Source organism: Canis lupus, chromosome 30 (genome assembly GCF_003254725.2).
Source record: "Canis lupus dingo isolate Sandy chromosome 30, ASM325472v2, whole genome shotgun sequence".
Classification (NCBI taxonomy): domain Eukaryota; kingdom Metazoa; phylum Chordata; class Mammalia; order Carnivora; family Canidae; genus Canis; species Canis lupus.
This window is the reverse complement of record NC_064272.1, coordinates 32,766,774-33,052,390: the sequence shown is the minus strand read 5'-3', so window position 1 is coordinate 33,052,390 and position 285,617 is coordinate 32,766,774. Positions and strand designations below refer to the sequence as shown.

Sequence of the window (285,617 nt, the reverse complement as noted above, 5' to 3'; positions counted from 1 at the left end):
GCTGCATGATGGATGTAGAGATTCCCCCCCCCCCAAAAAATAAAAAATAAAAAATAAGATAGAAATCTCATCCTGTAGAATCCTAAGAGGTTTTAAAATTTAATATGTATCTATCTCATAAATGATACTGGGTATGTCAAAACAATCTATTTCTGGGTGGTAGGATTACAACTCATGTTTATTCTCTTCCGTATGTGCCTATATGCTGTTCTGAATTTTTCCCACTTTTAAAAAATCATGTATCAATCAGAATTAGGTGTGACACCTCCAGGAATTCATCAAAGACTCAGACTCATGCTCTCTTTTGGCTCCATCAGGCATGGTGGACCACCTCAGGGTCTTTCCATTCCCATATCAGCAGCAGGAAACAGGAAAGGAGCTTCCATCCTGTTGGAGGGGACACCCCAGAAATGCCAAATACTCCTGCATTGGTCAGAAATTAGTCACGGGGCCACCGGAGGCTACACGGGAGGCAGTAAATGCAGCCATTGAACTGAGCACCAATGTAGGTTCTGTTAGTAAAGAATGGATAATCAGGCAGTTGGTATTCTCTTCCACAGACCATTACAATCAGTATAAAGTAAAAATAAATTATGTTGCTTTAATTGCTCAATTCTATTATATAGTATCTAACTAACTGGGACCACTTATAACCAGATAGAGATGTTTGACCTTCTGGCTTTTACATGGGGTATAATATATGGGGAAATGTTTTTTTTTAAATAAACGTTTAATTTTGAAGTAATTTTAGACTTAACAAAAAAGTTACAAATATAGTGCAGAGAACTCCTTGTTTATCCAGTTTCAGTTTTCCCAAATATTATCTTCTTAATTACTATGGTGCATTTGTGAGAACTAGAAAGACAACACTTGTACATCATCATTAAGAAAATACTAGATTTTATCAGTTTTTCCATTAATATTTCCAGGATCCCACATCACATTTAACTATCATGTCTCTTTAGTCTCTTCTGATGTGGGATGGTTTCTCAAGTCTTTGTTTGTTTTTGAATGACCTTGGCAGTTTTGAGGAGTACAGTTCAGGTATTTATAGGATATTCCTCAGTCTGGGTTGGTCAGATGTTTTCTCATGGTTAGACTGGGGTTATGGGTTTGGGGTGAAGCACAGACGTGAAGTGCCTTACTCATCACATCTTACCGGGGGTACCTGATATCTACATGACATCACTGGTAATATTAACCTTCATTACTTGATTAAGGTGGTGTCGGCAAGGCTTCTATAATGTAAAGTTATTATATTTTCCCTTCCTATACACTACTCTTTGGAAGTGAGTCACTAAATATAGGCCATAGTTGTAGTAGGAGGTAGGTTATCTACATATGTTAGTTGGGACTCTTCTGTAAAGAAGTTGCCTATTCTCAATAGGGGAGTACATTTTTAAGTCTCAAAATGCATTGCTTTTTCTTCAAGACAATGAACAAGTGATGAGAACATTTTATAGGTACCTCCAGGAGGAAATGACCAATGAGTTTAAATTAAGTATAGTTTGTCTAGTTAAATAAATATCTGGAGAGCTCATTAACAATTATCTTTTATAAAGGATAAAAAGCTGGTTTGTAGACTATAGAACTCTCTCCGTGTTTGGTTTGCTGGGTTTGAAGTGGGAACACTTGGTAGACATTTGGATATTCTGATGTGGGTCCTGGGAAGAGGAAGGAACTTAAGAGACAGATTTGGAAATCTCTCGTGGTGAAGGTGGGGGGATCAGGGAGGCCTTAAGAGTGCTTAAGGTCTTTAAGCACTTTAAGAGAGCATGAAGAGTGAAATGGGGTGGCAAAAGGAAAAAAGGAAAGGATACAGGGTTCTCCCCAGACACAAACAGGGCAGGCAAAGGCACGTACCTCCATTACACTATGATGCAAGACCACATTTACTGGCAGGAATGAAATATGGATGGATGGAAATCAGCCTGCACCCAATCTCAAAGCCAGTATGCTAAAGAAGGATTTCTGAATAACTTAATGGCTGTGCTGATGGATTATACAGAGCATGACTTCTTTCTATCTCCCTGAATCCTTGTGATAGGCTCTTCATGAAAGATTAAAACCAAGGAAAGATGGATGTCTTTTTCTTAACTTTAGAAAGTTCAGGTATATGTTTGTTCTTATTATATATTACACCTATTCAACATAGAAAATAAATAAAATTAAGAAACAAGTAGTAAAAATTATTCATAATCCCACTTCACAAAATTAGCTAAAAGTTTTATATATGAATATACACACACACAAATAAATATCATAATAGAATATATTTACATGGTGGAAAAATTAGAAATGATAAAAAATTATATATAAAAATTAAAGCCAAATACATAGCCTCCTGAGTTTTTTTTAATACCTATGTTTGCATACCTTTTTTTTAACCAAAAACTGGAATCACACTATACACTTTATTCTATTATTCTCCTCTGAAAATAAGTTATCATTAATTATCATTATTTGCATCATGAACTTTACTATTTATTGAAACACATACTTTTAGGGAGGTAACTATCCCCATTTACAGATTAAGAAATTGAGAATGACGAACATTAAATAAATTGTGATCTGGAGCAGTTTTAACCGAGTATTGTAGAATCCAAACCCATGTGTACCTGGGGGTCTATGTCAGTAAATCCTCAGAATATTTTTTTAAATTAATTGTTCAATTTATTAAAGTTACAAATACAAAATTCTGGTTCAGTTCACAATGTTAATCATTCTCTTATTTTCCTTATAAATGTAGAAAATTTAATAACTATTAATAAGGAGTTTTATGAATTTTGGCTCCACTTACAAATTTAATTAAATGCTTTAATTATTTCAAATTAAAATTTGAAATTTAATATAGTCAGCTTCCTTTTTAAGTATTTCAATATCTGATTTACAGAGAAATCTCTCCAAAGTATCTAAGTAATATTTGTAAATTCAGTCAATTAAACATAAACATGATGAGGCTAACATACCTTTAATTGTTCCCATACTGTTTATAAAATAAGTCAGATTTAAACATTATATGACACGTTTAAACCAATTATTCAATTACACATTATAAGTGAGAATTGCAAACCTAGCATGCTAAATTCTATTAAACAGTACAAACTCCTGAAGGGCCAAACAAATTCATTAAGACATAAGTATTAACACTGCTTGTTCTTCATTTTCATAGTTAATTCTAAATATTCTTGAATCAAAACATATTCAGTTCCAGTTGGTGTAACAGAGTAGCAGCCTGTATTAGATTAACCCTCTTGCCGATAAGAATTATAAATCCTGGACAAAACAGAAAAAACAACTCTGTGAAGGCACTGGAGAGCAACCCAAAGTGGGGAGAAATAGAAAGGATATTATCCTTGAAGAAAGGAAGCTGACTGTGTGAGGTCCACACTGAATTGGATTTTCCCCTGATGGCACTTCATAGTTTACTGCAGGGCCTGGGGAAATAGAGCTCAAGCAGAGAGTAACAGTCTTACTAGGCCGAAGAGACAGAGTCAGAGTTTTAGGAGTGATCCAGACGTATTGGAAATGGGGGTGCGTAGGGGAGAATCCCAGAAAGAAAAAGGCCGTGAAAGAAGGAGATACAAAATTTCCATAGAAATTTCCCTTAAATCCTGACTGATTCCTAAATTATGTATGCATGGAAGAAACCCAGCAAAACGAAGGAAGCTAAAGAACTGAGCTGAGATTTTAGCAGCTGTCCAGGACTCATGAGTTCAAGTTTGGGATTTAAGTCCAACCAAAATAGAGGAGTTTGGTAAATAGCTTGGACTTCCCACTGACAATCCAGGAGGGCCACACTTTATGGGTAAAGACCACATCTGAGGACCAAGGACCAAATTGAATATAGCTTCTCCAACAAAGACCAAAAATCCTCCAAGAATCAAGGTGGAATACAATACTCTTTACAAGAAGATCACTCAACCCAGAGTTTTTACAACATATTCCCAATGCCCAATATGCAATAAAAAAATTATTACATTTGCAAAGAAGCAAAGAATATGACTTGTAATTAATAGGTCAGTAGAAGCAGATCCACAAGTGACTCATGTTAGAATTAGCTGAAAAGGACCTTAAAATTGCTGTAATAAATATGATAGAGAACCTACAGGAAAATATGGGCAAATGGGTGAGCAGATAGGGAATTGGAGGGGAAAATGGGAACTTTTTTTTAAGCATCAGAAATTCTAGAAATTCTAGATGCATAACCTAAATGTAATCATGAGAAAATACCAAAATATCCTTCAGTAATGAAGTGGTAATCAAGACATTCTCAGATGCAGGAAAACTAAAAGAATTTGTTACCAGAGACTGACCCTAAGATAGTGGATAAAATTCTTCAACAAAAAGGAAATGTTAAAAGAAGCAAACTTGAAACATTAGGAATGAAGAAAAAATAACAACAACAAAAAATTAAAATGTGGGTAAGTATAAAAGATTTTCCTTCTTTTGAGTTTTTAAAATTATGTTTGATGGTTGAAGAAAAAATTAAAATGCTGTATGGTATGGTTCTCAAAGCCTGTGAGTAAATATTTAAGACAATTATATGGAGGAAGGTAGAGAGACCTAAATGTTTCTACATTTCACTCAGAACGGTAAAATGTTGATACCGGTTGTCTTAGTCTGCTTGGGCTGCCATAACAAAACACCATGGACTCTGTTTAAACAATAGAAATTTATTTTCCCACAGTTCTGGAGGCTAGGAGACTGAGATCAGGGTTCCAGTTGATTCAGTTCCTTGTGAGAGCTCTCTTCCTAACTTGTAGATGGCCTACCTTGCTGTGTGCTCTCTTGACCTCTTATTTGTGCTTGTGTGGAAAAATAGGGAGATCTCACTTCTTCTTCTTTATAGGACCACCAGTCCTATCCAATTAGGCCCCCTATGACCTCATTTAGCTTTAATTACCTCCTACATAGCCTATGTCAAAAATATAGTTATATTGGGAGTTAGTGCTCCAACATATGAATTTGGGAGGAACACAATTCAGTCCATAGCACTAGTGAGCTGTGATAAGTTTGAAAAATCTATGAAAGAAATACCTTCAAAAACACTGTAGAGGGGGGCCTGGGTGGTTCAGTAGGTTAAGTATCTGCCTTCAGCTCAGGTCATGATCTTAGGGTTCTGGGATCGAGCCCCACATCAGGCTCCCTGCTCAGCTGGGAGTCTGCTTCTTCCTCTCCCTCGGCCCCTTCCCTCATGCTCTCTCTGGCTATCTCTCTCACTCTGTCTCTCAAATAAATAAATAAAATATTTTTTTAATGCTATAGATACAAAGAAGACATACAAAAGTCTAAAGGTATATGAAAAGGTGACCTACATCATTAATAATGAGGGAAATGAAAATCAAAACAAGAGATCCCTTCGCACCTATTAGAATGGCTATTATCACCACACACACACACACACACACACACAACCTCCAAAACAAAAGATAACAAATATTGGTGAGGATGTGAAGAAATTGGAACCTTTATACACTGTTGTTGGCATGTAAAATGATGCAGCCACTGTGGAAAACAGTATGGAGGTTCCTCAAAAAATTAAAAATAGAACTACCATTAGGTCCAGTAATCCCCTTCTGGGTATTTATCCAAAAGAACTGAAATAAGGATCTTTTTAAAAAAAACATTTATTTATTTACTTATTTGATAGAGAGAGAGTGAGCACAGAGAAGGAGAGGGAGAAGAAGACTCCCCACTGAGCAGGGATTCCCAGGACCCTGGGATTATGATCTAAGCAAAAGGCAGGCACTTAACTGACTGAACCACCCAGGTGCCCCTGAAATCAGGATCTTGAAGAGATATTTGCAGAGATACCATCCTGAAGGCATTATTCACAATAGCTGAGATATGAGAACAGCCTAATGTCCATTAACAGTTGAATGGAGAAAATGTGGTATGTATGTGTAATGGAATATTATTCAGCCTTAAAAAAGAAAGAAATCCTGCCGTACATGACAATATAAACAAATTTGGAGAACACTAGACTGAGATAAGCCAAGCCATGGAAGGACAAATACTGCCTGATTCCACTCATCTGAAGAATCTAAAGTCAACTAATAGGAACAGAAAGCTGAATGGTGGGTCCCAGGGGCTGGGAGGAGGGGAAAGGGGAGCTCTTACTCAACAGACATGAAGCTTCAGTTAAGCAAGATGAATAAATTCTAGAAATCTGCCGTATAATATCATGCCTATGACAATACTGCATAATACTCTTAAACTTTTGTTAAGAGAGTAAGTCTTAGGTTAAATGTTCTCACCCCAATAAAACAAAAAGTCATTAGCATCAACAACAGCAACAAAGCTACAGTAAGAACATTGTACTCAGAAGCAGGGCCACTGACAATAAAATAATCTAGTACTCTGGGGGGGAAAACCCCAGTATGGATAAGAAATTCTAACATTCAAGGAAAAGCCAAGAGGCAGCACCTTGGGCAAGGTTCCAGGATACAAAATCAACACCCCAAAATCAATCGTATTTTGATATGCTAGCAACAAACGTGCAAGACAAAATTTAAAACACGGTACCACTTACAATCACTCAAGAACAAATAAAATACCTAGATACGACTCTAACAAAATGCGTACAGGGTCTATATCTGGTTATGCATCTTTGGCAGGAATATCACAAGTGACATTGTGTTCTTCTTGAATCTTCTTAGGTATCACAGGGTTTCCGTTGGCCCCATTATTGATGATTTTCACTTTGGTTGATTAAAGTGTCGTCTCTCAGGCTTTTCCACTGTAAAGTTACTCCTTTTGAAATTGTTTAAATTACAGAAAATTTAAATTTAAAAGTTGCGTCCAGTAGAATTCACCTCTTCTTGGCGCACGGTTCTGTGAGTTTTGACAGGTACATAGAATCATGTAACCATCACCCTAGACTAGATGCAGAACAATCCTGTCACACCAGAAAACACCGCTTTGTGCTGTCCCTTCTTGGTCAAGCTCTCCCTCTCCTTCTAACACTTGGCAACCACTGATCTGTGCTCCACTCCGCAGTCTCACCCTTTCTGTAAGTCGTGTAAGTGGAATCATACCGTAGGTAAAAAAAAGTTGCTCTTTGTCCTTTGCAGTTAATATTTATGGGGAAGCAATTTTAAACTGTATAATATACTGATCCTCATCACACTTTCTATTTATTTATGTGTTTATTTTAAAGATTTATTTATTTATCTATTTATTTATTTATTTATTTATTTATTTATTTATGAGAGACACAGAGAGAGGCAGAGACACAGGCAGAGGGAGAAGCAGGCTCCCTGCAGGGAACCTGATGTGGGCCTCGATCCCAGGACCCCAGGATCACGCCCTGAGCCCAAGGCAGATACTCAACCACTGAGCCACCCAGGCACCCCATCTTGGTGGATTTTAAATTCTCATATTTGTCTCCACATAAACAAGAGATTGCCAATATCTGTGCTTAGCTTTTTAGCCCATTAGCAACTTTCTGTTCATTATTCTTGGAAGCGCATAGGTTCAACTTAGGGTGTCAACAGATGTCTTGGGAGGGGATTATAAAGAGAATTTGAGGCTCACTTTGTATTTGACTTTTTTTCTGGAATCTTCACTCCTCAACTCCAGTGTTTGCCTCCGTAGCCCAGGAAACTGGCTGCCCCTTCTCTGCTCCTGCTTCCCATTCTGTTGCCTGGACCATGAACTGAAAACTGCAACGAGGGAGCAAGTTACTGAAAATATAGATCACCATCAGCACGATTCCTTTGGCTTTAGGATTTTGGTCCTTTAAATCCTAGCTTACTCTCCGCTGCAGTCAAAAAAGCAGCTTTTTAAAATCTAGTTTTCATAGTGGTTCTCAGCAGGAGGATAAATCTGATACCACCTACTCTGACCTAGCTAGAAGCAGACCTTTAGTTTTTTGTTTTGGCTTTCTGCTAAGTGTTCCTTTGAGTTGGGAAGTCAGTGGTTCCCTTTATGATTTCAGCGGAGTGGGAAGATTGGACTGTGTGTAGACCACCAGCCTTCCAGAATCATTGCCTACTTAGGTGCTAGAGGAAATTAGGTTTGTATATTCTGTTCCTCTCTAGAAAGAACATGAAACCAGCCATCCTATCAGATTAGTGTTCTCTGTACCCTGAAGGGCTCACAGGTGACTGGAAACTGGTGTTTCTTAGTAGACAGCCCCTTTCTTCTTTTGTCAAGTCTGTGTTATAAAATATGGAAGTTTCAAACTAGAGTTCCAACACTTAGAGCATATTTTAAATGTTTATACATAATGAACGTGACCTTCCTAAAAATACGAAATGTGCAATTGTTTACTTTTGTGACATATTAGATACCTAGAAGAATTATAAGGCTATAAATGAACAATGCACTGTCAGCACTGGTGTCCAGTAAAGGGCCACAAGTTTAAAATTGTAAGAAAAATAGCTTTTCCTCCATTCTTGTCAGTGCACCTTATAAGCAGAAATATAATCTCATTAGTGCATAACATCCATGTTCTAAATGTGAATGATGTTCCGGGAAATGTGAGTCCCTGACCATGGGAAGCTCTGACCAGGGGAACTGCCCCAGAGAAGTGGAGGTTAAGGGGAAAGGCTTAACTGTGGATTTGCACCTAGGCATAAACACTGAGCGGAAAGGATGAAAGTATATATATATATATATATATATATATATATATATATATATTTAAAAATTACCAGTTTTAAAAGTCTTACTAGATTGGGGGCACCTGGGTGGCTCAGTGTGTTAAGCATCCCACTCTTGATTTTGGTTCAGGTCCTGATCTCAGTCAGGGTCATGGGATCCAGTCCAGGGTTAGGCTTTGCCCTGAGCTGACAGCTCGGGGTTCTCTCTCCCTCTCCCTCTGCTCCCCACCCTCCCATGCTCACGCAGGTGTGCACACTCTCTCCATCTCTCAAAAATAAATAAATAAATAAATAAATAAATAAATAAATAAATAAATCAATCTTTAAGTGCGGTTAAGAAAAAAGTGTTTTACTAGATTGTCTTCACAACAAAATGCATGGAGTCAGTTACATTAGCTTCTGTGTCTCAAGGCAGTGCAGCCTGGCAGGCAGGGCATGGACTCTGGGTCGGACCAGGATCTAAATCTGGGCACCACCCGCCATCCACTAACTGCCCGACCCCAGGTGATTGTTTAACCTATGCGGTGATGTTTCCCCGGAAGTCACAAGAAATTGATATCCATCTTGCTCGTTTGGGAGAATGAGACGAGACAATGGTACATGAAAGCACTTGGCACATAGTAGTGACTAATTTTAGAGACTACTTTCAAAGATGGTTTAAGATTTCAGTGATTGCTAAGCCTGTGTAAACACATCTCGATTCTCTGCTCCACGTATGGGATACTCTCGGTTTCCCCAGTGGCTGGTACCAGTTCCGTGAGAACGCCTGTACATAATACATATGTGGAAATAGTTCTCATGCACGTGAAATGATAAAGATCTAGAAGACTCTTCAGCATTATCCTGGTTGAATCTCTTCATTTTGTAGAGGAGGAAACCAAGACCCAGGAGGTAAAGGGCCTCACCCTAGGGATCCTGCTGGGTTACTAGCAGAGCCAGACCGGCTTATGGGGGCCTAGACAGCCGACTCTCCTCTCCTCCCACTGTCCACACTGATCATGTTTACTTGGTGGCCTAGGGTCCTCACTGACCCTTTTGTCTCTTCTGTCTCATTCATTTTTTTTAAGATTTTATTTATTTATGGGAGACACAGAGAGAGAGGCAGAGACAGAGGGAGAAGCAGGACTCAAAGTGGGACTCGATCCCAGGATCCGGGGATCATGACTTGAGCCAAAGGCAGACACTCAACCACTGAGCCACCCAGGTGACTCATGCAAATGGCCAGAGCAAGTGGTGTGGCCAGCCCAGATTCAAGGCTGGGGAAATGATGGTGTGGAGCTGCAGAGTCACATGGCACCAGGCGTGGACACAGAACAGGGTGAAGCTAAGAATCTCCCAAAAGGCCAATGTCTTCCACGGCCCTGATCTTTGCTCTGTGCCAAAGTCACCATGAGTGCCACGCATACTTTTCTTAAGTTGAATTGAGATTTCAATTCTTAAGCAAGAATTATGCACGTCTTTGGACTTTGCAGGCATCTGCACGCTGTGGCAAAGACTTGGGGAGGTGGTTCTATGCCCGAGTGCCCACGGCAGCCCCAGCAGCCGAGGCGGGCAGGAGGCCGCAGTCCGCAGAACACCATGATCTCGCCCCTGCAGGCTCACAAGCAAGGTAAGATACACCTGAGGACAACCACCAGCTAGGTGAACGACAGTGGACAAGCGACTCAGTCTGGGCACAAAGGGTGAGAGTAGCTGGCTGACTGCCAGGACAGCAAGCTTCCTTAGGGATGTGACATTTACAGCAGGCAGGGAAGGGCGGCTAGCACTTAGCTCCCCAGATGGATGGAGGGCAGGGGGTCTTACCTGCGGGAAACGACTGGATGGAAAGGGGACCATCGGGGCGAGCCTGAGTCGCTGGGAAGGCAGATAATAGCAGCCTTCCCTCCAGGATGGTTGAGACACAAGGAGGTGGCGTTGCTGCACCTACAGGTCAGTGAGGCAGGGATGTGGCAAAGCACAGATCTGGTGGTGTCCGTGAGGCAGGGCAGAGAAAAAGAGAGAGCCCCTATCAGCCCACCTGCTGGTGCCTTAGGGCCTGGGGCTGGGAATCTAAAAGGAAGAAAGCCAAGGCTGCTCTGAAGGGAGAATTTGGGACATTTATCTCCCTTGCATCCAGACACTCATGGCAAACTGCGTTATAAGCTGGCTTAGTGTTTAATGATTTTGAACGTATATGTGTAAAAACTGGAGGTCTTTTCACCCCAACTGTTATTGCCACTTTTTTTACCCTAAATGCAAAGATGTTGGTCATGTGGTAGGTAAATAATATTTTTTCAGCTTATGTTGTTGGCCCCTGGGGGAAGAAAAAAATCTAGTGCCAAAGCAAACGTATGTATTAGGAAAGTTCATTTATTTATTTATTTATTTATGATAGTCACAGAGAGAGAGAGAGAGAGGCAGAGACACAGGCAGAGGGAGAAGCAGGCTCCATGCACCGGGAGCCCGACGTGGGATTCAATCCCGGGTCTCCAGGATCGCGCCCTGGGCCAAAGGCAGGCGCCAAACCGCTGCGCCACCCAGGGATCCCAGGAAAGTTCATTTTTGAAAATTTTGTATTTGATACCAGTCATCTGTAGCACTTAAATCTTTTTTTTTTTAAGGTGTTATTTATTTATCCATAAGAGACACAGAGAGAGAGGTGGAGACACAGGCAGAGGGAGAAGCAGGCAGGGAGCCTGATGCAGGACTCGATCCCAGGACCCCGGGATCATGACCTGAGCCCAAGACAGAAGTTCAACCACTGAGCCACCCAGGTGTCCCATCGTCTGTAGCACTTAAAACCAATTCTATTTAGATTCAATAATTCAGTATTTATTACTTTAGACCTGCACTGTCCCACATGTAAGCCACTGGTTAAGTATATGCAGTGTGGCCAGTCCAAATTGAAATGAGCTAGAAGTATAAATTATGTACCAGACTTCAAAAACAGTACAATAAAAGAATGTAAAATGTCTTTTATGACTTTTATATTGATGACTTATGAAAGTGATGTTTTGGATGTATTGTTTTATTTATTTTTTTAAAAAAGATTTTATTTATTTATTCATGAGCGACACAGAGAGAGAGAGAGAGAGAGAGAGAGAGAGAGAGAGGCAGAGACACAGGCAGAGGGAGAAGCAGGCTCCATGCAGGGAGCCCGACGTGGGACTCGATCCCGGGTCTCCAGGATCACGCCCTGGGCTGCAGGCGGCGCCAAACCGCTGTGCCACCGGGGCTGCCCGGATGTATTGTTTTAAATGAAATATATTATTAAAATTATTTTTACTTTTTTAAAAACTATTAAAAATGTAAAATTATATATGGGTTTACATTTGTGGCTCACATTATATTTCTTTGGGCAGTGCTATTTTAGAAGCTTCATTTGTCTAGAAATATTATGTTATGGAGTGGCCCATCCTGCAGCTAATGACATTAACAGGTGGAAGGGGTTTGCATGCCCAGTGAAATGAAAAATTGTTCCATACATTTCTATTTTCTTCCAGGCTGAATCTGTGATTTAGTGATAAATCATACAAAATTCTTGAAGTGCGTACTATATTATATGCTTTCAAGGACAGCCATTTCTGTGATTATGATTTCTTTTCCCATAGGGGGAGAATACGATAGAGAATTGCAATAAAACTTTCCATTCATTAACAAGTTTTAAAAATAAATATTTTAGTTTTATTACTAAAGCATGATAAATAATGTGCCTGCATAATGTTAGCACCCATTTCCGAAATCTACGTGCAGCCAGCAGTAGACCCTTACTGAACAGGTGTGATGTTTTGTTCTCTTTGCTATTATTTAATGAGGTTTCTTAAGTGTCTTTTAATCTACAGCAGTCCCTTGCTGTTGTTTCTTTCCCCTTTTCTGTGGCCTTGACTTTTTGAAGATTTGCGGTCAAGTACCTTGTAGAATATTCTACATGGTGCCCTTTAACTTGTCCCACTAGCCCCTGAATCCCCAGAAAATGAAGAGGGGGTCTAGAGAAGGTTGATTACATTCAGGCCACACATTTTTAGTAAGATTCATTGTGTACTTACTATTGCATCATATTAGAAAGCACATAAGTCAGGTTTTTCTATGATTCATGATGTTGAACTAATCACATGTTTAAAGTAGTAATTGCCAGGGACTCCTGGCTGGCTCAGTCGGTGGGGCAAGCGACTCTTGATCTCGGGGTTGTGAGTCTGAGCTCCACGCTGGGTGCAGAGATTACTCTAAGTAATTAATTAATTTTTAAAAAGTAGGACTTGCCAGATTTCTCCATTGCAAAGGCATACGTTTCCATTTGCAATTAAAAGTAATACAGGAGATGATACCAGTTCGTAATAATTGTTCACTTAATCGTTGTAGCATCTATTACCAAATCCTTGCTTGAACCAATTATTTCATTAGGAATTGCAAAATGGTGATTTCTAAATTCTCTAGTTCCTTTTACATTTATTAGCTAACACTCTTCTGTAAAGAATCACCACTTTCTCTCCTTTTTATTACCATGAATTCATGAATTGTTATTTATACAATATTTTACAAGTATAGTCATTACTAATTTTGATGCTCAAGTTGTCCCAAATTTGGCCAGTGTCCTTTAGACACACCCCATCATTGAGCATTTCCTTGCTTTCTGGTACAATGAAATGTCCCAGGCTCACCTTGCAACTTTCTCCACCCCAAATTGGCTTTTTTTTTTTTTTTTTTTTTTTTTTTGTGATGAAAGATGCTTAGAAACCAAGGTCTGGACATCAGGTGTACTCAGTGCACAAGGATCTCTCAATGAATAGTTTTTAAAATTGAGATATAATTCACGTACCATATAATTCGCCCTTTAAGAGTGAATAATTCAAAATGCAAATTGAAACCACATTGAGTGCTCACTTCAGCAGCATATACACTGAAATTGGAACAATACAGAAAAGATTAGTATGGCCTCTGCACAAGGAACACATGCAAATTCATGAGGTGTAAAAAAAAAAATCCACAATGAGATACCATTTCACAAACATTAAGATGGCTATCATAAGGGGCACCTGGGTGGCTTAGTCAGTTAAGCATCTACCCTTGGCTCAGGCTATGACCCCACAGTTCTGGGATCAGGCCCTGTATCAGGCTCCCTGATCAGTGATCTGCTTCTCCCTCTCCCTCTGCCCGCCACTCCCCTTGCTTGTGCTCTCTGTCAAATAAATTAATTTAATTAAATTAAAGAGATGTCTATCATAAGAAAAATAATTTAAACAGAAAATAACAAATGTAGATGAGGATGTGGAAAAACTAGGATCCTTGTGTATTGCTGGTGGGGATGAAAAATGGGATAGCTACTATGGGAAACAGCATGGCAGTTTCTCAAAAATTCAAAATAAAATTTCCATGTGACCCAGCAATTCCATTCTTAGGTATATATCCCAAAGAATTGAAAGCGAAGTCTCAAAAAAAAAAAAAAAAAGGGTATTTGAACACCCATGTTCATAGCAGCATAATTCACAATAGCCAAAAAAATGGAAGAAACCTAAATGTTTGTCAACAGATGAATGTATAAATATCATGTGATATATATACAATGTTATGTATATTATACATAATATATGTATAATAAAATATAATCTTGCCTGGAAAAAGAAGGAAATTTTGCACATGCTCCAGCATGGATGAAACTTGAGGATATTGTGCTCAGTGAAATAAACCAGTCACGAAAAGATGAAGACAGTATGAGTCCATTTTCATGAGGAGCCTAGAGAAGTCAAATTCATTCCTAGGAGAGGAGGGAATGGAGAGTTACTATTTAATGGGATATGGAGTTTTGGTTTTGCAAAATGAAAACAATTCTGGAAACGGATGGTAGTGATGGTTGCTCAACAATGCAAATGTATTTAATGCTACTGAAACACACAATTAAATATTCTTAAAATGATAAATTTTATGTATATTTTACCACAAGTTTTAAAAGTTCAATGATTTTTTGTGTGTTCAGAGTCATATAGCCATCACCACTTCTAATTCTGGAACATTTTTTGTCACTCCCACAAGAAACCTGGTATTAGCAATTACTAACAATTACTGCCAGCAATCATTCCCCAGTCCCTGTTTCTCCTCTGCCCCAGATCTATTTTCTATCTCTATACATTTGCCTGTTGTGGACATTTTATATGAATGAAATAATAAAGTATGTGGCCGTTGTGTCTGCTATTTAGCATAGTATTTCCAATTGTTGTAACATGTACCAAGTTTTACTTCTTTTCATGGCCAAATAATATTCCATTGTGTGGATATATCACATTTGCTTATTCATTGGTTTGTTGGTGGATATTTGTATTGTTTCCATTTGTGACTTGTAAGAATAATGCTGCCGTGAACGTTAGTGGACAAGTTTTTGTGCGAGCATACCTTTCTTGGATATATACCTAGGAGGGTAATTGCTGGGTTATACAGTCCCTCTATGATTGACTTTTAAAGATTTTTTTTAAATTTTTAATTTTAAGCAATTGCTATAGCCAAAGTGGGACTCGAACCACAACCCTGAGATCAGGAGTCATGTGCTCTATGGACTGAACCAGCCAGGTACCTCTTTATTTTTTTTTATTATTAATTTTTGAAATTTTTAAGTAACACGCTTAACTTTTTGGAGGCTCTGCCTGCCTGTTTTCCCCAGTGGCCGCAGCATTATACATTGGTACCAGTGTATGAGGGGTTCCAACAGGTTTTTGAGTAGTTTTATTAATATTTTCCAATCTTTCTAAAAAGGATCTATAAATTGGCTTAAATCATACAGCTCCATAAAAAAAAAAAAAGAGTCCTACAGCTCCATGCTGTGTTCTGCTTTGCAAAATTATAATAAAATAAGCTGGAAGTGCCTCACACGTGCAAAAAAAAATGAGCTATTTTAATAATAAAATGTGTGCTACCAACCACCTCTGTCACCCCTAATCCGGAGTATCTTTCTGTTGGACCTTAACACCTGTGGCCTCCTGACTAGTCGCGGGGCTCGGACAGGTGAGTAGGAGGGAGGGTGATGCTGGAGAGGCTCCCGGAGCACCCCGCATCCTGTCCACCCCTTTACCGCAATGCAGAGCAGCCGCGAACTACATTTCCCAGAATGCCTCGCACCTGGAGGTTGGGAGTTTGCAGGAGAGGAATTGGGGCGGGGGGGATTTGGAAGGTAGAGACGGGCGAGGGGCTCGGTGGTCCTGCAGAGGCGGTGGCGGCCGCGACAGTCGCCGAGGCTGCCCGGCTTCGGGCTGAGCGCGCCTGCGCCCCCCGAGCCCCGGCGGCGACTTCCCCGCGCGGCTCCCTCCTCTGCTCCAGCCCCCGCGGGCGCTGCTGCGGGGTCGCACCCGGGACCCAGAAGACGCGGAGTGGCTTGTGTTCTGCGGCACAAACCTTGACTAATACATGTGTCTGTGGGGCAGAGGTACCATTTAACGTTTGATATATTTAAAATACAAGGGGGGGGGGGGGCGTGGCGTGCGGGGGAGGGGGTGTGTCTAGAGGCGGTGTTTCTGCACCTGTGGGAAATTCTGTTTCTCGGAGGCAAACCGGAGCCAGCCCGGCTAGTCTTCATGCATCGTGGGCATTAAAAAAATAATAATAATAATAAATCAAAAAAGTGTCATTAAAACCTCACTTATAAGCTCCGTTTAATGGTAGAAGAATAATCCATCGAACAGGTATCCTGTGACTTGACGAAGTGCAGTCCCATAATGTTGGCATTTAGGCTACCGTTTAAGACCGTCTTTTGGCAATTATGAATCAACCCGAAAAGAGCGATTCTTAACGATCACGTCCTTTAGGCAGCCTCGAAAAAGTGATATTTCTGGTTCAAAGAGTATACACATGGGAAAGGCTGTGAATACACGTTGCCAGGTTGGATTCCAGAAGTGTAGCAATTTGCACTCCTGCAGGTAGTGACCCGGAATTTGTCTTCCCTGCCAGGACAGCCCATGACTGCCATCACATACCAGAATGTGACTCTGACGCTTGCTGATTTGCCAGGTAAAATTTCAGGCTTGGTCTTTATGCACTTGTTGATTAGCCAAGATTGTGCTCTTTCTCGGTCTCTTCCCATCCTAACTTCCGTCCTTCTCCTCCCCCTTCTTCTTCCTTCCCCCTCCCTTCTGCTCCTCTTCTCTCTCTTCCCTTCCCCTCTTTTTTCCTTCTTTCCTTCCTTTCCCTCTTGCTCCTTCTTTCTACCTACTTTCCTTCCTTTCTAGAATTCACATGCTTTGCCTATAAGTCTGTCAAATACCATGTTTTTATAAATTCCCCCAACGTCTTGTTGCATTTAATTTTGCTTGCATAGAATTTTATTATACATCTTACTGCTTTTATGTAAGCAAACATCTATTCCTTTAGAATTCCTAACATTGCTTTCAATATTAAATAGTTTATTTGCCATTCGGAAATAAGGTAAATACTAACCTCTATTTTCTGTTATTTGTGGCTTGATTTAAAATTATGGCTTGATTTTATACATTACCTCTTTGACTTACCTGAGCTTTTTTGGGGGCATATATTAAAGGAAAATCTAACTTAATTTTCCCCTGAAACAACTAGTTGCTTGAGCATCCTTTGGACAAATCCTACCTTTATGTAATTAGGTTTTTAGATTCTAGGGATACCTGAGTGGCTCAGTGGTTGAGCATCTGCCTTCAGCTCAGGGCCTGATCCCAGAGTCCAGGAATTGAGTCCCACATTGGGCTCCTTGCGAGGAACCTGCTTCTCCCTCTGCCTGTGTCTCTCTCTGTGTTCCTCATGAATAAATACATAAAATCTTTAAAAAATTATTTTTAGATTCTAAATGTGGCTCTTTAATTAAGACATGCATGTTGAAGAAAGTTCAAACACTTCAGAAATACATTTCCATATAATGTGGAAAATGAAAGAATCCTACCCCTTAAAGGTGACTGCTGCTGATGATTTAGTGAATTTTTTTAAATTTAGCTTTTTATTTTTTATCTTATTTTTTGAAGATTTATTTATTATTAGAGAGAAAGGGAAGATTTATTTATTAGTGCATACCTGAGCATGGCAAGGAAGGGCAGAGGGAGATAGAGAATCTCAAGCAGACTCCTCGCTAAGCACTGAGCTTGGAGCTAGAAGCTGGGCTCCATCCCACAACCCTGAGACATGACCTGAGCAGAAATCAAGAGTCTGATGCTGAACTGACTGAGCCACCCATGTGCCCCTTTTTAAATTGAGTTTACAAAAAATAATATGCATAGATTTTAAATGTACAGTTTGATGAGTTTTGACAAATATATATGCCCATCTAACCATCAGCCAATCAAGCTACAAAATGTTTCTGCACCCAAAAAGTTCTTTCTTACCCCTTTCTGGTCAATCCCCATTTCCCCAAAGCAACAACTATTCCAATTTCAATCTCTTTGGTCTTGTTTTCACTGTTCTTAAACTTCATATAAATGGAATCTTAAGTATAAACTCACTTAATGTCTGGCTTCTTTCACTCAACATAATTCTTTTGAGGGTCATCCATGTTATTCTGTGTATTAGCACTTCTATTTATTGCTGAATAGTTTTCCAGTGCATGGATAAATCACAGTTTATTTATCTGTTCACTTATGATGGATATAGGAGTTCTTTCCAGTTTGAGGTTATATCAAATAAATCTACTAAGAACATTCTAGTACAGGATTTTTTGTAGGCATTTCTGGAGTGGAATTACTGGGGCATAGGGTAGGTGTAACTTTAATTTTATAAGAAACTGACATACAGTTTTTCAAACTAGTTGTACCATTTAACCATCCACCAGCAGTGTGGAATAGCTGCTTCACATTCTCACCAAAACTTGGTATTACCTTTTGTCTGTGATTATATTTCTAATATATTTTGTTAAAGTTTTAGCACAATCACACAACTGGCAAGTACAGTATAAAGAACATTTTCCTTCACCATTTTAGAATAAGTTGCCAACCTGATGCTCCATCCCTGCCTCCCTGCAATTCTTAAGTATGTATTTTATACAATCAAAGACATTCTCCTACATAATGATCAAAATTAGGAAGTTAATCTTGGTGCACAACAAACATATAATCCTCAGTATGCACTATTTAATTTAACAATTGTCCTAATAATGTTCTTTCTAGTAAAAGGATCCTATTCAAAAAGCCTGTGTTGCATTTAGTTGTCAAATTTTTTTAGTCTCCATCAAAGTGGAACTTTTCTCAAGTTGCCTTTTTTATTTTTATTTTTAAAATTCTTTTAATTTTTATTTTTTATTTCTTAAGAGAGAAAGTAAGAGTGGAATGGGCAGAGGGAGAAGGAGAGAGAGAATCCTAAGAAGGCTCCATGCTGAGTGAAGAGCCCAATGTGGGCTCAATCTCACAACCCTGAGATCATGACCTGAGCCATAAACCAAGTGTCAGACATTTAACTAACTGAGCCAGTCAAGTACCTCAATAGGTTGCCTTTTTTAAAGATTCCAAGCCAATTTTATTGTAAAATGACTTCATGTTTGGGGCCATTTGATGTTTCTTTGTAATTGTATCCAATGTATACAGCTTTGGCAAGATTATCATAGAAGGTATATGACTTTAATTTGTTCCCTTACTGATAAAATTTACTTTGATCATTTGAATAAGGTGGTGTCTGCATGGTTTCTCCAATATAAAGTTACTCTTTTTTCTTTGTAGTTAATATTTTTGTAGGGAAGTACTCTGATATTAGGTAACTATTTAATTGCTTCCAAATCTTTTAGTTTGTTCATTTAATAATTTATAGATATGGACTGTGGTTTTCTATGTTCTTCAGGGGGGCAATAATCTATAACTATCATTTATTTTGATACTCAAATTGTACATATTTGGCCCTATCAGCTGGCTACTCTGTCCTTTTGAAATGTCCCATCATTCTTGGAACAGTTCTCTGATTTCTGGCACAAGAACATTCACTATTGCCTTGAACTGAGAATGAGCCATTCTCTGAAGAGCCTTAGTTTCTTTTAATGGAGGATGGTATTTAGAAACCAAGATTTAGGCACTTGGTGTGCTCATTGTTATTCGCATGTCACTGCTTCTAGTGCCTGTCTCAGGAGAAAACTAGGGAATATGTGGATGGATACACACATACACCAAATGCACACATTTACATCTATGTTTATTTTTCCCTTTTTTTGAGAAAGCATGCATGCATGTGTGCACAAGTAGGGGTGGGGTTGGGGAAAGGGCAGAGGGCGAGGATAGAGAATTTATTTATTTATTTATTTATTTATTTATTTATTTATTTATTTATTTATTTATTTAATTTATTTAGAGAATCTTAAACAGGCTCCACAATCCTGAGATCATGACTTGAGCTTAAATCAAGAGTCAGACTCTCAACTGACTGGGCTACCCAGGCACCCCAATCTATGCTTATTTCTATACCTCTTTACGTTTTTGAAAACCGTAAGTCTACATCAGTACTTCAATTTCAACCCAACTCCTATAGTTTACTTTAGTTTTCCCACTTTCCATATTTGTAACTCTTTTCTCTGACTGTGTTATCCTTATATTTATTTGATCAGCACACTGAATGCATCCAATCTCCCATGTCCACTGCTATCTCCTCCCCAGTGTGGTCACCCTCCTCACTATACTTACTCTCTGATACTCCACTCTAGATTACTCTTCTCCAGGACACCCTCCTCTCCTTGCTCAGGTTCTGAAATCCTGCCTTGGTCCTCTTGTTCAAGTCGATGTTCTCCTTAGGTCACTTAGGCTCTGATTCTCTGGGCCACCCTCACATGTACACCTTCTCTTCTCACTCGTTCAGGCTCTAACTCCCCATGTTGGGCTATCTCCCATATGGACTCTCTGCTCTTCCTGTTCAGGCTCTGACATCTAACTCTGTGTGAGCACCTATCTTACCTTGCTTATGCTCTAATATGCCGTACAGGACTGCCCTTAAACAGGCTTGCTCCCCTCACTCTGCTAGAGTTCTGATACACTGTTCTAACCCATTGTGGCTGCCTCTTCCCCCATATCTCCATCATGTGGCACCCACTTTGCTCTGCTCCACATAATGGCTTTAGGACTAAAGTCATTTGGGAAGCAAAGGGAAAGAGAAAGGGATATGGATCTATTGTCATTCCTTTAAATGTTAGTTATTCTAAAGGGTATGACATAGTGTCTCATTATGTTTCTAGAGTGCTATCTTTGATTAATGATGATTTAGAGCTTCTTTTATGTGCTTGTTGGCTATTTGTACTTCTTTTCATAAATGTCTACTTGAGGGTTTTTTTTTCCCTTTGCCTTATTGATTTGTAAGGATTCTTCATATATTCTGGATTCAAGTCCTTTTAAAATGTATATATCGAGGGTGTATTTAACCACTCTATGGCTTGCCTCTTATTATCTTAATGGTAAAATTTTTACTTTTTATGAGGTTCAACTTATGAGTTTTAATTTTACGGCTAGTGTTTTGTGTCCTATCCGAAATCTGCCTACTGCAAATTCAGGAAAATCTTCTTCCGTTTTTTCTTTTAAAAGCTTTAAAGTTCAGCCTTTATAGTTAGGTCTCTGATCCTCAAATTAATTTTTCTTTATGCTGTGAGACCAAGGCCAAGGTTATTTTTTTCCATGCAGATATCCAGTTGTACCAGTACTTTCTGTTAAAAAAAGATTTTCGTTTTCTGATGAATGACCTTGGATCTTTTTGTCAGGAATCAATCATTGCATACATGTGGATTTATTTCTGTAAACTCTATATGTGATGCTGTTACATTTCTGTATTCTCTAATGTAATACTATTACATTGATTTGTCCTCTACTAATACATCGATACCCCCATTATACTTGATTACTGTACCATTATAATCAGGTAGTGTGAGTCCTCCACTTTTGTTCTTCTTTTTCAAGTTGGTTTCTGCTAGATCTTTTGGGTTTCCATACAGATTTTATAGTTTTTCTTTCTTTAAGATTTATTTATTTATTTATTTATTTATGATAGACAGAGGGGGGGCAGAGACACAGGAGGAGGGAGAAGCAGGCTCCATGCTGGGAGCCCAACGTGGGACTCGATCCCGGGACTCCAGAATTGCGTCCTGGGCCAAAGGCAGGCGCCAAACCGCTGAGCCACCCAGGGATCCCCTCCATACAGATTTTAGAATCAGCTTGTTGATTAGCTACAAAAAATGCTGCCTGGGAATTGGATTAGGAGGATGTTAAATATATAGACCAAACTGGGGCAAGTTGCCATTTTAATAAAATTGAGTTTTTTATTAAATGAATATTATATATTTACATTTATTTAGGTCTTTCCTAAATTTTTCCACAATGTTTATCATTTGCAGTATACAGGCATACCAGAGATGTTGTGGGTTTCATTCCAGACCACCACAATAAAGTGAAGAAAACAATAGAGTCAAATGAATTGTTTGGTTTCCCAGTGCATAGAAAAGCTATGCTTACCCTATATTCTATTAAGTGTGCAACAGAATTATGTCTAAAAAACAATGTGTATACCTTAAGTAAAAAATGTTATTGCTAAAAAATGCTACCTAGCATCTGAGCTTTTAATGAGTCATTATCTTTTTGCTGGTGGAGGTCTTGTTTGCTGTTGATGGCTGCTGTCAGATTTGGGTGGTAATTACTGAAGTTTGGGGTGGCTGTGGCAATTTCTTAAAATAAGACAACAGTGAAGTTTGCTGCATCAACGGACTCTTCCTTTCACGAACTATTTCTCTGTAGCACACAATGCTGCTTGATAGCATTTTCTGCGTAGTCTTCCAAAACTGGAGTCAATGGTCTCAAACCCTGATTCTGTTCTATCAACTAACTTGATGTCATATTCTAAATCTTTTGTTGTCATTTCAAGTCTACACAGCATCTTCACCAGAGTAGATTCCAGCCTAAGAAACCACCTTCTTTGCTCACCCGTAAGAGGCAATTCCTGATCCTTTCAAGTTTGATCATGAGATGGCAGCAATTCAGTCTCACCTTCAGACTCCACTTGTAATTCCAGTTCCATTGCTGTTTCCACCACATCTGCAGTGACTTCCTCCACTCAAGTCTTGAACATCTCAAAGTCCTCCATATGGACTGGAACCTACTTCTTCCAAACTCCTGTTAACATTGGTATTTCATGGCCCTTAATCCCAGATGTGACCTCTCTGGGGTCTCCATTCATGCCTACATATCTATGAATGTTTATATGTTCTACATGAGGCTGGGCCTCACCTCTCATGTCTCCCATAATTGTGCAACCTCTGAAATCTGTTCAACTTTCAGCCTCCCATAAACTTCCCCGGGGTCTCCTGCAGTCTTGCCCTGCTCATATACATCTTTAACAGTGGGCCAAGTACCAAAGGGAAGTTTTCATGCAGTTTTAGAGGGTTCTGTCTCTGCAGCCACCTCCTCTAAGGCACCTTGCCCTCCGAACCCATCTGTGTTAGCCGGCCTGTGCTCTGAGCTGTATTTCCTCTGCCCAGAGACATGCTGTTCCCTCTTTGGGCTCCATAGCCCTGTGATGAATGCAGGGCTGACCTCATGTGCTTCTTTTTTCTGAAGGATAAGAGCCCTGCCTTGGTTTCTGTTCAATGCCTGCAATTGTTGCCTGTTCAAATGCCCACATTTGTCTAGCTTTTATTGTTGTTTACAGCAGAAGGTGAGTCCAAGGTCAGGCACTCAATCATAACTAGAGCTGGAAGTCAAGAGATTCATCTTTTAAAAGGAATTAATTTAAAGAAGCATTATGTTTATTCTCAGACTCTAGCTGTAGTGCCAGGCTAAACATAAAGAGCCTCTTACCAAATTCTCTTGGTCAAATTCAAATCCCAGATTGAAAGTCCTATATTTTTATAGGGTTCTGTCCTTTATTTCCACACCTTCCATAAAAGTGAAGAGCTTAATAAAATGTACTCATCCCAATCTTTGCTAAATTTCCTTTTCATATAATTGGAGTAAACCTAAAACATTTACATCATATTGATTTTTATAGACTGTGAGAGGCAAAAGTTAGGTTTCTTTGGTCAAACATAGAGCATGGAAGTACAAGTGCTCAGATTTCCTTCAATTGTTAGAGAGGAATGAAATGGGTGAGCTTTGTCATCTCATTCCTTCTTTTTAATTTTTTTAAAATTTTATTTATTTACTTTAGAGATAGAGAGCACATGAGCAGGAGAGGCAGAGGGAGAGGAAGAACCTCAAATGGACTCTCCATTGAGTGCAGAGCCAGAGCTAGGGCTCGATCTCATGACCCCAAGATCATGACCTGAGCCAAAATCAAGTCATGTGCTTAACTGACTAAGCCACCCAAGTGCCCTTCATTCCTTCTTTAAAAAAAAAAAAAAAATCTAAAAAAAAAAAAAAAAAAAATAGGGACACTCAGCAGGGAGTCTGCTTGAAGATTCCCTCCCTCTGCCTCCTCCCCCAAGCTTGCACTTGTGTACACACATTCTCTCTCTCTCTCTGAAATAAATAAATCTTTTTAAAAAGCTAAAAAAAAATATTTTTTTAATCTAAACTTTTGCCATTTGTACTGAGATATAATTAACATATGACATTGTATGAGTTTTAGTAACATAGTTTTTTAAAAAGATTTTATTTATTTCAGAGAGAGCGAGAGAAAGAAAGCATGAGCAGGGGGAGGGGTAGAGGGAGAGAGAGAAGCAGACCCCCCACTGAGCAGGGAGCCTGATGTGGGGCTGGATCCCAGGACCCTGGAAGCATGATCTGAGCTGAAGGCAGATGCTCAACCGACTGAGCCACCCAGGTGCCCCACTAACATGATAATTTGATATATGTACATATTGTAAAATGATTACCACAGTCAGTTTAGTTAGCATCCATCACCACAAATAGGTATAATTTATGTGTGTATGTGATGAGAACTTTCAAGATCCATTCTCTTAACAACTTTTAAATATAGGATGCAGTAATAACTATAGTCACTACGGTGTACATTAAATCTCCAGAACTTATTTATTTTATAACTGGAAGTTTGTACTGTATGACCTTCACACACTGTGTCCATCCCCCAACCCCCCTGCCTCTGATAAGCTCGGTAACTGTGAGTTTGGATTTTTAAAATTCCACATATAAGCGAGATCATGTAATATTTCTTTTTCTGACTTACTCCATTTAGCATAAGTTAGCATATCCTCAAGTTCTGTCCGTGTTGTTGCAAACAGAATTTCCTATTTTTTGTTATGACTGAGTCATAGGTAGATTCTCACATTTTTCTTTATCCATTCATTCATTGATGTATACTTAGGTTATTTCCATGTCTTGTCTACTGTAAATAATGTTGCAACGGACTTGGGGTTCAGATATCTTTTCAAAATAGTGATTTCATTTCGTTCAGACATATTCCAGAGGTGGAATTGTTGGATCATATGGTAGGTAGCTCCATTTTTAATTTTTTGAGGAAACTCCATACTGTTTTTCAGAGCAGCTCAACCGGTCTACATTTCTTTTTTTTTTTTTTTTTAATTTTTATTTTTATTTATGATAGTCACAGAGAGAGAGAGAGAGAGAGAGAGGCAGAGACACAGGCAGAGGGAGAAGCAGGCTCCATGCACCAGGAGCCCGATGTGGGATTCGATCCCGGGTCTCCAGGATCGTGCCCTGGGCCAAAGGCAGGCACCAAACCTCTGCGCCACCCAGGGATCCCTCGGTCTACATTTCTGACAGTGCACAAGGGTCCCTTTCCTCCACATCCTCACCAACACTTGTTATCTCTTGTCTTTTTGACGATAGCCATTCTAACAGGTGTGATGTGATAGCTTCTTGTTGTTTGGATTTGCATTTCCCTGATGATTAGTGATGTGGGGCACCATGTACCTGTCGGCCTTTTGTATGTCTTCTTTGGAAAATGTCTATTCAGATCTGGCTATCTTGTTTGTTTGGTTTTTGTTTTCAAGATTTTATTTTTAAGTAACCTCTACATGCAACGTGGGGCTTGAACCCCCAACACTGAGATCAAGAGTCACATGCTCCACCAATTGAGCCAGCCAGGCGCCTCCCTCTGCTCATTTTGTTCATCAGATTGCTTGTTACTGAGTTGTATGCATTCTTTATATATTTGGGATATTATCCCCTTCTTGGATATATGATTTACAAATATTTTCTTCCATTTTGTAAGTGCCTTTTCATTTTGTTGATGGTTTCCTTTGCTGTGCAGAAGCTTTTTAGTTGATGTAATCCCACTTGTTTATTTTTGCTTTTGTTGCCTTTGCTTTTGGTGTCAAATCCAAAAAATCATTGCCAAGACCAATGTCAAGAAGTTTATGCCCTGTGTTTTCTTCTAGGAGTTTTATAGTTTCAGGTCTTTGAGTTTTGTCATCTCATTTCTTCTTGCTTTTTTTTGCTGAACGCAAAATCCAAAGGAACAAAAGATGTGTACCCTCCCTAAAATTGGCATAGACGCAAAATCAGAGTTAGTGAGCTCTGTAATTCCCATCTCTCTTACAAATTGCCTGTAAGACAGTTCAATCCTGGGTAGGAACCTAAAATAAAAGGCAAGACAATTCCAGGGTAGAAGTCTAAAATAAAATTTTTATAGTAGGAAAGCTTCTGTGTTATGGTCATAGAAACAAGGATTTATTTTTGTTTCTCTCATGTTGGAAAGAATAAAGAAGTTACTTAGCAATCCCTGTTTCACCAATATCCTATTGCTATTTACTTGACACTGAAGAATAAAGTTATTTAAATGTGTCAAAGGGACTTTTTAAAAATAGGGTGCCCACCATGTTCAAAACATTTACTTATTCACGAAGTATGTATTGAATATTTGATGTTCAAATAAGCCAGGAGTAACAAAAACAAGTTAAACATTATTCTTATCTTCAAGGATTTATTTTGGGAGGGGTAAAAAAATAGCACCTGGAAGCACTGGCCTCCTGCTACCCATTATAGTGTTATGGAAATCAAGGAGAGGAAAGATTTTGTTTGTTTGGGTGGATCATAAAAGGTTTCATAAAAGCAGTGGCATCAAATTTGGTCTTAAATTTTGGGTAGAATTTTGACTGGTAGGGGGAAAAAAGAATACATAAGCTGGGAAAAAACACATAGTCAAAGATAGAAAAGAAGGGAATAGCGGAAGGTCCAGTTTGTCTGGAAACTAGAGGTAGGAATGGGAAGGTAATGTGGGGTCTCCTTGTTGGGAGTTTAAATGACAGGCTGGGGGGTGGGGTGTGGAGCCACCAGAAACTGAGAGGCTGTTGCTGATCATAGGAGCACTGTGACTGGAGCTCAGAAACATTCCTCCAGCCACAAAAGGATGTTAGGACGAGTGCTAGCCCACAGAAGAGTTTCCAACTACTTGAGTAGAAAGTCTTGGACACTGTAGTGAGTTTACATAAAATTAAATATATGTAATGTAAATGACTCACCTATATTCTGAATCTGAGTCCTCCTTACATGACCATGTTTTTAAAAAGATTTTATTTATTTATGAGAGAGAGAGAGAGAGAGAGAGAGAGAGAGAGAGAATGAGCAGCAGGAGGGGCAGCGGGAGAGGCAGACACCCTATTGAACAGGGTGCAATGCAGGGCTCCATTCCAGGACCCTGGGATCATGACCTGGCCGAAGTCCGACGCTTAACCAACTGAGCCACCCAGGTGCCCTTATATTACCATTTTTAAAACAGTCTATAAACAAATAAATGTTAAATGCCCATGTTTATTGCAGCATTTTTTACATTAGCCAAGACATGGAAACAACTTAAGTGTCCATCAACAGTAAATGGATAAAGAAAATGTAATATATCTCAATAGTCTATATATCTCAGCCAGAAAAAAAATTTTTTACCTGGCAAAAGTAAAAGTTGGTGATGCTATGTTGGTCCTTAAAACACCTTTTTTTGGAAATGTTACTGGTGAAAAACAAAAAACAAAAAACAAAAAAACCCAGAAGCCTGAGTACTACTGTCACATTGGGTCAATGTGGACGTGAGGGAGGTTAGAGCACTCTTAGAGCAGAGAAAGTGGGCTGAAGGGAGCAAAGATATTTGGGGAATAAAACTTAGAAGATGAGGTGACTCTTTGGCTATGTGAGTCAACAGAGGACAACTCCAAGGGTGCCACTGATAAGAACGGGAGAGGAGGAGCATGATGGTATATTGGTGCAGCCAGAGCAGGGAGAGGCTGACAAAGAAGATTAGTTTGGGGAATGTTCTGTGGATGTTCCTGAGGAGAGCTGTTTGGAACTGTCTCATGGGCAATGGAAATGTCAGCCTGGAGCTTAGGAGGGAGGCTCATTTATTAATGAGCCGACAGACATTTATTTCACGCCTACTATGAACCAAGCACTAACTGTGAGAGAAAGAGATATATTTGTGTGTCATTTCTATAGACTCTCTTACAATTATCTTTTCTTCGTTAAGTCCTTGTGACTTCATATGATTCTTTTATGGCTGTTTTATGGTGCTTCTGAGAACCTATAATTCAAAGATATACTGCAAATACAATAATAAATATTTGAAATATGCAATCATCTACAAAATCATAAATGGATAGAAAACTAAGACTGGAAACACAACTTTATTAGTGTATTAGTTAGCATAGGCTGCGGTAATAAATCAACAGGTATTGGCACTGTACAATCAAAGTTTCTCTTGGTCACCAGTTGTCTCTTGATTAAGCAAATGAACAGGTTGGTGGCCAGGTTCTCTTTGGACACTCAAGCTGAGGCAGGTTCCACCCTCAAGAATAAGATGTGGTTCCTCAGGTTCTTTGTCACCTTCATCTCAGCCGGCCAATACATTGGAGGTTTAAGACATCAAAGCAGCAAACGTCACTTCTAGGAACACTTCATGGCCTAAGAGTCATATGGCCTGACCTAACTACAGGGGCAGTGGGGAAGCGCAATCCAGGTTTGTGTCCAGGAAGAAGAGGAAATAGATCTTGTTGAATAATTAGTAGTCTGCCACAATTTGCATTCAGTCATCTGAGTACAAAGTTAAATTTAAATAAATTACTAAAACTGTCCGTCATGAAGAGCCTGCCTGTTTGTGTGTCAATGAACAGAACCTTTAGCACTGCATGTCTGGAGAGAAGTTATTGCCATTTGTAAGGAACTTCTATTCGTTTAACAGTTTAATAGTTATACCAATCAAACTCACAAACAGTTGAATTCCTGTAACATTGTTCAGAGTCCTTGCAAGCATTTGCTTTTTCTAGCTGAAAAGCAATCTGCGCTAAGTGACCTGAGATGATGGGGGGGCAAGAGGAAAGAGGATAGTACCCCAGGATTAATATGTTTTCTATAAGCAGATCCTTTATGGCCTTCCTCTCTGTTCCCAGGAATATGGGCCTCTTTGATGTGTTTGTGGTTTTGACATTTCTTTCACCATCAGCATTTTTTCCTCAAAATTGTCCTTAAAGTGACTGCATCCTTTTATGATCCCTTACTTAGCCTGTGACCACTTGCCTACTCCCAATAAATTTTTACAACAAATCTCATCCACTTCAGCTTTGTCCTGCACTTGAGCCTGAACGTGTTCTCAGAGTGGCAGATGGAAACCCATCAGCAGTAATAAATACATCACTACTCAAGATCTTCTATTGCTTGATATCCAGAGATTGCTGCCTTTACTCATGAGCTGGAACAGATTATTAGATATAAGAGATTATTACTATCTTCAGTGTATGCCTCAGGACTAAATTCTTTGTGACTTAAAATCAGATATCTCTACTGGAGAGCCTTCTTCTCAAAGTCTTAAAGTTATGATCAGTTAAGTAGTCCATTGACACCAACAGTAATAGATTGTTTATTATGGCCTGGGATTTGGAGAGGGAATCATTTGAAAGGAAATTAAGGATTTCAGGTATTAGCTCTGTTTTAGGTTGATCCCAGGTAGATGATGCAGTCTTGTCTGGTTGGGCTGCTATGACAAAATACCAGATGGGGTGGTTTCTAAACAAACAAGGCATTTATTTTTTTTCACAGTTCTGGAGGCTGAAAGTCTGAGATCAGGGGCCACCCTCTTCTGAGTTGTACTTCTTGCTCTATCCTCATTGGTAGAAGGACAAGGGAGCCCTGAGGGTCCTCTTTAATAAAGGCATGAATCTCCATCCTGAGGGTCCAGCTTCATGACCCAGGCACCTCCTACTAGGAGGCCCCTCCTAGTACCATCACCTTGGGGATTAGGATTTCAACATGTGAATCTGAGGGGGGGTAGGTGTGTGTGCAAATATTCAGACCATAGCGAGTCTCTTCCTGGGAAGTAGTATGGAGCCAGAGAAGAGCTAAGAGGGAAGTAATTTGGATTACTAGGAAACCTTCACAGTATTGTTCAATCAGAACACCTTAGTGGATTTTACCTTTGGTCTCCTAGCATCAGAATACTCTTTGGGCAGAATCCTAAAATAGGCGACAGGGTCACACATTCTGCTGTAGAAACTAAAGAGGGCAGATAATCATTTTCCCTCACAGCTGGGGCATCTGCAAATGTTCCTGGCAAGAGCTCTGAACCTTGAAGGAGTGACACAAAAATGGAGGCTCCTGAGAGGTCACTTGCAGCAGTGGAGGGGTGCAGCCACAGTCCAGAGATGACTTCTGAGGTTGGGGTTGCGGGAGGTGGTGTGCTGTCCTCTACAGACCATACAAGGAACACCATCTTGGCAGCACCAGGTTGCACAGCTTCCCCGGGTTCCTGCTTTTTTTCCTGGGCCTTGTTCTTCTTAGGTTCTGTGATAGCCTTGTATGAAATTGCTTTCTGCTTGCATTGGTCAGGGAAAACTTCTGTTGTCTGCAACCAAGAATTCTAGCTGGCACAAACATCCCCCAAATCTGCTATACTTCTATTGCCATTTAAAATAACTTTATCTTATTGCAAAAATTATCAACTATATCAACTACTATTAATTTTTAAAAATCGCATGACTGTCTTCATCCAACAGTGCGTTTTCTCCATGTCCAACCCACTGAAAAACTTAGAAAATATAAGCAAAAAACACTGTAACACTCTTACCCAGAGAAACTTTGTAAAAAAATTTTTTTTGAAACATATTCTGGTGCAGACTCTCCCCAACTTTTTCCTGGGCACATGAATATATTGTTTCTTTCTTTAGGTATTACAGAAAGCTCTACCACACTGCAATCACATGCTTGCTATTTGCCTGGTATTATAATAGCTTCGTCTATACCATTTCTTCTTCATATGAACATAACACAGGCATGAAGAGTTGGTCCAGCCTAGTAAAAAATATTTGTCACACTTACTCAAGTTTCTTTTGAATAAATATATGTAGAAGGGAAAGCATATAAAATGATTTCAGATACATTCTTAGGGCAGAACTAATCCAGGAGAGCAAAGCCTGTGTTCTGTGCTGGGTAAAAGTCCTCCTGCACCTACCTTAGTTTGGTCATGTGCAAATGGAGGCATCATTTTTATATTCAAGTTGCTAGGATTCAGGATTTCCAGAGAAAATTTAGGCTATAGGTATACTCTTCCGAGGACCACTATTTCAACTAGGAATTCACTTAAAAATTACTAATTTCTCAGAACGTATGAAATTGATCTCTAATTCAAGATGAGCTGTAGGGTTTATATTTTAAAATTGTTACTTATGTGTACAAATAACTGCTGCCACAAAGTAGATAACCAGGACTATTTGGGGCTTATAATTAGAAATACTACTTGCCAAATAGTAAATATATTAAAAGTTCTTGGAAAGTCTGTTTTCTACCTCTTATATTTTAATAGACTTTAGTACCTTTTTTTCTTCAGAGGCAAACTTCAACTGCAGGTAGACTAAAAAAAAAAATTAATTGCATTAATTTAGAACCTGCTGTTTTTTTCATCCTTGCTTGCCTTTAGCCAGTCTTGTTTCTACTGGCTCCTCGTTCCATTATTTGCCTTTAAGGTATCTATTTTTTAACCTTTATAAATCATATTTTAATTCTAGAAAGAAGAGCGTATAGCTCTGGTTTTCTTCTTGGTGAATGGTCATCAAACTTTCTTTTATCGCTACTCCCAGATTATTGTGAATAAATATATTTAAGAATTGGATTCAAAACATTTCTAGGGATTTCCAAACTAGTGTGCAGGTGATAGTTGTGGTTGGGGTTTTTTTTTTTTTCTCCCCTCTTTTCAAAATAAACCATCTTTAAGCTGGTGTTAAGATTTTTTACTATTTTTAAAAATTGCATGACTTTTCATCTAACAGTGCTTTTTCTTCATGTTCAACCCACTGAAAAGATAACTTCAATAACTAACTAAATAAATAAATCAAACCAAACCACCCAATGCTGTATTAAGTAAACGAATTAATAGTTAACTTTTTAGATCCTGGACCTCGAAGTTCCTTTGCTATTCAAATCAAAATGCAGTAGTCTTCACATTTGTTAGCAAGGATTTCAAAAGAATAATCTACATTTCTAAAAGCTATTTATATAGAAAGACAAAAGAGAACATAATTAAGCTGGAGCCTTTCCACAGCATTGTCTTTTGGGGTCCAGGCAGCAGAACCACGATGTAGGTGAAAAAGTACTATGGCCAGCTTCCAATGTATGTGATTCAAGCTGAAGAACAAAAAGTTGAACTGTGAATACATTAGCTCAACTCAAAAAATGAATGCTACCCAGAGGGTCTCCATCTTTGGAGACCAAACAAGGGCAAAGAGCTTAAATGGTAGCAGCAGCATCACGGTGGGTCATTTATGAAACAGTCCTTTGCGACCCATATCAAGAAGCTAAGACACCCATTGCTCGTGCCTCTTAGAGAACAAAATAGGATGCTTGTTTGTTTGGAATGGTTCTTGAAGGAAGATATTCTGGAATATCCTGGAAGGCAGGAAGAGAGCTTTCCTTACTTGAAGGTTTTCTCCCTGTGGGCTCGAGCCTTTGAATTGTATCTCATTTATTCTTCTCAGTGTGAATCCAATCCAGTTCCATAAGTTACGGACTGCAGCTTTCATAACCTAACTCCCATTGTCGAACGGGCTTCTCTTCTTACTCTATCTTCTGATATTCGGACCCATTCAGAGCATTTATTTACTACTAAAATATGCAACGAAATTCTATTTATTTAAGAAACAAATCTGCAAGATAAGGAATATAAGAGCGGTTTAGTCTCTTTTTTTTTTTTTTTTAAACATTTGGTCAAGTAGCATGGGGAAAAATGGCACCGCTTTAGCTGAATTCAATTCTGACTTCCTTTTGATCAGAAATAGTCAAAATTAATACAATTTTCTTAGAAATAAACTACAAATATATTTGTAAGAGTGCGAGGAACTCTGCTTTTTCAAAGTATTTTTGGAAAGATGCAAAGTATTCAATTGGTTATATGTACTTTTTGGGTATTTCAACTTCTGTAAGATTGGAATCTAGTGAAGATTTCTTTTGGTTTTCTAACACCACTACAGAATGTTATCAAAATGTATAATAATGCTTCTAAAAACAACTGTTAAGTTTAATGTTTTTGGTTTAGTGGTCAAGCCATAGTTTTTTCAATTCCAACCTTAATTTGTTCCTGTACACCCTCTTTAGTGGGGGTCTGGGCTTCCAAGTCATCCTCTTCAGATCTTTGTAAGATAAGATGAGCTATACTTGCTGCTGTTTAGCAGAGCTGGATCAGGAACATCTCTGCATTTGATTGGTTGGCTTTTAAAGGATTACTCCTCTTGAAAGGCACTGTTCTGTATCACATTGCTAGCAGTGTGGACTTATTTGTGGTTGATAATTCAAATTGAAGACAAGTATTTGCCGTCAAAGAGAAGGTAAACCTCAGTACTCCTATGTTGCATAGTTCCTACACCTCATATTGACCTAATGTGTGTGTGATGAAGAGCTCTGTTTTAAAACAACCTTAAATGCCATATCCAGAAATAACAACGGACTCTGGCAAAGAGAGGTAATTTGGGGTCCCTGTATGTTCTATAACAAGGCCAATACAATTTAAAAATAAATGAATTCCAACTACACAAATTGAGTTCAATAAGATTAACAAAACCGAGGAGGGTAAATATGTCAGCTAAATCAACAAGTCCAATACATCATACTATTTATACCCAGATGAAATAAAAACAATGACTTTCCATTTTTATTTGCATTTCCCAGCTACTCAGAGTAAACATGATCACTTTTCAAATCCCGCCTATCACTTTATGGGAAAGAAAAATTCACAGAGCAAAATGCTTAGCTGTAGGATTTTACGTTTACAATCCATCAGGTTACAATATGAAAGTTAGCTACGGTTTCTTCCCTTGCGTGAGCACTCTGTATGTGCGTTTTATTTACATTCTGTCACTTTATGTCTCCCACTAAACTTTATATGCTCAAGAATGAAACACTGTATTGGTATTATGTAACAATATTTCGAATTTGCAACATACATACTGGTTTCCCTCTCCCTCGAACCCATGTGCCTGAAAAACAAACACAATGTATCTCCCTCAATTAAAAAAAAAAAAAAACAAAAAACCAACCAACCAAACAAACAAACAAACAAAAACACGTTGGTGTGCATAAAGAAAGGTGTAGAAGCACTGAACAACAGTGTGGAAAGGTAAAGATGTATCTGTCCTTGTTGACAACAATCCCCAAGATTTATTAACAGCCCCAGGCAGCCAACTTAGTAAATGACAAGGTCCGAGGCCTGGCCTTAAGAAGTGGGTAACCCAGTGGGAATGAAGGCTTTTAGGTTTTACAACTAATGTGATTAAAAAAAAGAAGAAAAGAGAAGAGAAGAGAAGAGAAGAGAAGAGAGAAAAGAAAAGAAAAGAAAACAAAAGAAAAGAAAAGAAAAGAAAAGAAAGAAGGGAAGGGAAGGGAAGGGAAGGGAAGGGAAGGGAAGGGAAAGGAAAGGAAAGGAAAGGAAAGGAAAGGGAAAAGGAAAGAAAAAAAGAAAAGGAAAAAAGAAAAAAAGAAAAAGAAAAAAGGAAGAGAAAAGAAGGAAGGAAGGAAAGAGAAAGACAGAAGAAAGAAAAGGAAGGAAGGAAGAAAAGAAAGAAAGAAAAAAGAAAGAAGAAAGAAGAATAGAAAGGAAAGAAAGAAAGAAAGAAAGAAAGAAAGAAAAGAAAGAAAGAAAAAGAAAGAAAGAAAAAAAAAAAAAGACCCCAAAGCAAGCAAACCGTAACACCTGGAGAAAGTGCTCCAAATAGAGCCTCTTTGGCAACCCAAATTGAACCAAACCATTAGATTAAACTGTGCGCCGTTTTCTTTCCCTAGGTCTACAAAAACCCATAAAGGATGTCGGATCCAGAAAACCGGGAGTTATTAATTAGCACCTTTCTTTTCCACTTTTTAATATTCGGTATATTCGGCAACCATCCTTAATCCACGGTCTTCGTTCATTTATTGACCCAACAAGGTCCTGGGTGTCTCCTGGTGATCGCTCCTTCCAGGCTGACCTTATGTGACGGCAGATGGAAATGCCCCTCCGTGGAGAGGGGGTCACGACCGCGGGGGGCGGGGGGGGGGGAGTCATCCAAAGGTGGACGCATCTTGCTTTCATGTGCTTGTTTATTAGAGGGGCGGCGGTGGCCGCGGCTGGAGGAGGGCGCAGGGCGCGGGGCGCGGGGCGCAGGGGCGCGCGGGCCCAGCCCGGGGGTGGGATGCCGCGCGGGAGGCGGAGGGCAGCAGCCGCGCGCCACGGGCTCGGCCCGCCGGACCCAGAAAATGACCAGCCCCTCCCCCGCTGCACCCTTGACCCCTCCCCCTCTTTGCAGGCCTCCCGCCCGCCCGCCCGCCCCGCGGCGGCCCCACGGCCCCACGGCCCCCAGCCCGCGCGCCGCCCCCTCTGCAGCCCGGCCCCGCGAGGGACCCCGACCCCGACCCCGACCGCGACCCCGACCCCTCCGGCCGCGCCCCTCCCCCCCAGTAACGCACCTGCGGCCCCGCCCCCGGCCACACGCAGCGGCGGCAGCGGGCTGGCGGGGCCGAGCGGCTCGGCCCTCCAGGCGCAGTCACCTTCCCTTCCCCCGCCATCCTGCCCACCCCCCAGCTCCGCCGCCGAGCAGCCGCCGCGCTCCTCAGCCGCCCCGAAATCTAAAGGGGTCCGTCTCCGGCACCACAACCAAATGGCTGAGCCTCCCTGGCCGGCTGCGCAGCCCGCCCATTGGTCCCTTCCCCCCCCGCCGCCGCCGCCATTGGCTGTTGCCCGGAGACCCTCGGCGGCGATTGGCTCCCGCCGTTGCCGCTCATCCGCCGGGCCGCAGGTCCCGCCTCCACCGTGATCAGGTTAGTGTGCGCCGCGGGTGCTGGGGGCTCGAGAACCGAGCGGAGCTGGTTGAGCCTTCAAAGTCCTAAAACGCGCGGCCGTGGGTTCGGGGTTTATTGATTGAATTCCGCCGGCGCGGGAGCCTCTGCAGAGAGAGAGCGCGAGAGATGGACATGGACAAACGGATTCATTTAGAGCTGCGGAACAGGACGCCCTCTGATGTGAGCATTTGCCAAAAATATCTCTGTCGGTCCATTCTCCTACTTTGTGTGTGTGTGTGCGTTGGGGGGTGGAGGGGGGGGGCGGAAGGCACTTTTTTTTGGAGGGGGGGCGCCCGGGAGGCGTGGGTTTGGGGGTCGGGACTGCAAATGAATTGCAAGGCTGGGGGGGTTGCAATGCCATCCGAGCATGTTCCGGCTGCCGCCGCCGCCGCTGCCCTTGGTGTGTGACTACCTGTGCGTGTGCTCCCGCGTGTGCGAGTGTGGGTGCGAGAGTGTGCGTGCGAGTGTGCACCCACCGGGAGGCCAGCGGGCGCACGCGTTTGGGTCGGAGAGAACGAGGCGGAATAACCCCCCGAGCTCGCTGCTCCCTGGACTCCCGTCTGCTGGGGGGGGTGGGGGGGGGAGGAAGATTAGCGAGGGAGGAGGAGGAGGGGGGCTGCCTCCCGGATCTAACAACAACAACAAAAAAGGGTTTTTTTTTTTTTTATATATATTTTATAAATGAATCCCCCCTTCCGCCCCCCTCCCGCGCCTTCCCCCTCCCTTCCTCCCTCCCTCCCTCCCCTCGCTCGCGCACACACACACACACACACACACACAATAAGTTTTGGGCTCCGCGAGTCCGGTTTAGTTTCTGATAAATGTGGGCCGAGGCCCCCGGGGAGAGCGCGTGGGGAGGGGGCGGCGGCGGAGTTGGGAAGGGCTCGAGTTTAAAGTGCGTCTTCATTTCTTTGCAGTGATGAGGCGAGAGACGGGGGAGCCATATTTGTAACTTTGTAGTGTTCGTGAACGCGCCCTTTCTCTCCCTCCCTCCCTTTCTCTGCCTCCCTTCCTCTCCTCCTCTTTCTCCCTCACTCTTTCCACCCCACCTTCGGGCCAGATGCTGAGGCTCCTTCCTCTCCTTCGGAAGGGAGGATAAATGGGAGGGGGGGGTGGGGAGGGATTTTGGAACGTGCAAAGGCACCGATGGTCCCCGCGCCTCCCCGCCTCGAGCGATCGCTGTTGCAAGTTACCCCGAGGCGACGTCCCGTCCCCCCTCGCCCCTGCTCCTGCGGGCCTGTGCGCCCCCGCGCCCCGCGCCCCGCGGCCCGCCTCTCTGCAGGGTGGGCTCGCCCGCAGCCGTTCGGCGCCCCGGGGGTACGCGGGCACGGGAAACTTTGTCCGGACGCGAGCCGCCCGGAGCCGCTGCCCGCGCCGGTGTCGGCCGGGTCCGGAGTCGTGCGGGCCCGGGAGGCTCGCAGCTCCGGGATGGGACCGAGCCTTCCGGCCGCCGATCTTGATTGGGCAGCGGCGGGAGTGCGGCCGGAGGAAACTTGCACGGATGCGACCTGGGAGGCTCGGGCGCAGAGCCCACCCCCGGGGAGGGCCAGGCCGGGCTGGGTTCCTCGGACGCGGGGCCGGGCTCCCGTCTCCCCTCTCGCTTCCAAACAGTGTTTTATGGGAGTTGGCGGCTCCGCGGAGGAGACCCCGGCTCCGGGGCGGGGACCAGGGCGGCGCGGGCGGGAGGGACCCCCCCTTTCCCCCTCCTCCTCCTCCTCCTCCTCCTCCTCTTCCTCCTCCTCCTCCTCCTCCGACAGCCTCGGCAGCCGGGGTTCCACGGAGTTGGGAGTTTGGGGAGCGCTGCGCGCAGCTGACCTGTCGCCCCTCCAGCCCGCGAAAGCCCGAAGAATCCCTGCCCAAAAGGCAGGCCTTGCTGCTTCCTCTTTTCTCTAGTTCCTCCCCCAAACCTGAGTGAGACTTTTGAAAACAAGATCCCTTTTTGTGGCCCCCCCCCCACCACCCCCCCATCATAACGCAGCTGTGGACTGGAGACGTGCAGTGCCTTATGGCGCGCAGGGCGGGGAGGGGGGACACACGGAGGGAGGGAGGAGGGGAGGGGAGGGGAGGGGAGGGGAGGGGGCGCCCGCCGCCCGCCGCCCGCCGCCCGGGCAGGACTTTCCGCGAACAATTTGCCCGCGGTCTGCCTTTCTCTGGCCGCTTTCGTCCCGGCCTCGACCCCGAGCCGGAGGATTTGGGGGCTGGGTGTGGTGATGGGGGAGGGGGCCGGAGCCGCGGGCTTCCCGCGTACTTTCCGGAAGCCCCCCGTGCGGAGGGGGGAGGGCGCACGGCCGCGGAGCCCGGGAGCCCGGGGAGCCGGGGGGCCGGGGGTCGGGCTCGGGGTCGGGGTCCCCGCGGCGGGGTGTGCGGGCGCTCCCCCGGCCCCGGCCGCGGCCCCGCGGGGGCCAAGTGCGAGCGAGCCCGAAAGCGGGTCGAACCGGCTCTTTAAACTTCCCCGAGTGTGTGCGGGGGGAGGGGCGCGGCGCGCCGAGCCGGGAGCGGTTTCTCACGCTTCGCCCCCTCGCCTCGGAGCGTCCCTGCCCACTCGCCGGCCCCCGGCCTCGAGGCGGGGTGGGGCGCGGGAGGGGACAGAGGGGGCCCTGGCGGCACCGCGGGCGACGCGCGGGAGCGAGAAAGCGAGCTAATGAGGGACAAAAGGGGTGGGGGAGGAGGAACTATGGGGTTGGTGGTTTTTTTTTTTTTTTTTAAAGCGTTCTTTAAGACAAACAGCTCTGGGAGAGCGCCCCCTGCGCCCCTCCCCGCCGCGGCCGCCCCCCCCGGGGGCCCCCACACACCCACCTTCGGAGCCTCTCCCAACTCGGATCCGGGGGCCGGTGGCCACGCCGCGACGCCGAAATAGGACGAGCAGCCATGTTCCCGGGGCTCGCGGCCCGCCCCGCCCCTCCCCCATGGCGCGGCGAGCGGGCGCCGGGCGCGGGGCGCGGGGCTGCGGGGCGCGCGGAGCGGGGGGCGCGGAGCGGGGCGCGCGGGGGGCGCGGGGGCGCGGGGGCGCGGCGGGCCTCCCGCTTCCCCGGCTGCTTCGGAGCTCCGGGGTTTTGTTATTGGGATTTCCGTGCAGGCCAGGCCCGCCGCAGGCCGAGCCCGAGGGCGCCGAGGCGTTACCGGGGGGCCGGGGCCCTGCTCGCCGGTGGCACGACTGCCGGGCGCCGAGCTGCCATTTTGTCACCGTGGCTGTTGTCGCGGCGGGGGGGGCGGGGGGGTGGGTGCAGAGTCTTGCGCCATCGCCCCGACGGCCCCGGACGCGGAGCAGCGGGGGAGGCGGGCTCCGGGGACCCCCCCCCGGGGTGCCCCGGGCCCCGATGGGGGTGCCCTGCGCGCCAGCGCGGCCGGAGGCTCTCCTGGAGGGCGACGTCCTGCCCGCGCCCCCTGCGCGCTCCCCGCCTCCCCCCGCCCCGCTCCCCGCTCCCCGCCGGGGTTTCGCCCTTCCTCCCGCTGCCGTTTCAGACGTCGTTGAATGTGGCCCTAAAGACGTCCTGGTCGCCCGGGTGTGCGCCCTTTCGGAGGAGCCGACAGGAGGGGAGGGGGGCGAGGAGACAGGCAGGAGGTGTCTTGCTCGGGAGGGGGGCGCGCGCGCGCCTCTACGGCCCCGACTGGAGCCGAGCCGAGGACAGCAGCCGCTCGCCCGGGAGGGACGAGGGACGAGCTGTCGGTGTGCTGGGGAGACGCCCTCGGGGCTGGGCTCTCCGGGAAGGTAGGTCGCGCTCCGGGCTCCAGGTGGGTGCTGCAGCGCCCTGCGGCCGGCTAGGGGCGCCCCCTCCTGCCCCCCAGCCCCTATCACCTGCCCCTCCCCCTTTTATTTTTGCCTGGGGGAAGGCAGTGTACTGGAGTAAATGTGACCCCCAAACCGAAAAGAGAGTAAGGTTTCCTTTTTTTTTTTTTTTTTTTTAAGTAAATGATGTCTTTCTGCCGACCGCCTTTCTGCGTCACGTCTCTGGCTTCTCTCCGGGACTTTTACAAAGCCGGTGTCAGTGCTGGTTAAGCACCTCACTGGTTGAACTCTGGTGTCTGTAGGAGACTAGCTTTTGATGGCAGCGTCTGGCAAAGGCTGCCCGGGAAGCCAGCTTTAACTTTGACCTTTGGAACACGTCGCGTGATGTTTTCCAGGCTGACTTACTGCCTAATTGGGTTCCCGCAGCCTGATATTAACTCCGGTTGATGCAGGCCAACCAAGGGTCCACAGGCAGAGGACTGAGCTCCAGCTCCGTAGGGTCCTGGCTAGTTGGGTTTTGTTAACGGGGTTGCTGCTGGTGGTGGTTTTGAGTCTGGGGGCCTCCACGGTGAAGCTGTGGTTTGGAGCCCCACGGGCCTGAGTTTGAGTTCTTCCTCCTAGAAAGAGGCAGGATATGGTAGCCTCCTCTTTGCACATTAGTTTCCTCACCTGTGGAAGGAGAATAGTGATCTGGTGTAATGAATAAGCGACAGAACCGGCTCAATGGATCTGGCCCCTCAGGTACTCAGTATGTGCTGGTGTTAGCTTTGGAGACCTAACTGGGGTGCGATGAGGCACAGCTCTGAGCCCCTCTCTGGTTCTGGACAACAATAACAACAATAATAATAGCGGATGCTCACCCGGGACCACACTGTGCCTGGCACAGTTCTAAGTGGATTAAACGGTTCAGTTAATCTAGTCCCCATAGCAGCACTGTGAGGTGGGTACTATTATTATCCTCCTATTACATACACACAGGGAAATTGAGGCATAGAGAGCTTCTCGCAGCCAGTCTCTTGTTCTCTGTGCCGTCCCCTGAAGCACCCTTTTCTTGTTGGACACTGAACCATTTATTCTCTGGCTTTAAAACAGTGCCACCTTATGAGAGATTGAGTTTTCTGGTCATTGAAGGTACTGACATGAACCCCCTAAATGGCCTCGGGGTTGAAGATACTGAGGTGGGTAGTCAGGACCAGGGGCTCCCATGAGGGGGAAGCCATATACTTTCCGAGTTTGGTTTAGAACGTCATAATCTGTTTAGGCTGACATAAGTCTGTCCTTTTAGGTGTTGGGGTACACATTTTGGGTAATGTGAAGACTCTTAAGCAGTGGCTTATGGGATGTTGCATGTAACGCATCTTCCGTTTTTATTTGTCACCACCTACAGCCAAAAAACTGAAGAGAGTTGGTATGCCCTCTGTACCTAAAATGTGGTGTACTGGTAACAACTCACGGATCAGCTCCTTTAATTCACCTTAACAACTTGTCCAGGGCAGGCCAAGCAGTGTGATGATCCTCCATGTTGTGAGGGTGGTTGTGGCATGCAACAGAGTTGGGTTCTGCCACCGTGAAACCAGAGGCCCCCTTAGTTGGGCAGTAGGGACTTTGAGAGATTTAGTTTTCTGGTCATTGAAGGTACTGACATAAAACCCCTAAATGGCCTAATGAGAGTATACAAGGTCCCAGACATGGCCCTTCATTGTACTCCCATTAGGTCCCAGACATGGCCCTTCATCAGAATCACCTGGGGAGTGTGTAAACTGCAGATTCTCCGCACCCCTGGACATTGGCTTAGCACAAGGGTCGTCAAATTCAGGATGAGTGGCCTGTTTCAGTATCATGAGCTAGGGATAATCTGTACATAGAAACATTGCAATCAATTTGATGAAATGGAACACTTAACTTTGAATTAAGTGAAATATTATCCCCCCAAAAGAATTCCACTCGTCTCATTAGATGGTTGTTACCCTTCCACCCCCCCCCACCACCAAACTGTATTTGTTATACATTTTGAATTTTGTCAATAAAAGAATTGTGGTAATGTGTTTCCTTATCATTATAAAGGTGCCTGTGTAGAATTGTTAGTCTTGTCTCTCAGTAAAGTTTAATGTCTGGCTTTTATAGAGAAAGCTTGGTGTTCCTTGGTTTGGGGAGGGGGGATTCAGATGAGGATCTGGGGGTTTTGTTTTTAATTTGTAAATTTTTTTATTAAACACGTGGCAAGGCATTCATTTGGGTGGTGCTTTAGGAGTCTCTCCAAGTTCTTTTATGTGTGCCCCTTAACTAGTTGATGCCTAGTGGTAATCGGCCTTGATCCAAGATCATCCATGAGAAGAGAAATTGTCCCTGTTACCAGTTTAGAATTGTGTGCCCCTTCTATCTAGAAGTTCTTCCGTGTAACCAACCAAAATTCTTCAGTTTGCATACTCAGTATTTCAAAAGGTTTTTGCATATCTCATAGTTGAACGGTTATTCTTAAATTTCAGATGTCGTCTTAGGGCTTTGGGGCCTGCAGAAGGTACAGCAGCTGTGTCCTCCATGGCTGACATCAGACCCTCAGAACACAGATCATTGAAAGCCACAGATAATCCTGCAATCTCTGGTTCTGCCCTGCTGCTCTCCCACCATGCATGTTTCCTGGGGAACATACCAGCAACAAAGTGGCTTTGAGTTTCAGAGCCCTTCTTTCTTCTTCCAGCCTCTGGTGCCTGAGCTAACGAGCAGAGGGAATAGAAGTGAGATTGACCAGGCCAAGGACAGGAGGAGATAAATCCAAGGCGGAGAATCCCAGTCCCCATAAGTTTTGCCTGTACTTAAGAGGACAGCAGGCCGCAGACCCTGTTCCCTGTCTTGGCCGCTTGTGCTCCCTTGGCCTTTCCAGGTGACTTCCTCTGGACTCTCACAGTCCTTTGCATTTGTAATACAGGCACCTACATGAGCTTTGGGGGCTGGTCATCCCAAAGCTTCAGTCTGAATTAATGATACCACATTGAAGTAAGAAGCTTGGGGCTGCGGTTGATCCTTTACGGGTATTGTGTATGATACTGCTCAGCCGCGTCCTCACCACTGGGCCTGCCCCCTGTACCTTGCTGTAGTCGCTTGGGAAAGGAGCGCAGAGCTTGTTGCTGAGTGGTGATGAGCCCCGGTCTGATGAACTTGGCCCAATTGTTTGGCCTGAATTCTGAAGAGGAGGCTCATTACTCTGGTGTCCAGAGGGGGCCACTCCCTTAACGGATGAGTGCTACCGTGCCTGCCCACCCCCTGCTCTAGCTAGTAGTCTAGTTTCCTAGAGGAGGTCCACACCACCAGTCCCTCATCACCACTACCTTCTGCCCACAAATAAGGGAAACAAGGACCTGACTTTGAATCTTACAATCTTATGTTATATTGAAATACAATTGTACAAATGATAAATACCCAACAATGATGTTTTCATTAAAGAGATGGAGTCTGGCAGGGATGGAGAATTGCGAAGGCATCTGTTATTCAGAACTTGTCATTTAATAAAATTTGTTGAAACAAGATGAGCAAAGCACCCGTGGCCCTGGGCCACCTGCCCGGACATGGAAACAGCCTCCTTATATAGAACCAGTTGTCCCAATGATATTTGTTAATACAAAGTCTGTAAACAAGATGAAATATCTTTCTCACACCAGTCCTTGTCTCGCGCCCACTGAGCCACACCCGGCAACCCCCGTGTTTCCACTCAGATTTATTTTGTTGTAGTCCACAGCTGCCCTGGTGTACTCATCTCTCTTCTTTACCAGAACTTGCTCTAGGCAGCAGATCTAAAAGATCAGCTTACTTAGTCCACTATCACTTACCCTAATGTGGATTAAAGTCAAGGCTGGCTTTCCCAGAGATGTTTGTGTTTGGAGATTCCGGTTTGGTGAGGAAATTAGCAGAGGACTATTAGAGACTTGTGTGCTGTTCTCAGTTTTGCTACTATTAACTGACTTGGACAACTGGCTTGGGCTTCTTGGAGGCCTCTGGTTCCTCCGCTCTAAAATCGGAGTATTGAATTAGATTGGTGGCTTTCAAACTTTTTGATCCTGACAGTAAAAATACGTTTTACGCCACTACCCAGTGTATATATGCTTACCTGTTATACAGAACAATGATGAGCTGCTTTCTTACTACAGGTAAAACACTTCGGTTCATTTAAAAAAGTGTACTGGCCTTGATCGCTTTGCTGGTGATTATTTTGAGAGACATTAAAAGGTGGCTATTAAGCTTCCTTCACATGCACATATTTTGTGGTTTGGTTTGAGAATGAGAGAATGCTGCGTGTAACTTTGTGAAATCCCCCTCTCCCCCCGAAAGTTAATAGTGATTCCTCTGGTTTTTAGTTAAGCCAGCTCTTCTCTGGTTCCCAGGTTCTTAAACGGCACCCCTTGCTTAGTTCTAGCTCTTTCCTACCCCTAAACCTTCTCCTAGCATTAAAGAATCCTTACCCCAAATTCCTACCCTAGGTGGATGCCTTCCAAGGTTCCTGGTAGTGCCAGGGGCCCTCAGCCAACATCTCCTCCCATCCCCCCCCCCCCGCCCAGTGCCCTCCATCCTTCCATGTGCCACACACTGTGCAGGTTGCCTCGGGCTCCCACCTTTTCCAGCATGGAGGAGATTCTGTTGGAGAGAGGGGAGAGTGCCTTGGCTCCTCCCCACCAGACTGCCTGGGTGGTGCATCCTGTCTCCCCCACTTCCAGCCATGCGGCCCTTGTTGTCTCTAACGTGATGATAGAATAGTACCTACCACACAGTAAGTGCTCAGTAAACGGTAACTGTTATTGTTATTATGGTCTGTTCGGCTGGAAACACCATCGTTGGCTTTCATTTAAAAAAACACGCCCATACGTACATTAACAACAGACACATCACATAAAAAAGTAACATTTGTCTCAGTGAGAGAAAGAGGTTAGAAGCTAGACATTCTAACTTGGCAGAAGTCTTTTCCCCCACAAATGATTCAGTAGTAAATGTGTTGTTCCTAGATGTGAGTAGAGCTGTAGCATCTACGCCCCGCAGCACAGCCCCTGCACTGGACCCCAGGCAGTTTCTGCAGAGGGTCGGGTCGGGTCCTTGCTCACCCGCTCCTCGCTCCTCCAACGTGCCTTTACTCCCTCACCTCCGGGGGCAGCTGCTTCAGACCCCCCTACCAAGGCTACTGCCCCTGACCCTGCCCCCGGCCTTCCCCCCAGCTCCCCCCACCTCACAGAAGATCACACCTGGTTTTCTGAGGCAGTACCCTGCTCCTCTGGCCTTGGGGTCAGCCCCACTCCCGCTCCCCTTTTGCCTCCGGGGCACCTGAGCCGCTCTGCTCCTTTGGTCCTTCTCCAGCTGGGGTATTTCTCCCACCTTTATTTGTCTTTTAAAGATTTTATTTATTTATTCATGAGAGAGAGAGGCAGAGACACAGGTAGAGGGAGAAGCAGGCTCCATGCAGGGAGCCCGAAGTGGGACTCGATCCCGGGTCTCCAGGATCACGCCCTGGGCCTCAGGCGGTGCTAAACCACTGAGCCATCCGGGCTGTCCATCTCCCACCTTTAAACCAAACAGAAAACCTGGCTTGATCCTTCAAGCTTGATCCTGACGGCTGCCTGGCTCTCTCCCCTTTTACAGCCAGACTTCCTGAACTGTCTAGAACCACCTTCTCTGTGCCCTCACTTCTCTGATACCTCAGCCCCCCTCCTCTGGTTTGCTTCCTCAACAGCTCCAAAAACACAACCTCCCTGTCTTCCCTTGCGTGATTCCTCAGCAGTGTTTGCACCCTTGACCTTCCTGGGATGCGTTCTCTCTTGCTCTCCCTTTCTCCAGTGAACGTCTCCTTCAGCCCTGGCCACTCCTCATTTCTAGTGTCCTTTGCCCTCCTCTGTGTGGCCTTCAGTATTGTGGCCAGGCAGGTCTGGGCCTTGGGCCCTTTCAGCCTGCATTCCCTCCGCATGATGATGCTGTGTCGTCCCGCCCGGACGGCTGAAGGGACCTGGCGCTGTCTGCGATCTGATGTGTGCCTCCCAGTCCCTAACTCCTGGCTGAGCTCGGGACCCACCCGATGTCTCCATCTGAATGTCCCCAGATCACCCCACAAGCGAATGTCCAGGAAGAGCCCCTGGCCTCTGTCACTGTCACCTCCATCCTCCTGCAGATGTACCCATGATCTTCTATTGGTCACAAGTCCTGTCTCTTCGAAATACCATCCTCTCCTGCCTGCCAGCTGGTGTCCTGGCATCGGCAGCCCCCTCGAGCCATGCTTCAGACTTCAGCCAGCGTGCTCTCCCCAAAACACAGATGTAATTATGTCACCGTGCTTCAGACACAGAGCATTCTTAGGAGAGGGTCCAGAGGCCTTACCAGGACCTTCCTAAGGTCCTGCATGGACTGGCCACTGCTTGCCCTCATCTTTTCCCTCCCCGCCTTTATTCCTCCAAAACTACTCCAGGCAGGCCATAACTGCCACTGTCACCGACTTAGCATCTAATTGTCTCCACCAGCTCCCTCACCCTCCACCCTCCTCAGCTCTGGGTCTGGTTCTTTTGTTATGAAACTCTTATAGAAATTTCCTTCGCAGTGCTTCAGTTGGTAATTATACATTCTTGAATGTGAGTGTTTTAATTAGCATTTCTGTCCCCCTGTGTAGCCGCGTGATTTAAAGGCCCTGTTTTTGGTACACATCACCATGTACCCCGAGAGTGCAGCACCGCACTTGGCACATGGTGGGCATTCTAGAAATGTTGCTTGAATGAAGAGACCAGGGTGCTTGCACGTTCCTGTCATTGTCATCATCCTCTGTCTGGAAAGCCAAGCACAAGCTCCAGAAACAAAGCATCAGAGACACTGCAGGGTTTGTTGTCTCCAACCTCACCCTCCCCACTCCCCACCTCTTCCCTGGGTGAGTGTGAGCTGCCTCTGGGTGGGCGATTCACACTTTCTTAGTGCCCTGTGCTCCTCCAGTTTTCCTGTTTTTTTTGTTTTTTGTTTTTTTTTTTCCCCACAGCCCTGGTGTAAAGAATTTGAACCTCAGCTGTAGTTTGTCTACCTTTTATTTAGTTAATGGATTGTTCAGACACACCACATACCTATATGTACATTGTAAAATGTTAACACCAAAATAAGTAAATAAATAAGACCTCAGAAGTAGGAAATAAGAAAATATTTAACAGTCCTAATACTGTCTTCTTGCACGTCAGTGGATTGTATTGGCCGATCCACTTAGGAGTCACTGCTCTAATCTGTGGTTTATTTTATTTTTAATTTGGTCATGAAGGTCCGTGCTGTGTAAGACATGCCCGCGCTTCACCCAGCACTCTTTCCTTACTCAGAACTTCCCAGCCCTGGCGTGTGCTGCGTTAGGGGTGGCCAGCATTCCTAACCCTTCTTTGATGAGCAGGAGAAGCACAGTGGTCTGCCTGAGATCCCCAGCGAGGGGACTGTCCATGGCTACGTGTGCCCGGAGGTGCTCCCTGTGTAGGCTATGTGCACGCACCCACCAAAGCCCCCTCAGGACGGAAGGCCGCCCCATAGGATCCAGCAAAGGCAAACCCCTGTGCTGCTCTGCAGATGGCTCGTGAGGCTCAGAAGTGTCTGAGGAGAGAGGGTTCCAGGAGCAGCAGACGGAGGCCAGTTGGGGTGAGGGAGGGAGGTTGCTCCTGCTTGTCCTCAGGCTGGGAGTAAGGGGGCTGCTGCAGGCTGGAAGACTGGAACGGAGGGCCAGAGCGAAATCTGCAGGAGAAGGGCCTGTTTCTGTGTGGGCATCGTTGAGCTGGGACTCTGTACTCACAAGTGTCCAGAACGTCTTGGTCACTGGTTTCTGCTGCCTCCCTAGGAGTCATGAGAGAGAGAGAAGGGGGTGGTGAGGTTGAGACAAAAACCTGTAATAGTGAATGTAAAGGGATTACTTAGAGATTTCTTCAGGGGCATGTATCCCGGGGAGGCACTCGTCCCCCATTATGTAACCAACTTTCTTTGTAGCTGCTGGCCTCACCAGCAGGCCCAAATGGTGTGGCTGTGAAGGGAAGGAGGGTGCGGGAGCCCACTTTCACTGACACGGCCTGTGTGCCCAGCATCCAGAATGATGCAGGGAGTTCCGTGAATGCTGCTTACAAATCTGAGATAGCAGCTCGAATTTACTGGATCCAGTTCCTGTGTTCTGGGTGGGTGGGTGGGGGGGTAGGTGGCAGAGGGTGGGGAGTGGGCTCCGGACGGATGGAATTGTGTCTCTGTGGTGGGGTTGGGGAGACAGAGCACAGGCCTGAGAAGGAGAGAAGGTATGCGGCTAGAAGGGCAGGTTTCAACCCCAGCTGTGTATTGGAGCCACCAGGGGAGCATTTTAAGAAATTCCCAGGCTCTACCCAGCTACAGAATCAGCCTCTGAGGGTGGTGCCCAGTGTCTGTATTTTTAGACTGCTCTAGAGGGGGCTCTAAACACAGTCGGGAGCCGCCACATTGAGGCAGGGTGCAGAACTTCCCAGCAGGTAGGAAGAAGTAAACTGAGTGGATGTCAAAGAAGAGGAAAAGAGGAAGGAAAGAGGGGTATGGGATTGCAGCCACTGGGGTGCCCGGCTCTGGTCCTTGGCCTTGTACCCCTACCAATCTCTCCTGGGGCTGCTATTGGAGCGCCCAGTGGGATTTCTCAAGGAAGCCTGGAGTTGGCCCTTATTCCAGCTGTTGGGGACTGAGAGGCCGGGCTGGAGGGGGGGTGTTTGTAGGAAGGAGGGGCCCCCCAGAGCCAAGGAGCTGGGTGTCCCGGGCAGTGGCTGCACCTCTCCACTGTTTGCTGTTGAGCCTCGGCTGCCTGGTCTGTAAAATGGTGACTAACAGGAATACCTGCTTCCCAGGGGTTGTGGTCGGGCCGGAAAGAAACGTTCCTGCCTGTGTGTGTCGTGGCTAGCCCCCGAAGGCTAGTAGATTCTAACCAGCCCGGGCTTGAAGGGGCTGTTTGAACGGGTTGGGGAGGGTTGGGGAGGGGGTGGCCCGTCTGAAGAAGGCCCTTGCTTGGTGTCTGAGCCTGTGTGTGGTGGGAGCAGTTTTGGGGAGAGCTGTCTTTGCCTGCCCCAGAAGAGGCCTCCCTTGGAGCTGCTGAGCCAGGTGGGAGGGGGCCGGAGGGGCCCCAGGCTAGAGGCAGCCCCATGTTCCTGTGGAGGTGGGGCTGGAGCAGGCGAGCTGCAGACAACCCCTGCCCCCCTGCCCCGGGGATCTCTGCCTGGCTTGTCTTTCCTGGAGCGGTTGTTCTGCCCCCGAACAGCCCGCAGACTCTCCTGCCTCTCAGCTCCCCTCCTGGCTGCAGAATCTGGGCCTGCCCCACTCGGGCCTGTCTTCTTTCATGCGGACAGCTCCTGAGAAGCCTCCTCCAGGAAGTCTTCCTCCACTCACCGGAAGAAAGGACGTGACTGTGTCCCTCCTAGGTGACGGCAAGATGTAGAGGTCCCCAGAACTTGGAGCTGTGCTCTCCTCTGAGCTAATTCCCTTAGCACCTCACTGGGGTGTGCGTTGTGGCTCGGGTCTCCATGGGGTCAGGTCAGTGTTTTGTTACTGCCCCTGCCGGAGGGCAGTGCTGAGGGTTTGCAGAGCCAGGCACAGCTCCCCTGCAGCTGGGTGCATCAGGAAGGCTTTGTGATGACGTCATGTGTCTCCAGCCTCCCGCCTAGCTGCCTGTGGGAAGGATCTGTCTGTTCTGGCACAGGGGCCTGTTCCATATGGTCGGCCAGGAATTGGCCATCACATTCACCCAGGGCGTTCCTGCCACTTCTGTGCGTCTCCTCTTCCCCCTGGAGACTTGGGTGCACCCCGGGTGTGGCCCAGGAAGGGTGGGCAGGCATGCGCTTTGGTACAGCTCCCCAGCTGTGTCTGGGAGGCTTGAAGAATCCTATCTGCAGAGGTTGGCCTGCCGCCATAATGAGTGGTTCTGCTCCTTCTAGCCCCGTTTGCTGCTCCGTTGCAGATATGCCTTTGTGTGTCTTGGTCAAGAGAGCTGGTGTGTCTGTACATTTAGGTGTGGTCTGTGAGTCTAGGGAGGCTTCTCCTAGAGTGGGGCCCTCCACGGCTGCTGTTTGGGGTGGAGGTAAAGAAGCTGTGGTCATGGGAACAGAAATGGAATGCCGTCCTCTTAAAAGTGAAAGAGTACGTGGTTCAGGGCAGGCATTTGGCCTCTGTAGGCACTTGGGAGCCTTCCCTCCGTTCCAGTGGCCAGTGTGGTCACTGCCAGGAGTGGCCACGGGGAGGATCTGATGTGGAAGTGGAAATACACCTCTGAGTTGGACCAGTGGCCATAGACCTCAATGAGGTCTGGATCCTGGTCTGCAAGGTGCCCACTGTAGTGAGAAACCAGACTTGCATTGGGTAAATGCTTTGCTAGCCCCAGGAGGCTTATGATGGCCGCAGACGTCTCTGATGGTAAGCGGCACTTGGCCGGCTAGTGTCTGATGGCAACCAGAGTTACGAGGGTGATTTTTGCAGACAGAAAATACTGAGGAACAGTCATTCATTTTCATATATTGATTGAATGACCATTGTGTGCTGGGTGTTTCCTGGGCATTCTGGCTGCAGCAGTGGACTAGACAAGCTCATTGTCTGTGCTGCCTACCTGGGGCTCCTGTTCTGCCGAGGGAGATGCTCAGTAAACTGAAGGCAAGACTGCTGGTGTGCTAGGTCCCAGGAAGACAGAGCTGTGTTAGAGGAGATGCGTGATCCAGGAAGGCCTCTCTGAGGAGGTGGCGTTTGAGCAGTTACTGGAGTAACCTACACTGGACATCTGGCCCCCATGAGCTAGAACCTTAGAACATCTGATCTCGAAGTACGTACGAATCATCGTGCTGATAAGCAAGCTGAGGCCAAGCGAGGTTAAGGTGCAGATTCATGAGGCGATAGATAGGAAAGATGTGGCTGAAGCAGAGGATAGAGCACCACTGGCCAGTACTCCGCTCACCAATGCCGGGCGTTTCCCCAGGCCAGCTGACCCTCGACCTTTTCATCCCAGAATGTCTTTTATTATCCTGTCAAGACTCAAGCTTTGAAAGATCTGTACTTGCACGTTTGCGCTTATTAGCAATAGCAGGCTTATTTTCTCATTTATGGCTGTGTGAGTTGGGGGGTGGAGGGCAGAAAGTTTAAACACATCTTGTGTCCACCAGTTGGCCCTCCAGGCAAGGGCTAACCACCTGGTGTTGGTCTTCTCCTGCCTAGGCAGAGATGTGGCCCAGTTTTGGTAAACACAGGCTGCCCATCTCCATGGGATTTCCATGGTTCTTTCTGAAAGAGCCAAATTTCTCAGAGGATCCCATTGTGACTTTTAGGATTCCATCTGGCCCTCCTAGCCTGGTTCAAGGGTCCAGGTGCCTTTGGGTGGGCTAGGGAGATCCTACCGATGCCTCTGACCAAAGCTGGTGAGGTATGACTCACAGGCCCCCTACCCAGGGCTTGTTTTCAGGGAGAACACAGTAAAATCAGGTCATAGAACCAGCCTGACCCACCTCTTCTCCCAAGGACCAGAAAGAGCCTTAATTGGCTGATAGTTTCCATCTAGAAGGTGTCCTGCATGAATTTGAAAGGAGCTTCTGGTGAAGTAAGACTTCATTAATTAGCCTGTTAGGGAAACGGCTTCCCATTATTATGGGGGCTGGATGAATTTGATGACCACCCTTCTGCTTTGGGCTTCTGAAGGGAAGGCACTAGATTCTCACTACTAAATACTGAGAAAAATGTAATGTCTTTTCTAAGTATTTTGTTTGTTTTTAAGTGTCGAGTATCTATGTGCCAGATACCATATTTATTCTTATTTAATCTGTATGGAAATGCTATAAGTGAGATTATTCCCACTTTAACAGATGCGGGAACTGAGGCTCAGACAGCTAGTTAAGGAACTAGCTGAAGGTCACATCCTACTGAGGAGCTGTGCTTGGGTGCGAAGCCGGGTCATTGACTTCAGAGCCACGCACATGACCTCGGATCTTAACTGACTTCCCATGTCTTCCCAGCCACTTTAGGGGCTGCTGCTAATAATGAAAATGCTCTAGATTCCTGACTTTTATTTCTTTCTCTTCTCTACCAAAACTGCTGCATTCGTATTCCCTAGGAGGGTGAACAGATGACAGCAGCATTTCTGGTTTTTAGATAATATTTTATTGTGACAACAGGACACTCTAGAGTAAATGAAAGAAGTGTGAGGTTTGATTATTTTTCTCCTTTGAATTGTACCCCCCACCCCCCGACTAAATGATTATTTTTACATTGTCAGGAAGTCCCAGCAAAATCAACCCTCGTGTATCTTCCCTGACCTGTGTGCGCCGGGGTCTTATTTGTGCTTCCCCTCGTGGCACTGACATCCCTCAAACAGGAGGGCCTAGGCACATAGGTGGGAAGCATAGCAAGGGTGCCTCAGAGGGTCTGAAAAGCAGGAGAAGACCAGATCCTTTTCCAGCTGCTGGAACTGATAAGGGTTTAGGTGATATCTCAAAAACGAAGCAGCAGTGGTCGTGGAAGGGGCACAGCAGCGTGTTTTGCTTGGAACACCACCGTTGCTGCCTTACCCTCAGCAGGACCCCTCCTGGGACAGGACTCAGGCTTGCCCTCCTTACGGAGCACCTACTGCAAGCCTTGGATCATGCCAGGGACTTGGCGAACAATACTTTTTTTGATCCTCTAGAACATCCCTAAGGTATACATAATGGTCATCTATTACCAGATAAGGAGACTGGCCAACAGAGGTTAGATGGCCCTTGGGGCACATCGAGCTGGCCTTGTGAGTTGTGTCAGTCCCTTCTGCTTGTCCCTCCAGGCTGGATGACCCATGGGCAGAAGGCAAGGATACCTTTATCATTGGGTCCCCTGGTGCCTGGTGCAGTGCCTGGCATTTGGCAGATTTTAAGCATTTATTGAATGAATGGAGGTAAGGTAACTTGTCCACCTAGGTACACTGGTAAACCCATTAAATTGTAGGACTCCGAGACCCTGGGGCAGGTTCTCTCTGGGCCACAAGTAGGATCTGCTTATTAAAAAAAAAAAAAAAAAAAGATTTTATTTATTTATTCCTGAGAGACACAGATAGGCAGAGGGAGGAGCAGGCTCCCTGCGGGGAGCCCCATGCAAGACTCAGTCTCAGGACACCAGGATCACCCACCGGAGCCAAAGGCAGTTGTTCAACCACTGAGCCACCCAGGCTGCCATAGGATCTGACTCTAGCTTCTTTGGTTAATAAATTAGGTGAATGCAAAATGACATATGTGCCTGCTTATCTAAATTGCAACATGATTATAGCAAAAAATTGGAAGCAACCCAAATACTCATCAATAAGGGACTGGTTAAGAAAAATGATGGTACATCCACACAACGGGACACAATGGAAATAAGAAACGAGGAAGGTTCTCATGTACTGTATTACGTGAACTTCATGAAAAAAGGCAAAGATCAGTATATAATATGTGAGTTTTTGGGTAAAAGGGAGAAAAAATAAGGTTTTGAATTTGCTCGTATATGTGTCAAGAAAACTCCAGAAGGATACTTAGTGGGTGGGATGGTTAACTGGGCAGGATGGAATGGAGAATTAACTGTATATTTTAGGCTTTTTGGTTTTGAAGCCATGAGAATGGATGTTACTTATTCAAAAAATTAAAAAGAAAAAAAATAATGGAAGTGACTTTGGATCTGCTCTTCTGTCTCTCTGGGCTGTAGTCTCCCAGTCTGAACAATGAAGTGATTGGATTAGAACAAAGCTTCATCTGGAGGGGGATGTTGTATATATTGGGCATCTCTCTGGCTTTTGTGGGCTTTTCCTGGGGATGCTGACCCTGTCCTGGGGTGGTCTGCAGTCCCTTCTGTTGGCGGCCTGGCCCTGGTTCGGCTCAGGCTGTTGGAGAAAGGCTGGGGTGATGCCGAGAGAAAGGGGCCTTCTGCAGAGGTGTCGGCCTTGTTCTTGTCCCCATTCCTGGCAGTTTGTCCTCTGAACACCCTGCCCTGGTGTGACTCAGTTGGTTCTTCCCCCAGACAGGAGGATTACAGTGAAGAGAGACTGTTCTGGAGCTTTCTGGCAAAGTGCTGCAGTTTAATAGGAAGAAAAAAAAATGGCAGAATGTTTTCCCAGGTTATTTTTAATGCTTTTCAGTTCAGCAAACATTAATTGAGAGCTAAGTGCAAGGCAATGTGGGGGAGTCAGAGCTACATAGCACCTCGTCTCTGCTCTCCAGGGCGCGAAGTCTTGGGTGAGAAACCTGAGTGTAAAATCCCTTCTCATACCCTCCAGGACTGCCCAGTTTACCTCATCTGGTTCCACAGAGACTTGTGGGATCTGAAGGGACTCTTCCCATTTTACAGATGAGGAAATAGAGTCTCAGTGAAGTCTTGCCCCAAAGCCACACAGTTCCTAAATGGTGAAGCCTGGAACCAAACCAGAATTTCTGTGACTGCTTTTCCTGAACCCAAACATGCCTAGTGAGAACATTCTGTCACAGGATATTTCCTGGAGGTGTGTGGCTTAGGTCCATTTCTACCTGGAGACACCAGGTGAGCACAGCCCTAAAATAAACCTCCTTCGCGGGTTTCCTTTATGGAAGGGCAGTGAAAATCTCAGACTTACCGACACGTGTTGACTCTTCTCCCCCTTTGCTGTTGGTCCCAACAGTTCTGCCCTCCGTTGCGCGTGAAGCTCCCCACCTTAGCACCAGTTACGTGCAGAATGTCCCATATGTGTGTAAGGGTGCATGTGGCAGACAGCAGCTTTCTTCCCACCCCGTCCTCATGCCACCACTTCCCTTTCTTTCCTTCCCTTCTTCCACAAATTCTGTTGCTGCCACCTGTCATCCTAGCTATTTCCCAGAAGAGCCACACGTGCTCCCCTCTCTCGGGGTCTCTGCCCTGGCTGTTCCCTCTACCTAAAAAGCTCCTCCCTCGGACTTCACTTGGCCTCAGGTCCCTACTGGAAAACTCACCTGGGTGGGTCTTCCCCCAGCCACCCTTCCTAGAGTTGTGTCCCTTCCCACTGTTGCTGTTTCCTCCCTGGATTTTTCTGTATGGTATTTGTATATGTTACATACAGCTCACATGTGTTGGTTTATTATCTCACTCCTCCCTAGGATGGAAGCCCGCAAAGCCTGGCTAGTTGGCGCTCAGCAGTGTGTCTCTAACGCCAGCCTGGCACAGGTGCCCAGCATCTAATAGAGACTCTGTAAATATTGTGGAATGAGTCCATTGCCCTGTGGCCTCAACAAGTAACACTTCTTTAAAGAGGAAAGAAGCAAATCATTGCAGTTTTTTCTTAAGAGGTGAAAAGACCCAAGGCCTCTCTCTTTGCAGAGCTTCATCATATAATCTTAATTCATTTAATAATCGCTCAGCACTGTGTCTGTGTAGAGCCCTCCTCAGATGTTCACTTAGCAGCCTCTGATTTGTCTCCCTCTGAGGGAGACAGCTCACTGATTTTTCAGCACAGCCCATTCTTCTGTGGGACAGTGGTCATGATTTAAACACTCTCTTATAGTCTACATGGGGCTGAAAACTACCTCGATTGTAATTCCTGCACACCGATCTGAGTTCCCGAAGTGCTGGAGAACATAGAATGATCGGACTTTCGTGTGCCTATGACACACCTTCAAATCGTTGGAGAAGGATGGCTTATCATAAGGCTCCCCCACCCTCCGCTAGGACATCACCGGTTCCTTTGATTGTCCTTCCAGTGCCACAGGTGTCAGGGGCCTTCCCACCTTGGTGCCTTCCTCAACTTTGTTCTGCTTCGAGGTTAAGAATTTAACGTTTAGTCCCGTCAGAAGAGAAGGTTCTAGGACCCTGACTGAGGAATTTTGGCCCCTGTGGATGTGGCTGTCAACACAGCCTGGGGGTACCCTCGGCTGATGAAGATAGAACTCAGTATGTTCTTCACACGATCTCTTTACTTCAATTTTTTTTTTTAATTTATTTATTTGACAGAACAAGCATGCACACAAGCAGGGGGAAGCGGCAGGCAGAGGCAGAGGGAGAAGCAGAGTCCCTGCAGAGTCCCTAGCCCAGTGTGGGGCTTGATCCCAGGACCCTGGGAATGCTTAACCAACGTAGCCACCCAGGCGCCCCTTCACACTCTTTCTTAAGTGGTTGAGCCCGTCCCCAACTCATCCAGAATCATAAAGGTTGTAAGGTCTTTGGTTTTGGCTTTTAGCGTTTTGAGATTATAGCAGCTGAATTAGCTCCGTGAAGAACAGGGAACCTGACCTGGACCCAGTTTTAAAAGACAGTAAATACAGGTCCAGTTCTGTATCCAGAATCCTCGAGAAGAGGGTGAAACTCTAGAAGTAAAGCAAAATGTGCAGAGCCCTTAGCTCCATCGTTTCTTCCCTCTGACTGCCTGTGGCTTTTTTTCAGTGTTTGTCTGTCTGTCCCTGTGCTTCCCCACCCCTTCCACGCTCTCCTGCCACTGCTTCCCATCCCCACCCCACCTGGAGGCAGACACTTGGAAGCAGCAATTCCCCAGCCTCTCCTGCACATCCCTCCCTAATGCTTTTTCCATAAGGCTTTCCTTTACAGACTTAGGCCAGGTGCACATGTCACATCTCTCTCAAGGAGAAAGAACTGGCATTAAATTGCTTCCCATGTGTGACCCTTAGGTAATTTGTTTTGAGGCCTCGGAGAGAGAAAACTTCCCCCACCAGCTTTAGGCTCTTCTGTGAGACTGGTTCCCGGTTTCTGCCCAAATCAGCGGTTTCCGATAGGTAGTTGGACGTGAGGACTTCGGTGCTGTGCTGTTTCCTTGCTCCACTTCTGGCATTGCCAGCGCCGCTGTCATTTGGGGTTGAGGTGGCGGGGAAGGAGGCCAAGGTCAAGGGTTTCGAATCCGAGGCCATGGAGCCTTTCTCTGCCCCTTCTGCACTTCCAAACCTGCAAGGAGGGCAGTGAGAAAGACAGGAGGGCCGGGTTCAGGCTTGGGGCTCTTTTCCTCACAGTTGGTTTCCTTGTCCTCCTTTGCTTCCTCTTGCTTCCAGGAGTTCACCCCAGAGAGGCCCGTGACTTGGGTGTGGGCCCTGAATTGGGAGAAATGAGAACAGCCCAAGGACAGATTCTGTAATGGGCTGTGTGACCTTGGGTGAGTCACTCGGTTGGTTTCCATGGGGCTTCATCAATTGCTTAAGGAGCTGGATGGGATCCAGTGGTTCCCGAGAGATGGTGATGATAGGGTCCTTTGGCTCTTCAAAGCCAGCTGGAAATTCCGACAGAGGCAACAGCCAGGGGCTGTGGGAAGTGGCCCGGCCTCTGAGTCTGCGTAGTGCCGAGGCTTCTCGGATGGGTTATGCCGCTGGGCCAGGCTGGGCAGAGGCTGGACCTGCCAGCTCATGGATCGCCAAAGAGTGAAACTGAGACAGTGAATTAACTTTTGTTTTGCAGACTGTTCTTCCACTCGGGGGGCCATGGGGAGTGGGAAGCAGTCAAGGGCAAGGTCCACGTTGGACCCAGGCAGAGACCCAGTACCCTCTCTTCAGACCCTGCTGATTGAGGACTGCAGTGGCATTTCCACAGCATATGGCCCCTGCTGTCTACAGGTGACCCGGGCTGGGCTAAAAATCCCCAAATCTTAATATGAGAAGCCCAGATCAACCCCATCAGGCAGCTGGGACAGGGCCCAGGAAGCCATGTTTGTTGATTTGCCTAAGAGTAGAACTAGTGGGATGCTTTGCTTCAGAAAAGTGAAGAAGTTGGTGAGCCTTTTAGAATCCAGAAGATTCTTTAGAGCCATTGACTACCCCCACTCCATTCTTGGCTCTAGCTTGAGTGACCCAGTCTAGTTTGACCACTTAGCAAGTGTTTGCTGAAAGCCAGCCCCTCTGGCAGAGCACCAGCGGGGAACACTGGGACCTCAGACCTCGGGAAGGCAGTGTTTGGAGGAGGGACGGCGGGAGGAAGGATTGCCAGGGGCCCTGTGGCCACGCGCGGCTCCCGGAGGGCCCTGGTGGACCGGGGCGGTTCACCTATGAGAGGGATAGGCTGGGGAGAGCTCCAGTTGTCTGTCTGTGGATTCGGCGAAGTGATACCTGGGGAAGCACTTTGTAAACTGTCACATGGGGAAGAAATGCCAGATGACGTCACCGTGTTTACTGCAGGGCAGGGAGGCTGGCAGAGAGGTGAGGTGGGGACAGACTTGCCTTGGGAAGAGGCACAGGGTTTTTGGTCCGGGAGCACTGATGGCTGGGAGGCTGGGAATTCTCTGGCTTTGCAATCCCTGTGGTCATTAAAGGCTGTGGACCAGGAGTGATGGAACATGACAGGATCTGATCAAAGCAGTGTTTTAGGAAGATGGGCCAGGATTCACTCCTTTGCTCTCCGGGGCTTCCTTTTCTGTCTCATGGCTTTTCTGTTGCATGGGGCCAGTGCTGTGGCTCTTTAATAAGATCATCATGGACAGTGTGGGGTTTTTTTGTTTGTTTGTTTGTTTGTTTGTTTGTTTTTAATGAACCACAGCATTGTTGAACAGGGAATAGGTCCCCATGAGCTGAGCTGCTTGCTCCCTGCTGCCCTGGGAGATAGCAGACATCAGATGGGACGATGCCAGACTCCTGCATTTGGAACCCAACACCCTGGGCCTCTGGGGGCTGTTTTTGTGATCCTGGTGTGTTTTAAGAGACTACACAATTGATTTTTGTGTTTCATTAATTGCCTTGGGCCCCAAATGTCCTTTTCTGGCATCCCTCAGTGATGAATCCTAGGCTTTTTTGGTCCATACAATGTCCCACTTCCTTTTGGGGAATAGAGGCTGTGTTTGGATATGAGGTGAGATTAAAAGTGTATGGATTCGCCAAATTTTGGAACAAGAAGGGATCTCCTCTCTGTGCCCAGGCTTCATTGTCCAGTGTGTGAATTAGGAGACTAGCAGAAGCCCAGAGAGGGATGTGACATTCCCCGCAAGGTACATAGCAAGTTACTGGCAAAGTGGGCACCAGGGTCCAGGTCATCAGACTGCCTGATGAGCATCCTTTGCACTGTACCTCCTGCTTCTTGTCCCCCTTCCTTCTCCACCATTCAGATACCATCTGCTGGGACCAGTGCCTTCACTGGACTCCGCTTCAAACTGCTTCATCACACCCCCCAGTACTAAAGGTGGGAAGGGACAGCCACGGAGAAGATGTAGCCTGCTAGATTGCCAGTTGAGCGCGTCATCCACCAGTTCCAAAACTTCATCTCTCCCTGTTCCCACTATACCCTCTTCCACTAGCAAAGTCAGCCTAAGACAACTCCTCCCCACTTCTTGGGCCCAAACCGTGTTCTGGACCTATTTTCTGTTGCTCTAGGAGGACTTTCCTTCACATACCTAAAGCAGGCAGGGCTAGGGCAGGGGCTGGGCAATCAAGGCAGGCTTCCTCCAGGAGGTGGAACTGACAAGGTCTTGAAGTGGAGCAGAATCTAGACCGGTCCAGAAGGGAGGAATGAGGTGTAAAGGGAGGAACTCCAGGGTGTAACATCCGGGAGGCGCCCCAGCTCTGCTGGGGGCTTGCCAGCGAAACAGGCCCACTGGACAAGCCCAAAGCCCAGGCCCGGTAGCCACGCCTGCTGCCCTCCAGTTACTGCCGAGGGTGTCCTGGCTGGAGAAGGCACCTGCAGTGGAACCAGCTCCTCTGTCTCGGGGAGGCAGAAACCAAGACCTACCCACACCGTTGGAGGAGGTAGGAGGCTGCTTCCAGGCGGCCCAGGAGGCGGTCACCGGGTTTATGTTAATGCGGGTCCTCCCCCAGCCTGCGCTTAGCCTATTACCCGGGCCGACAGCTTAATTACGCTGCAGCGCGCCTCAGCTTGCGTTGCTCGGTTCCCTAAAATAATAAGGATGGCGTCACCGACTTCCCGCGGCCATGTGCTCCCACCCGTGCCTCCCGAGCTCTATTGTAGGAAACAAACAAAATCCAGACACTCAGATGCTTGCTTTCTTGGAGGGATTTTTGTTTTTGTTTTTGTTTTTAATACTGGGACCCTGCCCCGTAGTTAAGATTTTCAGAGATCTTTTAAGTGCGGAGACCAGAGTCTTAGCTACAAGGCAGCTGCGGAATATCCTCCTGTTAGCAGAAATTCGAGAGCTGGATGGATGATTCCACAGTCTTCCACTGGGGACTGTGATTTCTGATCAGAGCAATGGTGTGGGGTGGCGTGGCAGGAGAATCTTCCAGCGCCTGGTTCCTGGGCTCTGGACCAGCTCTGGACCTGGCTTTTTCCTCTGGCTAAACTCGAGCAGCATTTTACAAGCTGTGGATCACATTTAAGAAAGAAAAAAAAATGTTTTAACGTAATAGATAAGAGCGATGGTAATAAGGTATGTTTTGTTTTGGTGTGTGTGCCTGTATACACAGAACATGTGTACACCGAGCCAAGGCATAAATATATTTTTTACTGTGGGTTGTGGTCAGAAAGCCACTGACCTAGATGATCCCGAAGGCCTTTCTAGCTTTCGAAATGTCCGACTTTTCTCCCACAGCCTGTCTTTCCCCTCGTGGAACCTGACTGGTTTTTGCAGGTTTTGCACCACAGACTATTAAGCAACCGTAGAGATTTTTAGGGTCAAAAAAACAAAATCCCTAGCATCTGTCACTCCTATTGAACACCTTGGGGAAGAAGCTCATTTCCCCTCAGCCTTGGTGACTCAAACAGTTTGGCCTTCTAGCTAGAAATGGGATCTGCAACAGGGGATGGCCCATTTAAAAACTGACCTATTTAAAACCCATGAGCGCCAAAAAAACACGGGGTCAATTTGATTTGAGTCTCCTCTTCTGTGTAAGACTGGAACCTGAAAGCTAAATTGGTCAGGGACGGACAGGGTTGTAACCGAAGCTACGAATATTTATTGAACTCTTGCTCGGTGAAAGAAAAGAAAATCTCAAGGCTCGAGGGTAGTGGGGGGGTGGTGATGGGAAGACACAAAATAAGGTGTAGATGTGAAGTCAGGAGGGGTATATTTTGGGTGTCACGATCTTCGCTCTCCAGAGTGTTGGGAGGCTTCGTGCGTTCCGTGAGAGCCAGCTTTGGCGGCTCGGACCTGCTGGCCTGCCTCTGCTCCCGTCTTGTGCCACGGCTGTGGACGCGGTGGTAAAGGTGGCTGTGGGTCAGGGAGAAGGCCAGTGGCTCTTCCCAAGCTGGAGATGCTCTAAGTGCATTATTCCACTTAATCCAGCTCTAGGTGACGGGCACTATTGTCACTGGAGGAAGCGGAAGCTCAGGGGAGGTGAGATGAGCTAGCAAGTGGAGAATGTGGACTTGAGCCAAGGCTGTCTGACTCCAGAGCCTCCTTCTGTCCACCTCTCCATGTTGCCTCCGGAAGTGCTGGAAAAATAAAGAGCTGTTCTCACTTGAGCTTCCTTCTCTCTGCTTCTGGCCTTCCAAGGGCTCTGTTGTAGGCCTAAGCTGCCCATTTAAATCAGGGCCCCCTGACCGTGGGCATGTGACCCATGCAGTCACACAGGGCCGTGGGCTTTGAAGGGCCCTCCCTCGGGTTTCATGCACCGCTGTTGCTGTTTTGGAATTCTTAACGATTTTTGAGCAGTGGGCCTTACATGTTCATTTTGAACTAAAGCCTTGCCAATTAACACAGCCAGTCCTGGCTTTGATACAGCTCATCCCCTTTCTGGGTTTTTCTGGGTCCCTCCTGTCTTGAGCATGCCTGTCCTCTCTGGGGAGGAGGCATTTGAAGAATGCACTCCATCCCACCCTCGAGCCTGCTACCTGGCACACTGCTCCAGTAGCTGTTTACCAGCCATCGGCCTCCTCCTCGCCGTCACCACACCTCTGGCTGGCAGGGACCCCCAACTGTGGCTCACCACCGCCTCTGAGTCCCCTCAGCATTTACCCAGGTGAACCGTGTCCTAGGAACACCCTTTACGGAGGGAGGGGCCTCCTCTAGGCAAGAGGTCAGTGTACCAAGCTCTGGGTCAGGGCAGGAGGAGTGTGTGCAATTGGCCTGCCTCCTGGGGGACACAAGACACCCTGCAAAACATTGTTTATAAGAGGTCAGGTTCCTTCAGTCTCTGTGGGGCCAGTGACACTGTAAGTTTCACGATGGTTTGACTCACTCTGTATGCCCGGCACCTAGTAGTGTGCCTGGCACGATAACCAGGACATTTGTTAAGCAGTTGCTCCGGTGTCCGCTCCCCGCTAGGCTGATTACGAGGAAGGACAGTCCCTGACCTCTAGGAGGATCGGATGCTTAATACACGATTAAATGATTCATGTGGCAGCTGCCCTCAGTGCCCTGGGATGCTCAGAGCTGGGTGGGGGAGGCTTCCCGGGGAGCGGGGCCTGAACTCCATTTGTGGTGCAGGGGTAAGACGTGGGGAGGGGTGGAGAGGGGAGGGCCGGTCCTCCTTAGGTCAGTTTAGGAACTCGGAGCACCCTCCCCCCACAAGCGGCAGGAAGCCAGGAGGAATGTTTCTTAGGCTGGAGTTTGCACTTTGTAGGTTAAACAGATACCGTCCTCCCCCTTCCACAGAGGCAGAGCCTCAGACCTCGGGGACAGAGTCAGGGTCATCAGCCAGCCGGGTCCTTGGCCTGTTCCAGTCTTCCAGTGTCCCCGCTGTCACAGAGACCCCTCTTTGGAGGCAGAAACAGACTCGGAGTGACTTAGATGATGACCGTGACCAGGACTGCAGTGTAGAGAATAGAGAGGAAATGATCAAATTTGAGAGAGCTGTGAAGACAAGATTTCACAGTTTTGAAACAAGCAACGGGTTGTTCCTCAGAGGAATAATGTGTTTGTGTTTATCACGGACGTTTCAGCTCCCATTGGTGAGAAATGATTGCTGTGTCCTTGCTCTGGGGACAAGTTTTTCAGGAAATGCTGGAGCCGGACAGTCTGATTTCTTGGGAAGCTTCACTGCCCACCCACCCCCACCCCGACCTCTCGTGGGGGCCGAGGATGACCGTGCAGAGTCCTCGCAGGGCTGACACCTGAGGAGCGAAAGCAAAGAGTCCTGTGTCGTTCCATCCATGGGTGTTTGAAAAGCTTCTGACACCAGCGGAGTAAGCTAGTTGTTGGGCTAGAGAGAGAGTAACCACATTCAGATATTTTTAAAGGGCCAGTGGAGTTGGGAGAGAATCGAAACCCAAAGTACAAATTTTCAGTTTAATTTTAACTTTGCACTTAGCTCACACCCAGGATTTGGCACAGGGACGTGGACCTTAATTTTTTTTTTTCCTTTTTTTTCTTTCTTTTTTAAGCAGAACACACCCTGGATGTAAAAGGGGATACGCTCTTTGCCTGGAATGGCTTGGAGTGGCGGCCGCCACACAGACAGGAGGAAGTGGGTTGGAATAGGAGCAGGAGTTCAGAGTGGCTTTGGGGAGCGTTGGGCTGGTTGGAGGTTTGGAAACATGTGAGCCTGTCCGGAACTCTAGGAACAGGTGGCCCTCCCCGGAGGCCGGGGGACCCAGAGGGTACATGTAACGACTCCAGGCCGCCTGTTGGGCTGGTATCTTTGTTTTTTCCTATTTGGTCCATTCCAGACACTTCGTAGGCAGCCTACCTGCCATCTCCAGAGTGACAGTCCCTCCCCAAAGCATCCCCTGCATGGTTTGGGCTTTCTGATGATATCAGCAGCCTCCAGGCCTAAACCTCGACCCCCCCACCTCCCATCTCTTTGGTCTCTTGCCCCACACACTGCTGAAACCCCCTGGCAGGAAGGAAGTGCAGAACCCCATTGAGGTCCCTAAGGCTCCACAGACCTGACCTGTGAGGGCCACCTGCTGGCGCTCCAAACAGCGCAGGCTCCCCCAAGTGGCTGGGGCGTGACCTCTTCCTACTTGGCAGGAGCAGGGTCCCAGGTCTCCCAGCCCCTCTCCGCATCCTTGCTCCCTAATAGCAGTGTCCTCTGGAGGAGGGCCGACTTGAGTTTGTTTTGTTTAACCGAGGAAGTGTAACCAGGCTAGGGACCGCCGGGATGGCCCCCACCCTGCTGGTGGAACCATGAGAAAGAGGGGTGTCAGGGGAGCTCGTAGGGTTGCGTTGGGTCTGGGAGAGCCTGCGGCTTACATTTGGGAACGTCTGAGAAGCTATCAGGAGCCAACACCGACCAGCTGGGTCCACTAGGCACCATCCTGTTCCATTCCTGGGACTTCAGGATTGGTGGTTCTGAGGTGGCTGTCACGTGGGAGGCACCCCCCTACCCCCGGGGAGCCCTAGTGAGGATTAAGCAAGCTGGTGCAGGCAAAGCATGTCGAGGGTGCCTGTGAGGGCTCAGGAAAGATCCGCCCGTTACTATTAATAAATACGTTAGTGGTAGTGGCTTGTGTATTGTCCCCGAGAGGAACGGCCCCCAGTTGGTGGTGGTGCTGAGACTGGGACCCTGGGTCGGGCCGTAGAATTCCCAGGCAGCATCGTGCTTCTCTAGAAAAGAGGCCAACTTCCAGGAGGAGTTCCCCTGACTCCCAGCACCACCTCCCCCATCTCGAAGACCTTCTTTTCCTTGGCTGATGGCCGGAAGAGGAGAAGCCCTTGACCCGTCTGGAAAAACCTCATGTCTGAAATCTTTGAGGCTGGACTGGAATCCCCCCTATTTGTCTTTTCTCTGGTGGAGCTTCAAGAATTCCCGGCGCCTTCTGAAGACCACGGGCCCTGGGGCTCCAGTGTTAGGAGCCACCAGAGGAGGTGGTCCTCCCTCCCCCGGACGGCAGCTCTCCTGCCATTTGCCCTGCTGCCCTAAGGCCTGGCTTCCTGGCTCTACGCTGATTTCCTGCCCTGGGGCAGAAGGCCTCGCAGGATTTATTCCCAGGCACTCTTGCCAGTGACCTTGAGAAGGTGGCTTGACCTGGACATCTGGCCTCTCCTGGGGACTGAGGGAGTGGAAAAGGATTTAACTTCTCCCATCCCAGCTCCAAGGGGAAGGCGGGCCTTGGCGGCCAGCGCCTCGGCCCGGAACTGTGAGCTCTGGGAAGGAGCTCCCGCGCCTGGCTTGGCCCCTTCTGGCGCGCTGCCGCTGCCCGGGGCTGAGCACACCACCTCCCTCCACCAGCGAGGAAGAAATCGGGGCAGCCGTGGGGCTCTGCAGCCCAGATGTGCCCCCGCGCTCCTCTGGCCCGCCCCCTGGGCACAGCAGGCCCACTGTGGACTCTGTTTCCCCCAGGCTTCCTGTTGGCCCCAAGAGGCTCAGGAAGGGGGAAGGACCAGAGACTGGCGAGCCGGTCGTCCTAGAGCCAGCAGGAAGCTCTGGGCAAATTGCCGTGCTTATCCAGGAGAAGAAAAGGCTCCAAGTGGCTGGAATGACCCTTTGGACAATGTGGGAATGTGGGACTGCTGTGGAGAAGAACTAGCCATACTGTCTGACCCATCGGTGACAATAACCTGTGGGTGGAAGTCCCAGGGAGGCAGCCTACCATTGAGGCATGCTTCTTGGGGGCTGCAGGAAGCGGGCAGGTGGGGATGTTGTGTCAAGCACCTGGTGCCGCCAGGAGGAGTCACCCGTATGGTGCCTGCCAGCCCTGAGTGACCAGGGAGCAACCAGACTGCTGGGGCAGCAGTGGGTAACCAGGGGCATCTGCCTAGTGGGCAGGACACCCTGGCCTCCTTTGCTGACTCTCCAGGGTCATTCAGGCCCGAGACTCGATTACCCTCCTCGGCTTGTCTCCCCCTGTACGGGAGCCTGGATCACCTTCAGCCACACCGACCTTTTAGCAACCTAAGGAGAAGTAGCTTTTTATCAGTCTTTCTACAGTCTTGGAAATACAGGATTTGAACCCAAATGGGGGTAAGAGGAGAAACAAGGAGAATCTAAGAACTCTAGCAGCAAAATTGCCTCCAGGCAGTTTGAAAGAAGAGACAGGCAGGGTCACAGAGGTGCTTCCAAAGACCAACTTTTGTACTTTGACGGCCTCAGTGTGTCACTATGGGGCCATCCTCCATTTGTGGGGTTTCATTTTTTTCCCTTCACGTCTAACTCAGGACCCTATGAAGAGCAGGGTCTAGAGAAACTCCCCTTGATATGGTAACTGTAAGTAGTAAGTATTTATGCTTAAAATGAGGAAAATGAAAACTCAGTCCCTCGTTCTCACCAGCCGCGTTGCAGGTGCTCAGTGGCCACGCTTGGCCAGTGGCTCCTCTCATGGACTCAGCAGGTGTCCATCGTTGTGGGAAGTTCTATTGCACAAGGTTGTGTACAGAATGGAGAATGGGGGGCTCCCTAGTCTGGTGACCATGGTGATGAGCACCAGACCTGGTGGGCAGGCTCTGGCTGGTGAGCCTGTGACAAGAGGTGTCCTGGTGTCTTGGGACCCATCCGCACGCAGAGTCACAGACATGCAGAGGCAGAAAGGAAGGTGGGGCCCGAGGATGGGAAGTAAGGTAGCAGGTCAGGCTGCGGCCACATGGGCATGGGGTTGGAGGGATCTGATGGTGTGGCTGGTGCTGGCGGGAAGCTGGGGACCGTGGTGGCTTATTTTTTAACGGCAGTTTTGGAGAATGAGCCTGCGGGGCCTTGCCCACAGCAGCAGGGCTTGTGGAGTTTGTCACCTGCAGTCTGGCCCAGGCTCCTGTCCCAAGTGTGTGCCGCCGCCCGTCCCCTCCCCGCCGCGATCCTCAGTCGGTGGTGCCATGCTCCCAAAGAGGCAGAGCAAATGTTGCCTCTAGTACGCGACGGACGGCCTTTTGGGCCTGTCTCTTGGTCCTCCCGAGGGGGCCGACCCCCTCCCCAGCCTCAGCCCCCAGTCTGCGCCTCCGTTCACATTGGGCCTTCCTTTCCAGGTGAAAGAGCTTGTCCTGGACAACTGCCGGTCGATTGAAGGCAAAATCGAAGGCCTCACAGATGAATTTGAGGAACTGGAGTTCTTAAGTACAATCAACGTAGGCCTCACCTCAGTCGCAAACTTACCAAAGTTAAACAAACTTAAGAAGGTAAAATGGGTGGAGGAGTCTGTGTGCGTGGGGAGGAGGGGGTCGTTACTTTGTGATGAGGGAGCTTCCCTGGAGGTGAAGCCAGGCGAGCACCGACTCGCCTTCTGCCCAGGGCCAGCGCGCTGGGCCCTCAGACGTCATTATAAGAGCTCTTTCTGCTTTTCCCCCTCCCTGCCCCGTTCAGCTTGAACTAAGCGATAACAGAATCTCAGGGGGCCTGGAAGTATTGGCAGAAAAGTGTCCGAACCTCACGCATCTAAATTTAAGTGGCAACAAAATTAAAGACCTCAGCACAATAGAGCCACTGGTGAGTCACTTGGGTCTTTCCCTCTGCATGGGATGGGAGGGGGGAGGGACTGGTATCAGGGAATACTACTCTTAGGTTTGTAGAATGAGTTTTTTTTTTTCTTTCCCACTTATCTTACTTTATTGGGCTCCCATTACGTGCCATGAGATCGAGTTGGAGCTACTGTTTCTGCTTTGTCCATAGAGAAGTGGAAGCCTAGAGACGTTCAGTGGTTTGAGCAAGGTCACACAGCCAGAGTGGGCAGTCGGGGGCAAGGGCGGGGGGTCAGACCCTTGCCTCAACTTCTGGTGGCGTGCTTTTCTTCTTCCACTTTCTGCTCAGCTTCAGAAACCTGAGCTGTCATTTCTTAGAGCCTGATTCCTTGGCCCTTGTTGGGGAGGGAGGAGCCATCCAGGAGTGAAGCTGCCCCTGGAGTTTGCCACCTATTTTCCTCCTTGGATAGCCGGCCTTCCTGTAAGGGGCACGCAGGAAGAGTGGCTGACCCCTGGTCTCCAGGCCTTGCAGTGATGGTGACCAGGGCCTCATCTCCATACGGCTGCACGTACCCCACACTTTGTGGATTGTCTCACCAGCAAGGAACAGGGCATGGTCAGAACAGCAATTTCTGTATTACCTGGGATCTGATGGATTGTGTTCCCTTGATTTGAGCTATGTCATCGATTAATAGCTTTCTCGAAATACAGAAATACCGTCACCTGAAATAAGCACATTTGCCATAAGAACCCTCCCAGAGGATCACGCACCTTAGGATTGGGGGAAGGTCATAAGGATATTTTGCCAAGTTTGCCACATTTCCCATTTTTTAAGTTTATGGAGGAGAGGTTGGGGCATCCCTCAATTTGGGTTTGTAGGTTCTCGTCCAAGAAGCACCCCTTGCCCTCTCTGGCCGCTGGAGAGGCAGATTGATGGGCAGGGCGGCAGAACCAGACGTTGGCCCTGCTTTCTTGAGCTCAGACTTCTCCCCTCTATGGCCTGGAGTCAACTATGAGATATATTTCCCGTAGATCTTCTTTTCAGGTCTTCCGCTGACCTCCTAGGGCAAAGCAAAACTATTTTGATCTACCTGGAAGCCTTGATTTTATGATTTCATAAGAAAATCTTTGAAGTTCAGTATATGTGTATTTTGGGAGGCAGGTATGGAGACCAAGTGTATATAAATCATTCTGATTCGGTTACCGTTAAAGGTCAGACCTAGACACACACACACACACACACACACACCCTGCTGCCCAGGCCACAGGTGCTTTTGTATTTTCTCCTTCTGTGGTGACCAGTGTGATGGATGCGCTGTGCTCACCTCCCCAGGACAGGAAGGTGCTGGGCTCACCCACCCAGACCACAGCCCAGACACCTTCCCTGCCCTTGACCTGCTGAGCATGACTTTTCACTCCTGAGATCTTGAGAGCAGCCAAACTGTGATCCCTTCTGCCTTAGCAGGGTTGTGAGGATAAACAGAGCTAACACCTGGTGTGCTGTGTCCATGGCCAGCACCCTCATTGGCATTACTGATAGACCCCCAGGACTTTGCTAGCTCGTGCCACCTTCTTTGTTCCCCTCTGGCTCCTTAGCCACAGAGGCAGCAGCAGAGCTTCTGGCTGGAGCCCCAGAGGAGCCCAGGTTAATTTGAAGCCAGTCACTGATAGGGCCAGAGCTTACTTGCAGACTAAATGTGTTGGCATTGGATGAGGCTTTAGAGGTAGGCCCTAGAGTCCATCCTCCGTTTTCCAGATGAGGGACCTGAGGCCTACCAGCCAGGGACGGGCCAGAGCAGAGCCGATTCCTCTACCTGTTGTTTGCTCCCTCACTGTTGACTTCGTCTTTCCACTTGCAGAAAAAGTTAGAAAACCTCAAGAGCTTAGACCTTTTCAATTGTGAGGTAACCAACCTGAACGACTACCGAGAAAACGTGTTCAAGCTCCTCCCGCAGCTCACGTATCTCGATGGCTACGACCGGGACGACAAGGAGGCCCCCGACTCGGACGCCGAGGGCTACGTGGAGGGCCTGGATGACGACGAGGAGGACGAGGATGGTGGGTGTGGGGGTGAAGGCGGTGGGGGGGGGGCTGCCAGGTGGCCTCTTCTTTCCGCAGCTGCTTCGGGAACCTCTGTCCCTGATCTTTCTCACGGGGGCTCAAACCCCCCAGAGAAGCACCCTGAGGCTCCCTGATTGCAGTAACTCCTTAAAAGAACATCTAACCGAACTCTCCCATCAGGTTTTTCCTCTTTTTTCCAGAGGCTCCCCCAGAATGAGATCCTACAGTGTCTCTGTGTTGTGGGGAAGAGGGGTGAGCACCTGGAGGAAGGTGGGGTGTGGCCTGAGGGTCCCATTCAGCTGAGTCTCCACTAGTGGAGCTGAGGTTGGGAGCCCCCTGGTGGCTGCAGGCCACAGGACCATGGGACTTGCAGGGTGTGCCCCAGGGGTCCCCCGGAGGTGGAAGAGGCTTGCGGGAGGTGCACTGGGCACCCTGGCAGTACAGGGGGGTGAGGGTGAGCCAGCAGGGCCTACAGGGAGGAAGGAAGGAAGAAAGGGAAGGACCACCTCCCACTGTCCCCTTCCTGTGCACCAGCACAGTGCAGCTTCCCTCAGGTCTTCATGGCCACAGGAACGGTGAGAGTTGAGACATCTGGCCCATGCATTCAGGCAGCAGATTTCTTGTTTTTCCTTCTTAGGTCAGAGTATTTTGCAAGATAGTCACCTACCCGTTTGCTTTAGTTTATTCTATCTTGTGTAGCAGGCCCCAGGGCCTGAGTCCAGAGACCCGGTTTCTAGGCCCACCTCCGTGGCTGACTTGATGTGTGACCTTGAAACAAGTCCCCTCTCCCCTCAAGGACTCGGATCTTTGCCTCTAAAGCAAGGAGTCTGGCTAGATGCTGTTTGCAAAGAAATCAACCTCTTGGCTTTTGTAAGCCCTGTAACTTCTTCCTCTGATCCAGCAGTGTCTCTGTGATCTCAGCCTCTACATGGGATCTTTTGTTTTTGTAAAACTTGGGAGGAGGACTTATCTTTGGATTGCTTTAGGATGTGTTGAGTCACATTGGAGCATCCAGGCTTTGAGCCTGGGTGGCTGTGGGAGGGTCCCGGGGCCCCACAGAAGACCTGAGCCTGGGTTTGTGCTGTGAGGGAGGCCAGCTTACCACCAGTGCCCTTGTCCCCATTTCTGGTGCACAGAAGAAGAATATGATGAAGATGCTCAGGTAGTGGAAGACGAGGAGGATGAAGAGGAGGAGGAAGAAGGAGAAGAGGAGGATGTGAGCGGAGAAGAGGAGGTAAGAGGCACCATCTCCCCAGAGTCCCCCTTACTTAATGCCTATGAGTCGGTCCCACTCTGTGCCTCAGTCAGTGATCAATCTTTGGCAGCCCAGAAACCCCGGGTGGGGAAATGAGACTGTTTTAGGGCCTTTTATCGGACTGCCGGAGGGAATCAAGACTTGCAGCCTGTCCTGGGAGGGCAGGAGGGAGAGGATCCTGGAGGCAGGGCACACAAGTCCCGTGTAATAAGCCTAGCCCTTGTTTCTACCAGAGAGTAAGTTCCTAGGGAATCCACATCCCTATTTTCTGCCTTTTTGCATTCCTATGTTAATTCAGATATTTACTGAGCGCTTAGAGTTTGCTAGGGAAAACTGAAGACTACTTTGAACTCATGGGTGGTTGGGTAAGACCCAGCTGGCTGCAGATCAGAGTGACAAGGGTCCTTAGCACACATGGCAGTAGTACTATTATCCTAACACCTTCACTGGCTCCCAGTTTCTTAAAAAGGTCTGCATGTCTATGAGGGGGTAGATCCCAGTTCTATCACTTGCTAGCTGTGTGTCCCTGGACAAATACTTAACCTTTCTGAGCCTATTTCTTTGTCTGTAAAATAAGTATTGTTTTATATCTGGGTTATTAATAGGGATCAACTTGGTGGATTCTTGAGAATGTAATTCCTAAGTTACAATTGAGGACAGTTTTTGATCACTTAGTATTTTAGGCTTTCACACCCTTCAAGGTTCATGGCTCTGTGTGCTGGGTTTTGAGTTTGGATGATCCTCTCTATACCAGAGTCATTTTCTATAACTTGTTTGGAATTCTTAATCAGCTCTTCCTAATTACAAAAGTCAGACCTGGAAAGGCTTAAAATGACAACAGCACGGACAAGGTACCTGCTTTTCCTTCCTGACTTCCTGTCTCCATCCTTTAAGGGTGCAGACAGCTGCCTGTCACACAGACCCACGTGGGCAGGATCTCCGGCCCACCCCAAGCTGGGGAGAAACAGGTCGAGACGAACAGAAAAATCCAGTGGGATCAGCCTGGTTCCTGCCTAGTTCAGCTGCTGGGTTTCCCTTCTCCCTAAGTGCAGGCTGGTACTAGGCTCAACTCTGAAGAATACTGCGAGTATTTTAAAAATAAAGAGTTAGAAAAATAGGTCCTCCTAGGACAGGGCAGTAAGTCATGTTGGCTAATGGATTTTTCATCTTGCACTTCCCGTCAGAGGAGCCACAGCATGCAGGGGTTTTTTTTTTTTTTGTTTTTTGCCCTTTTTTTTTTTTTTGTAATCTCATTGACCATCTGCAGAGTTCCAGCTTCCAGTGAAGGAGAGCTTATACACAGACCGAAAAAAAAAAAAAAAAAAGAAGTCTTAGCAAACAGACTGAAAAAACTATTTGGTAACATTATAAAAGGATATTTCCCTTGACAAAAAGGAGTCTATCACCAAGTTCTTTTTAAACAATGGGTTGGTTGCCTGACGCTTTAGGAACGGTGTTAACATGCAGAGATTTAGCTAGCACAGGACTTCAGAAACAGCATGAAGCAGGAGTCCTGGGTTGAGAGTGAATTCTTGCACCTTGCTGGGATCTCAAGTCTGGGAATGATGTCTTTAGGGGAAGTCTTCATCTTCCCCTCCAAGTGATCCAAGTGTGCGAAGTGTAGACGGACTGGGTGGAGTGAGGTTGGACTTGCCCACAGAATCTGGATGTGCTAAAACCAGGGTCCTCCCTTAAAGCCAAAACCATTTGGAAGACAAAGGAAAAAGGCTGGCTGGCTTTGCACGACAGTCAGCTTGGGGAGTGTTTTCTCCAGAGAGCACACAGATGGGAAAGCTTGCCTGAGTTACAGGGACTTTGGGTCGAAAAATCTGAACCTGGTTTAGAACCTGCCAGCCCCCAGACACAGCCTGCAGATCCTATGTGTGATGTGGGTATTTCCTGGAGAAGGGGTTTGAGGCTTTCTCAGATTCTTAAAGGGATCCTTGATGCAAAAGAACCTCTGCTTGGCATCCCGAGGTGGCAGGTTCTTGTCGGGGCTCTGGGAAGTAGGGCGGCCCCCATCTTTTTGATCCAACTGTCTGGGGAAGGGGCTTTGTCAGCATGCCCTGGGCCGGGGAGGGGCACTCCTAATGTCTGGTGTCCATCTTCTCTCCTAGGAGGATGAAGAGGGTTATAACGACGGGGAAGTAGACGATGAGGAAGATGAAGAAGATGTTGGTGGTATGGCGGCATTTTTACTCTCCGCTGGTAGCAGCCTGGTGCCCTCAGTTGGCGGTAGATGGCCAGGCCCCAGGGACCCGACTGGGGGCAGACTGCACCTGTGCAAGGTCCACCCCCTGTGCCTCCCTGGCTTCACAGATTTCCCAGGGTTGGCAAAGCTTCCCAGACGCGTGGTCCCATGGGTTCCGGGCAGGTGGGGTGAGTTAGAGGCAGGATCAGCGCCTTAGCCTAAACACCTTTTCCTTACTCTTCCAGAAGAAGAAAGGGGTCAGAAGCGAAAACGAGAACCTGAAGATGAGGGAGAAGACGATGACTAAGTGGAATAACCCTATTTTGAAAAATTCCTATTGTGATTTGACTGTTTTTACCCATTACCCCCCCCTGAAATCCCGCCCCCCGAAACTTATTTTTTCTGATTGTAACGTTGCTGTGGGAACGAGAGGGGAAAAGTGTACTGGGGGTTGTGGGGGGAGGGAGGGCGGGAGGGGGTGGAATAAAATACTATTTTTACTGCCACTCTTTATTTTTTCCCCCTACTTTTTCTTTGTGTCTGGTTTTGTCCCTGTAAATGCGATAGCTGAGTACACACCAAGTGAGCATTTGTTCCTTACTCTCAAAGAGGACGGTTTAGAGGGCTCTTACAATCTCCTGGTATTTCCCTGAGTCTCTGCAGTTGGTTGGAAGGTCACGGCTGGCCTCCCTTTGGTTTCTCAAGAGCCTGGGAGGGGCTGAGCACCAGCCACATCTTACCTGGCCCCGGTTCCCTTGATTTCTGCATTTCTTGGGCCTGCTCGAGGCATCCAACGCCCTGGTTTGTAAATAGCAACCTCAAGGCGTATTTTGGCACTGGTTGGGGGACATTCCCCGTCTCTCATTTCTTTCCTCCTTCACAGATGGTGGTGGGCTTTGCTCTACGGAGAAGACTCTGATGTCACTCTTAGAGCTGGAGCCAGAGGGCTGAGAACAGCAGGCTTAGGAGTTAATGAGTAAAATGGATTTGGTAATGATAATTAAAAGAGAAGAAGCAAACCCTCAAACTTCAACCTCTTTAAAAGATCAAAAACAACAACCACAACAACAAACTGTCCTATCTTGTTCTGTAAAATATTAGAACGCTTTGTTTTACGAAATGACAAGAGAATCCTTCCACACGTACTTCTGTGCTCAGACCATTTTTACAAACCTGAGCACAGGAGACGCTGCTGCATGTCGGCTGGGTTGTTTTTTTTTTTTTTTTTTTTTTCATACACCCGAGCACGGAAAAACTAACGCAAAATTGTATTTTCTTACCTAGTGGAAATCTGAAATGACTGCAAATTCCTAGTGAATGTACAGGTTTGCTCCCATGTCCCTCTTCTGGATTGCTTTAGAAGTGACGTGTTATTTCCTAGCCCGTGTTTCATCTGTATAAAAGAACATCTGCACCAGTTTTTCTCCTCCCCCTCAGAAGAGCCAAACTTTGAGTTTTATGTCTGTTTGTCATTGATAAATTTCAATAAATCTTTTTATACAATTTTTTTGGGGGTGGCTTCTTTGAGTCCAGCAGGCCATTGATCTTTCTAAGATCTTTCTAAGATGCATTCCAGATAAGCTGCTAGCTGATGGGGGCGGGGAAGCAAGGGGGGGGGGCCCTTGCTTAGCATTGTTATCTGATAAAATAGCTTCTTTTCAGGGTAGGTAACCTGACACCGAGTTTGGATGCTTTGGGTCTCAAAGCAAGGCTCGGTGGTGAGCTGTCTTCATCAAAAGCTTCATCGTCAGCATAAAAACCCAAAAGATGGAAAGATACAGAGTTATTCTAATGCCAGAACTGTCACCAAAAATTTTGTTAGGCCGACTTTGGGGCCTTATTTTGAATTCTCTTTCACAGTTTCCTTGTTCAGACTCTCAAGGAAGAACGCGTGCTCGAAGACCTCAGGAACGCATAAAACAAATCTGTTGCTTTTTTACTCATCGTCATGATGGTAAGAGTTCAAAAGCATGTATCGTCATGCCTCTGAAGAGTTCAAAAGCATGTATCGTCAATGGCTGTGTAGTAGCCCATCAGCTCTCCTGACTCGCCAAGCTCTAACCGCACGGTCAGTTAGACAGACGTTTGGACTGTTTCCCTCTTCTAGCTACAGCAGATGTTCTGTTGTGATACTTTTTGTGGGTTTCTTAGTACAAATGCTTAAAAGTGGGGTGATTGAACCAAAAGTTGACATGTCTAAGGCTAATATGCAAGGAAGGTTCTATGTTTTCCACAAGGGTTATACCAATGTGCTGTGTAATTAATGCATAGACGCATATGTTCATTCTCAGCCCTATAGCCTCGAACCCCACAGCGAGGCCTAGTTCTGTACAATTCCAACAGAATGATGTGCCTCTTGGGAAGAGACTGACACAACCTATCCCCTCAGTGGTGCCCTGGCACCGTGGTCCCTTTCTTTGGCACAGACATCCTCTGGCTCCAGGTATAGGATGGGGAGATGGCCTCTCAGAACCAGTGAAAGATTGTGGGAATGGGGTGAAACGAGGCACTCAGACCTCGCCCAAGATTTTCGGGCTCTGACTCCCTCCATGGAGTCTTTAGGGCTTAGTTGACTCACGTAGATCGGGACACAAATGCTCTAAAATGTCAGGTAAAATGGTTAGCGATGAATGGGTTAGTGCTGATGGGATTAAGGGAAGAGTAGGCAATCTGTACCAATCATACCAAGCTTTCAAAGAAAGGTCTTACTGTGCCCATTTTACAGATGAGGGAAACCAGTCAAAGTGACGGGAGGTAAGAAGAGATGGAGAGAGGATAAAATCCAGGTCTGTTGGGGCTATTTCCATGTCACTGAACTCCGTTATGAATGGCAAGGAAGAAGGAAGCTCAGCCCAAGGCGGTGGAGAGGCAGTAAAAGCCTATCTACCGAACTTGCTATGTGCCAGGTACTGGGTTTTATTTACTGAGCCACCTCATTCATCTTACTGAATCCTCACAGCCACCCTAGGTAAATGCTGTTATCTTTGTTCTATGGGTGGCTCAGAGGGGTTGGCCCAAGGTCATGCAGCCAGAAAAGAGCAAAACCGGTAATAAGCTGAGGGGTGGGCAGGGGGGCGGGGTTTCCAGAACCAGCTTTCTTTGTACACCAGACTGCCAGCAGCCTCCCCACCCTGAGCTGGGACCGCCTATACAGGCCAGCTGTGTTAAAGTAGTTCCTCCCCCTTGCCAATCGGTCCTGGGGGCAGAGCTTTCCAGGCTGAGTGCTAGCAAATAGCGTAGCATGGACCCTTGAGAGGGGAACGGCCCTTAGAAATCACCCAGTCATCCACTGTCCCATTACACCAAAGAAGAAGCCAAAACCTGGGGTGGGGAGGTGGTGAGTGATGTGCCCAAAGTAGCACTGCAAGGCAGTGGCAGGGCCCAGCCTGGACCACAGACTGTTCCTGGGCTTCTGCACCATATCTGCCGCTTCACGGGGTTGCAGGGAGGCTGGCTATGTGGGAAGTAGGGGAGCATCTCCTGGAACAACACAGCCAAGGCTTCGGTGGACAGGATGTAGCAAGTGCCATGGCACATCCATGTGTTCTATGTGGCTGTGGAGTGGATCCTATGTCTTAAATATCCACGGGGGTTTGGCTCCCCCGTTGTGTCTGACATCGATGATGCCTGGAATCGGTGTGCATTTCCTGATAAAGGACCAGTCCCTGGGAAGAGTAACGATGATGATGATGATGCATCTAGATCATGAGCCACTCTGTGTCATGTGCTTTATATCCATTGCCTCCCTTAATCCTGGCACAGAATTCATAGAATCGAAGTTCAAAGAGAAGACAACTAGCCTGGCTCGTAAGTGGCAGGTAAGCCTCAACCCTACGTCCTGCCGGTAGAGACCTTGTTCTTATCCAATGTGTTAAAAGAGGCAGGCAGATGGGGTGGCGGGGGGAGATGAGCAATTTCGTTTTTCTCATTTGCTGACTTGCAAAGGCTGTTTTTATCCTTGTTCAGAAACTCATTGTTCACGGCTGGAAGGATTCCCACAGTGGGTCCCTAATAAGCAGCTTTGCACAATGGTGGCCGAGTCCCTGGACCAGCCCTTGGACAGGCCCCTGTGGCAGGCTGGGCCCCAGGGTGAGTGAGCAGGATCCAAGGAGAGGGCTGGAGATGGTGGCATGGGGGAGAGTGGGTTGGGCTGAATCGAGGCAGGCCGTGGGTATGCCAGCAGGGGAGAGGTGAGAAAGATTCCAACCTGATGGGACATGCAGTAGTCTGCTGACTGACGGTGACAGGAAACTGATGCAGGGGACATCCATGGAGTCAGTCTGGCAGCGACACTACAGGGACCATCAGAGGAACTCAGGTGGATACAGGACCACTCCTTCCCATTCCTGAGGTTCATCTCTGGTTCCTGGGATGACTCAGTCCTGGTCAATCGGTGTATTCCAAACTGACCATAGGGACTGGTACAAGCAAGAGCCTGGAAGCCAAACTGTTTAAATGAAGCTTGGTCCCTGGAATTTGGAAAATGAGAAACTTCCTGTTGTGGGGTTAGGGCTGGGAGGTTGGAGGCCTGGAGTCGTGGAGGCACACACATCCCCTGGAGAGAGCCTCTGGATCATTCCATCTCAGCCTGGAAACATCCTGACCACTAGGATGGAGAGAAGACACCAACATATATTTAAAACTTGTTGTCCGCTGGACATTGTATGTCCTTTTGCTTGTTTCTCATCTGGGAGAGTCCTTCTTATTCCCATTTCAAAGACTGAACACATAGAAGTGCTAGATAAATATTAGCTGCTTGGTGCCAGATGCAACAATAAATGCCTTCTAGAAATCAACCTGGTGCTTTCCCAAATGCCCCTGATAAGAATCCCTGGGGCTTTTCTGACGACCAGGCCTCACCCCCTGGGAATTTTGGTTCAGTCACTCTGGATGGAGGCCTGGGAATGTGTGTGTTAACAAGTACCCAGAGGATTCTCATCACTGGCGACGTTTGGGAAGTGCTGCGTCAAAGTCAGTGCCCACAAGGGCCTGGCGAGGACGGTGTGGCCATCCCCAGTTGAAGTTGAGAAAGTGAGGCTTGAGAACCAGATTAACTAACCTGCCCAAGCTACCACAGGCGCACGATAGAACTGGGATTTGAACCCCAGTCTCCGCCACTTTCACGCTTGTTACAGAAAGAGGGTGATACTAACTACTGTGTAGCTCATAGGTTGTAAGGCGACGGGAAAGATGGGAAAGAATATTGCAAAAGGGAAGGCAAACTGCTATTAAAAAGAGAAGGAGAGGGGCACCTGGCTGGTTCAGTTGGAAGAGCTCACAACTCTTGATGTCTGGGGTCGTGAGTTCGAGCCCCACGGTGGATGTAGAGATCACTAAAAAAATAAACTTAAAAAAAAAAAGAGTGAGATGCCACTTTTATAAAAAGAGGCCCAAACAACCCAAATGCTTTCTGTAACAAGCAGAAAACAAAGTCCTAAAAGCCACTTGGTAGGACACCTGGGTGGTTCAGTTGGTTAAGCGTCTGCCTTTAGCTCAGGTTGTGATCCCAGGGTCCTGGAATCGAGTCCTGCGGCGGGCTCCCTGCTCAGCGGGGAGCCTGATTCTCCCTCTGCCCCTCCCTCCTGCTCATGTGTGCACACTCTCGCTCTCTTAAATAAATGAATAAAATCTTTATAAAAAAATAAATAAAAGCCGCTTGGTAACTAAGATAATCTACAAGGAAGGTTCTTCTTCCCCCTCAAAAAATTTACATACAATAAAATTCACTCTTTGCATCAACTGTCACAGTCAGGGTTCAGTTTATGAAAGATCCTAGTTGTAAAAAAGAAATGGATTTGCGCTCCGGGGGTATCCTCAGTCTTGCTGACCGCCCTCTGAGTGGTGACATGCACGTCCTGGCCCGGGCTCAGGAGTCGGGGGGCCTGGACCCCCCATCCTAGCTCGGCTCCGAGACTAACGGGCTGGGTGATCACGGATGCATGGCCCTTCCGAGCTCTGAGAAGAGCAGTGCGGATTAAGTGACGTCTGACAGCCTCAGTTGAGGGTTTGCTGTGATTGTCTTTCCCTCTTGCCCTGAGGCCCCCAGTCAGGCCTCTGCTGAAAGGGAGGCTTGGTGACCAGCCTGGGTGCCCACAGCGAGGGGCAAGGTGGGAAAAACAGCCTTCCTGGGGAGACAGGTGCACTCTGATGAGGAATTAGCAGAATGAGTCTCTGAGGTCTCGCTGTGTAGACAGATAGCCTGGTCTATGCACACCCACAATTGCCTGGGTAACCCAGCTGAGCCAGTCAGGAAGCTGAGAGAAAACCCATCTGTATGGAGGGCTCGCCGTGTGCCCAGAGCTTGCCATGTGTGATGTCACTTCAACCTCACAGCAAGACTGTCTTTGAGGTGTCCTTCCCGCTTTCCAGATGAAGAGACCAAGGTTCAGAGACATTCTGGAACTTGCTCAGGATCACACAGCCAGGAAGGCCCCAGCCGGTATGAGAACCCATGGCTTCCTGGCCTGGAGGCTGGAGAGGCTTCCTCCGTGCTCAGCCCTGCGTAGCTGCAGCGAGATTCGTCTGTTCCAAATCTTGGTTTGACTAATCTCACACCTTTTCTCAGGAATCTAGCTCTCAGGGCCAGCACGGTCCTCCCACTCTGCTCTGCGGTTCTCCAGACTCCTAAGCCTGTGACAGAACCAGTCTCTCCAGAGTCCCTGGGAACAGATACCTATAACAAAAACAATCTGGACCTCAGGAGCAAGGAGGCTTGATCTCTACCTCTGGGGTGAGGGACACTGGATGTTCTGAAGGAGCAACAGCAGCTCCTTCCAGTCCTCGCAAACATAGGAAGAGGCGACATCTCCAGGGACACCATCCTGGGCGAGAGCCGAGAAGCCCTGGGACCTGGGACAGGCCACCTCTTTGCAGGATCTACATCCCAGAGGCGTCGGGACGTGCAGAGCATGTTTGTGTGTTGACAGGAATGATCCAGGAGAGAAGGAGGTGTTGATGATGTGCATGAAATGCATATCATCCTGGAGGAAGTCAGAGGCAAGGGATCCTGTTTAGCTCTCCGTAAGAGGAAAAGCCACTTCCTCCTCTGTAGCAGGTGAGAAGGGAGAGAAAGGCCTCAGATGCTGGCAGATGGGTAGATTTGGTGGAGCGAAAGTGGCGGGCTTCCTGTCTGCTTTTGGAGGAAATAGGAAGCAAAGTGGTCCGTGGAGTTTGGGGGGTAGAGGGGGGCAAAATGGGAGTGAGGGTTTGAAGAGAGATGAGAAGGCAGGAGAGAGTTGTTTGAGAGGGTGGGGAAACAGCCACCCCTGGGGAAGCCTGGGAGGAGCCCATGCCCACTTACCTGCAATTGGGGACCACGACTTTATTTTTTTTAAAGATTTTATTTATTTATTCATAAGAGACACAGAGAGAGAGGCAGAGACACAGGCAGAGGGAGAAGCAGGCTCCCTGTGGGGAGCCCCATGTAGGACTCCATCCCAGGACCCCAGGATCATGACCTGAGCCAAAGGCAGACGCTCAACCACTGAGCCATCTGGGTGCCCCAGAACCACATGACTGTAAAGGGAGACTAGTCAGCATGGCCCAGTGGCTTGAGTGTCCGCAGTGGGGTGGCAGACAGTTGGGTTTAAATAGCAGGATGATTACACTGAGTAAGGCAGGGGACAGGGAAGACCAGATGTCTGGGAGATTGTCAGGGCAGCCCGGAAAGGAGTTCCAGGTTGGCTAAGGGGGGAAGCCAGTCCTGATTGATAGTGAGGAAGTGGGAGAAGGTCTGTAGACTGGAGAACTGCCAGGGTGGAAGGGCTGTTGGGAGGGGACCATCGAGGCAGGTGAGCTGCAAGGGGGGAGGAGGCAGCCCTCAGAGGGAAGGTCAAGGACAGGGCCGTGGGGTGGGTGTCCGAGTGGGATGGAAGAGTGGATCTTCACTGGAGGTGAGCCGTTGGCAGAACCGAGAGGCCAAGACATTGGATGGTTCATCTGCGAGGTCATTGCTGAGAATGATAACAGGAATTACAAGAGGAAAAGGGATGCTAACCCACCTGCCTAATGAGGAGGCACAAAAGCAACAAAGAGGTGGTCATAACTTTTTAAAAGAGTAGGAAGGAGACACAGAAGCCACGATGGGGAAGGAGAAAAAGTCTCGGGTTCCCGGCTTAGGGACCCATGAAGAAGGGGGCCTGCCTCCCTTGTGCCTCCTCGTGCGGAGGCTGCAGGGGAAGTGGAGTCATCAGGTTCAGAGCAGGCTCAAGTTCGGACAAGGGAGGAGGCCCGTCCACTGTTCACCGATGGACTGCACACGGTTGCAGAAGGTGTGAGGAGGTGAAAGGGGGGAAGACGAGCCCTGGTTCCTCCTAATACAACTTCTGTGCATCTTCGACGTCGGAGGCAGGTGCGGCGGCTAAGGCAGGCAAAAGGACCAGGTCTTTACCATTCTGGTACTTGCAGGTGTCCACTGAGGAAGCTCGTGCCTTCTGCTTGCTGTCTCAGACTCTTTGGAGCTTGCCAGCCTCTCCCCACAGGGGGCCAGCCCCCTGCAACCCCACACTCCCCGCCTCCTGTTCCAGCCAGGTACAGGTGCTAGTCTCTGCCCATTGGCTTGAGCCCACTCCCCCTCCAGAACTGTTCCAGCAAGACTTCGTGATAGGGCATCTACTGGCCAAATATCTAAGCCAGATCATACATGCCTTGGGCCAGCATTCTAGACTTCATCACTGGGATTCCAGTGGCAGGGAGGGACCATGGAGATGCCACCCCAGCCCACCCCCTCCATGTCCTAGCCCCTCACAGACTACATAATGAATATTCTGGAGAATTCCAGCAAAGACTTCTTTGTCACTCAGCTATAATGGCGGCTGCAGGGCCTCAGCCATTCAGTGGACTCTGCTGCTCTCTGCACATCTCGCCTTTCCTTCCCTAGGCAGAAGCTGGGGAGCTGACTTGTCACCAGCTGTCAGGACCCCCCACTATTAGGCAGGTTCTGGCTTGGACACCAAGCCCTGCTTCAGTGATCTGGCCGGAGGGCTCCAACTCCAACTCACAAACCCTATCAACTGGGCAGAAAGAGCTTCCAGGGCCCCCTCTCTCAGGAGGGGCTGTAGGCAAGCTAAGCTCTTGAAGTTTCAAGGGTTGTGGAGGAATTAGTGTTTCTGAGTTTTGTTGCTCACGCTTCGTGCACCCCAGATCTTTTGTGGGCCTCTGTCACAGTCCCTGTCTTTGCCCACTTCCTTGAACTCTTTTCCAGATTCTGTGAGTTCTCTGCTGCCTTGATTGGCTCCTGGACATCTCCTTGATCTCCATAATTTAGGTTCCTGGCAGTCCTTTAACTCCCGACTGCCTCCAGGCTGTGCCAGTCAATTCCTCAGAGGGCAAAGGAGAGCAGAAACAAGGCCCTCAGAGCAAGAGGTCTTACGTAGGAAAAACTGATGGTCCTGTTGATCCTGGGGATTCAAATTTTCCCCCACAGATCAATATTTCGTGAAATGGACCACACCACAGGAAATACTGAAAAAGCAAGTATTGACCACCATGGCAGCCATAGTGGAAGGTATTGGGTGGGACCACAAAGTTCAGGGAGGCTTATCTTCTCCCTAATTTCAAGATGGCAGACTGAAGTGCAATCTGAATGTGCGGCATCCCTTGAGATTTTATGGTGACAAATTAAATTTTTCTAGATTTGGTCAGTAGCCACCCACACTGATAATTCTTAAAACTGTATCAGCATGGAAAAAAGGCTTATGACAAATGGACCAAGCTTCCAGCTGTCCAGGAGGAAAAAAGGAGAAATGTTATATAATTGTTTTACAAAACTTTTTGCAAAGATGAGAAAACAAATTAGCATGCATACAAATAAGAAAAATATGTAAAGTTTATTGCCATATGAAAAAGATAATGTGGTCTATAATTCAATAAGAACAAAAAAACCCAATTAAAAAAAATGAGTCAAATGAAGAAATCTGAACAGACTGTTTCTCAAAGGAAGATACAAATAGCCAATAAGCACATGAAAAAGTACCCAACATCATTAGCTATCAGGGAAATGAGTTATCACTCACACCCCCTACGATAACTAAAATTAAAAAGACTAACAACAATAAAAGTTGGTGAGGACGTGGAGGAACCAGACACTTCTACTCCTATGTGTTTGGTGGGTGTATAAAATGGCACAGCCCCTTGGGGAAAAGTTCTGCAACTTCTTTTAATTTGATAATTGTATACTTACCGTCTAATCCAGCAATTCCATGCCTAGATATTTACCCAGCAGACATGAAACATGTTCACGAGAAGACTTGTACAAGGATGTTTATAGCATCTTTGTCTGTAATCGCCCAAAACTGGAAACAACTCAAATGTCCAGCTGCAGGTGAGTAAAGAAACAAATTGTAGTATGCCCATATAATGGAGTACTTCCCACCAATAAATAGACTGATCAACACAACTCAGGAGATTATCAGAACTATTATGCTAACCCAAACCAAGCCAGACACCAAAGAGTGCGGACTGTATGATTCCACTTACATAAAATTTAATAACAAGCAAAATTGATCTATAGTGACAGAAAGCAAACACTGTTTTGCCTCTGGGCCCTGGAACTGGGGATTGATTCAAAAGGAGCATCAGGAACTAGCTGGGGTAATGGGATTGTTTTTTTGGGTTATTTTTTTTTTTAAGATTTTATTTATTTATTCATGAGAGACACAGAGACAGAGGCAGAGACACAGGCAGAGGGAGAAGCAGGCTCCATCCAGGGAGCCTAATGTGAGACTCGATCCCAGGACCCCGGGATCATGACCTGAGCCAAAGGCAGGCGCTAAACGGCTGAGCCACCCAGGCATCCTGAATTATTCTATATCTTGATTAGAGCCTGGGTTTCAGAGGGTGTACATTTGTCAGAGATCATCAAACACAAGACTGGTGCATTTCACTATGTGCAAATTTTAACTGAAAAAATTAAGAACCATAAGTAAATACGGAACTTTAGCTAATGACATGCATGCTGAAGTAATCTGAAGTAAAGGGCACTGATTTCTGGAACTTACTTTTAAATGCATAAAAAATAAGATGGAGGGGGCATCGGGGTGGCTCAGTCCGTAGAGCACCTGCCCTTGGCTCAGGTCACAATCCTGGCCTCTGGCTCCCTGCTCAGCCGGGACCCTGCTTCTCCCTCTCCTCCCTGCTCATGCTCTCTCTCACTATGTCTGTTAACTCTGTCTCTCTCTCTCAAATAAATAAATAAAATCTCTAAAAACAAAACAAAAGAAACAAAGATTATGGATAATTTCTTAAATCACCTGAAAAATTAACTTTGTATTTTGTATTCAGCTTATTAAACTACTTTAACATAATTCTGTATTACCAGAGTAAAAAATAAAATAAAAAAAAAGCTTTTCATAAAAAGTTTGGAATATGCAGAATAGAAACAAAAATTTCTTCCTTTTTTGAAACAGAAAGTTTAAAATCTGTAATCCCATGACCCATAGAAAATTGTGTTTTATACATACATACCCATAGAAAACAATTTTCTATGGATCTAATACACAACCTATTGGTGTATTTTCTTAACAAACATATCTCGAACATTTCCCTGTCATTAAATATTCTTGCAAATGTGATTTTTAGATAGTAGTGCATTTCATTGTATGTATGTACTATATATAAATTGTTAATCATTCCCTATTGTTAAGTGTTGGCTTGTCTCCAAGTTTTTCTATTGCAAACAAAGCTATGGTACATACATCTTTGACCACATTTTGATTTTTCCGTACTATGGATTCCTTGCAGCTGGGTTACTAGGTCAAAAGTTAGGAACATTTTTGTACATTTAATACTAGAAAATTGCTTTCCAGAAGGGTTACTAATTTACATACAGCAAGTAGTATGTAAGAATGCCTTTTTCCCCCTGCAACTTAGTCAACTTTGAATATTTTTAAATTTAGTTTTTCTTTTGCCAATTTCATAGGAGGGAGATTGTATCTTATTATAATTTTAATTTGTATTCTTTTGAATACTATTAAGCATTTTTAAAAAGATTTTATTTATTTATTCATGAGAGACAGAGAGAGAGGCAGAGACATAGGCAGAGGGAGAAAGAAGCAGGCTCTCTGTGGTGAATTGGATGTGGTATTTGATCCCAGGACCCCAGGATCAAGACCTGAACCGAAGGCAGATGTTCAACCATTGAGCCACCCAGGTGTCCCTACTATTAAACATTTCTTTCCCCAAATTTTTATTAGTGATTTGTATTGCTTCTCTGAATTAATGTCTGCATCCTTTCCTTATTTTTCTGGGGGGATTTTTACTATATTTGTATTGTTTTATTAAAGCTTTAAAAATATTGATATTAAAGCTTTTTGTAAAATGAATTTATTAATCCCATGTGTTTGCTAGATATTTTCCCCAGATTATTGAATATTTTTTAAAAAATATTTTATTTATTCATTCATGAGAGACACACAGAGAGAGAGAGGCAGAGACACAGGCAGAGGGAGAAGCAGGCTCCATGCAGGGAGCCCGATGCAGGACTCGATCCCGGGACTCCAGGATCACGCCCTGGGCCGAAGGCAGGCGCTAAACCGCTGAGCCACCCAGGGATCCCCTATTGAATATTTTTTAATTGAATTTACTAATTTGGAATAATTATAGATTTAAATGTAGTTGTAGAAAACAATGCAGAGAAATTCTGCACACCCTTCATCCAACTTCCCCTTCACCCACCCTTCACCCAGCTTGCAAATTATGGTATAATATCATCATCGAGATATTAACATTGACATTGACAATCTCCAGGACATTTCCATCACAACAAAGACTCCTCGTGTTACCTTTTTTATAGCTACACCTACTTCCCTCCTGCCTTCAATCCCTCCTTAACCCCTGGCAACCAGGATTCTGTTCTGCATTTTTAGAATTTGTCATTTGAGGAATGTTATATGGATGAACTAATACAATATGTAACCCACTTGGGATTGTCTCTTTGCACTCAACCTAATTCTCTGGAGACCCATCTCAGTTGTTGTCTGTATCAATAACTTGCTCCTTCTTATTGCTCAGTAGTGCTCCATGATACAGATGGATCACAGTTTCTCCATTCCCCCCATTCTAGGTCATCTGGGTTGTTTCTAGTTTCTAGCTATTATGAATAAAGTGGCAATAAGCATTCACATATAGGTTTCTATTAGACATAAGTCCTCATTTCCTTGAGATACACGCCTCGGAGTGCATAACTGGATTATATGGTAGTTGCATGGTTGGTTTTCAGAGAAAGTACCAAACTCTTTCCCAGAGAGGCCATACCATTTTACATGCCGACCAGGAATATATAATAACCCAATTCCTCAAACTCAAGACCCAGAGGTCAAGAGTCCCATGATCTACCAACTGAGCCAGCCAAACGCCTTTGTTGTGTCACTATTTTTTATTTTAGAAATTCTGATAGCTGTCAAGCAGTATCTCCTGCTGGATTTAATTTGCTTTCCTCTAATAATTAATGATGTAAGTCATCTTCGCATGTGCTTCTTTGCCATTGCTATATCCTCTGTGGTGAAGTATCTTTTCTAACTGGATTGCTTCTTTCTTTTTTTACTCTTAAATTTTGAGAGTTCTTTATTTATAATGGCTACTAGTCTTTGGTTGCATGTGTGGTTTACAAATATTTTCTCGCAGTCTGTATTTTGTCTTTTCATCCTCTTAACATGGTCTTTTGCAGAGCAGAAGTTTTTAATTTGATGAAGTTCAATTCATTCTTCCACGGATAATGCTTTTGGTATCAAGACTAAGAACTCTGTTTAGCTCTGTATCTGGAAGATTTTTTCTCATGTTTTTTCCTGAGAGCTTCATAGGTTTACATTTTACATTTAAGTCTAAAGTTCTGTGTGTCCAATTGTTCCAGCACCATATTTTCAAAAGTCTATCTTTCCTCCATTGAATTGTTTTCGCAAATTTGTCAAAAACCAATTGGGCACATGTGTGGATTGCTTGATTGATTTCTGGGTATTCCATTCTTTCGCTCTATGTATTTATCCCTCCACCAATACCACACAATCATGATTACTGTAACTAATAAATCTTGAAATTAGGTAGACAGATTCCTCCCACATTATTCTTCTTATTCAAAATGGTTTTAGGTATTCTAGTCCCTTTTGCCTCTCCACATACATTTTATTTTATTTATTTATTTTTTTCCACATACATTTTAGAAAAACCTGATCTATATTTACAAAAAAATCTTTTTGGGGTATTGATATAAATTGCATTAGTCTTATACCTCAATTTAGAGAAAAGTAGCATCTTTACTGTGTTTCGAGTCTCTCAATCCGTTAATGCCATCTGTCTCTCCATTTAGATATTGTTTCATTTTCTTCTTAGTGTTTTGTGGTTTTTAGCACACCAGTCTTGTATGTGTTTTGTTAGATTTATACTTAAGTATTTCAGGTTTTTAAACCAATTTTAAATGGCACTTTATTTCATTTTATTTATTATTACTTTTTTAAAAAGTATTTATTTATTCATGAGAAACAGAGTGAGAGGCAGAGACACAAGTAGAGAGAGAAGCAGGTTCCCCACAGGGAGCCTGATGTGAGACTTGATCCTGGGACTCCAGGATCATGCCCTGAGCCAAAGGCTGACACTAAACCACTGAGGCACCCAGGCGTCCCTGGTATTTTATTTTTAATTTTAGTGTCTACGTGTTCATTACCAGGATGTAGAAATACAATTGATTTTTCTTATGTCGGACTTGTATCTTGCAATCTTGCTGAACTCACTTATTGGTCATGGGAGATTTTGTTTTGTTTTGTTTTTTGTAGATTCCTCGGAGTTTTCTATCTAGAAAGAAAGTTCTCTGTGCAGATAATCATATCATTTGCAAATAGGAAGTTTCATTTCTTCCTTCTGATCTTTATGCCTTTCATTTCTTTTCTTGACTTAATGCTCTGACTGGAAAGAACTTCCTGCACTATGTTGGAGTAATGACAGTGAACATTCCTGCCTTGTTCCTGAAATTTGGGAGAATGCATCTAGTCTTTCTCCAATATGTATAATGCTACCTGTAGGTTTTTTGTATCAAATCTAGGAAGTTCCTCTCTATTCCCTTTTTCCTAAGAGTCTTTTTTTTTTAATTTATTTATTTATGATAGTCACAGAGAGAGAGAGAGAGAGAGAGAGAGAGAGAGAGAGAGGCAGAGACACAGGCAGAGGGAGAAGCAGGCTCCATGCACCGGGAGCCCGACGTGGGATTCGATCCCGGGTCTCCAGGATCGCACCCTGGGCCAAAGACAGGCACCAAACTGCTGCGCCACCCAGGGATCCCTCCTAAGAGTCTTTATCAGGAATGCTAAATTCCATCAAATGCTTTTCCTGCAATGATAGATATGATCATTTTCCCTTTAGACTGTTCATGTGTATTAATTACATTATTGATTTTAAATGTTGAGCCAAACTCACAGGCTGGAAATAAACCCACTTTGCCATACTATATAATTATTTTTATATAATGCCAGATTCTATTTGCTAGTATTTTGTTTAGCATTTTCACATCGTTATTTATGATGGATATCAGGTTCTAGTTTTCTTTTTTTAAATTCAGTTTTGGTTTCAGACTGATACTAGCTTCATAAAATATTCAGTTTTTTATTTATTTTTTATTTTTTTATTTTATTTATTTTTTTAAATTTAGTTTTTAAAAATTCAGTTTTGGTATCAGAGTGATACTAGTTCCATAAAATAAATTGGCAGGGGCTGCCTGGATGACTCAGTTAAGTGGTTAAGTGTTTGACTCCTGATTTCAGTTCAGGTCATGATCTCAGGATTACATGATTGAGCTCCATGTTGGGGGTGGTGTCCATGCTCAGTGAGGAGTCTGCTTGATGATTCTCTCTCTCCCTCTCCTTCCTGCCCCTCTCCCAACTCATGTGCTCTCTCTCTCAAATAAAATAAATAAAATCTCAAAAAAATAAATTGGTAAATATTCTTTCCTATTTTCTTTTTTTGAAAGATTTTATTTGAGAGGAGAGAGAGAGAGAGAGAGAGCGCATGCATGCACAAGCAGGAAGAGAGGTGGAGGTAGAGGAAGAGGGTGAGAAGCAGGCTCCCCACAGAGCAGGGAGCCTGACTTGGGGCTCAATCCCAGGACCCTGAGATGATGACGTGATCCGAAGACAGACGCTTAACCAACTGAGCCACCCAGGTGCCCCTTCTCTCTTATTTTCTAAATAAGACTGTGTAGGACTGGTGTTAATTCTTTAATGTATGAATTCAATTTCCTTGTAGTTATAGGGCTACTCAACTTATCTATTCCACAGTAAGTGAATTGTAGCAGTTTGTGGGTTTTGAGGATTTTTTTTCCATCTAAGCTGTGAAATTTATGTGTGTAGAGTCATTCATAGTATCACCTCAGTTTCTTTTTAATCTTGGCAGGGTCTGTAGAAATGTCCTCACTTTCATTCCTGATATTGGTAATTCATGCGTTCTCTTTTTTTCTTCTTTTCTTTTTTCCGTTTTCCTAATTTTGGCAATTTCATTGATTTTTTTTCAAAGATCAGGTTCTTTGTTTCGTTGCATTTTCTCTATTGTTTTTATGCTTCCAATTTCATTGATTTCTCTATTTGTTTTTATTATTTCCTTCTTGCTCTGAGTTTATTTTGCTCTTTTTCTAGGTCCTTGAAGTGAGGGTTTAGATAGCTCATCTGGGATTTTCCCTCTTTTCAAAAGTATGCATTGATGACTAAAATTTCCCTCTTGGTGCTGCTTTATCTGCATTCCACAAATTTGGGTATGTTTCATTTTCATTTGGATTCAGTTCAATGTATTTTTTTTAAATTTCTCTTGCATGATCTTCATTGACCCATGGATTTTTATAGTAGTGTGTTGTTTAGTTTCCGATTGTTTGAAAATTTCACCAGTAACTTTTAGCTATCTAATTTGATCACATTGTGTTCAAAGAACTAACTCTGAATGCCTTTAATTCTTAGATTTGTTGAGTCTTGTTTTATGGCGTAGTACGTGGCCTATCCTGGTGTATCTCGATATGTGTTCCATGAGTGCTTGAAAAGAACGTCTGCTCTGCTGGTGAGTGGAATGTTCTAAATATGTCAGTGAGGTCCCACTGCTTGTTGTGTTTTTCTCTATCCTTACTGATCTGTTGTCTCATTCTATCAGTTGTTGAGAAAAGCCATATTGATATCTTTAACATTAGGGTGAATGTGTCTATTTCTCCACTAGTTCTATCAGGTTTTGCTTCATATCTTTTGCAGCATCATTGTTGGTGAGTACACACTTGGGATTGCTATGCTTTCTTGGTAGATCCCACTATCATTGTGTAATGTCCTTGGTTAAATTCTTAGTTCTGAAGTCCGATTTATCTGATAATAATAATATAGCCCTTCCTGTTTTTTTTTTTTTTTTTTTGGTTGGTACTTGCATGGGAGCTGTATTTTATTTTATTTTTTATTAAAACTTTTTAAGGATTTATTTATTTATTTTAGAGAGAGAGAACAAGCAAGCAGGGGATGGGGCAGAGGGAAAGGGAGAGAATCTTAAGCAGACTCCCGGCTGAGGGCAGAGCCAGAGTTGGGGCTCAGTCTCATGACCTCAAGATCATGACCTGAGCCAAAGTCAAGTGTCAGATGCTTAACTGACCAAACCACCCAGGGGCCCCTTTTTTATTAATTTTCAAATTTTAATTCCAGTATAGTTAACATATAATATTATAGAAGTTTCAGGTATATAGTATACTGATTCAACAATTCCATACAACACCCAGTGCTCATCCGACAAGTGCACTCCTTAATTCCCGGTATCTATTTCACCCATTCTCCCCACCCACCTCACTGATGGTAATCATCTGTTTTCTATAGTTAAGAGTCTGTTTCTTGGTTTATCTCTTTTTCCCCCTTTGCTCATTTGTGTTGTTTCTTAAATTCCACATACGAGTGAAATCATATGGCATTTATCTTTTTCCACCTGGCTTATTTCACTTAGCATTATTCTCTCTAGTTGCACCCATGTTGTTGCAAATGGCAATATTTCATTTTTTATGGCTGAATAATATTCCATTATATACATATACCCTATCTTCTGTACCCATTCCTTAGTCAATGGACACAGACTTCTTCCATAACTTGGCTATTGTAAACAATGCTGCTATAAGCATGTATCCCTTTGAATTAGTCTGTTTGTATTTTTTGGGCTAAATACCCAGGAGTGTGATTGCTGGACTGTAGTTTCATTTTTAACTTTCTGAGGAACCTCCATATATTTTCCACAGTGACTACACCAGCTTGCACTCCCACCAACAGTACACAAGGGTTCTTATTTCTCCACATCCTCTCCAACAGTTGTTGTTTCTTGTGGTTTTGATTTCAGTCATTCTGACTGAAGGTGTGAGGTGATCGTTCATTGTAGTTTTTGATTTGTGTTTCCCTGATGATCAGGGACATGGAGTGTTTTTTTTTGTTTTTTTTTTTTTCATGGAGTGTTTTTTCATGAGTCTGTTGGCCATCTGTGTTTCTTCTTTGGAAAAATGTCTGTTCATGTCTTCTGCCCATTTTTTACATTGGATTATTTGTTTTGGGGGGGTTGAGTTTGTAAGTTCTTTATATAATCTGGATACTAGCCCTTTATCAGAGATGTCGTTTGTAAATATCTTCTCCCATTAAGTAGGTTGTCTTTTCATTTTGTTGACTGCTTCTTCCACTGTGCAGAAGCTTTTTATTTTGATGTAGTTCTGGTAGTTCATTTTTGCTTTTGTTTCCCTTGCCACATGAGGCATACATAGAAAAAAGTTTCTGGAGCCAATGTCAATGTCAGGGAAATTACTGCCTGTGTTCTTTTCTAGGATTTTTATGGTTTCAGGTCTCACATTTAGGTCCTTAATCCATTTTGAATTTATCTTTGTATATGGTGTAAGCCAGTGGTCCAGTTCCATTCTTTTGCATGTAGCCATTGCATGAGAGCTATATTTTCTAAAGAGCTTCTTTCAAATGGGGAATGGGTGATAAGAATTCTAATTAAATACTTGTAAAAAATATATATATGTAGTGAACTCTTAGTTATCCATAATAAAAAGAATCTTAAAGTGCAAAGACCAAGTGGCATTGCTGACTTCACTTACTTTACTCCCTATATGCCTTCTTATGGGTGAACAAATTAATAAAAAAAAATAGAAATGAATTGTAGTAACTTTAATATCCCCAATTCAAAGCTGGTTTATACCAACCCTTGCAGAACTTATGCCAAAGAGCAGAACCGTTGTCAGGACTCTTCTAATTTCTCTTTTTGGGAATAATTCTCCCCTGCCCCGAGAATTTTGCTGAATTCCCCCAGGCCTCACAGGAACAGACCATCTTAAATAAATAGAATTTTAATCTTATTTCCAAATGAGATTATACACATAACCACAGAAACACACCAACAATATCAAAAGAAGATGTTTATCCAGCGCCTTTAAACCTGTGGCCCATCACTGGACCACACTGCTGATCTTGTGCTATGAGTTAGTGTTTTTATGAATTCTGAAATTATCTTCCAATTAGCAGAAATACAGTACATTGTGTCATTTTTGTTTTTTAATTAGTCAAAGGACTGACTTAAAAATGTGTATATTTCAAATACGCCATAATTTTGTGGCCCCATCTGGGTGTTTCTTCATTTTATAACCTCACCAAGAATTCTAAAATGTGGCATTCCCTGAGGTCTCTTCTGATGGCTTAGGGAATTTACAGCGAGTCCTGAGTCCTCTGACTACAGTACACCCTGATCTAGGAATACTAGAATTGCATTAGCTGATTATTTAGGCCTTTATGTGGAAAGAAACAGAACCCAGGTATTTTCCCCTCGAGCTGGAATAGCATGTGGAAAAATCAACATTAGAAGGATGGCTGTTTTTTACCCAGGCCTCTGTAGCATCAGAATGGGGTGCTGGGCTTAAAATTCACTTTAAAGCTGATGCCACAACAGTGGACTACAAATACAAGGCAATCCAAGCCCCCATCCTTCAAGGTAGGATTTCTGGGGGAACCTAGATACTCAAGAGATTCAGATTCTCTGAATTATGATGGGGGAAAATGTCAGGTGGGTCAATGGCTCTATAAATTGAACATTACAGAGAATTAAAAACTTTAAGAAATCAATACACAACACAACTGGTGTTCACGCTACTCCACTCTTCACACCCCAGGACAACAGCCATTAAAGAGAGGGGTGGGAGGCACCTGGGTGGCTCAGTGGTTGAGCATCTGCCTTTGGCTCAAGTCGTGACCCTGGGGTCCTGGGATCGAGTCCCACATTGGGCTCCCTGCAGGAAGCCTGCTTCTCCCTCTGCGTATGTCTCTGCCTGTCTCTTTGTGTCTCTCATGAATAAATAAATAAATAAAATCTTAAAAAAAAAAGAGAGAGAGAGAGCGGTGGAACTGTGCGTGGGTTTTACACTACCATCCTCGTAGTGGCATGGCTTGACAGAGCTACATATGCAGTGTGTTGATGAGACACAAGCCTTGGAATCATGGTATATGTGATCATGATTGATGGAGGGTTTCGTCTCTTTTCCATTGCTATTTTAATAACAATAAAGCAAAAACCTTCTGAGGCTTAAAAGATAGATATTAAAAGAGCAGATGGATACAGAAATCTTATTGATACTTACGACCACCACTGGTTTATTAATTTAAAGTTAAAATTGTCATTGTGCTTGGTTCAAACAGGTCATACACTGACAGGAGACAAAAATCAAATAAGAAAAAGGTATACAATAGGAAGTTTTGTTTCCCAGCCCCTTCCCAGTTACTCAGCTCCCACCTACTACCCTAATGATACACTTGTAATTGCTTCTTTTATTCCTTCTAAGATGCCATTTTGCAAATACGAATATATCATAACCCTCTCTTTTTATACCAAGGGCAGCATAAAGAGTATTACGAGCATGACCTCTGTAGCCAAATCCCAGTTCTTCCACCTGTTAGCTGTGTGGCTTCAAGCAAGTTTCATAACCTCTCAGTGCCTCAGTTTCCTCTTCTGTATAATGAAGACAATACTAGCAACTGTCTCATATGGTGATTGAGGATTAGATGAGCACATACAGGTAGGAAGCATTTAGGGCAGGGCCTGGCACACAGGGAGTCCTCTACATGAGGCACGTGGTGCTGTCATCACAGAGAGGTACGGTGTCAGGATTCTAAGGGCATGGGCTCCGGAGTGAGACTGCCCAAGGTCAAATCCCATTTCCTTACCTGTAAAATGTAGAAAAGAATAGTACTTATCCTCCCAGGTATGTCGTGAGATTGAAACGAACGGTGCCTTGGGCTTGGTAAGCGCTATTGTATTTCATCAGATCCAAGATGCCACAGACTGTAAGACATCATTATTTCATGGGCTAGGAAAAAGAAACCATTCCAATTAAATTATGACATGTCTCTGACTATCACACATCCTTATTTCAAAAATGTAACAGAGTGGGGAAAAAATGCACATCTCAGAATTGACGAAACGTGGGATCCAAGTGTTATCTATTATACTCTTATTTTCACCTAAAAATACATCTGGGATATTGTTCTGTATTGATACAAAACAGCTCAAAACAGCTTCTCTCTCTCTAAAGAAAAAAAAAAAGGCTGTATAGTAATCCACTGTGTGGATGAGCCATCAATTATTTAACCAGTCTCCTATTAGCTTCCTGCCTATTGCTGTTACAGACAATACCTCAATGAATAACCTTGTAGACACATCCTTTGGCAAGTCTGTTAGTCTATCTGTAGCATCAGTTCCCAGAATCAGCACTGCTGGATTAAAGAGTACAGGTATTTGAAATTTTGGCAGGTGTTCTAAGCTCAAGTTTACATTTCCAGGCCACTTCAAACCGGAATCATACTAAAGAAATCATGGATCAGGAATGTTTGAGGGGCACCAGGGTGGTTCAATGATTGAGCGTCTGCCTTTGGCTCAGGTCGAGATCCCGGGGTCCCGGGATCGAGTCCCACATCAGGCTCCCTGCATGGAGCCTGCTTCTCCCTCTGCCTGTGGCTCTGCCTCTCTCTGTGTGTGTCTCTCATGAATAAATAAATAAAATCTTTAAAAACAAACAAACAAACAAACAAACAAACGGAATGTTTGAGAAGGTTGGGCCTGAAATCTGAGTCGGAGAACAGAATTAGAAAAGTCTCAGCACAGAGGTGAGGGAGAAGTGACATTCCTGTACCTGACTGGTGGCCGGGTAAATTAATCAGACTCTCGAAAGGCATTTGGGCAAATCTCTTAAATTCTACTTCAGAACGCTAGCCCAGAAATAGTAGCCCAGGCTACAGAAATGCTAGCCCAGGCTACAAAGGCGTAGATGATACTCAGCAAGCACTTGGCATGTGGCAAATGCCCTGCAAAGTGCTTTACAGATACGAACCCGTCTGATGGGCGTAGCACTACGAGGTAGGGGCAGCTGTCCCAGGGTTACAGACACAGGGACTTGACACACTGGGTGGGTAATGCTAGCAGCAGAGTCCCCAGCAGCCTGGTACAAGTCTTGTGCTCTTAAGCCTGATACAAATACGCTTTTTCTTTTTTTAAAGATTTTATTTATCCATTCGTGAGAGACACAGAGAGAGGCAGAGACACAGGCAGAGGGCGAAGCAGGTTTCTTGCAGGGAGCCCCATGCGGGACTTGATCCCAGGACCCCGGGATCACGACCTGAGCCAAGGGCAGATGCTCATCCACTGAGCCACCCAGGTGCCCCAAATACACTATTTTGAAGTAGTGGGAAAATATTTGAGAAGCCCAGAGTTCCCAGAGCAGTTAGTTTATATAGTTATAAACCCACACTGTGGGAGGCAGTGTGACCATGATAATGAATGAGGTAAATCTTTATATAACAACCTCAGTGTACGTCCATAACATATTGTCTTGTTAAAAACAATTAGAAGCAAGGGTGCTGGGCAGTGTGCACAGCCGGAGTAAGTTTCCATATATGTGAGTATGCCATGTACCAAGCAGATGACAGATGGATAGACAGATAGATATTAAAAGGTCTGGAAGGATGATTAAATAGTTAAGGATATTCACTCTAAACACCCCTGGGTGTGGGAGAGCAGATGGGAATGGGGACTTTGCTTCATACACTTCCAAATTATTTGAATCTTTTTTCAGGATGTGTGTGTTCCTATACCAAGCTTGTTATTGGTTTAGAGAGGCATTTAATTTTCAGATTCCTGACATTTGACTTCATCCCTACACCGGCTTCATCAGAAACACCCAAAGTGACTGGATGTTAAAGCACATGTGGCCCCCGTGAGCAAAAATAAAAAAGAACCAACCAGGATTCAGGGATAAATAGCCCTGAGTGGCACTACCGTATTACCTGGGCGGTACTTCAACACAATTGCCTACTAAAGTCACTTACCAAATAAGAATGTTCTTTAAATGATTAAAATATAGGTTAAATATCATTTCATTTCATTTTTTAGCACTTTTAAAAAAAAGATTTTATTTATTTATTCATGAGAGACAGAGAGAGAGGGGCAGAGACACAGGCAGAGGGAGAAGCAGGCTCCCCGCAAGGAGCCCGATGCGGGACTCGAATCCAGGACCCTGGGGTCACAACCTGAGCCAAAGGCAGATACTCAACGGCTGAGCCCCCCAGGCGTCCCCCCTCTTTAGCACTTTTAGAACTCTTTCCCCCATTTCTAAGTTTTTACTCTCTGGAATCTTCCCAAGCTGATCTGAAGCTCTCTGTAAACACTTACAAATTAAAGGAAAATTAGATTATTTTTCATCAGGATGTGCAAGGTGTGTCTATGAGCGATCCTTTTTAAAGGGAATCCCTTTTCTGAAAGGTGCGGTCCAGGCCTTGGTGGTGGAGTAGGCCTGGGGGCAGGCTGGCCGGGGGTGTCACTGCGGATGTCAGGAGGGCAAGAGGGAGGCAGTCCGGGTCCAGCAGCTCAGCGAGTGCAGGAGCCCTGCCTCGCCCCTGGGCACCTCTCTGAGGCTGGGAAGAGAGAGGGCTCTCGAGCTTTCCAGGGAGGGGGAGAGCCATGGGAAAATGACAGTTTGAGTTTTGGAGAGAGAGCACTTGGAAGGGTGGAAGGGAATTTTTTTTTTTGGAAGGGAATTTTTTAAGGAATCAGCTCTGTACCCAGAAAGCTGAGAAAGAAAGTAAAGTTTCATCCTCTCATAAAGAAGTTTGCTCTGATGTCTCAGCAGGAGGCATGTTTCAGGACCTCCGACCCTCCAGCCTTGTAAGTCAGCTGCTGGCTCTGGATGGAGCGCCCAGCAGGGGATCCTAATTTTGCAAGCTTCTTCTCCTTTCTGTCATGCTTTCCATACTTCTTGGGGCATGCAGCCTGCCTTCTTTCCTTTGCCTGAGTCTTCTCTCTCTCTCTCTCTCTCTCTCTCTCTCATCCTTCTGAGTTTTTCTGGAGTATTTGAAAAAAAATTTTTTTAGGAGTAAAAGATTTTACCTTCGCCTTTCCTTGTTGATCTTTTTTTTAAAATTTATTTTTATTTTTATTTTCCTGTTGATCTTAAAAATGTGATGTTGCCTGTATCTTGGGGACCCTGTTTTACTGCCCTAAAACTCACTCTATCCTCTCTTGTAGGTGCCTGGAAGGGGTTCCTTGAACTGGAGTTATGGTTTATGGGTCCTAAACACATCCAGAAGCCGGATGAATCTGCAGTCTCTGGCCGTGCTCGGGATCCCAAAGCTGGAAGTCATACCCAGGGCTTTGCGGCAAAAGTGGACAGAGTTTTTCATCTTCTTTGAGATCTTTTCCATCGTGGTTCATCTTCACTGGTACACATTTGTTACTGGCCCCTTGGTGTTTGTGCTTCTTTTTCCTTTTTCCTCTCCTTTTCTTTATTTCCCTTACTTAACTAAAACAGTGTCTGTTCACAGAAGTACGTAAAATGTCTGTTCTTCCCTTAGGATGAAAGTGGGTAAGTATGGAGCCTGGAAGAAACCTGCTTGCTGGTCCTGTGTCATCCCATTCATGTACATGCTGATGGAGTGCCCCCCCCCCCAGCTCACCACCTCTCCAGGGGGTGGTACATCCGCCCCATCTTCTCCCTCCACAGCCCCTGCACCTCCTGCCAAGTTTTGCCTCTTACCCTGAGCCCTTTGCTTTGGCAGATCCCTACGCAAGGTCTCAGCAATGATGTTGGCCTCCTGCGCTTTCGACTGAAACTAAAACACCACTTCCTGGATTGCACCTTTCTGTGAAATATGTGACTTCCCGGATTACATCACTTCCTGGGGTCTAGCATCTCACTGGGCCCCGGGACCAACAACTTCCCTATTTGGTTTTGTCCTTGTCACCGACATTTGGTCAATGGTCAGGATGCTAAGTGTTCTTATCAGAAACAAAGAAACAAACTAAGGGACGTAAGGAAACTTAGGGAGGCGATGGATAGATCCGTTACCTTGTTTGTGATGCAGTGCGAGTGTTTACACATGTGTGCAAACTCATGAAATTGTACCTGTTAAATATGTGTAATTCTTTGATATCGATGATGCCTCGATAGAGCTGTTTTATTTATTTACTTATTTATTTTTTTGATAGAGCTGTTTTAAAATAAATAAAACCCCAGCGTGGTAAAAGATGCAAGCAAACTTGGCCAACCTTTGCCCTAGAGAGACAGATGCAAGTGGCTTTATTTATTTGTCAGGATAGCATTCTTTCTCCTTTCATTTTTTGCATTTCTCCACCACCTTGTCTTTTTTGGATATAGCATGTGTGTGCATACACACTCTGGGCCAAATAAACAATCCCTATATTTTGTCAGTGCTTTTTTATCACCCTAAAAAAATGTGTTTTACTGTCTCCTAGTTCAGTGCTCTGTCCTGTCCTACACACCACAGTTGTCCCCTGGGATGGAGGAAGGAGCCATGGTTTGTCCTGATGTATCAGACCAGCTGCCAAAGCTTATCCACTTGTCATTCAGGACCTAGCCTACCTCTTTCCTGACATCTCAAGCTATACTGCTTTCTTTTTTGTTTTCTTCTAAATTCCTACAACATCCATTCGTTCATTCATTTTAACCCAATATACTCAACTACCTACGACACACGAGGCAGAATGGCCAGTGCCGGATATGATGGGGAGCAAGAGAGATATGGCCCACCTGTCTGTGAGTTACAGAGCTACCTTTGCTCTAGGAGAAGACAAGCATGTAAGTCATTGTTAGGAAGGGGAAGTCAAAGACGCTATGAAGGAGCAGGGTGTAGGTGCTAACACATGCTAGTGACGGGAAGGACCTCTCCTGGGAGGTGGCATCAAAGCAAGGCATGAAGGATGAAAAGAGATTAGCCAGACCAGGAGTCTCGGTAGGAGTGATGCAAGGAAAAGGGATGACTTGTACAAAAGCCAGGAGGCAGAGGGCCTGGAAACATAGTTCAGGACACTGGGAAAGCAAAAGAAAACAATTATCTCTGGGATGTTTTCTGACACCAACCAATTCTCCAACACTAACTGAGTGTTCAATTTGATTCTGAAACTAACTACTCAGAGTTAGCACTAACCCCACAGCTAAAGGGCCCCAATTCAGATGCCACTTACCAAGTCTCAGATCACCCACACTTCTGACTAGCTGTGAATTGGGGGTTCCCACGACCTTGGGTCCAATAATTTGCTAGATCAGTACACAGAACTCAGGAAGGTTCCTTACTTACATTTGATAGTTTATTATAAAGGAGACAAATCAACAGCCAGATGAGGAGATACATAGGGAAACATCAGAAAGATGTCCCAAGCACAGGAACTTCTGTCTAAATGAACTTGAGGTCCACCACTCTCCCAATACCTATGTTCATCCAACACCACATCTCTCTTGTCCAAGTTTTTTTTTTTTTTTTTTTTTTTATCTATTCATGAGAGACACACAGAGAGAGGCAGAGACACAGGCAGAGGCAGAAGCAGGCTCCATGCAGGGAGCCCGATGTGGGACTGGATCCTGGGACTACGGGATCACGCCCTGAGCCAAAGGCAGATGTTCAACCGCTGAGCCACCCAAGTGTCCCATTGTCAAGGTTTTTATAGACTTTAACCTCTAGCCTCCCAGGAGGTTGTGGGTGGGGCTGGAGGTCCTGACCTTCTCATCCCTGGTCTCTCTGCTGACCAGCCCCATCCTGAGGCAATCTAGGGCGGCCCCACCCTAGATCACTTCATTAGCATAAACGCAGGTGCAACAGGAAGGGACTTCTTATGAATAACAAAAGACACTCCTCTCACTCAGGAAATCCCAAATGTTTTAGGAGCTTTGTTCCCGGAAAAGAGACAAAGACCAGATTTTTTTTTTTTTTTTTTGTTATACAGCAGTCTGTAAGGAGCAGAGGCTTTCAGGCAACTGCTGGCAAGGGATAGAGACTGATTTGTAGATGAAGCCGAAGAGTTCTACTTGAGCTTAGCGCCATGGGGAGCCACTAAAGGTTCAAGAAGGGGAGTGAAGGGGTAATATTTGTATGTTACAAAAGTCATCCTGTTTGGAGACCTGATTAGAAAAATAAGCCTGGATGACTCAGTCGGTTAAGTGTCATCAGACTCTTGATTTTTGCCTCAGGTCATGATCTCAGGGTTGTGAGATCAAGTCTGCACTGGGCTCTGTGCTGAGTGTGGAGCCTGCTTAATATTCTCCCTCTCTCTCTCTACCCTTCCTGCCCCTTTGCTTGTTCTCTCTCTAAAAAATAAATAAATAAATAAATAAATAAATAAATAAATAAATAAATAAATAAAAAAGGGGAAAAAGTAAGGCTGAAGTCAGAGAGACTAGTGAGGAAGCTGTTATGGTAATCTTGGTGGAGACAATGATGGCCTTGGGAGGTCATGAAGGTGGAAGGAGTGGGTGGGGTCGTGAGAAGGTTGAGCTGGCCCTACTTTGATTTTGGATGCATGGTGACCTCTACCATTCTTCTAGCAACTGTGTTCTTCCTTACAACTTTTTCTTTTTTTAGTTTTGGTTTTTTTAAAAAAGATTTTTTTTTTTTTAAAGTAATCTCTACACTTGACATGGGGCTCAAACTCACAACCCTGAGATCGAGAGTCACATGCTCTACCTACTGAGCCAGCCAATCACCCCTACAACATTTACTTTTATATTTATTCCTATTTCATTTATGCTGTTATTTGACTTTTCATGCATTTATATTTTTTCAATCCAACATTCCTTAAGGTCTGAAATTTTTTCTCATACCTAATCCAGTTTTATTTTTTTGATTCTTTGGGTCTCAATTTCCTCATTTTTTTTTTTCAATTTCCTCATTTTTTAAAAAAGATTTGATTTATTCATGAAAGGTAGAGAGAGAAGCAGAGACACAGGCAGAGGGAGAAGCAGGCTCCCTGCAAGGGAGCCCGATGGAACTCAGTCCCTGAACCCCAGGATCACGCCTGAGCCAATGGCAGACGCTCAACCACTGAGCCACCCAGGCACCCCAATTTCCTCGTTGTTAACATGAAATTGGTAATTCATATCTTTCTGGCTTCATAGGGTTATTTGGAAGACCTGGTATTCAGTGAGCTAAGGTGGTGAAGAATCTTAGATAGCATGTGGAGGCAGTAGATTATTATCAAAAAAGAATCACTTACCTGCATTGGATTAATACTACCCAGCACATATATTGTTCAGAAAAAAAGATAAAAGCCGCCGTACTCTCTTGTGTGGTTGAATCTTAAATTATGACTGAAGTTCAATCGATACTAGCCAAATAATACTGACTTCAGCCAGAGAGGAGCCTGGAAAAATGGTTCTTGTGATAAGAATCAGATAGTTGATGGTTTCAGCTACCTACTGGGGTTATCCTAACACCTCCATTCTCCATGTGATTGCTCTGAAGTCTACCGCACAAGGTAGGGAAAAACCAGGCCTTCTCCAAGATTGCTGATAATTCCTTGGATTTAGATTTCACAGTGTCACCTCTGACTCTAAGTGTCTTTCTTCGGCGGCCTGCATGGTTCTGCAGTTTAGTGCCGCCTTCAGCCCAGGGCATGATCCTGGAGACCCGGGATCGAGTCCCACGTCAGGCTCCCTGCGTGGGGCCTGCTTCTCCCTCTGCCTGTGTCTCTGCCTCTCTATCTGTGTCTCTCATGGATAAATAAACAAAATCTTAAAAAAAAAAAAAAAAAAGTCATCCCAAAATGCCTGGGTTGAGCATCCAAAATGCATCCAAAATGCTCAGTGGTTGAGCATTTGCCTTTGGCTCAGGTCGTGATCCCAGGGTCCTGGAAGCATTGGGTTCTCAGCATGGAGCCTGCTTCTCCTCTGCCTGTGTTTCTGCCTCTCTCTCTGTGTGTCTCTCATGTATGAATTAATAAATTAAAAAAAAAAACTAAATTATAAAAAAAAAGTTATTTGCTGAATTGTGGCCACACCTTTATCTCCCAGAATGGCCCCAAAAGTTGAACACAACCCCTTCTCTTACACACCCCCTAACCTTGCTCCCATGAGATAGCTCTGTGAATAGACATCCATTGGCGATTTGAAGATTACATTGGAGAGAGGGTTGAATCGCAGCCAGAGATCTCTCTTAAAAAGCGAACAAATAATATAATAACTGAAACTTATATAAATATAAATATATATAATAACAAATAATAATAATATAATATTTTAAATATATATATCACACTGAGCATCTGATGGCTCAATCCGTTAAGCATTTGATTCATAGTTTCTTTTTTGTTTGTTTGTTTGTTTGTTTGTTTTTAAAGGTGGGGGTATCTTTATTGCACTGTAGCAATGTCAGGTTGAGCGGGTGCCACCTGAAAAGCTCCCATTTTCAAAGAAAATACTGAGGTCACTGGGAACTTGGCCTTGCTCTTCAAACCCACCAAAGGAGGTGTATACACCCTTTAGTCGGTGCTCCAGGCTGATGGCCCAGGTAAGGACCTCCTAACTCCTGTCAAGAACAGAGAATTGTCCAATGGCATCTGGTTCATGCTCCCTACCCACAGACATCTTATGGCCAGGCTCCTGAAGTGAGTGACCAAGGTAGGGACAATGGTCACCAGCCTTCCAGGGGGCTCCCTTCACTTCCCAAGGCCACAAAGAGCTTCTTGCACAGCTCCCCAGGCACTGCTTGCTCCTGAGCTCCAGGACCCCCAGGGTCTTGGTCAGGGGCCTCCCGCTTGCACTTGTGCCAGGAGGGGCTCTCTTTACCCAGCTGACCCTCAGGGAGGCCGCGGCTCTGCAAACAGATGATGGCCGTAGCCTGCTCCGCCAACCTCTTAGACTTGTCCCACAAGGTAGACTGGTACTTTTGCTCAGCAATGATTCTTAGTTTCAGTTCAGGTCATGATCTCCGGGTTCTGGGATCCAGCCCTGAGTTGGGCTCCGAACTCAGCACAGAGTCTACTTGAGATTCTCTTTCCCTCTGCCCCTTCCATTTGTACTGTCTCTCTCTTTCTAAAATATATAAATAAATCATTTATTTATTTATTTATTTATTTATTTATTTATTTATTTATTTATTTATTTGTTTTAGAGGCCAGAGGGGAAAGGGAGGGACAGAGGGAGAAAAATAATAAAAGAATCTTGAATCTTCAGCAGGCTCCACACCAGTGTGTGAAGCTTGATTTCATGACACTGAAATCACGATCTGAGCTGGAATTAAGTGTCAGATGCTTAACTGACTGAGCCACCCAGAGATCTCTTTTTATTTATTTATTTATTTATTTATTTATTTTTTTTCTTTATTTATTTATGATAGTCACACAGAGAGAGAGAGAGAGGCAGAGACACAGGCAGAGGGAGAAGTAGGCTCCATGCACCGGGAGCCCGACGTGGGATTCGATCCCGGGACTCCAGGATCTCACCCTGGGCCAAAGGCAGGCGCCAAACCACTGCGCCACCCAGGGATCCCGAGATCTCTTTTTAAGAAACGTCCACAGAGTGGCTTGGTTGGTTGAGTGTCCAACTTGACTTTAGCTCAGGTTATGATCTCAAGGTCCTGGGATCGAGCTCCATATCGGGCTCCACGCTCAGCTGGGAATCTGCTTGAGGATTCTCTCTCTCTCCCTCTCCTTTTCCCCATCCCCTGTTCATGCACACAAGCTCACTCACGCTCTCTCTCTCCCAAAAATAGATAAATCTTTAAAAAAAACGCAGCTTCCCCAAGTTTTAACTTTTTGTCTTTGACCATTTTGCTTAGTTTTCCTTTTTTTCTCTTTGTTCTTCCTCAACCTCAAATTCTTGTTCCCGTCTTAGGCAGAGTTCTTTGTCTCTTTGTCTTTTCCCTCCCCACCCATGTCCTTAGGGCCTCACCTTCCACCTCCCCCCCTCCCCCCCAAGGGACCTATCAAGGTATTTTCCTAAACAAAGACATTTCCTTCCCTAAAAGGAACTCTGGTGCCAGCTGATAAAGTAATAGCTTCTCTTATCTGCTACAACAATGACAAGTTTGCCAAATCGTGTTTATTCCTTGGGAGATTTGACCTGAGGGTGGGCCTTCTGGCCAACAGGAAGAGTAATTGGTCTGCACTCGTGGTAATTTAGGTTTGATCCCATCATCATTCTGATCTGGTGCTTGCAGGTTTGGGAGAAAGGGTGGGTAGTGCTGGTGAGCTCATTTTATGATGGGCAAAAATGGAGTTTAGAAACGGTCATTGACCAGATGGATGCATTTCTGAGCCAGAACTTGAACCCAAATCCCAGCTCATTCAGTTCGCTTTCCCTGGAGAGTTTTCCTGACAATGGAAAATGTCCCTTGTTTGTTAGTCAAGTGAGCTGTTTTGAGAATGAACTTGATACTCCTGTGGAGGAGGTCAAAAGAGACATGGGTTATTTGGCAGATAGATTTTACAGAAGAGCTGGAGGAAAAGATGAGCTGTCAGCACATGCCTTTCTGTGTTGAGACTGAATTGTCATCCCCCTAAGATAACCATCTTGAGGCTGTTAGAAGGGGCTAAGGCTAGGGAAGGATCCAGTAGGACTGTTCTGGACCCACCTCAAGGCCCTCTCTCACCCTGATGCAGCTCCTTTCCCTCCCCCATCCTTCCCCTATTCTCCTTGGAGGCCCAATCCCCACTCCTGAACACCCTCTGGGGAGCCATCCCTGACAGCCACACACAGATTGAATCCCTCTCTCCTGGGAATCCCACTAGCAATTACTCTCTGCTTTGCACCATTAGCATGTTCTAGATCAGTGGCTCGAAAATGTGGTTGATTGCGACCCACAGAGAAAAACACGTATTTTGCTTTGCATCTCAGGGTGCGTGCCACACCACCGTCTCCTGTCTCACGCACACGTAGAGCAGCACAAAGTTCCATGCGCAGATACTTATCTTTATTCTGTGTGCTGCATACCGCTATTTCTTTTCTAGTCTACTATATTCTATTCTACTAAAAAATGCTGGTTGCTACCCACTAAACTGATGTCATGACCCACTAAGAATAATACTTTAACTCTCAGCGTGGTATTTTATTACACACTGTAGCCCACCTCCCTCCCGACTGCTCCTGGTTCTCAGGTTCGCTTCCCCTTCATCACTCTCGGAGAGCTCCCAGAAGCTTCTCACCAGCCTCCTTGCCTCTAGTCTTTCTCTTCCACCCCCATTGCTTTTTCTTAAATGCAGATTTTTATCTGACTGATCATTCTGATGCTTAAAAACCTTCTGAGGCTTTTGTTGCTCAAAAGTGCACTTCAAATAAATAGCCCGAGTATAAGGCCCTCTGCAGACTATCTGCTCACCTTCCTTCTCCTTGGCTTCAGCAACTCAAGGCCCTTTGTAATTATCCTGCCAGATGCCAGCTGTTTCCCTTCGAAGACTTTGCACATGCTGTTCCCTGCCTGGAATGCCTCTTTTTCCTCTCTAGTGGAAACTGCTTTCACTTCAATAACTCAGGTTACTAGAAAGAAGGAAATCCTGCCATTTGTGACAACGTAGATGAACCATGAGGGCATGATGCTAAGTGAGAGAAACCAGAGAAAGACAGAAATTATATGACATCACTTCTATGTGGAATTTAAAAATGCTGAACTCATAGAAACGGAGAGTAGAAACGGTGGTTAGGTTGGAGGGTAGGGGGCTGTGGAGATGTTGGTCAAAGGGGTATAAACTTGCAATTAGAAGATAAATAAGTTCTGGAGATCTAATGCATGGTATTATACAGTGTAATTGCATACAATATTGTAGTGCAGCATATTGTACTATATACTGTATTACGTACTTCAAAATTGCTAATAGACTAAGATCTTTTTTTTTTTAATTTTTATTTATTTATGATAGTCACAGAGAGAGAGAGAGAGAGGCAGAGACATAGGCAGAGGGAGAAGCAGGCTCCAAGCACCGGGAGCCTGATGTGGGATTCGATCCTGGGTCTCCAGGATTGCGCCCTGGGCCAAAGGCAGGCGCCAAACCACTGCGCCACCCAGGGATCCCTAGACTAAGATCTTAAATGTTCTCACCACAAAAAAGAATGGCAACCTTGTGACATGATGGAGGTGTTAGCTAATGCTACGCTGTGCATAACTTAAATTTACACAATGTTATATGTAAATCACACCTCCATAAATAAAAAATAGGACTCAGATTACCTATCACTATGAAGTCTGTCTTCTAGGTTTTTTGTTTTTTGTTTTTTGTTTTTTGTCTTCTAGGTTTTGATTGCTCCTCGATACCGCCCTGAGATAGTGATTATTACACTGAATTATGATCACTTGTGTACACGTCTGCATCCCTCAATAAACCCAAGGCCAGGGGCTTGTGTATCTCAGTCCATTTTATATCGCTGGCACCTAGTTTAATGTTATTGAAAATTAGCAAAAGAACACTGTTCTCCAGTTTCATGTCATGAATGACATTTCTCCCAGTCCTATATGATCTTAATCTTTCTGGCTGTTTTAATGATCCAGTTATATATATATGTGTGTGTGTTTGCATGTGCATGTGTGGTGTAGGGGTGGAGAGAGTAGATTTGTTGATTTTGTAGTCCCAGATATGTGGGGTGCTCCAATCAGATGGTGGGGGGTCACCAAATGCGGGGCATCCCTATCAGGTAGGGGCTGTCAGCACGGGCAGTGAAAAAATTCACCCAAGGCAGAACAAAAGAGATATCAAATCCATTGCAAGAGAGCAGTGGGCAGGACAGCAAAGGAGAGACTGCGATGAGGCGGTGGTGAGGGGCTATAGTTATAGGGCAGAGTGGAGGAGTATGGAGATGTATCGAGTTTTCCTTTTTTTGGTAATCTTAGAAACTGTGCCTGGTCTAACTAGTCAGTTAGGGCCTCTGGTTATTTTGAGGTGGGTTGTTTATTTTATTTTTAAAGATTTTATTTATTTATTCATGAGAGACACAGAGAGAGAGAGGCAGAGACATAGGCAGAGGCAGAGGGAGAAGCAGACTCCTTGCGGGGAGCCTGTTGCAGACTCCATCCCAGACCCTGGAATCACAGCCTGAGCCAAAGGCAGATGCTCAACCACTGAGCCACCCAGGCGGCCCTTGAAGTGGATTGTTTAACGAGCCTGTTTGCCTTCAGCTCAGGTGTCCCTGTGGGCCCCTTTGCCTTGCTCAAGCGTCCATAGCTCAAGCCTGTTTCTTAAAGTGGCCTCTACTTGATGGAGCTCGCGCCCCCCCCAGGTATTCATTGCCCCAGCGAAGACCAGGATTCTGATAGCCACAATGCATAAATAAACAAATAGTCAATACTCTCAGCTTTTGGGTCTCCAAACAGATTTTCAAAAATTCATGGATGAAACAATAAATAGTCTCGAAAGCTAAGACTTTTGACTTTTGGCTTGAAGACAAAAGGGCTCAATGCCAGGTCATAGGGTTTATGCCACCAACAGGGAAGGAGTTGTGTGGAGAGCCAGTGTAGCCTGCTCCTTCACAGGCAAGATTAGGGATCAGGGGCACTTGGGGTCAAGTGGGAGGAGGTCAGTGGGTGGCACCAGACCTGGAAGGATCAAGAAAGGCCAAGTCAGCATCCAGAGGATACAGGGAAGGCTGAATCAGGGCCTGGGGAAAATCCGCTGCCACTCTAGCTTCTGCAGGCATCCATGGGAGCAGCGCATCCTGGGGGCAGGGAGCTGGGAGCCTGTAAGGACCCTACCCGTCAAGTGTCCAACAGAGGTTACACCCGGCCAGACCTAGGTCTGCTCACCCTATCCAACTCCTCCTGTGAGCAGTCTCTGCCAGTCCGGAGAGGCAGTGGTGATACACTAGGAAAAGCCCCAGCTCCCTTGAACATTACGAGCCTGAGGTTTCATTCCAAAGAAAACAGTTGGTGGCAAATCCTAAGCTTTTACATGTGTTTAAAATAACTTTAAACTAAAAAATACCTCCTCTTTTATTAAAAAAGAAAAAAACCCACCGTGTTTATTGAGGAAAAATGCAGATATTAGAAAAAGAACTGAATTAATCCAAAGGACACTTGCTAAGCAGGGTGCAGCCATGCTGTCCTGGGTCCCCTGCTGGGTGGTGCTGGTTTAAGAGCCCTACGAGGAGGGGACACCAGGGTGGCTCAGTGGTTTGGTCCCTGCCTTCCGCCCAGGGCGTGATCCTGGAGTCCCAGGATCGAGTCCTGTGTTGGGCTCCCTGCATGGAGCCTGCTTCTTTCTGTCTGTGCCTCTGCCCCCCTCTCTGTATCTCTCATGAATGAATGAATGAATTTATAAATAAATAAAATCTTAAAAAAAAAAAAAGAGCCCTATGAGGTGCTGCACCCACCTCTGCAGAGTGGCCCATCTGTTGGCAGAGGGTGGCTCATCTCTCATCCCAGCTCTGGTTCCCTTCCTGGGGGGTCTTCTTACATGGCTCCCTCTCTAGCCCTTTTACCCCATCTCCCTCTCTCTCTCCTCCTGCCACCCCACCCCCCACCACCAAAGGCCTGCCCTGACTGCTGCCTGTGACCCCCTAGGAACCCCCCCCCCCCACTAGCCCCCACCTGGCTCCCTGCTTCAGGGCTGCCCTCTGAGTCTTTCCCACAGCAGCAGGAGGGCCCGGACCATTCCTACTGCCATTCCCTTCTTGGCTCCCGGGGGCAGCGAGTGGAGCCCAAGGCAAGGGCTTAGGGCTTCCTGGCCTGGCTGGCTGGACCCTCCTCCTGTGCCCCAGGCCGCCCCGTGGCTCTCATCAGGAACGTCCTGGAGGCCGCAGGGCCTGGGCTGGACTAGGCCTGGCCGTGACCTGGTGCAGAGGTGGGGCCCAGGCCCCTGCATTCCCACCCCGCCTTCCCTTCCCTAAGCCTCTCGCTTCCAGCCCTGCCTTCGGCCACCTCCCCAGGCCCAGGCCTCCTGGAATGGCGGACTCTCCAGGCCTTCCCGGTCATTGTCCCTCAGGGAAGGGGGTGGGAGGAAAAGCAGCTCAAGGTCACAGAGCAGGTCGCCGGCTGGGCCGGGAATCCAGATGCAGCCTCTTCCCAGCTCCTCGGAGGAAGGGGGTGTGAGCGCCCTCCTCTGGCTGCTTCCTGGAGGCAGCTGGGCCAGGTTGGGGGGAGGCCAGGCTGCCCTTGGGAGCCTCCTTCTTCTGTACTTGGGGCATTTTGGATCCTGGCTCCTCCGTGGTCCGCTGTGCCGTGAAGTCCTGGTGCCTGTGGGTGGGTCATGGATTCTCGGGTGGCGTGGGTGGTGGCAGAAAGGACCCAGCTCCGGAAAAATGGGCTTGCTTGGAAGGCCATCAGCTGCCACCTGCTGGCTGGATTCAAGCTTCCAGCAAACTCTTCTGGTCTTTGAATCTTGCCTTAATTGCCCTGACCTTGAAATCCCTGGTCTCCGTCCTGTGTCCCCACCACCCTCCACCCTCTAGAGGCCTGCCCTTTCCCACTGCCCCATCTTCTCCCCACTAGGTCTGTTAATCCTACTCCCACTAGCATCCCAACCCTAGGGGTGCATGGGTATATGAAGAGGGCTCCGGCAAGGGCAATGCTTACCCCAAAGGGGACCACATACTGATGGGGAATAGCGGGCAGTGTGATGGCCAGGTATAAGGGAGGGGCTCAGAGCCAGGAGCTTCGTAGAACCGCCCCAACCTGGCCCTGTGGATGCTCACCTGTGCCAAGTAAGGCTGACCCATTTGTGTTTGTGACCGAATTCAAATTCCAAGGGAGGACAGGCTGTGGGTTGTTTCCAAATACAAACACACATGCACAGAGAACAAGGAGCTTCTGCCAACATTCCCAGCCAGGGCCCTCTCTCCCTCCCTGTTCCACACACCTGCCGGGGTGGAAAGGGATCTGGTGATGCTTCCCGTGGTCAAGGTAAGTGTCTGCTCCTGCTTGGGGCAGCCCCTCGTTAGTGCGTGTGGCCCTTCCAAACCGTAAGGCTGGGAAGCAGGGGCTTGTGGTGGGGGTGTTTTTAGTATGAAGTCATTTCCCACAGTGAAGAAGCAACCACGTCCCCCACGGTCCACTGGCAACCTAGGATGTTTTGCTCAGCACCAGGAGACAGTCTAAAAATGCCCTAAGCCCATCTCGGAATCTCAGGAATCTGGCTGGAAGAGAACCCAGGAGACAACAAATCCTGAAACAACCGCTTGCCCTGCATTGAACCCAGCAGAAGGTGAAGCTCATTCCAGCATCCAGGGGCTCTGTGTCCTACTGGGCGACATGATGCTCATAGATTGACCCCAGACTGATCCCCTCAAGGGCAGGCCTGGTTCTTCCCCTTTTCTGGGTTCCCAGCTCCCAGTACTGAGTAGATTCAGGTACTCAGTATGTGCTGGACTCTGTTGAAAATTCACGTAGGTGTCTGGGGTGCATGACAAGGAGTTCTAGGCATGCCCAGGAGGGACCTCTCCATAGAAGAGAAGGATCTAGAGTTTAGCCTAAGATGCCCTCACCTGGAGAAAAGAAGGGAGCAGGCATGTGGTGGGGAATGTGGCAGTCGAAGGGGGTTCAAAGAGGCATGAAGGGGGTTGCTTTCCTACATTGTCACAACAACCAAAGCGATGTGGTGGGCTAGGCCGTCACCGGCAGAGGGATCAGCATCACAGACCAGGCATGGGATATTTTCTAGTATATGAGAACTAAAGGACCTAAAGACAACCCAGGGAGGAACTGATGGGTTATTCAACAATGCAGTTGGGAACATGCGGAATATCACATTCGACCCTGACCTTGGACTATTTGCTATTATTTAAGTAATGATTAAAGAGCTGTCCAGAAGGGCTCAGGCTTGGGGATTCAGTGGAATAGAGGCACACAGGAGACAGATCTCCCCGTCCATTCACCTGCTCCCCCGAACCCAGGGAGGAGGATGTCTTCATCAAGGTTGAATGTGCCTTCTCTCAACTGCTCTCTCAACTGCTGGCATAATGGAAACTGCAGTGTTAGACCAGGAAGAGACCCCAAAACTGTCCTAGTCCCTCATTTGATAGAAGGAGAAAGTGAGGTCCAGAGAGGAGCAGCGAATTACTCAGTGTCACACAGCCAGAGGCAGAACTGGGCTCAGACCACCCCTCCCATCTCCGGCGTCCTGCCCAATGCTCCTCTACAGCCCTTTGCCATTTCTTCTCCAGCCCTCTTTTCTAAGACTCTCCTTGCTTTCCTCTGGCTATTCTGAATTTCCTGTGGTGTCCACCTTGCCACACACCTGTCCACTTTGTAGCCTGACAAGTCTGTTCCACGACAACCCTGGCGTGGTAAGAGTGAGTGTCTCCCCAACATCCCTGGTCTCATGGTGGGCCCCAGGCCTCTTCTCAGACCACACTCACCCAGCACTGATCCTGACCAGGGAACTGGGAGCATATACCTCCTCTGGCTCTGGGCTCGGAAGATCCACATCCTTATTTGTCTTCCCCACTACACCACCTAAGTGACCTTGATCATGTCATTGCTCGGGATCTGACTGCTCTCCTTGAAAATGGAAATAATATTAACACACAGCATCTAGCGCTGCTCTAAAGATCAAAAGAGTCAAGTATGTGGAAACAGCAAAGCATCATTCCAGTGTAAGACACTGGTGTCCCCCAGACCCACGCCAGGGCTGGATACAGAGCAGAGGCTTACTGAACCCCTGAAGAACAGGGGTTCTCACTAGGGGACACTGAGTGATACCTGGAGACATTTTTATCACAACTGGGTAGGGGTTGCTATGGTATCTGATCCGCAGAGGACAGGACAGTCCTCACAGCAAAGAATTATCTGGCCCCAAATGTCAGTGGTGCTGGTTCAGAAGCCTCGCCGTCGATGAACAGAGTGTGAAATTATGTCTATCGATACAGACACGGTTTGTTGTTCCAGAAAGGCAAGAGTTGTGTCTGGGAAGTTGACCATCAGGATACCGTGGTGACCAAGAGCAACAGCCACCGGGGTTAAATGAGATGGTCATGCCCAGGTTTGATAAGTTGAAAACAATTTTATTTCAATTCTATCCTTGGGAGGCAGCATAAATAATCACAGAAGACCACAACGGTCAATGGGGAAGAAAAAAAAGGTCAAGAAGTGTGAGGAGGAGATGAGAGCTGACACTGTCTAGCTGCAGGGGGTGGAGGGCCATGAGGCCCCACGTTAGCTGGCTGAGAGGGTGGAGGGTTCTTGGAGGAAAAGCCTGAGGGGTGGGGGCTTTCCCCGCCCAGGTTACCTGGAGGGGCTTCAGGAGCCCCAGCCTCTGTGGATGGATGTGCTGCAGGGTGGCCACATGGGAAGAGCAGGTGTAGGGCATAATGCGTCTAGTAGATCCTAGCTAATGAGAGAGGAGTGGACACCCATTTCTTGACCCCCAGGCCAGATCTCACCCCCGGACTGTGACTTTTCTGATAGCAGTGTTTATAGATTCTGTGTGTCATGGGGAATGAAGGAAACAAAAAAGAAAACGTGTAGAAGACCAAATGAAATATGGCGTCTCAAAGAGTCCTGTGGCCTTGGGCCACTTCCGGTTTCCTGGTCTGCAAAATAGAGAGAGTGCTCCCTACCTCTTGGAGCAGATATGAGGCTCAAATGAGATCCTGCGGGTCAAAAAACCATGTAAACTTTAAAGTGCTATACGGAGTGAGGGGCTGTGGTCGTTCTACAATAAGTGTAAGGCTGAAAGTGGCTGAGACGGACGTGGCGAGAGACGCGCACAGAGCATCCCTCAAAGCGATCAGACCCCGGCTCTGCCTTCCCCAGGGCCGGGCTCCACCCTCCTCAGCCTCGGCTTCCAGGAGGAAGGGGCCTCATCTGAGGGAGTCCCCCCGGGGAGTGAGAGCAGAGGGTGGGGGCCAGGAGGGTACAGGGGCACTGAGTGGGAAGGGCCTCAACTGGGCAGTGTGACACGTTGGCACTACTGGTGTTGGGCAGATGGTAGCAGTGGCTTCCAGTTCTCATTCCCCACAGAGACTTGGGCACTGGGAAGGCCCCCCCTTCCCTGGGATTGGCATCTCCATGCAGTGGGAGGGGCCCTGGCCGGCAGTCTGGACACGCTGGGTCCCGGTCCTGGGTCAACTGTTAACCTTCTGGGTGACTTAGTAAGTCACTTCCCCACTGCAACCCTTGGTTCTGTCCTTTGTAAAATGGGGACACTATTCCCTACCCTGCCTACCTCACAAATTAAACGGGGGATGGGGAGAGGGGGGAAGGGGTGTTCCAAGAGCTTTGAAGACAATCATGGGAAGGCAAGGGGTCATTATGGCCTTGGTGAGCAATCCTTTTAATTCCCTGAAGACAAGAGAGAGGGGGCAAGAGACAGGAGCTGGGCTGCTTGCAACCCTTGTCAGGTGAGTCAGGCTTGCGGAGCTGCCAGGGAAGGGGGGCGCTGCGGGGAGGGGAGCAGCCCAGGCTGTGTCAGGCCTCACTGCGCGGTCCTGCAGGCCCGAGTGCCCGGATGCCCCCGCAGCCCCCTGGCAGGGGCAAGAGTTCAAGGTCTCCATCCGCTGGGGTCCTGGCTTCCCCTTCTGCTCCCTGGTCCACTGAGGGCCCTCGCTGGGGAGTCCGTGGTCTTTGTCCCTCCGAGGCTCCTCCGGGGTGGCAGGGAAAGGGGGGGCCTTCAGCGGAGGGGGGTCTCCAGGAGAAGCTGGGGACTTTCTTAGCGTGAGGTCGAGAGGTCAAGGTCAGCTCCCAGTCCCCGAGGCGGCAGGTGGGGTCCCCAGGTGTCCCCGCTCCAGTCCCGGCTCTGTCTCTGGGGGCGCCGGGGAGGGGGAAGTGAGGGGCGCGGAGGGACCGCGGAGAGATGGCACGGAGGCCCCGCGCCCCCAGCTAGCAGTTCTTGGGGTTGTTGCGCAGGTTCTTGAGCTCCAGCTGCAGCTGCCGAATGCGGATGTCCTTCTGGGCCAGCTCCTCTTTCAACCGCCGGATCTCGTCCTGCTGCCGGAAGAACATTCGGAGGAGCTGGGGAGGATGGAGAGCAGGTGAGACCGCGCCCCTGCGCACCCCTGACCGCCCCCCCCCCCCAGTCCCCGGAGCGGCATCCCCCTGCCTCTGCTTTATTTATTTATTTTTTGACTTTCAGAAACATTGATGCTTTTTATTTCTTTTTTTAGTTATTTTTTTTGATAAATTTATTTTTTATTGGTGTTCAATTTGCCAACATACAGAATAACACCCAGTGCTCATCCCGTATTCCTTGACCTAGTAATATCACTCTGAAAATCCAATATAAGCAAAAATCTTCATGCATGAAGGTGTGCGCTGCCCCCCTCAGTGCCCTCCACCCAGTCACCCCCATCCCCCGCCCTCCTCCCTTTCCGCCACCCCTAGTTCGTTTCCCAGAGTTAGGAGTCTTCCATGTTCTGTCTCCCTTTCTGATATTTCCCACTTATTTTTTCTCCTTTTCCCTGCCTCCGCTTTAGTGTCCCCAGAGGCTCCTGTCCCCGCCACGGGCCCTTCTGCAGACCCAGCTCGTGGCTCCTACTTACCCTGGGAGGCAGGAGGAGTCCACACCACCTCCATCCCTAAATATCCCAAGATCACTCTTTTAGGGGTGCAGACACAATGCTCTCATTTACCATTCGGAATGGGAACCTTTCTAAAATGTTCAGTATTTTTCTTTCTTTCTTTCTTTCTTTCTTTCTTTCTTTCTTTCTTTCTTTCTTTCTTTCTTTCTTTCTAGATTTTGTTTATTTGTTTTGTTTTAAAGATTTTATTTATTTATTCACGATAGACATAGAGAGAGAGAGAGAGAGGCAGAGACACAGGCAGAGGGAGAAGCAGGCTCCATGCAGGGAGCCCGATGTGGGACTCGATCCCAGGACCCCAGGATCACGCCCTGACCCAAAGGCAGATGCTCAACCACTGAGCCACCCAGGCGCCCCAGTATCTTTGTTTTTCTTAGGGAAGCCCAGGGTACGGAGTGGAAGCCAGCTTTTCTGCTGACAGGTGAGTATCCCAGGCCAAGGTCTGCGGTGCGCAGGGGCAAGGGCAGGTGTCTGGCAGCCCTTCCCTTACAGAGCAACCTGGATTAACCAGAAAGCAGACTGCAGGTGCCCGCAAGACACTGAGCCCCGAGGGCCACGTGCAGACCCGGCCACAAGGTTCCTGACACACACGTGTGTGTGTGAGCTGCATTTGTTCTTGTAATTGTATGATACAGGCGAGACATTGATGAAATAGTTTGAAAAGAGAGGTGCTGTTCCCATGAAAACTAAGGTGACTGCATCAGGTAAAGGTGATGCTAACCACACTGCCCCTGAGTATATACATAAAAGTTCGGGAATATGTTATATCTTGATTGTCCCATAGTGGTGATATGGCCGCTTTGGGTTTGTCAAAATTCATGGAACTGGACACTCCGAAGGATGACTTTTACCACAGGGAAATTATACCTCAATATGCCTTTTTTTTTTTTTTTTTTTTTAATACGCCTGTCTTAAATGAGAAAAAGCTGGGGAAAACTCTGAAAACACTCGAGGTTTGTTTTCAGATTGAAGTTCCTGTTCTACCTCGAAGAAACTGAAACTGCGATTTGCAGCAAAAAGATGAGTTATTCGTGAAGGACACAGCAGATTCTCAACCAGGAATCTCAAAGAAAAGTCTTGGTCCTGCATCAAAATAGGATTGATTGATTTTATCTTGTCTTGTCTTGTCTTATTTTATTTTATTTCTTTGAGAGAGGGGGAGGAAGCACGAGCATGGGGAGGGGCGGAGGGAGAGTGAGAAGCAGACTGCCCACTGAGCAGTGAGCCCGATGTGGGTCTCTATCCTAGGACTCTGGGACCCTGATCTGAACTGAATGAAGGCAGATACTCAGCTGACTGAACCACCCACGTGCCCTTTATTTATTCATTTATTTATTTAAATGTATTAGTGTATATGCTGCCAAAGCGAGCACTATTTACCTAATGGGTTAAATGAAAATAAATGGCTTAAAGACTATCTCTATCATTTTTATGATCCTTTCTTTAACTGACTTTTTTTTTTTTTTAACCAACAAATCAGGACTGGCTACACCTTTTTGGTGGGATAATGTGCTATTTGCCCCTGCACTAAATGATTCCACGCACTCCTGTGGCTTCCAGGTTCTTGAAATTCCTTTGCATGATCTTTTGGTCAGCTTTTGTTAAAAACAAACAAAACAACAACAACAACAAAAAAAGCAGCTTTGTTGAGGTGTAATTCACATACTATAAATTTCACTCATATTAAGTGTATAATGGACTGAGTTTTAGTAAAATTCAGAGTTGTGGAAGTCACTTCTCTTGTGCCAAGCTGCCAGTTTCTCTTCACATTTAGACCAATGTGTCCACCATTTATTTATTTATTTATTTATTTATTTATTTATTTATTTATTTATGATTTTATTTATCAATTCCTGAGAGACACAGAGAGAGGCAGAGAGAAGCAGGCTCCTCATGGAGCCAGATGCAGGATTTGATCCCAGGACTCCAGGATCACGCCCTGAGCCAAAGGCAGACGTTCAACCACTGAGCCACCCAGGTGCCCCGTGTTCACCATTTATAGCCCAGTTTCTAATTGGTTGCTCCCAATCGGGCAATGGTTAAAATTGTGGGTAAACCCAGAGTCAATAGGCTCTGAGTGGGGTTCTTTGCAATAAGACAGGTGCATAAGTTTTATGGTGCAGACAGATTGTGTTGCCTGCTCAGAGACCCTTGAAAATTTCCCTCTGAGTCTTCAGTTGGTTCATATAAACAAGTTGTAACTAAATGTTACTTGATTTCACTACTGCTCAACCCTGCCTCCCCCACACTGGGTGCTAGAACTGAGCTCAGGCTCTTTATATGGTGCACATGGGCGATCCCAGCAACTCAGGTGCCTTCTACTTTCTCAAGGTGCTTTTAACAAAAGCTTTTTTTTTTTTTTTTTTAATGGGAAAGGCCAAATATATACAAAAGTAGAAAGATTAGCACTATGAACCTTCAAGTATTCATCAACCAGCTTCAAGAAATAACATGACCATTCTTGCTTTTAGCTGTACTCCTCCTCACTTCACCTACACCACCTCTGTCAGGGATTATTTTGAAGCAAATCTCTTCTATTCCCTGATCCCACCCAATCCTCGACATTTGAACATCCCTCTATAATGGTACTAAATATATCTTATAGCTATGGTCAGTTTACCATTCAAATTTCCCTTTAAGACTGGGAGGTCCCAGAGGTCAGGAATAGTCTTTTTAGGACTGACAGTGACAAGGCTAAGTTGGTGTGACAAGAAACCTTCAAGGTGGCCCCTATGTTATTCCCTCCCCTCCAGGGTGGACTGGATCTAGTAACTTGCTTCAAATGGATACACTATGGCAGAACTGATGAGATGTCATTTCCAAGGTTAGGTTACAAAAAGACTGTGACTTCCATCCCAGACACCTTCTCTTGCTCCCTCTGAGGGGTGCCAGCTGCCGTGTTGGGAGCTGCCCTATGGAGAGGTCCATAGGGTAAGAAGGACCTGTGGGAGGCCTCCGGCTGATAGTCCATGAGTGACTGAGACCTCAGTCCAAAAACCTGTGAGGAAAGGAGTCCTTCCAGCAACCAGAGTGTAAGCAAATTTGGAAGCAAATCCTCCCCCGGGTGAGCCTTCAGATGTGGCTGCAGCCCAGCAGACAGTTTAACTACAAGGTCTCATGAGAAACTGTGAACCATGGGCATCCATTCTGAGACACTATGAGATATAAATATTTGGGGGTTTAAGTCACTAAGTTTGGGGAGATGTTTTACACAGTAATAGATAACTAATACAGTGAGCCTCACTGAACACTTCCTATGGGCCAGGAAGGGTGCTGGATCCTCAGGAAATACCTTGGGTTATTCCCACGTATTATCTCCTATCCCCACTTTACCATGAGAAAGATCAGGAAGCTTGCCTGGGCATTGCCGGGAAATGGCAGAGCCAGGATTCAGATGCGGGTGGGTCCCTCTCTAGTGCTGCTACATCCAGCCAGGCATAGGGCAGGCATCTGTGAACCCTGGCTGTGCCGAATCTCAGCCCCTGGTATTGGCACCAGGGCCTCGGGGTACAATTGGAAGGGGAAGCCTCCGGGGGGCCTGGATATGATCCAGCTATGGTTGCCCCTGAATGAGCTGCTCCCATTCTAAATGGTGCAAAGCACTTTCGGAAACACAGCCTCTTCCCCCCAAACTGTCAGACCCCGTGGCTGTCACAACACCAGGGAGGAAGGCAGCAGGCCAGGCTTTCCTCTGGCTAGCCGGGAATTTATAACTCCCGTAGCAGCAAACGACAGGCACATTCGGAGATGGGGTACGGAACCGTGGGGGCCAGTGAGTGCCACGGGGAGGGGGGGGTTGATCTCGCTATCGCATCCCGGCCCCTATTTATTGGGGTCAGAGGCAATGGAAGCCAATAGCAGGCTACTTAGGGTATTTGTCACAGGAAGAAAAATGCCCCAGATGGAGCCGGCTTACAGGCCCGAAGCCCATAATTGAAATGTGAAGGTCTCGCTCTTCCAGGACCCGTGGAGGTAATAACTTATATTCCTTACCTCGTTCTCTGTCCTGGGCGGGACGTTTTCTAATAAATCTATTCCATTGACCACAACGCTCTTCTTTTCTTTGATGGGAGCCTTAAATACCATTTTTGAGGACTTCTTGTAGCCTTCCTTCAAAGACATCAGCACGGGATCTAGGAAAGGCAAGGGAAACGTTCACGCGGACGGTCTGGTGGCGTGTCAAGTGGCGGCATCTTTCATTCACGCCACGCTTGACAGCTGGCTGAGTGGGGGGGCATCAGGCAGGAGGCTGTGCAAGGGGCAATGGGCGAACCAGAGTGAAGGCAAAAGCTGCGGTCTCGAAGCCTCTTCTGGGGAGCCCACCCCCGCGGTACCTCGGTTCATGCCCCCCAGCCATTCATCAGGGGTCAGAGCTGGCTCCGTGCCCGGCGTCATGGGGTAGATGTCTTCCTGGTAGGAATCCGACTGCAGTGGGGGGAGCAGAGGAGTGGACAGATGGGGGCCACTGATGACCCCTGCTCTCACCGGCCCCTCCTTGCTGGCCTCCCACCGCGCTCCCGCTGTCTTGTCTCTAAGCCTGAGCACTCAGACGTCTCCCACGTGGGATCCCCACCCTGCATTCGTCAGCAAGCCAGACTGTCCCCCCCCCAGAGTGGCCCCCATCTTCACAATCCCCTCCCCACACCCAAATTGGGCCTGAAGGCCCCAGTCCACAGGACCTTCTTCTTCTGGGCTCCTCCGGCTTACAGTCTGTGGTGAGCCCCCTAAGATTCAATACGGGGGTCCCTTTGGAGCCCAGCGCAACCCCACTCACCCTCCGGGGCACGATCATGGAGATGGGCTCGATCAGGCCCTTGAGAGTCACCAGCTTATAGAAGCGGAACACCTCGCAGGCCGACACGTCCAGCCCGTGCTTGGGCATGACCCCTGTGGACAGGCACATGCAGCTCCATGGGGTCCTGGGTGCCCCCTGTCAGCGCCCCTCCTCCCCGATGTCCTTGGCGAAGCGTGTCCTTGAGCACTTAGGAGGCAATGATCTGTGCACAGGGCATCGCAGGGGCTTCTTGAGTTAGGCTCCGTCTCTGGGGAGCAGCGGCTCAGAGAAACCCCTTGGGCCAGACCCGCTGCACCAAGTGCAAGCTTTAGAACTGGGGCCTTTTGTAACGGGAAGGGGCTATTGAAATATTTGAGTCTCTTCCATTCTTTTGAGGGATGAGACTCCTGCTGGTTTAGGGGAAGGGGCTTGCCCGAGGTCACAGAGTATGGCTGGGGCAGGGCCACTGAGTCTTTCACTCTCTAAAATAAACTAGCTTCCCTAACCCTCTGTGTTTCTGGTTCTCAGAGAGGATGAAGGAGAGAGAAACATTTCTCCATGCACCCTGGAGCCTGAGATTGCTGTTCAGCCATATATCTGGTCCTGGCAGGGCGTGCGTGCATGCACTACCCACACGCATGCCCTAGCTACTGTGTTTCTAATAGTGGTGTCTACTAAGCCCCTATTGAGGAAACCGTGTGGGGTAGGGTTAGGAATGCAAACTTTGGGGTCAGACACACCTGCTTCTGAGTCTGACTCTGCCCCTCCTTCTGGCTGGGACGTATGGGGCAAATCACTGCCTCTCTAAGCTTCAGCTTCCCGGCTGGTTAGAGGCAGACAGTATGACCCTTCACAAGATGGTCGGTCAGGGCACTGAGCGAGAAGGTGCTCGTTGACTGCCTGGCATCATCGTGAGCACAGATAATGTTAGTTTTTTTTTTTTTTTCTTTTCCAGGATGTGGATCTGAGTTAAAGTTCCAGCTCTCCTTGACTGGCGTGGAAGGCTGCTCTTCCAGATAAAGTAATTCTAGGAGCTGGAGGGAAGTACTGTAATGATACCCAAGTGGGATTTAGAGCCAGCAGACCTGGTTTTGAATTCTGGCTCTGCCACTTAAGATCTATGTGACCTGCTTGGGGTGAGTGACTTAGCCACCCTGAACCTATGAAAAGTGCCTGGCTCATGGCAGATGCTCCACAGTGGCCACAGGTGAGGGGAAGAGGAGAAACAGCTCTTCTTGGTTCCTCCCTCTTCCTCAACACCTGGACTCATTTCACCATCTTCCTGCCATTTCTTCAGTTACCGTCCTTTTTTGGCTAGAAGCCCACAGTGGCCTCCAGACTGGTCCCTCAGCCTCCCTCCTGTCCTTTCAAACTCCGTTCTCCCTACAGAAGCCAGAGCAATCTTAGACTAACATTTCAGATCACACTACGCTGTCCCAGCTCCCACCCGCCTAAGACAAGGAAACCCTCCAGTGGGTTCCCAGTAAAACCCAAACTCCTTCCCTTGTGTGAAGGTTAACTATGTCAGTGGGCTCAGGAAAGAAGGTAGCCCTCCCCAGTGTGGATGAGCATCATCCAATCCGTTGAGGGTCTGAACAGAACAAAAGGCAGAGGAAGGAAGAAGTCACTCCTTTTTTTTCCTGCCTCACTGTTTGAGGTAGGACAACTCATGTCATCTTCTGCCCTAAGATTGGGATTCACACCATCAGCTCCTCTGGTTCTCAGGTCTTTAGACTTGGGCTTTCCTGGGTCTCCAGGAAGCCAGCAGATCAAGATCATGGGACTTCTCAGTCTCCACAATAGTGTGAGCCGGTTCCTCATAAATCGATATATATACATATATTTCTGTTTCTCTGGAGACCTCTCACAAATATATCCTTCTAATCCATCCCATGGCATCTGGCCCCTGCCCTCAGCTCCAGATTCATGTCCTAATCCTCTCCTTATCTTCTGCTACGTGACAGAGTCTATGCGTAGTCACACTACATCTGTTCTGTTCTAGAACACGCCAGGCTCATTCTTGCCATGGGAACTTTGCACTGACTGTTCCTCCTGCTGGTCCTACTCTTCCCCCTTCCTGCCTTTCAGATCTTTCAGATCACCTCCACAGCGAGGACTTCCCTGACTGCCTTGTCCCAAAGAGCCCCCAGCCGCTCTCTATTCTGTTGCTTTTTTTTTTTTTAAGATTTTATTTATTTATTCATGAGAGACACAGAGAGAGAGGCAGAGACACAGGCAGAGGGAGAAGCAGGCTTCACACAAGGAGCCCGATGCAGGACTCGATCCCAGAACTCCGGGATCACGCCCTGAGCCGAAGGCAGACACTTAGTCGCTGAGCCACCCAGGTGTCCCTATTGCCTTATTTGATTCTCTGCCTAGAACTTACTACCATCCAATATTTTCCTTCCTTATTGTTTACTGTCTGTCTCCCTTTAGTGGAATGTGAGCCCCACAGGGATAAAGCTTGGTTCTGTATTATTTACCACTGAGTCCAGGGGCTGCCACCCAGTAAGTGTTTGTTGAATGACTATGTGAAAGAGCAGGAGAACTGGGTGCTCTGCCAGGGGCTTTGTACACGCGGACTCTAGCTAAGCTTTACAACAGATTTACCCAAAAGTCGGTTTGATTTTTTCCCTATTTTACAGATGGGGAAACTGAGCTTCAGAAGGGTGAGGTGTACATTTGAGTCAGAATGTAAACCTAGGTCTGCCCCTAAAGTCCAGGCTGCTTTTCATCCTACCCGATGAAGAGGTGAGAGTGAGGAGGAGATGCCAGAGTTCGGGATGGCTGAAGTCAATGGGATGGTCCTTGGGACCTCAGGCATAGCCCTGGGCCGCCATCCTGCTATGAGTCACTGAGGTGGGCTCTTGGGCCCTTCCAGCACTCTTGACCTGCAAGCTGGCTCTAAGGCCATACCCATAATGTCAGATAACCAGGGGGAGCAAGCCAGACTTGGGCTCCTAGGTAAGGGGGAATAGAGCCCCTGGAAGAAACTCCTTCCAACTGGGTGACTCTGACCCCAAGCAGGGATTGCTGAATGATAGGCAATCCCAGTGCCGGTTGATAGGAACGAAAGTTTTGCTGGAAGACTTCAGTGGTGGTAGCATGTGGGGTGTGCAGAGCTCTCACCCTTGCCCTGACTCACTCTGCTCTATCAATCCTGGGCCCTCTGCAGGATTTGCCTGGAGGCTGGGGAGTCTGGGGGTGTAGTGAGGGGGGCACTCCAGAACTTCCTCCTACCCTCTCAGGTGAGAACAGAGCCAGGGGGCCTGGCTTCCCAAAGTCTTCAGGAAAGGGTCTGGGCCTAGACCTTGCTCTGACCTTGGTTACTCGGCCATCACCCACCAGTGTCACAACCCCTTTGGGCTTCGGTCTCCTCATCTGCAAACGGGAATGAATGACACTGCTGATGATCAGAGATGATGGGGGATGTTGAGCACCACGGGATGGCAGTCCATCCGGTGGGGGGGTCACAGGCTGCTGAAGGCCTAGGTGATCGGCTCAGGTCCAGCAACTGCTGGTTCTATTCTGATGGCCCAGTAGCCCAGGGCTTCCAAGCCTGATTTTTCATGTAAAGGCAGGCAGGGGTGACCCATGAGCCAAATGCCCAGTCTCTCATTCTATAGCCTAACAGCCATGGAAACCTCTAGACCCCTCTGGAAGCCTCTGGACCCCCCCTTACCTAGGCCTTTCTGCGGAGCTGGGGAGCGGAACTCCATGAGGTAACTCAGGAAGGGTTTCTCAGTGCTGATCTCGTAGTACCGGATGTTTCCATCTCCCTGGGGGCAGGGGGAGAGGGAGGGAGGTAAGGAAAGTGGGAAGTGGTCCTGGGGGCCTGCGGAAGAAAGCGGCTGCTGTGCCTCAGGGGTGGAGACCTGGCCTCTAGACCCGTGGCCCGCTGACTGGAGTGGGGGTGGGGGGTGGGGGAGGTGGGGGTGGTGTGTGTGTGTGTGTGTGTGTGTGTGTAGACAACATTTCTGATAAACAAGGCCATCTTTGCCAAAGAGCACCCGGCAGGTGCCTCAAATACCAGGATTAGTCGCTGTCCTCTAGACTTCAGGCTCTGATCCTTATTCGGGTGTAAACCCCGCCCCAGTGCACCTCGGAAGTAACTTTCAGTCACTGGCACCTCAGCAGGAATGAATGTCAGAGTCGAGGGCAGGTTTTGATGGAAGAGAACGAGAGCCCGAGGGGAAGACCAGAGCCACTGGCCTGGCTCTTCTTCGGGGGGAGGGCAGGAGCAGGGACACGATGGAGGTGGGGGTCTCCCACAGGCTCCCCCAGTGTTTCCCACCCCCATCTTCTACTACCTTTCCAGCCAGGTAGAGCATGTGGGTGTCAGCGTCGTAGAAGGGGAACAGGAGGCCTGACAGCCCATCAATTTCCTCCTCGATCAGGGGCATGGACAGGTCCTCCTGCGGGCACAAGGCCGTATCAGCCTACGTCCAGGCAGGACGGCACCTTACCCTCCCCGACCCCAATAAAGCCCCAGAGCTACAACCCGTCCGTGTCACCACCTGGCCTCCCTGTGGCTGACCTGGTCCCAGAGGGCGATCTGTCTCGTGTTCCACCTGGAGACCCCCGTCGTGAGAAGCCGCTTCATGTTTCCCAGGAACACGACTCGGTTCACTCTGTGGTTTTTGCAGTTTGCCTCCTGGCGGGACAGACAGAGCCGGTAAGGCAGGGCCACCGGACGCTAGGGAAGTATAGTGGGCTGAATGGGGCCCCCCAAAGATAGGCCCATGCCTTAAACCCTGGAACCTGTGAAGGGGGTCCTTAATTGCCCTGGATTATCCAAGTGGGCCTTAAAGGTCATTGTGAGCATCCCTGTAAGAGGTGAGAGAAAGGGAGGCTCTAGGGACACACAGAAGAGGTGACTCCAGAGGCAGAGACCAGAGTGATAACGGCCGCAAGCAAGGGAACCAAGCAGCCATCAGAAGCTGGAAGAGGCGAGGAAGGTTCTCTCCCAGAGCCTCCAGAGGGAGTGCAGCCTTGATTTTGGACTTCCGGCCTCTGGAACTGTGAGAGAAGCTCTCTGGGTTGTTGTAAGCCACTGTTGGTGGTAATTCCTTGCAGCTGCCAGAGGAAACTAACTCAGGTGCTGTGGAGCAATGGGGTCCCAGGGTCAGGAAAGCAGGCCTCTCCACCCGACCCTCCGGTGGCGGGGATCGGGAAAGGGAAGCTGACGTCAGGGGTGCCAGGTGCCAGGTGCCAGGTGCTCTCAGCAGGGCATCTCTTCTAAGTGTTGCCACAGTACCTCCTGGAGGGAATGTCTGAGGATGAGGATGAGGCTCAGGGGCATGGGGTGCTCACGCCTTGCTTCACCCCAGGGGTCCTTCTAACCTGCCTCCATCCTCCATCCTCCTTTCCCCTGCCTCTCGGCTCCTGACTCTTCCTTTTCCCTCTAGCACACCACAGTCCTTTGCCAGGATGAGTTAGCATCAGGTCAGAAACCAGAGGCTGGGGGAGCAGCACAGAGACCCTGGCTGGCGTCACTTCCAGTCCTGCCCAGCAAGTGTAGCCCGAGGACTCCCAGCTCTCAGCCTGTGTCACGTCTGTGAGGTGGAGCTTGGGTTCTCTGCTCCCGCCCATCTCCTCCACTCAACATGGGCTCTGGGGGCCGGCTGGTTGGGTCTGAATTCTAGCCCTGCCCATAACCTCCATCTCGAACCCTCTCCAGGGCTCAGTTTCCCCCTGTGAGGCGGGAAGAGCAGCCCACCTTAGAAGGCTGGCAGGAGGATTCAGCGAGTGACAATGTAGAGCCCTGGGCACAGTGCGCACCACGCAGTGAGCTCTGAATAAATGCTGCCGGATCCTAATGATGCGAATAACTGTGAGCCTTATTATCAGTGATGGTAGTAGTAGATGACTTTCTGCTCTTGTAACATCAGACTCTTCCAAGATAAACACCACCAGGCCAAGCATCAATCCTTTCTTGTGTAGGAGGCAAACCTCACATTGCATCCGAATTTTCCATCCCACTTAGCCGGGTGGCTGGCACGCAGTGGGTGTTCATAAAGTGTCAATTTCTTACTCCCAAATGGCATCTGATCCCTTCCTCACAGTCAAGACCCAGGAGATTCAAAGACCTAGCTGGAACTAAATTCACCAGCAACCTCCCCACTTGGAGCTGTCCCTGGGACTGGTGCCCTGAGCCATTTCCTTCATGCTTGTCCCATGCTGGTGGCTGGGCAGATAGTCCGAAGCCCCTCTCTTGTGCCCACGATGGGGCTTGGGCAACACCCAGGGATTTGTGTGCTAAAGGGTGTCACCATTTCTGTCCCCAGAGCAGGCCAGAAGAATCCCATCTGGGGAGAGGGGTACCGTGGGGATAAGAAGGATACCGAGGTCCCTCCCTGCCCAGACTAAGGCAGGGTCCCTGTGAGTCGAGAAGAACCCAGAAGGCGTGGGCTGGTAGATGGAGGTGCAGGCCAGGTGCATGGGAGAAGGGGAGCTGGCCCCGCCTTTTCCTCTGAGCCTGACAGGAAAGCCATGCCCCAGATCCTGACCCCTTTCCCTTCCCTAAAAAGCCGTGGGGCTTCACCTGCAGGACGCGGCCAGAGCGGGGCTCGATCACGCGAAGCTTTTTGTCCTTGCACGTGGTGGTGAGCAGGCTGCCATCCGTGTTGAAGGACATGCAGAGGATCACATCCGAGTGGCAGTCTATCATCTTCACTGGCTCACCCACGTCCAGGTTCCAGATGAGGACCTGCGAGGGTGGGCGTGACGGAGGCAGGTCAGGCCTGTGGCTTGGCATGAGGCCTCTGTCCCTGGGCTGCGCCCCACGGCCCCGGGAGAGACGCCCCACGCAGGGTCGGGGTGTGCTGGCAGGCAGGATGGAGATTAAACTCTGTATCAAAGACCGACGCTCCCGTCGCACAAATCCGCCAGCCCTCGGCAGATCCCAGCCCTGGCCTGGGCTCAGTTTCTGCCCCTTGCAAGAAGGATCGATGTTCCTGACCCGGGTCCCCTAGCTGGCACACCTCTTTTGGGGACATCCCGTTCTCTTCCCTCCAGCAACTCTGGTCGCTCCTTTCTCCTACCAGGGGGGTGGCAGCCACATCTGGATTTAAGAAGTGGCCCCGGGAGAGGGTGTAGGCATGGAGTGGACATTCTCTTCTAATCCTTAAGGGCCAGGGAAGCCGGAGAGGCAGCCTGTGTGGGCTCCAGGAATGACAGGGAGCACAGAAGATGCCCGGGCCTCAGTAGTGAATGAATGACTGAATGAATGAATGAGTGGACAGATGGACGGGACAATGTGGGTGAACACGCTCAGGATCTAACGGTAAAAATCCCTCCCACCCCTGCCCTGAGCTGGCTGTGGCCGCAGGTGCGGCCGGGCTGCTCACCTTGTAGTCATAGCCCGCACTGAACAGGATGTTGTTGGTGGTGGGGTGCCACTCGACCAGCCCCACGCGCCGGCTGTGCCCGTGCAGCTCCAGGAGAGCCTCTGTCATGTTCCGCTTCAGGCCCCCCTCGGGGATCTCCCAGATGCGCACCTGCAGGGGGCGCCGAGGGTCGTGGCTGGGTGGGCAGGGCCCGGGGAGCCTCTGACAGCCCCCTCCCGTGGCCCCAGGCTTCCCCGGATCTGCACCTCCAGGCCGGTGCAGCGGGCGGGCCTGACCGAGGCTCGGGGAGGCTCCGGGGTGCACTTCACACCATAAGCAGCTTGGGGCGAGTGATGCAGTAAAAGCCTGCCTCTGCTTCCCTTCACACACCCTTCTAAGAGCTCTGATCTCTGGGGCGCCTGGGTGGCTCAGCATTGAGCATCTGCCTGTGGCTCAGGGCATGATCCCGGGGTCCCAGGATCGAGTCCCGCATCGGGCTCCTTGCGGGGAGCCTGCTTCTCCCTCTGCCTGTGTCTCTGCCCCTCTCTCTGTGTTTCTCATGAATAAATAAATAAACTCTTAAAAAAAAAAAAAGAGCTCTGATGTCAGCCTCAGCAGCTCTGTTGGTACCACACGGCCCTGTCTCTCACGCTGCCCTTCACCAAGGTGGACACGAGAGCAGAGGAAAAGCCATCTGGGAGGCTGGGAGGCCCAGAGGCTCTTCTGGGAGGTGAGGCTCCAAGGGGCAGAGACTGATCAGATGTTGGGAGCCGACACCAGGACAGGCAAAGCCTGGATGCAGCTGCTATTTGCAGCTTTGTGGATGCTGGTAAAGAAGCAGAGGAGAGCCTGGGTGGCTTAGTGGGTTAAGCTTAAGCATCTGCCTTCGGGCTCAGGTCGTGATCTCCAGGTCCTGGAGTCCCTGCTCAGTGGGGAGTCTGCTTCTCCCTCTCCCCCTCCCTCTGCCTCTCCCCTCTGCACTTGGTCTCTCTCTCAAATAAATAAAATCTTAAAAAAAAAAAAGAAAGAAAGAAGAGGCAGAAAGAGACGATGGGCTGAGAGGAGGATGAGACACACGGAGGAGCAGAGAGCGTGTGGTCCATGGGGTCCCAGCGTGACAAAGTGCACAGTTTCTCTGCAATCCGTGAGTACCCTCCTGATTACTGCCATCTCGCCCTGGTGGGCTTCCATTTCTCAGGCCAAACATACTCTGCCTAGGTGCAACTGTTTCAGCCCCAAATGGGAGAAAAAAATTCTTTGCCCTGCCTTGGCTCCTTGGGAGAATAAAATGAGACGCTGGTCGCCCAAGTTTGTAAACTGTAAAGTGCTCGAAAGACCTAAGGAATTCTAATCCTTGTTATAATTGCTGTCATCATGAATGCTGTTGACTATGCTCTGACCGGAGAGGAAAGAACACGGGTCGTGACAACTTAGGGCACCTTTAAGGCAAATCTTTTGAAAATCGGAACTGCACCCTTGCCAGTAAGGAGAAAAACTGGAAAAACTGCTTTGAGATGCCATAATCTTCTAAAGGAGCCGACTGGGAAGGGGGAGGGGAGGGGGGGGGGGGAGCCAGTGCTGGCAGGATCATATACCGGCACTGGTGGAGTGGATCGGTGTTGGTAGTATTCTAACTCAGAGTAGCTCTTTGGGAAGCAATCTGGCAATCCTTAGCTGGAACCATAAAGACATCTATGTCGTATTCCTTGACCTAGTAATACCACTCGGAAAACCCAATATAAGCAAAAATCTTCATGCATGAAGGTGTGCGCTGCAACGTGGAAAATTTAGACACTCGAAGTGACCAACATCAGGGGAACAATTTAATATGTCATGTTACTATGCAATATTAGCCATTCGATCAATAATTCTGAAGCCTACGAATAAACATGGAACTCCAAAGGCAGTCCTCGGGACAGGGGAGAAGGCTGGGAACTGGGGGTGCCCCCAAGGCGATTCCCGTGACAGTTTCCTTTCCCAGCGTGTCCCCGGAAGACCCTACGCTGCACGTGTAGACGTGGGAGGCTTCACGGTGAGAAAGGCAGGTTCAATCAAAGGTCTGAGGTCACCTTTCAGTGTACCCTTCTCGGTTTAAAAAACAGACCCGAGAAAAAGTTTATAATTAGGGGACAGTCTAAAACAGTTTTCTGACATTGCCATCACCTGTGGTTGCTCCAGCTTTCCATGAAAAGCCCTGGACGGGCGGTGGGGGCTGGGGGGTGAGGTGACAGAGAGGGGACCCAGTAGGACCCATGGTTTTTCCTAAGTGGGCCCTGCCTAAGGGCATTCAGAGATGAGGTCTGATCTGGAAAAGGATGGGAGGGTGGAGCAGGGACCAGTGTAGATGACTGCGTGGTCACCCCTAAGACCCAGTCTTCTTGTCCCCAGCGCACCAGAGGACGGTGACCCTTGAAGAAAGGACACCAATGCTTGGTTTGGACACACATGAGCATGCACGCCTGCATGCACACACACACCACAAACCCCCACCCCCCACTTTTTTCTCTTCTACCCCAAAGGAGGCTGTTGCATGTGTTCTTCTGCAACTTGTTCTTCTCCTGTAATAGGTAGTGAGCATCTTTCCACACCAGTACACATGGATTTACCCTCTCTTAGTAAGTGGCCAGAGGGACATCTGTTGCCTGACGGTGCCACAATGGATTTAATCAGTCTCCGTTAACGGACACCTGGGCTCTGCCCACTTTTGTCCCTATTACAAGTCACTCTATGAGGAACAGTCCCGTAATACAAGTTTGAGTGCAAATAGTCTTGTAGGGCACATGCCTACGGGTGTTTCATTTTTTAATAGTTACTGTAAAACTGTCCCCAAAAGCTGTCCCAGTTTTCGCCAACAGAGTCGGAGAGTGCTTCTTTATCTACGTCTCTAACTATACTTTCAGAAATAGACCTCTGCCCACCCAACAGGTCGAAAATGCCATCTCACCGTCTGGGTTTGCATTTCTGATTCTTAGAATTACTCTGTATCATTTTATGGGGTTTATTGTCGGCACCGGAGGAGGAAGCTCTAGAAACTTTCAGACTCTAAGGGATAAGACGTTGAGGGTCAGAATGACAGGCTGGGGGTGGGGGTCGCCTGGGAGGCTCAGTGTTGAGCGTCTGCCTCTGGCTGAGGTTGTGATCCTGGGGTCCTGGGATGGAGTCCCACATCGGGCTCCCCACAGAGAGCCTGCTTCTCCCTCTGCCTGTGTCTCTGCCTCTCTCTGTGTGTCTCTCATGAATAAATAAATAAAATCTTAAAACAAAACAAAAAGCATTTTTTTTTTTTTAAGGAGGTCGAGGATGTGGTCTCTGGACACCTTGCACTGTAGCTTGAGGATAACGGACAAGTAGGCACACACGGGAACACTGAGGCAGTCAGTGCAGAAGTGCTTACTGAGGCAGGAAAGTGGCCTCCGAACTTTGAGAGAGATCTCTGAAACAGAGACTACAGCCTTATCCACTCCACACACACCTCTATGAGCCAGACTCCTTTTAGTCAATGGGATTGTGCTGAGCTCCAGTTCTTGAATAGTACTTGGGGGGCAGAGAAGGGCAGAGCTGAGATGAGAACAGAGCTGGAGGGGCACTGATCCAGTCTTGGGGAGCGGTCAAGGGTGGGAGGGTCTGCGAAGAGCAAGGCTAGAAGACTGGATGTGGGCCCATGTTTGAAAGGAGAGGCTGGGGGGAGTGGGGAGGGGGCAGAGGAAGGGGGTGGACAAAGGAGCAGCGAGCAGCGTGGGCTCGGGCACAGCAGGCAGGGCAGGTGGGTCAGCCTGACCCGAGTGGAGCAGGCTGGCATGTGGCAGAGGAGGTGCCACGTGTGTCACACCTTTAAGTCACCAAGGTCTCAGGATGCTCTGCTTGCGTCTCAGGAAAAACCCTTCTCCCCATCAGCCTCACTCCTGAGTGTGGAGCTAACTGAGGCGCCTCCCTGGGTAGTGTCCCACGCCAGGTGAAGGTGGAGGCCCGAGGGAAGCTGGGAAGGGAGGGTCCAGCCAGCCTCCAAACCCACTCACTCGCAGGATGACTGGGAAAGCCAGGTAACCGCTCTGAGGCTCAGGCTCCCGGTCTAGGTGACGAACAGAGACACGGGCACCATTCAGAGGTGCGTGTGTTGAACTAAACTCAGCTTCACGTCCTTGTGGGTCTCAGGCTTCCTAGCCAGATGAGCTGATTGGTTAGCATGACAGGTCTGCCTAGGAAGCCAGGGGTCAGCCGGGGGGAGGGGGAGGGCCGGCTCTGCCTGTGCCCAGGTTCAGCCTCTGAACTAGGTCCAAGAGCCAGGGAGCCGAGGCCTGCAGCAGGAGGCCCAGGGTGCTGTTTGTTACCAATAACTGTGAGATGTAGGGTCCCAGGTGGGGCTTGGGGGACCGGATGAAAAATATCCTGCAGCAAGGGATAGAGGCACCTTCCCTTAACCCCATGTGATATGGCCACTTGTCCCAGTCTTCTCACCTGCGCATCGAGGCAATACTAGTTAATCTCCCGAAGTTCTCCACTTTTGACATCATCGAGCGTATCGTGGGGGAGGGGGGAGAGACTGGCTCTGCTTGATCTACGGCTACAGCTTGATCTGCGGCTACAGCTAACAGTAGGCACCAGGCACCGAGTATGGTAGGAGCTCAGAGGAGGAGCTGGAGGTCACAGTGGACCTGGGTAGCTGGAAAAGCAATTCCAACCTCTTGGCATTCAAGGGATTTGTCTAAAGCACAGAGAGGATGGGTGTGGGAGGAACACTGTGGATCTGCTCAGAGGTTGCTTCAACAGGAAACCCGATAGGTCAGACAAACCAGATTTCTGGAAGGAAGAGGTGGAGAAATATGGCAAAATGCTCCCCCTAGCAAGCCAACTGTGCCCCTTCTTAGGTCCCCAGATTGGAGCCACGTTCAAGGCAGCTACATTCAACCCAACAAAATACGCTCAGTGTCTGCCTGTGTCACACATACCAGTCGCGGGGCCAGGGGAGGGTATCCTTGGTCTCAGCAGCTCATGGTTTTGCGGGGGAGACAGCAGACCGTGCAGACAAGGCTCAAGCAAGAGAGCTGATAAGGATGTTTAATAAAACTACAGAGCCGAGTGTCCCTGTGCCTGGGGACGGAGCAGCCGGACAATAAAGTGGGAGCTTAGCAGTCTCACAATCTCTATTCAAATCAGGGCCTTGACCTTACTGGCTGCCCAACGCCTACCTTCACCCCTGCATTGGTCTGACACCTTGGAGAGGTCACAGTTTGTCCTGCTTATCTGTCCCCAAAGAGGGAACAGCCTGCCAGTGCCCATATGCAGATATCGGGCACCGATAACGTGCCAGGCCATCCTACTGGGTGGCCGACTCCTCCATTGGGCACCGGATCTCCTAAGGTCTGAGGACCTTTGCCTCCAGCGCAAGGAACAGTGTCTGGCACATAGTTTTGAATGCGTGAGCCAACGGAAGAATCCTAGAAGCCCAGAAGTCTTGCTGTCATGCCATCGGCAGGTTCAGCAGTGAGTGAGCCCCCGACTTGGCGGGAGCAGGCCCCCCGTCGCTCCGGCTGGTGGTGAGCTGCGGAGTCGGGAAATCACCCATCTGGCTCGGAAGGGGTCGGGGATTTCTCTCTCGGATATGAGGTTCCCATGCAGCGTAGTCTTTTTTTTGGAAACCAGTGATAGAAGGTCTACTTGGGGGCTCAATGAGCAAAGAGTGAGATGAAGTGGGGAGAGCCCTGGGTCTCTGACTCCAGCTCTCTGGCTGCCCCAGGGGCCGTGGGGTTCGCAGTAGACCATCAACGCGAAACTTCGTACATTCATTTTGTTCTGATGCGGAGTCCAACACGATCTCCAGTTTTACAGGAGGGCCGCTTGTGCCCAGAGAGGTAAAGGTTCAAGGTCGCAGGTCTGGAAAGTGGTGGACCCTAACCTATGGCCGCCTGAGCCTGGCTGCTTAAGGACAGAGCTGCGCTGCCCCTTGCTCTGCGGGGCCAGGTGTGTCGGTGGGGCCACTGTCCGGCCATCTCTGAAGGGGGCACCCTGTTCCCTTCCAGCTCCGAGAGGTAATGGTTCTAGAGTGTGTGCGTGTGTAGAAGGGCAGGGTGGTGGGTGGCTTCTGGCTGCTGCTGCAGGGCTGACATCCTGCCCCATCCCACTCCCGGCTCCTGGGGAGGGCCCTCCTCTCTGGGAGTGGGGGTGGGGTGGGAGGGCAGCCTTTGGATAAAGGAGCAGAGGAAATCGCTGAGCTCAGCCCACCAGGGAGAGGGCCCTGCCTCCCTCTTCCCCTCTCCTTGAGATGTCAGAAACCTCTCCGTTTCTCTGCAGCTGCCGGCCCTCTGGGAAGGCTAGGAGCACAGGGCTGGAAGCCCACGGAGCCCTTCCCTGCCGCTGCCAGCCACCCTCCCTAGCTGCAGCAGAAGCTATAAAAAGCACAGCCGCTCAACAATAGGTGACATCACCCAGCGGCGGAAAGAACTGGATCCTACCAGATGCCAGGGAGAGTTATGGCCCTACAGCTCCCTCAGGACAGGAGTGCATTGGGAAGGGGTCTGGGTAGGTTCCCCTGGAGCCCTGGAGGGCTGGGGTCCCCCTCTGAAGGCCCTCCTCATGCCCTGGCGGGGGCCGGGGGCATGAGCTTGGCTTTCCCTGGAGGTTTTTCAGGGGTGGGAGATATGGGAGAGGAACTGGGGAGCAGGGGGAGCTGGTGGGCTCCTTTCAGTGTCCCCAGACTGTCCAGAGAGACAAGCAGAGGGCCCCGCCTGGAGACATGGGCCAGACCCGCTTCAAAGCCACTCTCCTGCCCCCGAGCCCCGTGAGTAGCACAGAGCCCGGCACTTAGGTCTCCTGCCTGACCCCCTAAGCCTGGTTCTGGGTGTCCCCTGTGCAGTAAGTTGACCATTTGGGCCTCCCACCCTGGAGGGAGGGTGTCTCAGTGGCTTCCCCTCGAGGCGCTTCGAGGGAGGCAGGAAGGTCAGCCTGCATGGCCCCGGTGGTGCGGACAGGCCTCCTGACCTGGTCTGTGGAGCTACGGGCTCCTTCCCCTTACCTGCCCCCCTCCCAGGACCTGCGGAGGACGCCTCCCGCCCTGCCCTCCGTGTGCCCCACGTGTGCCCTCGTGCACGTGTGGCATGGGGCCCTGCTCAGAGAAGTCGCGGTGATGTACACACTGAGTGGTGGATCCCAAAGGCCAGCCCTCAGTGGCCCTGGGCCTCAGTTTCCTCACCTGTAAACCTAGGAAGGCTGGTGATGTGCTGAGGAGTGCCGGCCCTGCCTGTGCCCCGCCTGTGCCCCGCCTCCCTGTGTGACCTTGGGCCTTGGGGCCTTCTCCAGGGGGTTACTGGGCCCGGGGGCCTGTTAGCTCCAGTGGCCCTGAGGCCCAGGAGAGGTGGCGAACCAACCAGGCTAAGCTGCTGCTTATGGGCAGCTGGACTGGTGGCTGGAGCAGGAGCTTAGGTCCCCTCTGGACCAAAGACTTCATCTCCTTCTCTCTGGCTCATGCTCTGGGCCAGTCCTCCTCGCTGTGCCCCCAGGCCTGGTGTCCTTTCCCTCATCTCTCACCTCTGCCTGCCACGGTCCTCCCCTGGGTGCTCCTCTCCTCTTGGCTGAGCCACATCCCAGGGCTGGTGGCTTGAGGTGTGTGTGTCGAGGGGGGACACTCCTCCAGGGAGCCAGCTGTGACCGCCCCCCTCTGGCCTGAGAGGTCCCCTTCCCTGATCCCCGGGGAGCACAGGGTCCCCTCCATATGTTGAAATCCTACCCCCTAAGCTGATGGTATTAGGAGGCAGGGCCCCTGGGTAGTGACTAGGTCTTGAGGGTGGAACCCTCAGGAATGGGATTAGTGCCCTTATCATAGAGCCTCCAGAGACCCCAGCCCCTGCCACCCCGCGGGCATGCGACAAAAGGAAGGCTCTCCCAGACCATTCTGGCACCTGCTCCCGGACTTCAGCTTCCAGAACTGTGAGCAGTAAATGCCTGCTGTTTATAAGCCCCCCAGCCTGGTGTTTTGTGACAGCGGCCTGGGGACTGAGACCCTCCCCGCAGGCCTGTGCCCTCTCCCCCGGGGCCTCCTCCAACGCCTTCTCTGCACCAGTCCAGCTTCTCCAGAGCCCAGACTTCTCTAACTCCCCGCCGATACTTCTGGCAACACGCATCTCCCCTCCCCGTGCACACAGCCCTCAGCCTGACCTCGGCGGCTGCAGGGACTTCGTTCTGCGTAGCATGTCGGTGAGCAGTGTATGCCCTGCCCTTGTACTGCTGGTGGCTCCAGAGCAGGGCAGAGACCCGCAGGCACAGTGGGGGGCACAGACCCCCTTACCCCCGCATAGCAACCGCCAAAGGCACGTCTCAACACGGCCGTTGCACAAAAGGAGCAACACTGAGGCCCAGGGAGGGTAAGTAATCTGCCCCTGGTCGCCCAGCTGGCCAGCGGTGCTGCTGAGATTCAGTCCCTGGGTGGGGAGATGGCCCAGCTGAGCTCCGATGGCAGGCCAGTCCCCGGGAGCGGGGCGGGCACCCTGTGGTCCTGGGATCTCATGGGCCTAATGGAAGAGGGCCGCTCGGCTAGTGCGGTCGGTGCCGGGCCTCGTGCTTTTCCCTAATATCCCTGGTTTACTAGCCGGGCCCCTGGAGCAAGAGGCACCTGACTCACCCAGGCAGGGAACAAGGTGCTGCTGAGCCAGAAGCAGGCAGGCCCGGCTCCGTCAGTGACCCTTGCACCCTTGCCCTCCGTCAGATGGGAGTTAGTACCCGAGGCAGAAGCCCCAGCTCGTGTGTCCTTCCTGTCCCCAAGCTGGTCACTGCTCACCTGCTTGCCAGCTGACTGCCCTGTGCATTTGTGGCACGACGAGACCTGGCGCGTGGGTCGTGCAGCCAGCAGCCCTCCCGTGCGGACTCCCTGCCTGTGACCCTTCCTTGGCCGCGGTCTGGGGGTGGCAGTGGCTTTCTCACACAGGGACCCCGAGGACGAACTACACCCTGGCTCAGAGAGAGCGGAGGAGCTCCAAGTTGCAGCCTGTCCGCTCCCTCCCTCGAGGTTGATGACAGTCGCCCAACACCTCGCAGGCAGAGCCGCGCCAACCGTGGTCACTGACGCTCTCCGCTCCTCGGGAAGGACGCGGCCCCTCCACCTGCCCTCTCCCTGGTCACGCAGCCCCTGTGCTCTGACCACTGCGCTCCACAGCTGCCCCCAGCCCCAGCCGCATCCTCCCTGGCCCAGGAAGGGCAGGAGGGAAAATACGGACAGGGAGGAAGGTCTTCTTCTGAGACCACAGACGAGCGCTCAATCACCTCCCTAAGCTTCGTGTTTTAAGTCTCACCTACAAAATCAACACCTCCAAACGACATCACACTAGAGGCGCCAGATCTGCCAAATATTCCACGGATTCACTTTCTCAGTCCTTTTCCCGACTCCCTCCCCATCCGGGGCTAGCTGGAAAGACAACAACAACGCTGGTAGAAGAAGGGCAAAGAAGGGAGGAAGAGAGGCGTTCAGGAAGGGAGGGCTCCAGGAGGAAGTGGGGAGGAGCCCCCAGGGGGTCTGCCCTCCTTGGGGAGCCCCCCTCCTGCTCACCGACGTGTCCTCTGAGCACGAGGCAATGATGTTGTCAATGAATGGGTTCCACTTGATGTCCAGCACGTTGCCCTGGTGACCACAGACCTTGGGGTAGTTGGGTTCAATCCTGCCCGTCTGCCAAGGAGAAAGAGAGAGAGAGAAATGGGGATTAGTAGGATGGTCCTAGGGTGGCCCTGAAGAAGAGACGTTATTCTGGGCTGGAAGGTCCCTGAGGACCTACCACTGTCGTATCCACCTTTGCATCCCTGCTTAGGCTGGTCCAAGTGTTCAGTGTGCATCTTAAACACCTGTGCACAGTGCCCCGTGGCTCAAAGCGTAGTCTCTGGAGGCACAGAGGCCTGTGTTTGAATTACAGCTCTGCTCCCTTTTAGCTCCGTGGTCCTGTTAAAGTCAGTGAGGTTCGATGAGCTTCAATTTCTTGATCTCTGAAAGCAGGAGAGTAACACCTGCCTCTCAGCCTTTGGTGAAGACTGAATGAGCTAACACTTGGCAAAGTGCTTCGTGTGCAAATTATCATCACAGTGAACGCTGGGTATAGCACAGTAGTATTATTGTCATACAGATTAGATAATAACAGCTCCTCCAGGAGGTCTTCCCTGACCCCTCAAAGGGGTAAGAGCTCCTCCTCTGTGTGCTCCTAGCATTCTAGGCCGCCTTCTATGAGGCACCATCAGGTGCAATGCGGCCTGTTTCTATCTGTGAGCAACCGAGGACGGGATCTGTCTCTTGTCTCTGATTATCCAGCTCCTTACAAGCCTGGCACATATGCTACGTGCTAGGTACATGACCTGAGAGACATCCTTCAAAGGGAATGGATTCCACAAAAGACGCAACAAGGAACACAGGGCAGGGCAGTCCATGTTTAATGAAGGGAAGGAAAATTATAGCCAGAAGCCGTGTTTCCGTCCTCAGGCCTTTTGAATATTAGATTTTGGGGTATTGGAGGAAACAGGATTTTCCCAGTCACTGCCCATGGGAATAGTGGTTAGGTCATCAGAGGCATCTTGGGCAGGCCATACCTCACCCCCCCACCCTTTAGGACCCTCAACTGATGAATAAAGAAGAGAATCAATTTTTGCAAAGCCTCTGCTTCATGTGCTTTACGCTTTGCCAGCATGATGGGGCCAGGGTGATTTCAGAGTCTGTGTCCTGCAGTAACCTCTCCCCACCCACTTCCTGCCCGCATCTCTAGCAGCTCATTTCCAGATCATCTGATTTTTTTTTTTTTTGTGACACAGCAATGGTGAGATGGGTAGCGAAGAAACAGACCCAAGAGCAAATGGCAATGGTACAGAGGGTGAGACATGAGGCAGAGGAAGAGGGAGAGGAAAACAGCATCGGAGGTGTACTCAGGAGAGCTTGGCTGACAACGTGCATCGTGGGAAAACTACAGAATGGGGGCAATGGAGATCTGGGGAACACCGTCATCAGTTAGGAAGGGGTCCCCTTTGCCATTCTATGGGGGATGCAGTTAGAACTGGGATATCTGTTTATTTTTTTTTTTAGATTTTATTTATTTATTCATGAGAGACACAGAGAGAGAGGCAGAGACACAGGCAGAGGGAGAAGCAGGCGCCCTGCGGGGAGCCCAATGTGGGACTTGATCCCAGGACCCCCGGGATCACGCCCTGAGCCAAAGGCAGATGCTCAACCACTCACTGAGCCACCCAGGTGCCCCTGGGATATCTTTTCAATTACTTTTGGGCTGTTGGACTCTTTCTTTAAATCAGAGTCTAAGCAGATTGAGCCACATGTGACCATGGCATTTGTCAAGGTTACACATTATTTTCTCTGACTCTCACACACCCTGTGATTTAGGTATGAGGAACTTGAGGCCCAGAAAGCTTAAGCAACTTGCCCAAGTTTACCCAGCTGAAGGCAAACGGGGGTTCCTGCCTAGGGGTGACCCTCAAGGCTGAGCTTTTGGAATCCCACAGCTCTTTGGGTCAAGTCCCCTCCTCTAGCCCCGACTTCCAAGGGCAGACAGCTCCCACAGCTCACATACTCTCTGACAGCACCATATGATCCCGAAGGCTACATCCGAGTGATCCCTGAGCAAAGCTGCCTGCATTAAGCTTTTGGCACCCAGCCCAGCCCAGGCGCATGTGAGGGGCACCGAAACAGTCAATAGGTGGCCATCAGCTAGCAGCAGCTTCTGGCTAGCAGCCTGTGTGGGTGATGCACTGGACGGACAGGTTAAGCAACATCCCTGGAACCTATTCAGAATGGGGTGAGGTCAGAGCCCTGCATTGGGAAGGGAATAGGTCTTTTTAAAGCTGAGAATGATCCCGATGTAATGTATACTCCCAGGTGGACCTCGCCTTACACAGTGGATGCATTCCCCAATAGGGTGGGGAATTATGATTGTCATGACTAAATCACATTGTTGCTCATGTGAATGGTGACCCCTACAGTTGTGCAGTGCACAACCTACTTGACTGTACATGGTAGCCCTCAAGGGAAGAACCCCCTTTCAACCTGGCAGCTCTGCGTTTCCTATTTTATACCGTACGTTACCACATAACATTTGTTTGAAAGACAAGTTCCAGTACTAAGAAAAAAAATATCAGAGAAACCACTGTTCTATGGAGAAATCAACTCAATTAAAAAAACGCCATGATTAACTCCAGGACAAAGGGTGTATAAAGAAAGCTAATGTAAATCATAGTGATAATGATTTATGTACAATATTTACATAGTTGTAATAATGTAAATCCTGAATATTTATTGAAACAAGAGTTAAACTATAACATACCGGGAGCACAGAGGTAGGGAAAGTGTGTGTGTGTGTGTAGCTGGAAGGGAGCCAGATCCTTATCTTCCATAATGGGAAGTCAACATACAATGTCTAAGATTTAAAAAAATCTAGACATGGCGGTGAAAGCATGCAATTAAGAAATCCGGGGATAAGTGCAAAAGGAAACAGCTAAAAGCAATGAACGGAGCTCCCTTTGGGGAGTGCAGCGAAGTGGGGGAGGGATTGACGTTACAGGCAGTGGTGTGCTGATAACTGTTTAACTGGTTTTCCAGGAAAAAAAAAAAAGGCCCTCTTGGGAGCATTTGCCAATTTCAGTGGTGTAAATATTCCCACTACGCTCGTTTTTGATCTACCAGGGTGATGTCACCAAAAGTCGAGTCAGAAGAGGCTCCTGGCAGTCCACGGTCACGTGAGCTTTCCACCGTGGAGACAAGAGACACAAGTTATCTGGAGAACCAGAGCAGTAAAATAACTAGGGGATTTGTTAACCCCCAGCACCAAAAAAACAAAAAAACAAAACAACAACAAAAAACAAAACAAAACAAAAAACCCTTAGCACCTTTGTTTTGGATATAATTTATTTAATTGGAAGTTTGCATAACTTAAGTTTTGATAATGGCCATGTTTACCCATGGGTTTGCAGAACTCCTAAAAATGTAGCAACAGGCCCTCAAGAGCCGGCCTGAGCAGACTGCAGCACATCACCCATACTATAGGCTTTGCAGTGGCACCAGTGGTTATGAACTCTGGACCACTACTGCTTTGAGAGGCAGACGAATTAAAGAACAAATAAATAAAATACAGGTACCAGATGTTCTAAAGGAAGCTAGTTCTATATATATATTTTAAAGATTTTATTTATTTATTCATGAGAGACACACAGAGAGATGCAGACATAGGCAGAGGGAGAAGCAGGCTCCATGCGGGGAGCCTGACGCAGGACTCGAGCCTGGGACCCCGGGATCATGACCCGGGCTGAAGGCAGATGCTCAACCACTAGCCACCCAGGCGTTCTGTTCTGCATTTAAAAAAAAAATGTGAACAATCCTCTCCCCAGACCCCCAAATGCCTCTCTTTTCTGTTCCAATTTCTGTAGGGGGCTGTGACTTGAGACCGAATCCGGATCTGGCTCGTAACTGTCTTCTCTCACTCGCTCTCCTACTAATACCCACACCAACACTAACAGCTGTCATCAATGTAATCAGATTTAATCTTCATAACTTCATCTTACAGCAGAGGGAGCAGAGGTTTAGAAAGTGTCAGAGGAGCAGAGTCAAGGTTTTTCAATGTTTCAAGATGGTAGTGGAGATGGTCAGTTCACAGTGCCCCAGGGTAGGGTGTCAGGGGTCCTGGGGTCTAACCTGCCAGCTGGTCCTTGAACCTCAGAAAGCTTCAGCCTCAAAAGAAGATCTAGCTGCCTGGGGTGGGATCGGGGAAGCCCGTTCCTTGGTGTCTATAATCCCATGATTGCCATGGAAATCTTCATGCCGTTGGCGTGGGCCTCATCCCGGAAGCCTCAAAGGACAAACGCAGCCCCCCCTTCAGTGAGACAAACCTTCAACACCAAATCTTGGGTGGTGGATGTCACCTACCCTGAGCCTTTTCAAGGAGTCGCCGAGTGCTGGGGGGCCCATCACATCTCAAGTGTACCTTGTCTACCAGAAGACCCAGTTGACAGAGGCTGGGACACGGGCCTCTCCGTACCTTCCTGCAGGTGCATTTGACCTAGTGTCTCAAGGACTTTTCAAAGGTTCATAACCTTTGGCCAATAAATCAATAGAGAAGCACATGAGGACATTTGCTGCTCAGTGTTATTTATAATAGAGAACAAAATAATAAATGCCCAATAAGGGGGCGTTGCCAAAATGAATTCCAGTACCCCAGTATTACAGAATATTATGAGGTCATTGAGAAGTGGTGTTTTCAAAGAATACTTAATGACTTGGGAATTGCACAAGAGCTAATGGTTAGTGCAACAGTCAGAAGCAAGTTATGTATGTAAAATGATCCCTGTCTATTACACACACACACACACACACACACACACACACACACACACACACAGTCGGTAAGAAAATCCATCAAGATGTTAATAGTGGCAATCTCCCCGGCTTAGGTGGGTGTTCGTGGTTTCCAACTCTTCCACGACGAACATTTAAACTTTGAATTGAAAAGATAGATGTCGGGATGCCTGGGTAGCTCAGAGGCTGAGCATCTGCCTTTGGCTCAGGGCCTGATCCCAGATTCCCAGGATCGAGTCCCACACCGGGCTCCCTGCACGGAGCCTGCTTCTCCCTCTGCCTGTGTCTCTGCCTCTCTCTGTGTCTCTCATGAATAAATAAACAAAATCTTAAAAAAAAAAAAAAAGGTCCTAAAGAAGTGAGGTGCAGACTCATGCCTACCAATTTACATGTTCCAGAAGCTCTGGGGAGCACAAATATCTTTGTTCACGCAGGCTTCTCTGCTTCCTTGTTGCCCCACAAATGGTTTGGGGGGAAACAACCTCCCTGAAATTGAATAACATTGTACAACTGATTGCAAGCAGGTTTCAGGGTGCGTGGTGTGCCCGCGGGCGGCCGAGGCCAGGCCCTCCCTTGGAAAGGCTGCCCCCGGGAGCAGTGGGTGCTGGGGGCCTCCGGCCAGGCTCTTCCTGAACCCCAGGAACTGATTGAGGACGAGATATTTTCAAAATAACCTGCCCTGGAGCTTCAGCTTCTTAGGATTTCCCGCCGCTGCTGCAAAGCTGAATTTTGTGCACAGAAGCAAGACGTTTCTAACCCGGGGAATCAGCTCAGGAAGGCTGCAAGGACCGACTCCAGACTCGGGAGGCGGCTCACCCCGCACCCCGCCCAGCCGAGTGACCTTGAACGTGGCCACCGGCCTCTCCGGGCTACCCAGATTCCTACACCCTGGGCTGTCCCCTTCTCTGCTTCTTCTTGGTGGCCCTCTTAGCTGTAGGAAGCAAGGCTAGGCTGCAGCCACAGGGCCTTGCCTCTGGGCCCAGGACAGAAGGTACAGAGTCACCCCAAGTCTGTTACCAGAAGGACACGGGATGGCAGTACTAAGGATGACAATGAAAAAGACAAGGATGGTAACATCAGGTCATTGGACAAATGCTTACAAAGCCCTAAGCCTCCGCTGAGCAATTTATGTACATTGTTCTATTTGATTCTTGTTAACCTTACAAAGCCTCACAAAATGCTTCTAACCCTCCAGTGACAATCCATCTTAGGGGTAAGAAAACTGAGCTCCTGGGTTGGCAGAGCTGAAGCCTCGGACCTGGGGGGCATGGAGTGGCAATTTGCACTTGGCACCGTCCGGCTGGAGGCACCCTCGCTCCGCCGCCTCCTGTCTCACACCGGAGGTGAGACTTGGGCTAATTTAATTAGGGAGAAAGTGGTCATAGATCAGAAGTAGGACCTCAGGGGTTCTCGTGAGCTTCTCAGGAGGGGCTGGCCCGCAACTCTGTTGTGAAGCCCCTTAGGGACACCCCCCAGGTGTCAGGTCATGATCTCGGGCTCCTAGGATAGAGCCCCCCCATCAGGGGGGTCCCTGCTCAGTGGGGGATCTGCTTCTCCCTCTGCCTGCCTCTCTCCCTGTTTGTGATCTCTCTCTCTGACCAATAAATGAGTAAAATCTTAAAAAAAAAAAAAAAAGGAGCCCCTTAAACTTGCTCACTCAGTGTCTTCCCCTAGTGATTCTTAAACTTGGCTCTATTTTAGAATCACCTGGGAAGTTTAAGAAAACCCCAGTGCCCAGGTTGCACCCCTACTGCTTTAGCCGCAATGTCTGGGGTGGGGGAGCCAGACATCAGTGTTTTTGCAAGATCCCCAAGTATTTCCAACAATGTTTGGAAAGCACTACCCTAGGGGCTCCCTAGGCTGCCGGGGCCTCACACAACTACTTACAGCACCCATGCAATCTGAGACAGGGTCAGAGTTACCTCATGTGGGTGCAGGGGTGTGGGGAGAAATCAGAGAACGTCATTGCACGAAGCACAGATGAAGCAAGCAGGAAGGCAACAGTCGCCATCAGGTGACATTTTAAAGGAGGACCAGGTGATGATTTAAAGGAGGACCTGGGGTCACGGGAAACGCTGAACCAGGAGAGGGGAGGTCTAATGGCGAAATTCCAAGCTTTGGTAGGGGATCAATTTTTGGACAGGCCCCCCAGTCATACTCCTGCCACCACGCGCTGTCCCATGCCTCCCAGACCCCCCTGCTAGACTTCGTGCAGTCTTCTCTCCTCTCTCCTCCAGATGGAAGTTGATACTAAATGAGAGAGAGACAGAGTCAGCATAAGATGGGAAGCATAGTCCTCATTGAGGCCCGCGGCAAATGTCAGGCCCCCTGTGTCCCCACCCGGGGCCTGAAGGAAGCATCACCCCCACCTCACAGCCCGTGACACTTCACTAAAAACACTTAAACATAGTTACTTAGTTAATGTTGCCCAGGGGAAGGTGTGACCGGACAAATGAGGAAAGTCGCCCCTGGTCACTGCACTGGCAAGTGACAGCCAGGACAAGTTTGTGCAGGTTTGGGGCTCTGGGTGTCACCATGGCCCTCTCAGCGGGGGTCAAAGGGGTGTCTCAAGCTCCTAAACACTGTGTGCTCTTCACCGAAAGCGGGGGTGCCTGCCCGGGGTATACCCAACTGACTAGTGACAGTCCCCAACACACGTGCACATGGACACACATTTATACACACATGCACGTGCAACCCTCGTGGCCATTTCTGTCCATTTCTGTCCAGGCCTCTGGCTCTGCTCCTTCCCTCTCTCTGTCCGGATCAGAATGCACTGGCCTCACGTCCCATTCTTCGGGGCCCTGATCTCTTCGACCAGTTAATCCAATAAATGAAAGCCTGCTAAGGAGGACACTGGGGGATAATGGGTCAGTCCGTTCCTCCCTGCAGGTCATCTGTGCCGACGCCGGCAGGAGCCTTTAGCGACAGTCTTTGGGCCCACAGGTGCACTCTCCTGGGTTTTCAGACTCTCAGGCAGTCTGGCTGGAGATCTATTTTGGATGGAGGCTTTATTCGCTCTCGAGCTTGTGGGATTGTTCTGTGGGATTCCTGGAGTGGGCCCCCGACTTGCCTGCCTGCCTCTAGTGTCCTCCCTCTTCAATGCTCTCGCCAAGCCATCTTCTGTACTCTCACCTAAAGTCCACCTCTGCTGCAGCGACTCCCCCGCTCCATAAGATTCAATGGCTCCCTATTGCTTAGATTTGAAAAGCCGAACTCCTTGTTCAGACATCAGAGCCCTTGCAGCCCCAGCTCAGTCCTGCTTTGATAGAACCCCTCGCCCCACTGCCGGTGCCACTTCATGACTATACACATACCTCCGTGCCCCCGCCTCCGATGCTCCCACTCCCCAGGTGACTTTTGCTCCTGGTTGATCCCTGCCACCAGGCTGGGAACACCACGATGTCAGTGACCTTGATAAAGGCACGTCTGGAGCCTCATCCAGTGCCCAGCTCGCAGTAAGAACTCAAGCTGGGTGAATGCCACCCGATTTTCCTCCTCTGGGCCTTTGCTCCCACTGTTCCCTCAGGCCAGACTCCCTTCCCATCCTCAGCACCTGGAAAGTATCATCCGAGGAATAGACAAATGCTCTCTCCCGTCCCTCTGCTGGGACATGATTCTGGCTCCTGCTCTTGTGACCCTGAGAAACTCTGCGTCTGGGGCTGAGCCTCAGGGGTAGATTCAGAGTCAAAGGGCAGAGTGTGCGATAGGGGTTGTGAATGCTCTAAAGTTAGTCACCCGGACAGGCACAAGCTCACGGCGGGACCTCAGAAAGCCTCCTCACTTCATGACTTCCTGTTTTGATTTTTCCTCCCATTCTTTTATCTTTGTGTTTTCAAGATGAAAAGGGTTTGCCGACTTTTCCAGTTAAGATCCCTGGTGTGTTTGTACGTGTGTATGCCCGTATGGGCAGAGGAAGTGGGAAAAGGCTCAGCAGGGGTGGCCTGGTGGTGCAGGAGTGGTGTCGTTTGGGGAAAGTGGGAAGGAATCCTGGTTCTCCTGGAATTTCAGCTCTAGGAGACACACTCAGCTCTTCCAGGCTCCGGGAAGAACGGGTGATGGTGGGGCCACCTTGGTCCACCGTCCTAGGCAGTATCATTTTGCAGATCCCACAAGAAGAGATAAGAGGCTCCCTGAGTCTGGGATAGGAAGATGTCCAGTGGCAGTGCGTGTGTGCATACATGTGCGTGTGTGCATGCGTGTATTGGGCCTCAGGGCTTATGCTTGTGGCTGCAGTTTCCTGATTACTGGCCCCTTTTATAAAACCTTATGCTAAAATACATAAAGAAGATAAGAAAACCCCAAACCTACGGTGCGTGACAAATCTTTTTTTTTTTTAATTTTATTTATTTATGATAGTCACACACAGAGGGAGAGAGAGGCAGAGACATAGGCAGAGGGAGAAGCAGGCTCCATGCACCAGGAGCCGGACGTGGGACTCGATCCCGGGTCTCCAGGATCGCACCCTGGGCCAAAGGCCGGCGCTAAACCGCTGCGCCACCCAGGGATCCCCTGACAAATCTGATGGGATGTCCTGGGTGTAGGTTTGGCTGCTATTAATCTACCAGGGGAGACAGACAAAAAGCCAGACAATTGGTGACTGGTGGGCTGTGCTTTGGTGGGTAAAATAGGGGGGAAGGGTGGTTATGGGAACACAGAGGAGGGACAAGAACTGGAGACTCTGAAATCAGGAAGGGCTGCTCCCCAGAGTGGATGCTGAAGATCCAAAGGGTCGAGAGCACACAGCCAGGGATAGCATGAGGAGTGCTTAAGACACAGAAGGACCAGCACCTGCGAAGGCCCGAATACATTTGGGAAAGCCCAGTAAGTGGAGAGGGACAAGGCCGCAGAGGGAGGCCTAGACTGGATGGTTTAGGAAGTTGCTGGTCCTGAGAAGGAGGCGCCTGGACTCTCCCCCATGAGAGAGCCATTGATGGTTTAACACAGGACAATGGGCTGCCGGGGGATCCAGATGTGCCAGGCAATTCCTGCAGAGTGAGAACTGTGTTATGTTCGGGGAGCCGAGGGGCTGAGGGAGGGACTCCCAGCCCAGGGGGCACGTTTCCTGGTATCTCGGGTCTTAAGTGTGATGGGGACAGAGTGTGAGGGAGAGACCTCAGAGGGAAGGAGAGTCTCCAGCATCCCAGGCCCCCATCGCTTCCCAATGTCCCCCAGTAGGGAAGGGGTGTGTGGGCAGAAACCCAGAAACCGTAAACTGTTGGAAATACAGAAGAGCTGGCAAAACACAAGAAAAATACACAATCCCAAAAAAAAAAAATACAAAAGTACAAAATACAAGACAGCGTCTCTGTAAATCGTGGGGAAAGACTTAACTTTGTTTTACAATGTCTAGAAAAGCAAATTTCTAGGTAAAGGGTGCTCCCGCCAGCAGGAGCCCCGAGGCCTGGCCTCTCCCCGCTGCCACAGAGCCTCGCTCTCGTGGAAGGAGGGGAGCCCTGGGGACATGCAGGCCTCATCCTGCGTCCTCCCAGAGCCCGGTGGGTGCCTCTCCCCGGGAGGACCTGCCTCGGAGAGGGCCCTCGGGGAAACCCACCCCAGATGCCAGCAGCCTGAGGAGGGCGGGAGGCCTGGATGCGCCTGACGGGGAACCGAGTCAAGGTCAGGAGCAGCTCCCAGGTCAGCCTCTGCTTCTTGGCCCAGAGGCCACCCCAGCAGAGGCCCCGCTGCCCCCAGGCCTTCTTGTGTTTCCAGGCGCTGCTGCACGAAAGGCCCTTGCACTCGCTGTCTGGGCCGTGGAGGGAGAAAGGGCCCCCCTCCGGCCTGAGGCCCTTGCTGTGACGTCCCTGCGTATGTCTCCTGCAGGGTGAAACGAAAGTCCTTGGTGGCTCTCATTTTTGCCCAGTCCACCCGGGGTCAGAAACACCACTGAGCCTCCGTCCCAGCCAAAAGGCCGGTGGCCTGGGAGTCCCGGCCCTCGGGCTTATGTCAGCCCTGCTGCTCGCGGGCTTGGGGCCTGGCACAAGTCCCGGCTCTCTGGGCTCTAGCCTCTCCTTCGGAACACTGGAGGCATTCTGGGGGGGGCCCAGATAACAAACGCGTGGTACACCTGCCACCCCCGGGGCTCTGTCTCTACAGCGGGCATCGCTAATGGCTCACTGCCTCCTGCCTGAGGCCCGCGGTCCTTCCTGGTGATTAGCAAGGGGACCGCTGAATGTCTGCCTGGGGCCATGTGACCCTCCAGAGCTCTGACAGCTGCTCCCCAGGCCCCTGGGACGTGGGGCAGCTCTCAGCATTCAGAGAGGACGCCCCAGGCCTCTGGTAAGTTAATCCCCACAAATGCCTTCATATCTGCCCCTTCTAGACTGTGCCCTCCCCCCCAGGGGTTCCAGCAGCCTTCCAGTTGGTCCGGGTGCTTGGCTCCTCTCGAACCCCACTGTGAGATCGGCGTTCCATAATTATCACTCTCACCGTACAGCCCCTCCAGAACCTTCCACGGTTATAACCGTCTGTAGGCATGCTGGCAGTTGGATATCCAAGTCCCTTTCCTGATTTGGGGGGACTGATGGGCTGCAGCTCCTCACCTTCCATCACGAGAGCTGAAGTGGGGCTCCTCCCACTTCAGGGTCCTCTGCTGGCCAACGAGGGGCGCCTGACACGGGGCCAATCATACCTCCCACCCAGATGGCCAAACACTGACCCAACTTGCTGCTCTGGGTCCTCAGGGGCTCACTGGGTGCTTCCCTGTGTTCCCAGTCTGGCTCTTCAGCCTCAGCCCCTTGAATCATGAATCATGAATCTGCTTACGGGGTCTGGTGTGACCTCTGTTGCTAGCAACCAGGAATCCTGGCCATCTGCCTTGACCTTACCTCAACAAGTGTATCTGCTTGGCCAAACCCTGATCCCACCTGCCCTCCCCTGACCTTACCCACCAGTATGTCCAGCTCGGTTGGGGTCATATTTCTCAGATCCGTCAAGAGACAGACCCTATGTTAAATGTGATGTCTCGGGTCCTAATAAAATATAGAACTCTCCCTAAATCCCAGAATTTTGATGACCACACCTTTTCTCAGACTGCTTCTCATAGCTGGAAGAAACACAGAACTTCTTTGCTGGATCATGTATGTCCTGACCCTGGGTTTGGGAAAATATGGTCCTCAAATCAGGGGCCTCCCCACTGGTCAGTGACTGCCTCCCTCCCCATTCCCACGTTCCTCAGGACACTCATCCTTAGAAGGACCTGCTCCTCTGGCCCTCTGTAAGCCCTAACCATCCTCCAGGAGCCACCCTGACTCCTGCTTTTGCTAAGGCATTTTGTCTGTCTCCTCTATGTCTTATGATTCCCCCGTACCATCAGCTTCACATGCCTGTCCCCGCCCAAACCCACTATTGGTGATAATAATGCCGGCTGTCCTTTACTGAGGGCCTTCCATGTGCCAGACCTGGAGCCAAGTGCTACCTCAATTATTTATCACAAGGACCTTATGAAGTACGTATCACCGTTGTGACCATTTTACAGATAAGGAAACCGAAGCTCAGGGAGATTAATTAATGCAGTGGCAAGACCAGGACTCAGGCCTCAGTCTGCGTGACCTCTGGATTAGGATGTAAGCTGTGCAACGGGTGGTGCTTGGTCTTGTTCTCTGCTGTGATCCGAATGTCTGGAATTGTGCCTGACTGATGGCAGGAACTTAGTAAATTTTTGTTGAGTGCCGTGAACTGAGTGAGAATAATGGTACAAACCCTGGACCTAATCAGATCCCCTGTATAGTTGCATGGGTGGTGGACTGCACAACTCAAAGGGGGTACTGTTCACGGGGTGCACAGTCTTCGGTGGTTTTCTCTCCATGATGCTGCCTTGCTTCTCGATTTAGCACCGCCTCGTATCGTGGATGTTGGTTGTCTTCCCCAAGAGATTATCAGCAGCCTCATTTTTTTTAAAAAGGAGGCTCCATACTCAGCATGGAGCCCAACGCAGGGCTTGAACTCACGACACTGAGATCAAGATCTGAGCTGAGATCAAGAGTTGGAGGCTCAACCCACTGAGCCACCCGGGTGCCCCATCAGCACCTCTCTTAAGTGAGATGATCACGGAGGATTCTCAGCAGAAACCTATTGCGAAACCTAAAAAGTATAAAACACGCTTCTTATGCCCTCTGGCCCTAAACACAACGTCAGTCTATACTCAGGATCAAATAATCCCCCAACCACAGGCTGCCGCTTGCCCAGATGCTGCTACTGTCAGCAGCGGGGGTGGATCATAGGCCCCCTTCACACCCTCCAGGGCTGGGCCACTCCTCTGCTTTGTCTCTTTGGAATTATCTTTGGAGAGAGCCCATCATCCATCGAGAGCATGCCCACCCTGCAGGGATCCAAAGCCCGGCATCTTCCTTGCCAAGGCTCAGCCCTGGGCTGGCACTGCCCACACGGAAGCTGTGGAACCCGAGGCAGGGCAGGGGGCCTGTGCTCACCCCCTCAACCTTGGCCCCTCTGGGATATCTCAGAGGCCAGAGGAGGGGCTGCACTACATCAGAGACAATCGCCCTTGACGTCCATGACCTTGAAAGCCCCCTTTGAAAGGGAGGTGAGCAGCTCGCTTCTGAGATGCCCCAGCCCATCCCGAGCCTCCTCTCATCTGCTGAGGCCGGTGGTCCTCGGTGGCTGGGTGGTGGGTGAAGGGACCCACTGTGCACGCTCTGAGCTCCTGGAGCCGGCGTCTGGCTCTGTGCACACCGATGAGGGTGCCAGTCCCTCCCTCCTGGGGCTTCAGTTTCTTCGGGAGACAGTACATGTAAGCCCCTCAGCACAGTCCTGGCACCAAAGAAGCCCTCGATAAACCTCACTTATCATTATTATCTGCAAAATAAGGGTCTAGGTGCCCACCTTGCCCTTGTGTCCTGCACCCAGGACCACTGAGCTCCGGACTGAGCCCTGTGCCTCTTGGCTGTGTCTCCTCTGCCCATGGGTGAGCTCCCCATGGGTGGGGCTGGTGCCTAAACCAACCTGCACCCTCAGACCCAGCGCCCCGGGCTCAGAAGTGTCTGCGGAACCGAGCTGAAAGAGCGGGGGACCCCTCCAACTCTGAGAGGCTCTGGCTCCAAGTCGAACCTCCACCCATTTGCTCATCAAACACAGACAGGGAGCCTCCCTGGGTTCGGCGCTGGCCACCTAGAAATGAAGTCCCTGGCACAAAAACAGACACATAGATCAGTGGAACAGAATAGAGAATCCAGAAGTGGACCCTGAACTTTATGGGCAACTAATATTCGATAAAGGAGGAAAGACTATCCACTGGAAGAAAGACAGTCTCTTCAATAAATGGTGCTGGGAAAATTGGACATCCACATGCAGAAGAATGAAACTAGACCACTCTCTTTCACCAGACACAAAGATAAACTCAAAATGGATGAAAGATCTAAATGTGAGACAAGAGTCCATCAAAATCCTAGAGAAGAACACAGGCAACACCCTTTTTGAACTCGGCCACAGTAACTTCTTGCAAGATACATCCACGAAGGCAAAAGAAACAAAAGCAAAAATGAACTATTGGGACTTCATCAAGATAAGAAGCTTTTGCACAGCAAAGGATACAGTCAACAAAACTCAAAGACAACCTACAGAATGGGAGAAGATATTTGCAAATGACGTATCAGATAAAGGGCTAGTTTCCAAGATCTATAAAGAACTTATTAAACTCAACACCAAAGAAACAAACAATCCAATCATGAAATGGGCCAAAGACATGAAGAGAAATCTCACAGAGGAAGACATAGACATGGCCAACATGCACATGAGAAAATGCTCTGCATCACTTGCCATCAGGGAAATACAAATCAAAACCACAATGAGATACCACCTCACACCAGTGATTGGGGCAAATTAACAAGGCAGGAAACAACAAATGTTGGAGAGGATGCGGAGAAAAGGGAACCCTCTTACACTGTTGGTGGGAATGTGAACTGGTGCAGCCACTCTGGAAAACTGTGTGGAGGTTCCTCAAACAGTTAAAAATAGACCTGCCCTACGACGCAGCAATTGCACTGTTGGGGATTTACCCCAAAGATACAGATGCAATGAAACGCCGGGACACCTGCACCCCAATGTTTATAGCAGCAATGGCCACGATAGCCAAACTGTGGAAGGAGCCTCGGTGTCCAACGAAAGATGAATGGATAAAGAAGATGTGGTTTATGTATACAATGGAATATTACTCAGCTATTAGAAATGACAAATACCCACCATTTGCTTCAATGTGGATGGACCTGGAGGGTATGATGCTGAGTGAAGTAAGTCAATCGGAGAAGGACAAACATTATATGTTCTCATTCATTTGGGGAATATAAATGATAGTGAAAGGGAATATAAGGGAAGGGAGAAGAAATGTGTGGGAAATATCAGAAAGGGAGACAGAACGTAAAGACTGCTAACTCTGGGAAACGAACTAGGGGCGGTAGAAGGGGAGGAGGGCGGGGGGGTGGGAGTGAATGGGTGACGGGCACTGGGGGTTATTCTGTATGTTAGTAAATTGAACACCAATAAAAAATAAATTTAAAAAAAAAAAAAGAAATGAAGTCCCTCCTGAGTGTGAGCCCCATGACATTCAGTCTGTTTTGGTCACGGCTATATCCCCAACACCCAGCACAGTGCCAGGACCCGGACAGACTCTCCATAAATATTTTTTGAATGGATGTACGAGTGAGAAGCAGGTGACATCTTGCAGAAGGTCCATACCCTCCCTCATCTACCCACTGGCTGAGGGCAGGGCCCGGCTCCTCCGTTGAGCAGAGCTGGGCTGCAGGCAGGGGGCGGGGAGGGGAGCACAGCCCCTGGTAGGCCTGCCACCTGGCCTCAAGCCAGATCCATTATCTGTCCAGTGACCTGGGGCTACTCTAATTCTCAGACAATAAATGGGACGTGAGGCCTAGTCTGTGTGGAACAGCAACAGATGGAGCCAGGAAGGCTGGAGGTTGGGGGTGCCGTGTCTGCGTGTCTGGGGGCCCCCGCAGGAGGCTGCGCAGGCAGCTTCTCTGAGCTTGGCCTTGGCTGCCCACCCGCCCATCCCTGGGACACCATCTGTGGTTGCCCCCTGGCCCCTAGGCCACCTTCTGGGGGCTCTGGGTGAGAGAGGGAAGAGAGGGCTTCCTCACCCGTCAGAGCCCACACCATGTGCCCTGGAGCCCTAGACCACACCTGGCTGGGTCTCGGTGGGAAGGGGCCCTAAACCTACCGGAGGCTGCAGGATGAGCTAGCAGCCAGCAGCATGGACGCTGCTAAGCAACTCTCCTGGGGATGCCACATGCACACGAAGCCTTAGTCAGGAAGGGACAGCGGCACTTGGGGTGCAAGGGAGCAATTATCCTTGCTATTCGAGTGGCCTGTTTAACCTCTGTCTCCCGAATCCTGAGAGCTGAAGAAGAAGACCTTCAGCCAGACTGGTCCGAGGAACTCGAAAGCCAAGGTGGGCCAGGAAGAGAAGGAGAAGGTTCTGCTTGAAATTCAGGGGTCCCCCCCGCGGAGTGTCTGTGCACAGGTCACACGGCCTCCCTAACTATAGCCCCGAACCATAGATGGGGAGGCTTGCAGCCAAGTTCGCCAAGCCCCAAACACACACATGAAGCTGATTGGATCAGAAGGAACATTAATTAAAAGCGAGCCAATCAGATTCGGATTCACACCCATTGCAAGTACCCCCTTCGCCTCCCCCATTCCTGTTCCCTTCCCTAATTTCCCTTCCTCGCGTTATCTTCTATTTTATTCTACAGCTTGCTCTATGGTCTGTCTCCTGCCCTGGAATGTAGGCCCCAGGAAGGCCAGGATTTTTATCTGTTTTGTTTCCTGCTGGGTCCCTGGTGCTTCCAACAGTGCCTGGCACATAGCAGGTGCCCAGCAGAAACTGGTTGGCTGAATGAATTCTTTCTTCCAGGAGATGTAGTAATAATAACTCACGTCTACTGAGCACCTACTGGGTTCATATTTTCTAAGTACCTCGTTACCTTGGTATTTCCAGTTTACAAATGACTTGCCTAAGGTGACATGGGGAGAGGTTGAGTTCAAAGCTGTCTTGCAGGGGCTGGGTGGGTCCAGGTGTGTTATTCTATGAGTGATACTGGTTTTATGGTTTGCAAACACATTTTTAAACATCCTGCCTGACTTCTCACCACTCCCCCGGGGGAGATACTAGTTCCCTAATCTTAGAGATGAGAGAACTGAGGTTAATTGACTTGCTCAAGGCCATAGAGCAAAAATGTAGCAGGGCTGGAAGTAGGACTTAGGACTTCACACCTTCCCCCTGAGCCCCTTTTCAGACACCAAGGCATCTCTCCTGTGCCTAGAAGATGCTGTTCCTGTCCTCAGAAACTTACGCTTTCCCTGGGAAAAGAAGCTAGACGAGTGGACAGATTTGCAGGCCCAAGCAGAGGCTGGAGGGACTGAGGAAGAATTAACACGAGCTTGTCCACCCCCCGCCCCCCCCAGGCACTGCGAAATCCTCATAAAATAAGGACGGCAAAACAGAAGGCAGACACTGGAAAGGGAATCCAGAGCACATGCAAGGTGGGGGGTACAAACACTCCAGTTCCTGCTGGATCAGAAGTATTTCTGCCATCATGGCTGCCTTCTTCAGATTATCTTCTGCTCTATTTCCCAATTAAAGTATGGCTCATAGAGCTGAGAACAATAACGTACTTCCAGCCTGTGGTCTGACCAGCACAAAAGGAAGAGGAGAAGATTTCCTCGTTTCTCGACTCTAATAAAAAAAATCTTGCTGGTTTATAAAAGGATAAGACTCTTCAGTTGACTCATACCCAAAACTCCACCGTTAGGGATTCATTCCTTTGGTACTACATATGCTGCTTTTAACATACAGATACTACTGAGGAGGGCGTGGTCGTGGGAGATGTTGTTGGTCACGGACTCATTCTGAGTGCGCTTCGGACACTTTCCTTGAGGCTGATTTGAGGGGAAACAGCTAAGGGTACTGGTTGGAAGGGTGGAGGGGAAGATGACGATGAATGAAGTGGCGGGGGTCTGTGCAAACTCTAAACCTTAGACTTTGGCTGATGAGGTCTCTGGCCATCACCGGGTTTGGTGTTCTTCATGCTGTGTCCTACAGAAGAAGGACAGGCTCCTCCTGATGAGCCTCTCTGGGGGTCAGAACCCCTCTACCCCCGTGACCCCCCACCCGCCCATCAATGTGAAACCCAGAGGAGGGAAGGCACTTGCTCAAGTCACCCGGGGAATCCACGAACAATGGCTGTGCCCAGGGCCACACCCAGGTCTGCAGACACTCAGGCCAGCGCCCATCCCCACCCCGTCAATCCTGGAGGCCCTGCTTGTAGGATGGGGGTAGGAAGGAAGGTCACCTTGTTCCCAGGTTGCACTCTGCCTACTTCTCCTGCCTTCTGGCACCGAGGTGCCGGGGAGATCCCCCACCTCCTCTCCGGAAGCTCCAGCAGGGAGCGTTCAGATCCCAAAGGGTTGCCTCCTAGCTGGACAGCTGGTGTGGCCAGAGCACAGCGCCGGGTCCCGGGCGGGAGGCTGTGCTGCTGCCGTTCCACCAGCAGAGGGCGGTGGCTGCGCTGCTCTGGCCGCATCCCGAGCGCCAGATCTAGACCCTTCGGGGAGGAAATTTCACAGACCAGCTCTTCCTTCCTAAGACTGGGTTCCTGCTCACAATGTAGCCTCCCAGGCAACTGTAGCTCACTGTTGCTTCAACTCGCGAGAAAATTCTTTATATTGAGATGAAAACCCACCTGCTTGCGTGTCCTGCCGTAAGTGCCGTGCTCTCCTTCTGCAGCCACACAAAGTCAGCGACTTTTTTACTTGCCAGTTCTTGGCAGTTGGAGTCTCTTTCCTAGCTGGGCATCCACAGTGTGTGTGACTTGGGGCAAGACACTCTCCTTCTCTGGGTCTTTATTCCTTACCCGTAAGACAAGGGCGTGCGTGGGCCCTGATAAATCCTAAGGCCCTTCCCAATTCTGACCTTCCCAATGACATCCCTTTCATAGTTACTGCTGAAGGGGAGAAGAGGGGACACCACATCCTCCTCCCCTTGGCTTGGGTTTCTCCACCCACAGCGGCTCCCAGGTACTCCTTAACCACCCTCCTGTTCTTAGTCCTTTTCCCTTAGAGTTTGGGTTCTCCTAGCTGTGACTCTCATCCACCTCTACTTGAGTTCGTCAACCAGGCGACCCTGACACCTTCCACCAAGTGCATCTGACCCAAGTCGCAGGTCACTGAGCTCACATTCCACCGGTGGCCCCAGAATGCCTGGCCATGTGGTGGGGAGCAGGGAGGATGGGCTCGTGGGCGGCAGGTCTCCACCTCAGAACCGGGTTTGTTGCCTTGATCGATCGGATTCCCTTCCCGCCTCCCCCCAGGCCACTTTGTCCTGGACCAGCATTCCTTCTGGTTCTAGTGGTACCTTTTCTTCTCACTTCCAAAGCTGAGCCAAACTGCATCATTTGTGGCTTCTCTTGAGAGTCAGATGGTTATACATACTCAAAGAAGACAACTTGAACACATTCAAAAAGTACACACACACACACCCCAACTCCAAATTACCAAGTTGTTCTGTTATCCCTGGGGATAACCCCATTATTTTGGGAGCAAGTCTTCCCCAAACTGTACCCAGTGAATAAGCAGAGTGGGGTCCTTGCATCCCTATTTGCTATCCCTGTGGATCCCCCATCACATTTTCCTGGGCTTCTGAAAAACCCAGGCATAGTCAGAATTCCATGATTTGTTGCCCCTGCCCCCCACCCCGCCCCACCCCTGTGCCTTCTCAGAACACTACCTGTTTCTTTAAAGCACTTTAACCCGGGGGTGTGTGGGAGGCAGCCTCTGAGGTGGCTCCTTGCAATCCCCACTTCCCGGTAGACACATCTCATGTAGTCCCCTCTCCAGTTTTACCAGGGTTGGTCTGTGCTGCTAATGGAATGTGGTGAGAGCTATAAAAGCTGGTGGTTTCTGCCTCAGACCCTTCCTTTCTTGGATCACCACTCAAGCGAAGCCAGCTGCTAAGAGTGGGGACATTTAGCCTGTGGAGAGATCCAGATGGCAAGGAATGAGGGCCTCCCGCCAACAGCTATGTGAGTGAGCTTGGAAGTCTATGCATCCCCAGTCGAGCCTTCAGATGACTGCAGCCCAGCTGACAATCTAACTGCAACCTCATGAGAGACTCTGAGCCAGATCCCCCCAGCCAAGTTTTGGGGTAAATTCTTATGCAACAGTAGACAACTAAAACAAACACTAATATTCTAAACATTTCTACTTTACCTTCTTGGTCCCTATCCAGTTCCTTATAATGGGATGTTTATCTCTAATAAATACAACCTTTTTATTAGCAGGAAAGCTGTCAGGGACTTCTTTTCTGAGCCCTCAAACCACCCTGGAATGGTCTCTTCAGGAAGTTCATATTTATTTCTGGCCCAGGGGCATCAAATCATAGCTAGCTCAGAGACAGCCTTGTTCTTTGCTCTCACAGAAAGTGGGGCCACCCCATGCTATACCAAAAGTCAGGGGCAACCACAGGGCTGGATTTCTTTTTAGTGCTCCCAGCTCTGGCCTGCTCCTATGTTTATGCAAAGCACTGCAATTTCTTTCAGGAACATATCTCACCCACTGGATGAGAAAAATCTACCACAGTCTTCATAGCCACACCCACTTTGCCCTGCCCGGAAAGAGGCCCTGTTGCTTGTTTGCAGATAGGCAAATATGCCAGCAATTACACCATGGTCCAAATGTGGACAAGATAACCTTGCTTCTCAAGGTCAAATCCTGTCTCAAGTTTTCTAGGGGATGTGTTATGATGTGTACTTCATTGCTTAGCTCAAGTAAGAGGTAACCTGAAACTTGAATGGCTTCCACTGCAGCTAGGTGAAAACTCAAACTTCCTAGTATGATCGCCAGATTTTGGGTCATCTAGCCCCTGCTTACATGCCCATCTCTCCCGCATCTCTGCTCTCCCGCTCACCCATAAGGCCCTCCCCTACATCAGCCTTATTTGCTGCCTTGGGCCTTAGCACGTGCCGTTCCCTCTTGCTAAGACACTCTTCCCTGTGGTTTTTACATAACTGGCCCCTTCTCCAAGTTTTCAGAGAGGTCTTTCTTGACCATCCTATCTAATATATCCTTCCCAAGTCTCTATCCCATTACTGAGCTGGGATTTCTCCACACCACTTACTCTGTGAAATCACCTAAATGACTAGTGTACTCCCTTATTTATGGTTGGTCTCCTTGAGTGGCCAAGGAGAGAACGGAGCCTTGTGTGTATACCTGCCTGTACTGTTTGCATGATCCGGAAGGTTCTCTGATCTCCAGTAGCTCCCTTTGCTGTTCTCCCTCCCTGTCCACACACATACCTGTGCCTGCATATTGCCAAGTCTGGGTACTCAGTGGGGCAGAGGACCTAGGCCACGTCACCGAGGGAGGCATGGTACATACCAGGGACTGCTGACCTCTTGGCCTACATCATCCCAGTTTCTTCTGGTTCTGCCACTTTCTAGCTACGTGACTTTGTGTAAGTTACCAAACTTTCCTGTGACTCAGTTTCCTCATCTATAACATGGGACAGCTTCTATTTTTTTTTTTTAAGGTTTTATTTATTTGACAGGAGGGAGAGAGAAAGGGAGAGACAGTGAGAGAGGGGGGACAGAAGCAGGGGGAGCAGCAGTCAGAGGGAGAAGGAGAAGCATATGCCCCACTGAGCAGAGAGCCCAACACAGGCTGGATCCCAGGACCCTGAGACCATGACCAGAGCCAAAGGCAGACTGGTAATCGGCTAAGCTGCCCAGGCGCTCTGAACAGCTCCTGTTTCATAGGGTTGCTGTGAGCGCTCCATTAAGACACGGAACAACCCCCGGCCCATTGTATGTGCTCAACAGGTGTGAGAAATTATTGTTCTCATAACAACCCTGCCAGGTAGGATTTATTACCTCTAGTTTATAAATAAGAAAACCAAGGCTTTAGGGTCTAATAGCTTAGCTAGGAACTAGCTGAGTCAGGATTCTAAGCCCCAAAGCACATGACTTCAAGGCTGTATATTCCAATTCTTTTTATAGAGAAGGCACTAACGGGAGTGAATTCTCTCCTCCTTCCCAGCAACCACATCCTAACACATACAGGACCAGCTCTTTCTGCGTTCCTCCAGCTTGGGGCAGTGCCGACACGGTCTCCAGTGTGCTCTTCCACTCACGGATGGAGCAAGCTGAGGCTGAGAAGGGGCATGTGGCTAGGAAAGAGAAGCCCAGGACAAATCTGGTTTCATGATGCCAAGGTCACTGGATACTGGGATACTGCTCCCAGACACCCACTCAGGCTGCTCCTTCACATGGGGGAATAGCTGTGGGTGGCTGGGCTGTGATCTACCAGAAGTCCATGTCTCGTCCACAGGGCCTCACCCATCACACCCCTCAGCCAGGGCCTTAAATTCAAAACTCGTAGTCCAGCAGATGTAGGGCTTTGGCCAAGACCTGTCACCATCCTGAGCCTCAAAATGTTTCCTGGCCCCAAAAGATCCTGGTCCAGGATTCCTATGGAACTCTGGGTGTTGGGAACAGAGGGATGGGTGGGCACCATCCCTAGCCTCCAGGAGCCAGGACAGGTGTGGGCTTAACCAGGCAAGGGAGGAGGAGGCCTTGTGAACTTTCAGAATGGCAGAGGGCCCCGTGCAAGTGACGGAGAGTCATGAAGGGCAAGGCTGGGAAGAGGGACACCCCGTGCCCATCTGCCAAGGGCCTGCTTCTGGCAGGTGCAGACTGGCCTTGTCACTGGGACTGCAGGTGTTCTCACCACCCCGAGGGGAAGTGAGAATTGGAACTCGCCTGAGGTCACACAGCTAGTTTCTGGCAGTGCCAAGATTCGAATTCAAGTCTATCCAACTAGATAGCTGTGTGTGTACGTGTGTGTGTGTGTGTGTTTATATAGATAAATTACATATACAAATTATGAACTTATACAAGTTATATATACATTTATTATTTTTAGAAAAGATTTTATTTATTTATTCATGAGAGACACACAGAGAGAGGCAGAGAGACACAGGCAGGGGGAGAAGCAGGCTCCCGGCGGGGAGCCCGATATGGGATTCGATCCCAGGACCCTGGGATCACACCCTGAGCCAAAGGCAGATGCTCAACCACTGAGCCACCCAGGCATTCTGTAAATAAATGTAAATAAACTATATTAATTTATTTATTGAGTGATTGCTTTTAACTCAAGGAGAGGACTGCAATAGTATACCTAAAAATGACAGTGCAGAGGCCCCCCTGTCCACCATGTGGTTGAGAGAGGCACAAAATTCTCTTGGCCCCTTCCTTTATTCACCAGCTCCCAGACCCCCACCTCGCTGCTCACTGCAGCTGTCCAGGAAGAGGTCGTTCAGAGAGGGAGGGAAGTCCTTTCTTAGCCCACTTCCCTTTCTTTGTCTGGGGCTCTGCTAGGAGGGGTCAGCGAGGCAGGAGCAGGAGACAGAGAAAGGAAGGAAGAAAGGAAATCCCCTCCCCCAGCTGTCAGGAAAGAGGGTGTCTCTTGGAAATGCTGTCTGTGCTCCCTGGGGCCTGTAGGGGCTCAGAGTGTTGGCAGGTTGAGGGGGGCTGATGTCCTTTGCCTTCTTTCACCTGAGCACCACCTCACCCACTTCATGTCCTAACATCTGGGCTCCCTTCTACTTCTTCTTCTTCCTTTTTTTTTTTTTTTTAAGATTTATTTATTTATTTTAGAGAGAGAGAGAGAGAGCAGGGGTAGGGGCAGAAGTAGAGGAAGGGGAGAGAATTTCAAGCAGACTCTCCCCTGAGCATGGAGCCCAGTGCAGGGCTTGATACCACAACTCTGAGATCATGAGTATTTGTGCATCGGAGCATCATCTGTTGGCACAGCATGTGCCAGGTCCTGTGCCAGCTACACAGAATGTCTCCAAAGAATTCTCTGTCTGAAGCCCCTTCCCTGCCTCAAACAAATAGGGCACCCAGCATTGGCAAGTATAGTATGCTCTTGATAGAGAATCTGGGGGATGTTCTCTGCAAGAGTCTTTAAACTTTAAGGTATGTTTGCAAAGTTTCATAATAAAATGTTGGTGGAAGAGAGCTATCTTTCTCAATTCCAAGTATTTAATGGGTAAACATGTGATGTAGGACCATCAACATTAAGAGTAAGACACTACCATTGCTTAACACTTTCCTGGAGCTGCTATCCAATGTAATTAGAAAAGAAAAGGTACCAAAAAATTGTAAGTAAAGTGGTTAAACTATACTATTTGCAAATGATAAGATAGTATCCCTAGGACACCTAAGAGAAAACACTGAAAAAGTACTATAAACCATTAGTGAATTCAGTACCACGGTGAGATAAAAAATTAACATAGAGCAACCGATGGCTTTCTTTCTTTTTTTTTTTTTAAAGATTATTTATTTATTTATTTATTTATTTATTTATTTATTTGGGACACAGAGACAGAGTCAGAGACACAGGCAGAGGGAGAAACAGGCTCCCTGCGGGGAGCCCAATGTAGGACTTGATCCCAAGGACCCTGGGATCACGACCTAAGCCAAAGGTAGATGCTCAACCATTGAGCCACCCAGGTGTCCCTACTGATGGCTTTCTAATATACAGTCACCAACTCACAGATATAATAGAAAAGGAGCCCTGTATATAATACCAACAGCAAAGTTGTAAATACAGATAACAAGAAATGCATAAGATCTACGTGGAGAAACTTTTTAACTAACTACAAAAGGGCACAAAGGACCAGAACAAGTAAACTACAAACAGAGACTGAACATCATAGGGTTGTCCACTCTCTTTAATTTATCCTATGCATCTAACATAATCCTAATGAAGACAAGAGGGTTTCATTTCATATCAATATAAGCAGATTCTAAAATTAAATATTAAAATAACAGGCAAGAAGAGGAAGCGAACGTTTGAGAAAATGGAGTGACGACCAGGCTTATAGATATTAAAACACACTAAAAAGTCTTAGTAACACAGCATTGTGGTACTGGTATGTGGCTAGAGAGATCAGTAGGAAAGGTTGGATGATCCATAAATAAACCCAAGTACATACAGAAATGCAGAATGTAGCAAAGAGTGCAATTCAAATCAGATGCTTTGAAAGATGGAGGACTCGCTAAGGTGTATTAAGACAACCAGATAGTCATACAGAAAAAAAAATAAGATGAATCTATATCTCATACTTTATACTAAGGCAAATTTAAATGTATCAAAGATTTGAATATAAAGATGGAATTATTATAAAAGTATAGGAAGGCATGGTGGGAAAGCTACTGTACAAACTCAGAAAAAGGAATGCTTTTCTAACCAAGGCCCAAGATCCAGAAGCCCTAAAAGGAGATAAATTAGACTTCTTGAGATTTAAAAGAAGAAATCTCCATTGCAAAAACCATTTTAAAGGTATAGTTGCAACTCATATCCTAAATAAAGGGCTCGTTTCCCTAATATATAAGAACTTATTTGATCAGTAAAAGAATCAATGACCCTGTAGAAAAACAGAGGAAGGAAATGGACAGATAATTCACACAAAATGGAAATGAAGAGAGATTTTAAACATAAAAAGATAATCCAACTTCATTTTTTATAGAAATACAATTAAAACCACTCTGAGAAAGTTTCCCGCACATCATCTTAGCAGAACATTTAAAAGTGTGCCAACATTTCCTTTTTTAAGGGGGCAGGGAAACAGGCACCCTTACACTTTGCTGGTGAGAATGTAAATCATTACAACCTCAATGGGAGACAATTGCATCAATATCTATCAAAATTTCAAAAGCACATATCCTTTCCTCTTAATTTGTAAATTTTAACTATGGAGTATTTATATCCAATAAAATACAGAGATCTTAGCTACACAGCTCATCGAATTTCTACATATGTAGACACTCCAGCAACTACCACCACGACCAATATCTAGAACACTTCCACCACCCTAAAAGTTTTCTCATGCCAACCCAAAATGCAACCACTATCCTCACTTCCATCATCACAAATCAATATTACCTGGTCCTGAACTTCCAATAAGCAGAATCATACAATGCGCACCATTTTGTGTCCGGCTTCTTCAGCTCAATGTGTTTTTTTTTTTTTTTTTTTTTTTTTTTTTTTTTTTTTTTTTGTTTTTTTTTTTTTTTTTTTTTTTTTTTTTATTGGTGTTCAATTTACTAACATACAGAATAACACCCAGTGCCCGTCACCCATTCACTCCCACCCCCCGCCCTCCTCCCCTTCTACCACCCCTAGTTCGTTTCCCAGAGTTAGCAGTCTTTATGTTCTGTCTCCCTTTCTGATATTTCCCACCCATTTCTTCTCCCTTCCCTTATTTTCCCTTTCACTATTATTTATATTCCCCAAATGAATGAGAACATATAATGTTTGTCCTTCTCCGACTGACTTACTTCACTCAGCATAATACCCTCCAGTTCCATCCACGTTGAAGCAAATGGTGGGTATTTGTCATTTCTAATAGCTGAGTAATATTCCATTGTATACATAAACCACATCTTCTTTATCCATTCATCTTTCGTTGGACACCGAGGCTCCTTCCACAGTTTGGCTATCGTGGCCATTGCTGCTAGAAACATCGGGGTGCAGGTGTCCCAGCGTTTCATTGCATTTGTATCTTTGGGGTAAATCCCCAACAGTGCAATTGCTGGGTCGTAGGGCAGGTATATTTTTAACTGTTTGAGGAACCTCCACACAGTTTTCCACAGTGGCTGCACCAGTTCACATTCCCACCAACAGTGTAAGAGGGTTCCCTTTTCTCCACATCCTCTCCAACATTTGTTGTTTCCTGCCTTGTTAATTTTTCCCATTCTCACTGGTGTGAGGTGGTATCTCATTGTGGTTTTGATTTGTATTTCCCTGATGGCAAGTGATGCAGAGCATTTTCTCATGTGCATGTTGGCCATGTCTATGTCTTCTTCTGTGAGATTTCTGTTCATGTCTTTTGCCCATTCATGATTGGATTGTTTGTTTCTTTGCTGTTGAGTTTAATAAGTTCTTTATAGATCTTGGAAACTAGCCCTTTATCTGATATGTCATTTGCAAATATCTTCTCCCATTCTGTAGGTTGTCTTTGAGTTTTGTTGACTGTATCCTTTGCTGTGCAAAAGCTTCTTATCTTGATGAAGTCCCAATAGTTCATTTTTGCTTTTGTTTCTTTTGCCTTCGTGGATGTATCTTGCAAGAAGTTACTATGGCCGAGTTCAAAAAGGGTGTTGCCTGTGTTCTTCTCTAGGATTTTGATGGAATCTTGTCTCACATTTAGATCTTTCATCCATTTTGAGTTTATCTTTGTGTATGGTGAAAGAGAGTGGTCTAGTTTCATTCTTCTGCATGTGGATGTCCAATTTTCCCAGCACCATTTATTGAAGAGACTGTCTTTCTTCCAATGGATAGTCTTTCCTCCTTTATCGAATATTAGTTGCCCATAAAGTTCAGGGTCCACTTCTGGATTCTCTATTCTGTTCCACTGATCTATGTGTCTGTTTTTGTGCCAGTACCACACTGTCTTGATGACCACAGCTTTGTAGTACAACCTGAAATCTGGCATTGTGATGCCCCCAGATATGGTTTTCTTTTTTAAAATTCCCCTGGCTATTCGGGGTCTTTTCTGATTCCACACAAATCTTAAAATAATTTGTTCTAACTCTCTGAAGAAAGTCCATGGTATTTTGATAGGGATTGCATTAAACGTGTATATTGCCCTGGGTAACATTGACATTTTCACAATATTAATTCTGCCAATCCATGAGCATGGAATATTTTTCCATCTCTTTGTGTCTTCCTCAATTTCTTTCAGAAGTGTTCTATAGTTTTGAGGGTATAGATCCTTTACATCTTTGGTGAGGTTTATTCCTAGGTATCTTATGCTTTTGGGTGCAATTGTAAATGGGATTGACTCCTTAATTTCTCTTTCTTCAGTCTCATTGTTAGTGTATAGAAATGCCACTGACTTCTGGGCATTGATTTTGTATCCTGCCACGCTACCGAATTGCTGTATGAGTTCTAGCAATCTTGGGGTGGAGACTTTTGGGTTTTCTATGTAGAGTATCATGTCATCGGCGAAGAGGGAGAGTTTGACTTCTTCTTTGCCAATTTGAATGCCTTTAATGTCTTTTTGTTGTCTGATTGCTGAGGCTAGGACTTCCAGTACTATGTTGAATAGCAGTGGTGAGAGTGGACATCCCTGTCTTGTTCCTGATCTTAGGGGAAAGGCTCCCAGTGCTTCCCCATTGAGAATGATATTTGCTGTGGGCTTTTCATAGATGGCTTTTAAGATGTCGAGGAATGTTCCCTCTATCCCTACACTCTGAAGAGTTTTGATCAGGAATGGATGCTGTATTTTGTCAAATGCTTTCTCTGCATCCAATGAGAGGATCATATGGTTCTTGGTTTTTCTCTTGCTGATATGATGAATCACATTGATTGTTTTACGGGTGTTGAACCAGCCTTGTGTCCCAGGGATAAATCCTACTTGGTCAGGGTGAATAATTTTCTTAATGTACTGTTGGATCCTATTGGCCAGTATCTTGTTGAGAATTTTTGCATCCATGTTCATCAGGGATATTGGTCTGTAATTCTCCTTTTTGGCGGGGTCTTTGTCTGGCTTTGGAATTAAGGTGATGCTGGCTTCATAGAACGAATTTGGAAGTACTCCATCTCTTTCTATCTTTCCAAACAGCTTTAGGAGAATAGGTATGGTTTCTTCTTTAAACGTTTGATAAAATTCTCCTGGGAAGCCATCTGGCCCTGGACTCTTGTGTCTTGGGAGGTTTTTGATGACTGCTTCAATTTCCTCCCTGGTTATTGGCCTGTTCAGGTTTTCTATTTCTTCCTGTTCCAGTTTTGGTAGTTTGTGGCTTTCCAGGAATGCGTCCATTTCTTCTAGATTGCCTAATTTATTGGCGTATAGCTGTTCATAATAGGTTTTTAAAATCGTTTGTATTTCCTTGGTGTTGGTAGTGATCTCTCCTTTCTCATTCATGATTTTATTAATTTGAGTCTTCTCTCTCTTCTTTTTAATAAGGCTGGCTAATGGTTTATCTATCTTATTAATTCTTTCAAAGAACCAACTCCTGGTTCTGTTGATCTGTTCCACAGTTCTTCTGGTCTCAATTTCGTTGAGTTCTGCTCGAATCTTTATTAGCTCCCTTCTTCTCTTGGGTGTAGGATCTATTTGCTGTTTTTTCTCTAGCTCCTTTATGTGTAAGGTTAGCTTTTGTATTTGAGTTCTTTCCAGTTTTTGAATGGATGCTTGTATTGCGATGTATTTCCCCCTTAGGACTGCTTTTGCTGCATCCCAAAGATTTTGAACGGTTGTATCTTCATTCTCATTAGTTTCCATGAATCTTTTTAATTCTTCCTTAATTTCCTGGTTGACCCTTTTATCTTTTAGCAGGATGGTCCTTAACCTCCATGTGTTTGAGGTCCTTCCAAACTTCTTGTTGTGATTTAGTTCTAATTTCAAGGCATTATGGTCCGAGAATATGCAGGGGACAATCCCAATCTTTTGGTATCGGTTCAGACCCGATTTGTGACCCAATATGTGGTCTATTCTGGAGAAAGTTCCATGTGCGCTTGAGAAGAATGTGTATTCAGTTGAGTTTGGATGTAAAGTTCTGTAGATATCTGTGAAATCCATCTGGTCCAGTGTATCATTTAAAGCTCTCGTTTCTTTGGAGATGTTTTGCTTAGAAGACCTATCGAGTATAGAAAGAGCTAGATTGAAGTCACCAAGTATAAGTGTATTATTATCTAAGTATTTCTTCACTTTGGTTAATAATTGATTTATATATTTGGCAGCTCCCACATTTGGAGCATATATATTGAGGATTGTTAAGTCCTCTTGTTGAATAGATCCTTTAAGTATGATATAGTGTCCCTCTTCATCTCTCACTACAGTCTTTGGGGTAAATTTTAGTTTATCTGATATAAGGATGGCTACCCCTGCTTTCTTTTGAGGACCATTCGAATGGTAAATGGTTCTCCAACCTTTTATTTTCAGGCTGTAGGTGTCCTTCTGTCTAAAATGAGTCTCTTGTAGACAGCAAATAGATGGGTCCTGCTTTTTTATCCAGTCTGAAACCCTGCGCCTTTTGATGGGGTCATTAAGCCCGTTCACATTCAGAGTTACTATTGAGAGATATGAGTTTAGTGTCATCATGATATCTATTCAGTCTTTGTTTTTGTGGACTGTTCCACTGAACTTCTTCTTAAAGGGGAATTTTAAGAGGCCCCCTTAAAATTTCTTGCAGAGCTGGTTTGGAGGTCACATATTCTTTTAGTTGCTGCCTGTCTTGGAAGCTCTTTATCTCTCCTTCCATTTTGAATGAGAGCCTTGCTGGATAAAGTATTCTTGGTTGCATGTTCTTTTCATTTAGGACCCTGAATATATCCTGCCAGCCCTTTCTGGCCTGCCAGGTCTCTGTGGAGAGGTCTGCTGTTACCCTAATACTCCTCCCCATAAAAGTCAGGGATTTCTTGTCTCTTGCTGCTTTAAGGATCTTCTCCTTATCTTTGGAATTTGCAAGCTTCACAATTAAATGTCGAGGTGTTGAACGGTTTTTATTGATTTTAGGGGGGGATCTCTCTATTTCCTGGATCTGAATGCCTGTTTCCCTTCCCAGATTAGGAAAGTTTTCAGCTAGAATTTGTTCAAATACATATTCTGGCCCTCTGTCCCTTTCGGCGCCCTCGGGAACCCCAATTAAACGTAGGTTTTTCTTCCTCAGGCTGTCGTTTATTTCCCTTAATCTATCTTCATGGTCTTTTAATTGTTTGTCTCTTTTTTCCTCAGTTTCCCTCTTTGCTGTCAACTTGTCTTCTATGTCACTCACTCGTTCTTCCACCTCGTTAACCCTCGTCGTTAGGACTTCTAGTTTGGATTGCATCTCATTCAATTGGTTTTTAATTTCTGCCTGATTAGCTCTAAATTCTGCAGTCATGAAGTCTCTTGAGTCCTTTATACTTTTTTCTAGAGCCACCAGTAGCTGTATAATAGTGCTTCTGAATTGGCTTTCTGACATTGAATTGTAATCCAGATTTTGTAACTCTGTGGGAGAGAGGACTGTTTCTGATTCTTTCTTTTGAGGTGAGGTTTTCCTTCTAGTCATTTTGCTCAGTGCAGAGTGGCCAAAAGCAAGTTGTATTGGGAAAAAGAGAAAAAGAGAGGAGAGAAAGAAGGAAAGAAAAGAGAAAGAGAAAAAAAAAGGGGGAGGAAAAAGAAAAAAAAACGAAAAAAAAAGAAAAAAAAAAAGAAGAAAAAGAGAAAGAAAAAGAAAGGAGAAAAAAAGGGGGTGGGGGAAGGAAACAAATCAAAAAGCAAAACAAAACAAAAACAAAAACAAAAACAAAAATAAACAAACAAAAAAAGAACCACCGGGGAGTATCTTCTGATTCTGTGTACTTTAAGTCCCTTGGCTTCTCCTGGAAGTTGTCCGTCTAGCTGGTGTTCTGGGGGAGGGGCCTGTTGTGCTGATTTTCAGGTGTGAGCAGTTGGGGGAGCTGCTGTGCCCCTGCCTGGTGCAGGGCTCGGTGGGGGTTGTTTACCCCGTGAGGCCGCAGGAGGAACAGCCCCAGTGGCGGGGCGGCTCTGGAAACCTGGATTCAGCTCCGGCAGGAACTCCGTCTGCAGGGCCTGGAGGCTCCGGGCGGGGCCGCTGATCTGCTCAGCTGGGGCAGGAGCGTCCTCGCTGTCCTGGGCCCTCCCGGCCTCTGCCTGTCCCGGGGGAGGCGGGATCCTGGGCTGTGTCCCGGCGCCCTGTGCTCCGGAGCCTGCGCTGGTGGATTCGCGCTCCCGGGCCGCGCAGCCCCCTCCGCGGAGCTGCCGCCCGAGCCCCTCCGAGCTGCTCCTGGAACCGCGCAGCCCCCTCCGCACGGAGCCTCTTCTTCTGCCCGAGCCCCTCCGAGCTGCTCCCGGGGCCGCGCAGCCCCCTCCGCGGAGCCGCCGCCCGAGCCCCTCCGAGCTGCTCCGGGTCCCGCCGTGCGCGCTGCAGCCCTTAGGGAGCTCGGCGCACTCTCCTGGGCGCGCAGTTGCTGTTACTGTCCCCGGGAGCCCGAGGGCCTCCTCGCCCTCCTGGGTCCTGCTCCACCTCCCCGCGAGCCCCTTTCCGCCCGGGAAGGTCGGTGCAGCTCCTGCTCCTCCGGGACGGGGCTCTCCTGTCCTGGGGACACTCGCCCCGGCCTCAGCCCGGCTCCTCGCGGGGCCCCTCCCCCTTGGAGGCCTTTGTTTCTTTATTTCTTTTTCCCCGTCTTCCTACCTTGATAGATGCGCGAACTCTTCTCACTGTAGCATTCCAGCTGGTCTCTCTTTAAATCTCAGGCCGAATTCATAGATTTTCAGGATAATTTGAAGGTTTTCTAGGTAGTTTGGTGGAGACAGGTGATTTGGAGACCCTACTCCTCCGCCATCTTGCTCCTCCCCCCCAGCTCAATGTGTTTTAAGGATCCATCATGCTGCTGTGGGGATCAGTAGTTACCCCTTTTCACTGCTGTGTACTATTCCATTTTATGATTCAACCACAATTTGTGTATCCTGGTGATGAACATTTGGGTTGCTTCTAGTTTGGGGCTATTCTAAATAGAGCTGCTAAGCATGTTCTTGTACATGTCTTTTTCATGGATTTACATAGTCATTTTTCTTGGGTATAAATCTATGAGTGGGATTCCTTGGGTAGACATTTGTTTCACTGTATTAGACACTCAGAACAGTTTTCTAAAGCGGCCGTAACATTTTACATTCCCACCAGCAAAGCAGGAAGAGTTCCCATGGCTCCTCATCCTCATCAACACTTGAGATTGTCAGTCTTTTATTTTTATTTTATTTTTATTTTTTTTAAATTTTATTTATTTATTTATGATAGGCACACAGTGAGAGAGAGAGAGGCAGAGACATAGGCAGAGGGAGAAGCAGGCTCTATGCACCGGGAGCCTGATGTGGGATTCGATCCTGGGTCTCCAGGATCGCGCCCTGGGCCAAAGGCAGGAGCTAAACCGCTGCGCCACCCAGGGATCCCTTATTTTTATTTTTTTGAGATTGTCAGTCTTTTAAATTTTGACTGTTCTAGTGAGTGTATAATACTAACTCCTGTTTTAACTTGCATTTTCCTACTGAGCAATGACCCAGTGAAGTGCAAATAGGTCTTAAACATATAAGGGGACTTCCAGCCTCAGTCTTAATAAAAATGCTAATCGAAACTACCCTGAGAAAGTAGCACCTCTCCATAGGCTGATCGGCTTTTTGAATATTCAATTTTAGATGATGCTTATTTAAGTCTTGCCTCTTTTTTTTTTTTTTTTTCCACCCGATTCAATCGTGGTCATACACTATGGACACCAATCATCTTTCAGGAATATGCACTGTACATATTACCCCCATGCCTGTGGCCTGCATTTTTGCTTTCTTAATGGTATCTTTTGATGAACAGAAGATTTTAACCTTGATCGCCTCCAGTTGGTCAGTGGTTTTTATGATTATTGCTTTCCGGGCCCTGTTAAACAACCTCTGCCTTCTACAATGCCAGGAAGAAATTCCAGCGTGTGTCCGTGTGAACATGTGCTTGTGTGCACGTGTGTGCATGTGCGCCCATACGTGTGTGTATGTTTCCTAGGAGAAATCACAAACTTCTTGAACCATCAGTTCAATTCCTGGGCATTTATTCAGGAAAGACACCTGAAGAACTATTATACTAGTCGCTTCCTGGTAAAAGCACTGAAAATTGGAAGCGAGGGGCGTTGGGTGGCTCAGTAGGTGAAGCATCCAGCTCTTGATCTTGGCTCAGGTCCTGATCTCAGGGTCATGGGATCGAGCCCCACGTTGGGCTCCATGTGCTCAAGCTCGGAGTCTGCTTGAGATTCTTTCTCTGCCTCTCCCCTCCCTGCTCCTGTGTGTGTGTGCATGTACACACATACACACACACACACACACACTCTCTCTCTCTCTCTCAAATAAATAAATAAATATTAAAAAAAAAGAAAACTGGAAGCAAGGTGTGAGGGAGAGGCAGACCCTTCCCTATATGTCCTTTGATTGCTTTTGAAGTTTAAACTGTGTGAAGATTTTACTACCTGAAAATACTTACCTGTAGATAGACGTTACTCTAAGCGGGTAGGACCTTCTGTTGGCAGACACTGGTGAGTGAGGACCGTCCAGAGGAGGGGAGGAGCCCGAGTGAAGGAGAAAGTGGGCTGCAAAGTCCCAAGTGTGTGGGGGCCATGAGTGTGTGTTGCAGACCCTTGCTGGGGAGGGGGGCTCCTCCTGGCCTCAGTGCAGCATTCCTGGTGCACGCACATTCACCGTGTCAGGTGTAAGCCCCCTCGTGATCCCTGCCGCACTGAGCCCAGAGCTGTGGCTGTCCTCGCTGGGCCGGGGTACCTTACCTCTCCCACGGCATTTAAATCTCATTCAGATCCCAGGGGCCAGTTTTAGGAATGATGTCTGTTTTTTTTTTTTTTTTTTTTTAAGATTTTATTTATTTATTCATGACAGACACAGAGAGAGAGAGAGAGAGAGAGAGAGAGAGAGAGGCAAAGACAGGCAGGGGGACAAGCAGGCTCCACGCAGGGAGCCCGATGCGGGACTCGACCCCAGGTCTCTAGGATCAGGCCCTGGGCTGAAGGCAGACGCTCAACCGCTGAGCCACCCGGGCGTCCCAGGAATCATGTCTGTTGGACAAGAAGCCGCCTGATGCTCAGAGACATCAAGTCACCTGTCAGAGGTCACGCAACCATGAAATAAACTAACTGGACGCAGGGCTGCGTACCTTCCCCTCTCCAGAACTCTCTCGAAGTCCAGGGTAGAAGAAGGGAGGGTGGAAAGAGTTAAGCACCCAACCGTGAGCAACCAGGCTCTTTCCCTGGCTCTTTCTCAGGCGGCCCCTCCCCCCCCCCAGGTTGCTGCCTGGCCTCGGGCCCCATCCGCACCCCCACCCGCCCCCCGCTGGGGGACTACAGGAAGGAGGCACAGATGGCAGGCGAGGACGAGGCCCCCAGCCAGGCTCACCCAGCTGTCGCTTTGGAGAGCACCACGCATCTCCTCCTCCTCCTGCCTTGAACAATTGGGAGCTGGCCAGCCTGGCCCCAGCTGTTCCCTCTCTCTGGTCCAGGGCTCCTGCAGACCCACACTTCTGAGGCCTTTGTCTCTGGGGGGCCCGGGAGTAGGGGGGGGAAGCATGAGTCCCACAACGTCAGCATGGGACAAGATCTTAGAGGACAACGGGTCCAACATTTCATTTTACAGATGGGGAGACTGAGGCCCGGAAAGGCAGAGGGACTTGTCCAAGCTCACAAAAAGCCAGGCGGAGAAGCCAGCAAAGCTTAGGATTTAGGGGTGAGGGGTGCTTGGGCAGGTCCTGTTTGGTGTCCTGACCAAGCTTCCACCAGAGCTGTTCTAACTTATTCCTATTTTATACAATGATCTTCCACCTGTGACCTTATCCTGGGACTCTTTTTTTTTTTTTTTAAGATTTTATTTATTTATTTATTCATGAGAGACACAGAGAGAAAGAGGCAGAGACACAGGCAGAAGGAGAAGCAGGGAGCCCGATGTGGGACTCGATCCCGGGTCTCCAGGATCAAGCCCCGGGCCAAAGGCAGGCGCTAAACCGTTGAGCCACCCAGGGATTCCCGTATCTTGGGACTCTTTTTTTTTTTTTTTAATTTTTATTTTTTTTCTTGGGACTCTTTAAATGGGTCTACAGACCATTTAGGTATGCGAGCTTGGATAGGAGAAAATGTTACTAACTCCTGATTGAAATTTAATATTTCTTTTATTTATAAGTGTAGGCAACAAATCCTTGTAAGATTAGCTGTGAACCTGTGACTTTTTTTTTTCTTTAAGATTTTTTTCTTTATTCATGAGAGGCACAGAGAGAGAGGCAGAGACACAGGGAGAGGGAGAAGCAGGCTCCCTGTGGGGGAGCCTGAGGTGGGTGGGACTCGATCCCAGGACCCCGGGATTCCTGAGCTGAAGGGAGACAGACGCTCAACCACTGAGCCACCCAGGCTCCCTGAACCTGTGACCTTTTCATCAATAATCGCAGGTATTTTCAGATCACATTATTCTGTACCTGCTGTCCCAAAATCATGTTTACACACTCAGCACTTCGAAATTATCATATTTATTAGGTCCTTCACTTTGATCATGTTATTTAACGTGTTAACATAAAAGCACAGATAATACTATATCGCAATTCTGGTATACATTTTGATAACTAGATTTCAACATAATTGGTTTCTTTTCTAATCCTGTTTGTCTTATTTTGTGTAGTTCAAAATGTTATTCTCTGAAGGGGGCCATCGGCTTAGCCAGGTTGCCCCCCCTTTACCGTTAAGAACCTGTTCTATTTGGGGCGCCTGTGTGGCTCCGTTGGCTAAGTGTCCGACTCTTGGTTTCAGCTCAGGTCATGATCTCATGGGTCGAGAGATCGAGCCCTGAGTTGGGCTCCACACTCAGAGTCTGCTTCCCCTCTCGCTCTGTCTCTCCTTTCATTTTCTCTCTCTCTCAAATAAATAAATTAGTAAAAAGAAAAGAAAAGAACCTGTTTTCTATGAACAAAATATTCCAGTGTTAAAAATCAAACTTTGAAAAAAAATAAAAAAATAAAAACCAAACTTTGACAACTTTTGTGTCCTATCTGTTACCTCAGAAGACCAAGATTGAGACTGAAGTCACTGAAGACAAAGGAGTAAGCAAGAGGCTAGGGGGCTGGTGCCCCCGGTGGGGGGCCCATGGGCATGCCCTGTACTGGGCACCCATCAGGCTTTATTTGACACCTCACTGAATCCTCACAATGGTCTTTGGGTTGAGACTTAGTATTTCTTCCATTTTGCAGCTGGGGAACCTGAGGCAGAGAATATTAGGCATTAGCCCAAAGCACATGGCCAGTGAATGGTGAAGCTGGGATTGGAATCCAGGCGCACCGACGGCAGAGCCTTCCTATCTCATCACTGGGAATCTGCCTCCCTGTCTGGGTAGATGGAAGCTTCTCATAGAAAGTCCTGATGGTGTTGCTGCTGCCTGGGTGCTTCTCTTGGTGAGGGGAGGGGCACGGGGAAATGAGATGTGGAAGGATTTGCGGGCCCAGTGGATCCTCTGACACATGGGACCTGCCAGCTGTGCAGCCTTGACCAAGTCCCTAGCCCTATCTGGGCCTTCAGGGTTTCCACCTATGAAGTGCAAGGTTCTGAGTAGGGCCGTCCCTACCTGCCCCCTCCTGTGTTCACCTCATGGTGACCCACTTGGAAACTTAGGCATAGATTGCTTAGCAACTAAAATCAAGGTCTTGGCTGAGTGGAATAGAAAGGGGGAAGGACAGGCTAGCACCATGTGATGCTGAGGCTACAAAGCCATCTCTTGTTTTTTGGTTTTTGTTTTAAGATTTTATTTATTTATTTGAGAGAGAGAGAGCAAGTGCATGCAAACATGAGTCGGGGGAGGGGCAGAGGCAGAGAAAGAAGCAGACTCCCTGCCAAGCAGGGAGCCTGACGTGGGGCTCAATCCCAGGACCCTGGGATCATGACCTGAGCCAAAGGCAGACATGTAACCAATTGAGCCCCCCAGACGTCCCTATCTCTCATCTTAAAGAGGCTGAGTGCTGTGACCTATCCCTGCACCTTAAGGTGACCTGGCCCTTTAAGAGCCTTGGGATGGTGATGGGGACAGAGACTTCAGGAAGACCATCCTAAAATGAAAGCTTGCCTTAGGACTGAATCAGGCTTGGAGTTTCTCAGGCAAGGCAAACACACACTCATTGATCTGGAAGCTGTCATGAGAGGGGCCAGTTGGTAGGGGTCTTGGCCAAGGCCTCAGGACCCCACTGGTCCCCAGGGAGATTCCCTGTTTCAAGCCAGGCCACCTCAGTTCCACTCCCTCCCACAGCCCTGGGGTACCCTCTACCATCACTTTGCTCCTGAAGTGTCTGGGGTTCATGGACCCTGGAGGAGGGAGCTCCAGATGCTGCGGCCTCACAGCCCCAGACCTCAGAAAACAGGCAAGTTTCTCTCTGGCCCTTGGGGACGGCCACCCTGGGTGAGCAGATCTCATGGGCTGAAATTCTACTACTGGCTACACATCCCTTGGGGTCTCACGGATTTGCCCCTTAAATCTCACCCTGACTTTTAGCAAATGCAAATTCCCTTGGCCACCACCAATACCTCAGTAGGTCTGCTTTGGGAATCTGGCAAAGGGCTGAGGGTGAGGAGCCCTGGGAAAGAGCCCTGGGGGTACCGAGGGGTGCCCTGCACCCTTGGGAAGACACTTCTCTTTGGGGCCAGGATTTTCTATGGGTGCAACTTGGTGCTTAGAACATGTGATCACTGGAGGCTCCTCCGACTCCGGCATTGTGTCAACGCACGGCCGGAATTGGGGTACTGGGGAGGTGGCTGGGGGTGGTGGTGGTAGGAGGACAAGGGCTATGAAGACTGTGAGGACCCAGGCCAGCTCAGAGCACAGAATCTCAAACTCATGCCCACCTAGAGGTCCTGTGCCTCAGATCCGAGCCAGCTAGACTCCAGAAAGCCCCTGTCCCAGTCTCCAGCACCTCTTCTTCCCATGATGTGAAGCGTGTTATGGCAGTTATGATAGAACTATAAGTCGTGATAGAAGTGTATTATAGCAGTTATGATAGACGTTACGATAACTCGGTTTATCGAGCCCTTGCTGTACCCCCGACCCCATGGTAAACCTCTCCATGCCTTATCTCATTTAACCCTGGCAGACAGGTGGACTCCAGATAAGCGGCCAGGCTGACTACAGAGGCACCCCGGCCCCTCCCCAAGCTCGCCTTCCTCTAAGCATTCCCATCAATCACATCCCCTGCATCACTGTCCCCATGCCCTTTGGGGCACCAATGACTGGGCTGCGAGTGCCTTCTCTCTTCAGTGCTCACTGACTGTAGCAACCGAGACAGTTAGACGGCCAGAGACAAGCCTCCTTCTTGCTGGCTGCAGGCCGGGGGGTGCCCCATGGGCTACTTCTGGGCCCAGGTGGACCAAAGAAGAGAAGGCAGTGGGCAAAAGCCCTTGTGACCACCGAGCTCCTACTTAGTGAACAACACTCACAGAGAAGAGAAAGCGAGGCACAGAGATGGAGCATGCCCAGGGGTTCACAGCTCAGGGCTGGAGCTGAGATTTCTAAAGCTGTGGGAGGCTCTAGGCCTGAGAAGGAAAGTGGAGAGCAGATCCAGCTATCTGGCAAACTGGTCTGGCGTCCAGACTGGTGCCTCTGGTGTGAGGGAGGGGACGGTGGGGTTAGGCTCAGGGCCCAAGCTCACAAAGTCCTAGTGAACCAGGTCCTATTATTTCCAGCCTCACTGGCTGTGCTAGGAATGAAGCCAGGGAGACAGCTCAGCAGAGGCCCTGACCCGAGGCAGAGGGATGGATTCTTTGACCTCTCGGGATATCCACCAGTCGGGCTGCTTCCCTGGTCCCCCGTACCTCAAATCCAGAGGGTCTCAGCCCACAACCTGAACTAAAATAAGCGAGCAACCCTTCCATGTCTGCCGAAGAGCATGCCTTCACTTTTCACAAAAATAAGCAGTCATTCTTCCAAAAAAGGGAAAAACACAAAGCCAGGCTGTCAATCTTGAGCCCTCAGACAAATGGAATGAAGTTGTGACTTATCTCAGAGCACAATTCTCCCCCCTCCCCTTCCCCAAAGTCACTTACTGTACATTCAGGCTGTCACAGGCTTTGAGATGCAAATTGCACCAAGCGGAAGGCAGCTTGAAGAACAAAGAACGATTGAGGAAAGATCTGAAAAATGGATTTGGAAAAGACTCTCTGAATTCCCCCTCCACCTCCCAGAGGGGGAGACCCACATGCAGAGGGGAGCAGTGATGGAGATTTAGGGCTTTTCCACGGGAGCCAGCAGGGTTGAGGAGCTCAGTGCTGGGGCAGGGAGTGACAGGGAGACAGTGTTCCAGAAATCTGGAATGGCAGCAAAGGCTTTGGGGGAGCAAAAAGTCTGATTTTATTATAATCTTCAGCACTGAGCTGGGCACTCGTTTCTCGTCCTTCTTTTATTATCAGGCCTCAAACGTACTGTGAGTCATGGAGCTAACTGGTCTGCCAACTTCTGGGGTGATTCCAGAGTAAGAGCAGCTGGGCCGGCAATACTGTTCTAAGAGCTTTAAGGGGGGAGTGCAGCCCCCTCTTGAGACTGGGAAGCCCCCGCGGGGGACCACGCTGTCACTAGGGCCTGTAGGAGCAGGGCTCCCAGGGCCAGCAGAGAGATTGGGGCACGGGATGGGGAGGTGGGGCACGAGAGCCTCGGCACCTGGCCTCAGGTCAGCCCAGTGCCCCCTTGCTGAGCACCTACTGTGTGCACGGAGGGCCTGTACAAGTCAGACACGTTCCCCACCCTCAGGGCCCTCAGGCCAATCAAAGCAACTAACTGAACTGCAAACTTCATGCTGACAAGCTCTTGGTCTTGTTTACCGCTGTATCCCTGGTCTTGGAACTGGGACTGAAGCATGGTAGGAGCTCAATAAACATTTGTTGAATGGATGAGTGGGTGGGTGGATGGGTGGATGGGTGGGTGAGGAGGTGGATGGATGCGTGGATGTATGGATGGGTGCGGGGATGGATAGATGGATGGATACACTAACCACTTAGGACATAATGAAGCATTTAGGAAGTACCCTAACAGCGACAGTCGCAGACTACCTCTGGGTGGGTATTGGGATGGGGAAAGCTTCATGGAACTGGCCTCATTGGAGTTGGGCGTCAGGGGCTGAGAAGGAGCCTTGTTCTGCATGGTCACCAGCACACTGGTAAGGACATATTTGAACAAAACGGTGTTAGAGGGAAAGAGAACAGGAGAGAGTGTGTGGCCCAACCCCATCACTTTGTAGAAGGGAAAACTAAGGCACAGGACGGTTAAGCGTCTCACCTGAGGTCGCACAGCAACTAAGTGGCAAGGCAGAGATTCAAGCAAGGTCTGTCTGCTTCTAGAGCCTGATCGCTTGGCTCCCGTCCCATGCTGCTCTCTTCCTCCTGGGCTCTGCCCTCCTCACTGAGATACCTTGGGCAGCTCCCATTCTGGCTCAAGCTGGCCTCTACCACCCACCCTTGCAGGGCTGGGGAGACGGGGAGCAAGTGCCCAGCCCCGGTTAGACTTCCTATCCTTGAACACCGAAGACAGGACCAAAAGCAAGAGAGGGCACACTGATGGGGTTGGAGGAGGAGAACACAGCACCCCAGAGCCAAGTCCAAGGGGGACGTGTCCCATCACCAGGTCACCGAGTCCTAACAGGCATGGGGAGTGGTGGGGGAGGCCACAGGGCTTGCACCAGGGGGTTGAAATGACCCCCCACCTGGAGACCAAGCCTAGCATCCCAATCCCAGAATCAAGTTATTTGCACTATATGCAGCTGAATCTGAACACAAATTAACCGGGCTCCCAGTTTCCAGAGAACGTAAGACTGCCCCGTCGTTCTGAACAGCTGACAGGCGGCAGTTAAGATAGGCACGTTCAAAAGCTTCCTGACACACTGCAGGGCTGGTTCAATGTGCAAGGCGTCCATGGGCAGGACCCTCCCAGGGAACTTCCCCCTGCCTGGCCCACCCACAGATGAGCCTCTCGGGGACCCGGGTCCCCAGTGCCCGGTAGCAGGCTGGGTGCTCAGTCCATGCCCGCTGACTGCAGGAAGGACACCTTCTTGTCTGGCTTCCTGCTCCAGGGACACCTCTCTCCATCCCTTCCTGCCGACTGAAACTGCTGCTTCAGGCCTTCAGAGACAAAGCCTGCCACAGAGTCTAGGGAATACCTGCTCTCCTGGCTTCCAGCAGGGACGGACACATGGTGTTGGCAAAGCAGAAGAGCTCACAACGTACTGGTTGAATTCATGTCCAAGGAAGTCCTTGGAGACCTTCAAACAACAGTAGTAACAGTACAAGGCACATCTCTAGACGTGCCTCTGCCTACGCCACCCTTCTAAGGTGGGCAGGCCCGCTGCTGGGAGAGCTCTGTGTTTAAACTCTGCAGCTTGGGGGCTGCGAAACCTTGAAGGAGTCAATTTGCCTTCTCCGAGCCTCTGTTTCCTCATCTCTAAAATGGGGAGAATGACTATCTGTAAAATGGGGAGAGTAACTATAGTTTCATCATGGGACTTGAAGGGAGATTCAGAAGCAGCAGGTGGGTTAGACTCTCAACATCTGCCCAGGTGATCCTAGTGTGCGGCCAGCACGGAGCACCAGCGGGTTACGGGGACAACCCGGACTCCTGATGCCCAGGCCAGGTTCCATGCCTCTTCTAGCAGATGCTGGGGGCGCTACCACGGAGCTGTCAGCGTGCGAGACCCTCTGCCTCCAGCCTCGGCCTCCCTGCAGCCCGGATCTGGAGGCGGCAGGCAGCCGGGGTGGGGTGCAACAGGGAAGGGGCGGTGCACCTGGGGAGGCCCAAGTGGTTAATCAGGCCGCTGGGCACCATGCCTGGTCTCTGGAATATTCATAAGGCCCCTCCAGCTGTGCCAGGCAATCAGGGTGCTGATTGCTCCCCCATCTGCAGCTTAACATTCCACTCCAGAGAGGAGAGAGCTGGCGGCTGAATGTTAACTAGGAAAAAACAGGCTCTGGCCTTCACAGCGGCAGCCGAACAAGAGCCCCAGGGAAGACAAATGCACGTCTTCAAGATCTGCCAGCCAGCCGCAACGTATCTGCTCACCGGAGTCGTGAGCAGTGCAGACAGCCGTGGGTTCAGGAAGAAGTAAGCTGGCTTTGGGGCCAGCTCCGGCGCTGACCAGCCTCAGTTTCCCCAACTGTAAAATGCGGATGGCTCCACCCACCACCCAAGAGGACGGCGTTTCAGATTTTGTTGGACCCCACTGCTGTCGTTTGCAGTTGTTGGGGACATGCCTCCTACCTAAGGGACAACTTTTCCATAGCAGATATTGAAATCTCAGGCAAGCCAGCTTTGAAGGAACATGAACAAAGGGACAGCTGGAGCCTCCCTCAGAAGGCTTGGTCTTTGGGGTACGCGTCTGGGGGGGTCCCAGGGAGCGCTATTCTCATGCGGCCCCGAACCTCTCAGAGAAGCAAGAAAGGAATGAGGACACCTGATAGTAGATGGAAAAAGTTCAGGAAAGAACTACAGGGACGCCTGGGTGGCTCAGTGGTTGAGCATCTGCCTTTGGTTCAGGTCATGATCCAGGGGTCCTGGGATCGAGTCCCCCCTTAGGCTCCCCGCAGGGAGCCTGCTTCTCCCTCTGCCTGTGTCTCTGCCTCTGTGTGTGTGTGTCTTATGAGTAAATAAATAAAATCTTAAAAGAAAAGAACTACAAAAGCAGACATGTTCTGTGGCCTTCCAGTTGCTGGAGAGGGAGGGTGGCGGGGGCGGGGAATAGCCTGGAGCCATTTGGTGTAGGGACAAAAGTGTGTCCCCATGAGTCCACAGCTCATAATTAACGCTCAAAGCAATGATTAGAATCCACTAAGAAAGGGCCAAACTCCTCTCGGTGTTTGTACTGGAAAACACAGGAAACTGTATTTAGAGAGATTTCTATCAAACAGAGAAGAGAACCTGGTGCTTTTTTAGGTGCTATAACCTTCTTTCTAGAAATTGGCCAATATGGAACAGCTCATCTCTTCTGCTGACAGATAATGAGAGGGTTCTGAATTTGGCTTTCCTGTTAGAGCTGGTAAGCCCTGTCCCCAGGCCAGCCGGGCCATGCCTGTGGGCTCAGCGGGGTCACAGCGGGCAGGACACTGACAGCCTCGGCCCACACAGCAGGATGGGTGGCAGGCATCTGGCCTGGTTCCGAAGGAGCCACTTTTTGGGTGTAGAACCTTGGTCCACATGGTCTCAGATACTGGGTCCTGCCTCAACTAAGTGAACCCCCCAGATCACGGTCGCCTCACTCACCCATCACACTGCCACCCTCATCCTCACTGTAGGTACCTCTGCCTTGTTACCCTTTTCTCCAGCAAGCTCTTAAGCATGTTTAACTCTGGGAGAAAACATTTGCAACCAACATAATGGAGGGCTGGACTGAGCTCCTCTCTACAGCCTCTCAAACCTCAGGGGCTCGCTCCTTCTTTATGCCAACAGAGCGCTTTTATTTATTTATTTTTTTTCTTAGACACAAAACACTAAATGTTCGCCTAAAAAATTTAGAAGCTATAGCTATGGAAAAAGAAGAAAGTGAAAGAACCTTCATGATCCCAGTACTCAGAGATGACCGCTATTAACCTTAGGTGTATACTCATCTAGTCTTTTCCAGATAGGTAGATGGACAGATAGAAATTAGCTTTTTTTTTTCCTTTTTTAAAAGATTTTATTTTATTTATTTATTTTTGAGAGACACAGAGAGAGGCAGAGACACAGGCAGAAGGAGAAGTGGGCTCCCTGCGGGGGAGCCCGAAGTGGGACTCGATCCCAGGATCCCGGGATCACCATCTGAGCCAAAGGCAAGACGCTCAACCTTTGAACCACCCAGGTGCCCCTCTTTTTTTCTTATTAAGAGATTTATTTATTTATTTGAGAGAGAGAGAAAGAGTGAGAGAGCATGTGCACACGCGAGCAGGGGAAGGGCAGAGGAAAAGAATCTTAAGTGGACTCCAGGCTGAGTGTGGAGCCAGACTCTGGGCACCACCTCATGACCCGGAGATCATGAACTGAGCGGAAACCAAGAGTCCTGATGCTTAACCGACTGAGCCACCCAGGCGTCCCAGATACAAGTTTTCTAATGGGATTAATGATATCTTGCCTTTTTGTTTCACTTAACAATACATCATAAAATTTTCTCTCATGAAATACTCTCTTGCATCAGTGGTTCTTAAAGTGTGTTTGGGGGATCCCTAGGGATTCCCAAGATTTTCAGGGATTCTGTTGGGTTGAAGCAATTTTAAAAATAATATGAGGACATTATTTGCCTTTTCACTGCCATTCTCTGAGGAGCGTACAGTGGAGTTTCCAGAGGCTGTGTGCACGGTATTTAGGATAGGCTGAATGCAAAAGTAAACACACAAATCTTCTAATATATACATACGTAACACACAAAACTTCTATTAAGCTAGACTAACTTAAAGAGATTTACAAAGGGGCAAAACAATGCCTTTCTCATTAATTCTTTGTATTTTGGAAAATAGTTATTTTTCATAAAAATATGTTTCTTGGGAGAACATGAAATGGGTTCATTAAAAAAAAAACATTTTATTTATTTATTCATGAGAGACACAGAGAGAGAGAGAGAGGCAGAGACACAAGCAGAGGGAGAAACAGGCTCCATGCAGAAAGCCTGATGTGGGACTCGATCTGGGAACCCCAGGATCATGCCCTGAGCTAAATGGAGACACTTAACTGCTGAGCCACCCAGGCGTTCAGAAATGGGTTCATTAATGTTATTTTTAAAAATATTTTATTTATTATTTATTTATTTGAAAGAGAGAGAGAATCTCAAGTAGGACCCAAGCTGAGTGCGGCACCCAAAGTGGGGCTGGATCCCACGACCCCAAGATCATGACCTAAGCCAAATTCAAGAGTGGGATGACTGACTAAGCCACCCAGGCACCTCTAACCTTAACCTTAGGTGTATACCCGCCTAGTCTTTTCTAGATAGGTAGATGGACAGATAGGAATTATCTTTTTTTCTTTTTTCTTTTGTTTACTTTTTAAAAAGATTTTATTGTATTTATTTATTTTTGAGAGACACACAGAGAGAGACAGAGACACAGGCAGAAGGAGAAGTGGGCTCGCCTGCAAGGGGGGAGGAATAAAAAAATTCATATTTTAAATGAATTAACAGATAGATATTTTTGAAATTCCTTCATTTTCATTTTGAATATACCAAATATTGATAGATAGGACCCATCTAAGTAGAAGCTCTTTGGTGTCCTCCATACTTTTATTTTTATTTTTTTTTAATTATTTTATTTTATTTTATTTATGATAGTCACAGAGAGAGAGAGAGAGAGAGAGAGGCAGAGACACAGGCAGAGGGAGAAGCAGGCTCCATGCACCGGGAGCCCGACGTGGGATTCGATCCCGGGTCTCCAGGATCACGCCCTGGGCCAAAGGCAGGCACCAAACTGCTGCGCCACCCAGGGTTCCCCTCCTCCATACTTTTAAAAAGTGTAAAGGGATTCTGAGCTGGGCACTTGGGAACAACTAGTTGTTCTACATCGTCAGTTTTTTTTTTTTTAAGATTTTATTTATTTATTCATGAGAGACACACAATGAGAGTCAGAGACATGGGCAGAGGGATAAGCAGGCTACCTGTGGCGAGCTTGATGCAGGACTCAATCCTCGGACCCCGGGATCATGATCTGAGCCAAAGGCAGATGCTCAACCACTGAGCCACACAGGCATCCCTACATCATTAGTTTTGATGACTGCTTAGCTTCCCTTCATGTGGATGTCCCTAATTCATTCATTCACAAATTTCCTTATGATAGACCTGCAGGTTGCTTCTAATTTTCGTTACTATAAAAGTGCTGCATGAACCATCATGTACTTATGTAAAGTGAAAACCTACTGAATTCAGAGAAAACAACAGAAACCAACTGGTAGAGTGAGCCATCACTACAGTCCCTAGCAATCGAATTAAACACAATGTATCACAAGACAGGAACAAATAAAGTTGAAAATCTCGGTGTTCATTGAATATATGAATGTGTCCACATACACATTATCTCTATGTAGCCTCATGCTCTGTAAAAGAGTATCTTTTTTCCTGTTGTCCATGAAGTGTTTACAAAATCTGATCATATTCTAGTGCTACCGACAATATAAAACTCTTTGGTACCATTACAGAAACTGAGAAGAAGAGTTTAGAAACTTTTAAGCCATTTGAGAGAGAAATTTTATCTCTGTAGAAATTTTAAAATTCTAAAAAAAAAAAAAAGGAGTACTAAGAAAATGTTGCAAACATTTTTTTAGGGTGGTATACTTGAGAATATTTCTGTTGGATAGATTCTAAGAAGTGGACATGCTAGGCCAGTGGACATGTGCATTTGTATGTTAACAGTTATTGTCAAGTTACCTGTAAATTTGATGTAAAAACATCAAACACACCAACAATGTACTTGGGCACCTGCTCTCTCACACCCTGGATAATACCAAAGATAACTACTCTTTTAAATCTTTTTCTATTTTATTTTATTTTATTAAAATATTTTTATTTATTTGAAAGAGAGAGAATGTGTGATCACGAACAGGGGGTCAGGGAGGGAAGGAGCAGAAGGAGAGGGAGAAGCAGGCTCCCCAATGTGGGGCTTGATCCTAGAACCCTGGGATCATGACCTGAGCTGAAGGAAGATGCTTAACTGACAGCCACCCAGGCACCCACCCTCTTTTCTTTCTTTCTTTCTTTCTTTTTTTTTTAAAGATTTTCTATTCCTATTTTAGTAGGCTAAAAGACTTATTTTCATATTCTGTGAACTGCTTATTCATATCCTTTACTGTTTTCTGGTTTTTTTTTTCTTTTTCTGGAATCCTTATCTATTTTGGACATGGATTTTTTGTCTGTATCAGTTATGGGGTTTGTCTTTAAGTCTCCTTACATGTCTCACTCACTGTGGTATAGAAACTTTGCCTTTTAAAAAACTTGTTTTAACCTATTAATCACTTCCTTTATGGTTCTGGGATTCTTGTTTAGAAAGCCTTTCCTTGTTGCATGATTTTAAAAACACTCTCTTTTTCTGTAATATACTTGCAGCTTTTCTTCTCTCTCTTCTTCTCTCTTCCTTCTCTTTTCTTTTAGTGTTTAGATCTTTAACACACCCAGAATGAATTGGTCTTTCAGCACAAGGTACTGACTACTGACCTTTGTAAGCCACACAGTGAAGTATCGCAGGGTGTCGGCAATGGGCTTGAGCCTCTGTAAGAACCACCCCCCACGTGGCTGAGGACCTGCTGTGGCTGGAGCTTAGCTGGTCCCCAAGGTAGACAGATATCTGAACCCCTCTGGTTTGAGAGGGGAGACAAGCTAGATTTCAGAATCCTTCCAAATGTGTTATAGCTGCTATGGGCATCTGTAGGCCAAGTCCATGAGCAGAGCTAATAGATTTTCCCAGGAAAATACCCAAACATCTTTAACATGCTACGTGGTTCACAAGGAGCTTCTCTGTCTACCATCCCACTCCATGCCGACATCGCACATGGAGACGGAGGAGGATTCAGCATCCTCATTTTACCATTATGGGAAGATAAGGTACAGTGGGGTTAAGGGGCGTGCCTGAGATCACATGGCTGGCAGGTAGCAGAGCCAGCTAGAACCCAGACCTCCTGCCACCTAGGTCATGGCTCCTCAGACCTGTCTGTGCATCAGGCTCTGTCTTCAGTATCTTGGGAAGGAAGATATGGCCCAAGGCTTTCCCAAATCTCTGTTCTCCCACCGTGGGTAGGAGAGACTGGAAAAATCCATCCTCCACCACCAACTGATGATAGATTTCGAAAACTAAGGCTTCCTTCCGCACGTACCTCCTCCTCCCCTGAGTGGTTTGGTGGAGGGTGGGAGTGGAGATGAGTCAGGCCGGGAAGGGAGAGCTCAGCCATAAACAAGCCAGACTGACAACGAGCACTTTCCCTGAGGCGCGTGACCTCCCACGGGCCTCCAGGGACTCTGCCTGAATGCAGAGCTTCAAAATTTCATGATCTAGGCTTTGCAGATTTAATTTGTTAGAGTCACAAAGGCAGCCACAGAAGGGGGAAAACCTTTAGCTAGGAAGTGGGGATGACAGAGAAGGTAAATTATTTCCAGCCTCTCAGTGGAGAGCTTGCAATTTTTTTTTTTTTTAATGAGTGTGTCATTTTTGCAGATGCCCCGTGTGCCTATGGCTGGGTCTTCATCCCTTCCAGCTCCAAACCAAAAGGACATCCAGGGGTGCCTGGGTGGCTCAGTCGGTTAAGCATCTGTGTTCGGCTCAGGTCAGCTCAGGGATCCAGCCCCTCATGGGGCTCCCTGCTCAGCGGGGAGTCTGCTTCTCACTCTCCCCTTCCTCCTCCCCCCTGCTCATATGCTCTCTCTCCCTTGTCAGATCAATAAATAAAACCTTTAAAACAAAACAAAAGGACATCCAGGACACAGAATTGCAGAGCTGGACCCGATCCCGGAGATCACCTAGGGATCGGATGTTCCAGTCCAGAGTGTTGACGGGAAAACCATGCAGATGAAGGGAAGTGACTTATCCAAGCGCTTTAGGGAAGCAATCTTTGGGGAAGTTTTGGGAACGCATCTCAGGTCTCCTGGATCCTGGCCTGCATTTGTTCTGGTGACTCTCAGGAAAACCCTGGGGAGGGCATAGCCACCAGACACATGACGAACACAGTAAAAAGGCAAGGGGCACAGAGAGAAATGGGGGCAACAGTCTCAGCAGCGACCGGCCAAGGCTTCTCCTTGCTCGGGACAGCTGCCCGGCCAGAGAGGTGCAAGTCCTACCTGCTCCAGGGGGATGACCAGGAAGGAGCCGCCTCCTGCACTCTCGGTGACGATGGCCAGGAAGCGGGTGTTGACAGCACAGAAGTGGTTATCGTGCACATTTTTGGTGATGGGGATACCGTCGAAGCAGTGCTCCCGGTTGGCCACCTTCCCGTAGACATTCCGGAACTTGGAGCTGCGGTATTGTGGGCGCCAGGACATCTGTGAGGGACCAGGAAAGACAAGGGTCAGGCAGGTCACTGCTTCGGGAAGGGCCTTGGCTGGGCACTGGGGGGGAAGAAAGTGGAGAGAGAGGAGGAAGCGCCCAACCTCTGTGTGCCCAGCCCTGGGCTAGAGGACTTCCTCTCCTAGTAAGTCCTGTAAGAGCATAGACGCGCATGAGGGCACTCATACATTTCCTGCCTTTGGTACACACTCCCATCCACCTTCCAGAAAATGTGTAAGGTCCTTTCACTTCCCAGGGACATGGCATGTGACAGAGCAGACCATCCGCCCAACAACACATATGGGCTGCCTTCTGCGTATCAAAGACTGAGCTCAATTCAGTATGGAGGTCTGTACCTCCAGAGGCAGCTGGGTGTCTACAAGGACAAAGAACACTGCTGTTGGTGAGGGAGGGGGGACCTGTGCAAAGAGACAAATGACCATCCATTATCCTCCCCTCCTCTGGTTCTCTCTAGAGCTTCTAATCCACAAATGCACCTTCAGAAATCTCATAGTCCCATCTATCATCATCATCATCATCATCATCATCATCATCACTAGGCACAGAGGGTTCAAGTGACTGCTCCAAGGTCACACAGCTAATAAGTAGAGCCCTGAACACAGGTCCCCTGACTGGAAATCTGAGACTCTTTCCTGTGCCGGAAATACCCTTTGGAACAAGGTTTCTCAGTGTGGGGTTGAGGATTAATTACCTGGATCAAAATCATCTGAGCCTCTCACATTGTTGGTGAGAAATACAGATCCCTGGGTCCCAGTCCAGACCTACTGAACCCAGGATTTGGGGGATGGGACCAGAGACTAGCATTTTAATTCAGCTTTTCACCCACCTACAGGAAATGCTCAGTAAGACAGAAATGCACTAAATTTTGAGAGCCCACCCCCCTCTCAACCCGCCATTGATAACACGAGCTCTAACCAATCAACCAACCAACCAACCAGCCAGCCAGCCAACCAACCAGCCAACCAACCAACCAACCAACCAGCCAACAACCAACCAACCAACCAGCCAACAACCAACCAACCAACCAACCAACCAGCCAACCAACCAACCAACCAACCAGCCAGCCAACCAGCCAACCAGCCAGCCAACCAGCCAGCCAGCCAGCCCCTGCTGCATGCGTGTCCTGTGCCCTGCAGCTGAGAACGCAGATGTGCACGAGTGGGTGGCCGGAGCAGGTGGACAGCACACAATGGAGTCCAGCTTCACTACAGGATGGTGCCCCCTAGGGGGAAGCCCTACAAATGGTCATCCTCACAGATGGAACCCAAATCCGTGTTCTCCTGGTAGGCATGCCTCCAGGTACGGCAGGCCCCACGCAGGTACCAGGGCCTGGCATACAGCTGGAGCTCGATAGCCCTCTGTAAACGAGTATGCTCTTGGCCCAACTCTGCCGCTATCAATGCCTTCCCGCTCCTGCCAAATCTCCTGTTGTCTCCTGCCCCATCTCGGGACAGAAAGAGGCAAGGGTTATTTCCCTACAGGAAATTTCCACGGGAAGGAAAGACAAAAGGCAGCACAGAATCAGGACATTAACTCTGGGGATTTGAAAACAAAACTTTGCATTGGATTGAAATAAAGCCGGGAGCTCAGCTGCAAAGTTCTCCTCATTGAAGGAAGGAGTTCAGATCCAGTAAGGAGGTTCTCAGGGAGGGTTTCTCACCTGCAGGCAAATCCTCTTCCCACCTGCCCCCCAGGGGGCCCCCCACCCGCACCTTCTCCACTCTCAGGGTGTCAACTCTGCATCAGGATTACACCAGCGATGCCCAGGGTGGGGCCCCAGGTGGTCACGGATGATCCCCTTACACGGTACAGAGATGAAGTGTTTAATTTGAGTCGTTACGTGTTTATTTTAATTTGCATTAGAAATAATATAACTTGCATGCTAAATCCACAATTTCACAGATACTACTGCTAATAAGGCTAAGTTAAAAAATAATGAATCGATTAAAAAAAATACAGTATGAAAAATATAGCATAGACCTGGCAAAAATTCAGTCTGATATGGGAATGCTAGAAGTTGCTCTGTCCTTTCCAGGTAGAACATTCTAGATTCCACAGTTCCCATGAAAGAGAAGGAAAGAAATTCCATCTCCTGTTCCTTGCTGCTGCATTCCCGGGCTGGAACACCTTCACGCCTCTTCCCTGCCCAGGCCAGCCTGAGCCTTTGAGGGCCGGACTCAACGTGGGACTCCATAGCCCCAGACTCCTCGGAGCCCCTGGACAGCCAGCACCTCTCCCTCGGCGACTAGTCTCTACTGTGTCACCGGCTCTCTCTTCCCAGGAAGTTAGTCTCAGCTCCGTGATGGCAAGTGGTGACCCCAGGGCCTTTGAGCCTCACTGAAGACTGGTCTCTGCTCTTCCTGGGCAGCCCACATGTGTCCTGGATGCTCTGGGGACACCTGCTGGGCACCTAGCCCCTAACAGGCTGAGCCCCTCCCCTAAGAGACCTCCCCTACCCCTGGTGGAGAGACAGCTGGACACAGAACACAAGGCTCAGGGAGCCACTTTCTAGCCCACAGCTGGCAAGCAGGACGACAAATTCTCTTCCCATTCCAAGCACAGCCCACGGCCTGGCACCTGGGGTGGGCTGAGCCCGGCCTGTTGATAAGGCCCCAGCATTACATTTTTGCCCAGTGTAGACTTCACCGGAGGGTTTCATGAGTGGCTGTGCAGGGAAGGGGGACAAGAACAAGACTGGGAGCCACATAGCTCCAGAGGCGGTGCCACCTTTGGGGCTGCCTCGCTGCGTGACTTGGGCAAACCACTTAACCTCTCTGTGCTACCTCTGCTCTTATGTAAGGGAGGCTAATAAGCCTCACTACCTCCAGGGGTGCAGAGGAATCAATGCCAGGATGTGCACAGCACAGGTGTGGCACCCCCCCGATGCTCACTTACCAGAGCAGAACACGAGGCAGGGGAAAAAGGGCTCTGTGAGGCCCCCCAACTTCCACCCCAGGTCCTCGGGGCCCCCAGCCTGTGTCTGCCATGGCCAGGGGGATCCGCATGGGCCTTCTGAGAAATGCCTAGTTCCACAGCTCTGGTGACATACAGGTCAGCTGACCAGACAGGCTCCCCGGAACCCTCCCTGGGTGGAGCCCACAGGCTATACCTGGGATTATTTTCCCATCTGACTTCACCTCTTCCTCCTCCGTCTCTCCTCCACTCTTTCCCCCACAGTCCCCCTCCCCCTTTCTGCTCTGCCCCACTCTCTGCCTTTCCTTCCCTCCCCCCATCTCCCCACTGCCCCCCCTCCTCAGGGTGCATGTGGACAAAGAGGCATTTGTGGTCAAGGCTCCTAGTGGGTTCCCCTTTATTTTTGAACATATCCCATGGGTGCCTCTCCCAGCCCAGCTAGCATTTCTGAACTGGATGTGCATCCTGGGGCGCCCGAGCCCAGCTCTCAGGCATGGGACAGGCCTGTTCTTCCAATGCGCCTGCCTCCTCGGTTTGGGCCCCAGTGGACCCTAGAATGATGCAAGCCTGCTTCCTGGGGAAAGTGGAGAGCATCTTTCCAAGGGCTTTGGAAACCCCAGGTTGGTCTTCCCCACTGGCCGGTAGGCTGGGGCTGGATCACTCAGCTAGGCCTTTGGGAGCACCCTTGGCAATCGTGGTCCTCATCACTGGGCCTGCAGCCTCACCCCATCTGAAGCCACAGCAAGTGCATGGCAGAGTCCTGGACCGGGAGCCTGTGGTCCTGGGTTTCCACTCCCCATTCCGACTCCTGCTAACCTTGGAAAAGACACTCTGCCTCTCTGAGCGTCAGGTGCTCCATTTCTAAAATAAGATCCCTAATTTCCGATTTTATGTGGTTGTTTTTAGGATCAAGATGAGATAACGTGGGTGCAAGTCCCATTCAAGATACCACTGCTGCTCCCGTGGGTCCAGGCTATTGAGAGGTATCCAGGAAAGTACCTACAAAGATCCTGCTTTCAAGTGTGGAGGAGATGAAACCTGTACCTGACAAGTTCATAGTAATCGGACAGTCGCTCAGTGGCAAACAGCAAACAGACTGTGGAATGGAAGTGCTATGGGAAGGGGAGGTCAGGGAAGAGGGGGATCAGGGCGGGCCTCATGGGGTGGGGACCATCCACCTGTGCCAGGCGCAGAGAGAGCACGGGGCTGTGCACGATCCCAGTGGGTGAACTACGGCTCTCCTCGTACAGCGTGGGAGACAGACCCAGCCCAATGGGTTAGTGAGCACAGGGTTAGGGTTAGCACATGGGTTAGCGAGCACAGGGGCGACTTGAACCAGCTCTTTCTGACTCTACAGTCCAGATCACGTTTTCTCAAACCTTTTATTTTTTAAAAAGATTTTATTTATTTTTTAAAAAGATTTATTCATGAGAGACAGAGAGAGAGGCAGAGACGTAGGCAGAGGGAGAAGCAGGCTCCCTGCAGGGAACCTGATGCAGGACTCGATCCCAGGACCTCGGGATCACGACCTGAGCTGAAAGTAGACGCTCAACCACTGAGCCACCCAGGTGTCCCTCAAAGCTTTTATTATGAAAGATTTCAATACATGTTGTTGGGAGAATGGTTCAATAACCACCCATCACTTAGTTAATTATCATGAACATTTTGCCATGTTTCTTTTTCTCTCTGTGCGTGCGCGTGCGTGCTTGCACGTGTCTGCCTTTTTTTTTTTCTTTTGTGGAATCAGTTGAAAGGAGATTGCAAACATGACTCTTGTCCCCTTGTTATGTCTGCATGCATTTCCTACAAATGAGGGCAATTTCCTACATGAGCACATTACCATTATCCCGTCTAAGAAAATTAACAATTCCACAATACCCTCCAAGACCCAGCCCCTACTCAAAATGCTCCAAAATGCCTTTTACAACTATTCCATATTGTGAGCAACCAGGCTGGGGAGCCACATTGCTCCCATGTGTGTCACTTAGTGGTGATCTCTCTTTTGCCTCCTTTTCATCTAAAGCATTCCCATCATCTTTTTTTGTTTTCTTTCTTTCCTTTTTTTTTTTTAGTGGTATTGACTTTTTGAAGACACCAAGTTGGCTGTGTTATAAAACATTCCAGCGATCTGTCTCATGTTGCTTTGTGACAGCTTCAAAGTCATTCCTGGATTCCCTGTAAACTTGCGGAATCAGGTATAAAGCTTTGATTCGATTCAGGTTAAAGACGGCCCTGTTCTTCATCGCTTGGCTCTGGTGGGGCAAGGATGGAGAGAAGGCAGAGTGAATGAGGGACGGGGACCTGGTCCGACCGGTGGCAGTGAGGGACTGGCTGGGTGTGCTGAGGGTTCGTTCTGGAGGGCAGTGGACAGGAGGCTGGAAGGCCTGGGAGGCCAGATGGGGGCACCGACACACACTGCGGACCAAGGCAGGCCCCAGAGGGCTGACCTTCCACCCGCAGTCCTGAGGGCATGACTTCACTCTGAGGTCAGCTGCCTGCATGAAAACACTCCTCCCTCTTCTGCCAGAGGCTGGGATGGAGGAGCTGCCCAGACCTCAAAGGGAAGTCAGTGTGACAGCCAAGAGATGACCTAGAATCTGGCCCTTTGCCTTTTACCCCTTGCCCCCGAGCATAGCCTCGATCCTTGGATTCCTCCAGCTAATTCTAATGAGAGCAGGACACACATGCTCTCTCTGAGCCTTTCAGGAGCAATCCGCACAGATTGAGGCACATTTGAGCTCTCTGAAAGGGAGGACTTTCTTAATCGTTAATGCTGCCTGAGGTGGGAAAGGAAGCTGCCTTGAGAGGTAATGAGCTTCCCATCCCTGGAGGGGTTCAAGGCTCTGGTGGGTGGCCTCTGATCAGGATGGTGTGGGATAATGGATGAGACTAGCTGGTCTTCCGGCCCCCAGATGAGATCACAGAGCTCCTCCATGAAAGGCATTGTGTTGTAATAGAAAGGGGTGCTGGGGTCAGAGTGTCCAGCAGGGTCCTAGTCCTGTCACCGTGGCCAGGACGCTCCTTTTTCTGTAAAACGGGGAGCGCGATGCCATGCCGGCTGGGCTGCTGTGACCCTGAAGTCAACTGCTCTCGTGGCACCTGCATCTCCCCTAGGGAATCCGAGAGCTGATGAGTGCAACTTATTCTAAGCTTTAGGTTGTGTTTCCCTGCTCCTGTTCCTAGCTTATGAGTTACCTGACCATCCGGCCCCTTCGGCCCCCACACCACTGCACCCACGCCAGGCCTGGTCCTTACCCTCCCCCACTAGTGCTTCTGGGTCCACACCCTTCCTTGTAGTCATGTGGCCTCATGTCCTCTGGGCTCCTTGTCACTGGGAGCCCAAGGCCTTTGAATTCAGCACAGCTCTCAGGCTAGGGCTCAGTGCATCCCTGCTGCGGACAGTGTCAGCAAGGGGACCAGTGCCCGCAGAACCGCCCCAAGAAGCCCACCCGTGTCATAGCCATAACCCAGTCTGGACACCACCTTGTTCCCCTCCCTCCGCCCCAGCTGACCAATGCACAGAGCTGGGCAGATACTGTAACCTCACTGAAAAGACATAGTATTTATGTGACTAATCTGAGGCTCAGAGGTGTTAAGGGATTAGCCCCAAGTCACAAGCCACGAACATGGGCGAGCCAAGACCAGCCAAGAACTTTTGACTCTGAGTCTACTGTTCTTTCCAGTAGAACACACATCTTCTCTTCCTTTGGCCTCTCCCTAAACTTATATCCCTTCACACTTGCTCCATCTAACACAGGGCACTACACAAAACTGCAAAGGAACTATACAGTAGGCAGAGTTAGGGAGTTAGAATCCAAGGGTTACCATCCTGTTATTTGTTAACTGTGTGACTTTAGACTAGTTACTCAACCTCTCGGAGCATTAATTTATCTATCCATAAAATGCAAAGAATGTCACCCAGCTCACTGGATGCAATGAAGCGACCAAGTACGAAGTACCTGCCTGGCAAGGTGTCTGGCACAGGGTGGGTGCTTGCCAAACGCTAGTTCCACTCTCTCCTCTTCTCTTGTCAAGGAGAAGCTCTAACCTCAATTAAGTGTTTGCTTGGGCAGGCTAGGATCTGCCAGGAGGAGGTGGCGGGGGGCGGGGGGTGCTGGGCTGGGCTGAGGGTCAGGAGGAGGGAGGGTGAGGCTCTGGCCTCCAGATGTGCGCAGCTGCTGGGCCTGCTCCCTGGCGGCCTCTCCCTGGGCCCCGCGCCATCCTGGTCTCCCTCCGAGAGGGGGAGGGCCCGGAAGGAAGAAGCATTCATTTCGCAGCTGAATGGCCCTTATAGCCTCTTAAGAAATGGAGGCAGCCTTTTTTCTCCTCTGAGATAATCACTATGTACACTCCACATGGAAGCAAATTGTATCCTGTCCTCCGATCCTAAAAATGATTTATTGTGGCCAGCGGGTGCATTTTCTAGATGATGATGACTAAAATTCAGTCCTTTAACTGGAACACAAAAAATGTATGAGGGCAGTTTTTTTGTTTTTTTTTTTTTGCCTTGACTCTGACTCAGGTGAGGGGGGAGCTCGTGGCTATGTCCTCGGGGGAGAGCTGTGAGCCAGGAGGCCCCTGGGACCCACGCTGGCGGCGGCTGGACAGCCAACCAGGATCCGTGGGAGAGCCCCTTTCTGTCCACGGGCTGACCTTTTCCGTCTTGTTGGAATCGCTGGCTCTGTGACGGGGGTCAAGCCACCTTCCTTTTTTGGGCTCAGGGTCCTCCTTGGTGCAAACGTGGGCATCAACTGCACCTCGGTCCTGAATCTCTGAGGACGGGACCTGAGAACACAGGGGAGACGTGCTCTGCGAACGGCGTGCCACTGAAACGAAGGGCGGACCTATTATCAGTATCCTCATCTCGTTTGACCACAACATTCGGGGTCTCTGAGGGACTGCCGGTCACCTGGTCCTCCTCCTTCTTGGAACCAGCTCTGCTTTCCTGAACCCAGGGGGGCTGGACACATGGGAGGGACACAGCGCATGCCCCCAAACGGGAGGGAGCAGAAGTGACTGCTGCTTGGCATCCTGAGAGGCGCACTAGGCCTGGCGGTGATACTGACCGACCCTACCCTCTGTTTCTTTCTCTGTGAAATGAAGGGCAATGGTCTCTTCCCTTTAGTGGGAGTCCCCTTTCTCACACAGAGCACTATTCAGACCTCCAAAGTATCAACAGGCCAAGTTGGAGATGCTTGTATTCAAGTCGAGAAGGCAGCTGGGAGCACATTTGTGCAACGGTCTGCGACAACATTGTGGAACCCAGTTTGAGAACCTCTGATATGAGGAAGATGCCAGAAACCTGCATTCCAGGTGGTTCAACCTCTCAACTACTACAGGCCATCAAGCAATCCCTCCTTCTGCCATAAGACGTGTGTACGCCTAACGGCCCACTGCCCAGCTCTGCCATTTTGTGGTCTAGCCCAAGACACCGGGTTCTCGTTGGCTTTCAGGATCCCTGAGAAGATTCTGTGGCCATGCAAGCAATCACCAGTATGGCAAGCTGGGCCGTACGCGTTGTCTCTGACACGCTGTCTGACTGCTGCATCCGCTGGGTCCGGCCCTCCAGGGAGTTCCACAGGGTTTGCCCCTGAATCCTCTACTCCCCGTGGCACACCCAATGTCAGCAGAGGCAGAGGCCGGGGGGAGGCTGACTCACTGACCCTGTTCCCCCCCGAGGCCGGGGTTCACAGCTCAGCAGCATGGCAGTGCTCAGCAGGGAGGGCTCTGCTGCCAGGTGACCTACATTCGCACGTTGGCCCCGCCCCAGCCAGGCCAACCTGGGATGAGGCCCCGAACCCATTGGAGACTCAGCTCTCTTTGACTGTGACATCACCTGCTCATGAGGATGCTGTTTCCCCTTCTTGTAGAGCTTTTCTCACTTCCTGTAGGTCTTTCCTCAGCGGTGACCTCTCCATGAGACCTTCCTCAGGCACGTGTCATTATCAACCACGTGACGTATTTTTACGTATCCCGTTGTGCTCTTCTCTTCTAGAATGTCAGCTCCAGGAGGGCAGGGATTTCAGTCTCTCCTATTTACTGCGGTATCAGCAATGCCTAAAACAGTGCTTGGTATATGGTGAAGACTCAACGTACCTGCCGGTGGGTCTAGGGCAAGGGTGTGCTGGTAACTGGTTATCAGCCAGGGAGGGAGGGGTGCCCCGGTTTGCAGCATTTACCAGTTTCCCTGCTGCAAATACTCCCACCATGACTGTGGCATCACTGAATGTACAGCTGGTGCAGAATCAAGCCACAGTGGAAATAAGATGACAGAAAAAGAGCTAAGAGGCCACAGGCAGACAGAGCAATGGATGGTGCGAGGCTGCGCACACTGGGATATTTGCCTCTTCCCTTGGGACCGTATCTTTCAGACTCCTGGTCTGGTGATTCCCTAACCTGACTACACATTGGAACCCTCCAAGGAGCATGTCATGAGGGCACATATTTGTGGACACAAGCTTTTGCGAATATCTGCTCGAGCCCCTCCCTGCACCTAGGAGAAGGCCAAAGCTGCACTGTCCCCCATGGCAGCTACTAACTACACGTGACTAATCAATTAACATGAAATCAAATTAAGAGTTCAGTTCCTTAGTTAGACCAAGCGCATTTTAGGTGCTCACTAGCCATGTGTGGTTAGTGGCTGCCATACTGCAGAGTACAGATTACAAAGCATTCTCATCACTGCCAAAAATTCGATTAGACAGCGCCAGTAGGATATCGATTAGCTCCCAAAAGTCACATCCTGGGAGAGACTAATCCAACTGAACCTCCACACCCGGTCGTTCCCGGCCAGGATGCAGGGGCACCGAGGAAGGCCATGATCTGGAGTCACCCCAATGACTTTCTCTCCACCCCCAGCAAACGTGCAATGCCTGGGTTCCAGGCCAGCGCTCCCACCAACTCCCAGAGCCTCTTGCGTGCAAGCCTTTCTCCGCCATGAAATGGGATCCCTCCCAGCCCTGTCCTGTCTCTTTTATGTTATCAGAGCAGATCAAAGTGGGAGTGAGCATGGTTGGGATGCCACCTTCTCAACAGCCTGCAGATGGGAGGATCCAGCTCCCAGCTCCCAGGATGCTGTCTGCTGCCCATCACCCAACGCACGTCCAGCCAGACATGAAGTCTATTCCAGGAACAAGCTTCTGCCCCGAATCCCTGCAGTCTTTCCTGTTCTGCTGAGCAGGACTGGACATGTGAGGAGAAGGCTGCTGGCTGCGCTGCTTCAAGCTCTTCAGGAGAACTCCCCCCTCCCTCAAGATGGTTCCGGGGCTGGGAAGTCTTTCCTGAAGCCCCCAGGCTCTGTCTTGTCCTCTCCTTTGCCTGGCTCAGCACACTAATAACAGAAGCCAATGTTTAAGTGCTTGCTATGAGCCAAGCATTTAATGTCCATTACGTCCCGTAATCCTTATAACGATCCTAGGAGAAGATACAAGAATCCCCACTGGCAGGTGCTCCTAGGCTGGCTAAGATCACGTGAGTGGAGGAGCTGGATCTGAACTCAGGTCTGACACCAGGGGCTCTACATTACATCTTTGCTCCCCAATCACACTGGATGTTACTGAGGGTGGGGACTGAGTCTCACTCTTCCTCGTTTTCCCGGGGCTTACCATTAGACTTAAGACAGTATCGATAAGTGTTTTGTAAATGCACGAATGAGCAAGGGGATGAAGAGAGGAATAAGGAAGAGTGACCTTGTCACTTCCCCTCAAAGCCTCCCAGAGCCCCGTTGGCCCTCCAGGATCACAAACCTTGCCCATCCCCTCATGGAGATCTGCAGGATCCAATCCCAACCTGTAAGGTTCGACCTGGGCAGAAAGCCGGGAGAAGCACCCTTGGGTCCACTAAAATCCAGTCTGTTTCATAGATTAAGGCCCAGAAAGGGAGAGGGATTTGTCCAAGATCACACAGCAAGGTGATGTGATGGCCGATCCACACTGCAAGACTCCCACTGGTGAGGGGTGAGGAGGGGTGAAAAGATGGGGGTGTACAACATGGGGCTGCTCATTTCCTCTAGAGGCAGGCCCACTGGGAGGGTCTGGGGTGGGCAGGCCCCGCCCAGAGAAGCACCCACTCACCACTGGGGTTCCGAGTTCTATATTCCTCTGCCCAGTGAGGGAGGAGCAGTGGAGCTCAAAGCACAGGCCCAGCAGATGGTTTCTATTTGCAGCCACTGAGCCTGGTCTGTGCCAGACTTCTGACCTATTTTGAGGAACCGAGGGCCCCACTGGCTCAGGGATGGCCTCCCACTCACACCCCTTAACCCACAGTTTGGCAAGGGATCAGATGGGTGGTTCAGGGCCAGTGGAGAGGGGGAATGGAGGAGGAAAACCTTTGAAAAGGAGGCTGGGGTGGATGTCTGCAAGCCTGAGCTCCAGAGAAGGGATCCTCAGAGGATGAGCCGCAGGCCACCTGTCTCAGATTCACCGGGGTTATCTGCGGGAATTCATCTTGCAGGACTCTGCTGCAGGCCTGTAGGGTCACACTCTCTGGGAGTGGACCAGGGAATCTGCATTTGAAGCAAGCATTCCCCCGGGCATTCCTGCTATTCAGTGGTCCTCTGGGAGCTGATCAGAAATGCAGATTCCCGGGCCCCACTCAGGGCTGAAGCAGAACCCAGTTCTGCAAGATCCCGGGTGATCTGCAGATATGTTGAAATCGAGAACCAGTGCTCTAGATCCGCGCTTCCCAAACTCGAGTGAGGGCTGGCTAAAGCACAGACCCATGGGCCCAACCTCCAGTGTCTGATTCAAGAAATCCCTGAGCTGTGGTGCAAGGAGCGCTGTGCCCTCTGAGACCTTAGTTCTGTGACCTTTCATAAATCTCTTTGCTTTTCCGAGTCTCAGCGTCTCCATCTGTGAAATGGATAGAATTCATACCTTTTCCCTAGGACAGTCGTGAGATCCCCGTGAAATAGTGACGTGTGTGGAGAGCTGTGTGAACTGTCATACAAGTTATTCTATAAATCCACTTGTTCCTTAAAAATTACTTGAGGTCATGTCATTGGTCCTTGACTGTCATCCTTCTGTAGGGCGAGTCAATCCAAGAGTTGGCCTAACGTGTTCCTCGAGGGCTTTACTCCGCAAGGCCCGGCATGCAGTAAGTGCTTAATAAAGGCTCGCAGAAATCCACGCAAGACTTCTGGTTCTCAGCCCGATTCTCTTTTTCTGTGTATTCTCTACTTCTCACACCTGCCTCCGAGGTCCTCTGGTCTCTTGCTAGGCGAGGCGAAGCAATTTTTTTTAAAGGTTGCTTGGTAGTTGAGGCTAAAGGCCGGGCTGGGGAGACACCCCAGGCTCTTCACCTGTGAAACGCCCTGCCTGATACTTAGGATGATTTGTGATCCCAAGTGCAGCGAGCCCGGTCCAGTCCCTGGCACACAGTGGGCGCACCCTCATTGCAGGGGTCCTTCCCCATGGCTGGTGGGATCTGCTCACCCAGGCGTCCCCAAGCCAGTGCACTTTAAGGCTCATATGTGTGTGGTCAGACCCAGCACGGTAGATGCTGCTCCTGTCAAGGAAAACAATGTGCCATGTGCTTTCTGGAAAGGGGGCATTCAGAGCTGCCCGTGGCAGGGAGTCCCATGAGCTTTCCTTGTGTCCTGCTGAGGAGTTCTTTCATTTGTTGGTCCTGTGGCAGGAGGCCTAGGACCATCTCCCAGAACAAGACTTTGGCTCCCTGTCACCTGGCAGTGCAAAGATGGGCTGATAAAGTGTTGTGGGGGAGGGGGACCTGGTCACTTGGCTTGGGTGTCCCCCTTCCTGAGACTGCAATCAGCAGAGGCCATGGAAGAGCTGGATGGTCTGTATGCTACGTACTAGTGTCTCAGAGAGCAGAGGAAGCCGACCCATCTCTCAGTGCCCCAAGTGAGAAAGGGAAAGCTGAAGACCTTTCTTAAAGAAAGATTTTATTTATTTATTTGAGTGGGAAAGAGTGAGAACGTGAGCATGAGCAAGGGGGCGGGGCAGAGTGAGAGGGAGAAGCAGGCTTCCTGAAGCTCAGTCCTAGGATTGAGGCTGAGACTATGAACTGAGCCAAAGTCAGGTGCTTAACCGACGGAGCCACCCAGAGGCCCTGAAAGCTGAAGACCTTTTTGTCACTGTTAACCATCTTGGGCATAGACATCAGCTTGCCCACAGAGAAGCGGACACCAGGCCTCATGCACACAGCTTATTTGGAGATAAACTCTTTGTATTGTTCACTCTCCGCTATCCCCCTGGTGATGTGTGTGCGAGCGTGTGCATACACATGTGTGTGTAGGAGTCACCATTTCCTTCAAGACACTGGAAAAACTTCATCAGCTAAAGGTCTAGAAACTAGAGTGGAAACTTTTTGATTAAACTTAATGTCACCGAGAAAATAAAAAGGGTTTTGTTTAAAAAACCATCTGACTGATGACTGTCTCATGATGTTCTCTACCTTTCACTCATTGCCTCATATTAAAAAAAAAAAAAATCTACTAATTATTTTAAGCACCGGCAAGGAAAGGGGAATCTTCCTGGATCTTTGGCCAACGATTCCCCTACGACAGCCATTGCTGCCCAAACTCACGAGCGACACAGCCTCATCAAGGTGGGCACGCGGGGTCCCACAGGGACCTCCAGCTCAGCTGCAGAGCTCTGCACAGTAGGGAAGACCCACATTCAATGGCAATTGGCTCAACTACTCAGCTCCTTCCTTGGAGGGTTTAAATGTGAGCTACTGGGAGCCAGCAGTTGAGGGCAGAGGCAGAAGCCATAAGCCCAGGGAAGGGTATGGAGAAGAGGACAGAACGAAGCATAAAAAGGATCATTTTTACTTTTTAGATACGCAAGTGTGCTTCACTCCTCTGCATTTGCTAATTGTGACCTTCCCCTCTCCCTCTTATTGGCATCTATTTATCCAGAGAGGCTTAGGTTAAAGCAAGAATAATAATAAAAGAAAAAAAGCAGGTTCTGACATCCAGAATAGGATTTTGCAGCTACACAACAGTCTTAAGAGGCAGACTTAAGAGGCTTTTCTGGATCCCATCTCCTTGTTAGCAAGTGAAGAGTCTCCCTTGGCTGACTCTGGTGAGACACCAGGGAAAGGGGAAAGCCCACTCCTCACAGATGGAGACGGAAGACGTGCAGGGAAACCAGAGGGGAAGTTCACGTTCAAGTATGTGTCCTGAAGCTCATACTTTGAGCCAAGATCTCAGGAGCAATGTGCTTGGTAGGTGGAGGGGTTTCCCTCCAATTTCTTGGTTAGGATTCCAGAAGGAGGGGCAGCTGGGTGGCTTAGTCGGTTGAGCGTCCAACTCTTGATCTCAGCTCAGGTCTTAATCACATGGTCATGACTTCCAGCCCTGTGTTAGGCTCCACACTGGGCATGGAGCCTACTTAAAAAGAAAAAGGGTTCTGGAAGAAGGCCCCTATTCCAACAAGCTGTGGCCTCACAGGATTATGATGGTGAAGGGGAATGGCCAAACAGTGGCTGGGTGTGCAAACCTGAGCTCCCTGAGCTCCCTTCAGCTCTTGGCTGGCGGAGAGGATCCAGGAGTCGGTCCCTACACACCGCTGAGGGAGGACATGTGAGGTCTAAGAGCCACAGGCCACCAAGGAGTTGCCACCGCGAGGGACAAGCCAACTATATCAGAGGCTGGTGACAAGATGGATATGAGACAAAAAAGCTCAGCTGGGAATGGACCCTGCCATTAGGGCCAAGAAAAAAGTGGACCCCGAGTGTCAGCTGCACAGTTCAGTAGAAGGTCCCCAAAGAATGCTCCAGGACAGGTCAGACCAGCCACACCTCGGTGGACATCAGCCAGGACATGTGTAAGGACCAGCACAGAGCCAGAGGCCCTCCTTCCTCTGACACTTGAGGTCACATAAGCTTCGGCCACGGGTATCCACAGATGTTATTTTGAAAAAAGAGCCAGAGGGGGAGGAGCTCTGAAAGATGAGCCCTTTGTAATCCTTCAAACAGAAGCCAAATTACCCCAAAGAGGCTGAGCCTTTACATCACCAGACTATTTGAATGACTGAGTCAGTCTGACCCCACTGAACTGGGATGAGTGTTTTATCACCGTGACTCTGTGAGGGGGGCTTCTGAATGACATCAGATCAGCTTTGGAGAAAAATAAAGCATCTGTCTCTTCTCTGCACATGCAAGTTGTCAGGGCTGCCATGGAAGGCCATGAAGGCTGTGCACTGCACACTTGGCCGTGTGACTAGCGCCCCCTGGGGTCACAGAGCGCCGGCTGGCGTTGGGGAAGGTGCCGCTGGTCCCTTCACAGTGAAGAGGAGACTGCAGAGGCGGGGGAGGGGGGGCAGGGGGCAGAGTAAGAGAGCTCTCCTCACTAACCACAGGCCAGGCTTGAGCAGACAAGATAACCCAAGCGACTCCGTGCACTTGCAGATCGGAAACATCATTCCAGGCTTCCCATGCCTGGTCATGGGGCTGCCCCTGGGAGACTGAAGCCTGCCTGCTGGTCACTCTCTTGCCTCCTATTACCGACAGCAACACAGTCTATTTCTAGCAATCAACGGAGAACCCACTCCGGCAACGAGAAGGGCCAACAGTCATCTTTGGCAGCTTAAGAGAAGGGGCTCTCCTCGTGCAGGCGCGTCAGGACTTTCTCCACTGTGGGGTGCTGGCTTCAAGACGTTAATGAATTGGCCCCAGTGGGTCCCTGACCACCCAGTCCCTGGGACTCAGCCTCCCTGAGTACCGGGAGCATTGCCTTGTTGCAGTCCCTATTTGGTTACTGGTCCTCTTCTCTCTAGGCCTCTTTTTTGATAAAACAGAAACATGCCTACAGCTTGAGTCATTCTTGGTTGATCTTTTTTGCTACTTGCAGCCCAAAGCATCCCAGTGGATAGAAGAAAGGGCAGGGGGTAACAGATGTCTGAGTCTTTGGACATAGCCTAAGTCCTGTCTCCATGAGGTCTCTATGTCTCAGAGGCTCTGCCCCCATGGTCAAGAAACCCAGAGATTGAGGGGGCCCCGGACACCACCCAGCCCAGGCCTCCACTACAGGGCGAAGAGAACCTCCATTCCCCTTCCAGGTTTTCTCTCCTCTCCCAGCAGAGTTCCTTGGGGTAGGCTGAGGCATCTGCCTCTTCTTCCTGTGTGCTTGCTGGAAAAGTCGCATGGATGGTGGTGGTGGTGAGGGGGATGGTAACAGCGATGATCGTGGTGGGGGGCGGGGAACAAGAGTCTGATTCATGCTGCCTATTGCTATACAGCCAAACCCGCACGGCACGTCCAAAGTCCAGCAAGCTGTGAAGTCTTGAAAGGAGATCCCCTTCACCCCCCCTTTTTTTAATTCCACTGGAAGTTGTCATTGCTGCACAAATCATGAGGAAGAGGGGTGGAGGGGAAATGAAGTCATGTGTATAAAACATCTGGCACGGCCCTGGTGGGCGATGAGCAAACAAACACCAGCACCCTTCCATCTCCCTTCTAACACTATGGCAAAGCAGGTGACAAAACATGGTCACCAGGCAGCTCCAAAAGGGTGGTGGTGTCTCTGGTAGATACCCTCCCACTGTCCGTTGGGATTTGTGCATTTTGAAGTACTCTTTTTCCTTTCTCTCATGGTAGTGACACACATGACACACACACACACACACACACACACACACTCTTGGCTCAAGAGAGCCTAACCTTCCTGACTCCGCAGTGAGTTGGGGTGAGCGTCACAGGGTTAGCATCTTCTTCAGTTGCAGCCAAACCTTCCCAATCTGTTCCCACAGGGGCTGCTCTGGTCACTGACACTTCTGCTGGTCCCCATCCCCTTCATGAGCACGTCAGGAAGCCCTAGAGGTTGCTCGATGCTCAGCCTTCCATCAACATGGTCCCGGGCTCATCTCTGCAGATAAAATCTCTCTACTCACCCCTCCCATGGAGTCAAGACCATCCCAGTCCATAGGACACTTTTGCAAAAATAGAAAACGGTGCTCCTTCCTCTAGGCAGCTGCGGACCTAGATCAGAGCCCACAGCTTGGTGAGTGAAACATGAACTGGACCGGCTCCTCTGCCAGGTGCCCTTGTGCAAGGCACAACGTGCACAACTGTACATGGTGGCCATGCATGGAGCCTTTCCAATTACCCTCCTGTGTTTCTGACCTAAATGCTATTCTCAGACATTGACTACTCCAGAACTTCCGATGTGGGCCAGACCACCTTAGGAGGCAACAACTTCACAAAACGTCAAGACCTACTTAGTATTCCCCAGCACAATCCCACGGCTCACCCAGCACCTCCCGGTAGGTCTCACTCCCTGGGCTCTTACCTGTGAAGGCTAGTTAATGTCATAGCACCTCTGTGGCCCCCGATTACAATCCATGCCTCCTTGCCCCGATGGGAGGGGGACCACACAGCCCTCCTGGGAGACATGCGGGGTCCTACCCTCCCGTGTTCTCATCCCACCCCGGGTGGAGGTCTTTCTCTACCACTAACCAGCTACTGTCACAAGCTATCAGTGGTGCTTCCTCAAACCACAAGAGGATTAAGTGAGAAAATGCGTGTAGAATGCTCCTGACCTTACCCGGCATGCACTATGTGCTCAATACGCTTAGCTGCTATAACGTCCCTTGATTCAGCTGTTCTTGGTTCTTTGTATCCAAGTTGGGCAAAGCAGCGGAACTCATGTGTAAGGTATTTGACACAGTGTCGTACCTGCTATGTGTTAGGCACCATTCTAAGAATTTTGCAAATATTAATTTAATCCTCATAGCAACTGAGGGCTGTGGTAGATGCCATAAACTTCCTCTCATTACAGGGGAGGAGACTGGGGCACAGAGGTTCGGTAACTTGCCCAAGGTCCCAGATGGGAGGAGGTGGAGGAGAGATTTGAACCCAAGCCTTCCAGCTCCACTGGGTGTATGCTCAACAAGCAAGTCATAGGGCTTGGTGGTGGCTGTCGTGAGAGTTAAGTAAGATACTGCACGCAACATGCTTGGTGCGCAGAAAGCCCTCAATATTGGTCATCACGTTAATGTACTGCTATTGCGGAATGTTGACCACTGGTTGGTACATGAAAGCGCCCACGGAAATCAAGGGGCCCCTTCTCGCCCTTTCTCCCTCCCTCCAGTGCTGATGTTGCTGCACCCTGCAGGTGGTGGGCAGGAGTCTCGGCACTCTTTCTAGAAGGTCACTTGCAGGGTTTCCAGTTTGGGGGCAGGGAGAGACACTGCGGGTACCAAGGGGAGGCTGAATAAGGCCCAGAGCCCCCTAGAACCCGCAGTACATCCGACACACGGCGAATCAAGTTGGCTGCACTGCGGGGGAGGCTGGAGGTAAACAGCGCTAGGGAAGCAGATGAAGGGGACCAGGCTGCCCCTGCAAAGTTCAACTCGGCAAATGATAACTGAGCTGCCTAAAAAGATCCCAAGGCCACTTCCTCCCGGAAGTCTTTCTAGGTCACCTGGGCAGATCAACGCCTTCCTTGCCTGTGCCTTCAGAACACCTTATGTTTCTAGCCTAGTCCTGCCCGTATTATGCCTACTTTGTGTTAGAGCCCCAGCCCAGCGAGGCCAGGGTCTCTCCGACTGTAGGCTTCTGCAGAGCAAGGAGCAGGCCTGGAATGGTGGCATCCCCTGGTGGCCTTAGGGACCCTGGAAGCTTCACAAACACTTGCTGAGTGGTTAAGTGAACGAGTGGCACACCGCTGCCGCCCACCTCAGGCCTCTCTTTGCTGTGATCTCGTCAGTACAGAGCAACCACTGAGATGCCAGAGTTGCGGGAGGTGAACCACGCGAGGGCCCAGGTGGATGTGGAGGGCGAGGGGGGACGGTGCCACTCCTTCCCCCCAGCCACAGAGGCTCTGTGTCACCCGGAGGAGGGCCACCCTTCCTTCACCAGCACCCGTCATCCTCTGAGGCGGGGCCCCGCTGGGGTCTGACTAGGCCCCTCTCCCTCCTGCCCACTTCCTGCCCATGTCCCCCACAGCCCACACCACACTCCACATGTCAGGGGAAGCCCAGGGTCGTGCTGCCTCACACCTGGCGCCAGAGCGGCCTCAGAATATGAACGTCAGGGCGCTGAGCGTTCCCCCGCCGTGTCTCCAACCTTAGGACTTAGTGACCATCCTTCCAACTCCCTGGCCACTGGCGCCATTTCTCAGCTATTTCCATTTTTGTGCAATTTGGTCTTTAGTCCCTCCTGGGAGCTGGCTTTGGGCCTCCAAGCACATCTGGAAGAAAGGGCCAGAAAGCCCCAGGGCCCTGGGCCTCTGAGGGAAAGGGGCGAGCTGTTGGACACGGCGCCACAACTTGTCCATCAAACGACGTGGCAAGACTTCCGGGACAGTGGACAGTCGGGTCTTTGGTGGAATGTGTTACAAGAGCAAAACAATCTGGGGCAGTGCCGACTTCCTGATTTGAAAAACCAATATTTCAGGGTCAAGTCCATGAAAGAAATTCAGAATAAATCAACCACAGTGCCTCAACCACAGTGCCCAAAGCGCTCACTCGCACCTGCTGACCTGCCATTCTCTGCAGGGTCCAGCTTCCTCTGCGCCCACAGCCCTGGCCCAGGCCGACCCTTCCAAATGGCATGTCCCCTCTATGGGCAAACTCCTACTCGTTCATCAAGGCCCACTTCAAGGTCACTTTGGGTGGGGAGTCTTTCCTGGCAGTCCTGAGTACTGGGTACAAAATGCTATCTTCTCAAAAGATCTTTTTACATGGCTCAGGGGACCTTATCCCAGTGTATGATTACCGCTCGGCAAGTCTGGGTTCTCCCACTGGCATATGATCAGCTCGGAGACAAAAATTCTTTCTCTTTGCATCCCTAGCCTTAGCACAAGCAAAAGCCACAGGCCACAAGACAGAGACCTACAGATTCAATCTGGCCTGCAGATGTGGGGCTTAAGGGCATAGCGATTAAAACCGTTCTGAATTACTTGCCAATATTTTTTAAAAAATCAAGATACTTCATATAAAAATTCAGACTCCTTTTCTTAAAAAAAAAAACAAAAAACAGAAATCAGAAGATCTGGCCGACTCTGAGTCCTCATTCCCACTGCTGCTCCTTCAGAAGGGAAGCGGGGTGTACTAATTATTCCCCAGCCACCCCTCATTACGATTCTTGTAACTCTTGTACGCACTGGAACTATGTTCTCCGAAAGAGGCAGGTAGGAACTAATTTAAGAATGAGTCTACTTTGACTGTTGAAGCAGCCAGAGCAGAAAGGTCTGCATGTGAACCAAACAAATTGTATTTCTGGCTGGATAGCATTTCCGGACGAAAGCTAGGGACAATTAAGTTACCCCGGGAAGATGGATCGTGGCCCATCCGTACAATGGAGTCCTACCCGGCGATAAGAAGGGATGAATCTCAAATACGTGATGCTGAGCCAAGCAAGCCAGACACAAACACTGCATTTATATGATATTCTGGAAAAGGCAAAATGATAAAGATAGAACACAGATCCGTGGCAAGTGGGAAAAGGGGCTGACTACAAAGCAGCAGGACGGAGTTTGGGGGAGGGGGCGATGGAAATGTCCCATGTCATAGCTGCTAGCGGCCACACTCCGTATGACATTGTTGAAATACGTGGCACTGTACACTGTATAGGATGATTTTTATTGCATAGAAATCGTACCTTGATGCACCCAACTTTTATTCTTTTTTTTCCCAAAAGATTATTTATTTATTCATGAGAGACACAGAGAGAGGCAGAAGGAGAAGCAGGCTCCATGCAGAGAGCCCGACGTGGGACTCGATCCCGGGTCTCCAGGATCACACCCTGGGCTGAAGGCAGGTGCTAAACCGCTGAGCCACCCAGGCGTCCCTGCACCCAACTTTTAAAAAAATTACTCGAAGACATTTCTGTCCTGGTTCTTGATACATTAAGTTGCACACAAGAAACTATGAAAACACTTCAAGTTTAGAGATTCCTAAGCCCTGGGTGGTGTACCGAAGAGACCCAGGTCCCTTTACACAAGCAGTGGCATGCTCTGGACTCTGGACACCCCCTGAGAGCAGCCTTGGTTAGTGTAGCACAGAGGAAGCGTCCTTAGGCATCGCCACTTGTCCTGTGGTGCCCCCCACTCTGGGCAGGTGTGACCTTCAACCACTAACACTGTAGGAGAAACAGAGACCCGCCCCCCCACCAGCCCTCTACCCCCCAGGTGCACCGAATTAGAATCTCTGGGGCAGACCCAGGAACCTACTAGTCTGATGTTTAAAAAGCCCCTTGAGGGGCACCTGGGTGGCTCAGTCATTTAAGTGTCTGCCTTCAGCTCAGGTCATGATCCCAGGGTCCTCGGATCGAGCCCCATGTCGTCGTCGGGACTCCCTGCTCAGTGGGGAGCCTGCTTTCCCCTCTCCTTCTGCCTGCCGCTCCCCCTGCCTGTATACTCTCGCTCTATCAAATAAATAAAATAAAATCTTAAAAAAAAAAAAAAGGCCTCTCGAGTGATTCCAATGTAACACTATATATTTGAGATATGCAGTCTATGGGCTCGGGCCCTGGAGACTGTGGTTCCTAAAGAGTCCGGGCTGGGGAAAACACTGCGAATGGTACCTTTGAAAGATTCTGATGATCTGTGCATCCCCATTACTATTCATGCTGGTGATTGTGTTCATTGGTGATTCTGTGTAACCTTGGTACGGTGCTTCAGGCTTACAGCGCGCCGTGACAGGGATTACTTGATCTAAACCAGGCAGCTGGCTTCCTTAATCCCCATTTATCGGATGAGATAACAGAGTCAGAGAGCGAGGGGAGGTCACCATCTAAGATGCAGCCGGGGCAGGACCGGAGACCAGGTCCATGGGTCCATCTCTCCTGCCTTACTGGAGGCCGAGCTGAGGAAGGGGGTGGGCACAGAGGGAGGAGTCATCGGCCACTGAGAAGCCCGTTTGCACTCCTTGTGCCCCACCGCAGAGGGGCTGCTGGAATCTGTGCTCCAGGCTCCCAGGCTCAGGATGGAGAAGCCCAAAGGGATTTCTGGAGCAAAGGAATCTGCAGGCTGCCCTTGGCATCCAACCCCCTCCTTGCCCCCATCCAGAGTCCATCCCACTGCCCGTGATGACTCTTGGACATCATGAGGAATGGCTTCAGTGCATATACGCCACTGCTGGGAGAGGCTGATCTCACCACTTCTGTCCCCTTGCGGTGAAGCAGGGTGGGGGGAACACGGCAGTGGGTGGGGAGCTTGCTCACAGTGGAGGCTGCCAGGGTTCCTGAATGATCTTCCAACGGTGTGCAAAGGGCCTGGGGTCTCAGTCCAGCTGCTTCAGTTCGGGGTCTCAGCTCTGCTGCTCCGGCAAGTGTCAGGCCTTCTTTCCATAGGCAGGACAGGTGGGCCGCCTCCTGGCTGTGTGACCCCGGGCATGCGGTTTCTAGCCTCAGCTTCTTAAAGCCCGTTTCTTTTAAGTATGACATAGGGATGATATTAATAGTGCTCACCCCAGAAGGCTGATGCGAAGATTAGAGTCCATAAAGTATATAAAGCCCCTGACACATTCCAGACCTCTATCATCTTTGCTGTCTCCATCACCACTGCCATCTTCAGTTTCCCCATCCGTTAAATGGGTACAATTCTAATCTCACCATGTCTAGGTCCAGAGATACTGGGAGATAAGGTAAACAAAATTGTAAACTCCGTGAGGACAAAGCCTGTGTCTGCCTTGTTTCCCTGATGCCCTTCCAGGATTTAGAACAGTGCTTGGCAATAGTAGGTGCTCAGCAAATATCTATGAAAAAAGGAAGGAAGGAAGGGAAGAAGGAGAGAAAGATGGGGATGCGTCTTGTGACTCGGCAGGTACTCCACAGGGGTGATGCTTTTGCTTCTAACGAATAGCCAGTGATGTCCAATGACAGAATGGATTATTTGCAAGGGGTGAGTTCCCCATCGCTGGAGGCAATTGATGAAATTGGAAGGCCCTTTGGCACAGGTGTCGGAGATGGGACTCCCACATGAGGGTCACGTCGAACTGGATGACACCTCAAGAGTCCTTTCCAACCCAGAGAGAATGACAGGCTCACGCATCCCATCCTTCCAGCCACCAGCAGCCTCAGCCAAATGTTGTCTACGTCGACTCACACTCAAGGGCGTGTAAAACCAGCGCTTGCATTCTCACACTGTGGTGCCGTGCTCCACCCAGATGGACCGTCTCAAAAACACACTCAAGTCCACACTGGGACACACTGTACATACACAGCCACCCACTGAGTAGTCACCGCCATCATCACTGGCCACGGTAGCACCTCACATACTGAGCACTCACTACGAGCCAGAGGAGGACTTACTTGGGGTCTCACTGAATTCTCCTAAAGGCTGCTTCCAGCCCAGCCATTCTCACCTCAACTGCACTGGTGCTGGTCTCCAGGTCCACGCAAGCGAGTGTCACTGGCCACTCATGGGTTCCTGTGGGCCCCAGCTTCCAAATGCGTCCAACTCCCCTTTGTCGCTGGTCTCCACTCCGGCCTCCCTCTGCAGGGTACCCCAGCCAAACAGGACCCTTCCCGGTCGCCTCTGGGCCTTTGCTCAGGCTGGCCCCTGGTTGGGAGTGCCTTCTCCTCTGCTCCTGGCAAGCCCTGCCCAAGGGCACGGGTCAGTTTGGATGACTCCTGCTCTGCGGAGCCTCTCTGCTCCCGGGGAGGCAGGGCTGGGCCCCCCTCCGTAACACTTGGCGCACTCCTCCACTGCAGCACTTACTGCATGGTTCTCTGGCAATGTGCACGTGTGCCTCCCTCCCGAGACTGAGTCTCCAGGGACCAGGGCAGTGTCTCATTCAACGTGAGCGTCCGTCTGTGAGCACAGGGCCTAGCAAGGCAAAGACGGCCAATAAATGCTGTGGTCTCGTTACTCGTGGCCAGGGGGTCCCACACAGGGCGCGTGCCTGCGGTGGTCACAGCAGGGTGCACTCACTGCCCCTTGATCATCTGTCCACACCGAGCAGAGCCACCAAGCCCACCAGTGAGCAAGCGGGGACATCCTCTGGAAAGCAGTACCTTCCCGTAAGTGGAGCAGGGTGGACTCTGCAGTGAGGTATGGCTCGGGCTGCTCCCGGGGGAGACAGGCCAGGGGACTGCTTGTCTTCACCCTGGTCGACTTTCTACCATTGGTTGGGGGATTTCAACACAGAAGCTGGCTCCCCACCCGGCTGTGCCTGACACACGGTGGGAAGGCCCAGAACTATTCTAACTCCGGTCCCCCCAAAGCTGGCTGGGTGACGGCAGGCCCCTCCTCGTGCTGGGGCTCAGTTTGTTCATCCACAAAATGGGAGAAACTATAACTCCTGCTCTGTCTGCCCTGTAGGGCTGGGGTAAAAGGAGTAAGTAAGTAGAAGACAGAAGGCATTTTGGAAACATAAAAATGGTTCAGCACACGGTGTGGGGCCTGATGAGAAGGGGAAGCCTCTCTTCACTCCTATAGGACCCCAGGATGAGGGTTTTCTGGGCTTCTGTTTGGTCATTTGTTAGATGAGGGGTTAAAATGAATCCATGTTCACCAAACTTCCTGATATTATGCCAAACTTCCTGATTTTATGTACCACTGCCAACGCTGTTTTGCCATCTCTAGAAATCACCTAAACCATATTTATTTAAGAATTAAAAAAAAAAAAAAGATAATTTTGTTTAGGGGCGCCTGGCCTGCTCAAGCTTGATCTTGGGGTTGTGTGTTCAAGCCCCACGTTGGGTGTAGAGATCACTTAAAAATTTTTAAAAGATTAATAAAGAATATTGTTTACTTTGACCCTTAAAGTTGAGAAATTTAAGTATCTGCTTAGCCTCATTTTAAGTTATTTTATTCATGATGGAAATGATTCGAGGTGTTTTTCTAATACACATTAAATAAATAGGTGATGATTAAACCAAACCACGTTCATCAAGGCCCTAGTGGAAACATCTTGTACATCGCTGGTGGTTCATGTCAGTACTTGAGAAACAGAGGGAGAAAGGCGCCTTCGGGCCCCTCTCACCTCTGAGAGCCCAAAGCGTACAGCAACCTGATGCACTCACCTGGCACCCAGCTCTGGGATCCAGGAGCTGGTAAGCCAGTCCCTACTCTCCAGAAGCTTCCAATCTTGTCTCAAAAACAAAAACCAAACCAAACCAAAAACCAAAAATCAAAGCCAAAGACCAAAAAAAAAAAAAAAAAACCAAAAAACCCCCCAAAACGAAACACCTCTCTGATTACACCTGTGTTTTCTTTTTATTTCATTGAAGGACTGCTTTAAGGCATACCAAAATGCATACGTTACAGTGGGGTGAAAAATCAAGTGGTGATGAAAGTGAGAGTAAGAGAATTAAGACAAGGCAAAACGAATACATAAAAGGCTCACTGGAGCCCTTGGAATGCTCCATGGAAGAGCACCATGGATTGGAACTCTGAGCTTCCTAGCAGCCAAAGTAAAAAGGGAAACATGATTTATTCTCCTTTTCTGTGATATATGAGCCATGTACCTTAACTACACTGAGATAAATATGACATAATATGACATAATGACATAAGGAGCTCCTGACCTGAACAGGAAGATGCTGCTCCTGTCTCATGACCCGTGTCCCTGTCTTTCCTTGAGCCCATCTCCTATGCTCGTAGTCTTCCCACAAATAAAGCTTTGATCATATCACTTTCCCTTTTGGAAAACGTATAATTTTTTTTTCTCTTCCCTCTAGAATGAAATGAAACATTCTCAGGCTTGTATTCAAGCATCCCCATGAATTAGCCCCCATATATCTGCAGGGTCATATCTTTAGGAACTTCATATTTAGAACTGCCTGAGTTCAAAGCTGGGTTCCACTGCTTAGTAGCCATGTGTTCCAGTACTTATTTGAGTCTCAATTTCCTCATCCATGACATGAAGGTATAGAGAGTTCTTGTCTCCTAGACTTATTATGAGAACTGAGTGTGGTAAAGCCAGGCAAAGTGCCTGCCAGATGCTTCAGTGTGAGCTGTGCACTGGTGCACTCCTGTCTCCTGGCCTGTGCTTGGGCTGTTGCTGCGGCCCAGCTGGCTTTCCCCTTTCTCTGTTGACTGAAATCCCATCATTCATCCAGACCTCGCTCAAGTGCCATTCAAACTGGGGGCCTTCCTTGATTTTTCCAATCAAAAGAACCCATCCTTGTTCTCTTTTCCCACAGCACCTAATTTACATGCAATACCGTATGCGCACTATACGCAACACTCAATCCATGTTTCTCACCCCGGAAGGTCACCTCCTACCAGCAGACCATGAAATCAAAGTGGTAGGATGTTACCAGCAGTGAAAAAAAAAATGAGACAGAGTAGAAAAGATCAAAAAACATCAGAGTACATGGCCTGCCTCTTGCTTCGGTTTGGTATATATAATATATATCTGTGTGTGCATGTGCGTGTGTGAACTCGTGGTCACAACATAAAGTGATTCTCCATCTACAAGTCATAGCCCAAAAATGTCTGGATGCTACAGCACTCATTGTGGGTTTCCAGAGGCCAGGGAGCAAGCCAGGTTCACTCCTGTCCCCGTACTTAGCACAGAGCCTGGCACGTAGTAGATACTCAATTAACATTATTTTGTTTGTTTTTGTTTTTCAATAAATATTATTATTTTAAAGATTTCATTTATTTATTTGAGAGAGAGAGCACAAGCAGGGGGAGTGGTAGAGAGAGAGGGAGAAGCAGGTTCCCCACTGAGCAAAAAGTCTCAATGTAGGGCTCCATCCTGGGACCCTGGGATCATGACCTGAGCCGAAGACAGACGCTTAACCGACTGAGCCACCCAGGTGCCTCTCAATAAAGATTACTGAAGTGAACTGAAAATCCAGTAATTCAGAATAGCATATTTACTAGGGCAACCCAGGCACCTGAGGTTCAAGTATAAACCCCCGTGTTCAGCCACAGGACCCACCAGCAGGACGGTGATCACCCCGGGATGGATTTCCGAATTGAGGCTGTCGGGTGTGGGTGGAAAAGAACAGTATGGCTTAGTCCCCACTTACTGAGGATCCTCTCCCAAGACTCCACTATCATCTTCTAGAAGATGGGAGTGATGATGCCAGCATCGCCGACCCCCTGGGGAGGGAACACAGTGTGGAAAGGCCTAAAGTGCATCTGGTCCAGCTGAGAAGGAACGCATGCAAGCGCACACTGTCACCCATATACACGCAGCCCCCCCCCCCAGACATGCATGCACGCCGCTCTTCATTCCATAGGTGGCAACGTGGAGGCCCAGTGAGGGCAAGTGACTCGCTCAAGGTCACACAGCAGGCTAGTGGCAGAACTGGGACTAGAACCAAGTCCCTTGGTTCCAAGACCAAGAGAGAAGAGAGGCCAAATACCCCATTAGACGGGAGAAAGGGTCTGGAAAAGCATGAAAGGTCCCTTTCAAGACTGAGAGGTGGTGTCGGGCCCAGCTCCAGGACCTGCAGAGACAAGAGGTCACAGTGGCCGACATGCCTCTCCTCCCCCTCTGTCCCCATTTCTGATGCCACTTCCCCGGGGCCACCTGTGCTGCTTTGCAGAACGGGAGGGAGCTGATGTCGTGGGGAAGCACAGGCCAGATGTGACTCAGTCCCAATGATTCCTGGGCGGTTTTCCTAACCCCTCAGAGCCCTGGAGCCTCATCTGGTAACCATGGTTACAGCTCTCCACATCCAAAGGAGAAGGTAAGTTAAGTAACTGTGTGCATATGCTCGTCCCTTCCCTTCCCCTCTCCCTGACACCCTTTATTTCACCCTTGGAGAGTTCTTCCAAGCAAAAATACAACACCTCTGACCATATCTTCTGCTCTGACACTTTCAATATCCCTCCACCAGGAGAATAACGTCCACCTTCCCCAGCCCAACACTCAATCATCCCTCAAGGATTCGATCCTATTTCTTTATCTCTTCTGTCTTTGTCCATCAACAAGATGGGCCAGTCATCCAGTCATCTGTCATCTGGGATCGCAGAATTTGCTGTGAATGAACACGCACGCATGCACACAGCACACACTTCTGCACATGTGCATGCACGCACACGCACGTGCACACATGCACACACATCTACAGAGAAGCATATACACACTCACATGCACACACGCACGGCATTCTCCCCTCAGGCTGGCCTCTCCCGATCCTCCTTTCAAACCCCCGTCCCGAAAGCCTTCTCGGATCCATGCAATTGGAAATAGCCGGCCTGTGTGTTTGGTTCCAGAACTCAATGCACGTCAGCAAACTGTAATTGTTCCCTGCGTGTGCCCATGACACCGCCACCAGTGCCCAGGAGACAAGACCCAGACCTTGGGCCCTGGGTAGTGCCAGGCCCTGACACACGGGAATCGCACAGACGCCGGAGCATGGGCTTCCCTGCGTGTGTTCTGGCCCACGTGCTGACCGGCCACGCTTGCAGCTCGTCACAATCATCCCAGCCACGGCCTGGGAGACTCACCCAATTGCCCACGGCTTCCAGCTGGAGGTTTGAATCTGGATCCAGGGCAACACCTGCTTCTAAGGGAGTGAGGCATAGCAGAGAGGCCAGCGGGCCAGGCAGCAAGCCCCCCTTGGGCGCTGGGTGACCTTGAGCAAAAGCCTTGTTCTTTTGTTGGAGTCACAGTCAAATTCGAAAATCTATAAATAACACTAAAAATAAGGCTAAATACCTGTCTGAGGAGGAACTAGGACAAAAGGGAAGCTTTTTCAAGCTTTATACATCCTGCCCAAGATTTGTAACCCTCCTCCCCCTTATAAATGTACATCAGCATCTGGGTGGTAGAGAAGAGGGGCATGTCTTATTTTGAAAAGGCTTCTGAGCTCATTCTGATTAGTCATGTCCCCAGCAGCAACCCAGGTACGCCCATCATGGCACTGTGTGCTACCAATGCGCAAGTTGTAGAGTCGCCCTTGAGCAGTCTCGGCCAGGGGACGGTCCCTAACCAAGCCCAGTTCAACCGGTCTGAGGCACAAGGCGATGCGCTGCAGTCAGAGCTGTGGGCAGCGGATGAGGGGTCCTTCCAGCACAGAATGGAGAACAGGTCTCTCTGGACAGGGCCCCACAGGAGGGAGCGAACCCTGTGTGTTAACCCCCCGGCGGGTCTGGCTCTCAGTGGTGCAGGCGGTGAAGCATCTGCCTCTTGGTTGCGGCTCAGGTCCTGATCCCAGGGTCGTGAGACTGAGCCCCTGTCGGGCTCCGTGCTCAGCGCAGAGTCTGCTTAAGACTCTCTCCCTCGCCCTCTGCCCCTCCCTCTCTTAAAGAAATAAGTAAATCTGTAAAAAGAAAGAAAATGCCATCTCCCTCCTCATCTAGGTCGGGTTTATGTCTTCCATCAGGCTAGGTCAGCATATAAAGGAGGGCTACGCATCTTCCCTCTGTTTTTCCTCTGAGCCTGAACCCTTGAGTCCACCATGAAAGCTCAAAAACCCTTTCTTAGTCCACAAACACCTACTGCGTTGTTGCCATGCACTAGGGCCCTGAGTTCATGATACGGAGAGGAGCGAAACCTGCCTGACCCCCTCAAGAAGGCTCCCCACCCAGGGGGAATGACTGATTCTCTAGCCGCTCTGATTAGGAAGGTTGGCATTAGTCCTGCCTCCTGGATGCCAATGCCCTCAGGCCACACCACAGGTACCCCAGGAAATTACTGGCTAGTTGGGCCAGGGTTAGCCGGACCGCCTCTGTTAATGACCTAGCAGTGTATACACAGCAGGCCTGGGACCCTGGTGGTGGAGGGATGGTTTCCCTGCTGGCCTGAACTAGAAGGAGGCCATCCCTCCTGCTGCAGCCAGGAAGGCCTGTACTGCCATCCATGATGCCACACCTCTCTCCTCTCTGCAGATCCCACCTCCTGTACACAGCACCCACCACCATCCCACCCTCTGGGCATCCAGTGCCTGGTAAACAGGACTCTGTGGGGGGCCAAGCCCCCACCCTACTGGGCTCCCACACACAGAAGCTTTGTCTGAGCTGTTGATGCATAATACATGGGCGCAGGCCCGGACCAGCCGCGGGCCCATCTTGGACAACAGGCCCGTCACTAAGAGGCTGTGAGGGACACAGCCAGGACACAATGCCCCAGTCAGAGCTGAGGGCAGCGGATAAAGGGCCTGCTGGGGCCTGCTGGGGCCCTGGAAGCAGCCCTTCCCCCAACAGTCAGTGCAAGGGTGGAGAGGAAGGCAGTCCCCAGACAGCCCCGGGAGTCCTGAAATCCTCCCAACTGCCTTCAAGTGCAGCCTCCAGCCCCATCTTAATTCACAGGCTTAGCCACTTCTCCCTTGTGACCTACGAAGAGCCATCTAGCACCCCTCTTTGTCCTGGTCTTCATGTTTTCTTCTTTAAAAGAGTTTCACCATCAGGTGTTACCATCCATCAGGGTTCACTGTGCTTCTTGGGGTCTTTCTCGGGCAATGGTTTCTGATTTTGGCTGGCACAGAGGCCCCTCACATTAACATGCCCACATATCAGTGGAAGAGCAAAGTGGGGATAACAGAAAATAAGAGAGGGGAGTTATGAATCATCTACACTTAAAAGAAGCACAATTTTATGTGCTAAAACAGCACCCTTTCTGTTGCAAAGTACTTCAGTGGATAAATCCACATGCAGCCCAACTCATATAAGCAGAATTGGGCAATTTACATGTATAGATGCTTTAGCAATAAGGGCCCATGAGATTCGTCTTTGAACCATCAAAGAAACACATTCAAAATGTGTTCAGAGGCTCTCACCAGCATGGAGATGTTTATTCTGGGGCCTGCTCCCAGAGATGCTGATTCAGGATGTCTGGGTGAGAGCCCAGAAATCTGCATTTTCTAACATGTAACTAAAAGATCCCAAAACTGGTGGTCCACAGGTGACACTTTAAAACACAGCAATTAATGAAAAATTCTAGGTTTCAAATATGCAAATAAGTACCACTCCCAGGTAGTTCACTACACAACCCACCACAAACTAAATCAATAGTGATGGTGCTAAACTTACAGCAATTGATCATTAAAAAGCAGGGAAAGCAGCAATTGGACACTGGGGCCAGGTCAAGATGACACTGAGGCTAAAAGACCTTACTGAGATTTCTGGGAGTTCCAGCTGTCAATAGCTGGACCTTGCCAAGGTCTTGGTAGGATGCTGATTTCAAGGCCCCAATAAACTCTGCAAATGTAACAACATGGGTTTACAAATACCATGGTTTGATCACCCTTGTTTGATACAGGAGGATATTTGGTTGGGTTTTTAAAAGATTTTATTTATTTATTCATGACGGACACAGAGAAAGAGACACAGGCAGAGGGAGAACCAGGATCCCTGTGGGGAGCCCAATGTGGGACTCGATCCCAGGGCCCCAGGATCACGACCTGAGGCAAAGACAGACACCCAACCACTGAGCCACCCAGGTGCCCCGCATACAGGGGGATATTTGTAAGCAGTCTTTGGTTGTGTGTTAAAATACAAATCTGTGGAATTGGGCTTCCCTGGCTCTTAAGAATCCAAGAAAAAGCTGGCAATTCTGAATCTGTTCTCAACCCGTTCAGGGAGCGCCTTGCCACTCACCAGTGGACTGAAGACTAGTCCTCCAAGATTTGCTGCATAGAGATAAAGGAGGGAAGGAGTGTGGAGTTTGAGAAGGGGAAGAGCCAGTTTCAATCTATTTTGATAAATCTCAATTTGGTAAGCCATTTTAATAAGCTGCTGCTGCCGCTATCATGCAGCTATTTGGAGCCCCTGAAGCTCCAGGCTTTAAAATCTCTTTTTTTCCCCAGAGCTTGCTTACTACGCCCCCAACCCGCACCCCCACCCCCACCCCAGTTCTGTCCTATTCTTATAGTAAGAGAGTCTCAATTTTTAGCAGGGAAAAAGACTACATTTCCCAGCCATCTTTGCAGCCAAATGTGTAATCATGTGATGAAAGTTCTGGTCAATAAGATATGAGCAATAGTGCCACAGTGGCAACTCCAGGTACCTTCCTGTAAAGGAAGGGGGAGTCCTTTCCCCCCCTTCCCCCTCCCCCTAGGTAGAAACAGGGACATGGGGTGAGCCATCTTAGATGACAGAGCTAAAAGACAGAAGGAACCTGGGCCCTGAGCCCTCTGGAAAGGAGAGCCGCCTTAACAGCCCAGATTCTTCTATCTAGATGCAATGTAAGAGAGAAATCAACTTCAATTTTGTTTATGCCACTTTATGCCATGTTTATGGCCTTTAAAGACCAGCCCGAACCGAAATCCTATTTCTGATCCCATTTCTCACTCTTTCATGACTCCAGGGGTGCGGGTGGGGGTCGGGGGGTGTCTGTCTTGTGCTTCAGAAAAGCCAGGGAAGACACGGCACACGAGCCAGGACTAGAGTCTTGTCAATCCCATGGCCTCTCCTGGAAATTCTGGGCAAGAAGAGAAGATGATGGGTTTCTCTGAGGAGTCATCAGTGTTGGTGCAGTTAGGGAGGGGAGTCCCATGTTGTGCTAAGCCCGGCCATGCCAATTCCCTGTGCAGGCCCGGGGGTGGTTAATGGCTCTGTTGTTCTGCCTTGGTAAGAGATGCCAAGGAAGTTGTTCTAGGCCCCAAGGAACAAGTGGGGTGGGGAGGGCCGAGATGGGTTATAAACCAGGCGCTGCCATCTGTCTCTCCCCACATGTTGGGCACTCCCAAGCTATCGATCTACACACTGGAGGAATCCCCAAATCATCCAATCCCACTCCCTCATTTATGGAGGGGGAAACAAGTCATGTGTGTTCAAGGTCAGCAGCTAGAGAGTAAGTTACCAGCAGGCCACGGCTGGAACCCGGGTTTCCTGGCCCCACTCCGTTAATGGGCTTTCTAGATGTTGTGCTCCAGCTAGTGGGAGAGCCTGGCTCCCAGAAATTAGCAGTATGCAAAATCCGACCAAATGACCTCCCCTCATCCCCACAGCTCTCCTGCCCACCCCAGACCTCAGATCAAAGCACTCCCTCCTCCATCATCCATTCCAGGATTTGAGGGCTCCCCTGCAGTGCTGGGCATTTCTCAGTCTCCTAAGTTCTCTCCCATTCTCTCTTCCTCCTCCTTGCACACTACCCCCATAAATAAGTGGAGTTACTGCTGATTTGGCCTTACGATCATCATTTCAATGTCTGCACACAAAGAACTGCATAGAAAATAAGAACTTGCTAAATTCAATGCCTATCTTTATCCCTCTATATTCACTTTTGGTCCTTGTCAACATGTATATGGAAAAGACATCAAGAGCCTTTAAAATCTTCATTCATTTTGTCTCATTGTATCTATTCTTAAGAATCCACCCCAATAAACAACGATCAATGGGATGCATTTCACATATTGGATATTACTTAAAAGTCGAAAATTGGACCCACCTAAATGTCCAATAATAAGAGGTTGATAAAATCAACTATGTTGGGGCGCCTGGGTGGCTCAGTCCATTAAGTGTCTGCATTTGGCTCAGGTCATGATCTCATGACCTGTGATCAAGCCCCACATCGGGGTCCGTGCTCGGCGGAGGGATGGGGGGAGGTCTGCTCCTCCCTCTGCCTCTGCCCCTCCCCACCTGTTCATGCTCTCTCTTGCTCTCTCTCAAATGATAAATAAAAAATCTTAAAAAAATCAAGTATGTTCACGTTTATAGGATAGACTGTTCCACAAACATAAAAAGGATATACCACATTTCATCAAATCTAAATCAACCACTTCTAGGACTGACCATTACTTTATATTATTCAGAGGAAAAAAAAATGAAGTCATTAACTGCAACATGCTATCAATTGAAAATACAATTGCAATTTCAGGGATCACAAAATGTAAAAAAAATATTATAATCAATGAAATATGGTGTAAATAATACCATGGAGGAATGCTCTCGATACAATATCATAATAATAAATGCACAGGGTAGGATAAGCTCACATACACTCAGAGGAAAAAAAAAATCTAAGTGAAAGGAGAAAGCCTAAAATACAAAGGGTAGTACCCTGAGAGAGTAGGCTAAAGGGTGATATTTTATTTCCATCTTTACGGTGTTCTGATTTTCCAAATTTCCAGAATGAGAAAATGTCACTTGTATAATCTAAAAAAGATATTGTAATTTTAAAAGTCAATGTAGAAACGAATACAGTGGAACAGATAGAACCATGGTGAGCACACACACGTCTATACAGAGACTGTCCCCATGAGTTGTACTCAGTGCCTGGGGTGCATATCCTTGTGTTGAAGAACCGCAGTTGGTTTAGCTTGGTTGTTGTTCATGAAATGTTCATGGATGTACGTGGAATATTTCCCAATTTTTTTGCCAACACAAATAAAGCCTTGTGCAAAATGCTTCTTTTGTGCTCCCTCTCGGGGTTTTTCCTTGGCCCCTTCCAGGGTGTCGAATGAAAGGTGCTACCTGACATGTCTGGGTGTTGGTTGGTATCTCTGTTGGAGTCAAGGGACAGGATGGTCTAAAGACTATTTTCACTCTGTCGCTCTGTTTCTAGATGTGAACATTCTGGATAAGCCTGATGGCACATTGGCCTCCCAAAGCTGCCTCACAGAAGCTGGAATCCTTCTACTGGGGAGTAGAGTATCACACTCTGCAAGGTGATAAGCCATTTGAATAAGGAAAATGAAAAGTTCCCTGAGAGATGGGACTCTGGGAGAGACGTACTCTCAGGTATAGAAGATGGACATAGGATCTAGGCTGAGGCCAGGTTTCTTTCAACAGAACTTAAAGGCACAGGGTGCTTTGGGAAGGGGCAAAGGGATAGGGAGGGATGGGCAAGTAAGAGGGATGTATGTGAGGAGGGGACATCAGGGAAAATGCAGAAGGGACGTGAGACTAAAGCAAAGGGCACAAGTTTTCCCAGAGGAATCAGCAAGCTGGAGCAAAACTGCATCCCTGCAGAGCCAGGGAAAGCCAGGTCTCTACCATCTTTGGATGTTGTGCCAAACCTCCTAGAGGTATTTGGATGAGTAGGACAAAAGGGTGGGGCGGGGAAGAGCAGAGGAGCATGAAGATGCAGGATTATAACAAAGGATCCACATCCTGGTAGTGCCCATGCTCAGTGGCCCCAAGGGACCAGCCAAATGTCGGGAATGGTCAGAGTCTTGGAAGGGGACCAGGAGACTAAGATTCACATTGCGACTCTTTAAAGTGACCTTCAGTACATCATCATGTGCTCTCCAGTGGTCAGTTTCAGGAAATATGAATGGAGAGCAGAACCCAAGTGATCTTTAAGGTCCCTTCTGACTCGGACATCTTATGGTTCCGAAACAGATGCAACTCAATCAAGTAGCTCATTAAAGCTCATTTCATTAAAGAAAATTATTTTATTTTTAAATAATAGTTGTATATATTTAAGGTGTACAACATAATGATTTTGTGTGTGTGTGTGTGTGTGTGTGTGTGTGTAGTGAAATGGTCACCAAAGCCAAGCTAATCAACATCTTTCTACAGTTAGCGTGTGTGTGCATGTGTGTGTGCGCACTCTCGCATATGGGGAGAGCACCTGAAATCTACTCTTAGCAAATTTCCAGGTTTTATTTTTTATTTTTTATTTTTATTTTTTTTTAATTTCCAGGTTTTAATATAATATGATTAACTAGAGTCACCATGCTATCTCTAGACTTATTCATCCCATAGAACTGCCACTTTGCACCCTTTGACCAACATCTCCCCATTACCTGCCCCCCACCCCATCCCATCCCTACCCGTCGTAACCACTATTCCGCTCTCTGCCTTTATGAATTTGGCTCTTTAGACTCTACATGTAAGTGAGATCATGCATTTTTTTTTCATCCTGTGCCTGGCTTATTTCACATAGTGCAAGGCCCTCCAGGTTCATCTGTGTTGTCACAAATGGCAGGATCTCCTTCTTTAAGGTGGAGTCTTGGTCTGGTTCCATATACACACACACACACATATCAAACATGTCACAAATTCTGTATCCCTTCACCCCTGATGGAAACTTAGGTGGCTTCCATATCTTGGCTATTGTATATAATGATGTGAACATGGGGGTGCAGATATCTATTCAAAGTACTGACTTCATTTCCTTTGGCTGTATACCCAGAAGAGGAATTGCTGGATCATATGGGATTTCTATTTTTAGTTTTTTGAGGAACTTCCATGCTATTCTTCATAGTGGCTGGACCCATTTACATCCCCACCAACATGCCCCGAGTGTTTCCTCTTCTCTCCATCCAAGCCAACACATGTTATCTTTTTTGTTTTGTTTTGTTATCTTTTATTTTATTATCTGACACTAGCCATCTGAACAGGTGTGAGGTGATATCTCATTATGGTTCTGATTTGCATTCCTCTGATGATGAGTCATGGTGAGCACCTTTTCATGTACCTGTTGGCCATTTGTAGATTGCTCTTGGAAAAGACGTCTCTTCAAATTCTTTGCTCAATTTTTAAAATGAGGCTGTTTGTCTTTTTGCTATTGAGTTGTAGGAGTCCCTTGTATATTTTTGCACATTAACCTCTTATCAGATATATGGTTTGAAAGTTTTTTCTCCCAGTCTGTAGACTGCCTTTTCATTTTGTAGATGGTTTCCTTTGCTTTGCAGGATTTTTTAGTTTGACGTAATCCCAATTGTTTATTTTTGCTTTGGTTGTCTGAGCTTTGGTGTTTTGGATATCCAAAAACATCACTGCCAAGGCCAACGTAAAGGAGCTTTCTCCTTCTTTTTTTTTTTTTTCTCCAGAATGTTTACAGTTTCATGTCTTACATTTAAGTCTTTAAATCCATTTTGAGTTGACTTTTATGTGTGCTTCAAGATAAGGGTCCAATTTCATTGTTTGGCATGTGGATACCCAGTTTTCCCAATACCACTGAAGAGACTGTCTTTCCCACTGTGTACATTCTTGGCGTCCTTATCAAAAATTAGCTGACTGTATATGCTTTGAGGTTTTTTTCTGGGCTCAAGCCACTCATTTTATTCATCAAACGATTACTGAACATATTATCTATGCAAGGCACAGCATTAGGACCAAAGGACTGCAAAGCAGAATGGGAGGGGGGACACACCTACAGAACATACAATAACTCATCAGGCACCAAGCTGCCCCGATGATTAGTGACAATCCTAGGAGGCAGGTACTATATTGTCCCCATTCTACAGACAACAGAACTGAGTTTCAGGCTTATTAGGTCATCTGCACAAGGACATAAGTTAGTAAGTAGTTGAGTTGAGAGCCTAACTCAGGTTAACCCACTATGTCTCATCTTCCCTCTTAAAAAAAAAAAAAAAAAAAAAAAAGGCACTACTTTTGCTCACAATCCAGTAAGTGCCTGAGCTGGACAACTAACTGCCATGCTGGGCAGGAGGCGGGACAATGACTGATTAATTCCAATAGAAAGATGGGGAAGGATTCGAGGAAAAGCGGGCATGGGAATCTGCCTGAAGCTTAACTCAGATTCCAGATTCGGAATACAGAACCAGGGGCAAGGGAGGGAGGGGTGGCATTTGGCGTAGAGGAGCAAAGGCATGAGTGGACAGCGGATGAAGTTCATGGGCCATTTGGGAACGAGCAGGGAGCTTGTTGCTGGAACAGGGCGTCTGGAGATCAGGGCGCAGGGGACCAGCCTGGGAAGACGGGGTCAGGAGGCGACTGGTCTGGGATGTCAAATCTAGGGTAGGCAGTGAAGGGGTGCACCCAGGATCTGAGCCTGCCTCCAGCTCATCCCCCACGGGGTCAGGGAGTGGCTCAGCGCCTGCTTCCTAAGCCGGGCACTGGAGACCATGTGCTTTCCTGCGAGGCCCTAGCTCCTCTTCTGGTCTCTACCCGTTTACATTTACTGAGCGCTGCTGGCCTCCTGAGGACAGGGTCCATTTCTGACACATCTCCAAGGCTCACCTTGTAGGGGGTGCTCAGTAAATAGCCACCTAGTTAATTTTGACTAACAACTGGAATAATCACCACATCCGATTTTCTCTCTGTGCCTGAGTCTCTGGCCGGGTTTCCACTAAGAAAACTGGTGGGTGGAGGGGAGAGGCTGGTTGCACAATGATGGGGCCCCTCGGGGATGGGCTAGGGGGCCAATGTGGATGACTCATGTGGATTCCAGGTCAAGCCAGTGTACCGAGTGGGATCTCTGGGCTCCCCCGCCCCATTCCATCCCATCTGCCATCACAGCCAGTGATGAGGCCCAGAAGGCCCATCCACACCGCGTGCGGTGCAAAGCGGCTCTCAATCCCACGTCCTCACCAACTGACCCCAGCTCACCCCGGGGCAGCTCGAGCAGCAGCCTTCTACCCGTAGCTCTTAGGCCTTTGGTTAAGTCACATAGGATGCTCCAGGTAAAGAATGGGAGTGACGAGGCCAAGGGCCAGCAGCACCTGAGTGTTAGGCCAGGCATGGGAAGGGGCTGGGGGCGGCCAGCAGCAGAGAGAAGATGGAGCCCTGGATACTCCCCGACTCCGCACACACCTCTTCTTTCCATTGACCCCACGATGGTTCAAATGCCTGTTACCACCTACTAGATGCTCATTGTGGGGATCCCCTCATCCCGGAGCTCACACAGCCAGCGCCTCCTTAAACATAGACCCTCGCCAGGAGAGGGATGAAAGCCCATTCCTACCGCCCGGTGTGTGTGAGCCAGGTCACCAAACCCTCTTCCCCTCTGCTAGGAAAGGCTCAAGAGCGGAATGCTGGCGGGTGAGGGCTAATTCTCTCCATGGAGCAAATGTGCCCCTGCAGGGTGCCTGCACCCTGGGACGAGGCCCCACACTCAGGTCACTCCAGTCACCCATAGCTTCCTCCCCCTCTCCGTTCCCCACCTGCTGGGACCACATCCCAGCCCCTGCGCCCCCCCACCCCCTGCCCTCCAGGGGCACAGGTCAACACTGCTCGTCTGTGACCCCTTCCCTGCTCCCCAGGCACACTGTGCTAGCACCCATGCCCTCGGCCCTTTCCACTGCTGCCACCTGAGGACAGCTGGACTGGACTTCTTGCTCCCGCAGCTTTAGTAAATACTGCTGCAACACTTGAATGGATGGGTGGGGGGCTGGAATCGTGCACCCAGGAGGTGGCGAATAATGGCGATGATGATGATGACAAGAGGAAGAACTCCAAGTCCCCTCCTGCAGCCCCCTCACTCCTGAGAAAGGGCCACCAGGAGTCTGGCAGGGGAGGGGTGGAGAACGAAGCCTGGAGGCCCCAATTACTCAGGGTTTGGGGTTCTGGTTCCAGGGGGGGTGGTTCCTCTCTAGGCTAGAAGGAAGGGGGAAGAAGTTGGGGGGCATTTCTCTGACTTGGGTCTTCATGTCATTCTCCAAAAATTCATTCCCCTCCAAATCCTTGAAAAACAGAAGTGCGCCCCGCCATGTGCACACGCACACACACACCTGAGAAGGTGGAGAGAGCCAGGCTCCCTGCCAGCCAGAAGGTCAGCCTGCTCGGATTGGCCCGGCCAGGGGAGCAGAGCATGGGGACGGAGAGCCGGCCTTGCTGGCTATTTCCCCAGGAGGCCTGGAGACTGTGACCACCACTGCTGGGGTCTGGCCGTGGTAGCTGCCATAGGAGACCGACCCTGGGGACTGCACAGCTCAGGTCACAGGACAGGCTCTGGCTTCTGGCTCTGGACCCACAGGCACCCCTGGGGAAGCCACCAGGTTTGGGGGTGGCTGCAGAGAGAGGAGAGGTTTGCCCAGAGGCAGAGCCCGAGTTTTGACTGGAAGATGATAAAGGCTGTGGGCTCTCAGAAAAGCCAGCCACATGAACACGGGATGGTGCCCACTCCTGGAGATCTAGTCTGACCCACCTTCGAGAGAGCCAGAGAAGTACCATTTTAAGAAGACTTGGAGGTGGGTTCCATGTCCGGTCCCCTTGAATCCAGGTGTGGAAGTGACACTAGGTCATAAGAAGCCATGCCTCTTCTATCTTGTTTGCTGGAATGCTTGCTTCTGAAGCCCCGAGTCATGATGTAAAAAAAAAAAAAAAAAAAAAATCTGACTACTCTAGGCCACCATGTCATGAGGAAGCCCAAGCCACACAGCGCTGTCACGTATAGATGCTCCAGTCCCCAGTCCCAAATGAGCCTGCCGTCAGTCACGTCACCTTAGTTCAGGCACCAGACAAGGGAGCGAAGAAACTTCCAGATGATTCAAGCCCCTTAGCTCTTCAAGTCACCCCTCATCATTTGCATTATCCTACCTAGGACCCCAGACATTGTGGAAGGGGGACAAGCTATTGTCTTTGTGCTGCGTCTGACCCACAGAACCCATGATCGTCTGACCACAGAACCCATGAAACTCCTTGCTAACCCCTCCATCGACTCCAAAAGACCCCAATGTCTGTCTTTATCCTGGTGAGCCAGAGAGAAAGCCGGGAGACACTCAGAACATGAGAGAAGGCTCCTTTTTGTAGTGTCCCCCCCCCCCCAGTATGGGACACCCTTTCCTCGGCTCTGAATCATCCACAGTTAATGAAGGCTGTATCGAACACCTACAAAGTGCCAGTCCTGTGCCAGCAGCTCCAGGGGATGCCAAAAATGTCTTCCATGCCCACCGCTCTGCTCAAGAAACCACCCCCTATCTGGAGCCATCAGAGGCTGACCAGAGATACCGGGGCATATGCAACTCTGTGCTAAGTTATGTTCCAGATTTTTCTGTCTGTCCCAGTTTCAAACACTCTGCCCTGCGATACCCATGAGCTAGCAAAACATCCCCATCAGTTCAACGTTTCTGTATCCAAACCGCGCTTTCCACATGGCCTCTTCCACCCAGAAGCAGCTCAAAACTCTTGCAGTTGGGTGCTAGTTGGTACGGATGACCATTCCCCCCTCCTTGACGTTCTCTTTGCCACACCTCCTCAGTCACCTCTGGGGGATTTTCCTGTCCTTAATCTCAGCAAGGTTCAAGCCCGGCCACCCCCTTCTCTCACCTTGACCCAGCTGCCCCCACCCCTGGGTTACCTGGGAGCTCTGAACAAACACTGATACGATCTACCCAGGGATTCTGATTCAACGCCCGGAGGGACCTCCGTTGGTGCTGTGTCATGGCTGAGACCCACTGCCCTGCCTCGGGTCATCCACACTCGGGGATTTCACACCATCTACAAGCTGACGGCTCTGCAATTTCCACCCTGGGCCTGGGCCTCATTCCTGAGCGTTCATCCCATCCATTTGGATTCTCCCATGCATGCTTGGCTTAACACATGGGCACAGATTACTGATCCTCTCCCCACCCCTATCTGCTCCTCTTCGGCCACCGTGACTCCCAGTAAGTGGGACTTCCATCTACCAAGCGGATCAACCCTCAAACCTCAGAGCATCTGTGAATCCCCCATCCCTTCTCCCCCGGCCCGCCTCTAGGTCCTGTCCACTTTCCCTCCATTTGGTTTTACACAGCGATAACCACGGTGTGCAGAAAAACTCCGCATCCTTTCCTTTTCACTCAGCATGAACATTTTTCCACATTGCCATATCATTTTGGTATTAGAATTTTTAACAGCTGCAAAATGTTCTATTGAATAAATGCTGCCTAATTTACTTAGCCAGTCTCATATTGCGAGGCCTTTATTTTGCTTCCCATCTTTTGTTGTTATAAATAATGCCATGATGAGCATTTTGATGCATAGAGCCTTTCTGCGTCTTTGGATTATTTCTTTTGGACAGATTCCCAGAAGCAGGATTACTACTAGGTCACAGGATATGGACATTTTTGTGGCTTGTGATGCATGTTGCCAAACTGCTTTGCAAAAGGCTGATACTCCTTTACTTTTATGTGTCCTTGATAACGGCTCCTACAGCGTTGGAACACACTGCCACAGGACCGAGGACAACCTGGGGCAGCTGGAAGTTTGGAGTTTCTTTCTCTTTTAGAAGGCTTCTTAAAAGTTTGCTTAATTTTCTCCAAACGAGCAAGATAATAAATAATAGAGAAAGGCGAAAGGAGACATATAACCAAACATAACGAAGGCACCTACAATCTCACTTTTGCACGGGTTCCCAGGACCTCTGATTGTTGGGATGCTAGCACAAAGAACTCACTGGATTTACACAGAAGTGAAATGGTTGTTTTAGGTTAGGCCTGATACATACAGAGAGCTGGCCTTCCGGGGAGTAGCCCCCTGGGAACCTGGGAAGGACATGCACGTATTCTAACCACATCGTGGAGAGCAAATCAACACTTTTTTTTTTTTTTCTTTAAACAAACACCAAAAAATTACTTTTTAAATTCCCGGAGTGAAATCCCACTTAGGACTGGCTAGGGATGCCCTCAGTGAGGGCATAGCTTTGCCCCTCACTAATAGGGTTCCTCTCCTTAGCCACAAGCAGAGTTATGTAGACACAAGCTTGGTCTTTTCAAGGAGGGAATGATGGTTTGGTGAGGGGGTGGGGGGAGGCTGGCCATGAAGCTCCAAATGATTTCCTGACCTTACTTAGAAGCTGGTGTTGAAAGATGCTCCCAAGTAGGTCTCAACACATTCTGAGCAATGGCTGGAGCCCCTGGAATTCGTGTGACATGAGGGGACATCTAAGTGACATCGTGGGCCAGCAAACACAGTGGGGATAAAGAGGGGCGGGTATGTTTCCGGGGGGCGGTGGGGGCTTACTGTGCACCAGGCTCTGTGTTCACTCCTTTTGTAGGTGAGGAAACTTGATGCTCACGATGCTACTTGTACAAGGGGGTGACCGAAGTGACTACTCTTACTATCCCCATTTACAGATGGGGAAACTGAAGGTTTAAAACCCGTCCTGGACCTCATAGCTGTAGGGTGGAAGAGGCCGGGATCTGGGCCCCACCAGTCTGACCCCACAGCCGGCCTCTTGTTCAGAATCTCCAGGGTTGTGCACGTTCTAGAATGAGTCTCCGAAGGAGACCAGCTGCCCTTCTGAATTCCTGCCCCCCGCACCCCCCTTGCTCTATCCACCTTGACCTCCCAGCTGAGTTCCAGCGTCTCCATGCGTGCTCCTCTGCTAGGGCTGCCATGACAGGGCGCCACAGGCTGGCTGCATTAAACCCCCCCACAGTTCCGATGAGATCAAGGGGCTGGCAGGATTGGTTTCCAGGGAGCCCTCCCTTTCCTGGTGCTCACATGGCTTTTCCTCTGCGTACCGCACACTCCTGTGTCTCTTGCTTCTCTCATAAGGACTTCAGTCCTACAGGATTAGGGCTCCACCTTTCTTCCCTGGTTCATCCTGAATCATCTCCTCAAAGACCCCATCTCCAAATACAGTCACCACTGGGGGTTAAGGCTTCAACATATGAATGGGGAGGGAGGCGGGGGACAACCACTTCAAGACACCGGGTGCACCTGGCTCTGCTCTGGGAGATGCAGACTGCTGGCGTCTACTGGGTGACCTCGCACTGTCCCCGTGGCTCATCCTCCATGAAGGCCCTTCTGTCACCATGCCTCGCCTTAGCATCCTTGTGTGTACTGGATCATGATTATTTAGAGGTTCCAGGCCAACATCCCCTCCTCTGTGCTATCTTCCCATCCATTCATTCACCTCAGTCATTGCTTTGGTCAGCCACTCAGCCACCCAGCACCTAGTTTAGTAAACCAGTCACCTGCTAGAAGCCGGGCACTTGCCAGCCCTGGGACTTTGATGGTGCATGAGTGCACAGGACAGGGACAATTCTGCATCTGAAAGCAGCCGACCTGGCTACTCTCTCCCTAAGCCCAGGCCACCTGATATCTGTCACCTGCCCTCCCAAACCCAAACTGGGCAGGGGGCTCTCTAGCACCTTCCTGCTCAGGGGGAAACAGGCGTTAATCCCATGGGACAGCTGTTTCCAAGCAAGGGGTTGCAAAGCTCTGTGCCCCCTCCTCTAAAATAAAATTGCACGCATCCCAACAAGAGAAATAACTATGTGTGTGTGCATGACTCGTACAAGCAGTCCCTCTTTGCCCACAAAACAGATTTGCTTCCATGAAATACTTCTATTAGAAGAGCAGAACGGAATTACTTCAAGACACCTGGGTGGCTCAGTGGTTGAGCATCTGGCCTTCGGCTCAGGGTGTGATCCCCGGTCCTGGGATCGAGTCCCACATTGGGCTCCCCTTGAGGAGCCTGCTTCTCCCTCTGCCTGCGTCTCTGACTTTCTCTCTCTGTGTCTCTCATGAATAAATAAATAAAATCTTTTAAAAAAAGAAAGGAAGGAAGGAATTACTTCTTTGTGTTCTTAGTGGGGAAGAAAGTGGGCTTTGCTTATCTCGCTGAACTTCCCTTCACTGGGGTGGAGAGCTATGAAACTCACAGCTACCATCCTTCCCCCACAAGGGGCAATAAAAGAGGAGACACCCCAAAGCAGGCAAACTACGGGACCCTCACCAACCAGGGCAATAAGAGCCCCGGGAACCATGGAGATGACCACTGGATCCTGTTTAACTTGGGGACACAACAGAGCCAGACAGGAGTTAAAGACACATGTTAGAAAACCAGCGAGAGCCCTTGTGCTCCTCTTTCTCTTTAGTGGCCTGAAATGTCTGTATCAAGGTGAATGAAAACGTCTATGTAAAGTATGCGTGTGTCAGAGTCAGACCCTAATGTGGGCCAAATATCCCAATCGCTGCGATACCCTCCTTGCCTCTCACTAGCTTCCCTTCACGGCACCAAGAGTGATCTTCCATGAAAAATTGGGAATCTGGGACTCCTGGGTGGCTGAGGTGGGTTGAGCGCCCACCTTCAGCTCGGGTCGTGGTCCCGGGGTCCTGGGATCGAGTCCCACATCGGGCTCCCTGCATGGAGCCTGCTTCTCCCTCTGCCTGTGTTTCTGCCTCTCTCTGTGTCTCTCATGAATAAATAAATAAAATCTTAAAAAAAAAAAACAACCCTGGGAATCTTTTAATTTTTTCATCACAAAAGAATACACACTCGAGTGACCCTTTTAAACCTAAATCCAGTGTCATTCCCCTGTGTAAAGCCAGTAAACAGCCCCCTCCTCTGCCCTCAGGAACAAATCTGTGGTCCTTGCACATTGGATACTGGAGGCCCCCTCTTCGGCCTGCACCCGGCATTGCACACGGAAGCCCCGAATGCACTCAGCTTCTTCCTGGCCCATGGAGTCTGTTTCTCTTCTCCGGGCCTTTGCACATGCTAGTTTCCTCTCTCTCGGCCACGTTTCCTAACTTGGTCAAATCCTCCTCCTCCTTTGGGTTTCTGCTCCAGGGCCACTTCCTCAGGCCAGCCTTCCGATTCCCCTCGACTATGTTAGCTGCTCCTGCCCCAGGCCTCCTTGTACTTCCCTCTGCCTCGGTTCCTCACCCAGCACTGTGAGCATCAGGCCCCACACCCTGCACTGCCCTGCACCTGTCCTTGACCGTCAAGCTGCCAGGTCCCTCGTTTTATCGTCAGTGCTTACAAAAAGGCAGCACTCGGGGGATGTCGGGTGAAGGAAGGCCCAGTGACAGGTGGGTCCCAACATCCTTCCCACCCTCCCCGCTGCCCTGGTGGCCAGGGAGGCATCTCATCCATCACTGCATCCCCAGGGCCCAGCCCAGGGCTTGGCACACGGCAGGTGCTCAAGGACAGTTGGTGGCCTTAAAGAGGAGAGGGCATGGGGGATCAAGAAGATGACTCCGCTTTCCGGATGGTTTTTCAAATCTCTCCTCTCTGTCAGCCGTTCACACACCCAGAAACTCGCCCACCACCCCATCCCTTGAGGGAGACACACACATTGCAGGGTGCCACTGCCCAAAAGGCTGGCTGGGAGGTATCCTGTCTCTTTTAATTAAAAGCCAGACAGGCGGCCTCCTCCCCTCTCATTCCTCTGTCTCCAGGTCACTTCTGGAGACCAAGAGTCAGCAGGACAGATGAGAAGGAAGTGCGGTGGATGTGGAGAAATCGCTGGGTTTGCATCTCTCTTCTCCCCACCCCCGACCCTCCTCCCCCACTCGTCTTCCCCTGTGGGGGACCAGGCGCAGGGCTGAAGGGCCCAGCAGCCAGGAGGCTGGGCCCTGGGCCAGGGCTGCCCCCGCTTGCTGTCTTCATTTCTTCTAGTCTCTTTTTCGTTCCCACTCTTTCCCCCAAAAGCCTGGGCATCCCTTCTTCCTCAGGGATGGGAAAGACAGAGAGCTGTCTCCTGGTCATCATGCAGTCGTGGGAGGAAGAGGGTCTCCAGAAGCCACACCGACAGAGAAGCTCCCAGGCCTGGGCCTTCGGGTAGGACCGAGTGCCGAGAGAGGCTTCTAGCAAAAACCCCTTTTCTCCTTCTGAGCCCTATGAGGCCACCACATCTGAGGCTCCGGAGAGGTAGGCAGGGAGTTACCTATCTTGGAGGAGCTTGTTACCTGGTATGAAATGAACCTGGTGTACACTTGGCAAAGTCCGCTTCTGGGCAACTGTGCTGAAAAACAATCGTGAAGCACAGACCAAGCACAGTGGCAAAGGGGGCTGGGAGAAAGAGAGATTCCAGGAAGGCTTCCTGGAGGAGGCGGCATTTGAGCCAGACCTTCAAGGAGGAGGGCAACTTCCACAGAGAGATGGCACTCAAAGCAATGGAATTCGGAGTATGTGTGTGTGCTATAGATGAAAGGGTATTTGTTTAGTTGTTTGTGGAGGAAGGGAAACTCCCTGACCTGCAATGAGGCTGAGATTGAGATCATCGGAGTGTCTTTTATCCCTTGCGGCACAGTGTTGGGGTGGATTGTGGATTCCCCCCCCTGGTGGGGGGTCTGCTGAGGTTGCCTGCATCCCCTCTCCCCAGCCCCAGGCCCCGTGTGGAGGGGGGCCCCCAGTCCAGCAGCACCAACAGTCTACGAGGAGGGACAGGCAAGGGTCCCCTAGCCGGTCTCCAAGGATGCAGTTCATTAGAACACCTCCCTCGTTGCCATGGAAACTCCGGCCCCACAGAGGCTGGGTGAGAGTTCCTGAATTCACTCAGGCCTCGAGCACAATTAGCCAAGATGAATTTTTGAGCTGGAGCATAATGAGACCCGGACGTCCGGAGAGCATATGGCAGCCGCCCAGGGGACGGGAGAGCCCCAGCAGAGCCCACTGCTGTTAGGAGGTCACCAGGCCACCGCCTCTCTTGGGCGAGAGGTCTGGGAGGCACTGGGGAACACTTCCCCCCCTTTAGAATTCTTCAAGGGCAGCACAGCCGATAGCAGTGTTGGGGGGGGGGAGCGGGAGATAGAAGAATAGGCTCCCTATATCTGTCCCAGGCCCTTCCAGGGTCAGGGCTGGGGAGCTCTATCCTGCACCCTTTGATAGATTTGCCGACAAATGCATCTCACATGGCTGAAACCATGCTGCAGGCACAGAATAGCTCCTTCTGTCCGTGCAAAAGACAAATACGTCATTCAAACATCTCTACTCGAACATATACGGGGCCAGGCACGAGAAATGCATCACGGGATCCGTGGCATCGCATGCTCCCTCCCGCTCAGGACGCGGGGCTTGCCCTCTGGCAGGGGAGGTAGGGCATCTTCAGCTATAACCCTCTTAGCACAGTAGTGACAGAAGGACAGAGTTGGGACTTGAGGAGAGATCAGAGGAGGCTCCGTGGAGGAGGTGGCGTTTTGGCTGGACCCTGAAAGCAGGGGGCAGGAGGCACACGTTGAATCTGGGGGCAGCAAGCACACCAGTGTGGCTCGAGGGCGGGATGTGGGCAGGAGCCATGGAAGTAAACGTGGTCGGAGAGGGAAGGCTTTGAACACCCAGCGAAGCGGCCTGGGCAGGGGGAAGCCAAAGAATATTGCTGCCCAGGTGGACAACGACTCCAGGTGCACAGGCTGGTAGGACTTCCTTCCTGCCCCCTCCCCTAATCCGGGGCAGCCCAAGCCAGCTTAGGCCTAAAGCCAGGACAGGCTCAGAGCAGGGCAGCCCAGCTCGTGTCCCCCTAGCTCCCGACCCCCAGCTTCCCTCAAGCAGCATCACCCTTGCGAGACTTCCAGAATTTCCAGGCAGAATGGGCGCTTTTTCCTGGCAAGGTTTCTGCACCAAACCCACAGCGCCCCAGACACAGACTAGGTGACAGATGAGCCCCTTGCTGCCCAGAGAAGAGCCCGGCATAGAGAGAGGAAGGGAGCAGGGAGGGCGAAGGTTGGCTGCAGAGCCACGAGTGGGAAGTAAGGAGTTGGGGAGAGAAGGCAGAGAGGCCCCCCACATCTGGTGGGCTGGGCGGGGCGCCGGGGGGGGGGGAAATGGGGGGGACGCTTGCCAGGGACTTGCCTTCCCCCGGCTTCTCTGAGGTCCAGACTTTTTTAGAAAGCAGGCTTCCTATCCTGAGAAAATGGGATCAATTTTTTCCAGGAGGTTGCTATTAGCAAAATCACTGACCCTGCAAGACAGAGAAGCAGAGATGGCAAAACTTCCTGTTTGTTCTCTCTCTCTCCACCCCTCCAGCCCCCGCCCCCAGCCCTCTCTCTGGCCAGCAACCCAGCTCAGGGGCCCGGGAGCCAGGACACCCCAATTCCGGCCAGCCGTCGACCCTCTCCTCCTGAGCTTCAGCCTCTGGGGGAGCTGATTTTCTGAAAGTTGGAAATGCTCTCAGAGCCAAGCATGTGGAACAGGTAGGTGGTTCGGTTGAGGGGGGCTTGGATCTGGGACACGGCCGCTGACCGGAGCCGGCTCCTCCTTTGTGCCCCAGGAACCCCAGTGCCCCACTGACTGCTTTCTCTTACGTGTCCCCACCGACCCCTTGCCTCCAAATCGTCAGCCTGTGTCCTGTTCCCTCTCCAGCCCTCACCGTTTCCACCTGGCCGGCTCAGGCCTCCTGTCCCATCCACCACGATGGCCCCTGACAGGCCTGCTGCCCCCAGGCTCACCAAGAGCAATGGGTGTAACTGCAGGCCCCAGGGAGAGGGGCAGGGCCAGCCCCACAGCCTGGACCAGAGGTTGGCTGAGCCCCCTCTCTGTCCTGTGCGCCTCAATAACTCCACTAAAGCCTCCGTGTGCCAGCCCAGCGAGAGCTTTTTATTTGTTTGGCCCATTTTCCCCCTTGATGAGAGGGAAACAGAAATTAGAGGGAAGCTATGGGTTAAATCCAATACTTTTGAGGGACATTTCAAAAATGGCCAGGTAGCTAAAGGGCGTGGGCTCCACAGTGCATCGGGCATGGGCTAGGACCCTGGCTCCACCAGCTTACCAGCTGTGGGACCCGGGACACGCTACTTAACTCTCTGAGCCTCAGTTTTCTCAATCATAAAATGGACACAACACACCCCGTGCCACCCACCCTCTTTCCTCACAGGCTGTTGAAAGAATGAGATGCGTGTAGAACAGTTAGCATAGTCCCTGGCACATGCTCAGCGCCAGGTAAACGTTGATCATTAGTATTTTGTTACTGGCGAATTCAAATCCTACAGCACCTCCCTCCTGGCCACCCAAACCTTGGCCAACCCGGAACAGAGGTGGGTGCCCAGCGGCCTGCAACGTAGCAACATCACTTCCCTCCTCCCTTCTTCTCCTTGACCCGAGAAGGCTGGGCCTCTTCTTAATTGCTCTTTGGTTTTACTCCATTTGAAATGAGCAGGGCACCAATTCCCCGCAGGAAAAAATAAATATGCTTCTGCTCAAAATACTAATGAGGTTGGACGCCAGGTGAGGCTGGCAGGGGAGGCCACCCCCGAGGACTTCTGCCGAGCCCAGCCGGCCCTGCGGGAGCACGCAGCCCAGTTTGGAGCATCCTCAAAAGGACAAGTGGGGTGGGGAAGCTCTGGTTTTGCTCCACGGGTACCGGCCAGGGGCTGGGCTGGCTCAGGTGACCGGTTGCGGCGGGGGGTGTGGTAATGCCCCACGGATCTGTGGATCCAGCTCCGGGAATACCTGGCTGCCATCTGCCTCTCCTCCCACCCAGTCACCGGGCCTGGAGAATCCTCTTCCCTGTGCCCCAGCCTCTGCCCTGGGTCAGCGCCTCATCAGCTCAACGTGGCTGCTGGGCGCTCGACCTCCAGTCTCTTCTGCCTCCTCTCCCCACTGCTCTGAGCCGTCATTCTCAAGCAGTCAGTCAACAAACAGTAGCAAGCAGGAAGCAGGTGCCAGCCTGTGGGAAGGAGGAGGACTCAGCCTCCTTTCTGACCCTCTGCCCTCACACTGCCCTGGACCAGGGCCTCTGGCTGCGCCTTCAGGGACAGGCGGCCTCCCCCACTCGGAGAGCTTGCTGCTCTCGGCCCGCAAGGGCTTCCCACACTCCACGTGGCTCCATCCCTCCCCTCATTCCACTCTGGGCCTCCACATCCCCCTTCCAGAGCCACCTTATCTAAAGTAGCCCGGCCCTTTGCTCGCCTATTGCCCCACCCCCAGCCCCAATGCACTTTTCCTTTTCTTTTTCTTTTAAAGATTTAATTTATTTATTCATGAGAGACACAGAGACAGAGGAGAGGGAGAAGCAGCCTCCATGCTGGGAGCCCGACGCGGGACTCGATCCCAGGACCCCGGAATCACACCCTGAGCCAAAGGCAGACGCTCAACTGCTGAGCCACCCAGGCGCCCCTATGCATTTGTCTCAACAGCCTTTACCACCCCCTGATACCCTGACATCCTAATATTTATGTATTTCTCTTCTCTCCTGTCTCCTGAGCCTCCAGAGCCAGTCTCTTGAGGGCAGGGGGGATCTTTTGTTCAGCGATGTTGCTGTGCCCTGTCACCTAGAACGGTGGCCGGCGGAGTATGTGCTTGATGAATATTTATCGTCATGGGATCTATTGACTCCATCATCTTTCTTCTCTATGAAAAGCTCTGGACTGGCTGATCCGCTACTGACCCCAGCCTCAATCTGCACTTCTCTGGCTCCTCCCGTGGCCCCCGCCCCAGCTCCCAGCCCCTGCCCCCCACACTTGATCCTCTCTGGGCCACCCCAAAGCTCTGGATACCCCAGCAGCACTGCTGTCCTTGTCTCCACTCGCACCACATGCCCTGCTCGGCACCTTTCCGAATCCTGCTTACCCTACACGTCAGACTTGAACATCACCTCCTCCTGCGGGCCTCGTCCAGTCTCTCTCACGCCCCCGGCCTTCAGGACCTGCGATCGGTGCTGCCCCAATCACGTCTCGGGATCAGTGTCAGCCTCCCAGGCAGAACTCAGCTTCCTCAATGGTGGGGGACCCCTGTCCCCTCTGTCCCCTCTCTGAGCAGTGCCTGGCTTGGAGCTGGTGCTTCCTGGATCAAGACTCAGGTGCTTCTGACACTCACACCGTTATTGACCTTCACCTCTTACAAGGCCCATCGTGGATCTGGGAACAGCGAGCCAGTGATGTCGCTGGGAACCGAACCTTGGCCCCCGGAGAAGCCTCTGCAGCCCTGCCCCGGGGGCCAAACAGGACAGGGTGCAGCGTGGCCTGCCAGGACGCTCGGGGCCCAGAGCGCAGACTTTCACATCTGAAGACAAGGCCAGCCCCGCTGTCAGGGGGAAGCGCAGCCGTGCTCCTTGGTGCCTGCGACTCCCGCGGGGTCTAAACCGGACAGCCGTGTCCCCTTCCTGGGAGGAAATCCTGCCCGAGTTCTCAGAGACACATGCAGCGGGACTCAGCTGGAGGAGGAGGGAGGGAAGGGGTCCCGGGGGGGCCTCGGGCCTGGGAGCCTTCCCTCTGGCCTGACCCCGCAGGCCGCAGCTGAGGCTGCCGGCTGGGCTGGCCATCCAGTCCTGCCTCCGGTCAGTTCTCTGGCCTCGAGCACTGCACAGCGGGGACTTCTGCGTGGTATAATGCTCCCTGCGCCCCTTCCTCCCCCTCCACTGCTCCCCATCCCACAGCCCCCCTGACTCTCCAAACACTGGCAAGAGACAGACAGAACTGGACTGATACCTCTCTCTTTTCAGAGCTGGAAACAAAGACCCAGAGAAGTCAAGTAACTTGCCCAAGGTCACACAGCACAGTAGAGGCAGAGCCCAGGACAGAACTAGGCTGAGATTTCAGTTAGTATTTGGAGTCACTAGGAAAGCGTGTGCCGAAAGGCTTTCCTGGGACCGGAGGCAGGGGGTTGGGAGGGCTTTCGGTCCCCTCCAGAAATCCCATCTCCCCCTTCCTTCTGCAAGCACACAGGCTCTGTCTGGCTTTAAATCCAAAGAAATTCCTTCTCTGCTCATTGGCTCTCAGACACGGGAAGCAGCCCGTTCCCTGTGGCTTCTTCCCTGGAGGATGCGTTCAATAAACAGAACCCCTTTCTCATCTTCCTGCATACATATTTCAGGAGGCTGAGAAACAAACAGATCTGCATTTGCTCTGCTGCCGGCTACTCAGAAATGGGGGCTCCTGTGACTCCGACAGGACCCTCACCTACCCCCCGCCCCCCGCAGTGTCCCCCAGGCCATGGGAAATACAGGATGGCAGGGACAGCTGCCTTCCTGCAAGGGGGGTGGCCCACCTGGGCGGGGGAACCCGGTAGGAGTGGGAGAGTACAGCCCCGCTTTTTACCAGGGCACCCCCCGGCCCACCCACCTACCGCTTGCCGTTCCTAGAAAGGGGAGCACAGGGCCTGCTCGGTGTCTGTTGTTCTTGGGGATGCGTCAGTCGCTGCTGCCCAGGACCACAGCGGAGGGGACATGGGGTTCCTGCACAGACAGGCACCTCCTACAGGGAGGGGGTGCAGAGCCTCCAAGGGCAGGTGGACCACAGCTCTGGCTGGAAACCCTGGCAATTTAGCGGGCCAGCCCCCCCATGGCTCCCCCACACCCTCTTTTTGTTTATTCATTGTCGATCACGGAGCACATTACCCTTGAGCCAAGAACATTCATCGGCTCCCCATTGCCAACCGGATTTTGACTTCTCAGACTGTCATTTCCTGTGCTTCCCAATCCCGCCCCACTCCGGCTTCCCAGCCACACCTCCCTCCACTCAGTCACACCGCACACCACGGTTAGCCTGCTTGCTCCCTTCCCCGAGATGAGTCCTTCCCTCTCCTAAATGCTAGCTGCCTCTGCCTCTTCCCCTCTCTCATTCTTTGCTCTCACCATTTTCAGGATGGCGAATGAGCCACCTCCTCCCTGAAGCCTTCCTTGACCATTCCTACCCCACGAGGATCCCCCCTGCCTCCCCGAGCTTCCTCACGGATCGCCGTCGCCGCTGCCACCTGGGACCTGCTCCTGTGACACCCTCACGTGTGAGGTCTTATCGTTCCGACTCAGTTACAAGTGTCTAGAGAGCCAGGTGCCAGCTTCTGTTTCAGCCAGGTATCTGGAGGATGAGGGCTGGCCCTGGACATGACTCCAGAAGGAAATTCAGCTTTAAAGAGATCTTCATGCCTGGACTCTACTTCCCGGAGAATCTGATTCTATGGTTCTGGCTGGAAGGGGGCAGAGAGGACCAACTACATCATCTGTAGAGGCCCTTGATCAAAAATTATAAAGAATTTCAAGATAGTATCCGCAGAACATCAAGCGTCACACAGGTCACAATCCCACGAAGCTGGTCCTGGGGGCAACTATTTAAACTTCCCCAGGGGATGTGCACCAGCCTTGAGAGCCACCACCAGTCATGACAATGTGGGGCCACTGAGGGTTCTGCACCTCTGAGCTCCCAGGGCAGTAACGCGCCTCTGCGTGCCTGGGTTGCCCGGAGCACAAATATTTGTCAAAGGAATGAATATATGAACGGATGGAGGGAAATGAAGCTTGAACTAGAAAGCCGGGAAGGATCTTTTTCCCACTTGCTTTAAAAAATCAAATATATTAAATATTAATACTATATTATTAACAAGTCAATATAATAAGTCAATAATTGTTTTGTATAAAAAATAAAATATTCATAGTTTAATATTAATATACTAAAACACATTCAACATGCCCATAGTGCACAGGCCTTAAGTGTTCAGCTTGAAAAGTTTTTACACATGCTAACAATCACTTGACTCCCATCCCTCCAGACGGTTCTCTTGCGCCCTATCCCAGCTAATACTATACCCCACCTCACCCTGGGTCACCAATAAAAAGTGAATAGAATGTTCATCAGAGAAGGGCTCTCTGGCTGGAGGAGGCTGTATGGAAAAGACGCAGAAAAAAAAAATTAAAAAAAATAAATAAAAAAAAAAAAAAAAAAAAGGGCAGCCCTGGTGGCGCAGCGGTTTGGTGCCGCCTGCAGCCCAGGGCATGATCCTGGAGACCCTGGATCGAGTCCCACGTCGGGCTCTCTGCATGGAGCCTGCTTCTCCCTCTGCCTGTGTCTCTGCCTCTCTCTCTCTCTCTCTCTGCATCTCTATGAATAAATAAATAAAATCTTTAAAAAAAAAAAAAAAAAGGAAAAGACGCAGAAAAGGCTGACCGATAGAGTTCCTGGTGCGGGAAGGGCTGCTGTTTATACGGAATGAGAGGGAATAAGCACAAAGTTTCCGACCGGCTCAGCCCTTGCTCAAAGTCACGGGGCAAGTTGTGTCAGAGCCAGGACTCAAACTCTGATCCTCAACCCCCAAGTTTTGTTAGCTTTTCACGACCTTGGCAGTCCGGAGTGTGTGTGCACACGCATGTGCACGGGGGCGTGCGTGTGTGTGCACGCCCTAGAGGATGTAGCTCAGAGGGAGGCGGATGGGGCAGGGTCTGAGGCTGGGCAGCAATAGGGAGTAAGTATATCCGTAAGCTCCTCCCGCACCCAGCCTTGGACCAGGTGATTTTATCCTAAGATAGCTAGAATGGCCTGAATAGTAAATGGAAGAGTCATATGAACAAAAAATGATAAGTCTCTATTTTACATGACATACAAAAATAAAAATAAAATCTAGCAAGACTGAAGATCAGAACATAAAAAGCAAATGTCTAAAACTACGATGAAAATAAACTAGATTTATTACTTTAGAGTAACAGGATCACTCTGAGAACACAAATATGAAACAGTCACTTCTATTTTGGTGTATTGCCTTCAGAGGCATGCACCTGTGGGCACACAGATACACATCTCTATGTTCATCACTGCCTTGAGGTTTGTATGACACTAAATTGGACATACATACTACATTTTCATCAGTAGAAGGATAGATTAATACTGTGTAATTGCTATGATAGGAATACAGTATTTAGGAAGAAGGTGCAAATTTGACGTATAGTTACATAGGTCACAATATATAATACTGAGAGGAAAAAAGCAAAATGTACAATGAAAAGATGTAACATTTGTCTAAGTTTAATAAAAATAATGCAAAGAAAAGAAAAAGTCCCAACCAGAGGGGGAAATGACTGAGCCAAGGTCACACAGCATCAGAGCTGGGGTTGAGGCTAAGCTGCCAGAAGCCGCCTGCACTGGTCTTCTCTCCACAGCACAACCCCGTCTTCCCAGCAGGAGACTTATGGCCCTCTGGGCCCTGCTTCTGTTTTCTCAACTCCCAGGACCAGCCTTTCTGGTAGCCCCAGGCAGGTGGAAAGCCCAGTACCGGGAATGCCACCGAGTGGGTATCTCCTTGGGGGGGGGGGGGTGCACCGGCTGTGCTCACTCTTAGGTGCAGGGAGATACCTGTAGGGGATCCGGGCTGGGGGCCCGAAACCCCTGCCCCCACCTGGTGGCGTGTGAGCTTTGGGATGTCCACTCACTCTCTGCCTGTAGGTCGGGTTGGAGCAGACCCCCTAAAGGGCAAGTTGGATCGTATCACTCTGTTAAAACCCTGCCAGGGCACCTTGTGCCTCCCCAAGGTGCAGCCAAAGCCCCGCCACCAGCTCCCACCTCCCCTTCCGGCATTGACTCACCACCTTGTGCCTCCCCAAGGTGCACCCAAAGCCCCACCACCCGCTTCCACCTGCCCCTCCAGCATTGACTCACCACTCCCTACCTTACCCACCCAGCCACACCCAACTCCTGCGCCCCCCTCCATGGTGTGGTTCATGCTGTTCCCTCTCCCCAGAATGCCCTTCCCTTCACCTGTCTCTGCCTTCTCATCCTTGGAGACGAGCTACGATCTCTCCCTCCAGAGACCCTGCCTGGCTTCCCTGCTCTGTGCCCCGGGCTCCAAAGCTCTGTGCACACATCCCTGCTCCTTCCACACCACTGCTCACCAGCTCCCCTGCGCCACATCCCTGCAGTGTGTGTTCTGGGCGGCCTGTCTGCCCCACTGGACGGGGATCCCTTGACAAGAGGGCTGCGTGGGTGCATCCCTGCATGCTTGGTGCATGAGCCTTGGGCCTAGCACTCAAGGGCAAATGCTTTTTGAACTTAACTAGGGCCTCATTTTATTTAGGGGCGAGGGGAGGGAGGGTGGTCAGTGGTCAGGATAGCAGGGCAGCCAGGGCGGACAGGTACACAGAACAACGGCCATCCCCCGGGACGTCTGGCTCACCAGCCTCCACTGCTGCCTCACTTTCCTCCTCTGCAACCTCTCCCCAGCTGGAGTCTCATTATCCTCGGGTCTCCTTATCTGCAGGCTGGGCGCCGTCAGCGACAGCCACTTAAGTCAGGTATTACTCCTCCTGGGGGAATTTATATTTTAATAACTTTTAAAAGGCCCAAAGGAACGGAGTCCTGGACACGGTGCTGGGAGGGTGAGCTTAGAAAGACAATCACACAGCACGACCAACGCCCCCCCCCCACCCCCATCTGGCCCGCAGGCCGCTCAGTTTCTGCACGTCCACGGGGCAGTGCAATTGGGCACATAGGGGCCAGGTCCCCCCCTCCCCGCGGTGGGAGCCAGGGTGTGTGCCACCCTCTCTGAGGCTTGCTCTACCCCTCTGTAAAGTGGGGGTGATGCTAGAGTCATGGGGTACATAAGATAATGGATGTGACATCCTTGGCATGGAGCGCAGGCTCAGGGGAGACCATCGCTCCTGCTGCTTTTCTAAAGCAAAGGCCCACAGAGGATGCTGTCCAGCACTCGGGTTCTCCGGGCGCAGAGGGGTGGCTTTGTGTGAGGCTCCTGAGCCCCCCTCTTCCCTCCGCCCACTCTCCCTCCCGCCCTCCCTCCAAGCCAGAGATCCAGGGAAAACTTTGCCGGGAGGCTTCTCAAGCCCTGATAAGGTCTGGCCAGAGGAAAGCTCTTAGCAACCCAGGCTCCCAACCCAGAGGCCCTTCTAATGGTTTCAGAGAAACAAAGGATTGCCTGCAGCCCAGCGTGCCAGAAGGGCTGGCTTCCAGGAGGGAGAGTGGGGCTCATGGGCCCCCCCTTTGGCAGCCAGGGTGGCAGCCCGGCAGATAGGGCACCTGGCTGCCAGATCTCAGAAATCACAGCCCCGTGGCCGAGCAGAAGGAGTCTCAGAACTCTCTCCTCCCACCTCGGCCAGGGCCAGGGCCACGACTCGGGGGTGGGGGTGGGGGTGCTCCTGGCTGGCTACCTGGGGAGCTCAGCCTCTCCATTCGGGTGCCCCCTGCCATCTAGGCGAAGTTCTCGAAGTCTCCTTTCTAGAACACCCCCCACCACCTACTCTGAATCAGTCCTTAACCTGATTTCTACCAAAAACCTAGAAAAACCCACTGAACTGAAACTCACCCAACTAGAGCCTGCCATCAACCAGAGGGATCCCCGCTTCCTGCTCGGCCACGTGTGCCCCCCCCTTGACAAACCTTCCAGGGCCTGGATTTTCTCCTTTGCAACATAGGCAATCCTATCCCATCTCTTTAGAGTTCCATCCAGCTCTCGCAGTCCACGCACGTAGGGGAGCAAGGATTTATTTAGCCCAGGCAGCAACATACAGGGAGTAGCTCCGGCTTCCTCAAAATCCTGCCCAACCTTGTATTTCACACCCAGTACCCCCAAAGTCGACACCACACCTTTGACAAGTGCTGGGGAAAGATACCCCCCAAATCAGATATTATCCCTGGCCTCAGGGAGCTCACAATCAAGTCAAGGAGTCAAAGTTCAAGCTCCCAAAACAATCCCCCTACAACATAATGGGGTGGACCTTTACCTGTGGCTGGCGTGGTGGAGACCGGGCAGGACAAGAGCTCCCAGAACAGGGAATTAACTCAGATCGGGACCCTGGAAAGGCCAATTTCACAGGACGATCGGGGCCCTGAAATAGCCTGCGACCAAAACAACCTGAGTTTGTTCTCACACTCTAATGACTATGGCAGGAAAGCAGCCCTGGGGTCTGTAGAGGACACATGTGAGATTATGAAAAGTTATCAGATGGACCCTCAGGTACACAGAAATCCCCTTTCCCAGAATTCCAAACTTCTCGGAATCCCAAATTTCCCCCAGGCATTCCTGCAAAGTGACCTTTCACCTGGGGGTCAGCAGGGCAGGCACCAACAGCATTTTCTTCACGAAGCCTGAAGCACAGCAGAAATGAAATCCTCTTGTCCCCTTCCCCCAACACCTTCCTTTCCATCAGCTGTTTGACGTCCTGGAAACTCCCGCAGAGCCCTGATCACAACCCGGGGAGCTCTGAAGTCATACTCAAGGTGTTTATTAAGTGGCTTGCTGCAAATCCCTCAAGCTAGTAGAGGATATTCCCTCCATAAACTCAAAGGAAAAGTGGGTCTGAGCCTCAGGGGTGCCAGGGTGTATCTGGAGCAAAGGTCAAGGTCCTTAGCCAGTGGGGGCTGGGTCTCTCTGCCAGGAGACTTTGGGCAAGACTGTGCTTTGGGATCAAGCTTCCCCCACGTCCTGCAGGGAGCTCAGGCCTGTGGGGATCCAGGATGATACAGATCAACGTTTAGATGCTTTATTTGTCTCACTTTTCAGACGAAAGCAGGACATCTGATTCTTATAGCCAGATCATTTGTCCCAAGCATCCTAAAGCAGCCGAAATAGAACAGGAAGAGGGAAAAGCAACTTTTCATCTGGCCCAAACCAGCCTGACGGAGTACAAACAGATGGAGGCTGGTCTCTTCTGCCCAGTGTGAGACAGCTCTGCAGTCAGGACAGCCGCAGGGGAGAAGAGGGTTAGCTGTCGTTGGATGCGCTGCCCAACTCCCAGGGCCGTGGGACCCCGGTGGTGGCAGGAGACATAGGGACTAGCTCAAGGTCACACAGGGAGGCGCAAAGCCAAGAGCAGAGCCTGAGTCTTTTGCCTCCAGATCCCCCGCTCTGGCCATAGGTCTCAGGGTCATTCCTACCAGCCTGACCAGGTGGCAAGAAAGGCATGGAAGGCAGGCTCAGCTGCTCACCAGCTTTGTGGTCTTGGGAAGTTAGCTCCCTTCCCTCCCCAGGCCTCTGTTTCTGCACCGAGGGGCAGGGAAACGGTAAGAGGACATGAAGAGTGAATGAGGAAATAAGTATGAAATATTCTGTGGGAGCCTCGTATCAACGAAGACTCTAGAAAGGTCAGCTCCTTCTGCGGTCAGCTTCCTGAAAGCAGGGATCTAACACCTGATGAAAGGCTAGGCTCTGCCTTCTAACAAACCAGTATTTATTAAACGGATCTAAATTAAGATCAGGAGTCACTCTTGTGTTTCTAGAAAGTGTGGAGGGCCACGGAGGCAGGGGGCTGGACCAGAGGGCCTCGGACAGCTCCAAAGTTGAACCTTGAGTGCATGTGAGCGCCCACCCCGGGAGCCTCCCTACATAGCCGGTTTGGGCAGCTGGAGCCTCCACGGGTGTCTCCTCTGTCTCACCAGGGAACCAGGAAGTTCACTCTATCTCTAGAGTTTTATTTTATTTTAGTTTTATTTTTTTTAAAATTTTTAAAAAAGATTTTATTTATTTATTCATGAGAGACACACAGAGAGAGAGAGAGAGAGAGAGAGGCAGAGACACAGGCCGAGGGAGAAGCAGGCTCCATGCAGGGAGCCCAACGTGGGACTCGATCCTGGAACTCCAGGATCACGCCCTGGACCAAAGGCAGGTGCTAAACCTCTGAGCCACCCAGGGATCCCTAGTTTAGTTTTTTCCAAAGATTTATTATTATTATTTTTTTCATGAGAGACACTGAGAGAGAGGCAGAGACACAGGCAGAGGAAGAAACAGGCTCCCTGCGGGGAACCCGATGCGGGACTCGATCCATGGACCCCGCAATCACGCCCTGAACCAAAGGCAGACACTCAACCACTGAGCCAGCCAGGCGTCCCCCTCCCCCTAGAGTTTTATTTTAAAGACCAAAGCCCAATCCAGGTCATTGGAAAGATTTAAGGACTAAAAATCATTATAATTGGGCCCGGTAAAAATATAAGGTGGAAATTTCCCTGCCAGGGCAAAGTTTCCTTTTGGAAAAAATAAATGACCCCTCCCTGGCGCTGCCTGCCAGCCAGGAGAGGCCCTGCCCTCCCGAACGCAGCCCAGGGAGGCTCCGCGAGGGGCGGCAGAGGCTGGACAACAGAACGTGGCACTTCCATAGCCCTCTTGCCCAGGTCAGATAGAAAAAGCGGCCCACGAAGGGCCAACCTCCCACCATCAGGAAGCCGCAGAGAGGAGGAGAAAAACAGTGCCAGAGCCAGGAGGCCCGGGGCTGGACCAGCCTCTACTGGGCCTCGCGGGACAACGTCTTGCAGCATCCTCGGCCTCTCTGTGCCCATTTCCTCCTTCCTGAAGTGGGAATACACCATGGAGTCACTCCGGGGCATAAAATGAGTGCATACCCGTGCCAAGCTCTCAGACCCTGGCACGCAGGAAGTGCTCCCGCTGAACTGCCTCTGACTCCGGGCCTCTGACATCGCCTGAGCTCCTCTCTCTGCCTCCTCCCCTCACCTGAGCTCCTCTCCTTTTACCTGCTACCTCCTACTCATCCTCCCGTGAATCAGCTTAAAAGTCCCCTCCCCACCCCTCTGACTAGGTCAGGTCCTCTGCTCTTATCCTCAGAGTTCCCTGTACTCCTCATTTCACGAGCCCCAGGACGCTCATTGCAAGCATTTGTTTAATTTTCTGTCTTCCCGACGTTAATAGCCAACACTAACTGCCAGGCGTGTGGTAAGTGCTTCACACGGATCAGCTCATTTAATCTTTATAATAATCCTTCTAAGTGCTACTATTACCAATCCCAATTAATGGATGGGGAAACAGATGTTCAGAGAGGTTAGGCAACTTGCCCAAGAACAAACAGCAAGTAAATGATACGGGGCCATCTGTCTGACTCGAAAGCTGGCATTCTAAGCCACGAGCACCCTCTGGGAAACGGGGGCCATCTCGAGAGGGCCACCCACCGGGGCACAGAGCGAGTGTAAACATTCAAAAGGGTGAGGCCTGCAGGGCTGGACTGCAGACCTGTGTTCCCTACGCAAAGCTTGCTTCGTGGACATGAGAAGCTGTGCTTCCGTCACACCTGTTCTCGCACCTGGGGGCCGGCTGCCCTGTCTGATGGCACACACCCTGTGCAGGATGCCTTCCTTCTCACTCAGCTCACACTGTTCCCCCCACCCCTTAAATTAATACGTGGTGCTCGGCTCCAGCAAAGGCCACAGGAAGCCGAAGCAGAACACATCCACGGGTGTCATCACCCTCAGGGCAAGGGCGAGCACACGTTGGGTGCCAGGGCCCCAGACGCAGAGGGAGAGCCCTCTCTGGGGGTGGGGGTGGGGGTCAGAATAGGGCCCTGCAAGTTAGACGACCCACCGACCCACCCACCGAGCACTCTGGGGTCTGACAGCTTGGGCACGGATCCCCACCCACACTCCCCCATCCACTAAACCTGCAACCCAGAGCAGTCCACTTACCCTCACTGAGCCTCTGGAAAATGGGATGGTCTGCGAACAGAATCCACCTCATGGTTGCGCAGTCAGTGCGAGCGTGTGTGCCCAGTGCCCGCTTAATAACTGTTATTCTTGAGGGGATGGTGATTAATCTTCACAGGATGCGGACCATTAGCGACTGGATTGAGAAGGTTCTGGCTCCCAGTCAGAAGATCTGGGTGTGCATCCCAGCTCTGACCCACATTAGCTCTGGGATTAGGGTGTGGCCATGTTTTCACTCAGAGACTCTGTTTATTCGGCTGTAAATAGGGGGATCCCTCCTCACTGTGGGACCCTCCAAAGGATTCGTGTTTGTTTTCTGTAAAGGAGACTGTCCTGAGCAGACCTGGGTGCCTCCCATTGCTGGGTTAATTAATTGGAAGGAGGGTGCCAGCCAGAAACCAATTAGGCAGTCCTCTAGGGGCCTCTTGGGGGAGGGGAGGGGGTGGGCAAGGAAGGGCAGGGGGAGGGGCAGCTCCTCCTCCATTGTCCCCAACCCACTGCCTGGTGCCTCCTCTGCAGCTGGTCCCCCACTCCAGGCCCACAAAGGAGAGGCTCATTCTCAACAGCTTCTTTTCATGTGGAAGCCACTGGATTTGCATCTGGCCTGGCCTGGCAGGGCCTGCTCCGCACCAGCTGCTCCAAGCTTCCCAGGCTATGGGCTGCACGGGGCCTGAGCCTATAGGGCCCACGGGCAGGGAAGGCAGGACACGGAACAAGCCGATCAGGAGAAGAGGGAAGGCGAGGGGGCTGGGCGCCCAGGGAATCTGCACATTCTCTCATCTCCTGGACACCAGACAAATTCTGTGGCTAGCATATACAAATCAGAATCTGCCCCAGTGCCAGGAGCCGGCGGTGGCTGAGGCCATGTCTGCTCCAGGCTAGCCAACCGGGGAGAGAGATGGAAAAACTCACTCCATCCCTGAGCTGCCAGGGGCCGAGGCTGCCAGGCCGTTGGTCTAGCCAGTGTCCACACTCCCAAACCCGCCAAGCTCAAGTCTATGCTGATTCCGCAGGGCCAGCTTCTGGGGCCCCGGGGAGCCTCGCAGTCCTTCCCAGATGCCTCTGCACGCTGCCGTAGGCACTTAGGTGGCAAGGGCCCCCAGGCCAAGAGAACACAGGGCAGCGGGGGCACATCTGGGAAGAAAGGAACTCATCAGAGCTCTTCCGAGAGGGAGAGACAGTATGGAAGGACCTCGAAGTTTTGAGCACTTACAGTGTGGAGAAGACAGACCTCTCCTGGCTTGTGCCCCTGGACCTTGAGACTCTTAACTCAGAACTTTGGCACATCTCCTCCCTCATCTGGACAGCAGGGGCTGTGGCTTCGGCGTTCTGTGGCCCTAATGCTTAACACGCGGCCTGGCCCTTAGTAGGAGCTCAGAGGGCGCTGGCCCTAGAGTCCGTGAATTTTAGCCACATACCTTCTGCATGAGAATGCTGGGTATCTGGAGGAAGAACAGAGTGGAGGGAGGAGGTAGAAAGGGTGCACGCAGCAGAGAAGGCAGCAGAAGCACCCCCCCCTTCAGGTTTCTGGAAGTTGGGTCTGTGTGGTAACGTCTCCGCCCTTGAACTGGCTCTGTCATAGGCTTGCTCGCTCATCTCTTCTCCCAGTAAGAGCCAGACAGGAAAGAGGTGCTGGGAAGTGGAATGTCTGGGAGTCCAGGCATCTCCTGGGTGGACCAGGTCCTGGGTCCGGGAGTTGGAGCCAGAAGGGCTTCGTACCCCTTCCTTCCTATCCCGACTCTGCTCCTCTACACCTTGGCCTTGTGCTTTTTCTTTTCTTTTTTTTTAAGATTTTATTTATTTATTCATGAAGGACACACACAGAGAGGCAGGGACACAGGCAGAGGGAGATGCAGGGTCCCTGTAAGGAGCCTGATGCGGGACATGATCCCAGGGGATCATGACCTGAAAGAAGGCAGATGCTCAACCACTGAGCCACCCATGTGCCCCCCCACTCCTCCGCCGATGCTTTCTCAACAAGAGAAGAGGGCTGCCCAACAGAGGGCAACTCTGACACCAGGGGTCCAGTAGGGTAACTGGAGTGGACCCCAAACCCCTGTCCCTGCACAGGCTGCCTGAGGTCCCCCTCGCAGGACAGCCAGGTGGCAGGAGCACTGCCTGGGAGTGAGGAGGACCCAGGTTCTGGACCCTCCGGCGTCAAACTTGCTGAGGGACTTTCGGTAAGTCATGGCTCATTTCCTGGGTCTCAGATCCATTATTTGTCAAGAGAGAGATCTGGATTTTTTGACTCAAACATCTTATTCCCTGAGGCCGCTCTTCGGTGACCTCGCCAAGCGAAAGCCTGTTAGTGACGACCTGGACAAGGCAACACTGTCCTCTGTCCCATCACACTTAGCAGGAGCCGGAGGCTCCTATGCGATGAGCGGGGCTCTGCTGGGCCAGCGGCAGGAGAGCAAAGGTTGACGCTCAGTGGGAGGTGCCAGGCGGATCTGATGATGCCACTTGTGAATCTGGAACTGGCGGCCTGGAAGGCGAGTATTCTCTTTGCCCACACTCCTTCTCTTAAGACCTGAGGCGCCGCGGGCATTCCCACAGGTTGCTCAGGGTACTGTTCCTGGGCTGCTGACCCCCTGAGCTGGCCTCGGGACCGCGGAAAGCGCTCAGCTGGCATCTAATGTAACAAGGCACACCTGAGAACAAGGCAGCCCAGTCACTAAAAGCCATCACATTCCTTACCTACGAGCCCCACCTCTGGTCCCCACCTCTGGTCGCATCCAGACAAAAGCCATGAAGTCACCCTGAAGGACCTCAAAGCAGCAAAAGGAGTTTGCAGATGCCTGCAGTCCTGCATTATAGCGGGCAGACTTTTCTTATAGCCTATTGACTTGTACTCTACACACAATTCTAATGCATTTTGTTCTGTTTTCGCAGCTCATGGCAGTTTAGACACATATTCAGAAGCAGAGAAGTGCTGGTAGTCTGGCATATGGCTGAAATGGCATAGAGAGAGAGAGAGAAAACGTGTGGAGAGCGAGCAGAAGGGCTCAAAGAATCAAAGCACCCTGTTCCTGAGAAAGCAGCCTTTGCACCCTCAGCCCTCACTTGCCCTCTGGACGGATACTGGACTGAAACTGGGAGGAGGAGGTGGGGCCTTAACCTCCTGTGGATGTGTACGGTCTGGGCAGCTGCATCCCTTCTTCTCTCTTCCTTCTCCTCCTCGTTACATAAAGAAACTAAGACAGCTTATGAAATTACACACAATAAAGTAAGAGTTTAAAGCGTCACACCCAGGAGTCATGGCATCTGGCTGGAAGGTTCCACTCCAGGAAGAGACCTGCACTGTTCTTTATCTCCAGTGCTGTTGAGCCCAGGCTTTATGTGGGACTTTAGCAGCTGCACCTCACAAGGAAGGGGGCTGGGGTACGTGCACGAGAGGCAGGGGATGGTAAATAGAAACTGGAGACCCATGTATTCTCAGGAAGTGCTACTGAAAATCTAGCAGCTTGTCATCGGATTTCCTCTTCTCCACTTTCTAGGCCCTCTGAGCTAATAAGAACCTCCATGCAACCCACAATGGACCCTGGCCCAGAGGACCCTAAGGGGGCAGGCAGCTGGGGGTCACCAGAAAGGGGTGACCTTTGCCTTGAGGAGCAGCAAGGACTGGGGTCTCACCCTCTAACCCTGCTCTCCACTACCTGTCACTCCACCTCCCAGTTCCCCCTTCAGGGCTCCCCTTCATATCTGTCTTGTAACTAGACCAACCCTCACTCCAGAACAGAAAGTTCTGTCTCCATCAGAGCCAACTTCCTTGCAGAACTGAGCCAAGGCCCAACAGAAGGGACCCAACACATCAAGGAAACCAATTGCTGCACCTCACAGATGGGAAATCAGAGGATGGAAGTGACTAGTCCAAGGTCACACAACCTATTCCTGGCTGGTTGAGGACCAGAGGCCTGGCCTTCAGACTCCCAGACCACTGTGGTTCTCCTTAGGACTCATGGAGAAGCCTCTTCCAGCCGGCTTTCAGGCAGCGGGAGGGCCCCCAGGCCCTCTCCTGCATTTCTTTTGCTCTTCTAGGCCTCCCCATGATGCACACTGCCGGTCTGTGAAGGCCTGGCAAGGGGAGGGAAGCTAGGGTTAAGGTGGGGATTTTATTTAATCCTCTGAGCTGGCTTAAACTGATGCCACATTGGTTAGGACAGGAAGGACATACAGAAGGGCTTGGTGGGGGATGGGGGCCAAGGGGAGGCCATTAGGGAATAATCACTAGATACCAAGAGGCTAGCCTGTCAATGAATTTAGTAGATGAGTACTGACCCTCGTGGGCTCTCCCCACCCAGGGCCTGAGCCTCCAAGCAGTGACCCCCTCTCATGGGAATAACCCAGTCGCTGGGGTACTCCATAGTGCAGAGCACTGCAAAGATCACAGGCCATGGGTTGAGACAGATCTGAGGGCAAACTCCAGCTCTGCTACTTACTTGCTGCATGACCTTAGGCAAGTCCCTCTACCTCTCGAGCCTCAGCTTCCTCCTCTTTTAAGGGGGACCGAACACACCTTCCTTGCAGGCCTTCTGGGAAGCAAGGCTGCCTGAGCTCATGTGCATAATAAAGAGACACAGGGGAGACATTGAGTCAAACCTCGGTGCTGTTATTACAAATCTCCTAGGCTTTATCTCTCATCCAGGCCCATCCATTACTCTTCTGCCTTGGCCTGCTTGCGTCTTTGACGTTAATAACCTTAACGATAATAATCCTCCCCAGCCAAAGAGCATTTGCATCATTTCAAAACACTGAGCATCCTCCCCACTGTGGGCCACAGCAGCCCTGCCAGTAGTAGTTAAAACTGAGGCAGACCCTCAGCCCCCAGGCACATTCTCCCAAAACGGCTCTAAGTCCCAATTCTGGCATTGAGCCCAAGACCCCGGTCAGACACGTTGTCTGATGGCAGGCAAATCTCCCGGTGGGGGACTGGTAGCCCCTGGCTTATCACGAGGAACCAGAACCACCCCTCCCATCACCTCCATAGCTGACCCTCCATCTGGTCCACTGCTCTGACCACAAGCAAGCTGCCCTCTCCCCACGAGCCTCCAACTCTCCAGTTCCGAGAGCCAGGTGGGCAGCTGTTGGAATCTGGCCTTGGGTGCGTGGACCCCCAAGGACCACGGACCAGGCCGTGAACTCCTTACCCTAACAGAGCCCTCTGAAAAGTGTGGGTTCACCACCTTGGATCTTCTTACTGGTTCTCCAACTGTCTGTCACCATCCCCAGGACCCATGTTCTCATCCTCATATTCCACGAGAGGAAGGCCCCAGCCAAGGTCACCCGCGGGGTTTGGGGTAGAGCTGGGGAGTGAACTCAGGTCTCCTAACGCCGGGCACTTTGCGCAGCTACCTCGGTCTGCTTCCCATAGCAGAGAGTGTTCCCCCAAAGTCTCTCCAATAAACCCGGGCCCCCGTGCCAGAGGCCAAGAACTCTGGCTGCCCGAATGCGCATCTCCCCCTTCCCTGTCACATTCCCTCCCCATATCTCGGAGCAGGTCACCACGGGAGCTGTCCTATCCCTGGTGGCAGCAGCTCCTGGGCCGGGGGAGCGCCTCTCCCGGGAAGCAGCTCCGGAGTGGGGCCGGAGTTCGTGGGGTGGGCGGCGGAGGCCGGCAGGTGCGGCGGCTCCCCGGGGCGACAAGCCCATTCCCCGTCCACTGTGCTGCGGGCGGCGCTCCCCGCGGCGCGCTCCGACGGGGACTCCGCGCAGCTGCCCCACGCTGCTCTCCAGGGGTTAAAAATGCAGCACCCCCAAACAAGGGTTAAAAATGCAGGCGCGGGGCGGGCCGGCGCGGAGGGATGTGGGCCAATCCTCCCCCTTCCCTCCGCAGTCCCGGGGGCGCGAGCGACCCGAGGGCCCGGCTGGGGGGAGCCCAGGAGGCGCGCGCCGCCCCTCCCCGGCCCGGGCCCCCTCCCCGCGCCCACACCCCCGCGCCCCCCGCCGCCCAGCCCGGGGGCCGCAGGCGCCGGCGGGGCCGGGTCCCGGGGGCCGGGGGCCGGGGGCCGGGTCCCGGGCGCGGCGGGCGGGGAGCGGCGCTTACCTTTGTGACAGTCATGCAGGAAGTCCGGGGCGGTGCGGGGGCGGCGGCGGGAGGCGGCGGGCGCGGCGCGGGCAGCTCTGGGCGCGCTCCCCGTGCCCCGCGCCCTGCGCCCCGCGGGCCGCTCGGCTGAGCCTGGGGGCCGCGCTCCGGGCGGGCAGCGCGCAGGGACCGCTCGTCGGCGCTCGCCCGCCGCTCCGCTGATGTCAGCCCCGAATGTGCATTTATAATAGATGAGCCTCCTTCGCCGCAGGAAGGCGAGGCAGGAAGAAAGGGAGAGGGGGAGAGGGCCCAGGCTGGGGGGCGGGGGTAGGAAGGGGGGCCGGGAACTCGCTACAAAGGAGGAGGCGGAGGGAGGAGGAGGAGGAGGAGGGGGAGGAGGAGGAGGGGGTGGAGGAGGAGGGGGAGGAAGAGGAGGAGGAGGGGGGAGGAGGAGGGGGAGGAAGAGGAGGAGGAGGGGGGAGGAGGAGGAGGGGGAGGAAGAGGAGGAGGAGGGGGAGGAGGAAGCGCGCGCCCGCCGGCTGCCCTGCCCCGCGCCCCGGGCTCGCTAGCCCTTCTCCGGGCACCGCAGCTCCGGGAGCCCCGGCCCGGCGCCCAGGCCCGCGGCCTTAACCCCCTCGCGCCCGCGGATGCCACGCGTCCCGGCGAGGCCCTGTCCTGGCACCTGCCGGCTGCGGGCGCGCGCGGCCACCGCGGCGCTCGGGGGCCCGGGGACGCGGCCGAAGTCCCGCGCTGGACGGCCGGGGCGCCGCGTGGGCCGAGGAGCCCGCCGGGCTCGCCCCCTGGAGGTTGGCGACGTCGGTCCGGCCGGAGAGGGGCGTGGCGGCCGCAGGCCCTGCCTCGTCCGACCCGGCGCGGGGTCGCGGGTGGGGGTGGGGGGGCTGCGCCTGCAGTCCCGGAGCCTAACTCCCGCCGCGGGGGGCTGGGCCCGCGGGCTCCGTGGCCAATTCACAGGGAAAGACCCTGAGGCCGCGCGCCCGGCGACTTGGGCAAGCGCACCCAGCCGGGCCGGGCGGTTCTCCTGGCGCCCGCTCCGTCCACGTCGCCTCGCGCTCTCTGCGGAGCCCCTTGGTGCAAAAGCGGCCGATCCGTGCCCTAGGTGTGCACACTGCGCTTGGGTGCAGCCCTGCCTGGAGGAGCATGGGTGTGACCTGTTGGTGCACGACTCCTGACCCGGGTCACATCGTGTGTGTGTGTGTGTGTGTGTGTGTGTGTGTGTGTGTGTACACACACGCGAGCTGCTCCTGGACTGGAGAGGCAACCACCTGAAGGTGACCCCGCAGGTCTCCTCCTTCCCGAGCACCTGAGCAGAACCGGTTTTGGCAGATACTGAACCGCTGAGACTCAGAAGAGGAGGGATTAGTGGAAACCGAGGCTGAGGGATCTTTGGGGAGGGGGGGCACCCCCTCTGCAAGCCCGGAAGTGCTGGCTTCCTGCTCCACCGCGACTGCACAAAGCAGTGAACTAGACCAAGTGGACCAGGTGGTGTGTGGACACCTGCTCTGTGGAAGGTGCTGGAGGAAGAGGGGAGATCAGTTACCTGCCTTCAGGGAGCGCACGGAGTCCCCTGCGCCAAGTAATCAGCATCTGTAGAGCGCTTTGTGGATCCACCTGCTATTTTTATTTTCACTTTTTTCCAGTAATCCCACATGCAAGAGTATGAGGCAGGAATTACCATCTTCATTTTGCTGATGAGTGAACACACTCAGAGAGGGGAGGGGACCTGCCCAAGATCACAAGGTGACAGAGCCAGGACTTTAACAGAAGTCATATATATATAAGATTTATTTATTCATGATAGAGAGAGAGGCAAAGACATAGGTAGAGGGAGGCATAGGAGAAGCAGGCTCCCTGCCAGGAAGCCCGATGTGGGATTCGATCTCAGGACCCTAGGATCAGGCCCTGAGCCCAAGACAGACACTCAACTGCTGAGCCACCCAGGCACTGGAACAGAGGTCTTTTTAAATGGAGCACAGTGCTGTGCCTTGGCTCTGTGGATTCCAGGGTGTACTCATACCTGCTGCCTTTTTTTTTTTTTTAAGATTTTATTTATTTATTCATGAGAGATGGGGAGAGAGAGAGAGAGAGAGAGAGGCAGAGACACAGGCAGAAGGAGAAGCAGGCTCCATGCAGGGAGCCTGACGTGGGACTCGATCCTGGGTCTCCAGGATCAGGCCCTGGGCTGGAGGCAGCGCTAAACCGCTGAGCCACCCGGGCTGCCCAACCTGCTGCCTTATTTGAGCTTCACCCTTGTTCTGGGAGATGGATGGACAGCTAAGCTGCCAGCCCTGCTTCCACACACGAGGAGTTTGGATGGCTTACTGTTTCTCCTGGGGAGCAAATGTCGATGCTGTTTTCCGTCTTTTCCGTACACACTCTTCCCGTTCCCAGGTTGGACCTCATGCCTTTGACCACACCGCTCCCCTGCCTAGAATGCTCTCTTCATGTTTATGCACTAACCCAAACACTCCCCCACCTCTCAGGGGCCCTATCTCCTTGCTGTACCCGTCCCTGACAAGTCCAGACCCCCTGCTCCCTCTGTTGCATTTGGGCCCGGGTGCCTGGTCTTGTCTTCATGAGCTTCTGTTGGCATAGATGGTGAGCTGTCAAGTGTCTCGAGCACAAGGGCATGGTTTCTCTTGCCGTGTACCCCTGGGCAAACAGTAGGTGCTCAGTGAATATTTAATGCCATTAACAATGAATCAAGCAAATAAACCTTGGATGTGCAGCAGCAGAAATTTAAATTAGACTCACAAAAGCATTTCCCCTCAGCGAGCTGTCCTGCATCAGAAGTGGGTCACATTCCCTGTCTGGATTGTCTGGGTAGGTCAGTCTTGAAGACAGGAGGATGGAACTCAAGACCTTTCCGGGGCCCCTCCAGCCCTTCTTGGAAGACGTTAAAGGACAACCCCAAAACACCAATCACCCTTCCCCCCATGGCTGTACTTGTCCACTTTTATCTCTCATGGATATTTAAAATCCCAGATTGTTAGCCTCAGCTCGCCAGCATGGCTCTTGGCACCTTCCCCACCATCCGCCGGCATTGTGGGCTCTGGGAATGAGACAAATACTTAATATCAGCTTGAGCCAAATGTAATTAGGAACATCAATCTGCTGCCCACAACCCACGTGACATGCTCCAAAGGCAGACAGAGAACGTTTCTGATCCCTCACGAGCTGGTGGCTCACCCCCCCTTGTCTCATCTCCCCGCCAGGACGGAGGTCTGGGAGAGCGTGGACCCTCTCAGAGAACTCTGCATCCCTTTGTCAAGTCAAGGGTTTGGCCCATCGAAGATATTCAGAAATGCGTCTTCCGTGGTGCAGTTGTCTATACCCCAACTCCTCCTGCCCTGGGCTCCAGCAACGTCCTGGGCTCCTGGGCTCATCTTAGTTTGCATTCTCCGCAAAGCAGAGCCTGAGAAAGGAGTTGGGTGCAGGTGGTTTACTTGGAAAGTGATCCCAGCAAGTAGGAGTGGGACAGAGGGGACGGGGGTGAGTAGTGAGTCTGGGAAGGAAGAGATGCCAATATAAGATCAGTATTATGGGGCACCTGGGTGGCTCAGCAGTTGAGCGTCTGTCTTTGGCTCAGGGCGTGATCCCGGGGTTCCGGGATCGAGTCCTGCATTGGGCTCCTTGTGTGGAAGCTGCTTCTCCCTCTGCCTGTGTCTCTACCTCTCTCTCTCTGTGTCTCTCATGAATAAATAAATAAAATCTTAAAAAAAAATCCCAAAACAAAAACAATCTGTGGAGTAGAGTGTACAGTAGCGGCTCTGGTCTCCGCTAGACGCTTTCATGCCTTGGTGCTTTGCTCTATGCTCTCTCCTTGGCCTCGGATGCCTCTACCGCCTCTTTCACTGCATGGCAAACTCCTGTTCACCCTTCAAAGCCCAGCTCAAATGGCCCCTCCTCTATGCAGCTCTCCTGACACCACCTCCACGGTGGCCTGATTCGAACTGCCTGATAATTATCCTAACTAAGTAGATTGGACCTGTCTCTTTGGATGGGCTATGACCATGTGTTCTCTCTTTCTCATCACAAGGAGTAGCTGGCACGCAGATGCTGGGTAACTGGTCAGCCGATCCAGTAAGCCGGCACGTTTAGCTTCCGCCTTAGTGACCCCCTGGCTCCAGTCCCAGCACCCTGGAGGGAGGCATCGGTGCTCTCAACTGCAGGCTGTGCCCTGCCTAGTGGGTTCATGCGCCCCGGCACCGTACTGGGTGCCACCTGCCCACAGACGTGGGGACACATCCTAGACCAGGCATGAGCGCTACCCAGTATCAGGGTATCAGGGGAGATGGCCAAAGCCATGGAGCCCCAGAGGAGGGAGGCCTGGCTGCCCCATTCATGCCATCCCAGGACACATGCACGCCTGCCCTGGGTACTGAGTCCACGGGGCCTGCAGGCCTCACTGCCCGTCAGTCCTTCCCCTCCTCTCTGCCTCCACTATTATTGCCCTAACACAGCCTTCTGCTTCGCTTGGGCCGCTTCCACCTGGTCCTCCCACCTCCTGTCTTATGCCCACCAATCCTTTCTCTACCCAGCAGCCCATGCCCTCCTGAACAAACACACACAGATCTGCCTCCCTGAAACTTATCAGGGGCTCCCTGGGGCCTTCAGGATGAAGCCCGAACAGGATTCCCCAAGACCTGCTCCAGCCCCTTTAATCTTCAGGCTTCCTGTCTCATCATACTCTTGCCCATCTCTCCCCCTCAGTACTTATCAGAGTCTTCCTCATGCTCTCCTTAGATGTTGCCTCCCCCAGGAAGCCTTCCTGGACTATGTATGAGCAGGACGGTAGCCGCCCAGCCTCAGTGCTACTTTCCATACTCCCTGAGTTTCCTTCTGTGCTTGTGCATTGTTTTGTCGCTTCCTGTTGGTGTGTTTGGCACGTGCAGTAGGACACGCTTGAGGACAGGAGCTGCTCCTTGCTTCGGTGATTCCAGCACACAGCAACTCCGGCACCCTGCTTCATCCCCTTCCCTCTGTACAATTCTCATGGGTTCCATTTCTCCCTTCCTGTCTTTTTTTCCCTGTTGCCCCAATCTCTCTCCCCGGCTACATGCCTCAGTTCCCAGGTGCTCTCCACCCCGTGTCTCTGCTGCCCCCGCCCTCCTGGCTTCCAATCTGCATGACTGTGTCCTCTCCACACTTCTTCACCGACACACACCCCTCATGCCTGCATTTCCCACTCTGCCCTCCACCTCCTCAGGCCCTCCACTGCTCTTCATGCCCGGGTGGGGGCTCTCCTCTCTCCTCCCCGCCGCGCTGGACGTTCATGCCCTGTCTCTGTCTCCTCTCTCTCCTCCAGCTCCACTCTCTTGCCCTCTCATCTCTGTTTTTATCTCCATGTCCCTGTCTCTGTCTTGCTCTTTCTCTCACCCACTCTCTCTCCTTGTCCCTCACCCTTTTTCTCCATGGCCCCTATAGAACACACATAATGCTGATTTGGGGAGGGAGGGGTGCTGTTCTGGGGTGTCATCCTTCACCCCATATCGGAGGGGTGGTGGTCGGTGAGCCTCCTGAAAGCAGACACATCTGCGTCCTTGGCTGGGGACGCCATCAGCTGGGCTACAGGCTGTTCATCCGTGACCCACTCTGTGCCTCTGTGAGCTCGTGTGTGTGAGTATGGGCGTGTGTGTCCATATGCATGTCGTGTATATGTGGGATGTACGGAAACGGATGAAGGAGGAGGAGCTGCATAACGGGGCGCAGTGAGGGAAGCCGGGGTCAGCTCCTCCTAGCCCTGTCTGCTGCTGCAGCTCTCCCTCGGGCCCTGGTGGCCAACAGACACATTCAGCCATAGGCGGGGAGGATGGCTTGCCCTGCAGGGCTCCCTCTCAGGCATTGCACATGCAGCCCAGAGACAGATGTGCTCCAGAAACAGCGCAGTGCTTGGGTGCTGTGCTCGAAAGCTGCAGTGCCTGGGCTCAAATTCTGCACCACCCACCACCCCCCTACCGCCTCCACTATCTGTGTGATCAGGACACTAGTTTGACCTCCTCGTACCCCATCTCCTCCTCTCCAATGTGGAGGTAATGACGTTGGCCCAGAGAGCTGGCACGGGATCTCAGTGAGAGAGCACTGGGGGCTGTGTATCTGCCCGAGCAGCCTGTGGATTAGGACTCCTCCAGGGCACCGGGAAGGGAATCAGGAGATGGGAGTTCTAACTCAAGCTTTGCCACCCGTGATCCTGTGGTTTATCAAAGCACCATAGCCTCGCCAGGCACGGCGTACTCCTTTGTGGAATGAGATAACAGAACCCATCTACTCTAGAACTATCCATTGGCAAACATTTATCAAAGATGAAAAATAGGGTGCTTGGGGGACTCAGTGGGTTGGGGGTCTGCCTTCGGCTCAGGTCATGATTCTGGGGTCCTGGGATGGAGCCGAGCGTGGGGCTCTCTGCTCAGCGGGGAGCCTGCCTCTCCCTCTCCTCCCTGCTCGTGCTCTCTCTTGCTATCTCTGTTACTCTCTCTGTCTCTCTCTCTCTAAATAAATAGAATCTTAAAAAAGAAAAAATGAAAAATGTTCAAAAGAGAAAAGAAAGGGGAAGAAAAGCCCGCCGTGCCGCCAACCACCAACAGAGGGTGTGAGCAGTCGCTGGTACAGAGCCACCTGGGACGCGGAACCAGGTTCCCAGCCTTGAGCTCCTTTTGCATCTCAACTTTGGTAACACCTTACATCGGTGGTTCTCGAAGCCTGGGTCCCAGAGCAGCAGCAGCTTCACCTGGGAGCTGTTCTAAACATAGGTTCTTGGGCCTCATACCAGGCTTACTGACACAGAGATTCTGGAGGTAGGTCCAGGGTGTGTTTAAATAAGTCCTCCTGGGATTCCGAGAAGCACCGGTTTTCTGCAGAGTCCGGTGGGCACCCAGTGGACCAGCTGATGGGAAGGTGCTTTACAAACCACGCAGAACCAGTAGGAAGGGGCTGTTTTACCTCCCATCCCTCAGGCAGTGGTGCTGCATTTTAACCTGGGCTTCAGATTCATAGCTGGAAGCTTTTAAGATCTTTCCACTGAAGACATGGAGATTACAGGCTTGATAGGGAGCAGGAAGGGGTGAGGTGAGTCAGCCTGCTGCAGCTCCAGAGAGGGGGCCATGGCTCTGGATTTTTGTGCTTTAGCTTGAAATAACATGTGCAGACTCAGTGGCCCCGGGTACTGCCCAGAGTTAGCCCCCCTTAGCTCCCATAGGCTGATCCTGAAGATGCCCCCAGGAGTAGGAATGGCAAGTATCCTGATTGCCTCATGGGAGAGGAGCTTCTCAAGTTGGAAGGCAGGTGTGAGGCCTCAGAGACTTGGTCTTAGAGATACACTCACAGCCGGGCTGCCCTTCCCAGATGCCCTTCAGCCAGCCCAGTCCCTGACAGTGGCCCTCCTCCCCCCAGGTCCTGCTCCCTCTGCCCCTTGGTGCCTGGTTCCCCCTTTGGCACCCAAGGAATGCGCCATGCATTCTCCTCCGGGCTGGCTCAGCATAAAGCCCTTCCATTCCAAGGATACCCCTGACACCCAGTCACCACCCAGAAGTTTCCTCCAATGTCTTACAATTTCATGATTAAGACCCTCAATAGCCCCTGACTCATTCTATGGGGCCAGAATTGCCCTGACACCAAATCCAGATAATGACATCACAAAAAAAGAAGATATAGAGCAATATCCCTGCTGAATATAGATGGTCTAAGGTCTAAGTAACTGGTGTGTTACCTGTCAGCACTTTACCTGCACAGTCTGCTTTGACCCTACCAACAACCCCATGGAGCGGCATTCCTTTTTCAGGTGGGAGGGCAGGTGACTTGAATGCACAGCCGCAGAGCTACTGAGAGGCAGAACTGGGATACAGACTCATTTGCAACTGTAAGCAAGACAGCCCTTCCTGCAGCACCACCTGGCCGTCCACAGAGGGAAAGAGAAACAGCCCACCCAGCAGGTCTGCCCTTTGCACAGGATCGCCTCTGCACGGATGCTCACTCAGGTGACTCACCAAAGTAGTTTCTCCCTGCAGGTGAGACTCTCCCCTCTGCAGCCTGCTGGGAAGGGCACAGAGCCCACTAGAAAACGACTCCTTAGCCAAAGAACACGCAGCAGCCTACGCGCCGTGAGAGCTATGTGCACAGGGAGAAGGTGGAGTGGGAGGACAATCTGTCACTGCCGGGGCGAAGCCTTTACCTCTCTGCACCTCAGTCCCCCCACCTGCAAAATGGGGGCAAATTTCCCAAACACTGATGACAGCAAATGCTGGTCAGGATGTGGCGCGACAGGGCATCTCGTTCATTGCTGGTGGGAACACAAGGTGGCACAGCCACTTTGGAAGGCAGTTTGGCAGTGTCTTACAAAACTAAACATACTCGTGCCATACAATCCAGCCACTGTGCTCCTTGGCATTTACCCAAAGGGGTTGAAAGCTTGCGTCTATACAAGACCTGCGTGTGGTGTTTACAGCAGTAAACAGCCTTATTCATCATTGCCCAAACTTGGAAGCAACCGTGACGTCATTCAGCAGGTGAACAGATAAACAATGGAATAGTGCTCGGCACTAAAAGGACATGAGCCTTGAAGCCATGAAAAGTCATGGAGGAAACTTAAGTGCATATTACGAAGCGAAAGAAGCCACTCTGCAAAGGCCACATACAGTATGATTCCAACCACAGGACATTCTGGAAAAGGCAAAACTGTGGAGATGGTAACAAGATCAGAGGTTGCCAGGGGTTAAGGGGGAGAAGGGATGCCTTAATAGGCAGACAGAGGATTTCAGAGCAGTGAAACCATCCTGTATGCTCCTGTAACGGCGGACACACAACATCGCACATTTGTCAAAACCCACACCAAGCAGGAACCTTAAACGTAAACTATGGACTTTGGGTGACAACCATGTGTCAATGCAGGTTCGTGGATGGTAACAAATGTCCCACTCTGGTGCATGCAGGATGCTGATAGAGACAGAGGCTCTGTCTATAGAAGGGGTGAGGGGTGTGCGGGAATTCTGTATTTTCTGCTCTGTTTCGCTGTGAACCTAAAGCTGCCCTAAAGAATAAAAATCTATCTTAAAAACCAGAAGCAAAATGACCCAGGTCTGAGACTAGGATAAACACGCTTGTGACCATGGAGATCGTTTGTAGACAGCAAGTTGGTTTATTGGTATGAGGGATCGGTGATATTATGTTATTAAATCCCAGCTGCACCAGAAATCGGCGGTGGAGTTCAGGTCGGTCATTTTGACTTTTTGGGTCCCAATATCCTTCATTATGAACCAAGGAAAAGAATACTTGTTCTTTTGTTCCCATCCCCATGACAACCCCTCAGAGAGTGAGTAGTGATAATGATGATAATAGGCACCATTTATGTCTAGGCACTGTGTTAAGCACTCTGTACACACGATTTCATTTAATTCTTACTCCCATCCTGACTTTATAGATGAGAAACAAAAGCATGGGCTTGGCAGAGGAGGGGTAGCAGCAGGTGGAGTAGGGAACAGGCAACTTGCCCTGGGTCGCCCAGCCAGTCAGTGGCAAAGAGGTTTCTAGAAGGCCTAATGCTTGTATTCAACCTCCTGTTTTATCCCCATGCTTTTCAGGCTGACCAAGCCCCAGGGGTTGGTCCCAATGCCTGATCACTGAGGACTGGTTTCATAATAACAAGTGATGATCATAGCCAACATTTCTGCAGGACTTAGTGTGAGCCCAGACCAACCTCAGGCACATGACACACACCGTTTCATTTATTTCTTACAATAACTCTGTGGAATAGGTAGTTTTAATGCCTACTTTAAGAAGAGAAATTTGAAGCTTAGACGTCAAAGAGCAGAAAATGTCAGACCCAAGAAGGAGTGTGGGGAGCAGCTGGTCCGAGTTTTTTATTGCACATTTTGCACTGACCCCCTCGGGTCCCTGAGCTGCGGTGAGGTCAGTTGAGTCAGGCATGAGTGAGCAAGTGTGTGTGTGTGTGTGTGTGTGTGCTGTTGCTGTAATCCTTCCTTTTGGGACCCACCAAATCAATAGCCAAGAGAGGCCAAACCTGGGCCTCCAAAGCCTTGGCTCCTGCCGCATTCCCCCCAGGAGCACCTGGCGGTACAAGCCCATTTGCCCTTTTGACTTCTGACCCCATATTTCAGGCCAGCAGAGGAAAGCTTTAAACACGGAGGAGGCCCTTGGAGCAGGGATGGGTCACCATGCAGGGAGGGGGCAGGTAGTAGCCCGGGGGAAAGTAAAGCATCTATGGCTGGAAACAAGTCCCTGTAGAGTGTGCTGACTCCCCACAGGTGTGAGCCCCAAGGCTGGAGGGGAGGGGCTGGTGTCCCTGTAGGGCCCTCCTGTATCCACGGGATAGAGACAGGATTTTAAGTAGGAGCCCACCAGAGAGGATGTTTTGTGTGGCCATCAGGAGCATAAGACTTTAGAATCAGCCCGATCTGAGTCCCAATCCCCTCTCTGCTACTTGCTGGCTGTATGACCTTGGTTGAATTCCTTAGCCTCTGTGGGCCCTAGTTTCTTATGCTATCAGCTAGGGATAATGAATGATCGCAGCCACCTACTGGGGCAAAGTCTGTATCTGGCCTGGGATGGGGCCTGGAAGGTGTAAGGACTCAGAACATATTAGCTACTTATCAGCAGTCTATTGGGATTCCTAGTAATATCTGCTTTGCCATGAAGGTAAAATGAGTTACATATATGAAAAGTGCATAGGAGGGATCCTGGCCCAAAGAAGGCACTGACTATTTTTAATATTAATACCCTCTTGGGGCACCTAGGTGGCTCAGTGATTGAGCATCTGCTTTTAGTTCAGGTTGTAATCCCAGGGTCCTGCGACGGAGTCCCACATCGGGCTCCTGCAGGGAGCCTGCTTCTCCCTCTGCCTGTGTCTCTGCCTCTTTTTCTGTGTCTCTCATGAATAAATAAGTAAAATCTTAAAAACAAACAAAAAAAACCACCCTTTTTCCTTCTCCCCCTTCTCATGTGTTCAGGGAACCTAGGGCAGGGGAATGGGGCTGCTTGACTTTAGGGTGCAAAGTACAAAGCTAGCAGTAGGTTCAGCTGCCTCCCTATAGTGGTGGAGTAAAGATGGGGCTGCAGGAATTCGTTAGCACCAATTAACACCGTGAGGCTCCCTTCTGCTCTCACCCTGGTCTGCCTCCCTGCTGGCTCGGGGCCTAGAAGCACATGGCAGACAAAGCAGCCAGGCCTGGGGCGGGGCGAGAGGCATGCTGTGGAAACACCATCTAAGACTGGGCACCTCAGCAGGTATTATTCCAGGTTCCAGAAAGGGGTGAAGTGGGCATAGAGTATCAGGTAGGCCTGGTCTCAAGGTCATAGGCAACTGCTCTCCCAGGCAGTGACCCTTTCTAGAGCATCTGGCTCCTAGAGTGAGGGTCATTCATTCCGCTGTACAAGGAACTTACTAGTAGCTATAATCCTGCAATGAAAGAAATAATCAGGGCCCCTGAGTGGCTCAGTGGTTGAGCATCTGCCTTTGGCTCAGGTTGTGATCCTAGGGTCCTGGGATCGAGTCTGCATTGGGTTCCTCATGGGGAGCCTGCTTCTCTCTCTGCCGGTATCTCTGCCTTTCTCTGGGTCTTTCATGAATAAATAAATAAAAATTCTTAAAAAATAAGATAAAAAAAATAAGATAAAAATAAGATAATAAAATAAAAAAAGACAGGAGTAATAAAAATTGCTGGAAGAGATGCAGACAATGAGAATGTTTTTAAAAGATATATATATATATATATATATACACACACATGCCAATAAAAAATTTACAAGTACAAAAAAGGAAAATAGCGATGATTAATACTTTTTAGTTACATTAATATATATTTGAAAACACACAAAAAACTTGTATCTCTATAGTAGCCTGTTGAGGTAGCAAATAATCACATTACAGCATCTGCAAATATGGAAATGTATCCGAATTAATCTTCCCAAATCACATTCAGTTCATGACACTGCAGCCAGAGTTGCCCATCCATGTTTGCTCATAATTCATGAAATAACAATGATTAATTTTAACCTCGGAAAACTTTCTTCCACATGGAGCAACAGATATATAAGTAGGAGAAGTCTTAAATATAAGGATAAATTTGGTCGAGATTATTACACAACAAAATCTAGAAATTACAATGCATTTATTTCTTTGTTTCTTTAGTATTGATTACAGTGGTTTTCAAATGTTTCCATAGTCAAAAACTTCCAGTAAAAGATCTTTGCCAGAAAACTTTCACTCCACTTGGTAAAACCTCAAGTTTTTTTTTTTTTCTCCAAAAAATCAGAGAAAATAGCTGAAAGAGGTTATTGACATGATCTTGACCCATTGCTTTAGAGAGATGACAGTCGACCAGTTCATGTTCTGTTTCTTCATTTTTACAATGACCCTGTACTGTAGTCACTGATGATTTTGAATCTATGAAGACACAAAGGATGCCCAAAGCTTGAAAGAATTCACTGTAATTGAAGTGTTCTCCAAACAATGCTGTGTAGAAGCTTAGTTTAGGTGTGATGAAGCCCTCTGTATGATTGGCAGTCCTCTAAATTGACTCATGTTGAAAACACTGTTTATTAAATAGTAAGTAAAAGCTGACTTATAATACCCCCTTGCCCAGTCCACACACACACACACACACACACACACACACACACACACACACACACAACAATAAATACAGTAGTTATGTAGAACTTAAACCCTCCAATGTTCTCAAAGGATATTGTAACATCTTCCTCTGGGTTTGGTATGATGGTAATGCTGGCCTCCAAGAATGAGTGAGAAGGAGTCCTTCTTCTTCTGTTTTTTGGAAGAGTTTAGGAAAGATGGGAGTCAATTCTTCTTTAAATGATTGGTGGAATTCACCAGGGAGGCCTTCCAGTTCTGGGCTTGGCTCTGTTGGGAGATTTTTCATTACAGATTCAATCTCTTTACTTCTTACAGTTCTGTCCAGATTTTCATTTTCTGCTGGAGTCAAGTTTGGTAGTTTGTGTCTTTCTAAGAATCTGTGCATTTTATCCAGGTCCTCCAGTTTTTTGGCTTTCAGTTGGTTGGTTGTACTCTCGTAACCTTTTAAAATTTCTGTAGAGTTGGTAGTAATGCCTCCAGTATCATTTCCGACCTTAGTTGCTTGAGGTTTACCTCTTTCCTTAATGTTATGTCAATTTTGTAAACTTCCCGAAGAAACAACTTTTGGTTTCATCAGCTTTCTCTGCTTTTCTAATGTCTATTTGGTTTTATCTCTGCTCTAGTCATTATTAAGTCCTCCTTTCTGCTTGCTTTGGGTTCAGATTGCTCTTTTTATTAATTTATTTAAGATTTTATTTTTTAATTTTTTGAACAATTTTATTATATTTATTCAGTCATGAGAGACACACAGAGAGAGGCAGAGACATAGGCAGAGGAAGAAGCAGGCTTCCTGCAGGGAGCCCAATAGGGCACTCCATCCCAGGACCTCGGGATCATGACCTGAACCAAAAGTAGACGCTCAACCACTGAGCCACCCAGGTGTTCCTAAAGATTTTATTTTTAATTAAGCTCTAGGCCCAATGTGGGGAACTAACAACCCCAAGATGAAAAGTCTCATGCTCCACCGACTGAGCCAGCCAGGTGCCTCTCTTCTCTCTGGTTTCTTAAGGTGTAAAGTTATGGTACTAATTTGAGAACTTTCTCCTTTTATAATGTAGGCATTTCCCACTACAAATTTCCCTCCCGGCACTGCTTTCCCTGAATCCTAGAAGTTCTGGTATGTTGTGTTTTTGTTTGTATTGTATGAAAGTGTTTTCTAACTTCCTCATTTCCCTTGTGATTTCTTCTTTTACCCACTGGTTACTTAAGACTGTGCTGTTTGATTTCACATATTTGTGAATTTTCCAGTTTTCCTTCTTTGTTGGTTTCTAGTTTCGTCCCACTAGAAACTAGAGAAGATAGTGGTTGGAGAAGATAGTTTGGATGAGGTACATTTCCAAGATTCACTGAGAATTGTTTTATGACCTAACATATGATCTATCCTGGAGAACCTTCCATGTGCACTGGGGAAGAATATGTATTCTGCTGTTGTTGGGTGGAATATTTTGTATATGCCTTTCAGGTCTATGGTTTATAACTCTGTTCAAGTCCTTTATTTCCTTGTTGATCTTTCTCATAGTTGTCCTATGCATTATTGAAAGTGGAGTATTAAAGCCTTTTATTATAATTGCAGAACTGTGTACTTCTCTTTTCAATTCTGTCAATGGTTGCTTCATGTATTTCAGGACTCTGTTGCTAAGTGCACATTTGTTTATGTCCTTATATCTTCTTGTTGGATGGACCCTTTTATGAATATATAATATTCTTGTCTCTGGTAACAATTTTTTATTTTAAATCTCTTTTGCCTGGTATTAGTATGTATGGCCACTCTGCCTTATTTTGGTCTATCTTTGCATAGGATATCTTTTTCCATCCTTTCATTCCAACCTATTTGTGTCTTTGGGGGGCTTCCAGTATAGGGTTGCCAGATTTAGCAAATAAAAATATAGGACATTCAGTTAAATTTGAATTTCGAGACACAATGAGTAATTTTTTAGGATAAGTATATTCCATGTACTCTTTGGGATGCATTTTACTAAAAAAAAATATTCACTTTTTATCTGAAATTCAAATTTAACTGAGCATTCTGTATTTTATCTGAGAACCTAATTCCAATAAGAATGTAAGGACACAGCCCTATGCTCTGGAAACTTCTGATTTAAGGGAAAAAATCAGGGCCTAGCTTGGACAGTTACTTACTTCAAGGGGGAAGCATAATCCCTGTCCAGGCGGCTCACCATCTGAAGGAGATGAGGAAGGGGGAAGGCAGCACGATCTCACTATGAAGGCAAAAGGGGCTAGGCAGGCCTTGGCACCAAGGTCCCTGCTCCTTCTTGGTTCTTCCAAAGTTCCCTCACCCACTGTTCATTGACCACCCAGTGTCTAGCACCCAAAGTCCACCTTTTCACCCAGTGGGTAGGAGCTGAGGAGTCCTAGTCAGCCTGCTTTTAGGGACAAGGCATGTGGGAGACCAGAGCACTTGCAAACCCCACAACATGTGCATTCTCCTAGACACATGCACAGTCACCACAGCTCATAAACATGCTCTTACCAGCACACCAGTCACTAGATACACATTCCCATGCACTACGGTACACAAAGGATCACCCAACACACCACCGGATAAACACATTCTCGTCTGCTCAGGTCCCTGAAACATGTTCCACTGACACAGACACCTGGCCCTGGACACATTTGCATACGTGTTTACACCCTGTCGACCCTGTACCCAACAGGGACAGTCACAACAAACCTCATATACTCTGCTCATCCTTTCTCAGGCACTCGTGTGTGTGTGGGGGGGGGGCATTTTTCTCCTTCGATCCCTATCTGGGTATCCGTCCAGCCTCCTGTCTTCCACCCCAGCCATCCTCCCCCTCCCCGCAGGGAAGGCTGAGGGAGGGTGGGCAGGCCCGGTCTCCATGACAACCGAGGACCCTCCACCTGGGAAGGAGAAGGTGCTGGGAAGCAGTGCTGGCTTCTGCCCAGGCCCTGGCTCTGAGGGGGGCTGGGGGCGAGGGCAGTGGGGAGAGTGGGGGAGGACGGCCTGGGATGGCCATCTGGACCCAGGAGAGGGGAGCCGCAGGCCCTGCCCAAGTGCTCCACCATGGCAGATGGGCATGATGGTGCCTGAGAGGCGGGGGGGAGGGAGACAGCCCAGCAGAGCGTCTGCAGCCCAGTCCTCCCTGACAATCTTATCTCCTTGAGCACTCTCAGCCTCACAGATTTTGGAAAAACACCTTCCAAAGTGCCCTGGGACCCCGCCGGTACTGAGAGGTGGAGCTGTGCTGGGAGTGTGTGGTGGGGCACCCAGGCTCCTGCAAACCACCAGGGCTCTCCGTCCTTCGTCCTTCGGTTGCTGTTCCCCTGGGGGGCCGTGTGGCCCCTCCTCAATTCGCATTTTGGATCCTCTCCCTGGGGCTGCTGGTGTGCCATATGAAACCCGAGGAGTGGGTGCTAATTTGTGCAAACCTCCCAGCAGGGCGAGGAGGCCTGAGCTCTGATTCCTCTGGGTGCCTCGGGTTGTCCAGGCTCTGCCGTCGTGCAGACTGGCCCCAGGCCCTGAAAACCGCATGTGCAAGGGAGGGTCTACACTGGGCTACTCAAGGAGACCAACCGGCAAAGGTTGATGAGGAAACGGGGTGTTTGTGGAGCACATCGCTTTGAAAGAAGGGGAGGCTGCGGCCTGTCCCGTCTGTCTCCAGGAAAGTACTTGCAGACCCCCTCCAGGGAGTGCAGCCAGAGGACAGCTTCCAGCACCTTCCATCAGCAGCCCTCAGCCAATATGTGTGAGCACAGCAGGTTTCAGGGGCCTCCCCGTGCGCAGGTGGAAGTGGAGGACCCCTCAGACTGGCGGTCTGTGCTCCAGGGGTCCCTGCTGGGTGGGGGCTCGGGGGGGACTTTGTGAGGCTTGTGCAGGGCCTGCCCTGCATCTTCCCCTCCCTGTCTGCCACAAGTTTAAGCCTCGACAAACCTCCTGCACCCCTAGCTCCTCCCGCAGGACCCAAAGTGACACAGATGCCAAGAGCCACAATGGCCCACATGGGAGCATGTGGAAGCACAGGGTGGTCATGACACCCTGGAGTTAAGGAGGCGGCAGGCCTCCCTGGCCTCTGGTGGACACCGCCTGGAACCACGCTCCCCCAGTGGAGGCAGGTGGGCCGCGGGTAAGGGTCTCTCCGTGTGGCCTCAGGTTCACTGACTGTTCGCAGGGTTCACTTTACTAACAGGGAAACTGAGGTCCAGGGAGAGAAAGGATTGGTGACATAAAAGGCCCTGTGATGGGATGAGCACTGGGTGTTATTCTATATGTTGGCAAATTGAACACCAATAAAAAATAAATTTATTAAAAAAATAATAATAATAAAAATAAAAGGCCTCGCAAGTGACAACATCTTGTCACCACCAAACCTGTTTCCTCTGCTGCCCCCTCTTCTGGGCGCCAGCTGGTGCCGTCAACCTTGCTCTCTTCTTCCTTTGGGAGCCAATCCCACACACGTGCATCCTTTCTTACACGGGCCTTCTGCACTACCCCTGCTCCCCGAGCCCCTGTGACTGCCCCCCACCTCCCTGCAGCCCAGCGACCTTCTTGAAACTAGCCTATGTGGCAGCCCAGCCTCTGCACTGTGGTCCCTCCTCCCATCTGGCTGCTTCCCACCCTCACCCAACTGTCACTGAGCACCTGAGCCCCGCAGAAGCCCCACATCCCCCAGCCCAGGTGCAGTTGTTTCCGCCACGTGGACTGAGCGCCCTGCACCCACGGCCCGTCTCAGAGGCTTTCTCCCGTGTGGCAGGTGTAAGAGTCCCTTATTGCTGTTAAAACAAATTACCGCAAGCCTAGTGACCTCACCACCACACAAGTTTGTTCTCTCACAGAAAGTCAGAAGTCCAAAATCAGTCTCGCTGGGCTAAAGTCAAGGTGTCAGCAGGGCTCGTTATTCTGCAAACCTATTGAGGCCACTACTCAGTAGGCAAGGTTCAATCTGTGCGTTCAGAGTGTAAGAAGGGGGACGGGTCTTTATTTTCTTAAGCCAAAATGACCTCTGATGCATATATTTTTTCTCGTACCACCAAACAGTTCTGCACTTCTCCGTGGACACTGACCGGGTGTCCCACAACAGTTTTTTTAAAAGATTTTCTTTGCTTATACGTGAGAGACACAGAGAGAGGCAGAGACACAGGCAGAGGGAGAAGCAGGCTCCATGCGGGCAGCTGATGCGGGATTTGATCCCAGCACCCCAGGATCATGACCTGAGCCCAAGGCAGACGCTCAACCACTGAGCCACTCAGGTGCCCCGGGTATCCCACAAATTTAACTCAGTTCTGACACTCTCTATCTGAAGATAGCATCTGATCCCAAAGGATAAGGGCCCAGTACTATAGGATTATCCCCTCATTCAGATGTCAATCCCAAGTCCCTATGTTGTTCACCTGGGCTTCCGACCCACTGGCTGTGGATCAGAGGTTCCCACGACCCCCTCCTTGGGTTTGATCGATTTGCTAAAGTGGTTCACAGAATTCAGAGGAGCATTTACTTACATTTACCAGTTTCTTATAAGGGATAAAGGTCAGGAACAGCCAAGTGGAAGAGATACACAGGGGAAGAGATGTGGGAAAGGGTCTGGAGCTTCCAGATGCTCCAAGCATGCCCTCTCCCCAAATCTCCACATGGCCACCTGCTGTTCGATGGTCTCTATAGAGCTTCATGCGTGGCCACTACCTCCCTTCCCCTTTCCAGGAGGTCCTTGTCTGGGTCTGAATGTTCCAACTCTCTAATTACTCAGTGTTTCTGGTGGCTAGCCCCATCCCGAGGCAATCTAGGGGCTCCGTCCTAAGTCACCCCATCAGCCTACATTCAGGTGTGCTCAAAAGGGGCTCCTGATGAATGACACTCCTAATACTTTGGGAAATTCCAAGGGTTTTAAGAGCTCTGTTCCAGAGCCAGGGGACAAAGATCATATACATTTCCCCTTTTTTAGGTTTTATTTATTTGAGAGAGAGAAAGAGAGAGCACAAGCAGGGGGAGAAGCAGGCAGAGGGAGAGGGAGAAGCAGGTTCACAGCTGAGCAGGGAGCCCAACATGGGCCTCAATCCCAGGACCTGAGCCCAAGGCAGAAGCCCAACTGACTGAGCCACCTAGGCACCCCGATCACATATACATTTCTTTTTACATCACAGGCACCAACCAAAGTTGTTGGCAAGAAGTCGACCATGCATTTCCCTAGATTCCAGAAATCCACTGATGAAGTAAAGCTGAGTTTCCTAGACCTCTTGCAGCTCTGACAGGCTGTCAGCAAGTGTCCAAAATGGGGAGCAGGCGGCGGGGGTGGGGGGGAGAGCACTGATATGATTTGAGAGCCTCCACTTGCCTGAAGCAGCGGGAAATTGCTGGGACAGAGGACAGTGCACAGGGACCCGAGGGGGCGGGGGCTGGTAGAAGGGGCGCGAAGTGGGTCTGCATCTGGTACTTAGTAGACTAGTCCATTAGCGCACAGTCTTCCCATTCCCGGAGCAAGTCACGGAGTCATTTCCTCTTGGTCTCTGTTTAACACAGGATGGGAACTGTCTTAGTCTCGTGTTCTGCTTCAAGAAGCAACTTCAGCGGCATCACATCCCTGCCTGGACCTGCTGCCTCTCTGAGAGGGGCTGCAGGGGGCAGGGAGCAGAGACGCCCTCTCCAGCAGGGTCCCACTGCACGGACCACATCCCCCCACCCTCACCCCGCCATCCCTGCCAGGCTGCAAGGCCTCCCAGCTCATCGCTTGTCCCCCAGGGCACTCTGTGTGGCCTGGCCTCTGACCTCCCCAGGCAGGCCCACTTCCCCCTCCAGCCCTCAATGCCCACAACACCCAGCACCCATTTGATGCCACCCAGCCTGCCCTGCCAGCGGCCTGGCAGGATTTCGCAGATCCTCGCCTGCTCCAAATCTTGTGGGCAGCTTGCTAAAATGCAGACTCCTGGGCCCTGTCACCGGAGATGCTGCTGCGGCACAGTCGGAGTGGGAGCCAGGGATCTGGTTTGGGGGGTCTTCTGACCACACTTTGAGAAAGATGGGCTGAACCTCTAAGATGATGAAGCACAGGGTAATTTCTACCTTAATAAAATTCTTAATGAAACACCTTGGCACTTTTAACTAGCAGGGCTGCCACTGAGTTATCATTGTTCCTTGCCCCCCAGGACTGCGGTTGCGGTAAAGCACGGCCGTGTCTTACACATATCTGCCTCCCCACCCTTCCTGCCTAGCGAGCACAATAGTGTCCAGCATGTAATGTGCTCAGGAAATATTTACTGAGATGAGATGATACGGCAGTGAAACAGAAACACGCTCGCTCTGTGTCCTGCGTGGGCCAGTTCCTCATCGTTTCGTCATTTTATTCCCCACAACTCCTCGGTGGGGTGGGTGTCAGGACCTGTAGACAGGGACCAGAGGCTCCGAGAGGGGAATTAACTGCCCCAACGTCACACAGCAAGTTAAGGCAGAGCTGGGATTTGCCCCAAGCTCTGCCCAGCTCCTCACACCTACCTCTCCTGCAGCCCCCAGCAACGAGCTAGTGGGGAGGCTGGTGGCCCCATGTCCTCCCCCTCCTTTTCTCTTGGAGACCACATCCTGTCTGGAGTCCAGGGGAGGGCAGTTGCTTTCTCCTCCTCACCCCCACCCTCCCAGCTCTCTGGAGCTCCAGCAGAACCCCTGGGCCTGCCAGGCAGTGGCAGCAGGAGTTTCCAGAGAGGCTGGGTTTAGGTGAGAGATGCATGTTGCATGGGAGGTCCCCACTGGGGTATCCCCAAAGCGAGTCAGGAACCAGTGTCACCTGGCAGCTTCTCCTGTGCTGCCCCAGGCCACTGGCCCACCAGGGCACTCACTGGCCCTTGCAGAAGCCCTTGTGCCTCCTCTGCCGTCCCTGCCGCCCTATTCTGGGAGGTGCCCGCAAGTACCTGCCAGGCTGCCTGCCTGCCATGGGGTTAAGACCTCCCTCGACTGCGAGGGCTCCCCTCCTCCCCCACCAAAGGCCGATCACAGCACCCATATGCCCACCACTTGAAGTGTGTCTTTGGGGCCTTCCAGAGGCAAGCCCAGTCTAACTGAACAGAGGGAAGACACTGCTGGGAGGTGGGTAAGTGTGATGCCAGGCAATTTTGTCATCCTTCGTTCCCTGCACCCCTGTCCTTGCCTATGGAGTCCCAGGGAGCAGTGCAGACTCTGAGGGCGGACCGCCCAGCATCAAGTCTCAGCTTTGCCACCCATCAGCTCTGTGACCTCGGACAGTCACTTAGCCTCTCTAGGCTTCAAAGTGAGAATGAAAACAATGGTACCTACCTCGAAGGGTTCCATGTAAAGCACTGAGACCAGAGCCTGGCTCCTAGGAAGCCCTCAGAGAAGATGCAGTTATGGGTATGAGGTGGCCTTATTTTTGAAAAGCTGGGCCTGCCATGTGCAGGTCTGGGTTCCGCTCCCCTGCACCCCCATTTTCCAGAGGTACCACCTCAGATGGATCGGCCCTGACCCTCAGCTTCCTTATCAGCATCCCTCCCAGGCTTCTGTTGAGGTTGGAACCCCATAGGGTAATGCTCTGTGTGTCCCCCTCTGAGCCCTGGCGAGGACGTAAGTGGGACAGACCTCGTGTGGGGCTCTGTGTTCCTGTCGTCTCCTTTCAGTGAGGCAGCTAAGCTTTGCCTTTCCCTTCCCGGGGACGTTCACGGCCAACAAGAGCCATTTGTTTCCAAGAGCTTCCAAGAGCTGGAAGCCTGAGTCATGTGCCAAGAGTCCCTGAGAGAGGTCTGCAGGGGGTGATTCTGAGATGCAGGGAGAAGAGGCCCACAGGCCCCAGGAGTGGGCTCCAGGAGGTGGCCAGACCCCTGCGAGGTGGCTTGGGCCGAGGATCACGGGGGCTTGGACGGTGAGGAAGAGGGCAGCCCGGGCCAGAGCGAGCGCCTCCTGTTCTGGTGCAACCCGGGTGGGAGAGAAGACCCCCGATAACCCCCGAAGGACTCCTTACCAACCTGGCGGGACGAGCTCCCTGCAGAAGGAACATGATCTCAGGGAGGTAAAGAGCAACCCAGATGTACCCGAGGGTATGGACTGGGGCTCTCCTTGCTCCACAAACGAAGTGCTTTGGCTCTTGGGGGGAGGCACTTGGGGGTCCGTTTGACCTCCACATCTCTGGCCTGAGTCACGTCGGCCTGGGCTTTCTAAACCTTCCATTTGTGTACTTTGTGAGCCCGGTGGCCTTCTAGAGGGGAGGCCAACACCCAACTATACTTGTATTTGCATCACAAAAGGTAACAACTGACCACATGTGTGTGAAAGAGTGGGGGGAGCCAGTGGCTAGTGTGGGAAGGGGAGACGTGGCTCCCAGAGATGACCCACCTGACCGGAAGCCTGGGGGAGCCCTGCCACCCGGTTCCCTGTGGCGCTCAGGAGACGAGAGCTTTGCTCTTTCCCTGATGGCCCCAGCTCTTGTCACCCCATCTTTCTTCCTGTCCTGCATCCCTGTTGCCAGTTGGCATTGTGGGAAGACCGTTAAGATGAGTGGGTTCCCCTTCTTCTGAACTTTTCTTCTTTTTAGCCCCTGAACTCCCTCTCATCCCTCGGGGGGCCCCCCCTTCCAGGGGTCCAGAGGGAGGTAGGCTTTCTCTTTTTTCCTCTTCGGAGCCTGCCCTCATCTGCACTTACCTTTACCCCTTCTGGTTCTAACTCGCCTCCACCCTCTCCCCCCAGCACTTGGGTCATGGGGGGAGGGCCAGATGGTAGTCTGTGACCTTGAGACTGACCAGACGGACCCTGACCCCTGGCCCTCCGCACAGATTCCCCTGAGGGAACCCAGTCCCAGCTCCCCTCCTTCCAGACTCTGCCACATGTCATCAGAAGAGCACTGGAGAGAGGAGGGGGCCACGTTCCTACCTCCCCCAGACTGCAGAGCTGGGGAAACCATCAGCTGGGAGCCAAGACTTTCTCTCATGTCTGACAATGTCCTAGCAGAGAAATTTCATCACGATGGAAAGCAAGAGCTCACCACCATGACCGTATGTGGGCCCCTCTCCCAACATCGTGCTCACAGATTTCTGGATTTCTGGATTTCTTGGGAGGCAACCCAGGGAGGAGGCAGGTGAGCCCCAGAGCCGGGCGCTGCCACCGCCCGCCCTCTCCATTGGCCACCCCCCACCGCACCCTGGGGTGGGGGAGCACTGACAGGAGCAGGGCTGTGAGTTGTTCTGACATAACTGGGTTGGGTCACCTACAGCAGAGCTTGTTTGTTCTCCAAGTCCCTCTGTTTGCTCATTTGCATTAAAGGTGTGGTCTGGCCTAGAACCTGCTCTAGTTTGGGGGGCGGGAGGAGGGGAATGCGAGAGGAAGGGAAGAAACTGTTTGTGGGCAGCCACCTGGTGTTGTTCCCGGTGGGACCACCCAGCGTCCTCCCGCCCTGACTTCCTGGCCACCTGCGTGGGAGCTATTAGTACTTCTGGGAGTCCAAAGTCACCCAGCGTGGAGGCCACGTCACTGGGTGTCAGCCACCGTGACCCTTCCAGCAATCCAGGAGGACGCAGGGCTGGTTGGAGGACCCAGTTTCACACGCGGTGGAAAGACCCCATGGGCTTAGGGTCAAGTGGCTGCCCCAGGACGGGGAGCAGGAAGTGAGGAGCCGGCCGAGCTGGGATGCCAGTTGGGGACAGGCTGGGAGGATCACAACCCCGGGACAGGTGGGGAAAGGCAGCTAGGCTCGCAGCCTCCAAGAGTTACGCATCATCCATTGGCCAACAAATCTGTTCTGCGAGCTCACAGGGAAGCCACAGATGCTCCCTGGACACAGACAGTGCCATGGGGGCCTTCCTGACACGACAGTCTTCAGTGACAGTGAGGACAAGTACCTGTGAAGAGGGACAGCTTGGCCTGCCGGAGGCTGGGCAGCATAGGAAGGGGCCTCCCCACTTCGCAGTCCCCACTGTGGAGCAGGGTCCGGTGTGTGCTGGGCTGGGTCCCAGGCCCGGGAGGGAGGCCTCGGAGAAGTCTGGAAGGGAGGACTGGGACTGACAAAGGGCCAGCCAAAACAGCCATCCCTCTGTTTCCAGAAATAGCACAGGGGCTGTGGCTCTTCGAACCCAGGCTCCAGAGTGGGCAGGGGGCAGATAGAGCCGTGCGTGGGCGTCCAGAGGTCTGGGCCTACCTTCTCATCCCATCTCTGATCAGCTGTGTGACCTTGGACAAGACAGTCTCTGGCAAAGTTCAAGTTGGAAGGAACTTTAGAGAGAATCCCGAGTGCACACTGAGACCCCCCAAGGACCCTACAAATGCAGATGCCCGGGGCCTCACTGCAGAGAATCTGGTTTAATCAGCTTGGACGCAAGGCCTCAGCATCTGTGCCTTTATTACTTAAAAAAGTGCTTAGTTAATTATTTTTTTAAAAAAGATTTTATTTATTGATTCATGAGAGACACACAGAGAGAGGCAGAGACACAGGTAGAAAGAGAAGCAGGCTCCGTGTGGGGAGCCCGATGTGGGACTCGATCCCGGGATCCAGGAATCATGACCCGAGCCCAAGGCAGATACTCAAGCACTGAGCCCCCAGGTGCCCCTAGTTAATTATTTTTTTTAAAGTAAACTTGATCCACAATGTGGGGTTCAGACTCAGCCCTGAGATCAAGGGTCATGTGCCCTACCGAGCAGGCCAGGCGCCCCATCAGCATCTGAATTTTTAAAACACTGTACCCAGGGCTGGAAAGCACCATGCTGTCCGATCCGGGCTGCTCCTTCCAGTTAGAGCCCCCCCCGCCCCCGCCCCCAGGTATCAGACAGGCCTGGGTTCCCATCCCAGCTCTGCCTTCGCTGTCAGGGTGCCTTGTCTGACTTTGGCCCCCCACACCGGGGGATTGGGTGTTGAACCCTGGTGCCACCCCTCCCCCTCACCTGTCACCCCACTCAGCCTGGCTCGCCCTGGTTTCCTGATCCACGACTGAGAGCAATACCCTCTCCGTGGGGCGGATGAGAAGGGTAAAAGCGCTGGGGCTGCATCGGGCATGTGGGGAGTGGGCTGGGGGGCACCCCGCATTCCACACAGGATGCTCTCTTCCTTCGGGCCCCGGGTGACTTCGAGTCACAGCGGGGAGCACCAGGTGGCTCACTGCCCCTCTGGGCCTCAGGACTGTGGTGGGGTGAGGGCCAGACTCCGATCTGTTCTGGGGAAGCCCCGGGCTCTGGACGCAGACCAGCTCCTGATTTCCAATAGACTTTTTGGTTTATCTTTTTGTTTTCTTTTTATCATTAAAAAAAAAAAAAAATATATATATATATATATATATATATATATTTATTTATTTACTTAGAGAGTGTGAGCAGGGGGAGGGGCAGAGGGAAATGGAGAGAGAATCTCCAGCAGGCTCTACACCCAGCGGGACCCAGGGCTCAATGTCACGACCTTGAGATCATGACCTGAGCCAAAATCAAGAGTCAGATGTTTAATCACCTGAGCCACCCAGGAGCCCCTATTATTTTTTTTCTTTTTGTGAAAGCCGTGTCTATTTATTGTAGAAATTTATGGTCTAGGGCAGCCCGGGTGGCTCAGTGGTTTAGCACCGCCTTCAGCCCAGGGCATGATCCTGGAATCCTGGAATCCTGGGATCCTGAGATCGAGTCCCCGCATCGGGCTCTCTGCATGGGGCCTGCTTCTCCCTCTGCCTGTGTCTCTGCCTCTCTCTCTATGTGTCTCTCATGAATAAATAAATAAATAAAATCTTTAAAAAAAAAGAAATTTATTGTCTATTTAATGTAGAAAATTATAGAGAAGCAAGAAAAGAAAAAAATAAAATCACAAAAACAAAACAAAAAAACCCCCAAAGTCCCAGATTTATAACCAATCAAGGTTTCACTTTAGCATATTGCTTTCAAATTTCTTTCTTTGTAATTTTCTTGGTGGAGTTGTTTATACCATTAAGACAGTTGTGCATGATATAAGTATTTTATCTTACACATACTTTGATGTAGGAAAGTATTTCATTTTTTTCAAGCATCTTTTTTGGGGGCCTCACAATCTTCCTACCGGGGACCCTGAATTCCTAACCATCGCCCTGTTGTTCATTTGATTGTTTTCTTTCCCCCAATGATAACACGGCCATGAGATACAGCTCTGTACATAAATCTTTTCTCCCACATCTCTGCTTATTTCCTTAGGACCCGTTCCCAGAAGGGAAACTACTGAATAAAAGCAAAGGAGCATTTTCCAAGCTAGAGCTTCCGAAGCTGCTCTCCAGACACACCACTTCACCCCCCCACCCAAGTGTCCCCACCAACCCGGCCACCCTGGTGATCTCTGAGGACGTTCTCCTGTTGAATAGCTATTTCTTTGATTTTTCATGAAGGTGAGCATCCTTTTCCATCTATTTCCTAGTCATTTGCTGATGGAGCCTTCATAGGCCCTACCCCGAGACCGGGGCCCCGCAGGGTATCTAGTGGACACGATAGCCCCCAACTCTCCTTGACAGTGGGGGAAGTCAATGATTCCACAGACACCCCCACCCCCACCCCACAAAGACCGGGGCTGATTCTGTGGTTTATCAGGGAATTAGGAACGAAGGGGGTGAAAGGCCAGGAAACTAGCCGGCTGCCCCAGCCCAAGTCATAGGGCCTTTGAACTGATATGCTTCAGTCGCCAGGTCTGCGAAGACGAAGGGGCCTGGGCTGGAGGGCTGCCTGGGGGAGGAGGTTAAGATCTGTTCAGGCCCCAGCAGCCATAGCTTCTCCAGGTGGGACTCCCAGGGCCTCCACGTAGGCATCTCCAGGCCTCCTGAGGGCTTTTTGTTTCACTTGAAGCCCTCAGCAGAGCCCAGATGAGTCCAGGAGTCCACCTGCTCGCCCCAAGTCCTGAGGCATGCACCCCTGGGTGGCCCATCCTCCCCTGTGGATAAGCCCTGTCCCTCTTGGCCTCTTGGCCAGCCACTCACCTGTGTTCCAAATGTGACCCATGGCACCACCTACTGGCAAAGCCAAAGCCTCCACGTTGTTTGACTTCTTCCTCATAGGCCAACAGTCAGCAGCTGAGCTCCTTTCACCCGGTGGCTGTCTCTCCAACCTGTCACTGCCATGCTCATTTCCTGCTAGACTGCCACTCAGCCTCCAGCCAGGTCTCCCACCTCTTCTTTTTATCCTCTGCAACCCATTCTCCATTTCGAAGCCAGAAGGACCTTTCTAGGATTCCAATATGACCCAGCCACCCCCTGCTTATGAGGCTTATTCCTCAAAGGCTCCCCGTTGCTCGTAAGGCCCTGGGTGGTCTGGCCCCTGCCCTGGTTTCCCTCCTCATCCCTGACAGCATGCTCCCTCCCCCCCCAAATCCTCATCACACCATGAATGGGGCACAGGAGTGGCAGGAGCCCTCTTGTTTCCTGGTCCTTGGCCCTTGCCCAAGCTATTCGTCTGCCCCTTTGCGGGATTCACTCCTACTAACTCTTCAAAACCCTGCTAGACATCACTTCCTCCAAGCAGCCTTCACCTTGACATTAGGTTCCTGTGGCTTCTGTAACCAACTACCACGAACTCTTGGTTTAAAAGCAAGAAAAATTTATTCTCTTCTACTTCTGGAGGTCAGAAGTCCAAAAAGAGTCTTAGGGGACTCAAATCAAGGTGTCAGCAGGGCTGTATTCCTTCCAGAGGGCTCAGTGGCACATCTGATCTTTGCCTTTCTTGGCATCTGAGGCCGCCTGCGTTCCTTGCTTTGTGGCCCTGCCTCAGATCGCTCCAGCCCCTCGGACATTCCTGCCTCCCTCCCGCAAGGACTATGGTGATTACATTGGGTCTGCCCAGATAACCCAGGATAATCCCCCCATTGCACGATTCTTAATTTCATCACATCTGTAAACATTTGCAACATAAAGCGACATTCGCAGGTTCTGAGATTTAGAACATGGACATATTTGGGGGGGGGCGCCTTATTCAGCCTACCACAGTCGCCTTTCCTGCAGCTATGGGTGAGATGCTTTTCTTTGTGCTTGTGCAGCTCCCTAAGATCTCCTCTGTATAAGCACACCCACCTGGATGACTCTGTTTCCTTCTCTGACTCCTTTGCCAGGCTGAGCTGCAGGGACTGGGCTGTCCTATGCACCCCCCTCCTGTGTACCCGGGGCCTGGCAGTGTGCCTGGCGTGCCAGCAGTGCTCACTGAATGTTTGTTAAGTGTATCAGTGGCTACCTGTCTGGCTTCTTCAGTCACCCAAAGGCCAATGGCAGGGGGCCTGGCTCTGCAACCACCAAGCACCCTGGTAAAGCAGCAAGCATCCCTGTTTCTTGCCCCCTCTGCTCCCGTGAGACAGTGACCCAGCCAGCCACTAGGTTGGGAGACCCACTTGAACTCAGGTCTGGAGGCAAGATCAAGGATGCTGTTGTAATTGGAGAGGCTGACAATTTGGGGTGGCTGTGATGAGCAAGGGGGAGCAGGCAGGAAATGAGGCAGGACAGGGTCTTAATCATGTTTGGTGGGGTGAGGGGGGGCTCAAATATGTACAGGAGGCAGTCTGCAATGGGGGAGGAGGTGGTTCCAGCCAGCTGGTGTTGAGAAGACTGGAGACTCACAGGCACACACTCGCACACAGCCTCCCTCTGATGGGGCTGTCACCGAGGCAACAGATGAAGCCGGTTGCCCAGCAACGAGGCCCACCTCCCCCATCCCTCTGAGGGCCATTTCTGCCCCTCGAGAGCTTTGTGCCCTTTCTAGATTGCTCCGGTGTTTTGATGGAACCAAATTCCTTCTGTGTCCAAATCCCAAGGGTTGCAGATGAAAGGGGCTCGTCTTGTGATGGTTGCGCTCGGGGTCATGGATTTGGCATCGGGAGAAAGGTGGGCTGAGTCAGCCTAGGGGAGGAGAGGAGACCAGGGAGTGTTTCAGCCTCAATCGCTCCTGGGGTTTTTTCTTTTTCCATTTTTACTTAAACGAAGCAGGAAGAATACCAACCTGGGAGTCAGGAGACCTGGAGTCATGGCCTGATTCTGCTTCTTACTTGCTGAATGTTTTGAGCAAGGGACCTCTTGTTGGTTCTCAGTTTCTCCACCCATAATAGGAGGATTTAAGCCAGTGGTTCCTTTCTGGGCCTGACATTTTGTGATCCCAGAACTTCAGGGGCAGAGATGGAGCAGACACCAGGCCCCAAGTTCCAGCCGGATCTCTGCACGGCCACCCGCCCAACCCATAGCAGCCGGTCTTGGTTTATGGGAGGGAGAAGGAAGGAGAGTCACTTGGCTCTGGGCCTTGCATTCACGAAGGACCCCAAATCTAGACTTTAGATGTCATACCAGAGAAGTTACAGTCACTGTCATGTTTTATAAGTGGAAACTCTTCATCTGGAATCATAAGTATTTAAAATAAGCTGCAGTCTTCGTAACTCTAGTTGCCACTTTTCATTTTTCAAATAGACCATGGTCTGAAGAAATGGGAGCGGCCCAGGCCTCCATCCCTCTGCGAGGGTCCTGGCTCCCTGGCTCCAGGGGCTCAGCCACTCAACACCCCTCCCAGGAGCCCTGGGGGGTCTGGGCTGCCTGGAGACGATGCGGGATCTGCAGAAGAAGTGAGGTGTCTGGTCAAGGTCCAGATCTGTTGGGGGTGCAGTAGGGGGCTAGCATTGGGGAGGAAAGGAGGCTGGGGAGGCAGAGCTGGGAGAGAGGCTGTCTCTGTTCCCTCTGCTCCTAGAGCTGCAAACAAGGCCAGAGACAGCACAGCCTTGTGCCCAGCTCATGCAGGGACCGGGGGGTAAGGATCTCCAAGGGGAGAGGAGCCACCTTTTGTGTTAGGTTGTGCCTTGAGCCTGCAGGTTGTGCCTTGAGCTCCTGGGAGTCATTTGCTGGGTCTCTCAGCTCCTGAGAGTGAGGTACTTGATTGCTTGGGCTGGGGGTCAGGCACTCACCTGGAATGAGTCCCTAGGGAGCAGAGGACATCCCGGCTCTGTGCCCTCTGAGCTGCCTCTTTCAGGTCATGCCCTAATTTCTCCTAATTCCACCCCGCCCCACTCATCTTGGCCAATGACCCTCGAGAAAGGCTGAGTGGGGAACTCTGTTCAAGGTCATCCAAGGGGTAGGCAGCCTGGGTCCCCTCAGTGTCCTCTGGCTGGAAAGAGACCTCATTCCCAGCCTGCTGGAGAAAACCTTTCCACCAGCAGCTGCGAGATTTGTTCTGAGACACCACCACCTGCTGGCTCTTCTGGGTATGACATCCATCCCTTCTCCGGAGACCCCGCAATCCTAGAACTCTGCCTTATATTAAAATGTACCTGTTGAGGCTTACTTTGCCGGGATCAATAAGTTATTCAAGATAGACGTTATCATGTTCCAATTTTACAGATCCGAAACCCATCTTCAGAAACTTTAAATAAGTCGCCTAAGTTGGTCAGGGGTTGGGGTGGAATTCAACGCTGCCATGTGGCCCTATAGCCCCTCACATCACTACCTATCTCCCCTTGAAGGGGAGTTTCCAGAAGGGGCCCTAGCCTGAGGCTGAGTGACCTGCCAAAGCCATACGATTGCGAGTCAATGACAAAGTTGGGAAGAAACCAAAGTCAACAAGAAGGAACATTACATCCCTTGGGGGCTCTTCCAAGTTTATTTGGGGCTTGTCTGAGCAACTCAGCATCTTCATGCTGGGGAGAAAGAAGTAGCTTCAAATCTACCTCAACTGAGCAGTGTTCTTCACCGGCAACTCCCAGCCTCAAGCACACCTGGGGCCTGGCATCTCTCCCATCCACATCCTGGCTGACTCTACCCACTCTTGGGTGTGGAAAACCTAACAAGTGTAGTGTTCCCCCTCCAGGGAGCAGGGAGCAAGGAGCTCACCAAGACAGTGCAGCTAAGTGACTGGTCCCTGACTTGTTACCAGAAGTTCCATGGTCATGGCCCAATTGCCAGCTCAGGGCTTTCTCCATTGCCTCCTTCCTGTGACACCTTCACCCTGGCCCCCAGAAGGCCTGAGCAGGTTCAGCTGGAGGCTGGCCAGGGCCAGAATGGGAATAGGATGGAAGGGACTGGAAATCCTTGCCCAAGTTGTAGGAGCTTTAGGTGCCATAAGCGCAGACACATTAGGACAGTCTGCTAACCTATCAACAAACCAATTAAAAAGACACACACACACACACACACACACAACCCAAAAACCAAAAACAACAACAACAACAACAAAACAAGCATGAGAGGTCTAGATGAAAAATTCTAGAAAGGAAAACTGACAGATTAAGAAGTGCAACCAAACCCTCAGGGGGATGCACACAGCACCCAGCAAGGTCCCTCAGTGGGGTGACATCACAGGCCCACCTCCAGGACAGATTTACCTATACATCTGGTATATTCACTCATATTACATATATATATGCCAGGCCAACATACTGAAAATGATTATTTCTGGGTAGTAGGATTGCAAGTGATTTTTCTTTTCCTTGATTTTATTTATTTTCTATTTTTTCTGCAAAGAATTTGTATTGCTCCTGTAATAAGGCAAAAAAAAAAAAAAGATCTGTAGAAAGGAAGCATGGAGGAGGATCTCTCTATGACTTGAGGAAGGAGAGGAAGAATTTCTTAAACAAACTACAAAACCCATAAACCAATAAAGAAAAGATTAGCAAGGCGGCCTAAAAATATTTGCCACTCATATGGCAAAAAAGGGATGAGGGGATGATGTAGGAAGAACTCCTAGCAATCATTAAGAAAATGTAAATAATCCAAGATAAAAATGGGCTGAGAATATGAGAGGCAGTTTGCAGATGAGGACGCCCAAATCATCAATAAACACACGAAGAGGTGTTCAGCCTCACTGGTTGGAACATTTCTTATTCATCACAGGGACAGAAATGCAAGTCTGAATGTAGTGAGTACTGGGAAAGATGGGGAGACACGAATACTCTCATTTGCACCTGGAAGGAGTATAAATGAGGAAGGCCACTTTGGACAGCGACTGGGCAGTAAGTGGTAAATCTGAGAACGCCCACAGCAGCTTCATTTTGACATATATGGCTAGAGAAACGTTCACATATACGCACAGGGAGGCGTGTGCACGGTGGTGTGCTGGAACCCACGGGTGCCGGCTCGCAGGACCCTAGGATGGCCAATTCTCCACAGTTTTGCATTGGGTGACATCATGTCAGTAGTTTGAAATCGGTCATGGCTGGAGTATTCACAATGTGAGAGTTAACAAACACTACAAACAAGGCTCCTTTTTTTTTTTTTTCCTGGAGACTGATGGTTAAACATTCACCAGCAAACCCCACAAATATGTTTTTTGCAGCTTTGATTTCAATAGAAAAAACTTTGGCTAATTTACATGCCCATTAACAGAAGAGTAGATAAATAAAATGTGGTATACTTATCCTATGGAATAATGCACAGAAATGAAAAGAATCAGATTTATGTATCATCATGGACTGATCTAAAAAAAAAACATATGGTTAAGCTAAAAACAACAGGTGACTGAATGAAACATTCAGTAGGATATGGCTCTGGAGATTAAAAACAATAATCAATATTATGCATGGGACATATGTCTACGGGAGGAGTCCTTCAGAGACTCTAGTTACAGGTGCAGAAGGCTGCTGGGGGTGCCTCACAGATCACTGAGGGTCTGTTTTTTCTTTTATTCTATTTTTTTCTTTTATTCTCCATTCATTCAATTTCTATTATTATGCCTTTAAATTTACGATTCCTTTTCTTCTGCAGTATCAAGTGGGCTGTTAATCCCATCAGGTATATTTTTCATCTTAGACATTATTTTTTTCATCTCTAGGTGTTTGCTTTGTCCCTGGGGGCACCTGGGTAGCTCAGTCAGTTAAGCATCTTGATTTTGGCTCAGGTCATGATCTCAGGGTCATAAGATCGAGCCCCATGTCAGGCTCCTTGCTTAGTTGTGGAGTCTGCTTGAGATTCTCTCTCTCCCTCTCCTTCTACTCCTCCCTTTGCTCACAATAAATAAATAAATAAATAAATAAATAAATAAATAAAATCTTTAAGAGAGAGAAAAGTTTGGTTTGTCCCTTTCTGTATCTTCCATGTCTCTACTTAACATACTTGATTTTTTCTTTACCATCTTGAACATATGGAATGCAGATATAATAACTATTCTACTGTCGTTGTCTGCTAAGTTTATCACCCGTATCATTTCTGGATCTGTTTCTATTGACTGATCTTTCTTCTCATTAAGGGTTATATTTTCCTGCTTCTTTGCATGCCCGTCCTTTTTTTTTTTAAGATTTTATTTATTTATTCATGAGAGACACAGAGAAAGATAGAGACATAGCAGAGGGAGAAGCAGGCTCCCTGCGGGGAGCCTGATGCGGGACTCGATCCCAGGACTCCGGGGATCACAACCTGACTTGAAGGCAGGTGCTCAACCACTGAGCCACCCAGGTGCCCCACGACTGTCCATTTTTTATTAGATGCCAGATATTGTGCATTTTACCATGTTGGGTGCTGCTTATTTTTGTACAACTATAGATGTGTTTAAGCTTTGTTCTAGGAAATTACATGGAAACAATTTTATGTTTTTTAAATTCCATTTATTTAAACTAAAAAAAGGCAACAAAATATCCATTTCAACCACATCTCATGTTTAATTCTATCTTCCTTTTTTTTTTTTTTTTTTGGCTGTCAGTTCAGCGTCTGTTTTGTAATTTACTTCATTTTGTATTGTATTTTAAACTTATAAACTGATTGAAGTCTTTTTTTTTTTTTTTGGAATGAGGCAGGTTATAAATGAATTTATTTTCAAATCCAATAGGTAAATAAGATGTAATCCAACAAGACAGAAAGAAAGTGTCATGAGTAGTTGCTGGAAATATTAGCTCATATTTGTGGCTTTTTTTTTTGGTCCTGGACTAAAGGACTGGATGATGGAGTGGATGCAAGGCCAACGCTAGCTGAGGTCAAGGTCAGTGGAGGCAAAGATCAGCCTAACACCAGAGAGGGGCAGGAACAAGTCTAGATGAAGGACAATACAAGGCAACATCCATTTGTTCCCTCATTTAATCATTCACTCAATAAACTATTAAGCACCAGGCACTGGAGCAGAAGCAGGTGGCCTGCTGGGGAGGAAGAAAACGCACCGCACCGGGCAGTGAAGGTGGGCCAGGCAGGAGGCCGACAGCTCCTGGTGGCCCATCTAGAGACCCCA

The 285,617-nt window shown here is 49.6% G+C and overlaps 2 protein-coding genes, 3 long non-coding RNA genes and 1 other non-coding gene across 13 annotated transcripts; 4 read left to right on the top strand and 2 right to left on the bottom strand.

Moving 5' to 3' along the window:
* Nucleotides 1-13,461: 13,461 nt before the first annotated feature.
* On the top strand, nt 13,462-13,568 carry LOC112676227 (U6 spliceosomal RNA). The gene has a single exon (XR_003146396.1). It is a non-coding gene; the product is annotated as a U6 spliceosomal RNA (small nuclear RNA).
* Nucleotides 13,569-35,766: 22,198 nt separating this feature from the next.
* Nucleotides 35,767-73,561, top strand: ANP32A (acidic nuclear phosphoprotein 32 family member A). Of its 2 annotated transcripts, none has more exons than XM_025472349.3 (7): nt 35,767-35,905; nt 66,121-66,270; nt 66,455-66,577; nt 68,409-68,607; nt 69,747-69,844; nt 71,983-72,046; nt 72,302-73,561. In XM_025472349.3, the coding sequence occupies exons 1-7, from the start codon at nt 35,852-35,854 to the stop codon at nt 72,361-72,363; spliced, it is 750 nt and encodes a 249-aa protein (XP_025328134.1). In that variant the 5' UTR covers nt 35,767-35,851; the 3' UTR covers nt 72,364-73,561. The 2 variants fall into 2 exon arrangements, with proteins under 2 accessions (XP_025328134.1, XP_035564599.1); XM_035708706.2 differs by lacking the exon at nt 35,767-35,905 and adding an exon at nt 57,317-57,538.
* Nucleotides 73,562-92,541: 18,980 nt separating this feature from the next.
* LOC118352867 (uncharacterized) lies at nt 92,542-97,184 on the bottom strand. 2 transcript variants are annotated; one of them, XR_007407393.1, is made up of 3 exons: nt 97,096-97,184; nt 93,236-93,378; nt 92,542-92,718 (listed from the first exon to the last, which is right to left on the bottom strand). It is a non-coding gene; the product is annotated as an uncharacterized LOC118352867 (long non-coding RNA). The 2 variants fall into 2 exon arrangements; XR_004810753.2 differs by having other exon boundaries at nt 92,542-93,378.
* Nucleotides 97,185-111,249: 14,065 nt separating this feature from the next.
* Nucleotides 111,250-252,113, bottom strand: CORO2B (coronin 2B). Of its 5 annotated transcripts, none has more exons than XM_025472350.3 (12): nt 251,959-252,113; nt 184,546-184,746; nt 135,419-135,535; nt 125,908-126,057; nt 125,103-125,267; nt 123,096-123,212; nt 122,869-122,973; nt 122,241-122,337; nt 118,559-118,671; nt 118,119-118,209; nt 117,778-117,917; nt 111,250-113,218 (listed from the first exon to the last, which is right to left on the bottom strand). In XM_025472350.3, exons 1-12 carry the CDS (start codon nt 251,971-251,973, stop codon nt 113,087-113,089), a joined length of 1,443 nt encoding a protein of 480 aa, XP_025328135.3. In that variant the 5' UTR covers nt 251,974-252,113; the 3' UTR covers nt 111,250-113,086. The 5 variants fall into 5 exon arrangements, with proteins under 5 accessions (XP_025328135.3, XP_025328136.3, XP_035564595.2 ...); XM_025472351.3 differs by lacking the exon at nt 251,959-252,113 and adding an exon at nt 245,898-246,032; XM_035708702.2 differs by lacking the exon at nt 251,959-252,113 and adding an exon at nt 236,845-236,999.
* Nucleotides 190,675-194,637, top strand: LOC112675692 (uncharacterized). Its single transcript, XR_007407267.1, has 3 exons — nt 190,675-190,840; nt 191,595-191,655; nt 193,680-194,637. It is a non-coding gene; the product is annotated as an uncharacterized LOC112675692 (long non-coding RNA).
* Nucleotides 231,305-238,407, top strand: LOC112675691 (uncharacterized). 2 transcript variants are annotated; one of them, XR_004810752.2, is made up of 4 exons: nt 231,305-231,880; nt 232,810-232,976; nt 234,745-236,317; nt 237,362-238,407. It is a non-coding gene; the product is annotated as an uncharacterized LOC112675691 (long non-coding RNA). The 2 variants fall into 2 exon arrangements; XR_003146001.3 differs by having other exon boundaries at nt 231,305-232,199.
* Nucleotides 252,114-285,617: the final 33,504 nt, after the last annotated feature.

Excerpts from the sequence above, each read along its gene's own strand:
- ANP32A (XM_035708706.2), top strand. The coding sequence starts at position 57,476 with ATGGGGAAGAAATGCCAGATGACGTCACCGTGTTTACTGCAGGGCAGG. Across the intron at positions 66,578-68,408 it reads TCAGCACAATAGAGCCACTG|AAAAAGTTAGAAAACCTCAA; the intron begins GTGAGTCACTTG and ends TTCCACTTGCAG. Across the intron at positions 72,047-72,301 it reads AGATGAAGAAGATGTTGGTG|AAGAAGAAAGGGGTCAGAAG; the intron begins GTATGGCGGCAT and ends TTACTCTTCCAG.
- CORO2B (XM_025472350.3), bottom strand. Across the intron at positions 123,213-125,102 it reads GCTCTGGCCGCGTCCTGCAG|GAGGCAAACTGCAAAAACCA; the intron begins GTGAAGCCCCAC and ends CTGTCCCGCCAG. Across the intron at positions 118,210-118,558 it reads CCATGATCGTGCCCCGGAGG|TCGGATTCCTACCAGGAAGA; the intron begins GTGAGTGGGGTT and ends CCCCCACTGCAG.